Raw genomic sequence first — 288,358 nt, 5'->3', positions numbered from 1 at the left:
CTTTACTGATAATTGTCTTTCTTCTGTGAGTTTACTCATTTTCTCTCTTAATTCCTTCTCCAATACTTGGGAGGGAGGGAGGATGTTTCCAGGGGTTTTAAAAGATTTCCTGAATATGGACTGCAGATTGTGCTTTTTTGCATCCCTGATCTGCAAATGAGGAAGGAATGTGGCAAAAACCACATGGAAAAATTCTGTAAAGTACCACTTTCTCAATGCCACCTCTAAGGAGGTTTTCTGCATTTATAGTAAGCATCTTTGCTGTTTTCAGGCCTAATGTTTACAAATGATTAGACAATAGGAAGATCTTAAAACTGATGTAACCATCTGAGCCATAGTAAACAGCCTAACCAAAGAATCCCCAAGACCTCCCGCATCCACCCAGACAGGCAAGACAGCGGAATATAAACTGATAGCAAACAGCACTCCTTACTAGCACTGATGATGTTACCTAGTTAGGGTAACAAAATGTCTGCAAGAAAGCAAGCAACCTCAGAGAGCACCAAGGACCCCTGATATAATCATCAGATGGACCATAAAGTAGTTTAGTTGACTAAATGAAATTGGACTTCCATCTCTATATGTACCTCTTTTCAGTGATCAAAAGAAGTGTCAATCCAATCCAAAGCATCTGCATTTCCAATGTGAGCCCCCTGCCATGCTTTCAGCTGAGTTGCCTTATTGCAGGGGTGTCAAACTCAATTTCATTGAGGGCTGCATCAGCATTGTGGTTGCCCTCAGGGGGCCGGGTGGGTGTGGCCAGGGTGGGTATGGCCTACTGGGTGGGCATGGCTAGAGTGTGTATGGCCTACTGGGTGGGCGTGGCCAGCTCTACATCGTTTGCATCAAGGGTGCCTATGGGGGCCTGGGCAGGAGTGGGGCAGATCTGAGGGGCTCTGGCAGAAGGAGGGTCTCTGGTCCAGGGCCAAGGCAGTGGGGGCCATTCCCTCACTGTTTCCAGGATGGCTTCACGGGCCACATGAAACCACTTCACGGGCCGGATCTGGCCCCCGGGCCTTGTGTTTGACATGTCTGCCTTATTGGGATGAAATTGACAAGTGTCTCACTTTTTACAGCACAGCTAATAAAAGATGTGGTGAAACAGGAACAGTTGCTGTAGGGGATGGCTTAATTTGTGCCTTTGCCCTGCCTTATTTGCGGAATTTTACCTGGAGGGGCTAAGGAAGATAACCTTACACCTTTGTTCTTGCCACAAAAAGTCTTCTAGGGAAGAAAAGTTGAAGTAGATGCACAACATGTTTTGATTGACTACACAACACGCTTTTCATTTGCAATTATTTCTGATATTTGATTTATATATCTGCATCAATGCACGCACACAGCAGAGGACAAATATGAACAACCACAAAAGCATGTATGTGTCACTCTGGCCAATCTAATGAAAGAAAGCATTACAATGTCACAAGGCAATTCCAATCAGTTTGTACATGGTTGCAAGGGCACAATGCTATTTTCATCATTGTGACCCAAGTTGCAACAGCTTGCAGGCACCCAGGGATGCCTATTTGTCGTCTCCGTGTCTCTGTTTCTACTTACACAGTATGTATGTTTTTTGTGTGTATGTGTACATTGGGAAGTACAGAGTGAGCTATATATGGCACCCTCTTGGTCACATGATCAGGAAGCCTAATATGGAACAATTGGCAACCCATTGCCTCTTCATAAGAATATATTTGGAGATTTTTTTTCTTTCTTTCATCATAATTCATGGCCAGATTCAGCCTATTTTTTTTTTTAAACTCAGACTTTGTTTTCCTAACTTCTCCTTCCACATCAAATTTGGTCTCCTTCTGTTCCGTTTTCAGACAGTGGACAAAATTTTGAACTCATATCCATTTATTTCCACCATATCACTGGAAAGCATAAATAAGCCTTCTAGTTCCAATAAATTTGTTGCACATATCTCTTCTTTTCAGTTTGCCTGGGCCCTTTACCTTTAGAAACTGTCGAAATCTGTGTGTTTTCAGGGAAGAAAACTTAGGCATTAAGTCCTAAAGGATTCAGTGGCACTTACTTCTGAGCATGTTTGCCTAAAAGTAGCTGAAATTAATGCTGGAAACTCATGCACACACTCCACTTTGGTTTTGCCAGTTTTCACAGGGATTTCTTTAAGCTGAACTTTGCGAAAGATGCCGTATGCGAGTTGTAATGTACTGGCCTTATATGCTTAAATTACTGCATTGTGTTTAAACTGTTTGTTAATGGCTGACATACTTTGCATGTGGGTTGCTGGGTTGAGCTAGACTTGCTGTCTCCAGCCGGTAAAGTAGGTTTTGGGCAGGAAACTGCTTCTTTAACTCTGTTGGTCGCTGCCTAGAGGCCAACCGTATAAATAGCTGCGTAGCAGCTATTCATTTGCTTCTGTTATGTTCTGACTCTCAATAAACCTTGTTGCTGTTTGAACCCTTCGTTTCGCTCAGTGCCTACAAGAACCGAATACATAACACGAGTTATCTTTGAAGAAAAAGGCAGGGGAAGCTTGGAGATATTGTGAAGTAAGTTAGCAGTGAAGGATTTCTCTGGGGAAAGACCTGGCCTGCCCACCTGGCATAACCAAAGGCCTTGCGACTTCTCATGTACGCATAAGAATAAGATACTCCATTCGTCTCCTGCATGGGGGTAACTAAAGTTGAGCCCTCACTGCTGTTAAACGTACCTCTTTGTGCTACTGCAGTTAATGGCCTGGTTTCATAGCTGATGATATAAGGCCCCCAACAGGTGTTAATTAACACTCTCATCTCCTATTTTCCTTTTTCTTGCACAGGAGAAGTTATTCAGACCCTGCTGATTGAAAACTTCTGAAGGCATTTCAGATGACTGGTTTCTGGGTCCCCATCCTGCTCTTTCCAAGGGGGCCAAAAGAATTCCTTAATTCCCAAGGAAGTGCCAACTACTCTGGCAAAATGAGATGTTGAATGATACACCCAAGGCAAAAGGGCAGCAGCAAAACCAAACCTTTAAGCCAGGGGTTACATTTTCACAGCACAATTCTTAAGTGTCTTCAGATATCGGTGTATAAATGAAGGGGGCATCCATAAAGCTCCCTGCCATACCTAAAAGTTCCACTGAAAATAATACTGAATAACTGACTATCACACATGTATCATATGTGAAGCCATCTATAGAGACTCTAGAAAAAACTTTGTCTAGGTTGTCTAGGGAGAGTCTCAGTCATGTAGGTTATGGTTGTCCCAACGGTGCTTTTTTTTTTCTCAAAAGGCAGATGGACTTTCTTTTTCTTTGAAGACGTTTTGCTTTTCATCCAAGAAGCTTCTTCAGTTCCAGAAGCTTCTTGGATGAGAAGCGAAACATCTTCAAGGAAAAACAAAGCCCAGTTGCCTTTTGAAAAAGCACCTTTGTCTAGACTGATGGAGCAATTCCTCTTACAGGCAGTCCTCAACTTACACCAGTTCATTTAGTGACCGCTCAAAATTACAACAGCACTGAAGAAAGTGACTTACGATCAGTTTTCACACTTACGACCATTGTAGCATGATAAAAATTCAGACACTTAGCAAATTTATTTATTTATTTATTTATTTATTTATTTATTTATTTATTTATTTATTTATTTATTTATTTATTTATTTATTTATTTATTTATTTATTTATTATTGGGATTTATATGCCGCCCTATCTCCCGAAGGATTCAGGGCGGCTAACAACAATAACATACAATAAATACAGAAGTTAAGATAAAATTAAAATTAAAGGCCCCTGTACAATAAATTAAAATTAAAATTAAAATAAATTAAAAATTAAAGTTAAAAATTAAAAACATAATTAAAATCCCTGTCAGTCCAGGTCAGCTAGGTGGAAAAGGAGTGTTTTGAGGCCGCGGCGAAAGGACTGGAGATCTGGGGCCATCCGAAGCTCAGGGGGGAGTTGGTTCCATAGGGCTGGTGCTCCCACAGAGAAGGTTCTCCCCCTGGGGGTCGCCAGCTGACATTGTCTAGCCGACGGTATCCTGAGGAGGCCTTCTCTGTGTGAGTGTACTGGGCGATGGGAATTCGTTCCCGGCAGCAGATGGTCCTGCAAGTATCCCGGGCCTAAGCCATGACTTTTATTTAAGTTGGTTGCAGTGTCCCAGGGTTACGTGATCCCTTTTTGCGACCTTCTGACAAGCAAGAGTCAATGAGGAACCCAGATTCATTTAATAATAGTTTGACTAATTTAACAACTACAGTGATTCACTTACAACTGTGACAAGGCAAATCGTAAAATGGGGCAAACTTTCATTTTCCAACATAAATTTTGGGCTCAGTTATGGTCGTAGGTTGAGGACTACCTATATTTTGACTGCATCCTCTTTTTTTTCACTCATTCCGTACAAATAAAATGGAAGGAAGATTACTTCTTTGTACAAATATTTGGTAGAACCACATGGTCTCTCCCACCCTCCCATTTGCATACACACATACCATGCTTAGGACAATGTATTTGCAATGCAGGCAGTGAGTTCTGCCATGTGCGGAAACGTCACTCGTACACAGTGAATGCCAATTTGTTTCCCATTTTGGAAAATCTCCTGCCTCATACTACCAGGGTGGGCTTGGGCTGGATGATAATCACCTTGCTTTTCAGAATTGCTCCATTTAGTAAACTGTGCCATCCACTCTGATCTGGAAATACAAACTAACTGTTTTGCGGCAACCACCGAGGAAGTCAGTTAAATGTTGAATAATATTCTTTTAATGGGGAATAATCATCCTGACCTGGCAATGCTTGCTCTGAGCCATTCAACTTCTACATATGGCTAGCACATGATCTGCATGCTGTGCCCTGCATCAGATTACTCTGTTTGCTTTGGTGGCGGGGGGGGGGAGGGTTCAGCCTGGGCGGTTCGGCCACCAGCATAAGATTTGTGATACTTTCCTGGAAGGCAGAGAGATCACAGGACATTGAAATAGAGAGGCATGAACGGAAATGACAGCAGAACAATATTATACCCTGTGCAATCAGTCTACCTGGGCTGAGCACCTTAACACGATCACTGGGCAGATGCCACTGAGAAGGTTCTCCTCATCCCAAATTATGTTTTCTTGATAAGTGATGTTGCCACAGAGTTCAGTGCCTATAGAGTATTCTTGTCTGCATTCCTGGTAGAGCTTAGATAGAATGAAAATTTACATCTGTGGAGAAAGTTGCTTGAGCTGAATTGGCAAGCTTTCCCAGTAATTAAAAAGAGATGGACATGTTCAGCCTGGTGGAGAATGATAGACAGGATCTCTGAAGAACTGTCTTGTAGATGATGGAGCAGATTTGTTACTCAGATGGGAAGAACTTGAAATAATGGCTCCGGACAACAAAGGTTTTGATTACATTTCAGGAAAAACTGCCCAGCTGGACTGGTAGGCATTTCAGCAATGGAAGAGAGTCCTGACTTCTTCATTAAGAGTCTTCCTGTAGGGGTTTTAATGGCTATCTATCAGGAATTCTGGAGTTCATCAGAAAGAAGTTGAGCATCTGCTGAGGGAGGGCAAGAGAAAAAATGAATGTTGTACTGCAAGCTCCATTGTATGCAAGCTTCATTCCTTTTATAAGAATGTTGTGATAATACACTCAAGTTTACAAGGGGCAAAGCATGTACTGAGCGTTGCAGTTCTCATTCTGTTGTCCTGATGAAATCATCAGAATTGGGGAAGCACTGGATGGCTTTTACAAAGATGGAAATTGCATACTATATCCAATGCCAGCTTTGACTGGAATAGCCTGGTAGATAAATAGACTTGTTAGCTATTGAATGAGATACTACAAGGAAATCCTAGGGCTATAGATTAAGTTGGAAATTTATCCCAGAAGAAGGAAGGCATTGGCAAATCAGTTTTATATTCTTACAAGAAAACAAAACACCATCCATGCAGTCATGGGGAGCTGGCTTAGAAGAGATGTTACCTTTTACCAACTCTATGGCTGGGTTTAAACACTGCAAAAAGCCATAATGGGATTTGTCTCAGCATGGTGTGTAAACCTAGATAATTGTATTTGTTACAATAAGCTGATTATGCACACCATGATTTACCATAATCTGTAAGCCAGCCCAGTGACTGCAGGCTGGATAGGAATTATTCACTATGTTGAAGCCATTTCAACAGCAGCTTACTTTGATTTTGAGAATTTAAGTTCAATATTATTTTATGCCTTCTAGCGGTCATAAGAGCCATTATAGATGTTGCTTTGGATATGGGTTGCCATAATGTGTGTGTGAAAAGGAAGGAATTCTTTTCCTCTTTAAGGAAAAGGTGGAAGAGACAGGATCAGATAAAGGAAAGGAGGCAAGATTGTCGTGCAGGAATACATGCTAATTTGAGGGCTAATCCACATGGAGCTCCGTTTCCATCTGCCCTGTTTGCCATCGTTCGCTCCCTGGAGATTAAAATGGGTGATCTGAAACTTGAGCTGGCCACGAACAAGGAGTGTATATCGGGGGTGGTGACCCTTTGAGAGCTGTATGCAACAAAATTTCATGTTGATGTATGCCGATTGGTGTACATTCAAAGTGACAATAAAGTTGTTGTTGTTGTTAGATACTGTTTTGAAATGAATGAACTGATGCAATCACATTCACATACTCCTTGACTTACGATTGGTTGCTTAACGACTGTTCAAAATTCTGACAGACCCCTCCCCCAAAGGTATTTATGATCTGGATTTGAAGTTCCATGGCTACTCACCCCATGGCCATGTGACTATATTTAGGGTGCTCAGCGACTGGCCTATATTTATGGCTGTTTGCAGTATCCTGCAGCCATTATAACCATGATTTATATTTTTGCTAAAAACTGGTGCTTACTTCTGATTTTTGGTAAAAATGTCCCATAGCAAACAATGGGTTCACCTAATGACCAGCATAAAAATGGTCATAAAATCAGGTCACTCACAGAAGTAACCCACTTGACGACATCACAACTTACCACCGTACGTCAAGGACTATCTGAACAAGTTTATTTTTTATTTTTATTTTTATTTTATTTAGATTTATATACCGCCCTTTCCCGAAGGACTCAGGGCGGTTTACAGGGCATTTAAAAAACAGTAAATACAAATGTTAAAACAAATTAAAAGAGATTAAATAGAACCCTGAGAAAATTAAAACCCAGTTAAAATTAAAATTAAAAATATTCTCAGCCTGGGCCAGAGAGCTCGAAGAGCCAGGTCTTCAGGTCCCGGCGGAATGAACGGAGGGTGGGGGCAGTCCTAAGCTCCGCAGGCAGCTGGTTCCACAGGGCAGGTGCACCCACTGAGAAGGCCCTACCCCTGGGTGTTACCCGCCGGCAGTCTTTAACCGGCGGCACCCTGAGGAGACCCTCCCTGTGGGAGCACACTGGACGAAGGGAACTTGATGCTGGCAGCAGGTGTTCCCTCAAATATCCCGGACCCTCGCCATTTAGGGCTTTATAGGTCATCACCAGCACCTTGAATCTCACCCGAAGGGCAATCGGAAGCCAATGCAGCTCGCGGAGTAGAGGTGTTACATGGGAGTATCGGGAGACCACCATCACGACTCGCGCGGCCGCATTCTGCACCAGTTGAAGCCTCTGGGTGGTCCTCAAGGGCAGCCCCATGTAGAGAGCGTTGCAGTAGTCTAAACGGGAGGTCACGAGCGCATGAGTGACTGTGCGTAGGGCATCTCGGTCCAGGTAGGGTCGCAACTGGCGCACCAGGCGAACCTGGGCAAAAGCCCCCCTGGTCACAGCTGTTAGAACATTTGGACTCTTTTTCCATTGAGGTTTAGTGGAAACTTTTGGGTTGTTTTTTTTTTTAAATCTAGGCTAAACAAAGAGAAAGTACTACATATGGGAGGGAAAGAGGTCTGAGATTTGCAGCCATAGTTCTACTGCAACACTGCCGATATACAGATAGCCCTTGACTTACAACAGTTTATTTAGTGACTGTTCAAAGTTACAACGGCATTGAAAAATGTGACTTACCACCATTTTTCAGTTATGATCTTTGCTCCATCCCCATGATGAGGTGATCAAAATTCAGATGATTGGCAAGTGGTTTATATTTATGACCATTGCTGTGTCATGCAATCACTTTTTGTGACCTCCTGACAAGCAAAGTCAGTGGAGAAGTTATAAAATGGGGCAAAACTTACTGAACAAATGCCTCACTTAACAACAGAAATTTTGGGCTCACTTGTGGTCGTAAGTCAAGGACTATCTGTACTGGAACTTCAACTTTCAGGACCTTTTGAATACAACACTGCTCACTCATAAATGTAGTTCCCATTATATGTAAAACAAGCTGCCAAATAACCTATTCTTTTCTTGGCATGCCGTTGTATTTTTTTTTAAAATCTTTTTGCATAAAGAGAACATTCCATCAACTGAACCTTCACACATGGTCTTAAGTGTTCCAATCCAGACTTAAGTTCATCACCTCCTCCTCTACAGTTTATAAGAACTAGGTCATAGTAGGCAGAGAAAGGGGGTGGGTGGGCAAGGTTGCTTTGAGAAATATGGTGCCACAGTGCCCTCGTGTGGGAATTTTCAAGCAATTCTTGGCAGCCCCGTTAAAAATGTTATATAATAAATCTGGGATGGGGTGGAAGAGTTTACACAAACCACTGGGTGATCTTTTTTACTGAACCAATATCACTTTGTCATTAAGCCACATACACGCATTTCCCATTCTGGCAGAATAAAAAATAAAATTTTACTCTATCAATAAACAAATATTTTATGCTGTATTTCTAAAGACTGTCTCAGCTAAGAATTGGCAAATCTGTCTATTCTGATTTCTGTCTAGTTCTCACTGTTTTGGCTAGAAGTTGATTTTGGCCTAAATCTTTGGCCTTTCAAGGACAAAGGTTATTGCTCAATTGGTGAATGCCAAAGGCCCAAGTAAATTATTTCTCTTTTGCAGAGTAAGAGGAGAGGATCTTTTTGCTACAGCAGGGCAGTGATTTGTTTGTTATAGAAATTATAGAATATTTCTATAGAAATTATAGAAATGTTGTTCTCCACATTTTGAGATTACTGAATCTTTAAGTTGCAAGGGACAATTTAGGCTATCATGTGTAACCTCCTGCTCAGTGTAGGTTACCCCAAATAAAAGAATTCCTACAGGCATCTTTCTAGCTCCATGTTTCTCAGCCTCAGTTTTGATCTAATGGACTGAAGGAGAACACATTAAATCCGCACACTGCATGTATCCTTCTGCTCTTCTAGACCTGTTAGGTTCAGCTGTCACAGCAAATACAGGAAATCCTCCTCCTCCTCCTCCTCCTCCTCCTCCTCCTCTTCCTCCCTATTTTCACCTGTGAGGTGAACTGAGCTATAAGAAAATGACTGTCTATCTCAAATTTACCCCACTAGCTTTGTTAACTAAGGAAGGCATAGAACTCCCAACTTTCCAGTTTCTACTCCAGCATCTTAACCACCACACCAGACATGTCTGTGGATATTCTCAGTCATCCAGGTCATGGCTGACCCAAAGGTGCTCTTTGAAGAGGCAACTGGACTTTCGTTCTTGTTTTTCTTTGAATACATTTTGCTTATCATCCAAGAAGCTTCTTCAGCTCTTTCGCTTCAGCCAAGAAGCTTCTTGGATGAGAAGTGAAATGTCTTCAGAGAAAAAAAAAGAAAGTCCAGTTGCTTCTTGGAAAAACACCTTTGGGACACCACACCAGAGAAGTTCTCTTTCCCTTGCTCCCTGCAATCTTTTCTTCAAAAGTCTTATTGAGTTACTTGAATGGACCTCCTTTCCCAGTTGCTTCTATCCCTCCGATCTGGTTCAGCAAGGTGGGAATGCTGCAGGTGCCATCGGACGAGGAATGCTGGTTGTCTGGGCCCAGCAGCTGTGCCTTTTCTACTGCAGCACCTGCCCTATGGAACATTCTCCATGTGTATTTTGATGTTTATATTTGAGGTTGGAATTGTTTTAATACATTTTAAGATTGCTTACTGCCCAGAGTCACTTGCTGAGATAGGAAAAGTAGCCATACAAATTGAATAATTAAAAAGCAATTCTTGCAGATGTTTCATTACCAAACTAGGTAACACTATCAGATGTTGGTAAATGAAATGTTTGTGACAAAACAACCATGCTCGGAGAGCACCAAGGACAGTTCAACCCTGAGCTACTAATATTCTCTTCTACTGGTACAACGTGACTATGTCAATTAAGTCAACAAAAGTTAATTTGCGTTCACAGTTTTAAAAAAATGCTGATTCAAAGAAGTACACAAAACACATAAAAATACGGAGAATGAAACCATATTTTCAAGTAATGGCTGAATAATTGATTTGTATAATAGTTTTATTACATTTGTTTATGTAATAATGTAACTAACAGAGGTATCTTTATGTAAATGGGAAAAAGAGATCACTGAGAACTCCGGAAATTTCTCTACTATTCAAAAGGTTTGTTGAACAAAGTAGCTGAATTAGTGATAAGTTCCACCCATCCCAGGGTCAAAAACAATAGGCATAAAATTGGCTTTACATAATTTAAAAAAGAAAGGAAAGGCCTATGCCTGTTAGCCCTTCAAGTTAGATCAGATCAACAGGCAGGGATAGCACAAATTCTAGGTATGTCTGTTATAATAAGATCTTCAAAATTTTGAAAACCTGGCCATATTGAAATGGGGTAGTTTCAAGATTTTTCTCATACTTCCTTCCCATGAATGTGCTGAGTTGCTCATTTCTTCCCTTTTATCAAAGTCAATTCTAATTCCTAAGAATGTCTCAAGGAAAAATACCCCTCCCCAATCTATTCAACCCATTGGACATCCAAGAACTGGGGCTAGAGAGACCCTCTGGATCAAATCTCTATATGATTCTAAAGCTCGCATGGTGTTCTACTGATCAATATATATCTCCCAGAGTTATGTGTAGCATAAAATGAAAATAGGAGAACAAAAGGGGAGTGGGTGAGTTATATATGACACATTAAGTTCCTCAAATTTAAGGCAAGTTAAAAATATTACATAAAATAATTTGGGGCATATGGTTGCATTATAAAGTCAAATATATTGGCATGCTATGAAAGAACGAGTTAGTGATCCAAATGTTGAACCAAAGGAAGGGGGAATTTTACTTCAAATCCTTATTTGCTTAGCCATGGAAATCACTGAATAATTATCAGATAGTAACCTGGAAATGGGATGGAGTTAGGGTAGGAAAGCCAACAGTGAAATCTTTAGATGAGTCATTAACTTACTAATGGACCTGGGATATTTTCCAAAATAGAAGTGGCATCTTTTCCTGATTTAGACTGAATTTTGAGGGGCATCCTAGTAGCGGCATTGTACAAAATTAAACTGTGGAATCAGATCAGAAAGTAGGCTTGATTGAATTTACATTTAATTGGATTATACTCCAGTAATTAAAAAAAATCTCCCTCTTTCAACATTTTTAAAACATCACAATTGGGAAATTTTTGGAAATCTTGGAGATGTGCATGAAAGGTCTACAGAAATGAAGAATATATTATGATTATGGTTGTGATGATTTTGCAATAAGAGCCAGTCTTCCTATTAAATCCAGGAACAGCACATCTCTGAGAAAAATAGGCTTGCAAGACTACACTTTTCAGGCAACATGACAAAAGAGAACAAGGCTACTATTTAGTTCAACATATCTGGAGGGCAACCAGTTAAAGAAGATTAAAAATATGATGATAGTAGCAATATTTTCATATTATGATAAAACTTTCTGGTTCTACATTCCTTTTCACTAAGAAGGTCAAGTGATATGAAGATCAAACTACATTTTTTTCATTATTTCGTGACTTGTTATCGTATTTGGCAAGGAACCTGGGCCAATGTATCCAGCTGTCTCGTGAAATGGTAGACTGCCTGTTGTCCTGTTGTTACTTTTAAGAAGGACATTTCAAAAAAAAAATACATTGTTCCATCATCAAGAACCAAACTCTTGTGACGGTTTTACAAGTAATACCATGACAGGACAATAAAGTAGCCACCAGAAACGGTGATATATACATTTGTATGTATTATATTGTGGCTAAATGTATACACAGTAAAAAGAAGAGGCCTGCCAATACTAAATGTTGTTGTTATTGTCGTCGTCATCATCATCATCATCACCCCACTGTAAATTGTTAGTATTCATGGGTTTGCAGCTATGATTGCTGTAAAAGAGCCTTGGTGGAGCAGTGGGCTAATGCCTCCTTAAGTAACACCAGCTGCCTGCAATTAGTGCAGGTTCGCATCCCACCAGGCTCAAGGTTGACTCAGCCTTCCATCCTTCCGCGGTAGGTAAAATGAGGACCCAGATTGTTGGGGGCAATAAGCTGACTTTGTAATAATGCCACTTGGGGGGGGGGCGAAAGCCCTAATAAGCAGGCATATACATAGAATGAAGGCTATTGCTAAGCACATTGTGCTTTAGATTGTAAGCCGCCCTGAGTCTTCGGAGAAGGGAGGGATATAAATGGGATTAAAATTAAAATTAAAAAAATTAAAAATCAAAAACTCAGGCTCATTTAGGGCAGCAATCTTCAAGCCACATTGTTCAGAAAATCCTGCCAACATGCTGAGATATGTCCCTTGCTATTGAGACCTGAGACTTTGAGTTATAAAGTAGAACTGATATAAATTGTTATATATGTCCTCGTTGGTTTGCTTAAATATTTGCTTGTCTATTAGCATATGACAGATACAGTGTAAATATTCTGAATGGACTGATGTCCCTATTAAGCCAGCCCAACCAGAAAGCTTCATAAGTGAAAAATTAATTCATGTTTAGAAACTCTAAAATGTAATTCCTGGCTATATATTGAGCCCAATCAACACTTTCCTCAGACAGAGAATAAAATAGTAGCACAGGTGAGTTATAATACAAGATAAATTCCTTATGCTGTTTTTCATAAGTATACAATATGTGTAGCAAATGTCAAGAGTACTGACCAAGGTCTCTGTTTTTTTCCTGCTCAGCAAATTTTCCCCATATTCCTGGCTCAGCAAATAAACTGGTAATTCACATTATCCACATTACTTAAAAGTAGTGGATTGGAAGTGGGGAGACTCAGATTCAGGTTTCCAGACATGAAGGTTCAATGGGTCAGACAGGTTATTTTAATCAAAATAAACAGATATGTGAGTAGGCAGGTAGGTAGTGAATGTATCCAGATGGCCCCTCTCTCTCTGGTCACTTGCAGGCCTCTGAATGCTGGGTCATGAAAGGACAGCAAAGGAAACACCCAATGTTCTAACTCACCCAGGGACAGCTAGAGTTTTGGGGAAGCACCCAGAGCAAACAGATGGTGTTGTGGGGAAACACGCAAAAGGGACCCTGCTAGCTACTTCTGCTTTCTAGTTTCTTATCTATAATGTGCCAGCCCTAAGGGGCAAAGTCTTAATCTTCTGTGTGTCAGCTTTGCTGGGTGAATTGCTTAGATAACCAAAATAGGTATAAAAATAAGACATCTTTGCTATGTGAGGCTTTTCGCATTTGTTTTAGAGAAGCCCGTCTCTATTCAGTTGAATAAACACGTACTTTTGAAGGCAAATTCTGGTTTCCTGTATTTTGTTATCAAGCAAAACCTCAGAACCTGCACATCATTTTTGGCGAGCTCAGGCACAGGAGAGGTGCTTGGTCCTAGGAGAGCTCAGGACATTGAAGGCGCCGAGCCCACTCTGGGGTTTCCTGGAGGTGCCCCCCTTATTGACTCTTCCCTGTGGTTTTTCTACAGGTACTAGTTTTTCCCCCCTTCTTTTTATTGTGGTTGTTGCCTTCACTTGGTTCCTGCATACTCAGGAGGGCTGAAGATAAGGTAAGCGTACATTACACAAGCTTGCCCAGGGGAGTGTGGGTGTGTGCGTATAAACATGTGTCTGTTTCCTTGAATTATTTCCCACCGTTGACCAGAGCTGAGTGGAAGGGTTTGCTCCAGCCACCCCTAGACACCCCCCCCTCATATCTGGGGGGCATTTAGATAGCAAGGGGGGCTAGCCTTGTACTCTCATGCTCCAATGGGTTGTGAGTGGTGTGTGTGCTTTGTGGTTGTTCCTTATAAATTTCCTGCTGTTGACCAGGCCTAGGCGTGATATCACCTCCAGCTGCCCGTGGGCCCCTGTGAGGGTAAACCGTTGACTGGGGGTCTCGCATAGCAAGGGGAAGTGATTGATCTCTTGTGGCCCAACAGGCTGTGCATGTGGTGTGAGAGATTTAGACACATGGGTTCAGCCCAGGGAAAACCTATTAAAATGAATAAAACAAAGGAATGTGCCCTCAGCCCCCTTGAGTGTGTTATTAGGAACTTTGATAAGCTCAAAACCCCTCGGGATATGAAAATTGACACTCTAACTAAATACTATGCTCTTTGGTATCAAGATATGCCTACTGTTTGGCCCAAAGGGGGGTCCATAGATTTGGGAGTTTTTGAAGCTATGGGAGATTATGCTCAAAGAGGCATGGATCATGATCAACAGGCTTATTATGCACTTTTTTGGACTTTACAAAGGAATAAGTAGATGCTTAAAAACTGTGGGTTGTGGCAATTTCCCACAGCATCACCTTTTCCTGCTTTATCCTCTTCTCCATCACCTTATAAGGAACTTTACCTCCTCACGGAGCAGGTGGCTATTGGAAGGGGGTACACTAATAAGGTCCTGGTTCATACCCCCTTCTCCACATCTGATCTTTATGCATGGAAGGACCAATTAAGTTCTTATACTGCAACCCCACATAAATATTCTGAATTGGTTCTTTTTATCACACACACACATAACCCTAATTGGGCAGACCTTCAAGCCATGCTGGATGTCTTTTTAACAGTAGGAAATACTGCAAAGAGATTAGCTGAAAAAAGGAAGGTTCTTTGGCCTGAAACTGACCCTAGATGGGTCATTGATACTTATAAAAGTAAAGACTGTGAATACGTAAAAGGCTTTTAAGACCTTCTTGTCACTGCATTGCAGACTGCTATCCCTAAACAGAAGAATTTGGGTAAAATCTATGAGGTTCATCAATTGGCATCAGAGAGCCCCAGTTACTTCCTTGAACACCTCTACCAAGCCTTCAGAAAATACAATGATTTGGATCCATAAGCTCCAGAAAATTCCTGTTTGGTGAACATGCTCTTTATTGGGCAGAGTGCTCCAGACATTAGGCGCAAATTACAGAAGTTGGAGGGAGCTTCAGCTGACACAATTGGAAAATTGTTGGAAGTAGTTTATAAAACCTATGTTTCAAGATCAGAAGTAACAGCCAACGGGGTTAAAAAGGATGAGAAATGGAGTGTTGTTTTACTGGCTCAAACTCTACAAAGGACGCCCCTAGTGGATGGGGGAAGAAGTAGGACTTGCGGAAGAGGAGGGCGAGGAGCAGTAGGATTTCCTGGGGAAAAGAGTAGAATGATGCCACCAAGATTCCAGGCACCCCCGGAACGTCCAATGCAGTCTTTTGCCATAAGACAAGACCAATGTCGTATATGTAAAAAATTTGGCCACTGGGGCAGGGAATGTCCTTTATGGTTCTCCCTCTGCACCCCTGGTAAAGTTTAATGTCAGAGGGAAAAAATACCTTTTTTGATAGATATAGGGGCATCACGTTCAGTATTAAATAAACCCCTTGGAATTTCTTCTTCACAAAGCTTTCAGGTTATTGGGGCTAGTGGTCAATCTATGTCAGCAGCAATACTTGACCCATTAGAATGTTCTTTAGGTGATATTTGGTTTACTCATCAATTTCGTTACCTTCCAGATTGCCCTATGCCTCTTTTAGGGTGTGATTTGCTTGCTAAGTTACAGGCAACTATCTCTTTCAAAGGGGACCAGGTTGAATTGACAGTTCCTCCTGAACAAGCCTGGCATCTCCTGACCCTTCAACTTTCCTCATCTGAAGATACACATGAGTGTTCTAGTTTGTTAGATTGCTTTATTGACCCTAATGTATGGTATTCAGGGTCCCCGGCCAGGCTGTTAATGCAGTTCCAGTGGAAGTAGCCTTGCACCCTGATGCACAGCCAGTCTCCATTCTTCAATATCCAATTAGCTTGGAGGCTTTACAAGAATTAGAAGCCCTTATCTCTAATTTCTTGGCTTATGGGCTTCTAAGGGAAATTGTCAGTCCTTATAATACACCAATATGGCCTGTTAAAACAGCTGGATGGTTCTATACACTTCTGCCAAGATTTGAGAGTTATCAATAATATCACTGTGACATTGCATCAAATGGTACCTAACCCCTATACCAGCGGTGGCGAACCTATGGCACGCATGCCAGAGGCAGCACTCAGAGCCCTCTCTGTTGGCATGCACACAGCCCCGCCCAGCACAAAGGAGGTGAAGCAGCCGACTAGCAAGCTCGAGTAGAGATGGTAGAGCAGAGGTCAGCAACCATTGTCGATTGGTGGACTGGAAGAAAAGGGAGGGGGAAGCATTTTACATGCATGTGCACATGCACAAGGTCATGAGCATGCACGCGCTGCAAATGGGTTGGGGCTAGTGCCTGCATGATACTCACTAGTCCTGCCCCGTTCTTGTGTGGTGCAGCGCCTTGCAGCACAGTGGCCCATTTTTGCGCCCCTGGTTTTTGCATGCCAGAGGCGGCACTGCCTCCCCCACCCAAGGGCACCATAATGCTGATGTGCCCCTGGCACTTTGCAATAAATAAGTGGGTTTTGGGTTGTGGTTTGGGCACTTGGTCTCTAAAAGGTTCGCCATCACTGCCCTATACGTTGATTTCTCAACTGAGTCCACATCTTACTTGGTACTCTGTTGTTGATCTGAATGACGCTTTCTTTTGTATCCCCTTAGCTCATGTCAGCCAGCCTCTCTTTGCTTTTCAATGGCAACATAGGCAGCCTTGCTGGACTGTTTTTCCTCATAACCTGACTTAACTCTTTTATTAAGCTGAGGAGCATTTTAGCTTAGAATATTTATCACATTTTAGAATATTATATGTGTATGTGTTTGTGTGTTTCTGTGGTTTTTTCGCTGTGGTTGTTCTGTTCTCTAGTGTCTGTTTTTAGTGATTCTGTTTCTTGACAACACAACTTTCTTATTTTTATCTCCATTCAGATCCACACTAATCATAACAGAGAGATGTTTGATCATATTCTCCTGGTTTATGGTTTTACATTACTTCAGCTTCAAATGTATGCACAGAGCCTGACAAGAGAGAAATGGGCATTTAGCTGGCTTGCAATGGGCATCAGCAGGCTTAGAAGTGAATTGTTTTATTGATGGTCCACAATAAAGCTTTATTTGAAGACATAGTTTTGACTGCATAGGATCATCTGATTTCACAAGTGCATGTTTATCCTAGCCATTTTCATCCTCTGCACATAGAAGCATTGTAGCTGATATTCATATTTTCAGTGAGAGAGGAGCCCATTTTTAAAATTTCAGCATGATTTTTAAAGAGAAAAAAATCTTTTTAATGGAACTATCTTTCTCTAGAGAAATGCTTCTAAAAACCTAACTCATAGAAAGATGGCAAAGTAAGGTATCATAAAAACATTCTTCAGTCAAATGAATATCTGCAAATACTTGTCAAAGAAACATATTTGTGCTGATACCACATCCCTAAATGACTTGAAAAATTCTCTTGATACGTGTAATTGTGAACATGTGAGATTAAATGTATACGATCTTGGCAAATTTAAGACCTGTGAACTTCAACTTCCAGAATTCTAAGCATTGAAGTCTATAACTCTTAAAGGTTGGACACTCCTGGTGTATACGGAAAAATTCACCACAGATTAATACAAATACCTGTATGCATGTGTGCAAATAATCTAAACAAAGTGAAAAAACCTTAACTGCTTTATAGATCAATACTTTTAGCCCAGCAGAGATGGTGACAACAACCAAATCAAATTCTGGTGTTCCCTATACAACTCCTATAAACATGTTTCTTGAGTCTCAAAGCTCCCTGTCCTTCTATCTCCGCCCACTGCTTTTCTTTTCAAGTGACTATTGTTATGGAACTGTGGCAGCCATTTCATGAATGGACAGTCCTGATTCTCTCAAGGTAGCCCTAGTAACCCATGAGATGCTTATAAAATTCCAAATGCTTCAGAAGAAAAATAAGGGAGATATAGAAGCAAAAGAAAAAAAGTGGCTTTGTAATTAATATTTATTAAGCTGCAAAAAATGCATGTAGTTCAAAAAATAGATTATATAGATGATGATAGAAAGTTATAGAAAGATAGATAGAGAGCATTATCTTTAAAAAGGCATCTTCATTTCTTTTAAAATGATTGCCATCTATCATTTAAAAATAAAAGTATTCTCCTTTGGGATGAATTATCACTTTTAATTACAACAAGCTAAACCAGATAATTGACTAAAATTATATGATACCTTTGATTTGCAGAAGGGATACATACTAAATATTCATTGCTCCATTTGCTCATATCTGAACTTTTTCCCACTAAAGTCATTGTGAAAATCAAATCAACAATATAAATCATGGTGGAAATAACAGTGCTTAAGAATATGCATCAGCAAATAATGGAAGCAATAAAAATGGATAAACAAAGCAGAAATGAATACATGATTTTTAAAAAAAGATATGGAAGGGCTCTTTTCATGCGTGTTTCCAAATCTTGCAATTAATCAAGTTGACTGCTGCTATAATTCATACCAGGTTCTGAAGCAGGTTCACCGAGGTGGATAAGATTTTATCTTTTGGAATGCTCCATCATATAACATATCACAGTTTCTTGTACTTTGTTGCTCTGGAGCAACTGAAAAGGAATACACTGTACAAATCGTGCCTTTATCAAAAGAAAGAGAAGGAAAAAAGGGGAAAAAATTAAGATTCCAAATATGATCTTACACTTTTATGTATTAGAACAACACATTTGGTGCACCGTAACAAGATTAAGCTAAAAGCATTTTGGGGCCAGAGATAGGGCTTCAAATCTCCCATCACAGCCATTGGCATGCATGGCACCCAAACACAACCAAATTACTTTCCCTGGCAGTGAAAATGTTATGTATGAGGTGTAAGCAGCAGCTCTGTAAATACCACAAGGTGACGCTGTGCCATGGCCAGATTGGCCGAAGAGTTTTCGGCAGGAGATCCAGATGGATGGATTGGCCAGGGGTGTACCTGGCAGGGTATATAAGGGGTACAGGTAACCCCCTTTGTTCAGTACGAGCCTACCACCAATAAAGAGCTGACATGCTGTACTCATCTGCCTCTTCCTTGCCATGCAGTCCAGAACCCACTACACAATAGTGCTGACGAGGGTGGGATGCTGTTTTGCACAGAGCTGAACTCACTAGCTGAACTCACTTGCTGAAGTCACTAGGATCGGAGGAAAAGAATTCTTTTCCCGATCTCTTTCTGAAGCAGCATCTACAGGACCAGACACAACATGGCAAAACTCAGGCAGATCCGCGAGTTCGACGTCCGATATCCCAAACGCTGGGAGTTGCATTTGGGCCAGGTTGAGGGATACCTAATGGTCAACCGGATCACAGAAGACTGATTGAAGGCGGCTGCCCTGCTGTGCATCAGTGGCCCCGCAGTTTATGATATAGCTGTTGGGTTGTGTTCACTGGCAGCTGTTGGAACCGTATCCTTCAGTGATCTAACAACCAAATTAAACAGGCATTTCATGCCTAAGAGATCCAAAATGTCCTGGCGGTTCCAATTCGTCCAGCGGATCCAGTTACCAGGTGAGTCAACGACCGATTTCATTGCAGCCGTGCGACTGGCTGCCCGCCTCTGTAAGTTCCCTGACTAAGAAGATCGCTTGCATGATTGGATCGTGTTCGGGCTAAGCGATAAGCGGCTGCGGCAGAAATTGCTCGCAAAGCCGACTATGAGCCTGCAAGAGGTGCTGGACGAGGTCCAGGCCTATGAGGTGGCCAGCGGCAATGGCCAGACCACGCACCGACCCAGCGACAGCTCCGGGGGATCAGTACACCAGGAGAGCGCTGCGTACGGTGGAGTGGACAACGACAAAGCAGCAGAGATTGATGCGGTAAACTGGAGGCTGGTACAACAACCAACGCTACTGCGGGGAGACCAGGGGGCACAGCGGAGACCGACGGCGTCACAGAGAATTGCAGGAGGGACTGGTGCCGAGGCTACCCCAGGGGCCGGAGCGACCGTTTCCAAGTGTGCCAGCTGCAGAGGAAACCATGCGAGGGTGACCTGTAGATTCTGCTCAGCTAAGTGCCGGATTTGCGAAAAAACAGGCCACATCGCAGTGGTCTGCCGGAGTCGTTCGCGGAACAAGGAAGCTTCGCCGAAAGGTACTGGAACACCCCAAATTGCTACCTCCAACTCCGTAGTTAACCTAAGGGCCGTTTCCCACTTAGGGGTCCATCGGCTACTCACCCCAAAAATTATGCTAGAGGTCCATTTGCAGGGCGTACCTTGCAAAATGGAACTCAACTCTGGATCCGCCGTCTCTATAATTTCTGACGAGACTTTTAAACTAGTGTGCGGCCGGAGCAACCGGTGGGTTCAATTAAGGCCTACCAACTTAAAATTAACCGACTTCCAGCATGCTCCAGTGAAAATTAAGGGGGAGGCCACCCTGTTGGTGGGGTTCAGGGAGTTCCATGGGCACTTGGATGTGTTAGTAGTGGAAGGCCGAAGGACTAGCTTAGTGGGGCTGGACTGGTTCGAGGCCCTGGGCATAGGGATCTCAGGGATCCATAGGCTCCAGGCCAAGAGCCTCGAATCCGTCTGCAAAGCGTTTGCAGACGTATTTGAGGGCAAGTTAGGGAAGTACATGGGCCCCCCCATTAAGTTCAAGCTAAACCCCAACATAATGCCCATTGGAATCAAACCCTGGAGGTTTCCCTTTGCTCTAAAAAACAAAATAGAGGAGGAGTTGGAGAAGCTAGTGGAGCAAGGGGTGTTAGAGCCTGTAGAGGGGGGGATGGGAAACCCCTATAGTTACTCCACTAAAGGCTAACGGGGAGGTGAGGATCTGTGCTGGCTATAAGTGCACAGTGAACCAGGCCCTTAATTCGCATGCTTACCCTGTTCCAATGGTCAGCCACATCCTCGCCTCTCTCCAGGGCAGTGCCGTCTTTGCAAAGCTGGATTTAGTGCAGGTGTATCAGCAGCTCCTGGTTACCAGGGAGATGGCAGATGCTCAAACCATAGTAACGCATAGAGGAGCTTTCAGAGTTAACTGTTTACAGTTTGGTATCTGTGTAGCTCCAGGAATTTTTCAAGAGGTGATGGAGAAAACCCTGAAGGGCATTCCAGGAGTATGCCCTTACTTTGATGATGTCCTCATCGCTGGAAGCTCTGAGGAAGTATTGGCTGAGAGACTGCAGGCTGTTTTAAGCAGATTTCGTTCTGCAGGTCTCAAATTCAAAAAAGACAAGTGTAGCATTGGGGTGACATTTACTGAGTTCCTAGGGTTCAGGATTGATGCCAAGGGGGTCCACCCTGCAGAATCCAAGGTAAGGGCAATCAAAATGGCCCCCACCCCCAGAAACAAGGGGGAACTACAAGCATTCCTGGGGCTCCTGAATTTTTACCACTCATTCCTCCCACACAAAGCTGCCATAGCTGAACCTCTGCACAGGCTCCTAGACAAGCAAGCTGCATGGAACTGGACTGAGGTTCACGAAAAAAGTTTTAGAAAACTAAAGGAATTACTGTCTAGTAATTCCACTGTCACCCACTTCATAGAGTCAAAGCCCATTTGCATCGCCTGCGATGCATCTCCCTATGGAGTGGGCGCAGTGCTTTGCCATCTTGAAGACAACGGTGACCAAGTGCCCATTGCATACTACTCACGCACATTGTCAGGGGCAGAAAGGAATTACGCCCAGATTGACAAGGAAGCCCTGGCCATCGTGGCCGGGGTCAAGAAATTCTATGATTACCTTTATGGCAGGGAATTCACCATATTCACGGATCATAAACCTCTATTGGGATTATTCACAACAGACAGACACCTCAAATTCTATCTCCTAGAATGCTCAGGTGGTCCATATTCCTATCTGCATACAATTGCAAGCTGGTTCACAAACCTGGCAAAGAGATGGGCCATGCAGATGGATTGAGCAGGTTGCCTTTAGCAAAGGCAGAACCTGATCCAGTGCCTGCAAACCACATAATGACCATTCAGGAGCTACCAGAGTGCCCCCTACAGGCAAAAGACATAGCTGCTGAAATGACAGCAGACAGAGTCCTGAGCAGAATTCAGTCTTGGGTAGTCACGGGGTGGCAAGAAAAGTGTCCAGGGACTGAATTCAAGGTTTACTTCATTAGGAGGCATGAGTTGTCAGCCCACAAGGGTTGCCTCTTATGGGGAAACAGGGTCATTATACCTGAGATGCTAAGAGACACAGTCATAAAGTCACTACACGAAGGACATCCAGGAATAGTCAGGATGAAAGCGTTAGCAAGGAGTTACCTGTGGTGGCCTGGTCTCGATAAGGCCATTGAGAATCAGGTTAATAGCTGTTATGACTGCCAAAGGTCCAGACCGGAGATGCCCCATGCACCAGTACACAAATGGGAGGCTACACACACTCCCTGGTCCAGAATCCACATTGATTACACTGGGCCTTTCCAGGGACAGTTGTTCCTGGTGGTGGTAGACAGCCATTCCAAGTGGCTGGAGGTGGTACCAGTCACTAGCATGACCTCGGCCAAAATTATCCAAGTGCTCAGGGGGCTCTTTGCCACACATGGCCTCCCTGACGTATTGGTCTCAGACAATGGGCCTCAATTCACCTCTGCTGAATTCCAGGCATTCACCAGGGCCAACTTTATTAGGCATGTTACAACGGCACCTTTCCACCCATCGACCAACGGATTAGCTGAACGCATGGTACGTACAACCAAGGACGCATTGAGGCGCATCATCAATGGTGACTGGCATCAAAGGTTGGCACAGTTCCTATTAGCACAAAACACCACACCTTGTACAGCCACAGGAAAGAGTCCAGCGGAACTTCGTTGGGGCAGGCAACTCATCACCAAATTGGACAGGCTGCACCCCGACAGAGTGGCTGCTGAGACTGAGCAACCCAGGCCCTCTCGAGAATTTCACACCAATGATCTGGTTTGGGCAAGGAACTACGGTCTGGGACATGCATGGATTCCGGGGGTGGTGGTTGACAGAACTGGGCCATTGTCCTACATTGTAGGGGTGAAGGGAGACCGTCAGTTCAGATGACATGTAGATCAAATCAGGAAGTTCCTGAAGGGTCACCAAGTGATCAAAACCAACAATCAACAACTGGATTGGAGGAGAGCTGGTCTGAACAACAACAGGCACAGGACAACAGCGACAGCATGTGGGCTAGGGCAGACAATGGGGTGGGTCAACCAGAACCTTGGGTCTAGGACCCACCCACTGTCTCTGAAGATCTGGATGAGCAACGAGGTCTGAGACGATCTGCCAGGACTCACAGGCCACCAACATATCTTGCCGACTATGTACAATCTTGAGGGATGGGAACAAGGCCCAGAGTTAAGTCATGATGTATCATTAATCTTGTATCGTACTATGCATGCTAAATTGTATCCAATATATGTTTGTTCTTTTAAGGGGGAAGGGGTGTTATGTATGAGGTGTAAGCAGCAGCTCTGTAAATACCACAAGGTGGCACTGTGCCATGGCCGGATTGGCCGAAGAGTTTTCGGCGGGAGATCCAGATGGATGGATTGGCCAGGGGTACACCTGGCAGGGTATATAAGGGGTACAGGTTTGTTCAGTACGAGCCTACCACCAATAAAGAGCTGACATGCTGTACTCATCTGCCTCTTCCTTGCCATGCGGTCCAGAACCCACTACACAATAGAAAATACCTTTAACAATACATTGGAGTTGTTGTATTGTATTCTTGCTGCACATTCATGATTTAGCTCAGCTCTCAGCAAGCTTCTAACTGTTTATTTATTTATTTATTTATTTTAATTCCATTTATATCCCGCCCTTCTCCGAAGACTCAGGGCGGCTTACAAGCTTAGCAGTAGCCTTCATTCTATGTATATGCCTGCTTATTAGGGCTTTCACACACACCCCAAGCGCCATTATTACAAAGTCAGCTTAATTGCCCCCAACAATCTGGGTCCTCATTTTACCTACCTCGGAAGGATGGAAGGCTGAGTCAACCTACTTGAATAGACATTCAAGTAACATTAGGCCACCCAGATGTTTTGGATTCCCATTGCCAGTGCTTTTTTTGTAAAAAAAAAAGGTGCCGGAACTCACACATGTCATACAACCCGCCTTGCCTACCCTACAAGGTTCCATCCAAAAAAGGTGCCGGAACTCCGTTCTGGGCGTTCTATGACAAAAAAAGCCCTGCCGATTGCCATAATATCCAAGCAGCATAGACAACAATTATGCTGGTTGACATTTATGGGCATTAACGTTAATCATATATGGAAGGTATCAAGAAACAGTTTTTCTTATCACTGATATCCAAGATCTTTCTTTAACCAAACATGCCAGAAATTGTCTGGTTACAAAACCCGGGGATTTTCTACATGCAAAACATGTGATGTAAGCTAGAGATCCTTCACCATTATAGTGTTATAAACATCCAGATGAAAATCCATAGTCAATGTGGATTCAGCGGAGCACCAAAAAGATCTAAAGTTTTCTTTAGTATGTCATAATCCAAAATCTATTATCTAAAGTAAGAATGTACAATCACTAGTCTCTGTATCATACATGGTTCTCAGCTTTTTTTTACAGCCAACTTAATTTTCAGATTAAAAAAACAGAAATAAGAGGCAAGAGTTGATTTTAATTCTGTGATAGGATTCTTCACAAATATCAACAATTCAATGTGGTATTTGCATGGCCATAAAAAATCATATAATATATGGGCAGGCCAGTGGTCTTCTTCCTGAGACTAGTTTTAGAGAGTGAGTTACTAAAGCTAAAACTAAGGGTAGAACATCAGTGTCTCACATATTGCTAGCTAAATCTCAGAAGAATCTGCAGCTTTTCAGATTAACATTTTTTTTATTAACAGGCATGAATTATAATTTGCTTCAACAGATGTGATCATCATCATCACATTAGGCCTTTTAATAAAATGCATTAGTTGAAAAAAAAATGCTACCAGACTACTAATTTTTAGCTATAGTAGACTAACACAGTACAAACTGCTGCCAGAATAACATTTCTCAACCTTGTCAACTTGAAGAGCTGTGGACTTCAACTCCAAGAATTCCCCAACCAGTTTTGAAGTCCACATATCTTCAAGTTGGCAAGGTTGAGAAACACTGCTAGAGGAAAGCACTATATTTTTTGCAATCTAATTCAAATTTGTAACTGGATTACCAAGATTTCATGGGCTAAACATCCAAATGTTTCATCACCAAATGTAACATATCTCAGTGACTCTCGCGCAAACTCTTCTGCTGTTTTGGTGATCAAATTGGGCTGTTTATGCATGGTCATCGGAGTAGAAACAGCAAAGGGAGTCACTGCCTAAAATAAGGAAAAAAACCAGTCACAGTTTCACATTCCAGAAGATGTTGTAAAATGAAAATTGCAATGTGTTCATCCTTTATTGGAAAAAAATACATATGAAGACACAAAAAAGAGAAAAGGAGGAGTTTTTAGAAGCAGGAGGAAAAAAAACTTGATAAAAATTTCCAAAGCCCCAATCTATTCAGTTGATTTAATTCAATGCTTATTGCAAAAAGAAAAAAGAAATGTAATTACCTGTATCACGACTCCTTTTGACTTATATTCCACTTGAAGTGCTTTGGAAAATGTGCATACAAAAGCCTAGGTAGAATTACAGAGAAATAAAGGGGCAGTTTTAAAGAATATTACATTGATTGTACACATTTATGAAATTATTTTGTAGATCTAAAACTTGATTTCATTCAAGGCCCTTTTTCAAAATATTTCCATTTGTTCTTCCTATCACTACCTAGTATCATTGCTGAATACTGAGAATATAGAAAGTTGCATCCAAAATTTGTTCAGTTAATTCAGATATAAAAGATCCCTTGAGACATTTGCAACATATATGTTAATTTGGAAAACAGGATTATCCAGGAATCCCAATCACAAGAAGGCTGCATATATAAAAAAAAATGTCATTCTCTCCCTCTAGTGAACTGGAAATTATTTTTACAACTAACATGTATTCCAAATGAATATTTGAAAAAAGAATATTAATTTAAGAACTGGAACAGGTAAACAGGCTTGCTATCATCATGGGGAAGAAAGATAAAATGGTTCAAAATAAAACTGACAGTTTACCCAATTCTCCCCCTCAGGTTTTGGACAAATCATATTTGTTTCCTGGTAACATTTTTAAGTAAATTGGGATTAAAATAAAAACACACTTTAGACATAGTTTCTGCCTTTTCTTATGTCTTGCTTAGTTTGTGCTAGCAGACTAGTAAATGTGTACATGGGCTGATGGGAAGTTGTCCTATGTTCCTATTTCATCATTCATGGGAGAAAAAAACTTTCTTTTTGGCCTTCCAGTTTCTTTAACATCAGGGCTCTGAATAATCTTTGCAGAGCTCATCACAGTCTTGTAATGGAAGTATATGATGTCTGATTGCAGTTTTTAGAAATGGCAAGGTATTTTTTTTAATATCATAAAACCAATGACCATAGATAAAAACTGAAGTACAAAAAAAATTTAAAGTCATACCTTAGATGCAGAATAGATTGCATATAAAGGACAAGGAAAGGTGCCAATGGCTGATGAAAGATTAAGAATTAGACCTTTTTTTCTGAAATGTAAATTGAAAATAACTTTTAGGTATCTTGCATGCACTAAACTAAAATGCTTACTCAGGTTTCATAGATGCCAGTACTTATCCAAGCTTAATTTTAATTTGTTTTAATGTTATATTGGATTGTTTTTAAATTTTGCCTTGTAAACCGCCCTGAGTCCTTTGGGAATAGGGCGGTATATAAACCAAATAAATAAATAAATAAATAAATAAATAAATAAATAAATAAATAAATAAATAAATAAATAAATAAATAAATAGATAGATAGATTTTCTTAGAAATCTCTAAGGAGATTTATGGCATTTCATTAACAAGTATTTGCCCTTATATAAGACAAGGACTGCAAGATCCCTGTCTTTCATTTGACATCTGGAGAAATCCACCATAAAAAAACCCTGCCATACTGTACATCAGGGGTTCCCAACTGGGGGTGCGAGACAATATTCCAAGGGGTGTGAAAACTTGGGTTCTCAAAATTATAGTGTATATGCATAATTCATTGTCGTTATTTTGAAGTTTTGTAAGGGGTGCAAGAATATATCAGAAGCATTCTAGGGGTGCGGGGTATAGAAAAGGTTGGGAGCCGCTGCTGTGTATCCTTCAAGGCCAGCCTGCAAACTGCTAGAATAACATTAACTAATGGATTCAAATGTCTGGTGAATTTATAGATCATTAGCAGGTGAAGTTGCTTAATGTATGGACAGAAGAGAATTGCCATGGAACATCCTTTCTATCCTATGGGATGGGCTGCATACATTGACCCTGTGATATGGCCTAATATCTGGTTTCTGACTATGACATTCTCTGGAAATGGTGTAATTTATGCCAACCAAAATCAGCCCAAAGTTCATTAAAATCAAAAAGCTTCCCTGAAGAAAACAATTAATAAATAAATTATAATGTGGAAAATTGCTTTACCTTGCCACCATTTGTTTCAAAATGATTCGCGTCATCTAAAAAAAAAGTATAATTAGAACTAGCCCTCACAACTTCCTTGAGACAATTCAAGAAACATTGGCAATTTAGCCACCACAATGCCCTAAACAGTATATACTGCACTGATGTCCCAAATTAGATATTGACTTTATTCTTTTGAAATAAAGTACTTCACCTCCTGAAAACAATCATAGAATTGTTGAGTCAAAAGGTCCCATGAAGGAGGTAAATGCCAACTGATTGTTAAATGCCCAAAATGCAATCACATGACTGGGCTGTGCACAGCAGTCATAACTTCTAGGACAGATCATAAGTAGCCTTTTTGAAATTCATTGTAACTTTGACCAGTAATTAAATAACTGGTCGTAAGTTGAGGACTAGCTGTACTCTCATCATTTCAAATGTGCCCTCCACCCTAAAAAACAGGGGTCTTCAAAATTGGCAACTTTAAAACTTGTGGACTTCAATTCCCAAAATTCCTCAGCCAGCCCTGGCTGGCTGAGGAATTCTGGGAGTTGAAGTCCACAAGCCTTAAAGTTGCTAAGTTTGAAGACTCCTGCTTAAAAACATGGATTCAAGTAGCAAGAAAAACCTCTTACATCTTGTTAAAGTAAACTAATGAGAAATGATAGTTAAAGTTTTCCACGAATGTTTCCAGATAACACTTTTGTTATGCAGCTATTGTCTGCTTATAACATTCAGATTTTCTTTCATATTTTTCTTACTAGAAAGAAAAACAAATTAAGTGGAAAAAAACAAACTTGCCAATATGGGAAGGTCCAGTTCACTTATCTCTGCTGAAGCTGCACTGAATGGTATTTTTGACAATTTGTCCAATCAAGAATCAAAGGGCCTATTTAGAAATGCTTATAGGAACCACAATATTTTGCATATTTTGTTGGTTTGTTTTTGTTGGTTTGAACCAACAAAAGCGTTTGAACAAATATCAAAGCAGCAGCTGTCAGATTCTGTTTAAGGAAAAAAAAAACATTTGACATCCCTTAAAGATGTTTGAGATAACTTGTAAACACAAAGCTTAAGCAGCTTTTCCTGACTGCTCAGAAGGAAATGTGATAGCAAAGGCTTTACTATTATATGATCAGTTAAAGCTGCAATGAACATTACATCAGTTCAAGTTATGTTGCTGTCCCAAATTGCTAAGAAACAAGTCCTAGTTTTGTCAGGAAAAGAGTCAAGAACTAAATGCTGCATTGTAATACTTTTGAAGGAAGGAAAAACCAGCCAGTAATCTTTCTGCTGAAGTAAAGCTATTGTTCACAAAGAAAGAACTTATGACAGATACAAAAGAATAGTCTTATTAGTGCCCACTGGCTAAGAAAATTGACCCTCATGTTTATATAAAACATTGCTGATTAAAGGTATGGACAAACAATTTTTCTACTGAAGGAGACATGTTTAAAAACAATCCAGTCATTTTGTATAGAGTTTGGAGGTGAGGTACAGGTTTTATGCCTGTTGGTGTCTCAAAGCACCCATTTTGTTATAAAAATAACACAGTGAGAAATTATGCCACTGGAAGTCTACACTTTCCTACAGTGCCTACAGCTAAATGATAAGCAAGGATACTAATATATCTGCTTTCACATATTTACCACTAAAATTGTTTTGATTGTATGATGTGATGGGAAAGTAAAATGGTGTGCTAGCTTTAGAAATTTTGTTTTACTATCATGCAGTAGCCATGTTCAGTTTTGGTTAGCCTAGGTCAGGCATGTCAAACCGCCGTCCGACGGGTTGGATGCGTCATGCTGAAACCGCACCCACCCCATTGCCGGCAATGGGGAAAAAGTCGCAATATGTCATGTGATGTCACATGACGTCCCAAGTTTGACATGCCTCGCCTAGGTGGTTACCCATTCTGATATCATATGTTTCGACATCCAAAGAGGAAGGGAACCAGCATATAGGCTAAGTGGAGGAGCAGAAAATCCCTTGGATGCAAATGAAACAACAGAAGGAGAAAAATTGAGTAAGGTCCATCCTCAGTCTGTAGAATGACAAAGAGTTGCAACCCAGCAACTTGTGGAAGGCCAGACATTGTCAATGCCTATGTTTCTTTGCATTCAGTTCAAATGCCATGCCTCACTTTTTGGCAAGCAAACATAAGAGCTGGTCTGGTCTGTGATACATACCTTAGTGACAGACAAGATGTTGCAATTAATGAGGTCCTGTTGAGAATAATACATGCATTACATGGCAGTTGTGCTGATTTGAAGAAGACAAGATGCTCAGAAAATTCAGTTTGGCCTCAGTTTCTAGAATGAGATGTTTAAAAAATCTGTTCCCACCAGGGCCGCATGAGCCTTCCTATTTCATGAGGATTAATTTGCTTCTACAGGATAACCCAAACATTATTTAGCAAAATGGCATGTACATAGCACAAGTCAATTTTCCCCAGCCTGAGATTTTTCCTTTCTATGAAATTGGTATTTTGCTGCAGAAATAAACATCTTGACTGCCTACGATCCAAAACAACCCATTACACTTCCTCAAACATACAATTGTGTCCAGAAATGCATGTTTGATTCTAGTCAAAATGTCAGGCAAGAACAGGCAAATGTCATGCAGAGTTCAAGCTAACTATTATGTTTTGCCTATAATCCAAGAATCTCCCCAGACTGGAAGTCTTCTCTTGGGAACAAATAGATAAGGCTCCAAACAAATTAGTGGGAGTCAGTCCTAGCCCTTTGGCTGTTGTATACTAAATCCAGGCTTACTCTGCACTTGAACTTTCCTCCCTACCAGATCGAGCGCTTCCTGACACAAAACTTCATAAAAAATAATTCAGATGTGAATCAAGCTTCAATCAAATTTAGAAAACTTGTTTATTAGCTACCTATTTACTTCAACAAAATTTAGTACTGTATTCTAGAAAAAATGGGAGATGATCATGATAGAAATATTACCTGAAACATGCTTTAAGTCCTGATAAACAAGAATTTTTTTGTGAAGAGGCTCAAAAGGCTCTATTGTAAGCCTCTTGAGCTTACAATACTCTGTGTTATAGCTCATCTCAATAAAGTATAATTTTATCATCCCTGTGGAGTTAATTCTCTAGTCTGATCTACGTAGTGTGGCTGATACTACATTTTGTATGAAAACACAAATACATGATCTTATTACTATTATAGAAGAATCCTTACCTCATCTTTGTCGGGAATATTAAGAAAATGGCATGGAAAGCGATTAGGTAGCATTCCAACATTGTTAACTAATAAAAAAGAAAAAAAAGCAAATTAAAATAATGAAGTATAGTGCAGTCCAGAGTCCCACTCTTTTGATCTCCAGAGCTCCTTGGCTCCTAGATTGTATTGGTATTTTTTAAAGGCAAGGATCCATTTTTCTCGGCTGAAAAAATGAGAAAAGAGACCAAAACATCTATGCCCCTGCCTTTTTTTGATGAAATAACCAGCTCACTATAATAGGTTCTCAACCCTGACTGAAGATGCTTTTTTCTGAAGATAGAGAATACACAGAATTCATTCACAGATAAACATGATTGTTGAATGCTGTTTTCTAATAACACTAATGTCAGATCAACTGTGTCTGTCTGATGAAGACAATTTAATGCTATGTAAATTTAAAGGATAGAAGAAGAGAAACTATCACATACAATGTTTTGCTGAATAATTTATTGGGATGCTTTTCAGGCATGATTCAGCTGAGCTACCAAGCAGCACTGGTAGCATAGGTGGATAACTTTTGGAGGGCTCTGGATGAGGGTGATATGGTCCTTCTGGATCTCTCAGTAGCTTTTGATACTATTGATCTTGTTGAATTGGCTCCAGGAACTGGGGGTGGAGAACACTATTTTGCAGTAATTCTCCTCCTTTCTCCATGGTTGGTAGCATTCAGTGCTAGTGGGGGGAAGAGGGATCCAATCCTGGGCCACTATTATGAGGGGCACTTCATGACACAAGTCTCTCTCCCTCCCCTCCTTTCTAATTTCTAAGAAGCCACTGGGAGAGGTCATTCACCAACATGGGATTTGGTATCATCAGTAAGATGGATGATACCCAATTATATATTTCTACCCCATGCTGGGCAAGTGATACTCATCAGATGCTGACTTAATGCCTGGAGGCTGTAAGGCTTTGGATGGGAAGAAGCTGGCTGTGACTCAGTCTTAGCAAAGTGCAGTGGGATTTTGGACCCTCAGGGTCAGAAGAACAGAGACTTTTAACTCTGGACAAGTAACACTCTCCTGTATAGGGAAAAGGTAAAAAGGGCAACTGACAAAAATGGTTTTTTTAGTATCCCCAAATAGTACTCCTCCTCCTACCAAAATAGTAGTTAAAAATCAAATTATTTTCACCTGTTGCTGGTTTCTTTTATTGAAGGATGACTTAAAAAAAAATCCCAAAGTTCTAATGTTCAAAAATTGATCACATTTAACTAATTCATAAAAAGGAAAGTCTCCTTTGAACCAGCTTAATTTTGGGTGACTTCATTCTTCCATTCTTGGTTAACTTACCCAAAATTCCAATTTCTAATCCTTCAAGGTTTTCTTCAATGTTTTCATATATGTCATTTTTTGTGAAGTCGGCTTGTATGATTTTCACAGTTCTCTTAGTCGTTTGCTCTGCATGGAGGAGAATGAGGAGTTTTTATATTAATTTATTTTCCCCCTATAATTGTATTAAGTTTAAACAGATTAAATACATGAGCACACCAATGCAGGGCTCTTACCTGGAATATTACATCCATTTAAACATATTTGGAGCCAGTTTACTGCTTATGAGAATGGCAGAATCACTGGAAAACAGTTACTATATGACTTAGTATCAGACATTCAATTAATTCATACCCAATGCTGGAAGTCACAGCAGCTTCCAAAATTTATTGTAACTTTTACTAAAATTTATATCTATTTCAGTAAAAACTACACAAATTTTGTTTACCTTAGAGGTTAACAGATGAATTAGCATATGAGCTTTAGTATTAAATGTTAGTCACAATCCTTAGTAAGCAAGACACAAAGGTATCATAGGTTGTGCCATGAATAAATCAATTTTTGTCTGCCAGCAATTTTTCTATTAGATTCAGTAGCATTTGCTTGAGGAAGATACAGTGAATCATGGGACAATATTATCTCTACTGCTGTTGCAAAATTTCTTTAATGGATGACATGTTAGTTCAATAAAAATAGTTTTAGATCAAAATAATGCATTATTTTGATCTATTGATCACAATGACATTTGAAACATAATACATGTCGTTCTCACTTTCTGTCCATTTGTTCAATGGCACTGAAAAAGAAGATTTATGACCTGTTCTCAAAGTTGTGGCTGTCACAAGGTCCCTGCAGTCACTTAATCACAGTTCAGGCAACTGGCACACATTTATGATGGTCACAGCATCCCACAGTCGTGTGTGTTCACCATTTGCAGGCTTCGCAGTCTGCTTCCATCAAATAAAGTCAATAGGGAAGTTGGCAGGAAGTTGCTAGTTGTGGTCAAATGATGTTTCACTTAACCCACAGTGATTCACTTAATGAACTGTTAGTCCCACTTGCCGAGTGAATGTGAGGATTACTTGTACAGGAAGCCATGATGGGTTCATTTAAAAAATAAAATCAAATTCCACAATTGCACTTATTGGAATTTAATTGCATTAAGTCTGCCATTCCTACCCATGCATTATTTTAGAACGTAAAGATTTCTGCCTGCAGTATTAAACCAGTGTTCTTTTTCTCTATTCCCTTCTTCCAAATTAACATTCAGTCTGATTAAACTTGAAAGCTTGCCCATTGCTTTGTATCATTTTTGCTTCATTGCAATGAAGAATTCTTCTGCTGTGAGGCTACAATGTGAACATGAGATACCTTGGGCAAAGCTCCTTCTTATTACAGGCTTACCAATTTCCAAGGCTACCTTCTCCAAGTTTCTGAGTGACCGACTTATGAGAACCACATTTAATCCATGCTTGGCAAGCTGAAAAACGAATTTTATGCTGAATTAATGAAACACCTCCTATGTGAAAAAGTCTACTTTATTTAAATGCTGTAAACCCAATCCTACCATTAAGAAGAATGAGCATGGGAGGTTGTGGGTGTGTCTTTATATATTTACTGTGTAAAATTTAATGAAGAATGGTTACAGGAACTGGGCATGGCTAGTCTAGTGAAGAGAAGGACCAGGGGAAACATGATAGCAGTATTCCAATATTTGAGGGGCTGTCACAAAGAGGAGGGCAGGGGGGAATCAACCTATTTTCCAAAGCACCTGAAGGCCAGACAAGGAATATCAGATGGAACTGATCAAGGAGAGATTCAACCTATTATAAGGATAAACAAACAACCAGTGAGAACAATCAACCAATGGAACAGTTTGCCTCCAGATGTTGTGGGAGTTTCATCACTGGAAGCTTTCAAGAAGAGACTGGACTGCTACCTGTCAGAAATGGTTTAGGGTCCCTTGCTTGGCCGGGCTGGGAGGGTTGGACTAGATGACCTACAAGGTCCCTTCCAACTCTATTATTCTAATTCTAATAATACATTCTCTTTATATGATTTCATGGAGAAAATCAATGTGGTTTCTAAAAGTCAAAAATATCTCTGCACATAATCAATTAATCAATTTTTGTATGATTGTGTTACAAAAATGATCTCAAAATTCTCTTCTCTGTAAACTAGAATATAATAATAATAATAATAATAATAATAATAATAATAATAATAATAATAATAATAATAATAAGAAGAAGAAGAAGAAGAAGAAGAAGAAGAAGAAGAAGAAGAAGAAGAAGAAGAAGAAGAAGAAGAAGAAGAAGAAGAAGAAGAAGAAGAAGAAGTTGGAAGGGACCTTGGAGGTCATCTAGTCCAACCCCCTGCTCAGGCAGGAAACCCTATACCATTTCAGACAAATAGCTCTCCAGTCTCTTCTTAAAAACTTCCAGTGTTGGAGCATTCACAGCTTCTGTAGGTAGGTTGTTCCAGTGATTAATTGTCCTGTCAGGAAATTTCTCCTTAGTTCTAGGTTGCTTCTCTCTATGGTTAGTTTCCATCCATTGCTTCTTGTCCTGCCTTCAGGTGCTTTGTAGAATAGCTTGACTCCTTCTTTGTGACAACCCCTGAGATATTGGAACACTGTTATCATGTCACCCCTCATCCTTCTCTTCATTAAACTAGACATTCCCAATTCCAGCAACCATTCCTTATATGGCAACCATTCCTTATATCCAAGACTATACATATTATTGGGTGACTACCCAAAATAATTTGCTTTTTAACCTTTTAAATTTTGAAAAGCTATTTTCTTATGGTGTCATAAAATATGGTGTCATAAAACCTAGTGTTAGTTCTACACAAGAAGCATATTCAGTTTTCATATTGAGAAGCATATTGGTTTGTTGTTTGGCATGCTTCATCACACATAGATCCCAGCTTCCTTCAGCTGGAATGGCAAAATTCTGTGCAAACAGGTGGCTTTCATCTTACTTCCTGGAATCTGATGGCATGGAAAGTATCCAATGATACTATCAACTTACTGGCAGAGAGCTCAATTCACTTCCTGGATAGTCAGATTTGAAGGCATGCTTAGTAATGTCCATAGAAAACTTTATAATGCAGAACATGGTCTGCTTGTATCAAGTTATTCTAAAGCTGGATAATTATTGTAGGCAATGATTGCCCCTTTATTGAAGTAAAGATAAATACCGTATGTATTTTGTATTCGTGTTCCTACACAACAGGGGACACACTAGCTCAGAGGTTCAAGACACGAGCGCTGCACAACAGGGTGAGCTCCCATTCCCGCCCCAGCTCCTGTCCACCTCGCAGTTCGAAAGCATGCAAATGCGAGTAGATTAATAGGTACCACTTTGATGGGAAGGTAACAGTGTTCCATGAGATTTTGGCATGTAGCCATGCTGGCAACATGACCACAAAAAATGTCTTCAGACAATGTTGGCTCCCTCGGCCAAGAGGGAGTCAGACAAAATTGGGCAGGGAAACCTTTACCTTTTACCTCTTATGCACCTTGATGGAAAAGAAATTAGCCATTAAAAAGAATCCAATGCAAGTGGAAATTTAGATGAATTCTCATAGATAGGGGCAGGGTTAGTTTATGTTGTCCTTCAGCAGTGTGGGTGAATGGCAAATCTTTCACTCTGCCACCATCCTGCCAATCATCTGTAGCCTCTCTGGTTCTCAGATGCCAATTAAATATGAAGAAAAAGGGGATTTGTTTTTTTTCTACCCCTCAGGTGAATGCACGGGCATGTACCAGAGTGCTAGACAGATTGGTGGAATGATATACAACCCAAAATACCATTACTGTAGCAGCAGCTACAGCAGCTAAAACAAAAACAAAAACCTGACACCTCTTCAAGAAAGGAAAAAAAATATTTCAAGAAGTTGGAAGAAGAATTTTGGCACAGTATTAATGATAAACTATTTACACAGCACATTAGAATGTATTCTAAACTATCCGAGCCCAATGTAAACATGAAATAGATGTTTACCACCTCCAACGAGTAGGCTCTTCCAATTCCATCTCCTGCTCCAGTGACCACTAAAAAAAGAATATAATGTTTAATTATCTTATTCCTATTATACATCTTAATATGTATATATTTTCCTTTCACTTTCATCTTTAGAGATAAAACATGTAGGGGCCTAGCAAACGCATTTGACCTAATTTATATTAGAACAAAGTTTTTTACTACATTAGTTTTGAAATAGCAGCAAGTGGGGAATTTGGTGATTTGGTTTTGTAATACGCATCAATCAAATTGCTTGTCTGAAATCTCTTTAAATTGTAGTCCAGGGCTATACTTGCTGGAAAGTGGAAAGACCAAGTGAGCTTACTCAAAAGGCTGCACTTTAAGAGAGTTTGGAAGTAAAGACAGACATTGTCCTAAAAATAGTAACAGTTTGGATATCAAAAATCAGAAGGAAGTAAATTACTACTTAATTTCTTGGACTCTGCAAATTCACTGAAAATTCTTCAACTGGACATAATAACAGATCTAAACTAGAAGCTGTACAGTAGTATAGAAATTCCGTGCATAATTAAATTCATGCAGAGAAAATATTATTTATAGAAAATATGGGAATAAGATATCCAATCATGATATATCTAAAAGTAAAAATCTGTCCCTTTTCACTGAAAAATAAATATTGGTGAATTCAATGGGATTTTATATAGACATAGGAAATAATATCTGTATAAATGCTCTAATGTTTCTTAATTATCGAACATCAGAATATGACGCTTTCAATAAGACTTGTTCCTAGGGCAGGGCACTTAGGACTACAAATTAATTTCACAATGCTTACATTGCTTATATTTGTTTCCTTCCAAGAGTAGCAAAGTTTCATACAATGTAGAAAATTGTAAGAGATTAGGAAAAAGAAAACCTGAGGCAGTTCAGTAATCATAAGCCTGGTATAGTTGTGATACAATCCTACCAACGTCTAGTAAGATAAGCTGTTTGTTTGTTTTTTCTAAGGATACTTGCAGGTTCAAATGAGAAATTTAAAAAAAACAGTGGTTCCCAATGTTTTATGTCTTCTCCATCCAATACCTCTAACAAAGAATCTAAGTCCCACTATTATAATAAAAATGGTCATCTCTTCCCAAGAATGGCAGTTATATGTTTACAGGTGATCTAAGATACTTATTATTCATGGTTAAAATTCCAGTCTTATTCTGTAATGCATCCCACCATTAAAGAACTACAGCCTAGACAAGAGAAAATTTATCTGCATGTAGAAAATGAGGACAGCTACAGAATCATACTGGAACAAAAATATACACACGTATACACACAAAATAGCAATTGCATTCTTGAAAAGCAGAACATTTAGTATTAAAAATATTATGAAATTGCATAACACAAGCAAATACCCCTTTTGTAACTCTCCATGCTATTACTTGCCCATTTTAAACATTTTCCAAATAAAGGAAAATAGTGTTCTATGCTGTGCAGTAAAAAAAGAAAATGAAAAGAATATTGTAGCAATGTCTCAGAACAATGAAATAAGTTCCTATCTCTCAAATTCTCCAGACTTTTAGAGAGAAATGATATGAAAAACTGATTTTCCAGCACTGAGCTAATATCTTTTCCCTCCACACTGGCATATAAGAATAGCAAAGGTGCCTTTACCTGCCCATTCTCCCATTGAACAAAAATAAGATGAAGGCAAAATATTCCATATGTAAGGAAGAAAATACTTCAAAAACCAAATGCACTTTAGCAGGAAAATGGAACAACAGATGCCTCCAAGGAGAGCAAGCAGGAGCTGTAATTCATCCATGAGAAATTGATAAATGGAGAGCTTGGACAAGTGTTGAAACTGTCCTCTCTTCCCACCAACAACTGCTTTGAAAGCTGAACTGGCAGAAGAGAAATAAATATGCCCAATCATAACTTCTCAAGTCATTTGAATCTTGTTCCATGGAATACACTCAGAATAATAACAAAATGATGTCTTTGTCCTGATATGCAAGAGTATAGAAGACAAAAAAACCAAAACATGAGTTTCCAGAGCCAACTTGATAATTTTCTTCTTTTACAAAAATAACATCTTGGGATGAGCTCACTCCTAACACATGGAAGCTGTCATGATGTCATCATCATCTGGTAATGATCATCTGGTTTATCAATTTGTTACTGAGGGTCACTGTTATCTCCTTGTTTATAAATGCATTAACCCTATTTAAGATTTTTATATATCATCATTGAATTTGCAGTTGTTTCTGGCAGCATCCTTTAGTGGAGTCACAGAGCAATCTTCTGCTCAAGAATAAATCTCATTAAATACGTTAGGTAACTAATATAGGATTGCAATCCATATGACACCTTTCTTCCAAATGGAATTATAAGTAGCATTACTGTTACTACTAATATTACTAGAACTAGCACTGTGGATGAGCAGCCAAACGGGCAGGATTCAGCAGGAGCACAGTAGAGAATATGAGCTTGTTTATTATGATGTATGAATGTGTACAGAGATGTGCATGGGTGTTTGAGCATTCAATAAATTAGCTCAGCTCTCAAACAGCATGGATAGTATGGAACCCAGAAATCCAAAGTTGTTTTCTTACCAGCATGGACTTATTATGAGGAGGGCCCAGGGTGGAAAATGGGCATCAATTTTGTTTTATTTTTTATTTTTTTTCTTATTATTTTTTTTTTATTTTTTTATTTTTTTTTTTGTGAACTGAAGCTTTTTTATTGAAAAGTTTTAAAATACAATTTTCCCTTGAAAAACCCCCCTTCCCCCTCCCTCCTCCCCCCCTACCTCCCCTCCTCCCCCCTCCCTCCTCCCCCCCCTACCTCCCCCCCTCCCCCCCCCTACTTCCCAGAGCTGAATACAAGGTATATATATATAAAAAAAAGCAAACCTAAGCAACCATATACTAACAACTATAAATTCTAAAATCCATCACTCTCTAGCTTATATAGGATAAAACAAACCTTAACAATATTAAATATATATATAAAAAAAAACTAGAATAAGAAAAGGACACTCTCTAGCTTATATAGAATGGAACAAACCTTAATAGTATTAAACATATATTAAAAACAAAAAAAAAGGAAAAAGAAAAAAAAAAACCCTTCTCAACCCTATACTTATCCTAAATAAACTCCATCCATTTTATCCATTCCATGATATAACATTCTTACAAATAATTTTCCAAATTAACCAAGGATCCCACAAAAAAGCTCACCCTTTCCACAAAACCACCAAATATAGAAATATATTGCGTCTACACCCAAATCTTTTCCCCCCTCCCCTACTTGACTACTTGACTATATCGTAAAAGTTCCAAAGACTTCTGCGATTCCTGCTACTTTCTCTTCTTAGATCGTTTTGCAGCAGCACGCGTCACCCTCTGTTTTATAGATTCATCCAACGAGGTTGTATCTTGATCTCCTCCAACACCGTTGTCTTCTATCTGACCATCTTCGGCCTCTTGATGCCCTCCTTCTCCAGATCCCTTTCCAGCTTCCAAAAGTGATGAGCAGCCAAACGGGCAGGATTCAGCAGGAGCACAGTAGAGAATATGAGCTTGTTTATTATGATGTATGAATGTGTACAGAGATGTGCATGGGTGTTTGAGCATTCAATAAATTAGCTCAGCTCTCAAACAGCATGGATAGTATGGAACCCAGAAATCCAAAGTTGTTTTCTTACCAGCATGGACTTATTATGAGGAGGGCCCAGGGTGGAAAATGGGCATCAATTTTGATAAGAAAAATACTATTCTATTGCCTTGCCAGAGCTTCACTTACTGATAACCTGTTTTCAATTTATTAAAAGCCACAGCCCCATACGCAATGTGGCAAATCTGATCATGGATTTTTCCCCCAAATAATGCTTATCAGGCTCTTTTCCCAAAACTGGACAAGTTCTAAATACATGGATTTCATTTCCAACATTTCTCAGCAATGGCCAGGCTGTCTGGAATGGAAGACCACACATCTGGAAGTGGCCAAGATCAGAGAACATTGTGCTAGGCTAGTGTTCCTTACACTTTTCTCTCTCTCAGGACCCCTTCCCACTTTTAAAAAATAATGGAGGTTAGTTTTTGTTTGTACGAGTTATGTTTATCTATATTTATCAGTATTAAAAATTAAAATGGATGCATTTGCTGCCACTACTGCTACTCACAATTATTTGATGGGATTTTAAATATTGTATAATTTTTCAACATAGGCTGGCAAATAATTTTGGATCCCTGAGAGTATCTTGGGGAACCTCCAGAAGTCATAAGACCACTTCCAGATGATGGAATTTAGCAAGAAAAGGTGAGTAGGCAAAATTTTTGACCTGCTGGATGCTTGGAAATACATTTTCCCCCCTCCCACAAAAGGTATCCTCCCAACAAAACTCCCACTAGGCCAGGGGTAGGCAACCGCGGCTCTTTTATGACTCATGGACTTCAACTTCCAGAATTCCTGAACCAGCTTAGATGCCATATTGTCTTGCTTCCTTCATGGACTATACAATAGATATGTATTTCCTGCATATAATTGCAGATGAATTTAAGATATAAAGCAAAATCTAAACAGACCTTCAATAAACGTTTATAGAAGAATATTTCTCAGGAGCTTATTCTACCAAATAGAGTCTTGTATAAAATTAAGCTAGCATATTCTTCTGAAGGATGACCTTCCTACATAGAAAATAGATTACATTGCAATAAAGCATATAAAACAGGATTAACAAAGGCTGGCATTCATAAATTCACTGCCTTGCCTATTTAAACAATGTAAACCTCCAAGCTATTGGTTCAGTGAGCATTTGTTATATTTGCAAATTTCCCCACTGTTAAATCGTGGAGGAATGAGACGAGTAGGCGATGGCTGCAAACAGAACCTTTATTGGATGGCAGGTTGTAGTAACAAAGACTGGGGAACTGGGGTTACCTGGGTCCTCTTATACCTGTCCAGGTGGGCACTGACCAATAGGTTCAAACCTTGGTTTCCTGCCTGGCGGTCAGCCAATAGTCTTTCGTGGTTTTCCCTCTAGTGCTGCTCCTTACCGGAGCTGTCCAGCAACAGCGCCTCCTGTAGTTCTTGTACTGTAACTAGACCCATACATTACACCCCTTCCCCCATAAGAACAGACAATGCCAATCCACTTTATCTTTATCTTTATTAGATTTATATACCACCCTTCTTCCATAGGACTCAGGGCGGTTCATATAGATGTTGAACAGGAGGGGAGAGAGAACCGACCCCTGAGGAACTCCACAAACGAGAGGCCTCGGGGCGGACCTCTGCCCTCCCGTCAACACCGACTGCGAGCTTACCCGCCCAACATAACTAATTACACTTGTAACTATTTACATTTGTTTGTTGACCCCCTGCTTCCTTCACGACCACACATAGTCCATGAGGTAGGCCAGGGGCCTGTGCTCCCAGCCTGACCGCCTTAGTGTTCCCCCTGAGTCCTGTGTGGTGTTATCTGCATTGCTGGTTTGCCTCAGAGTGTGGGGAAACCCCGGAACAATGGCTGTTTCTGGTGCCCAGTCCCCCTGGCCCTGTTGATGCCATGACTGTGTTGGTCTTATTGTCCACAGGTCAGCGTCCCCGCTGGACTCTTCTGTGTGTGGTTGGTCAGAGTGGCTGGAGTGCACCGCTGGGCCCGCCCGATGTGTGCTTCCTGGTATGTTCTCAGGAGCTCTCCTCCTGACCTGGTCTATATGTCTTTTCCACTGATGGCCCCCCTCCACCCTTACAATGAACGACAGTGGCCCCGTCTTTTCAACCACCTCCCCTGGCACCCATGCGTGCCCAGAGCCATAGTTCCTTGCCCAGACCAATTCTCCAATGTCTAGGTGTCTGGGGGGGTTGGGTTTGGGTTGGTCTGTGTCAGCAGCCACTCTGTCAGGGTGGAGTCTGTCTAGTTTTGTTATGAGTCTTCTGCCCCAATGTAGTTCCGCTGGGCTCTTTCCTGTTGATGTGCAGGGTGTGGTATGTTGGTGTAGTAAGAATTGTGCTAACCTTTGCTTCCAGTCCCCTTGGATGATGCGTTTTAGAGCGTCTTTGGTTGTGCGCACCATGCACTCTGCCATTCCATTAGACAACGGGTGGAACGGGGTGGTCATGACGTGTCTAATCCCGTTGGTCTTCGTAAACACCTGGAATTCCGTGGAAGTAAATTGTGGACCGTTATCCGAGACTAACATGTCAGGGAGGCCATGTGTGGCAAAGAGTTCCCTGAGCACTTGGATCGTCCTCCCTGTGGTCATGCTACTTACTGGTACCACCTCCAACCACTTCGAGTGGCTGTCCACTAAGAATGTTTGTTGCTGAAATGGTCCCGCATAGTCAATATGGACTTGGGACCAGGGAGTGTGTGTGTCCTCCCACTTGTGGACTGGTGCATGGGGCTGTTCCGGCCGGGACCCCTGGCAGATATAACAGCCAGCTACCTGTTCCTCTATTGCCTTATCTAACCCTGGCCACCACAGGTAGCTCCTGGCTAAAGCCTTCATTCTCACAACCCTGGGGTGCCCTTCGTGGAGAGATTGTATGACTCTGTCCCTCATCTTCTCCGGGATGATTACACGGCACCCCCATAACAAACAACCCTTGTGTGTAGACAATTCGTGTCGCCTGATGAAGTATGCCTGGAACTCCGGGCCTGGGGACTTGTCCTGCCACCCTGTGCTCACCCACGTCTGTACCCTACTCAGTGTTTTCTTGGCAGGCATTGGTGCTGCAATGTCCTTTGCACTGAGAGGGCACTCAGGGAGATCCTGCAATGCTAATATTTGAGATGCGGGAGCTGGATCGGGTTCAGTGCTGGCTAAGGGTAACCTGCTTAACCCATCAGTGTGGCCCATTTCCTTGCCTGGTTTATGGACCAGCTTGCAAGAGTATGCTGACAGTAAAATGGGCCACCTGAGCATTCTGGGGGGTCTGTTTATCTGTGGTAAAAAGACCTAGTAGAGGCTTATGGTCAGTGAATATGGTGAATTCTCTGCCATACAAGTAATCATGGAACTTCTTCACTCCAGCAACTATCGCCAGGGCTTCTTTGTCTATTTGGGCATAATTCCGCTTTGCCGCTGACAATGTTCTTTAGTAGTAGGCAATGGGAACTTGTTTCCCATTGTCTTCTAAATGGCTTAGGACTGCGCCCACTCCATAAGGGGATGCATCACAAGCAATGCAGATGGGCTTAGATTCTATGAAATGAGTGATTGTGGCATCACCCGCTAAGAGGTCCTCTAAAGCCTGGAAACTTTTGGCATGAGTGCTTGTCCAGTTCCATGCAGTGTTCTTATCCAGGAGTCTCTGTAAGGGTTCTGCTATGGATGCCTTATGGGGTAAGAATGCATGGTAGAAATTGAGTAGACCTAAGAAAGCTTGTAGCTCTGCCTTGTTTTGGGGGATGGGGGGTCCTTTAATTGCCTCCACCTTCGAAGCTGCAGGATGGATGCCCTGAGCATCTATCCTGAATACCAGGAACTCAGTTTCTGTCACCCCAATGCTGCATTTCTCTCTTTTAAGTTTGAGGCCTGCAGCCCTGAATCTTTACAACACAGCCTGTAAATGCTCAGTCAATGCCTCCTCATTGTTCCCTGCAATAAGGATGTCATCGAAGTAAGGGCATACTCCTGGGATGCCCTTGAGCGTTCGCTCCATGATCTCCTAAAAGATGCCTGGAGCTACACTAACTCCGAACTGCAACCGGTCTACCCGGAATGCCCCCTTGTGGGTGACTATGGTCTGTGCATTGGCTGTTTCCCTGTCGACTGGTAGCTGCTGATACGCTTGTGCAAGATCGAGTTTGGCAAAGATGGCACCGCCCTGCAAAGACGCGAGGATGCTGCTGACCGTTGGGACTGGGTAAGCATGCTGATTTAATGCTCTATTTATAGTGCATTTATAGTCCATGCAGATCCGCACCTCACCGTTTGCCTTGAGTGGGGTGACTATAGGAGTCTCCCACTCGGCTCCCTCGACCGGTTTCAGGACTCCCTACACGACCAGTTTGTCCAACTCCCTGTCTATTTTATGTTTAAGTGCAAACGGTACCCTCTGGAGTTTGATTTTTATTGGTGAAACATTGGGGTTTAATTTAAACGTGATTGGTGGCCCTGTGTACTTCCCTAGTGTCTCATCGAATACATCTGCAAAAGCTTTGCAGACGGACTCGATGTTGTGGGCTCGGGTCGTATGTATTCCTGTGATACTGATGCCTAGGGCCTTGAACCAGTTTAATCCTATGAGGCTAGTCCTCTGCCCCTCGACCACTAGGACATCCAATTGCCCCTGGAATCCCCCATACCACACTGAAAATGTTGCCTCTCCCTTAATTTTGATGGGTGTTTGCTGAAAGTCTGTTGGGGTGAGACTAGATGGCCTCAAGGTGGCCCTTTGCTTGCTCCGGCTACATATCTGGGTAAAAGTCTCGTGTGAGATCACCAAGACTGCCAAGCCAGAGTCAAGTTCCATGTTGCAGGGGATGCCCTGGAGCTACATGTCCAGCCTGATTTTTGGAGTTAACGGCCAGTGAGTCCCAGTGTTACAGATGGCCCGCTGGCCCTCGTAACTGTTAACCAACATGATTTGTTGTGGAACCACAGTACCTGTCGTTTGCTGGTCTTGCACGTCCATGTCGTGCAGGCTGATGCGGTTACGGTTGCGGCAGACGGCTGCGATGTGGCCAGTCTTACTGCACGCCCTGCACTTGGCCGTCCGGAACTTACAGGTAGACCGGGGTTGGTTGCCTCTGCACCCTGCGCATTTCGGCTTGGTGTTGCAGCATGTGCATCCGGAGCACTTCTTCTCTGGGTTGATCGCTGCCGTCCGTTGTCCCCTCTGGTTGTCGCGTCACACTGGTGGCTGGCTCGGTTTCGTCTGAATCGCGTCCACTCCGGTCTGGTCGTTGGTGTCACCGCTTCCCCCGAACACATTCGCCTGGTGTACAGCTCCCTCCGAACTACTGGTTTGGGGTTCTGACTGTTCTGATCGTTTGGCCATGTCATGGGCCAGGACCTCATTCTGGAGCTCTTGCAGCGTCAGCTTGGGTCACGCGAAATTTTCTGCCTCAGCTTTCAGTCCCGGAGACCGAAGAGGATTCTGTCCCTTAACTGCTCTTCCAGGTTGTCAAACTGGCACAGCCGGGCCGCTTGCTGGACCCCATCGATGAAGTTAGCGGCTGACTCACTGGGCTGCTGATCTCACTTCTCGAACTGGTATCTCCAGGCCAGCGCCGACATGCGCGGGTTAAAATGCTGATCCAACTTGGCCCGGAGATCGCTGTATTCGGTTTTGTCTGGGGCCGTCGGGGCACACAACCCTATTGCTATGTCATAAACATCTGGGCCACTCATGCAGAGTAGGGCTGACACCTTTAACTCATCGTCCCTGATACAGTTCATTTTCATGAACAGTTCCACTTGACCCACATACAACTCCCATCGTTCTGGACGCATGATATCGAACACAGGTATCTGACTGATTTGTGCCATCATGCCCGATCCTTCCGTTTTTCTGCTCCTGGGTTCCGATCTTGCTTCGAGCATCCACTGGGTTGACTGGTTGAGTGCGGGTGCTTCTGAACATCCGCTGGGTTGACCGGTTAAGTGCGGTTGCCTCTGCAGCAGTCACTGGGTTGACCAGTTGCACGCGGCTGCTTCCGCTGGGTTGACCAGTTGCGTGCGGGTGCCTCTGCGGCAGTCACTGGGTTGACCGGTTGCACGCGGCTGCTTCAGCGGTTGTCTAGCGGCTACCGAAACAGGATCCCATCCTCGTCACCACTGTTAAGTCGCGGAGGAATGAGACGCATAGGTGATGGCTGCAAACAACCTTTATTGGATGGCAGGTTGTAGTAACAAAGACTGGGGAACAGGGGTTACCTGGGTCCTCTTATACCTGTCCAGGAGGGCACTGACCAATAGGTTCAAACCTTGGTTTCACGCCTGGCGATCAGCCAATAGTCTTTTGTGGTTTTCCCGCCAGTGCTGCTCCTTACCGGAGCTGTCCAGCAACAGCTCCTCCTGTAGTTCTTGTACTGTAACTAGACCCATATATTACACCCACCATTTCAGTTTGGAATCTGTGCAAACGTTCCCCTACCATGGTTTTCATCGGCTCTATCAGGAGAAATACAACATTATCACAGTTCAAAGATGAAAATTTAATAATTTAATAATTTAATTTTATAATTTAATTTGTATACCGCCCTTCTCCCGAAGGACTCAGGGCGGTGAACAGGGCAATACATAATAAAAAACAGGATACAAAAATTAAAAAGTGATTAAACAACTATGCCCGTAGTAATTGATACATATTAAAAATTAAAACTAATTATAAAAAACCCAACCCCATCCCGTCAGACCAGGCCAGCTTGTTCAAAAAAGAAGGTTTTGAGATCGCGCCGGAAGGAGCGAAGGTCGGGGGCCATCCGGAGCTCGACCGGTAAGCGGTTCCATAGGTCTGGCACGCCCACAGAGAACGCTCTCCCCCTGGGGGCCACCAATCGGCATTCTTTGATCGGAGGCACCCTGAGGAGGCCCTCTCTGTGGGAGCGCACTGGACGGAGGGAAGTTGATGCCGGCCGCGTCCTGGGAAGCCCCCAAACCACTCTACTTTGCTAGGGTTGATCTGGAGCCTTAACTGAAGCTTCTGGATTATCTTCAATGCAAGCCCTTATAGAGCATATTGCAATAATACAGTCCAATTACTGAGCCAATCTTTTCTGCTGCCTCAAGGTTTGGTCAAACCGTGCTCCATGAACTTTACTAGCAGATGATGACAACATTGTAACCAGGGCTTTTTTTCTCATAGAATGCTCAGAACAGCATTCCGGCACCTTTTTTTTGCAAAAAAAAAAAAAAAGCTCCATCTATTGGCTTTAGGAGTAGGCAATCTTGGCTCTTTTGTATGACTCGTGGACTTCAACTCCCAGAAATCCTGAGCAAGCCACGCTGAGGGGAAAGAGAGAGGTTTCCAAGGTGAGCCATGCTGGCTCAGGAATTCTGGGAGTTGAAGTCCTTGAGTCATAAAAGAGCCAAGGTTGCCTACTCTGCACTAGAGGAGGACATTAAAATTATTTACAAGGTTACTTCTTTAGGAAATAAACTTTTAGAATCTAAAACAGCTAATTCAAAAAAGCCAACAGGAAAGAACTTCACATTTTTCATCTGCTTCTGTCTTTTGGAAGGTAAAATTAGATAACAAAATAATCTATTTCCTATGTTAACATCTTTCCAATGAAATCAATAAAGGTAGGAAAGAAATGAGAAACATTTTTCTCAATGTAATATGTCTAATTTAGCTGATGCTAGAAAAAAAATAGTATCTTTTGTACATACTCTTGAAAACTATTTTGAATCTATAACCATCTATTACAACTAAACCACTTTAAACAATTCTTAAGAATGAAATATTCTTAATTTGGACTTTACTTTTACTGTTTGGACTGCTGTGTGTTTTGAAAAATAGATTATTTAGAATCTAGTTATGTTGCACTTCAGTCTTTAAATAATTAACCTAGTATATACATAACAATATATGATGTTTTCCATGGTGAGCTTAACATCAATAACATTTATTAAAAAGACTAAAATAATTTCTGGTGGTATTATCTGTACATTAAAATTTTGTTTAGTCACAATCTTTCACTTTTCACATTCTGGACAAGCAGTGGTCATCTATCCTAGCAAAAGATGTTACATATGTGCATAAGTGTAGTCAGTAGCATATGCCTTTTTAAAAATATCAAACATGGAAAGAAACAAAAATAAGTCCAAAATATCTGTATTACATCCAGAAAAGCCAACTTTGCAACCAATATTTCTCATCCATAACTATGGCACCCTAAGGATACCTGCATACATGCAAATGCTTTTCTGGGATCAGTAACACAGCAGGGATTGCTTTTTCCTTCCAATAACAGATTGCTGGGAAATACCAAACATGGCCTTGAGAATTCCAATGTTTGTTACAAATTTTTCTGGATGTGGTTGGAAAGAGGCTATTTGGCACCGGAGACCACTGCCACGAGGAACACAGCTCTGGGTCGGGGTTCAGAGCAGCTCCGGGTGGGGGCTCAGCACGGGCCATGGCATGGCAACTGCAGGGAGGGGAATCCCCACGGCAGCTGTGGGAAGGGGAATCCCCGCAGCATGTGGCTCCAAGCCGCAGGGGCGGGAGTGCAAAGGATGTGTGGTGACGCCGTATCATGATACCGGCATCGCTCCCAGTGACAGCACCTCTGAGTTCCGGCACCTTTTTTTTTTTAAGAAAAAAAGCACTGATTGCAACAATGTGATTCCAGTTCTGCCAATTTTGTACTTGTGTTGTGACTATCTTGTTTCATCCTTTTCTGAATAAATGAGATGGTGAATAAAGGATGCCTATCAAACTCACCATGCACCATCACTGTATGGTTCTTCACAAGAAGGTATCAGCCAATGGAAGAGGCTGAGATTTTCTCCCAAAGCTTGTTTCTGGGTATTGAGCTGAATACTGCCGCCACGTCTATGAAGGCAATGTGCCATTTTCCTCATGGGACATCCTGGGTGTATGTATGAGTCAATGTTAAAAGGGAGATTCCAGTGGGGAAAATGTCAGACTGAATGTCTCTGAAAATGCTACTGATGAATAGATTTGGTACACTATTTTGTCTTCTCTTTCAATTACAGTTTAAATATGTAATAAGTTTGACTCAGTCTGGTATGTGGTGGATGCAGTCAATATATGTAAATAATCTAGTCAGTATTACATACTCCCAATTGCTTTACTTTTTCTTTTCTTAAGCAGAGAGATAACTTTAGTGGTTTCCAAAAGACAAAAGGCTCAAGACAAATATCTAACATTTGCATACAGCTGGCATTGTCACTGGCTATACCTTGGGAAAAGTGACATCTGATATCCCGTTTGGATCTTTTGGAACCGACAAGCAAAGCAAAATACCACAGATTTTTTTTTCCTTTCACTATCTTACTTTTTGAGCAGGTTTTCCCATTTTCTTTCTTAGCTTCCATAATTTTCCATTTTAGGAGAGCTAATTTTTCATCTCAAGAACAATGCCTGGAGATTTACAAAAGCTGGGAACTATACCCTGTAACTTTTATTCTTCTGTTATTATTTTCCTATTCCTATTCTCCTCCCCTCAGGATGCCTTTATAGGGCATTGCAGGCCAAAACAACTAGCCACAAAGACAGTTTTTTCCCTCCATGCCATCACTCTGCTAAACACCTAATTCCCACAGCACTGCCTTATGCCAAAAGATATTTACTCATGTAGTTGAGCTGTATTGCTATTATCCTTCTCATCTTTCCTATCACCTTCTTCCATTGGTATCTTATGATTTATCACTTTGTTGTTTGCATCTTATGATTTGTGATTGTATCTTATTTATGATTTTTCACTTTGTTGTTTGTATGTATACTGTATGTATCAGAGACAAATTCCTTGTGTGTCCAATCACACTTGGCCAATAAAAAATATTCTAAATTTTATTAACCGCACACTCTTGGTTAAAGCAAGTGTTAGAGCTATACTTTAGACAAGAGTTCTTATGAGTAGTTTAATTTATGCCCAACACAGTATTAGCAGGCAGTCCTTTGCACATGGATTATCTGATCCTAGCCATGTTAAAAAAGGAGTTGGGATTACATTTGTCCCCTTTGCTTTTCCAGATGAAGTTTAGACTAGTCCTGAAGCTTCTGATTATGGACAGAAACCCATATTGCTAATCTCTGATTAATGATAGTCAGTATTTGAGCTTTTACTAACTAAAAGGAAACTACACTGGAAGTCAGGTAGACGAAACCATAAAATCTCAACAGTGCTCAAACCAGGCAAGTAATAATATCAATCTTACTAAGCCATACTTGCCTTGTATTTTTGTGTTCCAATATGTTATCACACCATTATCAGCTTGGCAATGCAATTTAGATGACATGATTATTGGCTTCAGACCAATTAAATGTTTGAAGATTCCCACTGTTGCACAACACATGCTATAGAGTGGACATTCTTCCTGGCAAATGGAAAAAATCTATACAAAGAAGGCATACTGACAATGGATGCAGCCAGACACATCCACACTTATTCATATTTATTCCCTTCCCTCTACAGGTAGTCCTTGACTTATAACAGTTCATTTAGTGACTGTTCAAAGTTACAATAGCACTGAAAAAAGTGACTTCTGACTGCTTTTCACACTTACCACCATCCCCATGGTCACGTGATCAGAGTTCAGCTCCTTGGCAATTGACTCATATTTATGACATTTGCAGGGTCCCAGGTCATGTGATGACCTTTCACAACCTCCTGACAAGCAAAGTCAATGGGGAAGCCAGATTCACTTAACAACTGGGTTACTAACTTAACAACTGCAGTGATTCACTTAACAGCTGCGGCAAGAAAGGTCATAGAGTGGGGCAAAACTCACTTAACAAATGTCTTACTTAACAGAAATTTTGGACTCAATTGTGGTCGTAAGTCAAGGACTACCTGTATTCACCCTTTACAGTATATAGCTTATTCACAGTACATATTACATATTGTTTCTATAAAAACCATTTCCTTCTACTTTTTTGGTTTACACTCCTTTTCAGTCTAGTTATCCATTAGCACTCACCATCTTGCTCTTTCCCACTTCTGTGCAACTCAGCACATAAACAATTTATCCACTTATCTTTTATTGAAAGGGATAATACAGCTTCTTCCTCATTTTCTTACCTTCGTTTTTTTTGTAGCTGGGGATTAACCCTTTCTATTGAGAGTACATTCTTTGTATTCAGCTTCTGCCTAAAAGGTGCATATGATTATGCGTGCACACACACACACAGAAAGACACACACACACACACACACACACACACACAATACCCAGTTTATTTCATTTATCATTTTGGTCATTATAAATATTTAAAAGCCATAAACAAATCTTTCTTCCATGAGTTAACCAAGTCACATCACTCTTCTATTTGAAATAAATAGCAATGCTTTCATATTCAATTATGTTTCTTTTCTCCGGTTCATGTGTGCTAAATTTATGTATTTATTAAGTACAAAGTGATTTACTTGATTGCCTTAGGTCACTAATGAAAACATTTCAATACGTTTAAGTTGTTTAGACTGCAATGTATCTACTGCCTGTAATTCTGAAGCTTAGAATAAGAGTAATGAAATTAAGTATTAGAAGAAATATTTTCCAAAATTTCCCCAGAAGAAACTCTCATGCAACCTCACTATGTCTGAATACTTTGCAATGCAGATAAGATGTAGAGCCATAAAGCTATTAAAATGAATTGTTCTTCTTCCATAAGAAATGATGAGAATGTAATAACTAACTCCAGCTTAGAAAAAAATACTTTTCAGAGATTCACTTCACTATTTGGGTGAAGTGCAATTTTTGGTATCTGTAGAAATGGATATTAAAAGAAGTATAATGCCAAATAGTCCATAAAGAAATAAAAATAGAAACCAAATATGAAACTAGAGAGAGTTGTGAATCATTGCAGCTGTTGGTTGCAATCCCAAGTTAAGTGTTTGTCTATAGCAGGGGTAGGCAACCTCGGCTCTTTTATGACTCATGGACTTCAACTCCCAGAATTCCTGAGCCAGCATGGCTCAGCTTGGAAACCTCTCCCTTTTCCCTCAGCATGGCTGGCTCAGGAATTCTGGGAGTTGAAGTCCATGAGTCATAAAAGAGCCGAGGTTGCCTACCCCTGGTCTATAGTATTAAAATGTAGCTATTCCAACATTTTGTCCTTCTGTTTCAAATTAGAATGTAGCTAAATGTCCACTAAAGGGAAAATCCAAGTTGTTTTTTTTCTTGGAGTTAGTTACAAGCTGCAGATTCCCAAGAAACACGCAATGACATTTATACCTGAGGAAAATACAGTTACCCTGACAGCCATCAATTGGACACAAGGCAAGGAAATCTGAAAGGTGCTATCACTGCTATTCCATCCTAGGTCAAACATAGCTATGTAAGTGTAAGTGTATTAAATATGTCAGACCGAGGTATTCAGAACAGAGCCAATAGGTAGGAGAATGATCAAAATCTGGTTCATAATTCAGCGATCACACTGCATCATTCTTGCTTCAGGCATCCACTTAGGCAAACAGAGAAAACCGCCATATATAACTTGTCCTCAATTTATGACCGCAATTGAGCCCTAAATTTCTGTTACTAAGCAAAGCAACTGAGCTTTATCCCATTTTACAACCTTTTTTTGCCACAGTTGTTCAGCAAATAACTGCGGTTGTTAAGTGAATCATGCAGCCATTAAGTGAATCTGGTTTGACTTTGCTTGTCAGAAGCTGGCTGGAAAGGTTACCAATGGTAAACATGCGACTCTGGGACAATGCAACAGTCATAGATACATGCCAAATTTTGATCATGAGGATACTGTAACATCCATAAGTGTGAAAATGGATCATAATAAGCCACTTTTTTCAGTGCCACGGTTAACTTCAAACAGTCACTAAATGAATAGTTGTAAGTCAAGAACATCCTGTAGTGCAAACCTCTCTCTCTCTCTCTCTCTCTCTCTCTCTCTCTCTCTCTCTCTCTCTCTCTCTCTCTCTCTCTCTCTCTCTCTCTCTCTGTGTGTGTGTGTGTGTGTGTGTGTGTGTACAGCACACATTTGCATATACACATAGAGGCTGTTCCAAAAGTCAACCCCGCAAATAATTTATTATATAAATTATATTAAATGTTCAACTTGGTTTTTCTTCTAAACACCTCTTACTCATTTGACACATGGCCTTCAAACATTCCTAACAATGGTAACATTTTCTCTGAAAAAATGAAATAAAGTTGATAAACCATATTGTGGTTGTACAAATCTTTATGCCAGATCAAAAATATGTGTGATAGCACTTTACCTTAACAAGGCCTAAAGATGCCAAAGAAGATTGGTGCTCAAGCTGGCTTTTTCCAAAATCAGCAGCTAATACTCTATATTTTAATATTTTACATACACGATAACTTCTATCCTGCTCTTAGCCAGTCTTCACTGGAAATTTCTTGTTTTGTTTCCTTGCCTAGAACAAAGGTGGCCATGAATATCTGCATCCTTATGGTTACACATATAGTATAAGTACTATAAAGGGGGAAAAAAAACACATACTTAAGTCAGTTTATGCTTTCCCAAAATAGTTCTTTTAAGTAGTTCTATTACAAAAATAGGGACTCATTTAAAACAATGGTTGAATTAAAGCCATTTATTTCGTGAGTGGCCATAGATCGAAACAATAAAAAACATACCAATAGGCCAGTGAGCATAATTCATTACAAAATATGTCAACTTGGTATCAATTCTTCATATTAAGTAGCTCTATAACCGTAAGATCCCTTCTCAAGGTTAGACAGGCAAAGACAGAAAGAGCAAACATCATACACAGGTTTTTCGAACAGCCTGCTTTGTAGTTCCTTCATAAATCCTTTGAGCAGTAGTTTTGTGCATGGAAAAATATCCTCTAGAGTACAGGGATGGGGAACTCTGGCCCTTTTATGACCTGTGCACTTCAACTCCCAGAATTTCTGAGCCAGCATAGCTAGCTCAGGAATTCTGCGAGTTGACGAGTTGACGTCAAGTCATAAAGGGGTCATAGCTCCCCACCTCTGGTCTAGTATAAAAAACATCTGTTTCATGATACATTAGGGGTTTTTTTCTTTCTTGCTCCCATGTGAAAGTTGCCAAGGTTGAGAAACATTGTTATAGAGGGAAGAGAATCCAGAAGCTGCTAAAAAGAATTTTCACCATCTCTAACTGTAGTTTAAGTACTTCTAGACTAGAGGATTGAAAGTGACTTCTCTCTGTTCTGTTGGTCATTCATGGCCTTTTGTATTTAATTCAACAGCTGAAATTTGGAAGATCCATCCATGATTATAAAACAAGATACAAAGAAGCAACTTTTGATTTCACAATGATATTCATGGAAGTCAAGAACCAGACACTAAGTGGTAGCCTGTAGTTGCTATTTTAGGTACAGATTATGTACATTCAATGTGTAGATTACCGAATGGGCAATGCATTAGAGGTCTCCAGATGCCACAAGAGGTCCAGACACTGACAAACTGTTGTGAATGTTTATGAAGTCATAGTTGGCTTTTAAACAGAATGGATAGTTTTCTGGCAATTCTCACTTGACTCAGAAAGACTATTCCTGCCTCTCCAAATGATGATTGGTTATATTTCTTGTAGATTATCAAGCCTGGTGGAACTTTGAAAGATAGACAAGCCTCATAATTCAGACTGGCCATGAAGAGTACAGATCTTTTTAAGAATCGGAGGGGTATTCAAAAGACTGGCGAGTCACCAATATTTTGCAGTATACAATCTAGAGTTAGTCAAAATAAAGAGAATGGCTGGGATCCATAAATACAGGCAAGGCAGGCAGTGTTATATTTATATCAACATCTAGCGTATCAATAAGAGGGCTGGATTATTCAAGGTTCATTTAATTTAACCAATCCCACTGATTCTCAGTGAAGATTCATTGACCTCTGCCATCTATTACAAAACTTGCTACAGTTAGTTTAAATTACCAAATACATCAGCAATCTACTGGTTTCTATTTTGCACTTTAGACTTTATTTTGTTACAGGCTAATGCTACTTTTGTACCAGAAAGAATGCTTTTGAATGTCTGCAATTTTTTCCCACACACACCATCTGAAGCCTGGTGCAGACATAGCCTAGACAAAAGTTGCATTTTATATACCCTGAATATTCTTTTTTGGAATTTTAATCATGAACAATTCTTGGAAACTCAAAAGTTTGCAAACTATTTTCTGTACGTTGAAGATTGCTTTAATATGGCAAGTGAATTTTCAGGTGCATTTTTATGTTTTTCAGTTATCATCTTATATCGAAGGAAATATTTTTTGCCTACTTAGCATCCTTAGAGTTTTTCATGTTGTTTGCTTCAGTTAGCTCTTGGAATCTGGAGTTGTTTTTTCTTCATCTATGGGGGGACAATTAGGATTGTCCTGTGCCCGTATTGCCAAGAATGAATATCCCAGGCCTCCTGCCATGCTAGAGGAGGAAAGAAAAGAATAGACACAATAATAAAACCATGAACTTCCTTGAGACTATGACATGCTTTCAAAACTCGCTTACCTGATATTGAGTCCAATGAAGTTCAACATATTAAACATATAATCTCCACCAAACAGCATCCCAATATAAGCAACAGACACATTCTATAAAGAAAAAGCAGTGTGTGTAAATACTACAAATGCCCACTATGATAAGCTATAAAGCATGGTTAGCATGAATGCACCCACAGACTCCTTTCTCTTAAAGAGCTTGACTACTTAATAACAGGTTTTTTTATTGTTCACGTCTGAACCTAGAATGTTTGCTATTGCCATCTACATTTAAACACAAAACATAGCTATGGCTTGTTTATACCATTTTATATAAAATATAAGGTAAGAACTATGAAGAAAGAGTCCTGATCTTACATGACTTCATGGGGAGTAGAAGATGAAAAATATACCATGCTGTTCTGTCCTGAGCCCTCTTCAGTCATTTATCTGAACATCGGAGAACTTGAAAGTAAGTAAGAAAGTAGGTGGAGAACAGGACCATGCTGGCAACCTAACCCCTGGGTATTGAGCCAAGAGGCTCATATTTCTTTGAATGCAAATATATCTCACTGTTTACTCTGCTACTTGGATCCATACTGTCCTCTATCTATTTTCAAACCCTTATGTCTTGAAGTGGGACCCGACCTCTATTTGATACATCACTTGGTAAAAATGACTCTACAAATAACATTGGGCTGAATATAATTGGATAAATTATTCCTGGCCTTTTTAGAAACCTAAGGATTGTCACATTTTTATATGTTCCCACTACTCGTGTAAGAAAATGTTTTACAAAAACTGCCACCAAGATATTCATATACATAGTCATAGGTCAAAACTGTACTCAAGACACAGGACTGTCTTTTGCAGCTAGTTTTAATGGTGCTGGGTTCACACATTACATGTGTACTTCTTAACTATGGATTATAGGTTAAAATTATTAGTAATCTAGTTCAGACCTAGTCCCAAATTATAAACCACGCTATCCAACTTATAATAACTGGATTCATATATTATGCTAAAGTCACAACAAACAATCCATATTGACAGTGTAGTGCATGTGTCAAACTCTCCACATCATGGGACATGTCGTGACGTATCACGACTTTTTCACATTGCCGAAGCTGGGGTGGGCATGGTCTCCGTATGATGCAACCGACCTGCGGGCTGGCAGTTTAACACCCCTGGTGTAGTGTAATGTGTGTATTCAGCTACAGTAACCTAATATCAACTGCTTTTGGTTACTTACTTTTATAGCACCAACTACTGCAGTTGTTAGAGCAGAATTATAATGGCTGCAGAGAACTGTAGAATACATCAGAAGAAACCTAGCATTAAAAACAAAAAAGGACTGCGTAACTTGGTTTCCTGCTTTTTGTCAAATAAACAACTGACATATGCCATAATTCTATATTGACACTCATTACCCTATTTTATGTTGAGTTTCAGTATTTAAAATAGCCTAAGTATAATCTAAAACCTGCTGCATTTGAAGATCTGATATAAAATTAGGCAAACTAAAACTGAGCTTCTACTGACTCCATCATTTTTATACAGCGCCAAGTGTCCTCTGGAAACTATCACCTGATTTGCAAGATTTAAAATGTGCTATCAAGGGATTCCTGTTCTAATTTCACTGATGTGGCCAATGAAAATGTCCCAAAGCAAGCTATACTGAAAAAGAATCAGAGAGCATGTGGAAATTATTTTTGCTCTTTAATAAAAAGTTGTGCAGTAGGATACAAAAGCTTTACTATGAGAACAAAGCATGAATCTTTGGGATCTTTCTCATTTTAGCTTATCTTATGCCAGTCATTACTTGATAATTTGCCCAAGATCCTCTTACCCCAACACACAAGAAAGAAGAAACTGAAAGATAAATAAAACGTTTGTCCACTGCTGGAAATCTGTGGCCTGTACAAATAAAAAAGATAAGATTTTTGATATATTTAGAGAGGGAAAAATTACCAATTATTTATTCAAAAATCCAATTCACAAAAACAATTGAATTTGAGGGGGAAAAATTGCTTGATCTTTAGAAACCACACCAAGTGTTGTTCTGCTGGCTTCCAACAGGACAGCACATCTTCATGTCACAGATTTCCTTTTACTTGTAAATCACTAATTACTGATTTTGGGGGGCTTTTTATGTGTGTGTCTCTCTCTGAATTGCCAAGATGCATGCTTGCAGATTCCCACAGACTTCACAAGTAGCCATTAAGAGCACACAGGATTGGAGGGTTTAGGTCAGGAGTCTTCAAATGTGGCCCTTTTATGACTTGTGGATGTCAACTCCCAGAATTCCTCAGCCAGGCACGCTGGGTGAGGAATTCTGGGAGTTGAAGTCCGCAAGTCATAAAAGGGCCAAGTTTGAAGACCCCTGGTTTAGGTAATGTCCAAAGATATTAGTTTAGCTAAGAAAAAAAATCTTCCCTCCAAGAGCTCTCCTGCGGTTCCTTCCTCCCACTCCCAAACAGTTGGTAGCCATTTAATAGTAGCCATGTAATCGCTGAATGAGCCAGTTGGCTGTAGTGTTAAGGTATCAAGCTAGAAACCAGGAGATTGTGAGTTCTAGTTCTACCTTGCACCAGTCACTTTCTATCAGCCTCAGGGAGGAGCAATGGCATACCACTTTGGAAAAACCTTACCAACAACACTGCAGGGATATGTGTCCAGGCAATCACTGACTATCAGACACAAATGAACAGAAGAAAAAAAATGTTTGAATGAAGGTTCCGAGAGAAAGATAGTTCTTCTCAGTCAACACCAAATATCAGCCAAGATAACTTGAAAGGATGGATGGATAAAGTTTATGGAAGACTAATATTTCCCCTTAATCTCCTGTTCTATTCCTAACTCACCAAAATGAGGCTTCATATCTTATACTAAACCACTACTTATCGTATTATAAAATCAATCACCTCTTAGAAGACAAAATCCTACATTTTTTACTTCAAAAGGATCCCAAACACCTATCATTCCAGAAATATAAATTTAGGACCCAAGCCAATTAAATCCTTATTGTACTTGATTGGTTCCTAAGCTCTATTTACCTGCTGGAAATCTCCAGTGAAAAAACTGATGAGAACTGTAGGAATTATCATAAAGCAGGCATTATAAAAAATTACTCCATATCTTCCCAGCTCCTGTATAAATAAATACATATGTTAAAAAAATCTGATAGATGATTACTTAAGAGTTCCTGAAGGATTCAGCACTGAGATATCTACAGTAACATATATAGAACCCAGTAAATTAAATGAATCCTGAAGATTCTGTTTGAAAGGCATGTAAGCCTGGATAATATAAACTGTTTATCAAATCAGATTCTATGTGGAAAAATGTTAGGGGGAATAATAAGATGATAATGACTGAACTAATTATTCTTAACTAAAACAGAACAAAGAGCCAATAGCATGAATCTTCCCATGCAAAGGTCTAGTCAGGTGGAAGCAATATGTATGGCTAGAAGTATGAAGTACAATTATCAGAGTCTAGAATAGAAATTGGCTTAAACCAGGTTGAAAAACCTTTTCCAAACCAATGATGACACTTGAATCCTTGATTGGCATTCGCATTCTGGAAGTTGGCTCAGGCAGGACAAAACTTAACTTTAATTTGCATTCAAATTCAGTTCAAATTACATTAATTAAATATAATTTCAAGAATCAAATACTTGAGCATATTTACTGATTTTCCCTTTAAAATGTCAATTTGTCAACATTTTAAAGCCCTGAGATCATAGCTTACATATTACTTGCTTACATGAATCAGCCACAGCAATCAGCTACAGAATGATTGTTTAAGTTGACAGAAAGCAGTATTTAAGATATAAAAGTGGATGAAACTTTCACAAAGATATTACAGTAAAATATTTATGACCTTGTGAAAAGACAGTTATAAAAAGTGGTCTACAAATACTTTTTTTTTTTAAAAAAAGAGATATTCCACTAGATCAGGCTTTTTATGAGTATTAAGAAAACTATACAACATATAAACTTTAAGGTGACTTTCAAATCTATTTTTCCACATGTTAAACCCATATGTTTAAAAATGCAAAGAACAACACATAAAATCTCTGCATAATTACCTGAGGGTCAATTTTTTGTTTGGTATAAACACCATTTGCTGCCGTGAAGATATCATTGAGCAAAACAGAAACATAGCCTTCCAAGCTGAAAGCTAAATCTGATCTGGAAAATAAAATATGGAAAGAGAGACTAATTTAAATAGCATAAATTTAAACAATAGCTTTCTTTGCAGTGGACATATTCTGTCTGCTCTCCAAGTTGTATCCATATTACAAACGAGAGATAAATTTGTAAGAAGTCTGGGGTAAAAAAAATCTAGTCTTGTTTAATAAAGTAAACATATTGAGAAAATTCAAAACTTACATAAAGTCGTGGTCATTTTACAGAATATATTATGTATAAGTCGGTTTGCCATTTAAAGCATATTTAGTGTGTGAGAGTTTAATCAGACAACAATTACACCAACAGTAAAATATTTGATGGAGATGTTAAAATTACAGTGGGATAAGACATAGGACAACCTAATAGAGAAGGAATTTCTATAGAATATTACTATATGAGCACAAACATACACATGAACATCAATAAATAAAAATATAGCCTTTGTAATATATAACAATAGCAATAGCATTTAGGCTTATATACTGTCCCATAGTGCTTTATACCATTCTCTGGATGGTTTACAATGTAAGCATTATTTCCATATTGACCCTAAAAATCTGGGTCCTCATTTTACCAATCTTAAAGGATGGAAGGCTGAATCAACCTTGAGCCCCATTGAACTCCAGGCTGTGGACAGTTTGCCTGCAATACAGCATTTAACCACTGTGCCACCAGGGCTATGTTTCATATTCAATTGCTTTGAAAATACACTTTTTCTGTTTGGCAGGAAATTACTAGAAGCTGCAGTTCTCCCAGGCCTCTGCTATTAGTACTACCCAATCTACCAGGACATTTTTATCATGCAATATAAAGCATGATTTATTGTGAGACCTTCAGTATAATTAACTGTGGACTCAGGCCATTGTGATTACAATTAGTGACTCCATCCTCCTCCTTCTGTGATGCATTAGAATAATTTCCCCAGCTGACTTCCAAAATTTGAACTTCTGTGCACAATTCACATCCATTTATTTTGGATCATCTTTGTTTAAGAAATGTCAATGGCATGTTAATTCTTATGTTCTGCAGCACAGTCAAGATCATCTGCAGATGATTTCCAGACCATTGTCATTGCTGATCTAGACCAGGGATCCCCAACCCCCATTCTGTGGACTGGCACCAGTCTGCAGCATGCCAGAAACTGGTCCACACAAACAAGCAAAGCCCCATCCACAGGATACAGGCAATCCATGAAACCACACCCCTCTGGTCCATGGAAAATTTCTCTTCACGGAACTGGTCCCTGGTGCCCGAAACGTTGGGGACCTCTGATCTAGACCACCTTTACCCATTTCATAGTTCTCTGAAAGTGCTATTATTACATCTCCCAGAACTTCCAGCTAATTGACCAAGCTAGCTGGGAACTCTGGGAGTTGAAACACCACCTATTTTTAGGGCACTAGGTAGGGGAAGGCTGCTACAGAAAACTGCAGTGTACAAATATTTTATAGTATCTACTTATTCACCCAAACACTGACCTACAAAGGAATATTATTTTTCACTGATGTTAAGAAACAAATATGGAGTTCTGAAGGAAACTTTAAAATCTTACCCTGTTGCTATTAAAGCCCCCAAAATGATTGCAAACACACTGATTATAATGCTCAAGGGAAAGCGTTTCCTGTGAAAAATAAATGATATCTCTCTAAATGCATATTCAAGAATTAAGACATTGAGATTCTAGAATGAGTGAGCCTTCTTTGTTTCACTTGATCCATAGGAGAATAAAATCACCTGTTTATCCCAAAGGATTTGAAAGAGCCTCTACATGTAGAAGGGCCAAATACAATTCTTGGTATATATACAGAAAGAGTTGGAAAAATTCTTTGTTCCAAAAAAAAGAAAAGAAAAAAGAATTCTCAATAAAGGACTAGACCAGGCATGTCAAACTGCCGGCCTGTGGGCCAGATGCATCATGCTGAAACTGCGCCCACCCCATTGCCGGCAATGGGGAAAAAGTCGTGATATGTCGCGCAACGTCACGAGTTTGACATGCCTGGACTAGACGGTACAGAACTAGAGGGCCCAATCTGATATACAATAGCTTCCTATAAATCCAACAGCTGCCTATAAATCCAGCCTCATTCACTAACTAATTGGTCAGTCAAAACCAGTGTTCACTTTTATACCTTTCTAGAAATTAAGCAGTAATGTGGAACAACTTACTCCACAAATGCTATCAAATTCTAAGAAGGGAAAGACATTGAGTTCAATAGAACTGATTCCCAGGGATTGAATCAAAAACTCAGTTACCCAGAGGCAGCAAGCAATAAATAAATAATACAGCATAGTAATCTCTGTACATTCTTGGGAGGATACACTCTTTTTAATATTTTTGAGAATAGAATATCTACATAGTTACAGGGAAAGTAGTGGAGTCGCTAAAATGCAGCACGAAGAAAAAGACAGAAGAAGACGACAATGAAGACCTTGTATTCAGAAGAAGGAAGAGGAGCAGGGGCAGGATTACTAGATATTCCCTTCAGAAATATAAACAAGCACTGGGGTAGATGGTAGCAAAGACATAACAGAAAGCTCTTTGCTGCCCTCTAGGGGTCATCTAAATTTTGGCAAGCCAGAACTGGTAGGGTGAGGATAGGAAAGAGATAAAGTAGCTAAAGAGAAGGAAACAACTAAGGTAGCCAAACAAAAATCAGGAAAAGGGTGACTTAGATGAAAAGCCAAAAGGAAGAGCCAAGAGAAAGATTGGGCTTGATCAAACTATCACACTACAGGGAGTTAGGAAGAAAGCCATGAAGCAGAAGAGCTGCCTTGAACCAAGGTTACAATTCAAATCTTTGGCTCCAGATTTCTATTATTCATAGACAGGAAATTATGTGCCCAAATAATTTTAAGCAGTTCATATTGTCTCTTCTAATTAGTCAACAAAATACACTGGGTCATTATGTGACCCGATAAACCATTGTGGTATTTCAGAAATGAGAGGCAAATACTTACCCAAGAATAATAATTTCCAGCAGTAATGTAAGAGGAATGGTAAACTTCCTCAGGACTGTAAACATTGGCAAGCTGTATTTAAAGACAGTTCATGTCAGTGGCAAACTCCTTCATGACTGATTATGTATCTTCACTACTTTCATCCTCAGCTTCAACTGACATTAAGAATGCCCCTAAATAAATTTTCAGCTGCAAAGCCAAATGTCAGTCTGACTCCAAAGAATGCTTAGACAGTAGAATAGTTGGAAGTAAGAATAATTTATTTTAAAAAAAAACTTTGGCATCTGCCTCATACAATTTGTTTCCAGTAATTTCCTTTTAATTGAGTTAAAATTAGTTCTCAAGTAGTCAGTGATATGGTATTTTCCATGAATAGCTATCTAAATGCTGAGAATCAAGGCAACTATGGAAAAGATTTTGGTGAGCCAGGTCAGAAACTAATAAATAGTTTTCTCTAACCTGGACTGGAAGCCCCCAAGCTGGGAAGAACTCCTACATGTTCACTAAAGTTGAGCTGTATAACCCTTTCCATATTAATACATAAGAATGTACCAGTATTACTGTATTATATTAATAGATAATTAGAAATTCATAGGGTGTCTAAGTCAAATGCAAATTCTAAATACTTATTCCTAGTTATGAAAAAACCAAAATAATCACACATTACACTAGTGTGCTTCTTTCAGTTTAGTGCGAAATGACTAGTGTGTGCCCAAGACAAAGGCTAGCAACCTTTCCAGATATCTCCACACAGTTGCATGCAATGATGCAGACATCAAACAAATAACTGGCATAAGCTTGTGAGATCAGCAAATATGAGGGTAGCGTTATGTGTCAGAATCCTAAATGCCATGTTACTGAGCTATACCCAAGAGCACTGCTTTAGTTATGCTTCCTAGATGTACTGATGGAGATTTGTGATTCACCTACATATCTGTTAAGCAATTGGATGAGACTGGAGTACCATCTCAAATAAAACTGTTACATGACATGCAATTATCTATTCAGGCAGCAGATTCCCCAAACAATGCATTCTAACTACCCCACCCAATTTTTCACACAATGAATGGCCCACTGTCTAATCAACGTCCATTTTCATCAGTCAAAGATGAAGAACATATCAGTCACCAAAAGGGGAGGAAGAAAATGTCAAAAAATAGAAAATAGAATGGCTAGTTGTAAAGTTTCTTTACAGGTATTTTTTCCTAAGCCTTTATAAACTTTATAAACTGATTTTATACACTGGAACCCCCTTCATGGATTACTGCCTTGTCGTGGCGAAGGGGCTTGCGTAATTCAATGAAGCTATGAGCTATGCCGTGCAGGGCCACCCAAGACGGACAGGTCATAGCTGAGAGTTCTGACAAAACGTGATCCACTGGAGAAGGAAATGGCAACCCACTCCAGTATCTTTGCCATGAAAACCCTATGGACAGTACCAAAAGGCAAAACGATATGACGCTGGAAGATGAGCCCCTCAGGTTGGAAGGCGTCCAATATGCTACTGGGGAAGAGCAGAGGGCTAGTACTAGTAGCGCCAGAAAGAATGAAGCGACTGGGCCAAAGCCGAAAGGACGCTCAGCTGTGGATATGTCTGGTGGTGAAAGGAAAGTCCGATGCTGTAAAGATTTTTTCTCCATAGGAACCTGGAATGTAAGATCCATGAATCAAGGAAAGCTGGACGTGGTCAAACAAGAGATGACAAGACTGAACATTGACATCTTAGGTATCAGCGAACTAAAATGGACAGGAATGGGTGAATTTAATTCAGATGACCATCAGGTATACTACTGCGGGCAAGAATCCCTCAGAAGAAATGGAGTAGCCTTCATAGTCAATAAAAGAGTAGGGAAATCAATACTGGGATACAATCCTCAAAATGACAGAATGATCTCAGTTCGAATCCAAGGCAAACCATTCAATATCACAGTAGTCCAAGTCTATGCCCCAACCACCAGTGCTGAAGAGGATGAAATTGACCGGTTCTATGAAGCCCTACAGCACCTTATAGAAGTAACACCAAAAAATGATGTCCTTATCATCATGGGGGATTGGAATGCTAAAGTAGGAAGCCAAAAGATAACTGGAATAACAGGCAAGTTTGGCCTTGGAGTACAAAATGAAGCAGGGCACAGGCTGATAGAATTTTGTCAAGAGAATACAATGGTCATAGCAAACACTCTTTTCCAATAACCCAAGAGACGGCTCTACACATGGACATCACCAGACGGTCAACACAGAAATCAGATTGACTATATGCTCTGCAGCCAAAGATGGAGAAGCTCTATACAGTCGGTAAAAACAAGACCAGGAGCTGACTGTGGCTCAGACCATGAGCTTCTCCTCGCAAAGTTTAGGCTTAAACTGAAGAAAGTAGGGAAAAGCACTAGGCCACTCAGGTATGAATTAAATCATATCCCTGTTGAATATACAGTAGAGGTGACAAATAGATTTAAGGAATTAGATCTGATAGACAGAGTGCCTGAAGAACTATGGACAGAGGTTCGCGACATTGTACAACAGGTAGCAACCAAAACCATCCCAAAGAAAAAGAAATGCAAGAAAGCAAAATGGCTGTCTGAGGAAGCCTTGCAAATAGCTGAGGAAAGGAGGGAAGCGAAAGGCAAGGGAGAAAAACATAGATATGCCCAATTGAATGCAGAATTCCAGAGAATAGCTAGAAGAGATAAGAATGCCTTCTTAAATGAACAGTGCAAAGAAATAGAAGAAAACAATAGAATAGGGAGGACCAGAGATCTTTTCAAGAAAATTGGAGAGATGAAGGGAACGTTTAATGCAAAAATGGGCATGATAAAGGACCAAAATGGCAGGGACCTAACAGAGGCAGAAGAGATTAAGAAGAGGTGGCAAAATTACACAGAAGAACTATACAAGAATGAGCTTAACGTCCCAGATAATCACAATGAGGTGGTCACTGACCTCGAGCCAGACATCCTAGAATGTGAGGTGAAGTGGGCCTTAGAAAAGCTGAGCAACAACAAAGCTAGTGGAGGTGACAGTATTCCAGCTGAGCTATTCAAAATCTTAAAAGACAGTGCAGTAAAAGTGCTACACTCAATTTGCCAGCAAATTTGGAAAACTCAACAGTGGCCACAGGATTGGAAAAGATCAGTTTACATTCCAATTCCAAAGAAAGGCAGTGCCAAAGAATGTTCAAACTATCGCACCATTGCACTCATTTCTCATGCTAGTAAAGTCATGCTTAAAATCCTACAAGCTAGACTTCAGCAGTATGTGGATCGAGAACTACCAGAAGTACAGGCAGGATTTCGAAGAGGCAGAGGAACTAGAGATCAAATTGCCAACATACGCTGGATCATGGAGAAAGCTAGGGAGTTCCAGAAAAACATCTACTTCTGCTTCATTGACTATGCTAAAGCCTTTGATTGTGTGGATCATAACAAACTGTGGCAAGTTCTTAAAGAGATGGGTGTACCAGACCATCTTATTTGTCTCTTGAGAAACCTATATGCGGGTCAAGAAGCAACAGTGAGAACTGGACACGGAACCACTGATTGGTTCAAAATTGGGAAAGGAGTCCGGCAAGGCTGTATACTGTCGCCCTGCCTATTTAACTTATATGCAGAGCACATCATGAGAAAGGCAGGGCTAGATGAATCAAAAGTTGGAATTAAGATTGCCGGAAGAAATATCAACAACCTAAGATATGCAGATGATACCACTCTAATGGCAGAAAGTGAAGAAGAACTAAAGAGCCTCTTGTTGCGGGTGAAGAAGGAGAGTGCAAAACTTGGGTTGAAACTTAACATTAAGAAAACCAAGATCATGGCATCTGGCCCTCTCAATTCTTGGCAAATAGATGGGGAAGAAATGGAGGTAGTGACAGATTTTGTTTTCCTGGGCTCCAAGATCACTGCAGATGGGGACTGTAGCCAAGAAATTAAAAGACGCTTGCTCCTGGGGAGGAAAGCCATGGCAAATCTAGACAGCACACTAAAAAGCAGAGACATCACCCTGTCAACAAAAGTGCGTATAGTCAAGGCTATGGTCTTCCCAGTTGCAATGTATGGCAGTGAAAGTTGGACCATAAGAAAGGCTGAGCGCCAAAGAATTGAGGCCTTTGAACTATGGTGCTGGAGAAGACTCCTGCGAGTCCCTTGGACTGCAAGGAGATCAAACCGGTCAGTCCTAGAGGAGATCAACCCTGACTGCTCTTTAGAAGGCCAGATCCTGAAGCTAAAACTCAAATACTTTGGTCACCTAATGAGAAGGAAGGACTCACTGGAGAAGAGCCTAATGCTGGGAAAGATCGAGGGCAATAGAAGAAGGGGACGACAGAGAATGAGGTGGCTGGATGGAGTCACTGAAGCAGTAGGTGTGAGCTTAAATGGACTCCAGAAGATGGTAGAAGACAGGAAGGCCTGGAGGAATGTTGTCCATAGGGTCGCGATGGGTCGGACACGACTTCGCAGCTAACAACAACAATACACTGGAATGCTTTGGCAAGATGAGGATGCTTTTGTGCAAAAATATAGTCCATTTTTAACAGTCTTGAAAAAAAGACTGAAATTTACAAAGGATTAAATACAAAGAAATTATCAGTTTAAGTTTACTACCTGGACATTACTATACCTTAGCTTCCCTATGCTTGATAATCCACTTATATGATTTCCAATAAAAATCAGAGGAAGTGGAAACAACTGTAATAAAATAAATGCACCATTCAGATTATGCCATTTCACTCCACTTTGGAAGAAATCTGTTCAAATCAATTCATAAACCATATAATTCATAACACCAATAAAAGGTAAAGGTAAAGGTTCCCCCGCACATGCGTGCTAGTCGTTTCCGACTCTAGGGGCCGGTGCTCATCTCTGTTTCAAAGCCGAAGAGCCAGCGCTTGTCCGAGGACGTCTCCGTGGTCATGTGGCCGGCATGAGTAGACGCCAAAGGCGCACGGAACGCTGTTACCTTCCCACCGTAGTGGTCCTTATTTTTCTACTTGCATTTTTACGTGCTTTCGAACTGCTAGGTGGGCAGAAGCTGGGACGAGTAACAGGCGCTCACTCTGCTGCGCGGCACTCGGGATTCGACCCGCCAAACTGCCGACCTTCCGATCGACAAGTTCAGCGTCCTAACCCACTGAGCCACCGCGTCCCTATAACACCAATAGAAACAGACAAATTAGCAGGCCTTATAAAGGTACATCACTTGTTAGTATTTGATTGTTTGCATGACTTTACTCCTGCTTATATCTATACAATTATATTTAACCTACAATGAATGAATATACATAATGTTTTTTCTCTAAGCATTTACTACCATATGTGCAGATGAAGATTATCAGTTAGAAGTACATCTCTTTGTATTCACTTGGGATTAATAAATATAAAACCTGTTTAGATTTCTGGTGACTATATGGCTATAGCCATGATGGTTACTTGGCAACAGTATGGAAATCATTTTCTACTTCCTTCATCCAGTTTATTTTTCCCAATTCCCAGTTTTGTCAATAGCCTGGTGATCTCCTGGTGATCCTCATTCCAGCACTAACCAGCCCTGTATTGTTATTTGAGATAAACCAAGTTTAGCTAAGTGCTGCCATCTACTGAGAACAATGGAGTTTTCTAACAACTGCATGGTCATAAACATCTTGGTTGTGTAAGATTGATCTAGAATCAAAACCCCAAGAGCTGGAATATTAGATTAGCAAAGGGTTTTTTTCAACCAATTTATCTGGAGACCCTACTTTAACCCAAGCCCCACAATCTGCAATATTTTATGGGTTTGATCTTTATTCAGAAACAATGATCATTGTGCAATTCACATAGATGCATAAGCGTTAGCAACTGATTTGTATGTTGCTGGGTTTATTTTAAAAAGGATATGATGGAAAACAATAATAATCATCATGCATGGAAAGAATCTAGCAATTCTACCATGCAAATTCCCTGTAAAGGTAAAATGAGTGGCAATGACTCCTCAATGAAGAGAATTTGCAAGTGTCTAAAAGCAAATATTGGATCAACCAAGGAGTAGGAAGATTGAGCGATTCACACTTGCCCTTTTAAGCTTTCAAGGACAAAACTTTACAACAAATGCTGTCTCCTTTGAAGCTTCAGTCGGTTAAATAATTACATGAACTTTCAACAAACGAAGAGATAACTTATCTTGCAGTAGGAATGCATGTCCTGTGGTCTCTCCCACCTGGCAGACAAGTTTGGGATGGCTGCCTAGGCTGAGAATGTGTGGGCAGTCCTTTCTCTTGGCAAAAGCTGGCTCCCTTGCTGTCCAGCTGGCATCTCTTTTGTAGGGAAGAGCCTTGTTCTGAGCCAGGAAAGGGAGCTGCTTCAAGGCCAGGCCCCTTTGAAGGGTCAGGGGAGTTTGGCAGACATGAACAAAGAAGGCCCACAGCTGTTTCTTCCACCCTTTGCTTTGTCTCAGCTGATGTTCAACTCTCCTCTCACTCCAAAAGGGCCCCCATTCCATCATCAGACTTTGAATTCTTACATTCTGCCTGCAAATACTTAATCCTTGGTGATGAGGGTGACTTCCAAACATGCTAGAGTTTTCCCTTCACCATAAAATGTGTGCAATGTTTATGATGCATGTTTAAAAGGGGTGGGCTTTAACCCATTGATTGGTGCCTGTCCCTTATTTTTTTTCCCCATTGGGATATTTTAAGGGGCACAAAGGGTGCCACAAACTTCTGCTAATTGGATCTGGGTCACTTATATGTGCCAACAGAATTTAGGAATATTTTTTTTCGACTTGGCAATATTAAAACCCATGCAAGGAGTTAAGTCATTCTTACCTTTTTAGGGATGCTTTTGTCAAGATCAGGAAAATGAATGACTTTATTTAATTTTGACACATATAAGATGAGAATAGTGGTTACCATCTAAAAGGGAGAGAAAACAATCACATACAGCAGCAAAATATAATTTCCATATGTAGCTGAGGTGGACTATAGATACTGCTGTTTTGAAGACCTGTTGCTTTGTTTTTAATAACCCCTCAGGTTTGCAAACTACGCCAATGGACACAGAACTCCAGTTTGATCTGCATGGATATTTTCATACATTTTTGTGCTCTCCTCCAGAAAATTAGAGCATGCTTAAAAATGTTAATCCTAAAGTAGCATTGTTTACAAAAATAAAGAAAAATCCCCTCTGCCAAGAAAAATCTTGGCCCTGCTCACTTTGTATCATGATGCCTACCTGTGTCTCTGAGATTCCAAAACACTAATATAGTTTCAGTCACCAGAACAGGACCCATCCCTGCTACAATCTTACTTTATAAAAACTCTTGAGATGGGCTTTAGTGAAGAGAATTCTCTCAGGAGGAAGAAAATCATCTGCATTTCATCTTTCAACCACTGGAAACCCTATATTTGTAAATTAGAATATTTACCATTTAATCTCTTTTATCGATGAACATACCTGTCCTACTCCAAGAAACATTGGAGATGGGAATCTAGAAATAAAATAAAAGTGACATTTATGCATGCACATATTTGTGTGTGTGTTTGTGTGTCTATGTGATTCTATTGTATACTTCAGTTTAGAAAGAAAGGTCCTATATATGCAAACATGCACGAATCAGAAGCTATCAAAATTTAAATTGTTAAAACTCTGCAACTTGTTTAAACAAAGAAATGTTGGCTGTCCAATGCAATACAGTCGTGTATGGATTATTTGTATGCAACTGCAATCTACAGTGTGAAATTTGGAAGAAAATCAAGCCTATATTTCCAATTACACAAAATAATAGAGCAGGGGTATCCAACCTTGGCAACTTTAAGACTTGTGGACTGGGGAATTCTGAAAGCTGAAGTCCCCAGGTCTTAAAGTTGCCAGAGTTGGACACCTCTGTAATAGAGTAACAAAATAATAAAGAGTGTATTTTAAAAAGCTGTGGATATCAAGGGTAAAAGGTAAAGGTAAATGTTCCCCCGCACATGCGTGTTAGTCGTTTCCGACTCTAGGGGCCGGTGCTCATCTCCGTTTCAAAGCCAAAGAGCCAGCGCTTGTCCAAGGACGTCTCTGTGGTCATGTGGCCGGCATGACTAGATGCCAAAGGCGCACGGAACGCTGTTACCTTCCCACCATAGTGGTCCCTATTTTTCTACTTGCATTTTTACGTGCTTTCGAACTGCTAGGTTGGCAAAAGCTGGGACGAGTAACAGGCGCTCACTCTGTTACGCGGCACTCGGGATTCGACCCGCCAAACTGCCGACCTTCTGATCGACAAGCTCAGCGTCCTAACCCACTGAGCCACCGCATCCCAACATCAAGGGTATAAAAGACCGTATAATAAAAACAACCAGGAAAATGTCAGGAATAAGAAACCTGCAAGTGAAACGTCAGGCTGTAAAGTGGCAGGTGTTCCCTAACAAATCATGATAGAAATCCAATAACATGAATGTTTGCTGCTTATCAATTCTAGGAGTCTTCTTCTGCAAAGAAGCTACTCTTCTCTGTTCTATGCATGTGCCATTTGAAAGACTTATTTCCTTATGCCAATCTGTTTCATTAAAAGCCTGCAGGCTCCATCTGCTGGGGCTAGAATTAATATCACATTGCTTATCCAACAATACTGGCTTCATGAGCCCTCCCACGGCACAATATACAATCTTGTATAGGATCCTGACTTGTCTGGAAATATGGCCTGGCTTGTAAGGGACTTGATCTTTGTCCTTATGGAGTCCTGCTATTCACTCATCTCTGCTGCCAAACCTGAGGTCCTTATTCACCTGCGCTAGTTATTATCAGTTTTTTGCTGAATCCTTGCTGCAGGTGCAAGGTTTAGACTCAATGTGGATGGTAAATTTTGGGGAGAGGTCAATGTATTTGAAATGTATTCATAAAAAAGCCATGTTCACACATCATACTGGTAAGTCATAAATCATGAGTCACAACTCAACAATTACAGCAGATTCATAAGTGGTGGTAAGCCACCAAAATAGAAGATCTCGACACAAGATCTGGATACCAGATTAACTGCTAGATGGCCACAAAAAGTTAGAAGTATTTCTGGAGCTGGCAGCCCATGCACATACATAGCTTGGTGTGATGCACCCATATCAGCCTGCAAAATTATGGCTCCAAAGATTTCTCTCTGCTAGCCAAAATGCTTCTTTTGCTTAGAGAAAAGCTGCTTTGTTTGTACATCGAGATATTTTTATTCGTCCACTGTCATTCAACTGCTATAGCCTCAATGTACAAATTCTCATCTTTATGATTATAATTAATTTTCAAATATACAGCACAAATTATTTTCCTCCTCCTGGGTGATCACAGGACTCTGGGCCTGCATCTAAGATCTCATCTATCCCAGAGGAATTAAAGCAGGGCTTTTTTTCTCATAGAACGCCCAGAACGGAGTTCCGGCACCTTTTTTGGATGGAACCTTGTAGGGTAGGCAAGGCTGGTTCTATGACCTGTGTGAGTTTTGGCACCTTTTCTTTTTTTCTTTTCTTTTCTTTTCTTCTTTTCTTCTTTTCTTTTCTTTTCTTTTCTTTTCTTTTTTTCTTTTCTTTTCTTTCTTTGTTTTTTTTTTACAAAAAAAGCACTGAATTAAAGTAATGGGAATTTCCTGGGAAAGATCTTGCTTCTGGGTTACAACAATAATATTGTAGACTGGTAATAAAATGGCTTAATGTTTAATTTATTGATCTAATAAAATAACTGTAAAAATGAATGAAAACATTTGTTTGAATCACAAAGCCATTACTGTTGGTAAAGGCTACAGGTTACCAATTCCAGACAGCCACTAGATGGCAAGAAAGAATCCATTTAGTGTAAACCTATCTACAGTATTCACTGCCACCAGCTAAATATTATAGCTCAGATCTGGGCAGTCAAGCCTTGGTCTAAACAACTGTAATTGAAGAATGCATTCCCAATGTCCAATTCTCCTATCTATCTGTTTCAACTGTATTATAAATTGAGCAAGAACTTTGGAATCAGGACTTCGGAACCAGAATCTGTGAGACTACAAGCTCGTATTTCCCGGGCTGCCCATCAAAACCACCTTTTTAAAATGCACCGGTAAGTTTAGGAAGAACTGGAGACAATCCTATTGAGCTAAAGAAGCACATTTCTCTTTGGGGCCCGGGCATAAAAGTCCTGCAGAGAACGAGGAAGCAGAAGGATTAGCCCAAGACGCTTCAATAAGATAAGAAGCTGGAACCTGGCTGAAGGCAGGCAAAGAATTCCAATCGCGTTGCCAGAGGTCACAGCGTGGGAAACCCCTGCCCCCCCCCCCTCCGCAGAGAGGGGGACGAAGAGAAAATAAGGCGTAGCTTTGACCAGTTGACAGTGGGCTGATTTGAAGGCCGGCCGACCGCTGCCCAGCAGGTTCGCGCAGCACCTTCCTCCTCTCATCTCACCTGTAAACTGTCAGCACTGTCTTATTTACCAGAACGATCAAGAAAGAGCAGGTCCCATAGAAAAGGGCGGAGAGCATCTTGGGCAGCGGAGAAGGGCCAGGGAGAGATGCAACCGGCTCCTGGTCCGGCTTCTTGGCTTTCATCGTTTCGCACCTGTGCAACAGGTCTCCACCTGCCGGTCACACGAAATGACATCCCCGCCAGCCAGGCAAAGGGCGACTTTAGCCCTTTCTCGCTAAAGGAAACGAGGCTGAACAGGAAGAAGCTTGCACCCGGCTTGGCTGTCTCCACCCACCAGGCCAGGGGTCGGCAACCTCGGCTCTTTTATGACTCGTGGACTTCAACTCCCAGAATTCCTGAGCCAGCTTAGCTGGCTCAGGAATTCTGGGAGTTGAAGTCCACGAGTCATAAAAGAGCCGAGGTTGCCGACCCCTGCACCAGGCTGTAACATCCCCCTTTCTTCCGTTAAAATGCTTCGGAGCCGGGCAGCCGCGAGCAAGCTTCGTCTAATTGGCCGACTTTTGGAGATCAGAGGATCGCTTTTGGGGCGCTTTGTGCTGCTCTGGCTTTCCTGCCGTATTTCGAGCATGACAAGATGGAGCGTTAAGTCGCCACCATAGCCTGCCCGGGACCAACCTTCTCCAGCCCGGCGCCCTCCAGCTCTGCTGCTGCTGAGAAAGCTGGAAGTTGTGGTCTCATCACACGTGGAAGACAGAAAGTTGGGAAAGGTTGAGCTTAGCCAAAATCACTACATTTTCTCTTTCAGAAGCAGCGTTTCTCTTCGTTCGATCAAAGACACTTGTTATCTGGCAGGATTCTTCCTTGTGTGCTCTGTCTCCCGTCCTAAAAACGTGGTGACCCTTCTTCTGTTAAGTGTGATGGTGATCTATCAACTGGGGGGAAGCAAATTGCTAAGTTTGCTAAGAGCCTTGGTGGAGCAGTGGGCTAATGCCTCCTTAAGTAACACCAGCTGCCTTTAATTAGTGCAGGTTCGCATCCCACCAGGCTCAAGGTTGACTCACCCTTCCATGATCCTTCCGAGGTAGGTAAAATGAGGACCCAGATTGTTGGGGGCAATTAAGCTGACTTTGTAATAATGCCGCTTGGGGTGTGTGTGTGAAAGCCCTAATAAGCAGGCATATACATAGAATGAAGGCTACTGCTAAGCTTGTAAGCCGCCCTGAGTCTTCGGAGAAGGGCGGGATATAAATGGAATTTAAATAAATAAATAATAAATAAATAAAATAAGTTGGTTGTTAGCAGCCATCTCTTAGATCAGAGGTCCCCAACTGTTTGGGCAACAAGGACCGGTTCGTGGAGAGAGGTTTTCCTGCGGACCGGAGGGGGCGTGGTTTCATGTACTGCCTGCATCCTACGGATGGGGCTTTGGTGCCGGTCCATGGACTAGGGCAGGGGTAGGCAACCTCGGCTCTTTTATGACTCATGGACTGAGTCAGCTGACTCAGGAATTCTGGGAGCTGAAGTCCATGAGTCATAAAAGAGCCGAGGTTCCCTACCCCTGGACTAGGGATTGGGGACCCCTGTTTTAGGTCATGGGAAAAACTTTTTTTTCTACTATGTACCACATTCCAGTAATTTTCTTTTTTTAAAAAAGGCATATAAAAGAATTTTTTGCCAGATGTTAGTTTCTAGCCAAGTGACTAGAAGTGCAGCTACCCAGAAGTAGTGTTTAAAGATGTTCATTTCCTATCTTTTAATATATAAAGCAAAAAGGTTTTCTTTCCCACCGCAAGTATGAAATTAGCACAACAAAACAGGGAAGGTCATCTTATTACCAGCTACTGCTACTAGGAAAGGTCATGACTGCACCTCCATCATCTCAGCATTTTAAAAATGTCAGAAATGTGTTTTCCACATTAGATTATCCCACTGGTTCCAGTTTAAATGTTTCTCCTTCTTCACCTCAGCTGAATCACTGCAAGAGTAATAACTGTTTGTTTTCCTCTGAAATTTGTCAACCCTTTAAGATAGACCAAGTAAAAAAGGAGATACTATTGAAATTCCAGGAATGCTACCTCATTATTCATCATTGTTGTAGGGTGTAATAAGAAAGCTTGGCCAAGTTTTTCTTACACAAAAACAAAATCAAAGCAGTTTCTTTCTCACACTTCTTCTGTGCAACCTCTTCTCCAAGTTATCCTTAATATCTCTCTTTTCTTTTCTCTTTAATGGGTTTCTCAAAATACAGCTTTCCCAAATACAGCTTTACATTCCTGTGAAGGAATGTAATAGATGGCTATAAGTAATTGAAAACTCTGTACTTGTCTTATCAGAAAATTGGATCAGTCTCTGAATGTAAAATGATCATCCACATAATATAAAAATCCGAGTTCAAATATAGACTGATTCTGAATTGACTGAAGTTTGGAAAAAGGTTCCATTAAAAAAAACCTAAAATGTCTACATTGTTACTATTGTAAAAAACACAAATGCAGTTAGAAATTAGGAAAGCAATAAAACACAAAGCATCAGAATCCCAGTTTATATTGATGGTATCAACATTTGGCATACTGAATTACAAAAAATATTTGGAATATGGTGAGATATGTCCAAAGATTTCCATAATGAAAATTTAAACTGAAGGATTTATTTTCTTCAATCAAAATAGCTATCAAACTATCAAAATAATTGTTAAATCTACAGGGACTTGTCCAGGAATTTAGGAAGAGTGAATGATATATCCAAAGCAGGGTGGATTTGATTTAAATCAAGTCAATTTCAATCATGATTTAAATCACTAGTAAAAAGGCTTGATTTAAATCAACTCGATTTAAATCATAATTTTTAAAGAGCAACTGTCATCTGTCCCACAGCAGCTCCTCCTCTGACCCACTGTTGACTCACCGACAGTCCCATTCACTTTAATGGGACAGCTGGTGATGCGGCAGTGACACAAGGATGAGGGACATGGCGGGCAGCAGGTGAATGGATGCCCGCTAACAGGCGCTGCCATGAGGATCTAAAATGACAGGTGCTCTTTAAATGTAAGGACTCATTCTTGCTGATAATTAGAATCTTTAATATTATTTGCAAACAAAATGAAGGTTTCTTATTTAGAATAAGCTGTCAGGTTAGTAAAACACCAATACCAGAACCGATATTAGGTTAATCACACGTACTGTTTCCTGAAAATTAGACCTACTGCAAAAATAAGACCTACTGATTTTGTGGGCCCTACCCACAAAATAAGCCCTAGTTGGGACCCTGCCCACTGTCCCACCTCACTGCCACAATGGGGCAGGAGTGCATATTGCGCCGCTGCTGCCATGAGGGAAGGCAGGTGGGGAGGAGGTGGAGCTACCCCACACCCACTTACTTCAGCGCCCGCCCCCCGGTCAGGCCATTCCTTGCTCAGTGACCTTCCCGTTCATCCCCTCCCAAGCCGGACTACCAATGCTACAAAGGATGGGTGAGATAGGCCTGTTCCCCCTCTGCCATGTTGGGATAGGCCCTAACATGTCCCCCTCCAGCAGCAGCAAAGCCTTTCGCTCACTCCCCCCTGGCTCCATAGCATGACAGTCCGGCTTGGGAGGGGAAAGTTGCTGAGCAAGGAATGGCCTGGCCGGTGGGGCCCTGAAGTAAGCAAGTGCGGGGCGCATGGGGCAGCTCCACCCCCTCCACTGGCCTTGCCTTGTTGTGATGGCAGTGGCACGATGTGCCGTGCATCTCCTGCTGCGAGTGGTCAGAGGGGGGGCTGGCAGCCACCTGCTAGACAGGACTGTTGGTGCCGCCACAAAAAATATAAGACATCCCCCAAAAATAAGACCTAATGCCTCTTTTGGAGGCATATATAAGACCGGGTCTTACTTTCGGGGAAACATGATAGTTGGAGAACTACTCAAATTCTTTTATTTATATATCATTTAGAGCCTGATACAGATGCATTTTTCTTCAATCATAGTTTGTAGTGTACATAGATTTGCAAAACAATGAGATAAAAGAATATTCCTGAACTTTGTTTTATGATTTATCTCATGGTTACTGTGAAATTGTGTGAATGCGTCAATGCAGTGCATGTTATCTCAGCTTGCAAAGCTTGGATTCATTGAATGAGTTTACCAAAAATGTAAATATTGCAGAATATACAGCCTCATGCTGCATAACTAAGCTCCATTTCATGACGAATAAACTAAATTATTAATGTATCTTAAATAGAAAACTATATTTAGATATTTTTACTCCAAAAGCATTTTATTAAAATAAATTTGATAAAAAAATCTGATTGAAATAAAAAAAATCCGATTTTTAAAAAAATCATTATTATCCACCCGGATCCAAAGATTTCTACACTGCAATGAGAATTCATGTCATTACCATGAATACAGATGTAAAATTCAGGCAACATTTTATTCAAAGCTTATTAGAATTACAGCATTTTAACTCATGCCAGAAGTACAGCTTAATCATACACAGTAGAGAATTCTTGAACTTCCATTTTTTTAAAAAATCCAACTTTTTACAAATGGTTATCTGGAGGGTTTTTTTGCCCAAAGATGTATTTTATACATAATTGGTAAAGCAGCTTGATTTGCCTATAGCTAGGCAGAATGTGTTTTAAGTAAGTACATATTTTCAATATGCATTCAGTGTAAATAAAATATTGAATTGGGGGAAAATGTTTGTGCATCATCAAACTAGGCCTTACTTTCAGAGCTGGGCAACATAATCATAAATTTACTTCTACAATGGCTTCAACTGGATTCCATGAAGTGCAAATGTCTTTCTCTACTGCTAAATCAGATACAGAGAAAGCATCAGAGTTTACACTGATTTTCTAAATGCTTTAATATAACTTTAAATGTAGCCCAGAGGTCAAAGTTGAAGTGCTTTAAGGGTGCCGGTTTCAGAAAAACCTATCAATCCCCAAATAAAACTATGTCAAATGTATAAACTGCACTATCTGGTTTTATAGCCATTTGCCAATATTAATATGTAATTCTAGGATATCAAAGTCTAGTTGGAACTAGGAAAGAACCATCTAATATTAGCTTGGATCATTGAAAAAAAATATTTTTATAAATATCACTGATTTTATGTTCTTATGCCAGAAGCCTTGACTCTTCCTAAAATCATGTTAACCTATAATGCACTTGTACTCATTGTTTACACAGTTAGCAAGGCACACATCTGCTGGCATATGATAAATTACTTAAAACTATTTCTAATGTATACCACTAGAACTTTTGTTTTCCTTTAAGTGATCAAAAGCACTAAGTGCTGTACTACATGTTCACTTAGGGAAAGAATATAGCCTAAACATCTCACACTTGTAACTACTGCTGAAAGCTACAATTAGTGAAAACAAACTTGGCATTTAAGTTTCAGGTAAAATAATAAGGTGGCATCACGCAAAAACAAAACAAAAAAACCCTATCTGCAGGAAAATGTTTTGAAGCAACATTTTAGTGTTTGCTAGTGAAATTCTAAAATATATTTAAAAACCAATGCTACCCTGTAAATATCTCCATGAACAAAACACAAATGCCATTGTTGCAGGTTTTAAGAGCAATGACCGAAACCCATACTTGATGTTATTACAATGCCTAGATTTTGCAAGAGTAATCACTCGATAATAGAAGAGTCCAACAATGTGCAAATATTCCCATATATATATACTGGAAACACTAAGTGCTGCTCAACCAAAGACCTTTAAGGTATCTATCTATAAAAGCTAAGTCAGCCTCCATGTCAGCAGTCACAGAGAAGATTCTAAATGAAATTCAACTATTCTGCTGTAAAATTAAGACATTCTAGCATACATCAGTAATATTAGATAAAATATCTTCAAAACAGCATGGGTACATCACTGATTACATCCAATTTTTTAAAAAATCTATTAATTTTCTTTGAATGTATGTACCATTATTCCCATACAGGTTCAGAAAGTGCTTCCTGTGAGAACTGAAACAAAGGCATCCCAACTTTAAACACTGTTTTTATGGAAGCAAATTTCACTGGTTGCAGTGACTTACTTCCATGTAACTGTGATTAAAAGCACCCTAACCTTGCAAATCTAGCTTTCTGTAAGATGATCATGTTACACACTGCATCATATACTCTCCTATTTACAAAATACTTTAAAAGCTTTACCATATAAAAAGTGCAATTCTTTTACCCTATTTTCTAGGGTAACAACATTCTTCATAAAATTCTACATAATAGCAGCCTATGGAAGCCAATAAGGTGCTTAGCTTATGCCAGAAGCTAACTGGTTTAAATAACAAAATTCAGTACATTTTGTTAATCCACACTCCAGGTCTTCTATTACTGTCGCAGTGGGGCTCCAGCCAAGTTGGCAAGCTCAATGAGCGCCAGTGCCCCATGTAAGCGTTCACGCTGTTCTTGAAGGCGGCTACAAAGGGATGAGTGAGCAGTATTTTTTTCTTCTTCTTCCTCATCCTCAGACTGAAGATATTCCATGGGATCTTGCTGCTCCTGGTCAGGCTTATGAATAGATTTATTTTTCAATATAGGAGTGCGTTGTTCTCTCATTTCCCAATACCTGTTAATAAAGATAAAACTGAGCATTAGAAAACCATTACTGAAATATTACAATCAACTAGTTCCCAAATTAAGACAAAAATGCCTTGAAAAATAATAGGAAGCTTTTATTAGCATCCTGGCTATGGTTGCACAGAATACAGAACTGTTGGTTAACAAGTGACTGTCCAATCTCTCTCAATTATTAATGTTGCATTTTACATAAATACGTACTTTGTCAGCCATTCAGCAACAGCTTTGTTGTCTGCAGTTTGCTTTTTGTTCAGTCTGTCTGTAGGTTCTTCTCGTCTTAATTTTGCATATGGATGCTTGGGGCAATGGCGGTTTGCATGTGTGAATCTGCTTATACATCCTTAATTGAAGAAAGTATCAGTCAGAAATATAGTTAGCCTAGCCTCCCCCCAAACAAAAACATATGAAGAATGTCTGTCCCTAGTTAATTTGATTTCTGAAGGAACACAGAAAAGTGAGATTACCCTTGAATCTGCCCCTTGCCAATTTATGCTGTAATTTTTTTTAAAAAAACTATATTGCTTAGAGGCTATCATGTTTTTCCAAGCTATTCATGGCTAAACATAGGATACCTAGATCTAGTAAAATAAGATGAAAATTGGGAAATTTTGTTGGCTTATTTTCATGATTGTTATTCATTGCCGTTTGAACAAAAGCAATTTTCTCATAACTCACCATTTTCTGCACAGACAAAAGGCTTCTCTCCTGTATGGAGACGCTGATGTGTTTTAAGTTGCCCACTCTGAACAAAAGCTTTCCCACACTCTGGGTAATCACACAAATAAGGTCTTTCACCTAAGGGGAAAAAATTAAAAAATAATCTTTTGAGCTTCTTCCAGGAATTTCTTGCATAAAATATATTTTGCTAAAATCTGCCTGAGGTATGTTACAGATAAGACCTCAACTTACAAACATTTAGTGGCAGTTCAAAGTTATGACTGCTGGAAAAACCCACCTATGACCTGTCCTCAAAATTACAATTGGTGTACTGCCTTTCCAGTCACGTGATCGCAATTTGGGTACTTGGCAACCAGCTCATATTTATGATAGTGGTCTACAATCTCCCTCACTTCTCACAAGCAGTCATTTGGGGAAGCCAGATTTGCCTACTGAGTGTGCAATTCACTTAATGGGACTCAACATGATAAAAATGGTTGTAAAAATGAGTCTACTCATGTGATGACTTGCTCACTGACTACATCTTTTACTGACCAAAATTCTGGTCCCAATTGTGGTTATAAATTGAGGATTATCTGTACTATTTTTAACTCTTTTCATTAGTTTGAAAGGATGCTAAAAAATTGAGACAGCTCAACTAAAGGTTTTTGTTTTTTTGCAAGTATGCTACTAAGTTCATTTTCTAATCTGGACCATTTAAAGACTTTTTCTGTAAAACAAACTTCCTATCACAACCTCTTGAAAAATTGTTGCATTTATATACAAAGATTTCTTAGTAAGAGATAAAATTCCAAATTAAACTTTAAGGAGTGAACAGAATAAATTTCATGAAAATTAAGCACATGCATTAAGTCTAAAAATTAAATATATATTAAGCACAGCATTATTCGTTATATTACTATAGTGTTTATAAGCAGCTAGCTCTTTAGTAGCTGAAAATTTTAAGGAACTAAGAAGAAACTCATGGAATTATTGCTTCTCCCTATAGATGGGAAAACACAATCCACATGACACCCTAATCCCAACTCACATTATTTCAAAGCAAATAACTTCTCATCTATGATTGTTCACGGACAAGTCCCACCTTATTCAAAATCTGAGGGTTGCAGCATGTCCAGAATTAAGTTGCTGCAAAATTGCCATTGCATGACAAATCATTCTAAAGTAGTCAGTCTAATAAGATATATTGTTTATCCAGTCCACTTACCAGTATGTGTTCTTTTGTGTGCCTGCAAAGACTTCTCTCTTGGGAAAACTCTGTTGCAGACATTACAACGTATTCTGCTAGATGAATGCTCTCCCTCACTTATTAGATCTCGGACTGTCTCTGCTCTTGGTCGACCTCTTCTAATCCCATCCTAGTAAATTAACAAGTCTATTATTTATTTATTTATTTATTTATTTATTTATTTATTTATTTATTCATTCATTCCGCCCTATTCCCGTAGGACTCAGGGCGGTTTACAGGGCAGTTAAAACCATGAATACAAAAAATTAAAAACAAAACAATTAAATTAAATTCAAGCCCCAAGAGTAAATCTAAAACCCAGTTAAATTAACAACCCCACAGTCTGGACCAAACAGATCGAAGAGGCAAGTTTTCAGGTCCTGGCGAAATGAGTGAAGGTCGGGGGCAGTCCTAAGTTCTGTGGGTAGTTGGTTCCATAGGGCAGGCGCACCCACAGAGAACGCCCTTCCCCTGGGAATAACCCGCTGGCATTCATTAACCGCATTCATTAACCGGCGGTACCCTGAGAAGGCCCTCCCTGTGGGGGCGCACAGGACGATGGGAAGATGATGCCGGCAGCAGGTGTTCCCTTAGATAGTCCGGACCCAAGCCATTTAGGGCTTTATAGGTCATTACCAGCATTAACAATCTACAACAATGATTTTTGTTTCTCAAAGTACTATGCAGAAAGCGGATGGGTGTGTGTGTGCGCGATTGAGAAGAAAAGATATGCCTTAAGCCATAAAGAGCTAGTGAGAGCATTAATGTGGGCTGCGCTCCTAATTCAGGGGATTCTTATTCGTCCAAGGCACTGCACATATAAATCTACTTTAGTCCTTGTGATGCTAAAGAATCTTGACACAGTAGTTTTACATAAGATGCTTTTCAGATAAAATAAAATGTAATAAAATAAAGGAACTCTGGTCGAGATGACACTGCTTTTTGTTGTGTTGTCCCCCGTCCCCCCCCCCCCCCGGTTTCTTCAGAGGGAATGTTCAGGGGGCGGCAACTACCGCACCTTTTAATTATCCTATAGGACCTTTTATGACTTGTGGACTTCAACTCCCAGAATTCCTCAGCCAGCAAAGCTGGCTGAGGAATTCTGGGAGTTGAAGTCCACAAGTCATAAAAGGGCCAAGTTTGAAGACCCCTGCTATAGGAGAAAGCGCACCCACCCAGAATTAAAGAGCTCGTGAAAACTGAGGGAAAATAACCGCAAACACCAGCTGCCTGCAATTAGTGCAGGTTCGCATCCCACCAGGCTCAAGGTTGACTCAGCCTTCCATCCTTCCGAGGTAGGTAAAATGAGGACCCAGATTGTTGGGGGCAATTAAGCTGACTTTGTAATAATGCCGCTGGGGTGTGTGTGTGAAAGCCCTAACAAGCAGGCATATACATAGAATGAAGGCTACTGCTAAGTTTGTAAGCCGCCCTGAGTCTTCGGAGAAGGGCGGGATATAAATGGAATTAAAATAAAATAAAAATAAAATAAATAAAGACCAAGGGGGAGGAGGAGGAGGGGGGGGCAAAGGCGCGAGCAGCACGCGCGCGCGTCACCTGCCTCGCCGGAGCGCCTTGCGCGCGCCGGGGCTCGCGGCCGACATTTAAAGAAAAGGAGGTTTTTGGCGCGCGGAGGTGTCGTCATTGAGGGTGAATCACCCGCGGAAATGACTTAACTGCAACCCCGCGAGACACTCGGGAGCGAGGGGCGGGGGCCCCCGGACTCCAAATAAGGTTCCTTTTAAACCGAAGCCCTTTCTCTCAACCGTCGCTGCCCACGCTGTCCTTCCCCACATCCCGCCGCCTCTCGGGCTCGCTCACCCTCAAGTGCCCGTTGCTCCCAGCCCCGCTGTCGGGGCTGCCTGCTTCTTCGTCGTCTCCGGTGGAGCGCTCAACCGCACTTCGGAGCCCGTCGCCGTTGCCTCCTCCCTCGCGGAGCGGCTGAGATGCGGCGGGCGGAGGACTGAGGGTGACGTTGTGCGCATTTTCCCCCCAGCGCCATGGGTAGACCATGAAGTCGCTGAAGCCCGGGCTGGTAGGGATGGGTGGTGGTGGCGGCGGCGGCGGCACGGGCACGGGCACGAGGGCGGGATCCTCTCTGCTGGCGAGTGGCGGCTTGACTGGGGTGGTTTTGATTACCGAGACCAAGACGCGCTTCGGGGAGCTTCCCGAACACACGATAACAGGAGGAGGCCCCGGCAGCTCAGACATGCCGCGTCGGTCCGAGATTCTTGCTTCTCGATCCGCGGTTGTCGTTACCTCCTGTCCCCCCGCGGGTGGTTTTCTTAGTTTTTCTTTTGGTGGCCGAAAAGGAACGCCTCAGGTGTGCATGATAGGAAGGCTCCTTCGTGGAGAGGCCAACCCCGTGCAGTCTCTGCCCGGCTTTCTGAAGCAACCGCGGCTCCTCACCAGCAGCAGCAGCAGCAGCCGTAACCGCGACCACCGCTACCGAGCCCTAGACTTTCCCGCGTTACATTTCGCGCCTGGGCGGAACCAATCGCCGAATCGGCTGTAGACGTCATTGGAGTGACAGACTCTTCCAGCCAATAATTAAGAAAGGCAGCGCCTACCGCCTTCAGTCCAAAGGCGGACCGCTTAGAAAAAATACACTCTGGGTGTGGCTTCGGGGTGTACGGGTTCCTCCATTGGCTAACATTTTATGACAATAGCCAACAGAATTCGAAAGTCGTCTGGGAGGGTGGGTCGCCGGTATTTATCAAAGCCGGCCTCCATCTTTCCTCATGCGAGCGGTTTGGTTATGAGCGGCAGGACTGGGCTGGAGAGAGCGTCTCTTTTGGTGGTAGTGAAATCTATTACAAACATATTTTTGCAGCATACGTTTGGATCCAGCCTTTGGTAAAAATCTGCTCAAGCTCAACTTTCAAGGCGCGCTTTGCAGGGTACCATGTGATCCCTTTTATCACGTGATGCATTTAAAGAGCAGAGTGCGGGAACAGTAAACACGAATTGCAACTTCAGAAGCTGTTCGGTTTACGAGAAAAGCCGAGTATCTGAAAAACGCTGGAGCGAAGTCTTCCGAGTAAACAGTACAGATGTGCTCTGATCTTAAAATCTGCCCACGAGCCCTTAAGGTTATCCGGATTTAAGCGAGAGGTTTGACATCCTTTTGGCTCAACTATCCACACTTACCCTTTTCTCATCCAGGCATTTTTAAATGTCTTTGTCCAGAATGTGTCGATATCTGAAATAAGATCTAGCCATGCTGACACATGCCCTGGTTATGTAAAAATTGGATTATTGGAATGTGTTCTATTTGGTGCTGCTTTTGAGGAATGTTTGGAAACTGCAGTTCAGTCAGAATAAAAACAGTTGAAAGGCTGGTTGGGTGACTGCAAAATCATATTAAAAGTTTGCCTTGCCAACACTCATGATTACTTAGCTGCTTTGGAGTAGCTTCCGTTTTTATAATGATTTGAAGCCATAATGAATTATCCTGAACATTTTATTGATATCCTTTCTCACATTAATCCTGCTGCTCTCTACTATTGGGTGAAAAGGCTTTGTTTTTCCTAACAAGATAGAAAGATTAACACTGTATTGCTAGACCCATCTTATTCTACCATTTTATTTTTCATACTGGCCAATCATGACTTAGGGTTGCTTGAAAGCAGGAGATGGAGACTTACCACTTGTTGTTCTTCAGTTGATTTTGGAAGCATGCTGCTGAAGTGTCTGCAGAGAAATAAAAATAGTAGTCATAACTGTACGGTTGTAATCTTGCCCCTTATGTATGTGTACTCCAAACTGGGGATAACAATGAGTCTTCAATATTAATAAAATACACTGTAAAGACTGCAACAGCCACAAAAAGGCAGAAGACTAGCAGGCCGCAACTATGAACGCCAATCAGAAGTTAGACAACATGAAAACTTATAAACAGACATAATCATAGTTTCAAATGGGAAACAGTAAGCATCATAAACCAAGTCAAAAAATGCTAGAGAATTCCTGTAAGCCTGGCACTTGGACAATTCAGCCATCAACAGCACAGATAAATAACATCTACATAATGTTCAAAAGACAATCCAAAAGCTAAAAAAAGAAAAAGACCAAAGCATTTCATCAGCAATCAAAACCCTATGAGCAGAGATTAACACCAACATTAACAGACCAACAATCAAGAAGCAAACAATATCCCAGTCAAGGGACTACCAATTCAGACAAACAAGCTAACAGTAAACAAAAGCCCAATCAAGGAACCATCAACACCATTTCCATCAAAACTGTCAGGCAAGCCATTACTACTGTGTATCCCTGAAAGTAAGCCCTATCCCAAAAATAAGCCCTAGTTTTGGGGAGAGGCATGCACCTAAAAAACAAGTGGAGGTGGGGGGGGGTTGGAGCTGCCCCAAGTGCCCCATACCCACTTACCAGGCCTCCCATGAATTGACAGCTGCCTCTTCTCGCCAGCTTATTTCCTCTGCGGCGACTCCCAGTCTGCATTTTGCAGTCAGGCCTTTCCGGAAAGCAGCCAAGATTCAATCTGTAGCTTGGTTCTTGGCTGCATAGGCCTTCCGGAATGGCCTCTGACTGTAAAATGCAGGCCAGAGCTCCATTCTCTGCTTCAGAATGAAGCTGTTACTTCAGCTGCAGAAGAAGTGGGCTGGCTGGATGGGCTGTCGGTGCCACCACCACGAAGTGAGTGCAAAAGACATCCCTTGGAAATAAGACCAGATGCCTCCTTTGGAGGCAAAAAAAGAAAGAAAAAAAGACGATCTTATTTTTTGGGAAACATCATATATAAAATGAGAGCAAACCTCATTCCCTACTAGCACTGATGATGTTATCTAGTTTGGTAATGAAATGTCTGCAGGAAAACAGTTCAGAGCATCAAAGACCACACATTAATAAATCTACAGGTCATTACAATGATGAAGAAATCATGTGTATTGCTTTGTACTTGATTTCAGATGCAAGTTGGTAGATCAGGGGTGTCAAACTGCTGGCCCACAGGCTAGATGCATCATAGTGAAACTGCCCACCCCATTGCCAGCAATGGCAAAAAAGTCACAATAGGTCACGACAAGTCCTATTGTGAGTTTGACACCCCTGAGGTAGATCATGTACTTTGTCATGCCATGAAAACACATTTCTTCACTCTACCCCTCCAATCTGCCTGTGCCTCTGTTGATAATTTTCCAGCTTGTCCCTTTTGTTCAGGAAGGTGCATATATGTATGTGTGTGTGTTTCTATGTGTGTGTGTGTGTATTCTGTTTCCTTTAAAATACTCATTTTTATATTATGATTTTGGTTGCAGATAACTGCTGTGACATGTTAACCTCAGAAGAACAGAATCTAAATAATTATATAATCTCAGTTTAATATACCATAATTTGACATACTTGAGGTATAATGGACACATTCCAAATATTAGAGAAATTCTATCAACTAGCATTTTTAATGCTTCTGGGAAGATCAAGGGAATGGGTGCGTCAGTGGGAAGATTCAAATTAGTAAAGCAAGTGAAAAGATTGTGTTGATAGGTGCAGTCATATATGCTGCCATGATATTGATGCAATAGCAGTGGGAAGGTGCTTTCGTTAACTCTCATTCACAATCTAGTGAAGTGACTTAGGCATGATTTTGTAGAGTTTGACAAGTCTTTTCTGTTCCCTAAGAACAAAAAAGTTGATTCTTCCTGGCTGTTGCCATAGCAATTGAGGGAGGTGCTGGACAAGATGGCAACTACAAAACCAAGTCTTGATTTGGGAGAGCCAGGAAGTCTAATGCATACTTTTACACACATGCAGAATGATTATGAATTTAGGAAGCATGCACAAAAGTATCTTTAAATTTAATGGAAACCCTTTCCTCTCAACAAGTTTTCAAATTGAGGCTTAACTGTATAAATCAATAAATCTCATCGAAGCTGGTTGGCATAATAAAAGAGAAGATATTTGGCTTAAGTATCTAACTGATCTTGTCTGATCTCAAAAAGCTAAGCGAAGTCAGAGCTGGTTAATAATTAAACATATGACTAAAAGGAAATGTTAGTGTTGTAGGATAAACAGGTATCTATCAATTGATCAAACCTGGGAAAAGGGAATATAAGCCTCTTCAATATTGCCAAGGAAAATACATGGGCATGTGTACAGTATTGTTGCCATAATATCCATCCATCTCTCTCTCTCTCTCTCTCTCTCTCTCTCTCTATATATATATATATATATATATATATATATATATATATATATATATATATGGAAAATTAAGCTCACTGTATGTTTTCAATATAATTTCAAATAAAAAGATCATGTGGCTAAAATGTTATTGAATATTTCTTGCTGAAATGTTTTTGATTAGTTTGAGGAAGGATATAGATTCTACTTTGCCAATGTAACAATAGAGAAGTCCTAAAGCAAAAACCTGAAACAGCAACAGCATAGTAATTTAGTAAGATTCACTTAACAGTGAGATGTATGGTATATCAGCTTGCATAAAACTATGTTTTAAATTAATCTTACTCTAACTTTAACACTGGTACTTGTATTTTTTTGCTCTTCCCACTTGCACATTAATATAATGTTCATATGTGCATGGAGTCAGGGTGCAGTGTAAAGACTTTTAACTAAAACCAGAGAAATTGAAAATCAATAGAAGAGAACATTTGTAGCTCAGAGCTGAAATGAGACCACCTAGTTTGGGTAATAAAAGGTTTGCAAAGAGAATAACCAGGTTCAGAGAGTACCAGTGAACCATCAGATTCAAAGTCATCTTCAGTCATTGGACCAGTCACAGCTTCTTCATTTAGAGTAATTAATAGATGTTTCAGTGTTAGATTCAGTGTAGCATAGTAGTCAAGCAGCACTCAAATTCTTTTCTCCCTAGACTAGAGGGAACTTTGATAATACGGTATACTACAAAAAAAATCCTAATAACTCAAGGCTCTAGCACGTGACGCCACAGACGCTCTACGTCATCGATCAGCGGCGTGGGAAATAGTTGAGAGGTGGGGATCCCGTGTTTATTTTGCTAGATTGAGGCAGAATTCCGGATGCTGATTGGTCAATGACTCTACACGTTTGTGAGGCTCATTATTGGGTAGGGCGATAAAAAGCGGAGCTCTGGATTGGTTGATCAGGCAGGGTTGGAGGTATTGCTGGCGCGTCGATTGGTAGTGCAGTCGGACGGGGCGGGCGAGTGGTCATGGCGTGGTTACTTGGGCCGTGTTGAGGAGAGCTTTGCTTCCTTCTGTCGCATTCGGGAAGGGGCGGGTGGTGCTGCGGTGGCTGACGGCACCCCGACAATGAAAGGCGCGCTGGCCAGCCCCGTGGCCGCCGCCACGACTATGCAGGAGAGCTTTGGCTGTGCCGTCGCCAACCGCTTCCACCAGCTGCTCGATGACGAATCCGACCCTTTCGACATCCTCCGGGAGGCAGAGCAGCGCAAGCAACAGAGCAAGAAGCGCGAAGAAGCGGCTTTTTCAACCGGCAGAAAACCTGGCCCCGGAGCTGCCGCCACCGCTGTCAAAAGAGAATCCCAGAAGGAGCGAAAAGGCTCCCCGTTCTTGCAATCGGAGAGCCCCCCAGCACCCGGTATGAAGCGGGAGGGGGGCTTGCGCGGACCAGGAATGTGATCAGCAGTTGATGCTGCCGGGAGTGGGAAAGTGGCCAGTGGTGCAGACCGAATTCGGCTGGCTTACTTTGATTGAAATAAGCCCGCTTTGATCTCTCCCCTTGCCCGTAGAGTCGGTGACTCGCATTGCAGCATTAGAGGCGCCTTTCCCCAGCAAATCTCATTAAGGTAAATGAGCGATGACCCGCAGGCTTACACGGACGGACATTTGCTTCAGGGCACGCTTACGTTGGGCGTTCGTTAAAGCAGTCTGCTTCAAAGCGATGCGAGCAAGGAATTAACTAGAATCAGTTTATGAGTTATTAGAAGTCTTGGAGACGGGCAGTCGCCGTTTGGATCGAGGCGGAGGCGGGAGGGCTTGAGCTCGCGCCGGTCCTGTCCCTTTGCAGACCCGGACGCACGTGCGCTCTTCCCTCCCTTTCTGCTTTTCAGTCGTCGGAGCTTCTCGCCTGAAAATACCGCCAACGAACCGGGGGAGCTTCCTGGCTTGGGAGTGAAAGGGACGCGGGCGGAGCAGCCACCTGCTGGCCTTGCCCTAGCTCGTAGTTCCTCTCTGGGCGGGCCGGGCGGGTTATCCGCGTAAAGGCGCGAGCTATTGTGGCGTCTGGCCAGTATATCTATATATATTTTCCAGTGGCGTTTACCGCAGGTGGTGCATGTGCTGAAAGCAAAGGGCGGCTCTAACATGCCGTTGTGCTCGGCCTTCGCCTTCAGATGTAATTAACCGGGCTAGTCGGCGCCAACAGATAGCGAAGCCTTCCCCGCCCATCGCTTCATCAGCGGAAAGGCGCTTTCCACCGAGCTGGCTTGGCTCTTTTCAAGACGCGTGTACATATATGAACTGGCTGGGGTGGCCCGCAGCCTTAAACCCAACCGGATATGTGACATCATTTTAATTTAGTGGAAACCATTTTAACACACTTTGATGGTTTTTTTTGTTTTGAAATGACATTCATGCAAGTGAAGATTCATACATTAATTGAATCATTGTTTAAAACTTTCCGGTCTTGCAGAGCCTTCCCTAACCTTCTCTCACTGGTCTTTCCTTGTTCCAGCGGATTATCATTAAAAAATAAGTGTATGACTGAAACAGGTTAAAGGGAGACAAGCAGACGGATGTGTGCCATGACAAATATGCCAGAAGTTTTTTCTTGCACTGTTAATTATAATGAAGCATAGTGCTATCTGGAGCAATAAAATCCATAAGTATTTATTACTGTATCCAGCCGCCACTGGCTTGAACCTGAATTACTGTACTAGTAGTGTTTTGAGTGTCGTAGGAACCACAGAAATGAGTGTTATTTTATATATGCATACACACTTTTAACTCTGAGATATTGCCAAGCAGAAAGATGAGGTCTCTATAGATGTTTATAGTTCTATATGAGGTACTACAGTAGTGGTTTCAAAATGCCACAGTTCTTAGTTCTTATGGCACTCTTAGGACTCTCCTGATACATAGAGGATGGCAATAGCTAGCTAAATTAAAAGATGCACTGATAAACTGAAGTGAAGAATCCCAGAAACTTTGCTTTTAGAAGTAAGGAACTGTGTGCTGCCTGTCCTACAGAAATTGTTTTATTATGGCAGCACTGATTTTCTGTCACAGAATTATAAAAATTTGTAGGGCTGTTTGGATTTGATAGGGAAAAGATGGTTCTGAGGGTTTGTTGCTATAAGGCCTCAATGCTTACATTATATTAGTATTCCATCTTTTATATTGTATATATACATATATAAGACATACCTAATATTCCTGCCTCCTGTTTTACCCACAGCAATAACAACCCTGTGCGGTGGGTTAAGCTGAGAGAGAGAGAGTGACCCAAAGTCACCCAACCAACTTTCGTGGCTAAAGGAGGCCTAGAATCCTCAGTCACCTGGTTTCTAGGCCAGCACCTTAACCATCACACTAAACTGGTTGTATATAGTAGACCCAATGACAGCTGCTTTAAGGAATTGCAGACAGATGAGACATCTGCACCCTCAGGCAATCCAAATGGCCTTTTATCCTTTAAATTTCAACTTCTCCAAAGTGCTAGTGAGTTTCATGACTGTGGAAATTAAGTTGCGGTATATTTGTTCTTATATCTCCGGGTATTGAGCAAAAGCTAAAATGAACAAGTAAGGAATAAGAACACAGGCTTCTCTTTAAGATATGAGCACATTAAGCCACAGAATCTTCCCCAAGTCAGCAGAACTCCATATTTTCCCAGTCATTGTCTGACCATCGTTTGAATAGCATATGGATATTTGGCTCCCTAGGAACAAAGTTTGTGATCCTTACAACAAAGTGAAGGCTTCATAAAGCCTCTCCAGCATCACCTTTGTGGCTTTCAGAGTCTATAAAGTGCACAAGACTAAAGTTTAGAAGGGTGTCCAACCTTGGCAACTTTTAAGACTTGTGGACTTCAACTGGTTGGCTGGGGGATTCTGGGAGTTGAAGTCCACAAGTCTTAAAGTTGCCAAGTTTGCACATCCTTGGATGTATGTGTGTGTGTGTGTGGGGGGGGTAGTTGAAAGGGGTAAAATTGATGTTTTTAAGGCAGAAACAGATTGAAGGTTGCTCAGCCAATCCTACAAAAGAGCTAATGACTGATAAGCAGTAGCAACTCCTATCGGACAATCTAGTTCATTCTTTATCTTTGAAAGCTAATTACCGTAGCTAATGTAAAGGACTTATAAAGTCTTTTATATGGGTTTAATTCAGGTTTAATTCAGCATTCATTAAATGTACAAGTTGATAACTTCCTGTAGTAGAATCTATTACGTTGCTACAACATATTTTCTGATGATCCTGTGAAGAGGTATGCAAATCTAATGGTTTTGATTTGGCAAATTTGTGTAATTGTATTCTCAAGCCTGTATTATTTGGCAATTCATGAATTTTTCACAAACTTTTGCAGGGCGGTCAGTCTAAATAACTCATCAAGTACTTACATTTGTTTCTATTCTTTAAGAATTCTCAAATCCTAACTCGTACAAAGTACTTACTTTCCTGTCACAAATTATCTTACTTTTCCCACAGGTAATGTGAAAATTCACAAACAAAGCCATTTTGTCTCCAAAGTCATTTTGGGTTTATAAAAATGTACACTATGTCACATGCACATGTAATTCCTTTATTTTCTAGTGTAAGATGTTTTACTGCCCTTGGTTTCCAAATTGAAACCATCTATCAAAGATGAGGAAGATTGAGTTTCTTCTATATAATGAAGAACATCGGTTGATTTGCTCTTATTTTTCCTTAGCTTGTAAAATTGCTTTTGATATATCTGTTTTTCCTCAGAAATTAACTTGAGAAACAGTGTGTGTTTGTGTGTGTGTGTGTATGTATAAGTATACACATGAAAAGAAAATATAATATTTTCTAAATGGATGTTTTGATGAAGTTTGGTTTAAATTTTATTTATTTATATTCCACCTTTATTATTATAAATAATTCAAAGTAGCGAACATTCCTAATACTTCCTCCTCCTCCTATTTTCTCCACAGCAACCACCCTTTGAGATGAGTTGGGATGAGAGACAATAACTGGCCCAAAGTCACCCAGCTGGCTTTCATGACTAAGGCGAGATTTTAACTCACAGTCTGCTGGTATCTAGGTTTTCTAGGGTTTCATATTATTCTCTGTAATATAAAATTTATAGGGCTTATATTTCCAAGTAGATGCAAGGATGTTTTAATAAATAAAAATGATCCTTCATGGATTAGAAGTGTTCAATTTATATGCAAATGTTGATATTTTGTTATTTCATCCTTCATGTAAATATTTATGACAAAACGTATATCCCACCTCATGTGATAGATTCAGTGTGGCTCATAGTCATCAAAACAGTATGTTAAAATAACTATAGTGAACATTAGTATTTAAATAGAATTCGCTGAAAAAAGAAGAAAAAAAACTAATGCTAAAACTAATAATTGTCAGTTTGCTTCTTATATTTAATGTCAGCATATTTTAATTAGAATTGATAACATAATTCTGATACCGTTCTATCATTTAGTTTTAAAATATACTGTTCACTCTGTAGCAAATGGCCTGCTCAATATAACAGAATCTTTTGTTACATAGCATTAGATCAGGATACAGCTGTGTTCATTGAACCTAAATTGTAAATAAGATGAAAATTAACTCCACAGAATGCAAAAAGATATTAGAAGTAGACTTTAATACAAATATAACAAATTTATATGAAGATTAAAAATCCAGAGAATACAAAGATAGAACAGAAGCATTTGGCAGATCTGTTTAAAGGTTATTTCATAACGTGATTCCATATATACTTTGTCAAGCTGTATAAAATACTGCAATCATAACTAGAGCTCATTAATGGGTTATTATTAAAAGTAATATTAAGAAATGGCCGAGCAGATGTACTTCAATCTGTGGAACAGGGTTTCTGATGACCTGATAAATATATGATAAATATTATTTAGCTTAATTGGATAATTTCTAGATTTCATCTCCTAGAATTTTGTGGCAAACCTACACTGGCTAGGAATTCTTGGAATTGGAAGTACATGCTTTTAGAAGTTCCCAACTCTGGAAAACAGTTTTAGAGTTGAATTATGAAGAGTTTTATATGGAAGTTACTGAAGGTGATGCAGTATTTGTATGATGTGCTATAATGATCAGCAATTAAGAAAACCACTGAGAAATGTGGGAGAATTAATAGGATCTTTTCCATGTTCTTTTCCTGTGATATACTGTAGATCATTGCACAGGGCAACTAAGATAGTTCTGATTATAAAATTAGGATTTTTAAATAAATGCAAACATAGTTTTTATTCAGTAATACTTCAGTTTGATTAGCAGATACAAACTATTTTCTTGCACTGAAATAATTTTTATTGAAGAAACTTAATTTTGTTTACATGAGATGTTTGCAGGTGTTGAAATACAGTATTCTTTAGAATCTAGAAGGTCTCTTCATATGCTTTGTTTAGCATTGTTTAAATGAAACTGTCTTGAATAATGTAAAATAGGCTTTTTTCATCTATGTATGTTTTAGGGCATTTAAATATGTGGTCTAATCCTTCTGAAGGTTTTTTCTGCTATTTATATGATAAGGAAAGTTGGATTGCTTAGAAGATATTTCTTTTAGGCATATGTAGTGCCTCAGCAAACTTTTTTTTAGTGCACTGAGGTTGCCTGGAGGGTTCAGAAGGCTAATCTCTTTATTTTAAAGCAGTATTAATTTCTTGTTGTCTTGCAGTGTTCTTCATATGTGTGAAATTTGTGGTGAGGCTTCAGCCTTCTAAATTACATAAAAGCCCATATAGCAGAAATGCATTATCTGTCGTCTTTATTGTTTCTACCACAACGTAAGATATTCAGAGGATATACTTCTGACACAGAATTATGTCGTTCTGACCTCATTTTTACTATGTGTTTAGCAGAAATGCCCACTTGAAGTAAACTATCTATACAGATAGCTTTAAAAGTACAGAATAATTTATTGGATTAAAGTTTTAAAATTGTAGTCAACATCCAACTGCTAAGGCAGAAGTGTATAGCTTGAGCTCTAAGCTAATAATTGCAATTTTGAATTTTGCAGGAGACGATTTTGTTGTTGTTAGCTGTGAAGTCGTGTCCGACCCATCGCGACCCTATGGACAACGTTCCTCCAGGCTTTCCTGTCCTCTACCATCTTCTGGAGACCATTTAAGCTCACGCCTACTGCTTCAGTGACTCCATCCAGCCACCTCATTCTCTGTCATCCCCTTCTTCTATTGCCCTCAATCTTTCCCAGCATTAGGCTCTTCTCCAGTGAGTCCTTCCTTCTCATTAGGTGGCCAAAGTATTTGAGTTTTAGTTTCAGGATCTGGCCTTCAAAAGAGCAGTCAGGGTTGATCTCCTCTAGGACTGACCGGTTTGATCGCCTTGCAGTCCAAGGGACTCGCAGGAGTCTTCACCAGCACCATAGTTCAAAGGCCTCAATTCTTTGGCGCTCAGCCTTTTTTATGGTCCAGCTTTCACTGCCATACATTGCAACTGGGAAGACCATAGCCTTGACTATACGTACTTTTGTTGACAGGGTGATGTCTCTGCTTTTTAATGTGCTGTCTAGATTTGCCATGGCTTTCCTCCCCAGGAGCAAGCATCTTTTAATTTCTTGGCTACAGTCCCCATCTGCAGTGATCTTGGAGCCCAGGAAAATAAAATCTGTCACTACCTCCATTTCTTCCCCATCTATTTGCCAGGAATTGAGAGGGCCGGATGCCATGATCTTGGTTTTCTTAATGTTAAGTTTCAGTCCAAGTTTTGCACTCTCCTTCTTCACTCGCAACAAGAGGCTCTTTAGTTCTTCACTTTCTGCCATTAGAGTGGTATCACCTGCATATCTTAGGTTGTTGATATTTCTTCCGGCAATCTTAATTCCAACTTTTGATTCATCTAGCCCTGCCTTTCTCATGATGTGCTCTGCATGTAAGTTAAATAGGCAGGGCGACAGTATACAGCCTTGCCAGACTCCTTTCCCAATTTTGAACCAAGCAGTGGTTCCGTGTCCAGTTCTCACTGTTGCCCACATATAGGTTTCTCAAGAGACAAATAAGATGGTCTGGTACGCCCATCTCTTTAAGAACTTGCCACAGTTTGTTATGATCAACACAATCAAAGGCTTTGGCATAGTCAATGAAGCAGAAGTAGATGTTTTTCTGGAACTCTCCATGATACAGTGTACATTGGCAATTTGATCTCTAGTTTCTCTGCCTCTTCGAAATCCTGCCTGTACTTCTGGTAGTTCTCGATCCACATACTGCTGGAGTCTAGCTTGTAGGATTTTAAGCATAACTTTACTAGCATGAGAAATGAGTGCAATGGTGCGATAGTTTGAACATTCTTTGGCACTGCCTTTCTTTGGAATTGGAATGTAAACTGATCTTTTCCAATCCTGTGGCCACTGTTGAGTTTTCCAAATTTGCTGGCAAATTGAGTGTAGCACTTTTACTGCATTGTCTTTTAAGATTTTGAATAGCTCAGCTGGAATACTGTCACCTCCACTAGCATTGTTGTTGCTCAGCTTTTCTAAGGCCCACTTCACTTCACATTCTAGGATGTCTGGCTCGAGGTCAGTGACCACCTCATTGTGATTATCAGGGACGTTAAGCTCATTCCTGTATAGTTCTTCTGTGTAATTTTGCCACCTCTTCTTAATCTCTTCTGCCTCTGTTAGGTCCCTGCCATTTTGGTCCTTTATCATGCCCATTTTTGCATTAAACGTTCCCTTCATCTCTCCAATTTTCTTGAAAAGATCTCTGGTCCTCCCTATTCTATTGTTTTCTTCTATTTCTTTACACTGTTGATTTAAGAAGGCATTCTTATCTCTTCTAGCTATTCTCTGGAATTCTGCATTCAATTGGGCGTATCTTTCTTTTTCTCCCTTGCCTTTCGCTTCCCTCCTTTCCTCAGCTATTTGCAAAGCTTCCTCAGACAGCCATTTTGCTTTCTTGCATTTCTTTTCCTTTGGGATGGTTTTGGTTGCTACCTCTTGTACAATGTTGCGAACCTCTGTCCATAGTTCTTCAGGCACTCTGTCTATCAGATCTAATTCCTTAAATCTATTTGTCACCTATTTGTCAACAGGGATATAATTTAATTCATACCTGAGTGGCCTAGTGCTTTTCCCTACTTTCTTCAGTTTAAGCCTAAACTTTGCAATGAGAAGCTCATGGTCTGAGCCACAGTCAGCTCCTGGTCTTGTTTTTACTGACTGTATAGAGCTTCTCCATCTTTGGCTGCAGAGCATATAGTCAATCTGATTTCTGTGTTGACCGTCTGGTGATGTCCATGTGTCGAGCCGTCTCTTGGGTTGTTGGGAAAGTGTGTTTGCTATGACCATCGTATTCTCTTGACAAAATTTGATCAGCCTGTGCCTTGCTTCATTTTGTACTCCAAGGCCAAACTTACCTGTTATTCCGGTTATCTTTTGGCTTCCTACTTTAGCATTCCAATCCCCCATGATGATAAGAACATCATTTTTTGGTGTTAATTATATAAGGTGCTGTAGGGCTTCATAGAACTGGTCAATTTCATTCATTCTCCCTCAGAAGAAATGGAGTAGCCTTCATAGTCAATAAAAGAGTAGGAAAAGCAATACTGGGATACAATCCTCAAAATGACAGAATGATCTCAGTTCGAATCCAAGGCAAACCATTCAATATCACAGTAATCCAAGTCTATGCACCAGCACCAGTGGTTGGGGTATAGACTTGGATTACTGTGATATTGAATGGTTTTCCTTGGATTCGAACTGAGATCATTCTGTCATTTTGAGGATTGTATCCCAGTATTGCTTTTCCTACTCTTTTATTGACTATGAAGGCTACTCCATTTCTTCTGAGGGATTCTTGCCCGCAGTAGTATACCTGATGGTCATCTGAATTAAATTCACCCATTCCTGTCCTTAGTTTGCTGATACCTAAGATGTCGATGTTCAGTCTTGTCATCTCTTGTTTGACCATGTCCAGCTTTCCTTGATTCATGGATCTTACATTCCAGGTTCCTATGGAGAAAAATTCTTTACAGCATCGGACTTTCCTTTCACCACCAGACATATCCACAGCTGAGCGTCCTTTCGGCTTTGGCCCAGTCGCTTCATTCTTTCTGGCGCTACTAGTACTAGCCCTCTGCTCTTCCCCAGTAGCATATTGGATGCCTTCGGACCTGAGGGGCTCATCTTCCAGCGTCATATCGTTTTGCCTTTTGGTACTGTCCATAGGGTTTTCATGGCAAAGATACTGGAGTGGGTTGCCATTTCCTTCTCCAGTGGATCACGTTTTGTCAGAACTCTCTGCTATGACCTTTCCATCTTGGGTGGCCCTGCACGGCATAGCTCATAGCTTCATTGAATTACGCAAGCCCCTTCGCCACGACAAGGCAGTAATTCATGAAGGGGAGGAGACGATTAGGAACTAGTTACCGTATATGAGAACAATCATATTGATACTCAGTTTTAGCTCAATTGAAATAATACTGCAGTATTGCATCCACTTCTGAGATCTTCATTGGTTCTAAGGAAGTGGCTTGCAGGGTTTGGGAGTCTCATGTATACATGCCTTATTGAAGTATCGTCTTTGGACATCTACTTAACTATTCTACTCTGATTAATAATAGCTATCTGGAATCTCTACCACCATTTCTCATAAATTGGGTTTTGTAAACTTTCTTCGTGAAATAAATGATTGACAAACTTTTAGTCAGGTTACTTATCATGTGATTCTGCCTTCATCCTTTCCTTCAAAATAATGATTTTGCAAAACTTGAAGCCTCAGTGGTTACATGCCAAAATTGAATTCTGGAAACCTGAATTAAAAGAACCTCTAATAGTAATTTAATTTGAATAATACCTTGGAATATTTTCTGACTTCTGTGCAAATAAACTTTTCAGTTCAGTTCAATATTGAATTGGTTAACACAAGCAGAATTGATAAAGGGTTTTTGATAACTGTCAAGGTGCAGTGGTGCTCTTTGTTTTTAACCCTTGGTTTGTTTACTTCTGCCCTTTAATTCCTTTTGCAAATATCTCCCTGTAACATCAGTCTTTTAAAGAGACTGTGATTTTGTTTGCTTGCACCTTGGAGAAATGCTTACTACCTTTGAATCTTAACAGTGTGCATCAGAATTTTGGAATCTTGGTATAAGTTAAAAGTATATAGTTATAATATGATTAGTATCAGCAGTGCAACCAGATTCACTAAGATGTACAATGCAGAGTTACTCCACTCATTATTTTTTTTTAGAAACAGGAGATATTGCTGTAATAGTTGCATCCAGTCATGCTCTGAGTATTGGGCTAAAGTTGATTTGACAGTTTTGTTTCATTGATCAGTCTTAATTTGTGAGTGCAGTATGCCAGCACATTCAGAGATTACTCTCATTCAATGATCGTTTGAAGTTATGACAGTGCTGAATGAGGAGTAGTTGCATCTGGCAGTCCCAGCATCTCCATGGTCATGTGATCATGATCTGGGCTTTTGGCAAATGGTTCACACTTACGATTGTTGCAGTGTACCACAGTCATGTGATCTTCCCTGCCAGCTTCCCAGAGACAAAGTGAATGGGGAAGCTGGAATTCACAAGTCACGCAGTTAAGTCTCTCTCCCAGCAACTCTGCACTCATACCACATCTTGACAGTCATCCATGCACCCTTACCACCCTCGTGCTCTCTTCACAAGCCTCGTTGTGCTCCGCCCATGCCATCCCACCTACTTGCACACCCCTGTGCACCCTTCTCAAACTGGCCTCTCACGCACTTTACGCACCTCCCCAAGCCTTGCACTTGAGCCTTGTCTCCCCAGCTACCTACGTACCCTTCCTGAAATTCTCTGTGCCTGTGTTACACCACTTTTGCCACTTGCATACTGTCCCTGAGCTGCACATCCCCCCTGCCTCTCTCTACTTGGCAGCAGCCATTTATCAGCCTAGTGGCTTGCTTGCGAGCTGCTTGGGACATGCAACTTTCTGCCGGTTTCCCCAATGTCTTTGGTTGTTGGAAGTCTATAGGAAGTTGTGAGAAGATCCGTGCTTAACAACTCATGAACCTCACTTAATGACAGCAGCGGGGACTGCAGGGATTGCCATTGCTAAGGGAGGCAGTCACGCTTTATGACTACATTGTTTAGTGATATAAATTCCAGTCCCAATTATCATTGTTAAGCGAGGACTATCTGTATGGTGAAGTTAAGGTTATTAGTGACTCGACAGATAGCTGTTGTTGCTTTGTTGTTAAATATTGAGATTTACAAGGAACTTTTCTATCACTTTGGTATATTTGCTGCTCCGCGTTGCCTTATGATCAAAGACATTGCCTGGAACAGAAAGAAACTAGCATCAAAAGCAATAGAATTGGGTCATTATGGTAAACATGGGGCAATTAAATTTGTTTTAAATGTAACTAATGCCACTGGTCTAAATATGTTGGTTTTCCACAGGTCAAAAGCGAGCTCCAAAAAGAGGAGAACAACAGGGTTGGAATGAAAACCGTGGTACGGAGATAAAACAAGATAAAGCTGAATGGAAACCTTTCAAAGAATACTGTCCTCACGAAATGGAAAGACAAGCAGAGTTTACACTAGAAAGGTATGTGCTGTTGGAGGCTTTATTATACATTGTAAATTTGGAAAATGTAAAATCATTTACTAAGAAAAATTAAACTTTTTAACAATGTTAGCAGTTATTACAGATAGTCCTTGGGTCATGACAGCAATTGGGACCAGAACTTTTGTTGTGCAGTGACCGCATCGCTTAGGGCAGGGGTAGGCAACCTTGGCTCTTTTATGATTCATGGACTTCAATTCCCATAATTCCTGAGTCAGCTGACTCAGGAATTATGGGAGTTGAAGTCCACGAGTCATAAAAGAGCCGAGGTTCCCTACCTCTGGCTTAGGGACAACAATTGTGGTAGTCTCAGTTGCTGTTGTAACTCCAGGACTTCACAGGTTTTTAAACAGGAAGTGGTTGGAATCCCAGACAGGGAATGTGTGAGTTCTGCAGTGTGTGGGTGAGGGCTATAGGCAGGTATGAGAGACATTGGCTAGGAATGGGTGCTATGGAATATGGGTGGGTCAGTGGGGGCCACAGGTGCATGCTATGGAGTGAATGGGCAGGTGCTATGGAATACATGATCCCTTTTTCTTGGGAGAAAAAGCAGTGGGGGCAACTTAGAGGAATAAGTTGTGACTTTTCCTGCTGGTTTCTTTATTGACTTTGCTTGTGGGGAGCTATGAGGGATGGTCACAAATGGTGGTCACATGACCATGAGATGTTGCAACTGTCACAAGTACAAGCTGGTTGCCAAGTGCAAATATCACAATCATGACAGCAAGGTTATTAGAACAGCTGGAATTTCAAGAACCAGTCATAACTACACTTGTTCAGTGCTGTCATGACTTTGAATGGTTACTGAATGACAGGATCTGTTAAAAAGACATGTAAAAGCACATTGAGATAAATACAAGCAGTAAGATTCAAGTAAGTAAACAAGGAATCTTAATATGTCAAGGAGATGATAGTTTTCCAATATATCATTAATTGCTTATGAAATAAAATTTATTATAACTTAAAATTTTAAACATCACTATTAAGCTTTAACACATTAGAAGTCATATTAACAGAATATAAATCATTGACTAAAATTATAAGACGTAATAAATTGGATACCATGAATCAAGTTTCCTGTGAAGTTGAAACATAAAGTCTATAAATGGAAAAATTTACATTTGAGATTGGTACAAATCTCTGTATGAGATTCTGTACTAGGATTGAAAGCTTTAAAGGTAGAAGTCTGCTATTCTGAGCTGGGAGGTTCTTTGGAATTGGCATAATTAACAGTTTCATTTTTATTTAAAATTGGCACCCATTTTCTATTATTTTTATTTATTATCTGTGGTTTAATGTTTATTGCTTGCTCTTCTATAATTCTTCCATGGATGTTGTAGTGTTTTGATTTTAACCTGCTGAGTCCCTCAAGTGCAGAATGAATGAACTGAAGTTATAAATTTGTTTAGCGCTGCATTTGGAATATTGACAAAGCTTATTGAAAATGACTCATTCTAGATCAGAGGTGGGGAACTATGACCCTTTTATGATTTGTGGACTTCAACTCCCAGAATTCCTGAGCCAGCAAGTCCACAAGTCATAAAAGGGCCATAGTTCCCCACACCTGTTCTAGATAATGACAACAGATTTAAGGACCAAGGTGTGATAATATTACCTTTGACTTGGTAAACAATTGAAGAATCATTCAGTTTGTTTTGTTTTCATTTTGTTTTCAGACCAATAGAGCGTTTTGATCGGGAAAGGCCAATGAGAGGTCGTGGGGGAGGAAGAGGTGGACTGCAGGGCAGAGGCAGAGGTGGTGGTATGAACAGGACCTTCAATGGCTTTGATCAAAGAGGGAAGCGGGAATTTGACCGGCAGAGCGGGAGTGACAAAACGTAAGTGCTGCTTTGTGTGTGCATTTGTCATTTCTTAATCAATCTTTGAACTCGTTGCTATGAAATGTTGGCTCCCTGTGTATTATCCTTTTGTCAACAGACAAAATATTTATATTCAGACAGGAGTTTGGAATGAAAATTGGCTTTGCTGTTCTATGGCTTGTAATTGATTAATCTCTATGTTTTTTATATTTGTTTCATTAATGCTTAAAACATTTTAATAACTGTAAACTGTTGTCTTGGAATCAGCTGGTTTATATATTTACAAAACAAATAATAGCTTCATAATAAGGAACCTAAGTAAATATGATGGGGATGCTGATACTTTAGAAGGATTTAATCTGTTGTAGCTCTGCTTTTGGGGGGATTCTCTCCAGATTCGGACTTCAGCTCTAGAATTCTCAAAAATAACCCTGTTGGCTGCAGAAATCTGGAGTGGAAATGATCTCAAATTGGTAAAACCTGTATAGTTCTGTGAATGTACAAGATTTAATTTCTAAGAAGTGTAAAATTTCTATCTACAGGGGAGTCCGTGCAGAAGATAAAAGGGGTGGAAGTGGACCACGTAACTGGGGAACTGCTAAGGATGATATGAGGTATGAGAAATGTGTTAGTAATTTCCAGGGAATCATTTCCAGGTCTCCGTAACATTAAAATGATTTATTTTAACTATTGGATGCTGACTATTGTTTTGAAAAGTTTTTTTTCCCCAGTGTGCATCTGAATAATAGGAGATGTATAGGCTTATTTGTAATGTAACCCTTGAGGGCCACTGGGGAAGGAAAGGGTGCAAATTGTTATTGGTGAATTTCCTTAATTATCGCACCTTATGTCCAAAGACAGTTCTGTCTTTAGTCTTGTCCTGCCCCCACAGCATCTTGCCACCTTTTCTATGTTGAAACATTCGTCGAGACCAGAGTTAGGCAACCTTGGCTCTTTTATGACTTGTGGACTTCAACTCCCAGAATTCCTGAGTTAGCATGGCTGGTTCAGGGATTCTGGGAGTTGAAGTCCACAAGTCATAAAAGAGCCAAGATTGCCTACCCCTGGTCTAGATTAATCTTGCTGCAGTACAGAATTTTATTTTTCCCTAAGGCCTCTTTTTTTCAAGGCGCTTTGGCAGAGCTTGGACACATCTGTCTCTTTTTGTCCTAGATTATAAGAACTGAGAAAGAAACTAACCTTTGGAGGCTTTCTTCAGCTTTTAATCATTTGGAAGCAGGATTTGAACAGGAAGACATGTTGGGTCTTGCTTCACTGAAAATCCTGAAGTTCCTGTAATAAAAGGACATAGCCTTGTGGTTACATTTGTGTGTGTGTGGGTTCACATTAAATCTTTCAAGCAGGAGTTGGAAAAACTTTTTATCTCACTCTGAAGACTGATGGGTTTCTTACATTCCAGCTCAGATAGCTTTAAAGATTGTAATTCATGAAGGAAAAGTAAACATATCCATATATATGCCATGTCTGTGGGAAAGTGAAATGTTTGACATTTAAATAGAAACATGACTTCTAGCTATATTGGCCAATGGTAAAAGTCTTGGGAAAAAATTGGTGACAGAACCTAAATGCTTGTATCTCCTTGTTGGCTTTGTGCCACAGGAATGGGTTAAAGAAGAAGAGTGCGCTTGCATTTTCTGGTTTTTTATGATGAGATTTGTGTAGTCTCTGTTAAGTTAATGACATACTACTACTGAGATTCATACAGTGCGTAATACAACGTGCTACTTGCAAACTTTCACATTCTGTGAGTCCAAACTCTGAAACAGCTTTCCCAGTCTGGTGATGTGAGAGGTTGTAGTGAGGAACTACGTTTTTTTGTTTTTTGTTTAGGCCATGTGAGGGATCCTGTCTAGTATAGCTTTTGTATTTCACCTCTGCTTTACTATCTCTATAGTGAGCTGGAACAGACTCCTATGGAAGAGACTGCAGAAACAGAAGAGAGCTCAGGAGCACCTGATGGAGAGCCTCCAAAGAAGTATGGCCTGGTTTGAGAATCTGGCTTTTGTTGTTCCTTAAATCCCTAGCACTGATGATGTTACCTAATTAGGGTAATGAAACGTTTGCAAGAAAACAAGCAAGCTCAGAGAGCACCAAGGACCACCGTCTTAAATCTCCCATCAGAAGATCTGGCCTTTTGCTTAGAAGTTTATTCCAACTATGTGCCAAGTGGACCTGATTTCAGCATGGCCACTAGAAAATGGAATTGATCCCAGAGCATTATAACAATGCCTTATGATTTCAGCTGATCTTTAAGAATTGTTGGAATGATTGCAAAATATGTTGTGGTTTACCCAGGTGGTTAGTAAAATGGTTTACATCAGGCTTTGCCAGCTGGTAACGCCGTATTGTCAAACAACTGGTAGGCTATAATTTTCTTGGATAAACTGCAAAACCTAGTACCTAGATATTAGAGATGAGTCTTTAAATATTTCCTTGATCTTTTTATCTCATTCCTTCCTTCGCTGAAGTCTTTTTATTTTTGTTTTAATCTGTATTGCTTTACCACCATTGAACTCTATATGGTAACAATATGGTTTTAAAAGAATATTTCAGAAAAGGAATAGCAAGAACCCCAGAAAAAAATCTGCTCTCCCTATAAATTAATTTAGAACTGAATTGGCAACAGAATTGTTGCCACAGCTGTAAAATGTCTGTACTTCTCATATTGTTTTAAATTTAGATAGCATATCACCAGAGTCGCCATGGGGTTGGATGGTTCTTGAATATACTTTTCTAGAATACTTATACATTCGTCAGGATATATTGATCTCATAGTTTGGAATAAAAATGGATTCTTTTTTTGTTTGTTTGTTTGACAATGTCTGGCCTTGTTTATTCATGAGGTTTGAGGCAGGCAGGCTAATAAAATAGGCTAACATTTATTTTGAATTAATTTCAAGAAAGGGATCTATCTCTAGTGTGAGCTCTCCCATTTATTAATGGGGACTGGTCTTGATACTATACCTTAAATTTGCTATAGTAAAATTAAGTAAGATGCTTATTCAATTGTTTGCATTTATAATTTTTGAGTGTTTAAAATACATTATGTATTGGACTTCCAAATCTCTTTGACAGCATCCCTGTAAAGTATATTGGTCTGAAAAAGAGTGATTAGCTCAGAGTAACCAAGTGAGTTTTGCAACCAAGTGAAAATTTGAATCTATACTCCTCAATATCCTAGATGGATCTAGGTTGAGGAAGGCTGCCAGAGATTGTAACAAGACATACAGTATTTTAAGTCCTAAACATTTCAGCCTACTAAATGAGGGAGATTATACACCAGGATTGCTAAGATATGCAGGAAGCAGATAAGAGATAGCAAAACCGTAGTGTAATTTTTGATATACACCCACAAAATGTAGAGCAAATGTCTGATATAAACGGGTTTTCCTGGCCAGCTGTAGACATTTCCTAACCAAATAAGCCTTAAATTTACTAACATTGAACAGATAATAGGTTTAGCAAGAAAGCACATTCTATGTGTTGCAAACATTTTTATGTGCTATGCTACATAAGCTATAGGCAACATGATGTTCTATGAACCTTTGTTAGCTCATCCCTCTACATCAGGGGTGTCAAACTGCCAGCCCACAGGCCGGTTTCATCATAATGAAGCCGCACCCACCCCATTGCCGGCAATGCAAAAAGAGTTGCGATACGTCGTGACACGTCACATGACGTGGCGAGTTTGACACCCGTGCTCTACATTGCTTTCATTTCTCTTTTTAATGAATGAATTAATCTGGTATGCTTCAAAGTAGTCTCTTTGGCATCTTCTTCATCATCATGGTCTCCCTCTGGCTTCAACAACTGCTTTGTTAGGAAATGTATACAGCTGGCTAGGAAAACAGTTTAAGTCATGCTGGCTGGGGAATTCTGAGAGTTGAAGTCCACAAGTGTTAAAGTTGCCATGGTTGGACACCCCTAGTTTAGGTGATAAGAGGAAGGGGGATAACCTATTCCTTTACTTTCTATGTTTAGCTATGTCTACAAAACCGACCAACGTTTGAATAAGCAAGCCCTCATTCCGTGGCAATTATGTTGAGCTCCCACATGCCTTCAAAAGTTTAAAACCAGAAACTAGTTTGCTGTGTACTGTGTTCAAAGTGCTTATTTTCCTTTTAATACAGTAGGAGTGAAGTCCTCATAGCTTTCTTATCAAAAGAGTTTGTTGAGAAAAAACATATTTAGAAAAGGTCCAAAAATATGCAAATGGGGCACGGAAGGAAAGCATCTTACTGAGGAAAAGGTTTGTCTCCCAACCCTACCAAAATAGCCTGATGCAGACTGATCCTATGGTGAACTACAAGATACCGAATATCTGGTATACCATTGTGGGCAATTCCAAAACACGCAATAGAAAATATACATGCTGGCTTCAAACATGATGTGACTACGTACAAGGAGATTCTAACTTTGGAAAGAAATGTCTGGTGTTTGAAGTCATATAGCCTCTTGCGAGAAGAGAAGGTTGTTCAAAACTGGTTTCAATATATTCAGCTACGGGCCAGGTGGAAAGAAGACCAGAAAAATGGTTTTACAATGACTGATGAAAATTTGATAAAGCAAGTTAGAAATCAGGGACCAGCACATATCAAACGGATATATCTTGCATTGATAGAGATTGATTCAGAGACAGAGCTTGTTAAGGATTGTATGATAAAATGGGCCCAAAACATCCAGGAAGTTATTACAATGGACATGTGGGAAAAGATTTGGGTGAGGAACGTAAAATTTACTCAAGCTCAAAATCTAAGAGAGAATTTTTACAAAATGTTTTATAGATGGCATTTAGATCCTAAAAAGCTTGCAAGTATGTATCCGAATTACCAGCCTAAATGTTGGAGGTGTGGTGATGAAGATGCAACATATTTTCACATATGGTGGACATGTAAGAAGGTCAAGGCTTTTTGGATAAAAGTCTGGTGGAATATGCAGAAGATTTTTAAACAGAGGATAAAGTTTTGTCCGCAACTTTTTTTGTTGGGAATAATTGCAGACGCTACAGTTGTGGACACTAAGTTGATGTTGAACCTAATTACGGCAGCAAGACTTCTGATAGGCCAATATTGGAAGAAAGAGGAATTGCCGACCATAGAAGAGTGGATTTTAAAGGTTTCCAACCTGGCAGAGATGGCGAAGATTTCGGCCTATTTGAAAGATCATTCGCAAGAACGCTATATTATGGAATGGAGAAAATGGATTGAGTTTATCCAGAACAAGTATAGGGTTAAGAAGTTTTATGTAGCATTCGAATAAGTCTTCTTTCGTTTTTTTTTTCTTTTTTATTCTAGTTTTTTATATATAGTTAATATTGTTAAGGTGTGTCTTATCCTATATAAGCTAGAGAGTAATGGATTTTAGACTTTATAGTGGGTAGTATATGGTTATGATTGCCTTTTTATAGATATATACCTTGTATTTAGCTCTGGGAAGTCGGGGGGGGAGGGGGGATGGAGGGAGGGGAGGAGGGAGGGAGGTTGGGGGGAGGTAGGGGGGGAGCAGGGAGGGGGAAGGTGGGTTTTTTAAAGGAAAATTGTATTTTAAAACTTTTCAATAAAAAAAAAAAAAAGATACCGAATATCTGGTCTCGAGTGGATAGGGACAAGAATATGTTTGAAGAGAACAGACCTGACTGGTTGAATAGAGGTCCTCCAAGCTATTCTATTTCTACACGCTTAGTAGCCCATCATGTGGAAAGAAAGGAACCATTTAATGTTCTATAGCAGGGGTCTTCAAACTTGGCCCTTTTATAACTTGTGGACTTCAACTCCCAGATTTCCTCAGCCAGGCACGCTAGCTGAGGAATTCTGGGAGTTGAAGTCCACAAGTCATAAAAGGGCCAAGTTTGAAGACCCCTGTTCTATAGAAATTCAAGTAGCTGCTTTCATTTAAATTGTATTTTATCTTTCTCTCACTGGCGTTTCACAGGCTAATGGTTTTTACTTTACAACTATAAACCCTTAGAATTGCTGAAGGAGAGCCAGTGGAAGAGGTAGTTCAAGAGATGACATTGGATGAATGGAAAAATCTTCAGGAACAAAATCGACCAAAGCCCGAATTCAACATCCGGAAGCCAGAAACCACTGTTCCTTCCAAAGCAGTGGTAATTCATAAGTCAAAATATAGAGATGATGTAAGTATTACCTTAGCATTTAGAGCGCTCTTCATTTCAAATCTGTTAACATTTCTAGGTGTACTAAATTGAAATTTAAAGCTAGGGACTGAATAGATTGAAAAATACTACTAGAACATATCTCAGCCACAGACCATTTTTTTTTAAAAAAATGTCCAGAACACAGACTTTTTTCTATACTTCATTTATAGCAGTAAGAGAATAATTTTTGCTACCGTTTCCGATTTGTGGATCTTCAATATTATTTGTTCAGTTTAAATTTCTAGTTTACAGCCCACTGCTGAGTATGCTCTTTAGCAGGATGTTCAGCAGAGAGAAAGGGAGAATTAACAATGGATTTCACTCTGACTGCCTTATGTTCACATGAAAGAATGAAGCCGTGTGCATATATATTAAACTGCACAGAGCTGCATTGATGTAACATGACTCCATCAATGCTAGAATGAATTGAGCTTCTTTCTTTCCCACTCTGGTCAATTTGTGAAGAATCCTCTAGATATGTTTTACATACACATACTTACATACATGCATAGAAATGTTCGCAAGGAGGTTACTAGAGAAATATCAGTATTTTTCAAGTTTTGTTGGCCAGTGTAGTTGAGTTTCAGTGCTTAAAAATCAGCTAATGAATGGCCATGTACCAGCAGCTGCTTTCTTAGCTTACCAAAGAACATTTTTTTTGAGAAAGTGTCTGTGGAAAATCGCCATCTCTTGAGACTGGTTTTGGTGTTGTGTTTCACTATTGCGACATGAGTCATAGAATTTAGAATTTAGAATGTCTCTGTAATGTCCTCTGTATTTCTGGGGCATTTTTAAAAAATATTTAAAGAAGTTATTTGGCTCTTGATGCACTGTTTCTAGTTGGAAGATGTATTAGTCTTAACCATATTTCATTCTAAACTGTGTTTTTTTAAAAAATACAAGTTTTATTAATTTTTTAATTTTACATCCAGATCTTTATGAAGCAATATGGTGTTTGGGTAGTTAAAAGTAAACAATATCAAATAACAGAATCATTTGTAAATAGCTGAAATTACATCAACAAAAATTCCCTCTCCAATTCCCTTAGTTATAATAACATAGACAAATTAATCAAATTAATACATTTTTAGTTGTAATACAATCAATTAAAACAATTTTCAGAGTATTTTCACTTATACATATCCATGTCCTGTTTTTGAGTTTTACCTAATTGCAATGATGTTCTAAAATAGCCTATAATATATAAATGAAAATTTAGTTTTTGGGTAGCCCACATTTCCCCATTTCAATATATAGTAACTCTCCTGTCCAAAATAGATACATTGTTCATTTCAATACATTCTTATTTTATACAGGTTAGTTCTGTTGAACATCTTAATAGTATAAATCAGTTCTAATAAGTAGCTTTCTTTTCCCTTAGAAGTCTAAAAATTAAGTATAAATCAGTGAATATCTTTTAAAGATTCCTCTTAAGCCATAAAAAAGAGAAAAAAATGTTAAGCTATATCATTGTAACAAGTATATTCCATTTATCCCCCTAATATTTCATCAATTGATAAAATAATATCTTTTATTATATGTCATTGCAAAATATATAATTCAAAGTTATGTTCTAATAACTAATCTATTTCATTATATAATAGTTTCCCTATCTAAATGCATACGTATTCTATTTATCATCCTTACAGTTGATCTATAATTGACAAAGTATGTTTTATTGTTTGTGGCTAATTTTCATTCCCTTAAAAATCTAAATCTTAAATATAAAATCAGTTTACTTCTTGTAACAGTTCCCCTTGGCCCATTAAAAGAGAATTTATGCTTTATTATTGCCAATCCCCACATTTACAACAACAACAACAACAACAAAAAGCAATAAATCATTTTTTAAATCTAACTCTCGCTTTCTTCTTGTGCCAGGCAGGCTTCCATATCGTTGCCTTTAACTTCTTAAATGTGTCTCCCTTTCTTCCTACACACGTTGTTTGAATCCAGGGAGACTGGTTATAGCCTACCTGGTTGGGTTGGAAATATATAAACCATGATGTTATAACCTTAAGGTGCTTATTGGCCAATGGGTGTGTAAGTTTTTCCAACGGCCATAAGAGGGAGCTAGGAATGTGGCTTCTCTCTCTTTGCTCTCATTGTTTTTGCTTTTTGGCTTACTTCTGTGTTAAACCTTAGGAACTGTGTACTTGACCTTCAGACTGGTAAGAAGACATTGTATTTTGGATACTCCCTGAACTGTTGCTGTTGCTTATCTGTTGTTATTCGTGTATGACCTGGACTGTTTATTCGGATTGTGTTTTTGTTTTTACACCTAATGGTAAAGTATTTTTCTGTTTATCACAGCTCAGTGTATCTGTGTGGTTACTGTGTGACTCTTACTATTCTTAGTACGCTTTTGCCTGTGAAGGTTCCTGATAACTCAAGAAGCACTTTGCTAACATTGGTTATCGGCCCAGGTACGTACTGAGAGTTAGTACACACAGTATCATAGCTGAGTTTGTGTTAGCTATCCGGTGTAAAAATGGCACAAGAACAGTTGTCAGGCATCTCCTGGATAACCCGGTTGGATGGGACCAACTACTTTACATGGTCGACAAAGTGTTGCTTGCTGCTGCGCAAGGAAGGACTATGGGCTGTAGTTGATGACCCTCCAGATGTGACTGCTTGGGATCCAGAAGATGAGGACGATGCACAGAAGATAGCCAAGTTTAACCGTGACAATGAAAAGGCTCTATGCATAATTGGACTAACACTGAATGACCAGCAGCTTGTCCATATTCGTGGTGAGGTGTCTGCTGCTAGGTGTTGTGCCACTTTGCGACATATCTACGTTTGTGATAGTCTGGGCGCACACATACACCTCACACGTAAACTGTTTAGGGCTCGTCTTCAAAAGAATGGGGATATGTTAGCCCATTTGAACTTCATGAAGACAGCTCTGCAAAAGCTACACGAGAAAGAACTGATTTTTTCAGAGCTGCATCAGGTTTATCTCATCCTGTCCTCCTTAGACGACAGTTATGATGCATACATATCTTCTTTGGAAGTCCTGTCCAAAGATGAGATGACACTGCCAGGGATAACCAGAAGATTGCTGGAGGAGTCCAGAAGGAGGCAAGACAGAGACCAGCAGAGAGAGCCATCTCCACAAGAGGAACATCACTATACTACTGCTTATACTGTTAAGAAATGCTATTCTTGTGGGGCTAAAGGGCATATAGCTAGGTTCTGTAGGAATGGTAGAAAACAGAATGTGGATAGCAGTAGGAAGACAAAGAAGGACATTGGTTTGGCTGTTTCTGGTGAACCAACAACCATATACAACGATCTGTGGGTGGTTGATAGTGGGGCTTCTCAATGTATCACCAAGTCAAAGAGGGTTTTGTCCATATGAAACGCAGCAATCAACATGTTTCACTGGCCAATGGTTGGAGGATGAAGGCCTCTGGTGAAGGTAATGCATACTGTCCATATATTGACGAACGTTTACCAATGCTGTATGTGCCGAAACTACGATTTAACCTTTTATCTGTAAAGGCATTGGTTAAGGCTGGGTTTGTGGTGACGTTCAAGGGGGAGAAATGTATTATGGAGAGGAATGGAACCTGTGTTACTGCCAACCTAAAAAATGGTTTGTTTGTTCTCACTGGCAACCCGGTTAAAACGACTAATGCGAACTCTATATGTGAGAACAAGAAGCCGCATGATGAGTGCATACATTTGCTTCATCGACAGTTAGGGCATGTGAACTTTACCGCACTACGTAGGACTATTGAATTAGTGAAAGGAATAAGACTGAAGCCGTGTAAGAGATACCTGAATTGCAATGCATGTAATCAGGAAAAGAGCAAGGCAACTCCTGCAAACAGTTTAAACGGTTTCAAGACCATTGTCCCTTTGGAAGTTGTATTTGCAGATCTTATCGGCCCCATGAAGCCTAGTTTAGGGGGATCATATTTTGTTCTAAGCATCATGGATCATAACTCTCGTTATGGGTTTTGTTACCTACTTAAAGGCAGACACGTTCCAACATTTTTCAAATTGGCTTAAGTTTGTAGAGAGAAAAAGCGAAAAGTTCAGTGTATAATAGCTGATAATGGCACTGAATTCACTAACAGGCGTTTTGTAGATATGCTACAATCAGTCGGCATTGAGCACAAGCGTTCAGCCCCTTACAGGCCTCAACACAATGCATTTGTTAAGAGACGTGGGAAAACGTTACAAGCTATGACAAGCACTATGTTAACAGATTCTGGCTTAACAGATAGACTATGGGGGGGGAGGCGGCAAAATGTGCAAACCATGTCCTAAATGTCATGGTGAAATCTTCTACTGGTAAAATACCATACACGTTATGGCATGGCAGAAAACCAGACCTGGGTTACCTGCACACGTTTGGCACCCCAGCATGGGTTCACATTCCTGCACAACTCAGGAGTAAAGGCCAGCATAGGGCAAGGCAATTGTTTTTTGTGGGATATGAATAAATCTTATCGTTTTGGGGAACAAGGCACCACTAATATATATTGTAGTGCAAGTGCCAAATTCCTTGAGCATGTTGGTTGGGATAGGCTGGAGTAAGAAAATGTTAATACTGATCCTCTTGTATTTAAAAGCTCCCCTGATAACATAACTAGAAATGATAATACATCTTCTGTACCTGTAAAAGATGAAGATTCGATAGGGGAGATAAAGGAGGAAGAAGAGGAGACATCAATACAAAGCCCTGTACAACTTAGGCGTTCAACGCGCAACAGGCGTCCACCTGATCACTATGAGGCCAGTGTGATATGCCAAATTGACTTAGAGCCTTCTAATTATGATGAAATTAGGATGTATCGTGAAAAGGAATAGAAAGCATGGAAGGCTGCGATTGATAGGGAGTTAAAGTCTTTGCAGGATCTAAAGGTCTATGAAAAAGCAAAACTGCCACCTGGTGAGCATGGAATAGGTTGCAAATGGATATACAAAGTAAAGAAGGGTGTAGATGGGACTGTTACCCATAAGGCACGATTAGTAGCACAAGGTTTTGCTCAAACCACCGAGGACTATGATGAGGTGTTTGCACCTAGTCTGAGGGTAACTACTTTAAGAGCAGCTTTAGTGTGGGCGGCTAAAAACCGATATACAGTAAATCATGTAGACGTGGAAACTGCATACCTACATGCTCCATTACAACACACCATTTATTTAAGAACACCACCAGGAGTGACCAAGGATATAGAAAACGATTGTTGGAAGTTAAAGAAAAGCCTCTGTGGCTTAAAACAATCGGGTTTTGAGTGGAATAAGTGTATAGTCAATGAGTTGGATGCGATAGGTTTCGTAGCCAGTTTAGGAGAAAATATAATGGAGTATTGTCTTTACTTCTGCTGTTTACTGATGATATTACAATAATAACAAAAACTGAGCAAGAAGCACAAAACATCATTCCATGTTTGCAAAAGAAATTTACAATTAGAAACCTAGGGGAGATAAGCCACTATTTGGGGCTAGATATTGTAAAGACAGAGGTTTCAAGGTTTCACAAGCCAGTAAAATAACTCAGTTGTTAAAAGGATATAACATGGAGCTTTGTAAACCAACAAAGACTCCGATGGCTCTGGATTTTAAGGACACTAATATTGAAAGTCCTGTTTTTGATAAAACTATATACCAATCCTTAATAGGTAGTCTTATGTATCTGAGTAATTGGACAAGACCAGACATTTCTTACAGTGTCAACCAATTAGCAAGATACAATAATGAACTGACTGTCAGACACTGGCAAGCGGCTAAACGGGTATTGAGATATTTGAAGCAGTCTATTCACTACTTGTTATATTTAGAGCCAAATCGTGAGTTAATTCTCACAGCCTATGCAGACGCAAATTTTGCCTCTGATACAAGCACTCGTAAATCAACTTCAGGGTTGGCTATAATGTTGGGTGATTCTATAATTGGATGGAAATCCATCAGACAGAAGCACATAAGTCTGTCTACGATGAAAGCTGAATTTTCATGTTTATCGGTTTTATGTACAGAATTGCTGGTGTACAAACAATTATTGTTGGACATGGGCTTAACTGTAAAGGATCCATTTATTGTATATGAGGACAACCAAGCTGCGATAAAGATGGCAATTAACGCTGCCGTCAGAACAAGATCCAAACATACAGATCTTCGTTACTTAAATGTCAGACAATGTGTCAAGGACAAACTAATACAACTAGAATATTGTTCAACTGATATGAATATCGCAGACCATTTCACTAAGGTCCAAAGTGCTGTTAAACACAAGGCTAGTTGTGAAAAGATTGGCCTAAGATTATAAGAAGTTATGTATTATCCTACCCAAAGGGGAGAATGTTAGGCATATGGTTATAGCCTACCTGGTTGGGTTGGAAATATATAAACCATGATGTTATAACCTTAAGATGCTAATTGGCCAATGGGTGTGTAAGTTTTTCCAATGGCCATAAGAGGGAGCTAGGAACGTGGCTTCTCTCTCTCTCTTTGCTCTCATTGTTTTTGCTTTTTGGCTTACTACTGTGTTAAACCTTAGGAACTGTGTACTTGACCTTCAGACCGGTAAGAAGACATTGTATTTTGGATACTCCCTGAACTGTTGCTGTTGCTTATCTGTTGTTATTCGTGTATGACCTGGACTGTTTATTCGGATTGTGTTTTTGTTTTTACACCTAATAGTAAAGTATTTTTCTGTTTATCACAGCTCAGTGTATCTGTGTGGTTACTGTGTGACTCTTACTATTCTCAGTACGCTTTTGCCTGTGAAGGTTCCCAATAACTCAAGAAGTACTTTGCTAACAGAGACCATCCAATTATCAATTTTTGAAAGAAAAGAACCCCTTAAATTTTTGTTCTAATACGTCCAATCTCCTTGTTTGGCGTAGTACAGTTGTCATTAATTCAATCTGATCTTCTTCTTTCAAATCCATCTGGCTTAGATAAGAGGTCATGTCTAGTGTTGTAATTATTGTTTAGTTGGTTAGAGTCTTAATGTACTGTATTTGATGGTCTTTGGCATCCTCCATTTTAATATTGCTTTCTTCAGCTTCTGTTATTTGTTGGATTGTAGGTTTTATAGTTGAGATCAAAGTTTGGGCATCAATGCTCTCAGTAGATTGTAGTTGCTGTGTTTTAAAGTCCCCTATTTTGTTGTGATTTCCTCATCCTCTGTTAGATTTTGAGTTGTCAGTTCATCAGTTGAAGTCAGAGTCTCATTAGGTGAGTTTATGCTGTCCGATTTGTCTTTAAGTTTAGCTTTTATTTCTGCAGTCATTGCCAAAATTGTATCAAGAATGAGTTTATAGTCAACTGGTGGGATGTATTCTTCCATTTCTTTAGTATTTTGCAGATAGGCCTTTAGTGGAGGCTAATTTAAGAAAAGCCAGTAAATGTCCACCTCTACTATTCCTAAAAGTTGTTTTCAGTGCCAGGTATTCCCAATTTTTATCTTTAAAGATAGTGTCAAGGGCAACTCTGTTACAGCCAGATCTCAGTAAAAAAAAAAGTTTACTTGCTATACCAGGTTTTGCCACAAGATGTCCTCACTTGCATATAGAATCCTTTTTTAGTTACCCCAAAATTTCAAAAATCAAAAATAAAATAGCTTAATTAATTCTTTTGAGGCCTTAAAGTTATAAATCCCCAGGTAGGCAGCCACCGATTTTTTGAAAAGGGGGGAGAATTTTCCAAGAAAGTCCCACAGGAAAGAGATTAGGGAAGTAAGAAGGGTAAAGTCTCACCCAAATCCTCCAGATTGCTTCATTGTGCTTAGATGGTGCTATGGCTTTCAGCAGGGAATGGCTTAGTGATCGGCCAACATGGCCGATCTTCGGGCCAGAGGAGAACTCTGGATCAAACGGAGGGCTGCCGCCCTTCTGTGATCTCAGGGAGCTAGCCTCCTTGCGGTGGTTGCCCCTCCAAGGCGACTTTTAACCCTTTGCAGGGTCCTGCGAAGGAGTAAGACCGGACGGCAGTGGGAGATTCTCCCAGCACGTCCGCCAGCGTCGCGCGCCAAAACTGTGTTTTGAATATAGTAGTTTAGAAAAGTGATTCGTGTACTGGGGGAATACAAGGTGGTGTTTAGATTGTTAAATGCAATTACAGTTGTCCTGAATTACAATTTGTAGTAATTTGTCTGAAGAAAAACTTGAGTCAAAAGTTGCAAAGTACTGGATGATAGAAAAAAAAAGGTTAAGAAATCTTTCAGTTCGAAAGAAGCAAGCAGCTTCCTGTGCAAAAGCTGTAACATCAGTGATTTAAGTTAATTAACTTCTGTTTGAACAACTATTTCAAACTATTTTTCTATTGAAGGATTTAGAAAAAAAGCATTATATTAATGGAAATTATTTCATTTGGTATGTATTGTAAAATGTATATAAAACAAAACATTGGGCATAAAAATTACTCAGTCTAGTATCTTTTGCAAAATAGTGTTGGTTTCTCCAATTTTTATAAATAAATGGTTCCTTGGGAAAAAATCCAAATCTTAAGAGGTATGCTGTGCCTTGTTCTCTCCGTATTACTTAGAAAGCATTTAATTGAACCTGCTGGAGAATTAATACAGGTAGTCCTTGACTTACGACCTCAATTGAACCCAAGATTTTTGTTGCTAAGCGAACTATTTGTTAAATGAATTTTGATCCATTTTACAATGTTTCTTGCCACAGTTGTTAAGTGAATCACTGCAGTTAAGTTAGTTAACGTGATTGTTAAGTGAATCTGGCTTCCCATTGACTTAGCTGTAAGATCACAGAAAGGGATCACATGACCCCAGGACACTGCAACCGTCATAAATGAGTCAGTTGCCAAGCATCTGAATTTTGATCACATGACCTTGGGGATGCTGCAATGGTTGTGTTAAAAATGGTCATAGGTCACTTTTTCCAGTGCCATTGTAAACTTCGAACTGTCATTAAATGAATTGCTGTAAGTCAAGGACTACCTGTACTATCTTAACATAGTTCATAAAATAATTCTCACTAGGGTTAACAAGCTTAGAAGATATCCAAGGGCCACCTTGCTTATATTATTTATTTATTTTTTATTTTAATTCCATTTATATCCTGCCCTTCTCCGAAGACTCAGGGCACCTTACAAGCTTAGCAATAGCCTTCATTCTATGTATATGCCTGCTTATTAGGGCTTCCCCCCCCCCCAAGCAGCATTATTACAAAGTCAGCTTAATTGCCCCCAACAATCTGGGTCCTCATTTTACCTACCTCGGAAGGATGGAAGGCTGAGTCATTGGAGGAATCTCTTTCAGAATCAAAACCTCCTGATTAGCCACTTTAAGTCTTTTATTATAAGAGATTTGAATGATCTCATTTCTAATCTTTCTCTTTGTAACATACACAACCACATCCCTTGGCAGTTTCCTGTTTAGCAATCCAAATATCCTCAAGTTGAAACCCCAAAATAGGTGCCAGGGCATCCACCAACGTCTCTACCAGATTCTCCTGCGAATTTTCTTTCAAACCTCTGATCCTCAGGGCGAATTCCATATCTCTATATTGTATCATCATCATTTCATCTTCAAGTTTTTCCATTTTATTCTCCACTTCACCCATTTTAGCCTCCAGCATCAGATTATTTTGTTAGTTCACTTCTTCCACACATTCATCCAGATTCTCAATACAGCCTGAAAACACTTGAAGTGCCATCAAAGTATCCTCCCTTATTTTCTTGCTCTCCTTTCCAATAAATTCTGCCACCTTCTCAAATATTTTTTCAGACTGAATTTTTAAAGCATCGTTTAGAGCATATTGTAAATCTTTTAAAGTCAATACAGATGCAGCAGCTTCGGGAGGTAACTTCAAAGACTGCGTTCCAGATTGTTGAACAAACAATGCCTCCGCACTTTTAAAAACAGGTCTATGCGGTTTGGGAGCCATCTTTGCAACTAATGACTTTCAATACACACTTTCACTTTCTAGTCCATTTATACTTTGTAGTTAAACTGTGAAATAACCAAGTTTTAAAAATAACTTTTTAGCACCTCCAAATTATAAGTAGCTCTTTTAAGGTTTAAAAGTCCATTTTACATATTCCAACTCAGTTCAAACAGTCACTTTACTTTAAAGAAAAACACTTTCGCTTCTTGTTAAAAAGAAAAAAAATCAGTCAGGCGCCATCTTCCCCTTCTTTCAAAACGATCGTTGGAGCAGGAAGAGAGTTTGAGTTTCAGAGTTAAAGCTTTGTACTTGATATTTATCTTGCTCCTGCGTCAGCTCTGCTGCTACCGTCACTCAAGATGTCAATCAGATCCGGCAGGAGTGGATTCAGCGTCTTGTTCTGCTAAAGCAGAAGAGTCCTTTGTCCGGAGCATTTCCAGGCTTCGGGGGGACTCTCACCTTTCATGGGTGAGAGTCTAGGGGAGCTCTACCCCTACCTGGAAGCTCCCCCTCCCCTCTTTGCCCGAGGAGAAGGGTTTTCGAGCGGTGGAACAGCTGATCGTCGGCTATTCCGCCGCTTCAACAGGATCGAAGGGCCGGTGGTCAAATCTGACCGTCCTTGCCGCTGAAGCGCCACCCAGAAGTCCCCTTGTTACATGGGTTTTGAATTATTTGTTATTCAGTATGTAGGGAATTTTGTAGATTCATTGGGACAAAACATGGATTAATATTTAATTAAATTACTGGATTCAGTAATCTTTTAGAAACCTTTGATCAATGATTTTTTTTGCACCTTCTTCAATGCTGTTTGATATTCAAGCATGCCTTTCTTAAAAAACGTGGATGCATTTTTATTATAGGTGCTGAAGGAAGATTTTGAGGATGATTCTCACTTTTCCCGAAAAGCAGCAAATGACATCACTTCTCAACTGGACATTAACTTTGGGAATCTGCCTCGTCCTGGAAGAGGAGCCAGAGGAGCACGAGGAGGTCGTGGGCGTGTCCGAAGAGTTGACAACTCATGGCCAAGGCCAGGAGTGATGGTAATTACCATGTACTAATTCTAATCTCTGGCTACTTCAGTGCTCTAATACAGCTGCCTAATCAAAATGGCACTGTCCGTGGACAGAAAGGAGGCAGCAAAAATCACAGGATGTGTAGATGTACCAAAAAATCGGCATTTTTAAAAATATTTCTTCAGAACCTACTCCTTCCTAAGAAACTACTTGGATCCATTGAACATAATTCCTGAGTCCCTGAATTTTCAAAAGTCTAGGTTGAATAAATAAAGCTAGAAAAAGAAAACCTTAATATTAATCAAATGTTTAGTTTAAAACATTTTGGATAAACCTAACAGTAAATAGTACTTGGACTATTGCAGCAACTTAATGAACAAAGCCAAAATTATGTGCTTCTTAATAAACAAATACGCAGCTCTTATCTAACTGATCTGGCTTTGCTTTTTGCTTTTCCCTTTAGATTCATACTGCTGCTCCAAACCCAGATGACCCTGAGGACTTTCCTGCTTTGTCTTGAAAGAACTGAGTGACACCTCCAAAAATAGCTGTGGAAATATTATGTTGCTGTAGAAGAGAACCATCCAAGTCTACAGAGAGAAATGACTTTTGTGTATGAATTTTGCACTACTATATGTTAAGACATACCCAGTGGGTTTGGAGGCAAGTTTCAGTAACTCTGGTTTTGGATTAGTTGTATGAAGGCTTATGGTTTCATACATGAGGATTTCAAATAAAAATTCAGGATGATGGTGTCAAACAGGTACAGGTGGATGAGTTTTTGTCCCTTTTATTACAAATGTAAACCATATTAGATGGTTTGGGGACATGTTTGGACTACTTGTTTTCCAGTTTCACTGAGTGAAGTGTGTGTTTGCCATACTTAAAATTACAATTTTCAGAAGGGAAATGCTCTCACTGGTTGAGGTCAAGGTGCTATTTTTACATCTTTTTATCATTTAATATCAAAAGCTGCAAACTGTAGATTTTAAAGTTGAAATTTGGAAATTAAAATTTGAAAAATGAGGCAAGCTGCAAATAAATCCTAGAATAAATAGTGTTTTGGAAGAAAGGGTGGTAAACTATGGAACAACTTTGTTTCCAACTAGTTGATTTTCATATACATGGAAAACTTTCTGTCCGGGAGACTCGATTGGAATAGTATTCTTCATAGAGGAGCATTAAATAAGTTCATTTTTAGGGAAACCATGAACCTGGTATGTATCTCCCACCTGCCAAACCAACTTTAGTTGCATTCATTTATCACTGTGGAATCCTTTTAATGAGTTGGAGCTCTTCATGTTGCTTATGGTTGACTTCTTTTAATAGACAAAGCTGATTGTTCAGCAAAATAAGAACATTAGCAGCACTATCTCACACAGAATGAATGGGTAGAATCAAGTTTTGGCTAAAAGGATATCCCCCCACAACATCTGGTCTGTCAGGTCACAAGCACGGGAGGCTTGTAGTTATGTGCAGTTCCCCAACTTGCTATATAAGGTGTTAAAGTATGCAAAGTAGTAACCACTGCCAACTTCTTAAACCATAAACTTGATATATATCTCCCACCTGCCACACCAACCTCCGTTTCTTGGGATTGGACATTGCTGACTAATAATTCATGGAAAACAGCAGCTTTTGGTTTAAAGAGTTGCTGAAGCAACTTTCTTTGGAATCTGATGCAATACACCTCCCCCATTAAGTATTGTCCACATTTGGGTAATCTCACATAAACAATAGATTTTATTTGTACACATTTCTCTTACAAGTTACTCCAGATTTATATAATTCAATTACACTGATGAAAAAATACTATCAAATTAAAATTTAAACGCAGTGTCAAGTTAACCCTGAAATACATTAACAAAATAATTTGATCCGAACAGCATTGGTTATACCACAGTTTGAACAAATTGTACAAGTTTGGAAGACAATACATAAAGTCCCCTAAAATTTGTAATTGGGACTTACAAGTAGCAACTCTGAAAGTTTTAAGCTTTTACACAGCATAGCTGTCAATATAGCAATGAAATATCTGGATATAACTTTAAAGCGTTAGAAAATAAATTGTGCTAACCAATATGGAATCATAATAGTTCCACATGAGAATGTAAATTAATCTTTCAGACTATTTTGCTTATTCATTACAAAGATAGTTTAAGAACTGGGAGCCTTCTTTGGTTTTCAAGCCTAAAAAAATTAAATGTATCATTTGACTAAGACACCTAAATATTGAGTATTTTTTCTGGCCTGATACTAGTACTGCTTCTAGTACCTAGTACTAAATCTAAGAAGTGGTTTAATGTATTTAACTTATACAATACCTTTCTACCAAAAATGATATTCTGTGGGAGATTGGCTCAACATGATTATGACTGTTTAAAAGTGGCTTTGCATGGTTGATTTGTCTACATAGATAGCATTAATAACACAGTGGTTCCACAGTCAAGGAATCTTATTTCTCATGTCTAAAATAGCAGATGTTGCACTTTTGTGCACATGTAACATGTACCTTCTGTTGATATTAATTAGTAAAGCTTCTGAGCCAAAATATCTAAGCAAATAGCAGATTTCCTCCATGCTAATTAGGGCATTCTGAGTCGCTTGACGCTTATGTAACCAAAATCAAGGGAGGTAGAAACATACATATACGCCCAAGCAACAACTATATTCTATCAAGGATCTTTTAATCTAAATCTAAGGTTCAAGCATAATCCTATCAAGAATAAGCTGATAAATGGCACTTAGCAGTTAATCACAAATGTCTGACAACGGAAATATTTTGTATACTGGCTACAAATGGCTAGAAATAATCAGGTTACAAAATTAGGAATGGATGTTGCATAAACAGAAGCAGTAATTGACTATTAAGGGGAAGACTTATGAGATATAGGTAAGCGATCCTTTTGTCTGTCATGATACAGAAATGAGTGGTAGAATTAGTTTATCAGTACTAATGAAAGCGACAGCCACCTTAGTTAATGTACCAAATGTCTATTTAAACTTTATCAGGCACACAAAATATGTAGTGCTCTGATTCTTGATGCTTGAATGTTAGGATGCAGTATAAATAAAATGGGATTTCAAATGTTGAACATTGAGGCTAATTTGATACTTAAAATAGTAGTACATAGATGGGAGCTATTTTTTAGTAATGTGTGATTAAAAATTACATGGCTTTATTAAATAATTTAGCTGATTTGAAATCACTCCACCTTGAAAATTTTACAAATACAGGAAACATTTTAAGATATACTACCGAGAATAAAGCCAGTATCTATATTATTAGTTAAAATAGCATGAACAATACAGAAATACATCTGACCGAACAAAACTGGTATCAGAACATCCTTTGTTAAATGTAGACTGCAATTTATAAAGCTGACCAAAATCAATTACTGAGTGTGTGAACAAGTCTTTCAGTATATAGTCCTTGACGTACAACTGTAATGGAGACAGCCAATTACAGTCGCAGGTCATGATGGTTGTTGAGTGAGGCACCCATGTGACTGCCTTGCTCAACAACTGCTATCCTGGCTCTCCCAGCCAGCCTTTAGAAACACTGAATTTGCTGGCCTTCTGGCTAGAAAGCCAGTAACGTTACCTTTCTGAAAGGGGAGAAGGGCTTCCAACCAGCATCTTTGGGTGCAACGGTTTCACAAAGGGATTCTGCCCCACACTAGGTAAAGTGGGATTTTCACCGGAAGGTCGTGAAGCATGAAGTGTTGGGAGCCAGCCTGGCTCTAAAAGCTCCATGCTGCAAGCACCCCGGACTAAGATCCTAATTGGTTTTTGCCACGGACCTTTCCAGCCAGCCTCTGGGAGCAGAAGGACTGCTTTGCCAAGGGACTCGATCCCGCTGGGAGCGAAATCAATCTGGCAGACAGCTCTTCCACTCTCCATTTCCATTGGAGAGTAGAAATGGGCTGCCCCAAAATGGTTGCTGATGAACCTTTTTCAGCCAGCTGTCAGGAACCAGAGTGAGTCCTGTGGCAGCAACCTGCAACCTTCCCTGCCAGCTTCCTTGTTGATTTTCTGAGGATGCTGAGGCAGACAATTGCAAATGGCAATCACATGATTGCAGAAACTGGCAATCCATCTAAGTGTGAATGGGTTGCAAAAGCCCAGATCACATTACATGAAGGCAGGGATGCTGCAATGGGGTAAGTTCAGACAGAAGGTTGTCCATTTAACGCCATCATAATTTTAAACAGTAACTGAATGAACAGTTTTAAGTCGAAGACTACCTGTAACCATGTGGCATTCAATTTCATGGTGGATAAAGTAGAACAGAAGATTAAATCAATCTAAAACTCATATTCCTATAAATATAAATGAAGAACTCTTGTCTACAATGCAACTGCTGTTAAGTAAATGGTGAACTATTCAACTGAATAGTAAAGAAGCTGAGGTGTAAGCAACCTAAACCTTTAAAAATAAACACAAAATATTGAAGAAGTAATTTCATACAAGAATGCACAGAATTATCTCTGCGTATTAAAAAGTGTTATGACCAATATTGATTTGTGTTGGATTCTTTTTAAAAAATCAGCAATGAAGGCAAATAAAAAATTACAGCCCATTAAAAATTATGAAGAGTTCATAATGAGATTTTCCCTGAATGCCAAACTGGAAACTCTAAGCCAGGGGTAGGCAACCTTGGCTCTTTTATGACTCATGGACTTCAACTCCCAGAATTCCTGAGCCAGCATGGCTCAGCTTGGAAACCTCTCCCTTTTCCCTCACCATGGCTGGCTCAGGAATTCTGGGAGTTGAAGTCCACGAGTCATAAAAGAGCCAAGGTTGCCTACCCCTGCTCTAAGCAGTTTTTATACAGCTCACTTATTTTAGGGAGAGTTAGGCAATAACAAAGCCAATCAGTTTCCCCACAATTGAGGAAAACCTAATACAGTAGGAGTGTATAGTTCAGAACACTGAAATTAATCAGGAAAATATATTATTTGTGCCTCTCTAATTAACATCTTCACACTAACACATTTTTCCAACAATAAGAACAATGCCTGTATACATGAATATTATATGAAGTACCTAGAAATCAATTTGACTAAGTTACTGGTATAAGATGGTAGAAAAGATGAATGATAATAGCAAAATCATGGTCAGGATGACTATGGAACAAGCAGCTCATAAGCAAGTTTCAAGACAAGCTAAAGAAAACTGAACAGTATCCATAATACAATCTTGAGCATATACTTACCATTTTCAAGAACATCAGAATTATTTTGAAGTTCTGAACCTCATTAATAGGTACCAGAAGGAAGTTGTTAAGGATGAATGTGAAAAGAGACTGTCACAAATCATGAAATAGAAGAAACTATAGTGGACGTCAGAACAAATAGCAAACTGCCAAGAGAAAAAGCCAAAGATTTCAGGAAGAACTTAACACATTTCGGACAGCTGTTAGAAAATACAAGCAATAGTATAACAATATATGTAACAGAAATGGGACAGAGACAAGAAAAAGTCGGCTTCCGGTTCGCGCGTGCAGGGTCAAAAATCACCCTAGAGGGGCGATTACCAAGAGGAGGACTTCCCTGCGATTGCGGAAGGGCGGCAGCCCTCCGCTGGAATCCAGGATCATCTCCTTTGGCCCGAAGAGACAAGCCATAAAGATGACCGATCACTAAGCCGCTCCCTGCTGAAAGCCAAAAGTACTACCTAGCACTAAGAAGCAATCTGGAGGACCTGGGTGAGCTTTTACCTTTCCTATTCCCTTAATCATCTTCCTGTGGGACTTTCCTGAAAATCTCCTTCCCCATTTTTTTAGAAAACGGCGAATATCTATTTTGGGAACAAATCTTAAAGCCTCAAAGTCACAAAAGAAATCCAATTAATGCAGCAAAGAATTTAAGCAATTTCAGCTGTATTTACTAGAATACAAACAGAAGCTATTTGTTGCTGGGGACTCACTATCCTATTCTCTCTTTAAACTGAATTAAAGAAAAAAATTGGACTAATCCTACAAAAGTTCTATATTAATTTGGAAAAAGAAAAAGAAAAAACTTTTACATTGCATGTTATGTTATTGATGACATCTTGTGGCGAAACCTGGTATAGCAAGTAAATTTCCTTTTTCTGTTGTGAGAGCTGAGTGAACAATAGACCTGTTCTTGAAGATAAGTGTGGGAACACCTGGCACTGAATACAACTCTTCAGGAGGTGGAAAATCTTTTGACTATTATTAAAACAGCCTCCATGGAAGATTTAACTGTAAACAACAAGAAAATGGATGAATACATCCTGCCACTTGATTATAAACTAATACTGGATATGATCTTGGCAATGACAGAGCAAATTAAAGCCAAGCTGCAAGAAAAATCTGACAATTTAAAGCCACCAAATCAAACTCTGACTGTAAATGAGGAAAAGATAATCCAAAACCAAATAGAAGAAGTGGAAATTAATACTAAAATAGGAGATTTCAAAGAACAAGAAAAAGTCTTCCAAAAGATCTCTTAACTCAAAAGGAAGATTTAACCCCAAACTGGTATGCTAAAAGATGCCAATGGATAGTAAGTGATACAAAAAGGATCAAAGAAAGCTGGAAGAAGTATACTGAAATTCTGTACAATAGAGATGTTAATATCTATGATACTTTAGAAACATTCCTTATTTACAAAAATCAGATGAAGTTAGATCAGCACTCCAGTCATTATTAAGTTGGAAGGCTACCAGAACTGATGGAATATTTATGGAAGGTAAGCAATAGAAGAAACTATGCCAGCAAATTTGGAGAATGACATATTGGGGAACAGATACTAACACTAAAGGACAGTTAACAGAGTATAGGAACCTTTCATACAGTATTGTTAGGATCTTCCAGCACAAAATACAGCCCTATGTGGAAAGAGAAACAACAGATGTTCAAGTGGATTTTAGAAAAATCTAAAGACCAAAGGACGTTGTTGGTATTTTCAAGGAAATTCAGAAAGTCAATGAATATAAAAATATTAATATACATTTCATTGATTATAAAAAGTTCTTCAATTGTATCAAACATATAGAACGGCCTTAGAAAACAGGGAATCCCAGAATATCTCAATGTTCTTGTGTGAAGCCTGTACATGGGATAGGAAGCAAACATGATGAAACTGGATCCAGGTTGGTACCAAAGTCAAACAAAACTGTATGCTCTCTTCTCATTTATTCAACCCACAAGTTGAATAAAGGAGACTGAACTGAAAAAAGATGAGCATGGTTTTTAAAACTAGAAAAAGAAACATCAACTTGCCCTCTGTAAATGATTTGAGAAGTCTAGTAATAAAACCTAATGAGCACAGTGAAAAAAATGGGACTAAGACTAAAAAAGACTAAACTAATGACAACAGATGGAATAAACAGCCTTGAAATTGACAATGAATATAGGCAATGAAATGGTGAATAGCTTTTGCTTTCTAGGATAGACAAAACTGTCTAGAAATACACCACAGATCAGTACTCGGTAGAATAACAATGAAGTCCTTATGAAAAACAGATGCCAATATGTGTCTACACTTACAAAGATCAGATCATGTAGGCTGTGACACTATGGAAGCAGACACTGGACTTTGAAGAAACATGATAAAAAAAGGTACTGATACTTGTGAATTTTGGTGCTGGAAGATTCCTTGAGAATATCATAGATAACCAAGAAAACAAATAAATAGATCACAGAGAAAATAAATCCAGAAATTTCAACTGAAGCAGAAGTGACTATACTCAAATTATCATATTTTAGACACATTATGTGAAGACTTGAGATGTTTATAACACTGCAGAAAGAGAAAAGGAGGACAATCAGCAGCATAATAAATAAGAGTCTTCTACAATGGAAATGAATGGATCAATAAAATTTCTGAAGAGCCAGGCTGGAGACAAATCATCATGAAGAGAGTCTTGTGTAGCTACTTGAATTCAATAAGAGGCTTAATATTATAAATCTATTATAGTAGCTGTGAATATCAAAATGACTAATCAGCTCTAAAACATGGCCCATATCTCTTCATACTAGTGCTGTGTGACTTTTTTAAGCAAAGCCACGTTCCTAAAATTTAACAATACTTCTACAAGGCAGAATCAAGACAGAATCCCAACATTCTTATTGGTATGATTAACTACAGATATTTTGGGCTTCAGGTCCAGCAAAAATTTTCTATTTTTTTATTTTTTTTTACATATTCTTCTTTACTACAGAAATATAGAGTAGGCTACAGCAAAGCCTCTGTACCAGGGATGGGCAACCCTTATCCTGACAGATATTGGACAGCAAATCTTACCTTCAGTCATGTTGGCTAGGGCTAACAGGAGTCACAACCCAAAATCAGGATGACCTGCATTATCTATAATTAAAGTTTCCTTGCAAGGACTTTGAAATCCAAATGGGACATGAGAATAATTATAACAGTTCCTTTTAGCTTTTGAAAACTAACGTTAATAATTATAGTCCACTGTCTTTCTTTAGATTTCAGTAGAGATCTGCTGCCTCTTCTGCATTGTAAGGTGAATACAGGTAGTCTTCAACTTACAACCATTTCTTTAGTGACTATTCAAAATTACGACAGTTTGTAAAAAGTGACTTATGATGGTTGCAGCATCCCCATGGTCACCTGATTAAAATTATGATGGTTGCTGTGTCCCAAGTTCTATGATCACCTTTTGCGACTTTCTGACAAGCAAAGTCAATGGGGAAGCCAGATTCACTTAACAACCGTGGCAAGAAAGATCGTAAAATGGGGCAAAAACTCACATAATGAAAGTCTCACTTAGCAACAGAAATTTTGGGCTCAATTGTGGTCATAAATCGAGACTATCTGTAATTATAAACTTTGAATTTTAATGACATGGAGAAATGGCAAATGAAACTCCTTTCCTATCCAGCCTATTGATATGTCATTGGAATCACAACATTGATATGCCACTAATTTTGCATACAGAGGAAAACAAATTGAACCACCTATTTCTGCAGACAGAGCTAAAATAAATGCCTGACTATTAGCAGAATCACTACCATGCAATATTTAAGGTTAGGAAAGAATGGTGCCTGAGAACAGGATCTCATGGTAAGGAGAGCCAATTTGTAAGCAGTACATAGAGACATTTGAAAACCCACATTTTGCTAGTGTATTTTATCCAATTATAATCTGAAGTAGATGTATAACACATTTTAATTCAGACTGTGATAATTAAGACTGTGATATTACAACAGCACACAATTTGTTTCAATTCTTCCCAGCTGTTTCTGTTAATTAAAAGTAGTAAGTAACACTTTAGGCAGTGGTATAATTTGCAAGACTAGGAACTAAATCTATGAAAATAAAGCACTCTTTGGTGGATAGTAATTTAGAAATATGTGATAAAAATCCTAATACAATTAGGATAGTTAATGTATGCAAAGAGCAATCATATTATTGGGGGGATGAAGGGAAGAAGAGTACACTTTCCCAATTTCTCCATTTCCATCATAAAAGAGAACCATTTTGGGACGCAAATTTATACACCAAACAAATAATATATACACTCCCCCAATAAGTTGTTGGACAGAAGATTAAATGATTGCCATCACATTTTATCCCTAAGCATTGTACAAAAAAAAGGTTCTCTTGATAAAAGAGATATTAGATAAAAGGCTAAAATTTACCGGCCATTATTAAAGCAGTAAAAAAAACATTGTTGTAGTGACAATAAATTAACACTCTTGTATAAGAGCTAAAATAGACCACTTTTTAAAAGAAAAAAAATATCAATCTTCAATGTTTTAATTGAAAACAATGTCTTTTTTCTCTCTCTGCATTCTCTTGAATTTTCATTGTTCAACGTAGCACACTTCTCTTTCTTGGGTTAAGGGTTGTGCTGAAATGACAAAAGAGATGTATGGGAGATAAGATAAATAAAGATACACACATAAATGCCAGTTAAAAACAATTTAACTATCGTAACAACCAGTTAAAACTAAGCCAGCAAATAAACCAAAAACATCTTAGAGGAGGGAAGCGGTGATTGAAAGGCTAAATTTCTGAAAATAATATAACCTCAACAATAAAGATCAGCCACTCAGGTTACATTATTAGAAAACAAGCTCAGAATCAGGAAGAAAAAGCAGTGGGATAAAAGTACCATAAGCGCTTTTGTTGTAAAGTATCCCCTTTCCTTCTTTCCCTCTGAGGCATGAGACTGTGGGAAAAGTAGAAAAAAAGTAAAGAAAAAAACACATTTTAAGTGGTTAGGATTAAATAGATGGTGCTCTGTCACTTCATTCATCTTCCAATTTAAATCTGGAAGTCAAGCGCAACTGACAGTGTTAGAAGCAAGTGGCAGCCTTTGAAAGGTAAAAAGCAAAATTAAATTAAAACACCTTTTTAAAACTGTCACTTTAAAAATACTACAACAAGTGGGGGAAAAACAGCTCTATTTAAATAATAGGGTAACACTTACTGTGGTTTTGCTCCTATTCTTCAAGTCTCTTAAAATCCATCCTCTCTCCACTCATCGTCTCAACATAATATCTTGTTCCCTAAAGTGCTAACTGAAGCAACAAGGGATGACTCTTTCATTTGTAGTATAGGATTCCAGCCAATTTCAAGACAAAGAGGGGAGGGAGTTATTTAAATACTCTTGAAAATTATGTTCCATGAACTTAAGATTCCAGTTCTAAAGCTGACTGATACATCTATATATCTCTGAGGGCTTCATCTTATATTAGTACTATTTGTGAACAACCTCCCTGCAGCAATCGTATCTATAAAGCGCTTAGGTTGATATTAACCAGCCTATCGTATCATAACACAGCATTTCCCTTTCAAAAAGAGTGAGCTTTTTTCCTAAGCATCAGGAAACATTCAAGATTATCCATGAATAAATTGATACGTTAGTTTGGGGAGAAGAGAAGGCAACTATCTTCTTTGAAAGAAATGCACCAATTTTTTCTAGGGACTTCAGTGTTGCTTGACCCAGTGCTAAATCAAATACATGGAATGTCTTTGTGATGGTGCCCATTCAGTGCCTTTTTATATTTCCATGCTTTACCCATTTTTATCTGTTTTATGGGGAATCTATATGAATAATTTCAGGATGCCTGGATGCTTTGGATAATCACAGCTTTTTGGACTAGCATGGTATAAGCACACACATTTATAAATGATAATATATTTTAAAATGAGGAGTGCTATTCTTTCTCATTTCTAGACAGAAAGAAATGGTAATCTTGTGTGTGTGTGTGTGTGTGTGTGTGTGTGTGTGTGTGTATGTGACAGAGAGAGAAAGAGAGAGAGAGAGAATGGGGGAGAGAGAGAGAATACTAGTAAGTGGTACATGAAATAACAGAAGCTTCAAAAAATAATTACTTTTCAACAGTTTTCCAAACACAAAGTTACTTGCTTTTGTGCTAGTTCTTAACTCCTTTATATTTAAAACAATGTTCTGTAAGCCCATTTAAAATCATGCTTGACAGATTAATTACTGATTACTTGATTTGGTTCTCCAGGTAAACTCTTGCTAGAAAAAAATGTGGCAATGCCTAAGTCTGCAAACTATACACTATTTAAACTCTGTTTAAATAGTAAAATTGGTGAAATGGTTCATTATAGGGCAAAACGTTTTCAAGCACGTAGCTCAGATATGCTAAGTTTATAGAACATGTCTGAAATCCAGGAACCATATGATTCCCATGGGACTGAAATTTAGCAAATTTTATAAAAAAAATTATGATATAACAGTATCATAAATCATTTCATAATATAATATAACTTTTCCTATGGTCAACTCCTGAAGTTTGAGTATGTTACACAGTTCAACATGGGCTACTTTTAAGGCAGATACATCTCTAAATAGCTTCCTGAAAAAAATTAAGAATTTTTCAAGTACATTAGAAACTCTGCCATTTTTGGAAGGCGTTGAGGAATCTGGTGGGGAAATCTGTCTGGAAGGATGACCTAAGAAACATGGGATGTCTAACATTTCTAATTTGCCAGAACAGAGGTAAAGCACACAATCAAGTCTCCACTACATCTTCTAAGAGCAAAGGCAACTATTCTAGGCATGTGGGTGGTAATTTTCTCTATAATGGAGTCAGCTGAGATGATCACACAGAAGAAAAGCATCCTGTATAAGAAGGTCCAGGATGATCCCCATCCTCCTCCTAGAGAGAGCTTTGCCTTTTTGGAAATAGTCTTGCAATGCTACAGAGAAAACCTCTGCATTTAAAGAAAAAGTGTTACGAAACCAGAGCTGCCTATTTTCAATCAGTTTTCCACCAAAGAAGACTGGAAACCAATCCACAGTTGGTCTCCCACTCCGAGGGGCTAGATGGGGTGCAATGGGTTTAGGCTCAACCCATTTAGATATTTGGGCATTCCAATACCAAGTTTTTCCAACCCTGGTCCTGGATGGGATGGCACTGTCTCAGATGGACCTGGTGAACGATCTGGGGGTCCACTTGGGCTCAGCTCCTATTGGAAGAGGAGTGGTAGCTGTGGCTAAGACAGCCTTTGCACATCTTCAAATTGTGTGCCAGTTCCACCCAATCCTGGGAGGTTCTGTTCACTGCTCCCATTTGGACTACTGCAACACTCTCTACATTTGGACTGCCCCTGAAGAGTAGCTGGAGGCTAAAGCTGGGGTTGTAAATAACGCTGGCTATTCTGCACATGTAACGCCACTGCTTCAGGCTACATTGGTTTCCAGTGTTTCCAAGTTTAAATCAAAATGCTGGTTGTCACTTTTAAAACCCTTCCTGGCTTGGGACTGGGTTTCCTCAGTGGTTGTCTTTTCCTAGTTGTTTTTACCCAGATTATGGCCCCCTCAGCCAAGGAATGTTGGGTGGCAGAGAACAGAAGGTATGTCTTCTACGATCTAGCCCCTGCCCTCTGGAACATTCTCCCTACAGAAATTAGGATGGCCTTGACCCTGCTGTCCTTTTGGAAACTCTTGAAGACCTGGCTATTTGCCCAGGCCTGGAGTCCCAAGTCTTTCCTGTTATGTTGATGTCATTTCCTGTTATATTGATATCAACAGATATCTCTTGGCTGTTACTTGTATTTAAATTATTCTCTTTTTTTTGGTATTTTTTTGGTATTTTTTTTTTGGTATCACAGCCTAGTCACTGGTTTGACATGGGAAGCTGTACAAATTGACTGAAATTTACATACACGGCAAAAGCACGCGTGCACACACACACACACACACAAACAAAACATTTTAAAGAAAAATAAAAACACAAACTAATGCAGAATTTAAGAAAAAGAAAAAATACAGAAGTGCAGAAAGAAAAGATAGAAACTCCTATTTTTTTCTTGCAGCAAAGTGGAAGCATGATTACAAAGCTATCTTATTCTAGAATTACAAAAAGCTCACTTTTTTCTATTTTTTTTCTAATAATCAAACCCACAAATCATAAGTGCATTTTTTTCTGTTTCATATAAAAAGTCCAGAAGGCCTTTCCAATCAACCATAAATGTAGAAATTGTATTTTTTTCAATCAAGGAAGTCAATTTAGCTATCTCTGCAAGTTCTGTCATCTTCAGCAATCACTCCTCTATTATGGGTCAAATCTTTCTACTATTTTTCCATTATACTGACAGCTATTAGAACAAATTAGGATACAAACCTACTAAAAACACTCAAAAGAAGAATATATGTATACAATGCAACTTACATGATGTATCTGAAGCAGTCCACAGAGAAAAAAACGGAATTAAACAAAAGAAACCAGCATGGCACATTTAGTCCATATTGAAAATAACAAAAACTGTAAATATATTGTGTAATAGAAGAAACTGTATCACTGATAGATAGCCTAAATCGGGTACAGATGCTGTCAGCAAACAAAAGCTTAGGATGAACTAAGGTTAGCAATAGATGTTAAGAACCAAAAATGTTGGAGGTTTTTTTTGGGGGGGAGGGGCAGTGGGAGGAAAGGTTCAAAATAGAAGGAAAAGTATCTTTGCTCAACAGAGAAAGGCAAACTATTAGCACATATAGTAACAATAATAAAAGAGCCTTTTTACTTATTTTGCTTCAGTCTTCAATGATTGCAAAGTAACTTTTCATTCTTCCAGAAAACTGTGACCATTTAAATCTGCAGGGTCTGATAAATTTATACTGGAAGAAGAAGCTGAAGGTCTTGATAGAACCTCATTTATTATCTCTGATAAATTTTGGACAAATAAAATGTCAGATGACTGGAACTGCGTAAATGTCCTTATCTCCATAAAGAGTAAAAGAAGGATTTAACCAACCCACAAACTAGTGACATTGACTTCTGTGAAGGCACTTAATTAAAAACATAAATTAGCGATCATTTTTAAAAACAATATGTTAATTTCCAGATGTCAGAATCTTACTTTTTTTACCTGTAATAGATTGTGGGGATGCTGTAAATATTATATGCCTTTACTTCAGCAAAGCGTTTGATCACATGCCATGCTATGCATGACACAAGAATTAATCTGATGCTTAACTGGCTTATAAATTGTGCTCAGAGAAAGCTGATTACTGGTTCTGCATCAGTTAAATGAGATGCCATAACTTCAGTATTTTCACTAATTATTTTGATGATAAGGTGGATGATAAGCTTGTCAAATTTGCAGATAATACAAAATTGGCAGATGATACAAAATTCCTGCACTAGCTAATACCCTAGATAGAACACAGAAATAAAATCTGAGAATATTTGTTGGAGAAAGGAACTTCTTAGAGAAAACTGCCAAAGGTAACAGACTGAAATTGAATAGACTCAAGTGCAATAAAATGAATATGAACTAGCAGTGGCTCCATAATCATTTTATTATAATCTATTATGGTTAAAGTACAGTAAAAGTAAAGTGCATCATGTTCTGGCTACCACACTTCGAAAGGTTTCAAAGAAAGACAACAAAAACAACGAATTCAAAGACTAGAAATGAAGCCCTATGAAGAATTATTTAAGTAGCTGGTTATACATAACCTTCAGAAGGGACAATTGAAGGGGACACTATGGTGCTCTTCAAATACTTGAAGGTTATTGTCAAAAGATCAATGCCTGTTTTTTCTTCCTCTATAGTTCAAAAGGTGGAACCATGGATTTAAGTTATAAGAAATAAAAACTATTAACAATAGAAGTGGTTCATCAACAGAATAAATTATAAAAAGATGAGTCCCTTTTCATTGGATGTGTATCTACATAATAGTCTGCCTGGCATACATAATTTGGATTCCTGCACTGGGCAGGAGGTTGGATTTGATGGCCAAAATACTCTCCTCTGTGATTTTAAAATGCTATTAAAAAGGCAAAACATGTGAGAAATAGGAATTCTGTGTTGTTGAAATTTATTAAGTACCGTAATAATGGAATGGAACAAATAATATTACAGTGCAAAGAATTCTGTACACTGATGCCTCAGTGGTAAGAGGAAAGCATTCAGAAAGACTACTAGAAATGCCAGACTCCCAGATTAATTGGTAAATGATCTATCATAATAGATCATGAATTTGAAATGCCCAGTTAGGCAAGATTTTTTTAAATAATAACAAAATTCCATGAATATAGACATTTTTACCAAATCTTTGTTTCATGATTAAGAAAATTTGATGTCTTAACAACATGGGAAGTGCCATCTGAGTAAAGTAATAGCAGTAAAAGCCTTTCTCACTTAGTGCAGGTAATCTCTGGGTTAAGAATGAGATCTGTTTCTAAGTCTGTCTTTAACTGGAATTGGGTATGCGTAGTTTAATGAAGAGAAGGGCGAGGGGTGACATGATGGCAGTGTTCCAATATCTCAGGGGCTGCCACAAAGAAGAGAGAGACAAGGTATTCTCCAAAGCACCTGAAGGCAGGACAAGAAGCAATGGATGGAAACTAACCAAAGAGAGAAGCAACCTAGAACTAAGGAGAAACTTCCTGACAGTTAAAACAATGAACCAGTGGAAAAATTTGCCTCCAGAAGTTGTGAATGCTTCAAAACTGGAAATTTTTAAGAAGAGACTAGACAGCCATTTGTCTGAAATGGTATAGGATATCCTGCCTGAGCAGGGGGTTGAACTAGATGACCTCCAAGGTCCCCTCCAACGTTGTTGTTATTATTATTATTATTATCTCTCTGATTTGTATAGAAGTTGGAATTTGTAATTATGAACAGGATGCCTGTTACTAAAGAAGGTAATTCTTTTTTCTTGAGTTATGAAGCCACACAATGTTTTCATGAACCACTCAAAATCACTGAAAAAGGCTGCATATTAAAAACATATGGGATTTTTTTTCAACAACTCTATTCTCAAAAACTCTGAGCATGGTGAGAACTGAACTCCTTTTGCATAAATATCTTATTCACAAAGCAGTGGAAGTAGCTCTTTATAAGGAATTATATTAGAACAGTCATTCAAAATATTGAACTAAAAATATATATGCTTCTGCTGAGTCTATGTAACCTGAAAAGGGAATCACTTCATTTTCTAGGCTTTTCCTTGAAAAAATATTTTCTAACTTCTTTTTTATTGTACTTCCTTTTGTAATTGAGGATGATAATCTACAAATTTCACAAAACTTATGAGACAGAAATTTCAAATTAATTTTAGATTGTTCAAATATTCAATTTTCGAATCATATGCAAAGAATGTGCTGAACTGATTCAGAGATAACATTAAAACACAATTTAACTTTGCATCCATATCAGCAATTATATGGCTACAATTTTTTTCCCTTTTTTTATGCCTACCATGAAGCATGAAAAGTTGTGGTTCCTTTTTACTAATCTAAATTATGGTTTACCACCAGAGCCAAAAAATGATTTTAAATGAATCACGAAAATGTAAAAATTCAGCCTTCATCAACTGACCGGATCTGGAATTCAGGACAGTAATTCTCACCTTTTAAAACTTTTTCTTGCAGTAGACCTGGTAGTTCTTTTAGAAAGGCCTGCACTGTCAGAAATGCTAGGTTCAGACAGTTTACTTTTCTGAACACTGGATTGCAGAATTACTCTGAAAAGAGTGGGAAAAACATATATCAAACAAGTTAAAAACATATAATGCACAATAAGATGGATATGTTATGTGGTTTTCCACAAACACATCTGAAAATTAGGGTAGTGTGAACAGATTTATTTGGTCTTCACGGTTTAAGTCTTATAGGTTTCAGTGAAAGTATTAGTATTTCCAACTTTTTTGGTTTAGAGCTTCTGAGAGAGAGAAATAAGGATTTCTTTTTAAATGTGCCAAAAAAGATTACACAAGATCAAGAATCACCTACAGGTGAAACTCGAAAAATTAGAATATCGTGCAAAAGTTCATTTATTTCAGTAATGCAACTTAAAAGGGGAAGCTAATATATGAGATAGACTCATTACATGCAAAGCAAGATAGTTCAAGCCGTGATTTGTCATAATTGTGATGATTATGGCGTACAACTCATGAAAACCCCAAATCCACAATCTCAGAAAATTTGAATATTACATGCAATCAATAAAACAAGGAGTGTACATAGAACAATATTGGACCTCTGAAAAGTATAAGCATGCATATGTACTCAGTACTTGGTTTGGGCCCCTTTTGCAGCAATTACTGCCTCAATGCGGCCTGGCACGGAAGCTATCAGCCTGTGGCACTGCTGAGGTGTTATGGAAGACCAGGATGCTTCAATTGCGGCCTTCAGCTCTTCTGCATTGTTCGGTCTCATGTCTCTCATCTTTCTCTTGGCAATGCCCCATATATTCTCTATGGGGTTCAGGTCAGGCGAGATTGCTGGCCAATCAAGCACAGTAATCCCACGGTCACTGAACCAGGTTTTGGTGCTTTTGGCAGTGTGGGCAGGTGCCAAGTCCTGCTGGAAAATGAAGTCAGCATCCCCATAAAGCTCGTCTGCAGAAGGAAGCATGAAGTGCTCCAAAATCTCCTGGTAGACTTAATGAAGCACAGTGGACCAACACCAGCAGATGACATTGCTCCCCAAATCAACACAGTCTGTGGAAACTTCACACTGGACTTCAAGCATCTTGCAGTGTGTGCCTCTCCATTCTTCCTCCAGACTCTGGGTCCTTGGTTTCCAAATGAGATGCAAAAGTTGCTCTCATCAGAAAAGAGGACTTTGGACCACTGAGCAACAGACCAGGTCTGTTTTTCTTTAGCTCAGGTAAGATGCTTCTGACATTGTTTGTTGTTCAGGAGCGGCTTGACAAGAGGAATACGACATTTGAAGCCATGTCCAGGATCCGTCTGTGTGTGGTGGCTCTTGATGCACTGACTCCAGCCTCAGTCCACTCCTTGTGAAAGTCCCCAACACTTTTGAATGGCCTTTTCCTGACAATCCTCTCCAGGCTGCAGTCATCCCTGCTGCTTGTGCACCTTTTTCTTCCACACTTTTCCCTTCCACATAACTTTCTATTAATGTGCTTTGATACAGCACTTTGGGAACATCCAACATCTTTTGCAATTACCTTTTGAGGCTTTCCCTCCTTATGGAGGGTGTCAATGATGGTTTTCTGCACAATTGTCAGGTCAGCAGTCTTCCCCATGATTGTGATTCCTACTGAACCAGACTGAGAGATCATTTAAAGGCTCAGGAACCCTTTGCAGGTGTTATGGCTTAATTAGCTGATTAGAGTGGGACACTTTGAGCCTAGAATATTGCACCTTTTCACAATATTCTAATTTTCTGAGATTGTGGATTTGGGGTTTTCATGAGCTGTACGCCATAATCATCACAATTATGACAAATCACGGCTTGAACTATCTTGCTTTGCATGTAATGAGTCTATCTCATATATTAGTTTCTCCTTTTAAGTTGCATTACTGAAATAAATGAACTTTTGCACGATATTCTAATTTTTCGAGTTTCACCTATATATGCATATCCATATACTCTTCAACTATCAAAATGAACTGATGAATGGAAAAAACTCTGAGATTCTTAGTGGTATTCCAGAAGGCAAATGTATCCCCATATCAACTGCACACTTAAATATTTCACAGAAAAGACAAAATGAGCTGGTGTACTTTCCTCTTGAAAGTGGCAAAGCTATGAGGGTAGTGTTTATATTTTTCACCCAAAATTCCCTCTTTCCCCCAAAAATATCAGTGGAAAGTAGAGTAATTAACAAAGGTTTATATCATGTGAATATTTGCATCATGTTAAATAAGAAGTGCTCAGTAGAAAAATTATCTATTTATAAGTTTCTGTCCACCATACATCACCAGTTTATGTACAACAAATTAATGCCCAGAAAAAAGATGTCATGATTTAAAAAGATTTCAAAATTCATTAATTGTACAGGCAGATGGAAGTATGGCAGTTTCTGATAACCTTCCTTCCCACTTGCAGTCTACTATGCAACCCAAAATTTGCCTCAAAAATGTACAAAAAAGGGTGCTGGAGCTGCAGGTAGAATTGGCAAAAAAACCGCAAAACACTATTCCCCCCCTCCAATAAAAGCATCAATGAATCTAGATTCTTCCTGCTAAATGAAAAAAAATCCCTGCTCACAGAAGGCAAATTCTGAATATAAGCTAGTCTTTCCAACATTTGAGCCTTCCATATGTGTTAACTCAATCACCTGGAAGTATCTAGCCAGCATGCCCATTGCTGAGAATTCCAGGATTTGAAGATTCAAATTCAAATTCTGTGTGGTGACACTGTGTGGTCATTGCATGGTGACCTGTGTAATAGCACTGAGTGATGGGCACAGTGGTTAGAATGCAGTATTGCTGGCTAATTCTGATGACAGGCAGCTGTTCGAACCTGACCGTCTCAACATTGACTCAGACTTCCATCCTTCCAAGGTTGGTAAAATGAAGACCCAGATTTTTGGGGGCAATATGCTGACTTTTTAAACCACTCAGAGAGGACTGTAAAGCACCATGAAGCGGTATATAAGTCTAAGTGCTATTGCTATTAATATCATGGTTGAGGAAAGCTTGTCTAAAACATTCCTTTTATAAGACCACTGCTCCTTTGTTATCCCATTATCTTATTTTATGTTATCTTCAACTTGAGAAACAAAAAGAACTTTCTGCTTTTTCCAACTTAAGAAAGGAATGGTAAAAAAAACAAAACTTCTCATCAGTTACCAAATTACAGGAAGTCCTCAACTTACATCCACTGAATTAATAATGGCTCCGAGTTACCATGGCTTTGGAAAAGGTGATTTATGACCTGTCCTAAATACTTATGATCATCACACCTCTACTCTGGTATCTGATTGCAATTCTGGCATTTGGCAACTGGCTCCCATTTAGGACTGTCTGCAACATTCTGCAGTCATGTGACCAAGATTTGTGACTTTTCCATCTGGTTTCCAATAAAATTGATCAATTGGGGAAGCCAGATTTGCTTAACGACCACGATTGGCTTAACAAATGCAGTAAAAATGTCCATGAAACTGACTCTGGTCACATGATGACTTGCTTTAAGAACGCATCGAGTTATCTTGGAAATTGTAGTTGTAAGTCAACAATAACTTGTAGTTTCCTTGATTCCTTTACTGAATATACTACTATACCAGGGCTTTTCATCAACCTTTTCACCCACTGTACCACTTTTAGGATATGGCAAAATCCGAGTACCACCAGTCGCCTAGCAAGGTGTCAAAAACTTGATGACCCCCCCCCCAAAAAAAGGAAAAAAGTGATGAAGTACAGGTAGTCCTCGACTTTCAACAGTTTGCTTAGTGACTGTTCAAAATTACAACGGCACTGAAAAAAGTGCCCCCCAAGCCACAACCGAGCAAGACATCTGCCTGCCCGCCCGGCAGCACTCTTCCTCCTGTCTGAGGTTTTCATTGTTGTGAGCATTTCTGTTAAGGATTGACAGCGGGGGTGAGGTGGAGGGTGTTTGGTTTTTATTCCCCCCCCCCTCTGCTGGGTGATTGCAGCAGGTTTTGGTCACTTCACATGACCCTGGGACACTGTGACTGTCATAAATATGAATCAGTTGCCAAACATCTGAATGTAAATCACATGACCCTGGAGATGCTGCAACATTCCAGCTGGTCGGCGCTTCTTCTGGGCTCAAAAGCGCCAGGATCAGTGTCGACCTCCAGCTGGAGCCTGGCACCTATCCTAGAGTTTCTGCTGAGCCCTGACAGCCCCAAAGAAGCACTGATCCTGGCACTTCCACTAAGCCCTGACAGCCCCGAAGAAGTGCTGATCCTGGTACTTCTGCTGAGCCCTGACAGCCCTGCAGCTCCAGCCATCTCTCGCTCAGGCTTGTGCGGTTCTGCCACTGGTTCAGCTCATTCCCCTCCCCCACTACTTTTCTAGGATGGTCGCGTACCACCTGCCAGGTGCCAATGTACCACAGGTGGTACCCGTACCACTGGTTGAAAAGCCCTGTACTATACTACCCCCTTTTATTCAAGACACAACAACATTTTGTTCTGTTTCAGTCTATTTATGTGAACAATTAAATGGATAGAAAAAACCCCCAGATGAATAGAGGGCAGGCAATTTTAACCTGTTCTCCAAAAGCACCCAAAGGGAGGACAAGAAGCAATAAATGGAAACTAAGGAGAAATTTCCTGACAGAATAATTAATCAGTGGAATGACCTGCCTCCAGAAGTTGTGGGTGCTCCAACACTGGAGGTTTTTAAGAAGAGATTGGACAACCATTTGTCTGAAATGGTATAGAATATCCTGCTTGAGCATGGGGTTGGACTAGAAGACCTCCAAGGTCCCTTGCAACTGTGTTAATCTGTTTTATATATATAAAAAGCTTTCACTGATATGTATTTAATTTCTAGATCTTGATAATCCCTTCAAATGAGGGAAAATCTATCTCTAAATTTATTTTTTTAAAATAGTCAGATTTTAGTAAGCATACTTTAGATCATGGATGCCCAACCTTTTGGCTTGCCTAGGCTGCACTGAGTGAAGAGGAATTGCCTTGGGCCACAAATTAAAATATGTATTACAGTTAATATATAAATATCACTAAAAATCACATAATGTCAAACGTTTATGATCTGGTGGGGTCACATTACTAGCTGTCCAGGGCTGCATGTGACCAGCCATGGATTGGACACACCTGCTTTAGATATTAGACCTCCTTCCACAAAGTAATAAAATTTCACTTGGAAGGGAAATTGGAGATGGCAACAGATTTCTTCCAACAATATACTACAATATTCTATCTTGCAAATTCTGCTAATTTTCAAATGAGCAGCATCTACTCATGACTACCACTGTAATGAAAATTGCAAAAAACAGTTAATGACTAAATGACTCATCCTCTTGGTAACATGTGTCACTATCCAATAACTTATCTCACTGAATTGGAGTGAATGTACTTGTTGGTAATAGAGAAGAATGAAAATGGAATTATCCATCCCCAGGAAACTTGACATTAATGTTTCAAGCGCCTTACACAATTTATACAGTAAAAATGTCACATATTTCGCAATTTTTAAAATAAAAATATAGCGTGTGATTCTTTCAGTAATAATTCAAATAAAATGATGGGCAGTTTTCAAGATAAATATAATCTTGTTCTCTATTACACCATATGATCATTTAGGATTACAAAAAGAGAAGAATTCAGAGCTAAATACAAAAACAAAACAGAAGATAGATTCTAAGACAAGTATAGAAAAATGTTGAAATATTTGAAAGAATCATTAGGAGGCAGAGTCCAATAATTAATATGCATAAATATAATTCAAATAATTATGCTGTCCTAACCGTATTTTGTCACCCTCCAAATGGCAGGAAATTTAAACTATCAAATTATCTGCCGCAGGACACTGCAGAAGGAAATGGAATGTCTGTGGCAACAATGTGTGTGTGTGTGTGTGTGTGTGTGTGTGTGTGTGACAAAACAGAAGAAGCTGGAAAGATATAGATGGAGAAAAAAAAGCTCTGATTGGAATCTTAGCCAAGAATGAGTAGCTATGTATTTGATAGCTTGAAATATTATAATACTAGATTAGGCTCTACTACCTTCCCAGATTCACAGCTCCAGCTGAAATAGCACCTGGAGGCTGTGGGTGGCAGGTTCTTTCTTCAATTGCACCTTGTGCATTGTGCAGCTATTTCTGGATCAGATGGACTACTGTAATCTTAGCTGCTTGGTCTGTCTTAGAAGAACATTAAAAAAAGTTCAACTAGTATAGCCTGCATCTCCCTGTACAGTTGTGGGTGAGTCAAACTTTGCCCATGTGACAGCACTACTTCAACAGGTGCAATGCCTGCCAATTAACTTTTAGGTGCAACTCAAGATGCTGTTTTTCACCTTTAAAACCCTTATGCTCAGACAAGGATACTATGAGACCACATTCTCTGCACTGAACCTGTTCATCCAATGAAATCAGATAATTTGAGCTTTCTGAAGATCCCCTTTTTCAGGGATGCTATTGACCTTTCTGAGCGATGACCCCTTTGGAATAATTTACCTTGGTTATCCTGTCCACCTTCCAATACTGGGCTTCCAAGAGGCTATAAAGACCTGGATCTTTGGGAATACTGTATATTTGGGAATGTGGAGATTTTGTGTTAACATCATAGGATGGCATTTCACCTGTTGTTTTCTAGGTTGTTTACACATTTTTTTATTTGAAACATTTGTTTTGGGAGTTCGTAAACTTTTTACAACCTATGAGAATTTAGCAGAACAAAAGCCTCAGTCAGTCAGTCAGTCAGTCAGTCAGTCAGTCAGTCAGTCAATGAAGCAAGAAATAAGTATGAACAGAGTTGTGGACTTGATCCCTCTCTTAGTATTCTATTCAGTATCAGTACTTCAGTATTCTTAAGACTAAAAACACTGCCCACTGATGGTTTAAAATAGCAGCAATCTAAAAAATGTTTACCTTTTTCATTAAATGAATTACTTTGCATACAGCCAAATTCTACATTGACTAATCGGAATGCTCCAATTACTTCAAAGCATTCATGGGGACAGGAGAGGAAGGGAAAGAACATACTCCCACTCTTTGTTTAGCAACCACCTTAATTAGCAACCATTTGCAAATACTGCTGTAATAAATAATTCATTTTCTGACCTATGCATTTATCACCAAATTTCATGTGCTTGGCAACAACACACACCAGTGAGAGTAACACTGGCAGAGCTGCAAGAGAGAACTTTAGCTGAATGAGATGGAAGCAACCAGCAACCGTTTCCCTCCCTCCCTCCTTCTCTATTTCAAGTACCTACTTAATTAGTGATTGTCTCACTTAACAACCTGGTCACTGGAAATGAACTTGTTCACTAAATGAGGAGTGGGTATATAAGAGAACTATAGCACTGAATGCCTAGACCAGGGGTCTTCAAACTTGGTCCTTTTATGACTTGTGGACTTCAAGTGTGCCTGGCTGAGGAATTCTGGGAGTTGAAGTCCACAAGTCATAAAAGGGCCAGGTTTGAAGTCCCCTGGCCTAGATTATGGGCTTATTTGTTTACAGCTCTTCATACTTATGGAGTGAAAACACAAGTCAGCAGGTCCAGCCTCAAAGGATTCCAGAAACAGACTAATTTTCTCATACTTGCAGACAAAAGGAAGCAAATCCCACCATACATTCAAAAGGAAGCAAATCCTACTACTATGCATTCAAAATAATACCACACACATAAGTTTTCTACACAAAATATCTGGACCAGCACACAGACAAAAAGAGAATTCCAGCTCAGAAGAAAATTCTAAGATAGATAAATCACCCCTTGTACTACATCCCTTTTTGCTTTTAAAAGTGCCTAGAGAAGTTAAATGAAAGGGGGGGGGCAGGAGGAGATGGGAATAAAAGCTAGATGCAATGCGCTTATGGTTAAGGCAAGAAAATGAGCTACTGAAGAGAATGTAACAGGGACACTTACACAGTGGCTCTCCCAAGGGAGGTTCAGATGGACCTATGTTCTTAAACCATCTAGACAGAATAGCAGGTTGGGAAGAAGGGAGCCACACACAATCCACCAGATGACAATGCTACTCAGAGCAGAGGCCAGTATAGCTAGGAGACATCTAAAAAGGAGCGAAGGGTGGGGAGGAAGAGATGAACATGAAGTCAAAAGGGGGTGGGAAAATTAAGAATTTTGCAGATGAATGGTACATTTCAGCTAAAAGAAATGTACATTAATTTTCACTATGGAAAATGTTTTCCACTCACTGAGCAAAGGCTATCTGTTTTTTTTAAGGAATTCCTTTGCCATTGTTCTGCAACTCACTTTCACCTTAAAGTATGAATTAATCCTAAGACTGGTTCAAGTACTTTTTTTTTTCAAAAAATGCCCAACCACTCCCTTATTTACAAAGTGACCTTCCAATATCACATATCACATCAGCACTCTATGGGTGGATTAACAGATTAAATCTGTTTTATGTATATTACATTATACCTGTACACACAAAATGTAGCACTGATGAAACTATTTCCCTCCCCCCAATATTTAATTATGTATCTTAAAAGCATGGCATTTTTAAGCGATTATGCTTCTTTTTCTAACCTTAATAAAAACAAACTTACCATACACATTTAAAGGTATAGCACAACCCATCCCAGCACAAGGGCTGGGATGACAACAGCTTCCTAAGCAAAGGTCCCTAGAAAGGAGGTTATTCTGACTAAAATGATGAATCTGACCTTTCATTCAGGAGTCATTTTCAATACTGCTGACATTGATAACAAACCCTATAAAAAATTCAGTTTAAAAAACATTCAATTTAACAGTTTAAAAAAGCATTTGAGGAAGATTACTTGTATGTCACTGAGAGACCAAAGAATTTGGTGATAATAAAATGAAATCGCGAGCAGGCTTGTAAGTGATTCAGTCAAAATGAACTACAACGAGGTAATACAGAACATAACTAAATCCAATTTCCAAAAAAAAGTGTTTGCATTTACAAAATCAAAATAAAGTTAACTTACGTTAATGGAACTGAATATGCTTTTGCCTGCCTTTTACTTTTAAGGGCACGGAGCTTGTCCCCTTGTGTTACTGTGTGTGTTTCTTCTTCATCACTGTACTGCAAATAAATGGTAAGTCATTAAATTATTTATAACAAAGCTTCCAAGTCCTACTACTGAAGAATCATATTTACCACAGTACTAGATAGGGGTGGATTGTTTTACCCAGTGCCAACAGTTCTTACAAAAGTGTTCTGAGCATTTTATTTTAGTTTTTTTTAACGTGAAAGTCAAATCAGTAAGAGAAAAGGTAAACCTGAGCAGCAGAAAAGAGGCATTTTGGCAAAAAGTACTATTATACCCATACGTCTCTTGCAGAATCTCGTTATTTTCTCTACTTTTGGAATGCTTGATAGGAACAGAAATACAGAACAGCCATACAAATGAATCCAACCACTCTTGCTTTATTATACCCATATTAAAAGAAGGCGGGAAAAAACAGTCCTAAGGTTTCCAACAGCACACCATGCGGATGATTACCGGTTCAGAATCTTTTCTGCTGGCATTCTGATTTTTTGAATCATTAATTGAAATGTCATCTACTCCTGAAAGGATTTTTGTAACTGCAAGCTTTTGAGTCTTCTTTAGCTTTGAACGATAAATGTCACCTTCCATCCAAAGTTCTGACTGTTTCCTATAATAGAAAGAAATTAAGTTAGAAGCCAGTTCATTTCAATGTATAACCATATTTATAATTAAAATCAAGTTGTTTCAGTATTGGACATTAATCGTTGCAAGGGCACAGCTAGATCATCAGTTCTAGTTCTAGCATCACGTTTCCTAGGAATTATACAATGGGACTATTGAATTGCATACAACTATTTCTGTCTTCCATCTGGTTGCATCCATTGTGCTGTAACAGAAGTGTCTGCTAAAAGGCCCTGACTGTCACTCATTCTTCTTCCCCATATAGTTCTTTGTACCTCTTCCAAAATTTTGAGGCACTGGGACAGTATGAAAGGCAGCCTGGTGAAATGCAGAGGCTTAGCAAAAGCCATCTTCTTCCCTAATCAGCAGGCGTTTGGCTTTTCTGGGTACAAAAACCTACCGGAAAAGACAGAGTAACACCTAGCAAAATGTGATTTTGAAAATGAATGCAAAATTTTACATTTAAGCATTAATAGAATGGCTGTCAAAGAGCACAAATGTAATGAGCAAAACTGACTGTATGGAATGGTACACTTGCAACGATAGATATAATTTAGGATAATACACTGATTAATCCATTATCCTGTTATGCAGTTTGTTGATTTACTATGTCCTTTTCCACATTGTACTGCTATAAATCATAATTTTTTTAAAAAAATGACAGGATTCATATCATTTGTTAAACCAAACACATAAACAGTATCATGGGTTAATATGCCTGAACCTAGTATTTTTAACTTGTGATAAAACACATTTAGCCACTGAATAGACCTGGATAGTTCTGATCAAACGGTGGCTATTGCAGGTTGTTTACAATGCAGTTTCTCATTTCATTCAGAACTTAAAGTAATGACCAGTTCCTTAAAAAACAAACAATTAGTAACTCTCTATAACTCTCTATGTGGCTATATGGTTGAAACATACAATGATAGTATAACATATGCAGGTCTTCCTTGTTTAGTGACCATTTGCAGTTACAACAATTTGCAAAGCAAAGGAAAGCTGAAGTAAGATCATAAGCATTAGTAACCACTTCACTTAGTGACCAAGTTGCTGGTCACAATTGTAGTCACTAAACTAAGACTACCTGTATGTGGGTACACCAATGCCTATTTTGTATGTATGTATGTATGTATGTATGTATGTATGTATTTGTGAATATGTATGTATGAAAAAAGGACAACTATTATACATTTAAGTGAAGCTAAGGCCCAGGGTACCTTTCTTTAAACTTGGTACCTTCCAGATATGATGGGCTATAATTCCCTTCAACAATGGTCAGGCTAGACAACATATCTGAAGGACACCAGATTAAAGAGGTCCAGCTTGCTACAAAAACAATTATATTTAATAGTTAATCATTCTGATATAGCATACAGACATAAATATATGCATCTATATTTAAATGTTTACATACTCCAACAAGAAATGTTGTTGAGTTCCAATCACTGAACCAGGTCTACAGATTCTAATCCAGGCAATACTTTCAGCAGCAGTCATCCTGTAATGCTTCATAAGATAACACGCTATAAGTGTACCAGTTCTGCCAAGTCCAGCTGTATAAAAACATAAGGAAATTTACTTTATTTGGGTTATTTAATTTTAAAGTGTTGGGGCTATTAATTTAATTGTATTTTAATCTGTATATTGTATTTTTTTTTTAAATTTGCCCTGTAAACTGCCCTGAGTCCTTCAGGAAAAGGGCGGTATATAAATTGAATAAAATAAATAAATAAATAAATATAAGAAGTTGAAAAAACTGAAGAACCTTCAATTCAAAGTTTTAAAGATAGGATAACCTTGAAAGCTGTTCTTCAAAAACCTAAGGGGATTGACTTTGCTATTAGACCAATTCAAAGTAACAAAAACACTATACTGTATAACCTTTGAGGGGTTTCAAAGTTTTGTATAGGTAGTATCCTGGATCTACTGTAAACTACACTCATTTATGCAAAAAGTTTGATTGAAAATACTTGGAACAATTACATGCATCTACTGGAAGAACAGGCTTTTAGCACAACATATTATTAACATTTTGTAACTTGCGTCTCAAGCGTATTAGATTAGCGTGCTTCCATATAGATAATGGCAAAGACAGGTCATTAGATTTATAGCAAGAGGCGACAGTAGTTGTAGCCTAAGACAGAATAACCTCTTATCTTCAAAGAATGAGGAAAAAAGAGTATCCTCTGCTATGACTAATTTCAACATTTTGTGAAATGATCTAATTCTGATCAAACTCATTAAAAATACATCCTGAGGCAGTATTCAGACAGCCAAATCTGATGAGTTCTACAGGGGCTGGTAAAGCACGTTATGAACATATAAGCAATGAGACATTAATGATCTGAATTCATCACTTTAATACCTTTGCAATGTACTGCTATAGCACCTTCAGCATTCTCACAAATGTTCAGAAATGCTTTGATGATAGCATCATTAGGTATACTTCCATCAGCAAAGAAGAGATCATAATGGTCAAACCCTGCATCTTTAAATCTTCTAGAATCATACATCTTCTTATTCAGGCGGATTACAGTGGTAACATTATGCCTTCTGAAGTATGGAAAATAGGCTTCGGGTGCATGATGTGGATACCCTTGAAGGAAAAAACAAATGCAGAAAACCATGTCAGATACAACCCATTGATAAAAGAACATCCAAATCTATACAAGGTGTTTTTCCCCCACAAACATTCATTCTGAAAATTAAGGGAATATTCTGCCTTAAATATGAGGCAACTGCAACTACCAGATTGGCCAACAGTCTGATTCTGTATCTGGTAATTTCCTATGGAACATAACGTCATAAAACTCATTATAATTTAAGCATACCATTTTCAATTCTACTTCTTGAGTGAGGTCCACTGAAGGCCATGATTTTTTTGGGTATTATCCAGTTGAAATCTCCATTTTCTGCCCTCTGTTAAGAAATAATACATTTTTTTAAACTTCATTTCTGATACATAGCATTCGATCTATTTGTTTTGGTGAACAAAACAAAGGAGACAATGATTGTTAATGTAAAGGTCTTGTTGTACATCAAAATATATACTTTCAATTCATCTGGGATTACAGACCACATGCTATCACACTTTTAATCTTTGCTGAAGGGCTACCTCACATGGTGATGTGAGAGTTTTAAGTTTGGTTCGTTTACTTATTTTTTCCCACCCCACTTATTTAAATTTATTTTTTAAAAATTCAAGATGTAAATAATACATGCCAATTTTATGCAAATATAGTCTCAACACTAACTATAAGTAATTACTAGAAAAGTGAATGATACTTACTTCATAATGCTCATATTCATTTACATCAAATGTATTTAAATCAAGGAAGCCATAATGCAATGCCTATAATCCATAAGAAATGAATTTAACATGTAGAAATCTGGTAGAGTAGATGATAAACATTCTTTTTAAACACTTTATTTACCAATCATCCGCATAGTAACTGATTTCATTTAAATACTCCTATCAGATATCTTCCAAATTAGCAGCACAACTTCTGTAAACTAGCAAACACGGTAAGTTCAAATCTAACACATCCAAATGGGAGACTGAATATTTAAAAAGTGCCACATAAAAGACATTACTGCTTAAATGCTACTCAGCTTTATAATGAAGCTTTCATCACTCAAGTTAATATAGACAAGCAACCAATCTTGAAGGTCAGAATGCATGAGTAGTATAACATGGACAGGTAAACAAAGAATTCTTGAGAGAATTCTTGCATACTCACTCCTGGAACCATCTCAGAATTTGTTTTAATTTATTTCTCTGGTTTATCTAATTTCAGAGATAAAATTTCCCTAGGATTCCAAAAAGTTTAAATAAGTAGCAGCCATTAAATATCACTAACATGAACTATATCATACTAACCTTACTTATTGCATGGAAACAGTCAAGCAGAGTTAGATGAAAAGTGCAGGTACCAAATGCAGCATCCCTGTGAGGAATACATATATGAGCTCAAATCCAGTTTGCAAGACAAAACAGCTGATGTTTCTCATTTGCCTATATATATCTGTATACTCATTTTCATTACATGAGCACTAAGTAGTTTAGTAAGGACTGAAAAACCACCAGCTGTTCTCCAATTCTTTAGCATCCATTTATTGCTTTTCCCGACTCTGTTTACACCAACATATTAAGCTAGTGAGGGCATATATATATATATATATATATATATATATATATATATATATATATATATATATATATATATATATATATATATATATATATATATATATATATATATATATATATATATATATATATATATATATATGTATTCTATATATATAAAGTTGTTAAACTGATAAAATCTGACACATTTAATAGCTGCAAGCAGTAAAACAGAGCACATGATGGGCATAGTCTCTATTGCATGGCATTTTAAGGCTGCTGATCCAAAAACAAGAAACAAATTCCATTCCACCAAGATGTGGAAGAAAGAGAGAAAATGGATACCATCTATCATCTTGAGAAAAAGTCGGATCCAAACCAATTTCATCAGCAAGAGAACAGATTTAATAGCCTTAATAGTAATATTAAGAATCCATATCTACGCCCATTTTCCTTTTACCACCCCATCCCCTTCTCTGAGAACAGAGAATCTTCTCTTTTTATAGATCTGAGTTCGGGTATTACATAACCTCACAATGTATTTGACATGTTTTAAATTTAATATGAGGTGCTAAGAGAATTACCAAATAAATCATTACTTGTTTTATAGCAATAAGTCTATTTGAAACAATGGCTTACATTTTCCTCATTCATTATGCTAACCCACAGTTGCAAACTGCAATTAGGAGCACTGATTATTTATGATTCTCTTGTTCTTGGTTCACTTTAATTCTCTGCCAAGTTCACATACATATAAAAAATAAAAAATCAACAAACCCTTCCCACTACATACAAAGTAAAAATCAACCACAAACAAGGTATAAATGCTTTGCTCATCTGCAAGATTGCATATTTTATGAATCAACTAGTCAACTGCAGAATAAAAAATGCAGCCACTATATACAATATGTGGACTTGATACAACATGTGGACTTCAACTTAACTGATCCTAACATAGCCAGGAATAAGTATACTAGGAGTTGAAGTCCACTTATTTCAAAATTGCTGAAATGGAAAATACCGATCTATATGTTCCAAAGAGTTAAGATCTCTCGATCTCTGTGTACACACACACACACACACACACACATATATATGTATATGTACATATATATGTATATATATATACACACACACACACACACACAGGGCTTTTTTTCTCACAGAACGCTCAGAACGGAGTTCCGGCACCTTTTTTGGATGCAACCTTGTAGGGTAGGCAAGGTGGGTATATAGATAGATAGATAGATAGATAGATAGATAGATAGATAGATAGATAGATAGATAGATAGATAGATAGATAGATATAGAGAGAGAGTGTGTTCAATTACATGCTTTTATTTACCTGAATGGAAGATATGAAACATTCCCAAACAGTAAATGCCTGTATACACTTTCTGGAGATTCTTTCAAGTATATTATCTATTTCAAGGAAGAAAGGGAAAAACATTCTTATGAGCGGTTTAAGGAATTCATTGTTAAATTATCTTTATTTCTACCCACTAAACAAACAAGACACACAGCTGGAGAATAGAAATGAAAAGTGCAACATACTAGCCAACATGAACTCAGTAATAAGGTAAACTGAAATTGAATAAAAAGTCATACAATTGTAAGTACTTTTCAAGATCCATATAGAGCCATTGTAGTAAATCTATAATTCAAAATTAGTTATGCATTCATTTTAACATTTGCTTCGTAAGTCATATACATGGTTCAAAAGGTCAATTATTTCATACATGAGTAAGATGGTCAAATCAATGTTTAAAGAAGCTCAACAACATTCTGGCATTTTGGCCAGATCTAGGGTTGTAGTTATCCAGTTACTATTAATATAATCATTTGGGAACTATTTTAGACAAATTGCTTTTACCAATACCTCAATTCTCAAGAGCAACTGCATGATACTCATACTGTATCATTTTAGCCCAAAGGTGACACACAACTTCCAGCCCTAAAAGATTTGGGTCCATTACTTCTATCTGTATTGTTTACTTAACAGTACAGAAGACTTCTGGAACATCTTAAATACTGATGATTTAATTGCTCCTCATCAACCCAGGTATTCAGATCACCCATTTAACTGGGTGTAGCAGTAATAACTAATAAAATACAAAGATACCTACTCTGATTGCTAAAAAATGAAAGTAAGAAAAAGACCCCTCAATCAATAGCAATTTCTAATAAATTTCAACCCCAATTTTAGACTAAAAACTAAGTAATACAACATTTCTGTCTCCCAAAATGACAATGTTCTCCTAGGAGGTGAAGTAAAGGCTAAAATTATATGTGAAACATAATTTTATGGCTGCAAGTCTTTATTATCCAATTAGCATCCCCAAGACAATATACCTGTACACAAGGTAATTATCCATTGCAGATTAAAATTGCAGGCCTTGTTTCAAGAACATCCAAATCTCTTGATGAATAGATGCTACATTCTCATGAGCAGAACTAGCTATTACCACAAATCTTGAAGAAGAGATTCACAGGCCATGTCAATTAATGTAATAACAACAACAATAATAAAAAATAATCAGTGGAACAAGCTGCCTCCAGAAGCTGTGAATGCTCAACACTAGAAGTTTTTAAGAAGACTGGATAAACATTTGTCTGAAATGGTATATGGTTTCCTGCCTGAGCAGGAGGTTGGACTAGATCAGGGGTCTTCAAACTCAGCCCTTTTATGACTCGTGGACTTCAACTCCCAGAATTCCTCAGCCAGGCATGCTGGCTGAGGAATTCTGGGAGTTGAAGTCCACGAGTCATAAAAGGGCCGAGTTTGAAGACCTCTGGACTAGATGACCTCCAAGATTCCGTTCCAACTTTTTAAATAAATAAATAAACAAACAAATAAACAAATAAATAAATAAATAAATAAATAAATAAATAATACAACAATAAAAGTTGGAAGGGATCTTGGGAGATCATCTAGTCCAACCCCCTGCTCAGGCAGGAAACCCTATACCATTTCAGACAAATGGTTGTCCAGTCTCTTCTTAAAAACTTTCAGAGTTGGAGCATTCACATCTTCTGGAGGTAGGTTGTTCCACTGATTAATTGTTCTGTCAGGAAATTTCTTCTTAGTTCCAGGTTGCTTCTCTTTTTGGTTAGTTTCTATCTGTTGCTTCTTGTCTTGCCTTCAGGCGCTTTGGAGAATAGCTTGACTCTCTCTTCTTTGTGGCAGCCCCGAGATATTGGAACACTGCTATCATGTCCCCCCTCGTCCTCCTCTCTATTAAACTAGACATACCCAATTACAGCAACTGTTCCTTCTATGTTTTAGCCTCCAGTCCTCAAATCATCTTTGTTGCTCTTCTTTGCACTCTTTCCAGAGTCTCAACATCTTTTTTACATCGTGGTGACCAAAACTAAATGCAGTATTCCAAGTGTGGACTTACCAAGGCACTGTAAAGTGGTATTAACACTTCACGTGATCTTGATTCTAACCTTCTGTTAATGCAGCCTAGCACTGTGTTGGCTTTTTTAGCAGCTGCAGCACACTGCTGGCTCATATTTAAGTGATTGTCCACTAGGACTAAATAGGAACTAAGAACAAAGCAGCCAAGTCAATGATGAACCAATGACCCATTCTACGGTTTAATATACATCTCTATAAACTGCTTAGAGAGGGCTGTAAAGCGGTATATAATTCTAAGCACTATTGCTATTGCTGTGTTGGCTTTTTTGGCAACTGCAGCACACTGCTGGCTCATATGTAAGTGATTGTTCACTAGGACTCCGAGATCCCTCTGTAGTTAATGTAAGCTTCAAAAAACTCTTAGTAAATAGAAACTGATCTGAAAAGCCATACTGACAATAACTACAAAATGTTAGTTTGTACTTCAAATATGAGGAAGCTTTACATTAAGTAAAACACTTTGTACAAACCTGCAAGCATTCGTATAAAATGGGGAATGTTTTATAAAATAACATTTAGCACCATTTCTAAACACCAAATTTCAAAACTAATAGTTTCACTTGATCTCCCAGCTAGGAATTTTGAGGATTATATTGAGAAGATGAAAAGAAAATATACTTTCCATTCCAACTGATTAATGACCAATATTCAGCAACCATTCAAACTTGTAATAGTACTGAACAAGTGGTACTACTAATCAGTCTTCGAAGTTCTGGCTGGCAAATTGCCCTTGTGATCATGTGACTGTGATCAGGGTGCCTGGCAACTGGCCTGGAGTTTTGACTGTCACAGCATCCCATGGGCCCAATTTGTGACCTTCCCTACTGGCTTCCCACAAGCAAAATCAATGGGGAAGCAGCAGGAAGTCAGAAGTTTCTATCATAAGAAATTCTCAGTTAATGACTGTAACCTGGGAGTGTTGTTGTTAAGTGGTATGGTCATGTGATGTTGCACTTTATGACTGACTTGCTTAATGACAGAAACTCCAGTCTCAATTACTATGGTTAAGCCTGTATTTCCTGAAGTTGCATATAGCCCAGAAATGTGTCCCCTGCCCCATCCAAAGCTACTTGAAAACTGTTAGTATTAGTGGTTTTAATATTGGATCCAGTGGAAGCATAAATGAAGAAGAATTAGTATGTAGTGGTTAAAGTGCTATACTAGGAATGGGGAAACAACTTCATTTGGAGCAGCTCACTGGGTGACTTTGAGCCTGTCACATTCCTTGGCCTATTCCACACATGGGGAAAAAGGTTCAGGAAGCACTATGTACAGTATAGCACTTGAATTCTTGCAAAAAAGATGGCATTTAAATTTAATTTATTAAATTTAAATTTAATAAGTACTGATTTCTAAGATGTGGTTTTTATAATTGTCTTCTTACCCCCTTGAAGTAGGTACACTGCAACACATTCTACAACAGGGGTGGGGAATGATGGCTCTTTTATGACTTGTGGATTTCAACTCCCAGAATTCCTGCTGGCTCAGGAATTCTGGGAGTTGGAGTCCACAAGTCCTAAAAGGACCATTGTTCCCCACCTCTGTTCTACAAAATTTATACAAAGCCGTTAATTTATAGTATATGGGTTTCAAAACCTTTGGCTTGAAAAGGAATATGTAAAACATATAAAATATATAATATAGTTACTGTATATAAATGTCACTTAAAAATCACACTTTTTTTTTAAAGTTTACAATCATGTGGGGTTGCATTACTAGCTATCCAGGACATAGTGCTTAACTCAGGGCCATGGGATGGTATAGTGCTTAATTCAGTTTTCTTCAGAATTCAGAATGTTTTCTCATAAGAAATATCATAGCATGCAAGCTTGTATGGAGTATCATTTTCACACTTTCTACAGCACATCCCCTATTCTCCACAACAAATTTTGAGTGTTCTGTATGCAGGAAGAATGTGAACGCACACATTCACATATTGCAAGCTGTAATGGAATTATGTTTGCTGTTCCTTTTCCTGCCAGGCTCAAAATAGACAAAGATGCTGCTCAATCTTGCTGTATTTATCGTGCTGGATAAATGTAATTAACTTGCAAAATGCTTCATTTCCTTAGAGACAAGAAAAGCTATACCAAGTGGTACTACTGTATATTTTCTACTTAGGCAAATACAATGGATGCAATTAAGAAAAAAAATTGTTCCCTGGATTTTTATTTTTTTAAAAAATAACCTAATATTAAACAGAGAGAAGGAGAAAGGAACAACTAAAAACTGTAATCTTAGTTCTGCAAGGATGATTACAGTTTCAGAGAGGAAGCTAAAGGACATTTATTGTTAAGAAAATATGAGAGAATAGTACATACAGGTAGTCTTTGACTTATACTGCAATTGGGACTGGCATGGCTATTGCTAAGCAATACGGTCTTAAAGTATGATGAGGGTAAATGGAGAAGGCCCTGAGACCTAGTGCAGGCTGTGTATGAGTTGGGGAACGGAGGTGCTATAATATGGTGTGAGTGGCTTGAGCAGAAGAAGCCTGGGAAGGAAGACGTTACATGTGTAGCCATGGTGGTGCAGTAGTTAGAACGCAGTACTGCAGGCTAACTCTGCATTCTACTGCCAAGAGTTTGATCCTGACAGGCCTCAAGGTTGATTTAGCCTTCCATCCTTCCGAGGTCGCTAAAATGAGGACCCAGATTGTTGGGGGCAATATTCCAACTCTGTAAATCGCTTAGAGGGGGCTGTAAAGCACTATGAAGCGGTATATAAGTGCTAATGCTCTTGCTATGTGCTGAATTTTGTTCATGTGATCATGAGTGGGCTACAACGGCTCTAAGTCCCTTTGTTTAATGCTGTCATAACTTAGAATGGTCCCTGAACAAGTGGCCATAACTCAAGGACTACCTATAAATCCAGAAAGACGTGTATTATTTTATTTTATTTTTTTATTTTAATTCCATTTATATCCCGCCCTTCTCCGATGACTCAGGGCAGCTTACAAGCTTAGCAGTAGCCTTCATTCTATGTATATGCCTGCTTATTAGGGCTTTCACACACACCCCAAGCAGCATTATTACAAAGTCAGCTTATTGCCCCCAACAATCTGGGTCCTCATTTTACCTACCTCGGAAGGATGGAAGGCTGAGTCAACCTTGAGCCTGGTGGGATGCGAACCTGCACTAATTGCAGGCAGCTGGTGTTACTTAAGGAGGCATTAGCCCACTGCTCCACCAAGGCTCTTTTATTATAATTGAAAAACTCTTGCATTTCAACATTTTAACTTCTTGGAAATGTTTTAGATATTTTTTTTAAAAAACCCGTATTTTATATTTTTTAAAACACTGATTTAAAACTAAATATTTTCTACCAAGTAAATTAATATTTACTATGAAGAAGTTATTTCATCCGTATGTTCACAGTCTCCTTCCTAGATACTGATTAGTTCATATTTATTTAATTCCAACAATGCTTTAGCAATGGATTCTACCAAATTAATCATTGACAATCACTGTTATTCCGTTCCCCCCCGCCCACAGTTAGTGTTAACAGTACCAATATTCAGAACACATTTTGCTATAACAGCACTGGATTAACCTGCAACACAAATCTATATATATTCGCAATTCTCTTTGAGAAGTACCAAAGAAAAGAGTCCTTATTTTCTTCTGACATTTATCCTAAGAGTTAATAAAGGCAAAATAGAGCTGGCTGCAATCATGTTGGGGAAAAACAATTAAGAACAGGTCATGGATTTCATTTTCTCTTCCCCAACCTAGGAGTGAATTCTTCCAATTCAATTACTTTTAACATTGATGGAGATGTTAACACTGCATTATTGTAAAGGAAGGAAGGTACTTGAACTCAAATAAAGGAAGGAAGGAAGCATTCTTAACTAGGTTATAACAGTTGGGTAACAGCTTATCTGCAGCATCCAAAGTAGCTTATATATAGAACAGATGCAAATCTCTGTTACTCATATTTTCTAGTTGAAAACATGCAATGAAGTTGAATCAAAGTTAAAACAGCTGTCACAAAGTTTGGAAGAGAGGAAGACCTGTAAAATTAAGTACATTTTTAGAAAAAAAATATATCAAGACCTACTGGACTTAGGATAATTTCAAAGTCTCCAGCAGTTTATATTTTTTATTTAAAAAATATATTTTCATGAAGGTAAGAAAAAAAGTCTATCCCTACAAAATCATAATCCTAAACCAGTACATAAACAAAACCTATGAATTAATGATGCAAAATTAAAGGCAACAGAAATTTCTTAAGCCGGTAAAAGATAAAAAAAATCCTTATGTACGGTAGAAAGTGAACCTTGACATCTAATATAGGATAAAGATAAGGTAATATATCATCCCTTGGATAAAATACACACAAGAATACTGTATGGTATACCCAACTGAGAGAGAAGGAGAACATCATAAAAAGCAAAAGAAAAATACCAGCAGCCACATAAAATCTGAAGAACACATTTTTTTAAAAAATAAAATGAGATGCCTATGAAAATCTACACACTGAACATGAAACATACTTCTGGCATTACGTTTTATGTATTAACCTAGAAGTTAAAACTGATTTTAATGGCATATGTTTCATTTCATCTAATTTCAAACTAATAGGAAAGAAGTTACACGTTTGAAAGCTACATCAGAGATGATGTGTCTGCTTCAACAGCGCCATCTAAAACAGGTTACAACTAGAAAATGTTGAAACCTAGAAGGATTTTTAGGAGGGAAAAAAAAAGGGGAGGGGGAACACAAGACGTGAAGGAAACTGCTTACCCTGAAGGAAGAAGATGAGAAAATAAAGTACACAGAGAAGAGTCCTGGAGAAGATCACCTGAATTACAGCAATTCTTGGGGGTAGGACCCAAGAAGGGTAGCCCTCCAAACATAATTAGTGCCAAGCCTGAGAAAAAGAAACACTGTTACTAAGTTAATGCAGGGTTGGGAAAGAAGAAGTGAGATGGAGGCAAAAGACAAAGAAAAAAGGACAAGACAAGTAGAAGCTATTTCTAAACTGAGACACATAAAGGAAACAGAAGGAAGGACATTCTGTGTTAATCCTTGTAATATTAGTAGACAGAAAACACCTACTGCAGAAGTTTAGTGTGATAATATGAAGAATTTTACGTTTCTTCCCACACAGTGCTCCCTTTTAAGACAAAATTGGCATATTAGATTTTAGATTTAGATTTTATTAGATTTATATACCGCCCTTTCCCGAAGGACTCAGGGCGGTTTACAGGGCATTTTAAAATCATACCAATACAAAATACAAAGTTAAAAGACAAATAAAAGATTAAATTATCCCTGAAAATAAAACCCAGTTAAAATTCTCAGCCTGGGTCAGAGAGCTCAAAGAGCCAAGTCTTCAGGTCTCGGCGGAATGAACGTAGGTCAGGGGCAGTCCTGAGCTCCACGGGCAGCTGGTTCCAGAGGGCAGGCGCACCCACAGAAAAGGCCCTCCCCATGGGTGTTATCCGCTGGCAATCTTTTACCGGCGGCACCCTGAGAAGACCCTCTCTCTGCGAGCGCACTGGACGAAGGGAGCTTGATGCTGGCAGCAGGTGTTCCCTCAAATATCCCGGACCCAAGCCATTTAGGGCTTTATAGGTCATTACCAGCACCTTGAATCTCACCCATTAATAAAGATATTAATCTTTAGTTAAGGAAAGGAAAGCAAAAACAACCACTATTTTCTAATTGCTACTTCATTTCTTCAACATTTTCTACATGCTTTTCCAGCAGCACAAATCCAGGTTTGCACATTCTAATTACTTCAATACAGCTTGGCATACAATAAGTGTCAATATATGAGATGAGAAATAATTACAAAAGACTAAGCAACCAGATTACTAAGAAAACCTATAAGGTCTTAAGGAATTTTGCAATCTTCTTATGTTATTTCAAACACCTCTTTCTGCTGCTGCTGCTGAACTTTACATAACTAATCATTTTGTGTGTTTGATATTCTTACTGAATATGGTAGATAAGGACAGGATTTAACAAAAATTAGGTATATCACCAGATGGAAAACATCCATAAAGACAAAAATCTGTCTTTACAGAGCAGAAGAAGCAAGCAGCAATCACATTTTCAGAAAGTGTTACAGATAGAAGTTATGAAAAAGAATATTTTTGGCTTCATCTGCTTTGCCCAAGAAGATGCACGTGACATTCTGAACTGTGTCCCAAAACCAATTAAGCACATAAGAGTCACTGACCTAAAAGCTTTTCTAACTGTCTCTGAATTGTGTTACATAGGACGACTTTGTACATAACTGTATTTCTAAGATTAAAAATATCTTTCAGAATTGCAAGGCACTCTAAAATTTGAAAACATTATTTTGTCAGTTATATTTTGAAGAATGCAATAACCATTAGAAAAATGCATTTACTATAATACTTTACAGGTGCTTGAAAATATTAGCATTCTGATAATAGCTAACAGATACGTTAAATTCTAAGCTAAAGTAACCCAGTTAATTAACACAAGAACTTTCATTGTAATAATAAGAATTTCACATCAAGTAGAAAGTTAATTTAACTCTACATATTTAATATGCCCTGAAAACTTACTAAATGTCCTCTAGAAACATCTAACACAATTTCAAACCCAAATAGTAGAGATTAGAATGGAAAGGCTATTAACAACCATAACAAGTTCTTTGAAAAAGGAATTTAGCATTGAGCAATATGAATCTCTTTAACTTAAATATATTTACTTTCATCCTTAGGGACATGAGCCCATTCAAAAATTAATAATAATAATAATAATAATAATAACAACAACGACAACAACAACGACAACAACAACAACAACAACAACAATAATAATAATAATAATAATAATAATAATAATAATAATAATAATAATAATAATAATTTAATTTTTATACTGCCCTTCTCCCGAAGGACTCAGGGCGGTGTACAGGGCAATACAATAAAATACAATATATAAAAGTTAAAAAATATTAAATACTACAGCCCAATTCAATAAGTTAATACAATAGCATTAAAATACCCCTAAACCCATCAGACCAGGCCGGCTTGTTCAAATAAATATGTTTTTAGGTCACGTCGGAAGGAGCGACACTCTTTGACCGACGGCACCCTAAGGAAGCCCTCTCTGTGGGAGCGCACTGGACGAAGGGAAGTTGATGCCGGCCGCAGGTGCTCCCGTAAGTAACCCGGACCATTCTAATTCTGTGTAATCTGCTCAAGGCATTTGGCTTTTCAACTTGAGAAGATCAGATCAACTGAGATCTCTTTCTCCCTTCCTCCCTCCCTCCCCCCCCCTCTCTCTCTCACACACACACATCATAGTGGGAAATAAATCTTTAAAACATCTTCTTAAAAAGAGGAAATTGCTATTAGAATAAAAGACATTATATATCATAATAATTTTGATACAAGCAAGAAAATCATAAGTTTTTAATTATATTCTCAATCATCTAAACATGAAAATATTTTATATGAATAAAACCACTTGTTTGCAGTAATTGTATTTTGTTTAAGGTTACATATATGGATAACATTTTACATCTTGTAATACATATATTACATGTCCTAGCAAAGGTATTTCACTGTGCGCACAAAAGTACAAAAATCTCTAAGATAAGTACAGCTGAAGTTTCATGTTAACAACTATCCAATTATTTTATATCAATAGCAACTAGTTTGATTAAACTATCTTTAAATTATTTTTGGATTAAGTAATCATGCAAATTAAATATTTAAATTCCTTTTAGAATATTAATTCAGATAAATCTGCAGTAAAGATACATTTGGAATTGTAATGAAAACAGATGAGGCTGTACTTGTGTTAAAATAAAGATTATTTTACCCACATTCTTCTGCTATAACAAGAAAATGATAAATCAAGTTTGACAATGTTGGATATTGTAAATTGAAGGTGACAAATAGTGGCACATGGGCTGCATACAGTTCTCACTAACAAAGCCCCAGAGCATTCTCAGATCATGTAAAAAACACTATTTTATGACATAGTTTCTGCTATTTAAATCTTACAATCCATCCAAATCAGTCAAAACTAACCCCTTGGGTGATATAATGTCCCAGATCAAGCCACTGAGTCCAAAAATAATTAAGAAAAAATGGATTAATGCCCTCCTTCCCAGTTGCTAGCAATAACTGAATTGGATTAAAAGAATGTGTATCCCGGGGTAATTAAACAAGCAAGTGTGAGCAGCGTGATTATCTGAATAAAAACTCTGTGTTATATTGCACAGTGATATCCTATTAGGTTTGAGTTGAACAGTCTATTGACAATATGGCTCTCAGGCGTGCTCCTCAAAATCGTGACACCCATCCACCCTCATGCATAGGAGAAAATAATTATGGCTATTATCCTGGATCTTCTTTAAGAATGGCTTAAAACAGATTTTTGTGCATTATTAACAAATAAAGGAATAGCACAATGATTTTATGAAAAGTATGAAATCACAATTCCAAGTGCTATTAAGAACAGGAAGGATTTCCATAAGGACTATTATTTTTGGATGATCAGTTCATAACCAGTGGATCATGCCACTTACTCTTCATAAAGCACGTGTACTTTAACTTGTAGAGGGAGCTTGAGAAAGGATAATCTTTCAGGTCAGGAGCCCATTCACTTTTCCACCTTGGCCTCATTGGTTAATTCCTTCATTACATGAATGAAAGCACCTTTTACATAAAAATTATAACTACACCCTCTCCTCATGTAGCATTCTCTTGACTTTGCCATTAAGTGAAATGGCTAAGCAAACCCATGACTGAGAGAGCAAAGATCACTGGTTACGACTGGCTTCTTTCAGATACTTTTCTCCTACATTGACCTGTGCTTGACATCCCCCCCCCCACTTTCTTTGCAGGGTGGAGAGATGGCTTAAACAAGCTATCTTTTCCTGAGCTGCTTTTCTCTGCAGCACAGTATTTCCCTAAAAAGTCATAACCAATTTTTTTTAAAATCCCATTTATATCCCGCCCTTCTCCGAAGACTCAGGGCGGCTTACAATTTAAAGCACAAATCAATGAAAATCAATTGAACAAGCTGAGTTCTGTGACCTTAAGTAGTGATTAGAACCCTTCCACTGGCTCACCTGTGGCTTGAAACTGAAATTGAAACTGACCAGACCTTAATCAGTCTCACACTGAAAACATTTGTTGTCAGGCATAGGAAAGTTGATTCTAAATGTCTGCATTGGTCAAAAGAATGAATTTTTGTTGCCATTTATTATCACTATATGATTGCTAAATTGACATAGTTGCTAAATAAGAAGTGGGTGTAATTAATAAAGATGGAAATTAAAGCTGCAATCCCAAACTTGCATACTTTGAGGCTATCAAAAGTCAACTTTACAGAAACTACATCTAAGATAAGAGTATGTCATTTTTTTAAACACAATGTTATAAAGTAGTGAGCCATGAAATCAAACCGGGATTGCTTTCTCTCACTTTTTCTAGCTCCTGGTATGCTCACGAGCATGGAGCTTAGCTTTTTGTTTGTTTGTTTGGAGACATGTTTTGGACCCTACTCTTACTTTCAAACAAGCATTTTGCTCCCCCCCCATTACTATCTGTCACTCAGATTGAGTCCACTTTGTGACTGCCATTTCAAAGTGTTCTGCTTTTCAATGTAATTTTTATTTTACTTAAATAAGTTCTGTAACTATGAAGTCTAGAGAATTTATACTAAAGTTCCCTTGATGAAAGAAAATGCATAGAACAGGCATGTCAAACTCAGGACGTCGCATGACGTATCATGACTTTTTCCCCAATGCCGGCAATGGAGTGGGCACGGTTTCAGTATGATGCATCCAGCCCGTGGGCCGGCAGTTTGACATGCCTGGCATAGAAGTACAACTCTTTGATCTTTCAAACACAGAAGAGTATGTTCAAATTTGTGAACTTTGCCAGTTTAAGATGTTAAAATACTTACTGTGTAACAGCCTATGAGGAAGGCTGCATTGGCTTGCTTTTTCTGATCCGAACCGCAATAATGAACAATCTTCTTCCTTAACATGGTAAAAGACTATCAAGAAATGAACAGAATTTTAATTGGAATCCTTGAATTTTAAATGTATTAATTAATTAATGTAAATATCCCAAATACAATTTAAATAGTCAAATGCAGAGATGCTACATTTACGAAGTAGTTCCATGACAACATCCACTATAAAAAGAGAATGTAGCACTTGGATTCTTATATATAACAAAAAAAAAATAGCAAGAGAAAAAAAAATAACATTCAAATTAATATTTTAAGCCAGTGTTTCTTAAAGTGTAGTTTGAGGACCCCTGCACCCCCCAAGACCATCTCAGGAGTTCATCATAACTGAAATTATTTGCCACCTATTAAAGATATTTGCAAAAATTTAAAACATCATGTTTCTCATTTTTTATTTGTTAGAAACTAGTAACATTTATGAGAAATGCTTTATGTTAATATCTAATGTATATTATTTTTACATAATTCCATGTAATGATTCCAAATAGCCTTCAAATATATCAATTTTAATGTTTAATATGGCAAATATTAATAAATATAACCCATACAAACAAGAACTATTTGATTCATAATTTTTAAAACTGGGAAAGTGTCCTGAGAGCAAAAAAAATAATAAGTAAACCACTAGCTTAATGAAATAATTTATAAGGTTCCAACATGCTTCAGTGGTTAGTTTGTTCAATATTTTTGACTCAATTATGGAATGAAGTTACTATAGAGTACAGTAATGTTTCTCAGCTTTGCTGATTTAATAAGTCCTATTAATTTACAAAGTGGTTTAAGATGCATGTGAAAATTATTATTCATTTACAGCAAAAAAGTGACAGATACATACTGACATAACCTCCTAGAATATACAAGGATTATATCCCTAAAGATGTTATCTACAAAAAGACCAGTTCTTAAAGAATACTAAATGAATACTACTTTCACACACGAAAATAACTGGCTAGTCATAAAGCTCAGGTAGCCGTTGCATGTGACTATTTCCAATGAAAAAAAGAGAGATAAATCACAAGCTATTCATTTGTATCATGACACAACTGATGAAAACAAACATAGTAACTAAAAATTATTACATTTCCAGAGGGATCATGAAATGGGAACAGATTTCATTCCTGTGATTTATTTATACATTAAAGCACATCCCCCTAGAATATAATAACTGTATTTTCAATATTATGCTTTATATAAGTTGACTAAAATATGCCAGTACTACCATCTTCAGGAATGTGAATAACTATGACTATGCATAAGATGTTAAAAAATATAATAAAGAAATGTGCTTCTAACTAAAAGCCAGGTACTGATAACCAACCACTACAATGTATTCCAAGAGACCCCACAGTTTCTCAATAATTTACTTCTGCTCCTGATTAATAGGACTTCAAGTTTTAAAAGTTTGTGTTTCTGCCTTTAATCATTAGCTACATTATGAATTCCCAATTATTTATACTATGAAATAAAATCTAAAACTGTAACAATGCCAAAATAAATCTGAAGATTTTATTACTTTTTCTGGGAAGGGAGTATACAATAATTAAAAAGTGCAAACAAAACAAATAGAAAAGAATGTTCACTCCCTCTTAACATTTTATAAAGAAACTGAGAATGACCGAACTATTAGATGTTACCTTTAATTTTTTATTTAGCTTGCAACAGTATCTGTAAATCATTGCCAGATTGAGTGGGCCAAAATCTGCATAGAAGCTTGGAAAAAGGGGAGGGAGAAGGAGAAAAGAAGGATAGGGAAGGAAAAAAAAAGACCTTATTGAAATGTCTGTGAAAAAACCCCACATTTTCTCCACACACTCCCACTGCAGCTGTTTAAATTTTAATAAACAGGTATTATAACTGGCATGTTTTCTCTCCTCCCCCCATCTTTCTCAAGATAAGCATTGAAACACAATGTAATTATTGGTGGGGAAAGAAATCTTGCAAGCTTTACATATATTGTCAAATAAGAGAGCAATATCTCCTAGATTATAAAGTCAATAAATGGCGAAACCATTTTAGAACAGGTAATGCAATATTTTGTAGGCACATCTTCGATTAAAATGTAAAAGTGATTAATACAATAGTACACGTATAACATGCTGTAAATTGATCAGACTACTAAGGGTACATGTAAGCCTGAAGTATCAACCCACAAAGAGAGCCAATTTCACTCAACTCTGCATGATTCATTGATCTGAGCTTGTCTCTTTGTATACGGCCGATAGGCTTGGTGTTTTAATTGATCTACTTCTTCACTGGATGTAGCTGAAAGAGGGCCTACAGATGCAGAAATCCGAATGTTCACCATAGCTAAATAGGGAATTGCCTGGTGTTTATTTAAATATATCTTTACCATGAGCTGACTTCTTTTTAACAAGCATTTATGTATTAATTTGTTCAATTATTCATACTACTTATAGCCTACCCACTATTCAGTGGCAGGTTATACTGACAAGAGAGGCACCAAAGGGACAACTAATATGACGGTAGCTAAAAGTGAGATTATAAAGCCAGGTCATCATTTGCACCATTCCTGATCTCCAGGGCAATACAAAGAAACATATCCATGACTCATGCAGAATATACATATCCTGATTGATATGCATCAATTTATGGATGAATAATGCTTAAACGTAGATGCTCTTTTCAGAATTCCACAATCAAAGCCAGTCCAAACATGGAACGCCTAAGTTAAAACTACTTTATGCAACTTTTGTGAATAATATGCAAGAGAAAACATGGAAACTCTTAGTCAACTAGTAATATCTAGGGAAAAACAGTTAAGATTATTGTACAACTGAGAAAAGTCTAAACCTAAAGTAGAATTTCATTACCGGTATATTCTTTCAGATGTGTTGACTTCAATTCCCAGAATTTCCAACTAACTGGAGGGAAGTAGAATAGGGAATGTGCCCTAGAAGACTAATTGGCATCTAAACATTTCAGGCATATAGATGGCAATTTCTCTAAAAGCCAAGAAACTCAAAGAGGTTGAAAACACTCTTAGCACAGTGAAATGTTATGGGAAAACCATTTAGACAGGTCTCCTCTCTGGATTGCAGGCCTTTTCTAATATAATTCAACTGATTCATATTATTAAAAATGAACTGAAGTCTCTAGCTTCAACCAGTCAATAATTTCAACCTTCTCGGGGTAAATACAAAATTGTTGGTCTCTGTAAAAATAACTCTCCTTAAAGCGATAGTGAGATATCATAGAAAGTTAGGAAATATTTTTCAGTCTATTTTTCATTTGTAATAAATGCAATAAACAATTCTACACATTCCCATATTTAGTGCTTTGGGTTAATATTTGTAATTTCTGGAGGCCAATAATGGGAATACTATATATCAACATAAGATCTTCTCCTTATTTCAACTGCTTTTCATTCAAGGAAACACCATCCAAGCCACAATTCCCTACTTGGGATTCTCCTGATGTACTGGATATCCATTAACCTTTGTCTGGAGGTAAGAATTCTAAAATGCTTGATAGGCCACAAGTTTCCCAGTGTAATTTATGAAACACAGATCTTTCAAGTGTTTTAGCCACAATAACTAATCAAGGAAACATGCTCTACAGTAGAAAATGTATTTCCCAACTGATCTTTCTGGTTTTGGAAACAAAGAAAGACTGGACCCGATTAATAGTTGGATGGGATACCATTAAGTTATAAGCTAGACTGGGAAGTCAAAAAACATCCTAAAAGAATGCAGTGGCAAATTATTTCCATATTGTTGATAAGAAAACTACATGGAAATATTTATGAAGTAAGAGCTCAACTAAATGGAGACTGTGGAGATGGATATTATTCTTCAATTTAACATGAAACATGATTCTTCAACATAAATCATGCTTCAGATCAGTTAACAAATGCAATAATAATTTTAAAACATCACAATATTTATAGAGTTAAAGAAATAAATTTATCAATTTGCTTCCAGGTTTACACCTTAGAAAAAATCTTAACCATTCTTAAACTCTTTGGAATTATTATTATTATTGTTGTTGTTGTTTTTATTATTAATCATCGCACAGTCAGCCAGATGTTCAGACTGGATTTGGCATTTTTGTCTACCTATCGAGTCCTTACCAAGGACCTGGGACAGGCAGATGTGATGTTTGATGGTATTACAGATATTGTTGCAGGATGGAAGCAGTTCCTAGTAAGGCCGCCTTTTGCAATTGACTAATGGCGAATTTGTCAATGCCAATGGTGTTCAAGTGGTGCTCCAGTTGTTTTGGGATTGCACCCAAGATGATGATGATGATGATGATGATGATGATGATGATGATTATCATCATCATCATCATCATCATCATCATCATCATCATCATCATCATCTAGAATTCTAGGAAGCACATAATTAAGTTAAAAGCCTACAATTTAAAATGCTCTTTCCCACTCTTAGCATTCCATTTTTCAGATTTTGGACAAAACTGATAGATACAGATGCCAGATTCTTGCTTTACTATATAATGAGTTCTGTTTCAAATAAGCCTTCTTGACTGCTATATAATGTTCATTTAGAAAAAAAATAATATGTATACAATATCACAAAAGCTTTAAACAAGCTTCAAGCAATCTCATATTAAAAATAAATAGTATTTGCACAATAGCACTAAAGTAAAAGGAACAGAAATCACTATTTATTGGGTTCCTTTTATTTATTCTCAAAGCAATGAAGCAAAAATACATTTCCTTATTTATTAACAGCTTTTCTTCTTCCATCCTTTTTCACTGCCACGAATTTTAGCTGCCAATTGTTACAACTGCATTTTATAAAATTACTTCTTCTGAACTACATGATTCACTATGGCATTCCCTAAGTATTTGCCAAGTCCATCTGACCTTTGCTATTTAAATAAAAAATTGGGAAAGGAACTAAATATGCCAGAGCAACTGGATATTGTTTTTCAGAAGTTCAATCAGCTTAAAGCTATTTCTGCAGTAAACACATTACTATATTTTGAGAGAACAAGTTTTCTCAGACTGTACTCCTATATTATCACTTCATTCTTAGCAATCGCGCAACCTCTCTTGGTAGAGCCAGATGGTGTAGTAGTTAAAGCACCAGGCTATAAAATGGGAGAACATGTATTCTAATTTCATCCTGGGCATGAAACCAGCTGGGTGACCTTGGGCCAGTCACTTTCTCTCAGCCCTAGGAAGGAGGCAATGTCAAAAATCCCACCCTTTAGGATAGAATGCTTTAATGATGTTTGCAGTACCTCAAATACAGGTAGTCCTCTACTTATGACCACAATTGAGCTCAAAATTTATGTTGCTAAGTAAGAAATAAGTTAAGTGAGTTTTGCCCCATTTTACAATTTTTCTTGCCATATTTGTTAAGATAATCACTGCAGTTAAATTAGTAACAAGGTTGTTAAGTGAATCTGGGTTTCCCATTGACTTGGCTTGTCAGAAGGTTGAAAAGCTGATCACATGACCCTGGGACACTGCAATTCATAAATATGCACAAGTTGTCAAACATCTGAATGTAAATCATATGACCATAGGGATGCTGCAACAGTCATAAGTGTGAAAAGTGGTCATAAGTCACTTTTTTCAATGCAGTTGTAATTTCGGTCACTAAATGAACTTGTAAATTGAGGACTACTCATATTTGAAAATACGAAAATCTTCTACTTTAGCACATTTTAGTAGTTTTTCAATAACCATTTCCTATCTTATTAGAAAAAATAGGACTCTAGGAATATTCAGTTCAAAGCAGACTTGACTGCTTTATTCCAAACTCAATAAAACTTCTTTTCAAAGCAAAAAAATATCAATCAAACTTCCTGTTTCAATTTCCATTACTGAACTGAACCATTTTGAATAGACTAAGATGATCTATCTGTACCATAGCCATACAAAAAGATGAATGCTGGAAAATTCAGAATTAAAAAAGAAGCAATTTCTTTCTAGAGACCCAATTTTGTGATTAAATGCATCAGGCAATAAACCACAGCCAGGTGACTTTGACGCATTAATGGGAAGAACACAATGGCAAAAAAAAGTTCTGAAAATGTTACTGAGAAAATTGCATGGATTTGTATAGGCTACTGCTAGGAAATAAGATTGACTTGAGTAAAATATATAAAATTCACACACACAAACATACACATCCCTAAAGTACAGTGAAATCATTCCATGATTTCTTGTCACAAGTAATGAGGGCCAACAATTTAAACTATGTGAGTAAAATTTATGAGGAATAAGGTTCTGAGATTACTATACACAATGTAAATAAATAATGCTTCTGAGATCAAAGGTTTCTGACTGGCCACAATTGGCCAATGATAGAAGACCAGATACCTATTATATTTATTTTATCAGAAAGCTTCACAATGTATTTTTATATATGCTGTTGTTCATAATTTTTTTTATTTCTGTCTTGCAAAACAAGGGAATAATATTATACTTACTTTTCATACACAAATTCATCATCTATGCAGAAATAGTGTGTACTTGTACTACCGCTTTTTGGTTTACGGAACAGAATGGCAAAATAAAGACGATCTGAAATTGAAAACAAACAAAACACCAAAATAGTATTTATAATGAACACAAAGACAATTGTAGAAAATGGGTTGATAGATCTATCTATCTATCTATCTATCTATCTATCTATCTATCTATCTATCTATCTATCTATCAGCAAAAATAAAAACAATTCAGCTGTATTTATGGATTATTGTTGAAATTACTGGCATCACTTCCTAACATGTTAGAAATAGAGTTATGCAATAAGTTAGGTCAATGGTTAAGTCACCAGGTTACAAACTTTTGTTTGTAAGTTTCTTTCATCAACAAAGCACTTTTTTGTTAATTATACTACTGATATAGTTCTAGTCCTGCCTTAGGCATGAAAGCCAGCTGGGTGAGCTTGGGCCAGTCACTCTCTCAGTCCAACCTACAGTATTTCACAGGGTTGTTGTGGGGAAAATAGGAGGAACAAGTGTTATTATGTTATTATATATGTCTGCTGCCTTGGTTATTTATAAAAATAATAAAGGTGAGCTAAATCAATTAGTCTCAACACATTATTTTCCAATCTTGGCGATTTCCATGTTGGAAACTTTTAGTGCTTCAAAAAATGACAGAAGTCCACTGTTGGTAGCTACTACATGTATAGACTGTCTCTTGCAGATATATACATATATTCATGTTACTTACTCATACACCCTAAATACAATGTAACTAAGTTAACATGGTCTCTAAGCAGAGTTGCAGAAGGGGCATAGCCTTGCAATTTTATTCTTCCCATGACTAAGAGATCTTAAATTATTACTATCAGTGACAGTTATTAGGATTTCTTAAACAGAGGAAAGTCTGGCAGGAAATCTAGATTAAAAAATAGTGGCTAAGACATAATTCATCTCTAATTGGTTGGAAAAGCTCTGAAATCTAACTGGGGAAAGAACATAAAGACAAGAGATATTTTTAAAAAACTCTCTCTTAAAAGCAAAGAAATTTTTATAAATTACACAAAACCCAAAACTGTGAACAATGCTAAATTATTTATTCTGAATTTAAAAAGTTCAACAGACTGCTTTGTGATTTGTTACATTTTTAAAACTAGTCTAACAAGTAGCATTGTAGCCCAGTAATACTTGAGATGTCCTATTGTTTCGCAATGAAATTATTTCCATTGTAGCTTATGCTACAACAGTACAATCACAAGACTATAATAAATATTTATTGAAAAAACACTTCAGCTTACATATCTTACCACGACATGCGGCAATCCCAATGCATTCAAAAATGTTGCTCACATTTTAATAAAAATGGCACAAAACGTTTGTACGTGGGAGGGCAAGGAGGCCAGTGACATCCCCAAAACCATTCCACTTATTCCAAAGATTTAAACGGTTTACGAAATTAAGCTCCGATAAAGACAGATTGGCAGAAAAGTTCTTTGTCGTGCAACATACCTGCGGCACTTCTGTTTCGTTTTGAAGCGCTTATCATGTACTATATCAGGGGTCTTCAAACTTGGCCCTTTTATGACTTGTGGACTTCAACTCCCAGAATTCCTCAGCCAGCAAAGCTGGCTGAGGAATTCTGGGAGTTGAAGTCCACAAGTCATAAAAGGGCCAAGTTTGAAGACCCCTGTACTATATCAAGAGCGAGCTTGAACAAACCCACACCGAAAGAGCTAGTCGGCCTCTCTCCCCACTTGCGGAAAACTTCTGCAAGTTTTCGGCATTTTAAACGTGCCACACAGGGGCAACCATTCTCCACACCGCATTTTCCTTTAACGCTCCGCTGTTTGCTTACCTTGAACTAGTTCCGCGCAGAAGGGCAAGCGCTTGGCGGCGGTCATCCCTGTTTAGCAACATTTAACCGAGGAACCAGGGACCGGGGGGGGGGGGGAGAGCAGCGGCAACGGAGCTGCTGGAAATGGCTGCTAGAGGAGGTCGCTGATGACTTTTGCAGCCGCGGTCAGAAACTCCTCAGCCTCCCTCCCTCCCTCCCTCCCTCCCGGCGGTATTAACCGAAACCTCCCTTCTCTTGCTTCCAAGGGGGAGAAGCAGCGTTTCCCCGGGCCAACTCGAACGCCGGGGCGAGGGGGCGCTCCGAAAAAGGCGCCACTCTCCTCTTCCCCTAAACCGGTTTCCCCCTCTGGGTTTACTGCAGCTATCTCCTTCAACAGGCAGCCTCGAGAGGGCCGCCAGTCCTTCCCGCGCGTTTTCTTGAGCTGCTCTCCCCCCTCCCGTCTCTCTCTTTTTCCTTCGGCCCAAGGAGCAATTTCCAAATTGCCTGCCAAGGGGCCTCAAAGAGCGCCCCCCGAGCGTCCCAACCCGCTTTTCTGAACGCGGCTCCAGCTCCGCCGCGTCTGCCGAAGGCGCTGACTGCACTTCCCCGACAATCGTTAATACGCGTCCCCTTCCTTCAGCCAAGGAACCTTCTAACCGAGCAGCGGCCATTGGCTGGCGAAGGAAGGCAGAGCCCCCCTCCCCTTCCTTGCCAGCCACTGGCCACTGCCACCTTCGCACTGGCCTTTTGCCCAGTCTAGGAGCCTCCCCCAAACCTCGGCCTAGCCCAGGGGTCGGCAACCTCGGCTCTTTTATGACTCGTGGACTTCAACTCCCAGAATTCCTGAGCCAGCATAGCTGGCTCAGGAATTCTGGGAGTTGAAGTCCACGAGTCATAAAAGAGCCGAGGTTGCCGACCCCTGGCCTAGCCTAGCTGCTCGTGGGAGGAATGGAAGATTTTGGTCACTGCCTGGCCTCCGTTTTTTTTTTCCTGGCCGCTTTGTGTCTTGCTCGTTGCCATTCTGGCAGAAAAAAAACTACACCCGCTCCACCGCAAACACGCTTAGCAACACTACGCTAACCCTGTCGCCGCCGCCGCCACCACCATCTCGTGTGGAGCCAGGCCAAATTGTAAAGAAGCTTGAAAAATGATCGCAGGGCACATCTTAACTCCCGCTGGGTCCAAGTGGTGCCTGCCCACGCACTTTCTGCATTTTTGTTGTTGTTAAGTCAGTTGATTTCAAACGCTGAACAAGCCCTGCTTACATAAAAAAGTGCTAGATATTCTATTTTTTAAAAAGTTCTTATTTTTCAGAGGCCTTTATAGGGGGAAGACAAATGGGGCAATTTGTTTGTTTACAACTCTACAAAAATCAAACAAGTAATTATTGTTTGCATTTAAGATTACAGCTGAGCAAGAACTGTTAGTAAACCAACAATGGGCAGGCTCAAACCCTATCTGCAGAATAAGGTCAATAATCCTAATCTTACAGCTAAAGATATTGTAATTACACCATGAAGGGCTTTAAACTGTTCATATTAAGACCACAGTACAAAATAATTATTTGGCACTGCAGTGCAAATGTCATGGTTGTACAATTCGTATCACAGCTTAATTCACAGATGTGTTGCAGTAACATGTCAGGTATACCCATGGAATAAATGAAATGCTTTATTTTCCAGTTGCAACAATGCTCACAGATACCAGTACACAGGGATCTGTGTACTGTATACAGTATATGAGTACCATATATTGATACCAGTATCAATATATTATTAAACTCTCATCCAGATCTAGGTGTCTCCATGAACTCTAAATGTGAAAGGAAGTTGCACACAGAAGAATTTCTACTACTGAATGGAAAGTATAATACAAGAATAATCAATTTTTTCATAAAATTATGCTTTATGGTCATAACTTCATTTTTAATATTATTAAATAATTTTATATTATCTTTGGAGGGATCTATGCACTGGGGTACTCTAAGGCTCTGTCTTAGGCCCAGTACTCTTCAATATCTTCATCAATGATGAAGCAAACATCAAACTTGTAGATGACACCAAGCTGGCAGGAATAGCCAACATCCCACAAGATAAAGTCAAGATACAGAAGGGTTTCAACAGACTTGAACATCTATCTAACAAAATGAAATTCAATGGTGAGAAAAAATAAGTTCTACATTTAGACAAGAAAATGCACAGATATAGATGGTACCTGGCTCAATAGTAGTAACTGTGAGAGGGATCTCGGAGTCCTAGCGGACAGTCACTTAGATATGAGCCAGCCAAAAAAGCCAATGCAATCCTAGGCTGCATTAACAGAGGTGTAGAATCAAGATCACCTGAAGTGTTAGTACCACTTTATAATGCCCTGGTAATACCACACTTGTAATAATGCATCCTGTTCTGGTTGCTACCATATAAAAAAGATGTTGAGACTCTAGAAAGAGTGCAGAGAAGAACAACAAAAATTAACTAGGGGACCAGAAGCTAAAACATATGAAGAACAGAATTGGGTATTTCTAGTTTAATGAAAAGAAGGACTAGGGGTGATATGATAGCTACATTCCAATACCTAAGGGGCTGTCACTAAGAAGAGGTCAACCTATTCTCCAAAGCACCTAAAAGCAGAACAAGAAGCAATGGATGAAAAATAATCAAGCAGAAAACCAATCTAGAACTAAGGAGAAATTTCCTGACAGAACAATTAATAAGTGGATTGACTTGCCTCCAGAAGTTGTGGGTGCTCCAACACTGGAGGTTTTAAGAAGAGATTGGACAACCATTTGTCTGAAATGTTACAGGTTTTTTGTTTGAGCTGGGAGTTGGACTAGAAGATCTCCAAGGTCCCTTCCAACTCTGTTTTTCTGTTAATATTTAATTCAATAATTCAGATAGATGGGGGACATACAGAGAAATGTACTGATGATCACCAAGATTGATATGGGAAAATGGTGATCTTAAAGACAAATGAAGCATTCAAAATTCCCTTTTATTTCAATTAAAGATTAACATATTGATTACAACATTAACTTTTATAAAATGGAGTCCACCTAATGCGTTCTGTATTTCAGATACAGTGTACATAAATCTTACCCCAGAATATTCAGAGGAAAATGTAAATGTTATTTACAGTGATAATTATCAATTGACTGATCATTCAGAAAATAAAATTGGATAATATAAAGTACTTTGGTTACACTGTAGCTCATTGTTGAAAAACCAGTTTCAATGAACTAGAAATATTGAAGAGATCTGACCTGCAAATATTACGATGACCAGTAGATGGCAGCATGGTGTTAGCTTTTTAAAAATCTGTTGCCATCTGGTGGTCATCTGAATTTTTGCTGAAAAGTTTTCATTCATTTTGTGTAATACAGGTAGTCCTTGACTTACAACCAGAACTGAGCCCAAAATTTGTTAAGTGAGAAATTTGTTATGTGACTTTTGACCCATTTTGCAACCTTTCTTGCCACAGTTGTAAATGAATCACTGCAGTTGATAAATTAGTAACTTGATTGTTAAGTAAATCTGGCTTCCCCATTGCTTATGAGAAGTTTGCAAAAGGTGATCACATGATCCCAGGACACAGCAATGGTCATAAATATGAACCAGTTACCAAGCATCTGAATTTTGATTACATGATCATGGGAATGCTGCAAAGGTCGTAACTGTGAAAAGGTCATGAGTCATATTTTTCAGTGCTGTTCTAACCTTGAACAATCACCAAACTAATTGTTGTAAGTTGAGGACTACCTATTGGGAAGTGGGAAAAGAAAACTGGATGTGGCCCCACTTTCACAAAATAAAACTCTTTAAAATGATGCTTTTAAAACTCTGCATAGGTTTATCATGTATTTTCCATTATTTTAATAATCTAACAGAATAGTCTTTAAATACACAAAAATACTGTAGATTTATTTTTTTATGCCTGAGGCTCTCTTCCGGTATGGCGGGTCAGCAACCTGAATGGGTCAAAGAGCCACTCGGAAACGGTTCTTTCACAAAAGCAAAAAAATGGGAGACATAAAAAGTGCTTGCACATGCGTGCGCGCTCGCACATGCGCAGAACAGGGGACTTAATTGAAGAGTGAAAGAAGCAAAGATTGGGAACCGCCACGCTTGCCATCTTTGGCGGAAGGAGCAGCGGTGTGTCTGGGCAGAACCGCCTGCCTGCCGGGCAGTGACAACAGGAAGGTGGCGGTGGCGGCTACAGTTGGGGCGGCCTAGTGCCCTCGTTGAGAGATGCTGCAGGTGCTCCAGGCCCGGTGTGGGAGCAGCCGCGCTTGCCGTCTTTGGCAGCTGTGGCAGCAGGAACAGCGGTGTGTCCGGGCAGCACCGCCTGGTACTTGGAGGGGCGGGAGCTGCTGGCGCATCACCCATGCCTGCTTGCCAAGTACTGCCTGCCAGGCACAGCGACGGCACTAGGCCGCCCCAACAGCAGCCACTGCTGCCTTCCTGTTGCTGCTCCTGCCGCCACAGCACCAAAGACGGCAAGCCCTCGCTTTTCTTAATCATCCCCTCCCCTTCCAACTTTTCCAACGAACAGCTCCCCGCCACACCGTAAAAACAAGCTTCACGCCTAGGTTCTGGCGCTTCAATGCTTCCAAACACCCCCCCCCCCACTTTGCCCTACGCCGGCTACTTTCCATGCTAGGAAGGTGAAGCCCGCCAGCTCCAGGGCTGGCCTTTCCATGGAAAGCTGCGCGCAGTCTAACTGTCGGGCAAGACATCCCTCCCTGCCCCTTCAGGCAGGTGTAAGCTGGGGGAAGCTGATTCAACCTGGGACTTGACGGGAGACCGGACTTGACACTCTGCCTTCTGGGCTGGGAGGGTGAGGACTCTGAGGAGAGGCTTCAGCCTGTGAAGCTCAGCCAAGGAAAGGCGTTCACGCAAGAAGAGCCCTTCATCCTGGACTGTGCGCCGCACTTGCCCAGCCGGCATCAGCTTACCTATCTCTCGTGCCTTGGCTCCCGGCTCCACCAGTCCCGCACAAACTCCAGGGCCGAGTGGGAACTGCATGGCACAGCCAGAAACTTTCCCTGCCCCCGCTTCTGTCCCTCCCGGCTTGCCTAGCCCAGCGTCCGCTGCAGGAGGAGCCAATAGGTGTGGCCTCCCTTGGTGGCAGTAGGTGGGTGCTTCTCGCCTCCCTGTCCAGTTTACTTCGTGAGGAGGCGGCAGGTAGAACTGGTAGCACTGTGCTTGCAGGCTATTATGTCTGACTGCCAAGGGCAAAGTAAACAAAATTCTGGCAGCATCCCAGAGCTGGCCCCGCCTCGGCCGTTGGGCCATGGTCCGCTCATCGGGAAGCCTGGCTTCCTGGCGGCACGTCCCAGAGGGGAGGTGTTCTAGGGAGGCGGCGGTCCGCTGTTGTTTACCTCCCTCCTGTGTGTGTGTGTGTCGGACCCGCGGGGAATGACTGGTAGAGGTGGCAGCAGTCTGGTGTTTGCGTCTCTCTGTGTGTCGAGCCCCGTGGGCCCGATACACACACAGGATGGGGGAGAATGCCGGACTGCCACCTCCCTACCAGCCATTCCCTGCAGGTCCGACACACACACATGGGTGGGGAAACGCCGGACTGCCGCCTCCCTACCAGCCATTCCCCGTGGGTCCAACACACACACACAAACGGGGGGGAATGCTGGACTGCCGCCTCCCTACCTGCCATTCCCCGCGGGTCTGACATACCCACATACAAATGAGAGGGTAAAAATGCCCACCTCCCGCCTCCCTACCAGCTGTTCCCCACGGGTCCGACACACACACAAACGAAGGGGGGAAAAAGGCCGGACTGCTGCCTCCCTACCAGCCGTTCCCCGCGGGTTCGGGACACACACACACACACACACACACACACAGAGAGAGAGAGAGAGAGAGAGAGAGAGAGAGAGAGAGAGAGAAGAGGGAAAAGAAGGAGGGGGTCTGGCAGCACCCGAGACTCCATATGGTGCTCAGCAACAACACCACCACACCTGCATGCCCCATCTGACCGACCCACTCACCTTTGCAGCAGTCCTCCCATCTCTTCCTCCACTGCCACCATGTGCAGTCCAAAGAAGAAGAGGTTTGTAGGCAGTCCCACAAACCAAAGAACTTCAACCAATCAATTCAAACTTCACAAGTTTTTTTATTTTATTTATTTATTTATTTTTATTTTATTTAACTCAATTTATATACCGCCCTTTTCCCGAAGGACTCAGGGCGGTTTACAGGGCAAAATTAAAACAATACAATATAAAATTAAAATAAAATTAAATCAATAGCCCCAAAATTTAAAATTATAATTTAAAAACCTTAAAATCCATCAGTCCAGGCCAGCTAACTCAAAAAGCCAGGTTTTTAGGTCCCGGTGAAACGAACGAAGGTCGGGGGTGATCCGGAGTTCCACCGGCAATTGATTCCATAGGGCAGGCGCACCCACAGAGAATTCCCTCCCCCTGGGGATCGTCCGCCGGCATTCCCTGACCGGCGGGACCCTGAGCAGGCCCTCCCTGTGGGAGCGCACAGGACGATGGGAAGTTGATGCTGGCAGCAGGTGCTCCCTGAGATAATCCGGACCCATGCCATTTAGGGCTTTATAGGTCATCATCAGCACCTTGACTCACACGGAGGGCAAATGGAAGCCAATGCAGCTCGCGAAGAGGCGTTACACAGGAGTATCGGGAGACTCCCATCACAACTCGCGTGGCTGCATTTTTCCATGAGAAGTTTGAATTGATTGGTTGAACTTTTTTAGTCCCACTTTTTTTTGGACTGCACATGGCGGAGGACTGGGAACCTCAGGAGACAGCTGAAAGAGCCGCATGCGGCTCCAGAGCCGTGGGTTGCCAACCCGTGCAGTTTGGTAATAAGTTAGTTGCAGCATACTTAAGATAAGTGTAGAGCGTGGAAGAGTTTTAGGGTGTTTTTTTTAAAAAAGACTCAGATTATTTTTTTAATCTCTTAATATGCCCCTTACTATGAAACACCAGTAATTTTGTTATCTTTTAAAGTACACCATAACATTGCAGTTGAGCTCCAGGAAACTTCCAAGTTATACATGTCTCAGATATGACATTTCTTGAACAAGATCAAATCTTGCTCTTCTCAGTAGTAAAATCTTGCTCCTCCCAGTGCTCCTAGTAGTGCTATTTGCATCCAGCTACAGCAAGAGGCACATGCTGGAAGAAGGCACAGTGAGGCACATTGGTTCACCAAAGTGCCAACTAATCCAAGGAAAGAAGAAGTTGGTAGCTGTGTAAGCCTTAGGTGACTGTTACCTGTCTGTGCAAAGCCACTCTTAGTAATCGTTGTCCTTTGACAGTTACATGAAAAGTTGGGAGGAGCTTTGTCACTTCTAAATGAAAAGCTTTTGAATTTCACAAGGATGACGGCCAATACAGAATAGCATGAAAAGTGATTACTATCTCTGCTCTCCTTTCTTTTAGGAAAAGAAAAGTCCAAGCTACTACTGCAGACTGAGATAATACTGCATAACTTGAGGGGAATACCTGGCTTTCTTAAAAGGCAAAGTATTAAAATACAACGATTCCTGAAAGACTTCTGAAAGATTAAGCTCATACAGTCAAAGGTATATGTTGTGAATCTGGAAATTTTGCCCCAGAGGGCTGGTCAGTGGAATGAAATAATCTGTAACAAGCATTGATATGTCCTTGTTCTTCACTGCCTAGGTTGGAGGTACCGTAGCATAGGGTGCTTCATCTTAAAGCAAGGTACCATCCTAGTCTCTTCCATATTTTCAACTATTTCTTAAACGCTAACGTCACTATTCCTGTTTCACAGCTTCAATAAAGTTTATACATAATTGTTCTAAATTACATGTCACAGTCCACAGTCAAGATACATACAGTATTGTTTAACTCTGACTTATTGACTAAATAGCAATAGCACTTAGACTTATGTACCGTTTCACAGTGCTTTACAGCCCTCTCTAAGCAGTGGTGGGATTCAGCCGGTTCGCACCAGTTCGGTAGAACCAGTAGCTAATTGTTTGTTGCCCAGGCCCAGAACGGACTTCTGGAAGCAGCATCCACATAGACAACTGGTTGTTCACATATTTGAATCCCACCACTGTCTACAGAAGCGATCTACAGAATCAGCATATCGCCCCCATCCCTTAGAAGGATGGAAGGCTGAATCAACCTTGGGACTTGGAACTCTGGCAGTCAGCAGAATTAGCCTGCAATACTGCATTCTAACCTCTGTGCCATCATGGCTCTGATACACACTTAATGCTAAGTCTTGGTTTACAAAGTACAATGACTAGATACATGTATTATGCAAAGGAAAAATCAATTAAACTCTGTTATAGTATTTGAACTGTGTTAATGCTATAAATCAGTGGTTTTAATGCTTTAATGGCTATGACTATAGTACATATGTCAAATACAAATGGACCTCTGAAAGCTTATTGACCACTTTGTTTAGGGACTATTTGAAGTTACAACTGCACTTTAACTTTATGACCAGTCCTCGCATCTATGACTATTAGTTATGTCCTTGCATTTATAACCATCCCCATGGTCATGTGATCTACATTCAGGTGCTTGGCAACCAGCAGGCTTTTAAAATCACAAGTTGTGGTCACATGATGCCTCATTAATAGCCCATGGTGACTTGCTTAATAACCAAATGGGAAATATTGTAAATCCATCATGGATATATGATACTTTGCTTAGCAATCATAGTGTTTAGCAACAGAGTCCCTGATCCCAATTGTGCTGGTTGCTAAGTGAGGATTATCTGTAATTAAAACAATGATGAAATCCTACCCATAAGGTATATTTTATTTCTTTGTATATACTTACTTCTTTACTAAAATCGATCATTCAAATTATAAATTAACTTCTTTAAATTCAATACACAAAAATAGAGTGCTGCACCTTTATAAATCAATTATCAATATTTGCAGAGTAATAACTGCAGTTAGACAGTGTTTAATGTTTCATGAAAAAGCTTTGCAATAATCAAAACAGACAATGTAGAGCAATTTTCTTGAGTAATGGAACACTTTGTATTAAATAATGGGAAATGAGCATTTAGAACATAACTTAGACTCAATATTGTGTACACTTAAGAGTAAGCAAACAGAGTTTATGGGTCTTATTTCTGCATTAACAATCCATGGGATTGCTTGTTTGTTTTCCTGAGGGCCAATATTGCAATTAGATGTTTAAAAAAATACTGCACTCATCAGAATGATCCAAAAAGAATCTGAAGTCCTAGAAAGAGTGCAGAGAACAGCAACAAAGATGATAAAAGGTCTGGAGGCTAAATCACACAAAGAACAGCTAAGGGAACTAAGCATGTTAAACCTAATGATGAAAAGGCTCAGGGGAGACATGATAGCAGTCTTTCAATACTTCAATGGCTGTCATATGGAAGAGGGAAGATTTATTCTCCATAGCACCTGAGGACAGAATAAGAAGCAATAGGTGGAAACTCATCAGAGGGAGATTCAACCTGGAAATAAGGAGAAATTTCTTGACAGTAAGAACAATTAAAATCAATAGAATTTTAATTCAATTGTTACAGGTTTTCAAAAAGACTGGATAGCTATTTGTCCCACATGATATAAAGACTCCTGCTTTGGACAGGGTCCCTTCTGATTCTATGATTTTAAGAATCACAAGCTTTTGCAGCTCACTTGCAATTTTACCAAATTTAATTCAGCTGTTTTCTTTTGTTATTAAACTGGCATTACTAGTCCAATGCACATGCTTTCTACTTTTAAGATGCTGAAAAAGGCCTCGTCACCTAAAATTCACTCTCCCACTCTTCTCTTGCCCTGGTTTCTGGTAGGTTCCTGAAATCCAGTTCTATAGAATTCAGTAAAAATACTTCCATTTATTTCAATGCAGACTTGTAAAATATTTCAGATTGGGACAAATGGCACCAGTGCTCTGGTACAGCATAATAGGCCTACTCCATTTGGATTGTCAGATAAAGGGTATCTTTTGTTCTAAGTTCTAAAAATGTAGTTCTCTAATGTAACAGGCCAACTAAAAAACAGTACAAATCTATAATTCCCCTCATTCTGAGTACCTTACTTTGTTCCAGAAACTGACTCCAGCCCGTTTTATCTACATCATCTACTTATACTGTAGTGATCTTGGTTGCTTAATCTGAAATAGATCATGAACCTGGGGCCCATACGGTGTAATGGTTAAGGTTCTGGGCTAGAAACCAGGTGATTGTGAGTTCTAGGCATGAAAACCAGCTGGGTGACTTAATGTTAGTCATTTTCTCAGTCCAACCCACTCCACAGGATTGCTGTTGTGGAGCAAATAGAAGGCAGCATTATTAGGTATGTAAAGGACAGCATAAAATCTAAACAACAACAACAACAACAGCAGCAGCAAACTGTTCATGGGGAAAGACTTGAAATTCTTAAAAAAAAAATAGGGGGTGCAAGGCCAATAATAATTTGAAGTATATATCTTAGTTAATACTTATTATTTAAAGTTACATCCTGCTGTAAGCTAAGTGACTCTGGAAATCTTACATTAACATAGCAATATTAAAACATCCATGCTAAGTTTTAAAAACAGGAAAATGATTATTTGTCTATTATTAACCCTTTTTTCCTAATATCGTATTAAAAATTATAATTTGTAACAGGTTTTGAAGCGGATAGGAGACAGCTGAACTTTTTGGAGGCTGCATATGACTGAATGCATGTCATTCTCTTTACCTGTTACATACCATCATATACTTTGTTTTAAATAGTAATATGAAAAATTACAATTGCGCTGACAGAAACTAAAACAAAGTAAAAACAATAAAAAGGAAAAATAGAAGGTGCAGAAAAGAAAAAATAGAAAAGAAAAAGAATATAGTAAGAAATAAAAAATACATAAGGCAATGACCTCCCTTTTCATCTAAGTATAAACAATTTTAGTAACTTATCACCTTCTCTTAAAATACAACAAATGATCTCTTCTTCTCATAACCTATCTTTTATCTACAAACAAATCCTTATTACCTCAACATTTCAGTCTTGATAGACAAAAAGGGTTAAGGGTTACCAGAGATAACAACATATTTATTTTAACCTTGATCAAATAAACCAACTTTCTACTCCTTTTACATTTAACAATCTCGATCTTTAGTCCCTTCAAATAATGTCCTGGAACTTAATTTCTTTTCACTTTTTCCTTGTCCGTTCTCACAAAATTATTCAACATTTCAACAGGTTGTCTTTTGTAAATTACACATATCATTCTTTTTATTTTTGTATATCTGTCAAGTTTAGCTCAAAAATGATGTAACAGAATCCAGCCAAAGTTCAGTTCTTTGTTTAATCTTGTCAGAATCTTATCAGACTAAGCCTATATACTATACTAACCTAATGGATAGACCTTGGGATATTCTAGGGAATAGCTATCCTAAATCCGTTCCACTTCCAACGAATTAAGATATCAGCTACTTTCTTATTTCTTTTTTTTGTCTAATTCTTTTTTTATTTACCATTTTCCATCTGTGGTTTTAGCTAGTGATCCAAACCAATATCTCTGTTAATCATTACCATTTGTTTACATTCTCTGTGTTTGACTGTAGTTGCATGCACATGTATAGGACAGGTTGTGGATTTTATTTACTGTAGAATTTGTACAATTCGCAGGGAAAACACACACATACCCCCTCCCCTTTTTTGTCAGTCTGGCTCACTCCAACTCTTTTTTTTATTATTAAAGAGTTTTACAAAAACAAGATTTTACAATATATCCCCAAATCCCCCCCACCCCAAACCCGCCCACTTCCCCTCCCCCACTTCCCAGAGCTAAATACAGGATTATAGTTATAATAATCATATTCTAAATAAAAATTATGCATAATATACAATTAACCAAATTCATAATGTGCTTTAACTCCCCTTTAACATAACTACATACAAAGTACCAATAACAATATCCCTCTAAAATCTACTCATAAGCTAAATGGAACTTTTTAGTCCCATATTTATTCTGAATATAATCTATCCATCTCCTCCAAACTGAAATATATCTTTCCTGTGAATGATCTTTCAAGTAAGCAGAAATCTTAGACATTTCTGCAAGATTCGAAACTTTAAACACCCATTCTTCTATAGTAGGCAAACTATCCTTCTTCCAATATTGTCCCACCAGTAACCGTGCTGCTGTTATCATATTCAACATGAAATTGGTTTCTTTAACATCACAATCTACAACAATACCCAATAAAAACAATTGCGGAGAAAACTTTATCTTTCTCTTAAAAATCTTTTGAATGTTCCACCAAATTTTAATCCAAAAAGCTTTTATATTTCTACAAGTCCACCACATATGAAAATAGGTGGCTTCTAAACTACCACATCTCCAACATTTAGACTGTAAATTAGGATACATGTTAGACAACTTCTTGGGATCCAGATGCCATCTATAAAACATTTTATAAAAAAAATCTCTTAAATTTTGAGCCTGAGTAAATTTAACATTTCTGACCCAAATTATCTCCCAAGTGTCCAACGAAATTGGTTCCTGAATATTTTGTGCCCACTTTATCATACAATCTTTAACTAATTCCGTTTCCGAATCCAATTCAATTAAAGCATTATATATCCTCTTTATATGTGCACAATTTAAGTCTCTAATTTGTTTTACTAAATTTTGATCTATAATTGTGATGCCAACCTTTAAGATATCAGCTACTTTCATTTGTATATCCAGTATAGTATCTTTTTCCTATCATTCTTATAGCTTATCATTTCCAAATCCTCCCTCAGCTCAGTCTCTCTGACAGAGCAAACTGTTCCTCTTCCATAACATATTTTAAGTACAGTCTCTTAAAACTGACTGGATCCATTGTTCCCAATTATCCTTCAATATTTTTGCACCATTCTGTATTTGTAAGTCATATTTAAGTGTTAATTGTAACCTTTCATTCCTTCTGATTCCCGCAGGTGCCCAACCTTCAAAGTCCCATCTTATCATTTTTTTAAGAATTCAGAATGAAAACATTTTCCCACAGGAAGGATTCTTATAATTTATTTCAAATCCATCTTATTTATTTTTATTTATTTTATTAAACTTATATATCTGGACCCTTAGTCCATTATAACTTTTCAAATCAATGTTCTGATCACCCTTTTGCTTTTTATTAAAAAAATAAAGTTCTTAAACTTTTTTCTTTAAGATTGGAGGAAACTCAGTGCTATAAAACCTGTTTTATTCAAAGGTTACTAATAGCAGATAGCAAGCAATTTATGAAAATTAATATTTCTGAAAATATTAAAGAAGCATGCAAACCGTGGTTTGAGCGAAGATGGCTTTCCCTCATTTCCCTGACCTCTAAACCCAGAGGATGCCACTGTCTTGCAATGTCCTTATGAGAAGCAACTGTCTGTAGCACTTATGGGCAATTTCCCTTGTCTGGGGAGGAATAAGGAAGAGCTGGCTTACTCACTAGCTCTTCATTCTGCCAGTTGTCAGCTCTGCTTTGAGTAGAGCTATCTCCAGTTCACCATTTCTTCTCTGGAAATACTTCACCACCATACATTCTGTAAAATATCTGGATCCCTGTAAGGCCCAAGCTCAGAGATAACTCTGCAAAGTCCAATCGAGTTCACTCATTTATTTATTTACCCTTAAGAGTCAGAAGCTTGACAAACTAAAGCTAGCTACTTAAATCTTCTAACCTACTAGATATAATCAGAGGGATTATAAAGTGTCGCCATCCTGAATCCCTCTCTCCTCCCACCAGTTTGGGATTGCACACTCTCTTAATCCAGGCCCTCTCTGGGAAAGGTGTATGTTTATTATTTTATTTATTTATTTGTATACCGCCCTTCTCCCGAAGGACTCAGGGCGGTGAACAGGGCAATACATGTTAAAAAGACAGAATACAAAAATTAAAAAAGATTAAACAAGTGCCCAGAACTCTTAGATAGATTAAAACGCATTTAAAAGTAATAAAAACCCAACCCCCTCCCATCAGGCCAGGCCAGCTTGTTCAAAAATGTTACCAATATTCTCCCCCACTTTTTCCTCCAGATGCGCACTCCATCACATCCCTTTTATAAATAGCTGTGATTTGCTTAGCCACACAGAGTATTCTCTATAACCAAATGGAACAAAGATGCTATGGTTTGAAAACATCTATGATCATTTTTCATGAAAATGAATGTATTAAAAAATAATCTGATAATTCAGACATAATTATTAAATTTTGGATAAACCCCAAATGAAATCTTGTGTAACTTTCTCTTTGGTATATGCAAAAACACTTTATTGGTTCCGGCATCTTCAGTGGATAGCATAGTTCAAAAGGAATTGCAAAAAATCAAGGTGGACTGATTGAATTTGGAAAACTTATCAACAAAATTCAGAACATATGCTGAGGCTTACTTACATGACAACTGATATACAATAACGGGAATACCAATGGAAGATAAATATCAAATTTACTGTGAATATGACATTAGAGAAAACTAGCCCAAGATTTCCCCCCGTTAATATACAGCTCCACTGCTTACTGTCCAAATACATTATACTTATTAACAATACTGCACATAATGGCAACGTCTTCAAGCTCAATAATTCTAGAAGGTGATTTACCATAGAATGAAATACTGAGTTTTCTTCTTGATAGCTGTTTTCCTACTAAATATTACTTAGCCTTATATTCCTACTCAGTGCTTTTTTTGTAAAAGAAAAAGGTGCCGGAACTCACACATGTCATACAACCCGCCTTGCCTACCCTACAAGGTTCGATCCAAAAAAGGTGCCGGAACTCCGTTCTGAGCGTTCTATGAGAAAAAAAGCCCTGTTCCTACTAAGTATACAGAGTATACATATATTAGCGCTCTATATCAGACATGTCAAACACAAGGCCCGGGGGCCGGATCCGGCCCGCAAAGTGGTTTCATGTGGCCCGCGAAGCCATCCTGGAAACAGGGAGGGAACGGCCCCCACTGCCTTGGCCCTGGCCCAGAGACCCTCCTTCTGCCAGAGACCCTCAGATCTGTCCCATTCCTGCCCAGGCCCCCATAGGCACCCTTGATGCGAACGATGTAGAGTTGGCCACGCCCACCCAGTAGGCCATACGCACTCTAGCCATGCCCACCCAGTAGGCCACACCCACCCTGGCCATACCCACCCGGCCCCCAGAGGGCAACCACAATGCTGATGCGGCCCTCAATGAAATTGAGTTTGACACCCCTGCTCTATATGATAACAGCTGTCAGGAAACTTTTTTTTTACTAGAAATTATGCATAATTGTTTCTTTAGAAGAATGGCAGAGTAAGGTATGGGAGTATGCATCAATGTAAACAATGACTTTGTGGTTAAAAAACACAAGATATGGAATTTAATCTAGACACTATTTATTCTACACATGGTATTATACTGAATTCAAAGTGTTTTTTTTCAATGTAGGTGGTTAAAATATTTATTTTAGTAAGGATAGGACTTGATTATAATAACAATTTCTTTTATTCTGATTGATGGTTCTTATTATACCTTTGCTAGTTAATAATCATTGATTTAATTTCAGTAATAGTTAAAACTGATATTTTATCTTTACACGTAGTATTAATCTAATGCTACTTTGAAAATTCTTGTCAATTTTATAGAGCCTGTAAATCTATTGTTTTATTTATTTCTTTTCTACCTGGTTGCATTTTTAAATAACTGTTAAAATAAAATAAAATAAAAAATAGTCTATGTCAATGTCTTATGGTACTATTATTTCTCAAGGTTGAGAATAGGGTTATATAATACAGGGCTTTTCAACCAGTGGTATGGGTACCACCTGTGGTACATTGGCACCTGGGAGATGGTACGTAACCATCCTAGAAAAGTGGTAGCAGGGGAGGGGAATGAGCTGAACTGGTGGCAGCACTGCACAAGCCTGAGTGAGAGACGGCTGGAGCTGCAGGGCTGTCAGGGCTCAGCGAAAGCACCAGGTTCAGCACTTCTTTGGGGCTGTCAGGGTTCAGTGGAAGCGCCAGGATCAGCGCCAGGCTCCAGCTGGAGCTCGGCGCTGATCCCAGCGTGTCTGCTGAGCCCAGAAGAAGCGCTGATCAGCTGGAATGTTGCAGCATCCCCAGGGTCTTGTGATTTATATTCAGATGCTTGGCAACTGATTCATATTTATGATGGTCACAGTGTCCCAGGGTCATGTGAAGTGAGCAAAACCTGCTGCAACCACCCAGAAGATGGGGGGGGGAATAAAAACCAAACTCCCCCCCACCGCACCCCCGCTGCCAATCCTCAACAGAAATGCTCATAATGAAAACCTCGGATAGGAGGAAGAGTGCCGCTGGGCAGGTAGGCAGGCAGGTGTCTTGCTCGGCTGTGGCTTGGGGGACACTTTTTTCAGTGGCATTGTAACTTCGAACAGTCACTAAGTGAACTGTTGAAAGTCGAGGACTACCTGTACTTCATCACTTTTTTCCCTTTTTTTTTTGGTCATCAAGTTTTTGACACCTTGCTAGGCGACTGGTGGTACTCGGATGTTGCCATATCCTAAAAGTGGTACAATGGGTGAAAAGGTTGAAAAGCCCTGATATAATACAAGGCTATGGAAGTTATACGTTTCTCAAATCCATTGCACTGTAATTAATATTGCATTGTAATTAACATTACCTCTATGCCTCTTTAGATAACTTCTGTTTTGCATTTTTCCTGCTTTCTGTGTCTCCCGCTTTACAAATCTGCATAAGTAAACCACAAAGCTTCTGATTCAGACTTCCAGCTCCTCTGTCCATATAATAATAATAAAAAGAAGAAAGTGTGGATAATTTGATGTGGCAATACCAGGGGACAGTAAAATAGAAGACAAATAATGGGAGAAGATCATAAAGTATCAAGATCTGAAAATCGAAGTGAAAAGATTATGGCATAAATGAACTGTGTTGGTCCTAGTGTTTTTTGGCACTAGTGGTGTTATATCAAAAAATCTTGGAGTACACTTAGAATATCTGTACAGTGACAAAATTTCCATCTGTCAATTACAAAAGTCCACAGTGCTTGGATACATTGCAACATCCTAGGTTTTTGAAAAGATTTGATGTGTATGAAGCTCAACACCAGCTGAAGAATTAGCTACTGTGATTTCACATTGTTGTATATATAATAGTGATAATAATTTATTAAACTTGTATGCTGCTCAACTCTCAATGACTTAAAACAATAATTTGATAAATAGTTTCTCAAAGCAAAGATTAATGAATTTAGGTTCATGGAGTGTATATTTTACAAGTAAATATGATTTTGATGATTGGCCAATTTGTATTTATCACAGTCTTTCTAAAAATAGTTTAACTTGTGAGCAGCTGTTGATGGTGAATATTTCTGTGGCACCATGACTGATATAATACTGCACTACTAGAATATTGTGTTCCTGCATTGAAACTTCAGAGTAACTCCAGACTAATCCAGACTGAAGAGTTGTTCTGTCAAAGCAGTCCTTCAGATTGTATTATTTAATCTTCTATAGGACAGATTTGCTAAATACATTTCAACACACATACACATGCATTACAATTCTCTTCCGTCTAGTACTGTATCTTTACAGAGGTAGTGACTACTATGCCATTTATATGAATAGATACCTTCTTCTTGACAAAAAGATTACATTCTGAAAATACAGTATTTCTCTCTAAAAATTATTCCTTATATTAACTAAGCAATTGTAAATCTTTTAGTATAAATATCTATGGTGAACCTCCATGTCACTAAACGTTTTAAATCTGAACAGATGGGTTTTTTTTACCATAATATAGCAGAAGAAGCAACAGTCAAATATGTCTTTTTAAAAATTAAGAGCTTGTAAAGGTCCTTGAGATACTTGAGAAATACTTAATGATATAAAATTAGTGTGTTCTGGGATGAAACGGCTGCTTCACACATTGAACCAAGCCATAATTGTACTTTGATTTGGGGTTAAATGATGAAAGAACCTCACCACTAACACTAATGTGTGATGCCAGCCAAATGCAGCTTTTGCTCAATAAATTCCGGGGCACAACTGTTTTATTTTCCACTGTAAATGCTTGGAACTAAACAGGTTTTAAAATAGATTTGATTTGCCTGTGAATACAAGTCTTGTTTTACTTAATTCATAGTAAATAATATGGTGCATATATTTTTCAATTATAGTAAAATTATGATGGCATGCTACAGTGCCATGATAGCAGTGTTCCAATATCTCAGGGGCTGCCACAAAGAAGAGGGAGTCAAGCTATTCTCCAAAGCACCTGAAGGCAGGACAAGAAGCAACGGATGGAAACTAGTCAAGGAGAGAAGCAACCTAGAACTAAGGAGAAACTTCCTGACAGTTAGAACAATTAACCAGTGGAACAACCTGCCTCCAGAAGTGGTGAATGCTCCAACAGTGGAAGTTTTTAAGAAGAGACTGGACAGCCATTTGTATGAAATGGTATAGGGTTTCCTGCCTGAGCAGGAGGTTGGACTAGATGACCTCCAAGGTCCCTTCCAACTTATTATTATTATTACACTATGAGGATACTGACTATGAAAAAACAACCCCATTAACAACCAACACATGAAGCTGATATGTGGACCAGAATTACAATACACAGAGGCTATGTATTCTTTTCCAGAGTACATGGAAAAGAAAAACAAGACTAAAATAAAGTTAGGGTTTTGCTAGTTGCCTTATTTTATTAGCTGGAATATAGCAGTTGAATTTGCATACAGTATTCATGATATATATTTCCTTTTATATTACTGCCAGTTATAATTCCTTTTTATTTTACTAACAGTTAAAGATTAACAGTTAAAGATTGATTTCAAGGGGGCAAAGGTAAATGTCATAAAACCCCATAAGAAAACAAAAATAATCTTTTCTGATTATTTTTTTTCCTGTTCAATTGTAATAATCTAGTCTGGACTACTTTTCTCTCCACATAATGCTTTTTAAGTCAAGATTCAGAGCAATACTGAGTTTATTGTTGTGCCCTGGTTGGATTAAATAAAGGCAATTTGAACTGCTGATTTAAAGAAATTACCAAGAAAAGTGAATCAAATAATTTATGTCAAGACAATTTTGTGAATTTTCTAACAAATAGTGATCCTAATTGAAAGTGTATCAAGTTATAGAGTTTACGCATAATTCAAACTCTCCAGAAATGTAGTTTACAAAACTTTGCAACAAAGAATTTATATTTTAAGAAAAAACAATTGCAAATTGGCTCTAGACATATAAAAATAATTTACTCAGAACTTCATTTTGGTGACAGAATGACAATAAAACAGGCAGATGATTTCCTTAGGAAGTGGGGTTATATAAATTTCAGGCTTCTCTTTCTTTTGGGTAAACATATTAGAAAGAACTTGAAAGCTGAAACCAAAATCAGTTTTTCAGTTAAAGGGCAATAATTATCCTGTAGGGATCTGGCCACAATGGTCACCATTTCCCTGGAGTTGAACCCAGAGAATCATACAGAAACCAGTTACTAAACATAGTTGTCTCCTTTCATTATTTTTTCAGCAGCTTTTTAAGTCCATTTAACCCTTCTGGAGAATTTCTGTCTTTTAGAATGGCTTGAGAAAGGGTCTACTGCTGAAAGAGGAACTTCAGATAACAAAAAGCCCTTTTTGTGAGATGAGCTAACTTCATTTAAGAGTATAGGCCTACAATGCTTAAAATTTTTCACTCTGAGGCGTACTTTCCCTTTTGGTTCACCTTCCTGGACAAGAGGGATCATGCCAGTAGTGAATGGGGCCCTTGGATAAGAAGCAAATAAAAAAGAGATAGAGATCCCCAACATAAACTTCCGTTGTCACAACTGTAACACATAGACAGCAGACACCCACTATAGGTTTTAATTTAAATGATCTGAATAATCAAAACTGTTTTCATTCAAATTTTTGTCCCACTCCATGGCAGTGAATAATTAGATTGGAAATCATTACTGTGTCTAGTCACCTCACATCTTTCACAAACAGTATCTGGCCTTACACCATTATTATTATTTTTATTTAGCTTTTATAGAGATAAGTCATAACTACAGGAAACTACTTTTGACATCCCAGGTGGGATTGTTCCCTCTCTCAACCCCCCCCCCCCAAATCTCTGGAGATCTCCTCAGGCTAAATGAATGTTCTGAAATCATCACTAATCAACATAACAGTTTTCAGGAAATTGCCTTTGAGCATCCCTTTACTTGTCTCAATAGAGATAACAAAACAACGTGCAAATACTTAAGGAAAAAGATAGGCACAGGACAGTCCCCATCTTTTACAAATTTAACTTGAAAATATTTTTCAGTTGCATTTTTTTCTTTGATATTTAATATTAATAATAAAAATTAATATTTGCAGTGTGATGCATTGCATTTCATAGGTTATACATTAATTTTATGTAAGACACAAAATATCTGATAATATACAGGCTACAAAATAAGTATTAAATTTAAAATGCAAAGAAGAGAAAGAGGAAAAGGAAGCCACTAAAGTTGCCTATTTACATCATCCATGCTGATATGTGATGTCTAATAATATTTGAAAAGGTACAGAACTAAAACTCCAAGCAGTGGTACAATGCTTTCCATCATATTTTTAACACAGCTCAACAATAACAACACAACAATGGATCCATTGGCAAAACAATCTAGATGTCCTTTTTATCCATTATTTTTAATGCCAAAACAGTACTGAATCATAAAAGATTTTTGCAAAACAGGAGCCAGGAAAATAGATCCATTAAGCAAAAAATAAAAAAGTATTGTTTCCCTCTATACTTGTATACCAATCCTGCAGAAGCTAGCACACTAAAAAGTGAAAGAAATGCTGTCTTTTTCAAACTGCATCTTCATGCCTGAGGCACTAAGTTATTTTCCAAGGTTTGACCTGCAATTTGGATAAGAGACGATCTAAGTATTAGGGTAAAATTATGTTTTCCTCAGACAATTACAGCATTTTTTTTCCCCAGAGAGACAGACACCGAGCTTAGAAACCTTTTCTCAAAAATACACTCACTGAGATTTTCCTCCGGTTTTAAACCCCAAAAGACCGGGAGGCATCTCCAAACGAGAAACGGATCCAAACACTCGTGCCTGTTTATGGGTCGCCACCGACCCCACAAGCTCTGCAAACAACCTGCCACCATCCAAGCCCCCACATCAGAGCAACCGAGCACTTCTGGAAACTAACTCAACGGGAGTTGTTTATTAGAATCAGACTCGGAAGGGCCCCCCGAATTCTACACTTACGAGACCGAGGAGTCATCCGCCCGCAGACACGCCCCGCTAGTTGGGGGTTCAGTCGCCCCGATCCCCGCAGCGCCCCTTTCTCCTGCCGCTCCTCACCTGCGATCTGTAGGCAGATCTCGCGCCTGGGGGCCCGGGGGGACTGCTCCTCTGCTTCGCCCAAGATCGGCAGGGTGGCGGTGCTCCGAGTTTTCTTGAATGCCGGCGGTGCCGTGGCCGGCAGAGTAGCCGGGGCCGAGTGTCTTCGGCCCCCCACCCCCGAGGTCTTCCGCTTCATGGCGGCGGTGGTAGCAGAGGAGACGGCGGCGGCTGCAGGGCACCCGGGCTCATCCCCGCCGCCTCGCCCCCAGTAGGGGTATAAGCAGCCCAACGGGAGCAAGAGCAGGAGGAGGAGGAGGAGCAGGAGGAGGAGGAGGAAGAGGAGGGAAGGCAACTGCCGGCGCTCTCTGAAGCGCCGCCCCCCCAGCTGCTCCCAACCTGCCACTTGCCGCCGCCGCCGCGACTCCCGCTCTCAACCAGCTCGTCCTCTTCGGCCTCCCCTCACGCTCGCTCCTCATTGGGCCGGGCCAGTGTGAGGTCACAATCGCAGAGTCTCTGACAGTGATGTCATAAGGATACACCTGAGCACCTGCGTCACAAAGGCGAACTAGTCCTAAGAGAGTGCCTGTACCGTGGCTCTATTCTCTCCCCACCCCCAACCCCCCCAAAAAAATGAAATTGCAAAAGGGACCACTTAATTTATCAGGCGTTGCATCCCCACCACCACCACCACCACCAATCCCCATCTGACATAGTAATATTTTCCGTTATGAGCGGTGGCTCCAGTGCTTTTTTTGTATAAGCAAAAGGTGCCGGGACTCACATGTGTCATACAACCCGCCTTGCCTATCCTACAAGGTTCCATCCAAAAAAGGTCCCGGAACTCCGTTCTGAGCGTTCTATGAGGAAAAAAAGCCCTGGGTGGCCCCATGTCTCAAAAACCAAATAAAACTAGAGGAAAAATGTTAATACTTCTAGTTGCCATTGCTTAAAGCTATCATTTCTAAAATGATAGAATATATCGAGCCTTTGTAATAACGTACCACGCAAAAAGTTAAACATACTACAGAGGAGGCACAGTTAGTATTTTATTTTTGGTGCCTGCCTGGACAGCAGAAACAAGGGTTACACATCAGCAAAGTCACCAATTCACCCGGACACGAGTCTCTTCCACATGGCAGCAGACAGTATATTAAAAGTGACTTGTATAGAAAAACCAGGATTCTAGGTTTATTTTCTGCATGTTAATTAGCAGGAATTAGCATGGAACTGATTTCCAGGAAATTGTTGAATTCCATGGCTATCACAAGAGGGGAACTTTCAGCTGGTTTATTCTGGTATGCTTATACTGAATAGTTAAAATAAACATTACTGTAAATTTCTTGATTTCACATTTATTAAATTGCTTTAAATATTGCCAGATAGGTAAAGAGCCAGGTGGTCAACTGAAAACTTATTAAAAATCAACAAAATAATAAATTGACTAGTAAAGATACATGCATGTTTGTTCAATCCAAAATACATTAGCCTCTATGAATTCTCACTGAAAATAATTCCAGCAGTCATCTTTTGAAAAATTCTGCCTGTCCAATTAGACTAAAGGGGAAATTTGAATATCTCTAGTTTGCCTTGCTTAAAGCTATATGATCTGCTGATGACTACACAGATGTGAAGAAAGAGCAATTAGAAAAGTATAAGGCAAACTGTTTTGAACACGCCTCATAATTTGCATGGAGGTTTTGCATAGTGCATCTATAAAATGTTACCAACTCTGTTCTTCCTCCTCAGTTTTCCTCCAATGTGTGTGGAAACATTTACATACAGTACAGCTACTTACTGTTGTGATTTCCCTTTGGGGGAAGTGTGCCATCTGCTGGATATTCACATTCCCACATTTCAAAGGCCATTTTTAATCCCTTATGTCCATTACAAATTTTCATGGGCAAAGAAAGTTAGGATGGTAGGTTTTTAGAAAAGCAACAGTTTCTAGTGCCACACTACAAACAAGATTCTTCAAAGGACAGGTTTTGTTTCCCCAATTTATTAATAGGCTAACCCAGGGGGTTTTAAACTATATTTTGTTATACCCTAGGATTCCAAGAAAATTTGATAGGGTTCTGTCAGAAGAGGAAAAACAGTCACTTTAATACAGCCAATTTTTTATAATTAAAACTTTACCACCTGAACTGATGTTCCAGGATTTTTTAGATTCTGTGGTCTGAAAAACATTGAAAACTTTTTAATTTGTTCAACTAAAAACCGAAAAGGAATCATACTGAATTGTAGAATTAACATTTCTTGCAGTATAATTCGGTCTATACTCTATATGGATGTACTCTGCAGAACTCCAGAGTACATCCACATAGGAAAAGTCACAGGGAATGGAGATGAAAGACCTGGGGGGGAAAAAAGCCTCTGAAATTTGTATCAGTGTTCAAATGCCTGGTCAGTCACAACAGGGATCAGTTGTACCTTACCCATAGCTGTCTTTTCCCAACAGCAAGTCTAACGACTACATCTAGGTGATCCCATAAACTCTCAATCCTATAAGCTGCTTTTATACTCTTGGTCACCAGATCTTTCTAACCAGTTGCAGAAGGATGTTGTTTAGGTTCCCAAGATTTGTTCCAGTGGTGGTGCTGACTGGAAAACTGCTATGTGACATACCATTGATGCCTCATTGTGGTGGGCATGGATGGGAAGGTGTTCCTGGGAGGAATGAGTATATGTGAAGAGTATTCCTAGCAGGGTCACCCAAGGTATAATTCCCATTTTAGTTGCCCAGCTAAAACAAGCAGGCAGCTATATCGAGCAGCAGCAATATATGAAGGTGCTGTAGGCAAATGACAATTTTAATGGAATAATGGTATTGTAAACCATAGATCAAATTAGCCCATGATTTACTGCTGGGGCATCCAGTATTTTTTTACTGTTTATAAAACTAATCAGGTCCCTTACATTTACTACTTGGTAAAGACTAAATTACATAAACTACATTGCTAAAAAAATCAGCTAAAGGTCCTCTGTAAAATTTGTCTGTTGCTAGGAGGTTTTTTTGGGGTGGAGAGGAGAGGATTAGAATATATTGTAAGAAATAATCTTTTAATAAAATCTTATATCTGGCTAAAGTAGTTGGCAGCTATGAAAATTACTAGTTATAGAACACATGTATATACATGTGTTTTGTCTTAACAGTGATTATGTTCCAATTCTGCACTGATTTTTATATAGTTGTCAATGTCAGGTTAAATAAAACACTAAATCCACATATTAATACTGTAGACATTTTGCATTTTCAGGTTTGCAGTTTTTCTTTACGTCTTCATAAATAATTTTAGAATATCAAAGCTGGAGAATCTATTATTCTCTAAAATTCTTCATAATAGTTTCAACCAATATTTCTCAACTAGAACTCCTGTGGCTCCAAGGAGCATTATAGGCAGTCCTCGGCTAACAACCGCAATTGAACCCAACATTTCAGTTGTTAAGCAAGGCAGCTGTTAAGTGAGTCACATCAAGTGGTGGGATTCAAATACCTGAACAACTGGTTCTCTGCATGGACGCCACTTCTGGAAGTTCGTTCTGAGCCGGGGAGGCCCCCCAGGCTCAAAATGGCCCACTGGAAATGCATCTGCGCCACTTCCGGCAGTCCGTTCTGGGCCTTGCGAAAAAGGGTTAGGGCAGACATGTCAAACACAAGGCCCGGGGGCCGGATTCGGCCCGCGAAGTGGTTTCATGCGGCCCGCGAAGCCATCCTGGAAACAGTGAGGGAACGGCCCCCACTGCCTTGGCCCTGGCCCAGAGACCCTCCTTCTGCCAGAGACCCCCAGATCTCTCCCACTCCTGCCCAGGCCCCCATAGGCACCCTTGATGCGAACGATGTACAGCTGGCCACGCCCACCCAGTAGGCCATATGCACTCTAGCCACGCCCACCCAGTAGGCCACGCCCACCCAGGCCATACCCACCCGGCCCCCTGAGGGCAACCGCAATGCTGATGCGGCCCTCAATGAAATTGAGTTTGACACCCCTGGGTTAGGGCATCAGCCAGTTCACCGAAGTCAACAAAAAATTAGCTACAGGTTCTACCAAACCGGTGCGAAATGGCTGAATCCCTTTTTTGCCATAGTTGTCAAGCAAACATAGCAGTTGTTAAGTGAATCAGGCCGTTATTAAATGAATCTAGGTTCCCCCATTGACTTTGCTTCTTGGAAGCTAGTTAGGAAAGTTAGAAATGGTGATCACATGACCATGGGATAGTGCAACTGTCATAAACACATGCCAGTTGCCAAGTGCCCAAATTTTGATCACGTGATCATGGGGATGCTGCAACGGTTGTAAGCGTGAAAACCGGTCATAAGTCACTTTTTCCAATGTATTTGTAATTTTGAATGGTCAATAAACAAATGGTTGTAAGTCAAGGACTACCTGCATTGTTGCTGAGGACTTCTGATTAACTGTATGTTAACAACACTTGCATGATTATCATTTTACCACCTCTGCAACATATAATTGATCTTTCCTTTTTTGAACTCTAGGGATCAAAGTGAGCAAAGGTGTGAAAACTCAAATCTGAAACACAGACCGCCCCCGATCTGCGTTCATTTCGCTGGGATCTGAAAACCTGGTTTTTTGATCTATCAGGCCTGGACTGAAAGGGGTTTTAGCTTTTAATATTGTTTTAATTGTTGGGCTTATGTAATTTAATCTATTTTAATTTATACTATTTTTATATTTTATGCTGCCCTGTGAACCGCCCTGAGTCCTTCGGGAATAGGGCGGTATAAAAATTTAATTAAATAAATAAATAAAATAAATAAATAAATTGGGTGTAACACTGATTATTCTGTTACATGCACCTTAACAAAATACTGTAGAAAAATTTACAGGTAATTTTTAATTCAAGATTAACGGGGTGTCAAGACTAAAAGTAAAGACTATCCAGTCAGTAGTCTACCATGAATTTAGTTCTCTAAGCACTTTTTTCTCAGTCAGCCTCTAGTTTACAGACTTCAGAACAACATTCACTCTACTTTGGCTTTCAAGAAAGCAATTATAAACAATTAAAATTTACATTTTTGTTTTGATCTGAGGTCTTGTTTTAATCAAACACTGAAGAGGCAAAAAGACTGGTTAATTGTTACCCATACATTTCTATCACTAACACTAATTAGTTAAATGTTAAGTGGAATAGTGTGATTTAAATAAATCCACAGACTCCATAAAAATCAGTATTTTTGTGCAGCAGCTTTAATGGCTTGTTTTCTTGTTAAGTGAGTTATTGTGTCTTGAGCACAATATTAAGTTTAAAGGCCATTTTTTGATGTGTAAAAATATACTCTGGAGCTACTTCTATTTTTATTAATTTCACAATAACCTCATTATGGGTGAATTGCCACAATGGTCTGCTGACATATATCTGCTGTCTTGGCAGATGTATTTTTCTTCTAAAAATTCATATATCAATAATCTCAGATCTGTAGGTAAAATCTACTGTTTCAACTCCAGCAAGCTGCAAAACAGTATTAATGGGGACATGGTCCAACCTGTTTTGGTCAAGGTGCACAAAATGAATTTCATCACCTGGAACAAATGAAAAACAAATAATATTAACACTTTCATCTCCACAAAACACAGTTTCAGCATTAGCATGTTATTTAACATGGACAGATAATCCTTGATTTGCAACCGTTTAATGACTGTTCGAAGTTACACCAGCAGTGAAAAAAGTGACTTATGATTGGTTTTCACGCTGACAACCATTGCAGCATCCCCATGGTCATCTAAATTTGGGCACTTGGCAATTCACATGTATTTATGACAACTGCACTGTCCTGGGGTTATATAATCTGCATTCGTAACCTTTCCAGCTGATTTTCAACAAGCAAGGAAAATGGGGGATGCCAGATTTGCTTAACAACTGTATGACCATTCTTAATAAAATGGTCCTACAGGAATACACATGTTGTGCCAGACTTTGATGGGAAATATGGTCCGGGTCGGGCTTTAAAGACGACAGCCAGCATTCTGAACTGAAAACAAATCAGCAATCAATGCAGGATCTACGATACATCTTAGGTCAGGGGTCCCCAACCCCCGGTCCATGGACCGGTACCAGGCCACGGCATGCCAGCAACCAGTCTGTACAAATGAGCAAAGCCCCATCCATGGGATACAGGCAGCACACAAAAACCATGCACTCACCGGTCTGTGGAAAAACCTTTCTCCACGGAACTGGTCCCTGGTGCCCAAAAGGTTGGGGACCCCTGTCTTAGGTGACTAAATCTGCTACCTTTGGTTAGCACACAGACTGCTGCATTTCGAAGCAACTGAAGTATCCAGGTCATCTTTCCAGGCACTCTTATGTAGTAGGTGCAGTAATCTAAACTAATCATGAGGCAACAAGAGTATCATTTGCTGGGTGTTCCAAACCAGACAGACCACCTAACTGGTGAATAGCCATGGCTTCTACCTACTCCAGAAGGAATTATGATTCCAGGAATGGAGAAGCATGAATCTGTCAAGAACTACAATTGAAGCCACTAACCAACAGCAACTTTGCCTTGCAGGGATTTAATCAAACCTTGTTTTGACTCTCTTACCCTCTATATACTGAGTTAGGATTTCTACAGCATCCATGGCTCCATGTGGGATGGCAATATTCAATTCAATACCAAGAACATAGTGATAATATGTATCCCCAAACTGATATATGAGCTTTTTCAAAAACTTCATGTAGATGCTACATGGAAAGAGCTGTGACATCCCAAAATAAATGTCTTTCTCCCTGCATACCAACTGAAGCTGCTTGCTAAGGAAGGAGTAGAACCACTGCAAAAAAATGTGTTATCCTTGTCTTTGCAGGCATTTTACTAAGATACTAGGAACGTTGGAATCAAATGCTACTGAGAGGTCTACATGGAAAAGGAAAGGTGCATTTCCTCCCTTCAACCCCCAACAAAGTTCCAACAACTTTCGCAATAAAGTTACACAAGAAAGGAATGTTGGATTTGGGTCAGTAGTGAAGTGTCTTGAACCCAGAAAAGGACTGAGGACAATGTCTTCCATTACCATATCACATGTCTTCTGTTCTGAGCTAAAGGCCCTTCCAACATGACTATAAAACAGATTTGCCTAGCCAACAAAAAGTTGTAAATTTATAGTTACCTTACCTGGTCCTAAAATGAAAGTGCCTCCCTGCTGAGCTGGATCACCCTGAAAATCAAATGCAGGGCTTGTCATTGCCCTCCACATGCTTTTAATGCTTCCTGATAGCAAACTGGATTTAACATGAGGGCTGTGCACTGAAAATAATAGCAGAAGGGAAGTTCATTCGGCAAAAAGCATACATTAGCTCTGTTGGCATTATGAATACATTAGGCTATAGACCTATGGGCAGCTACCAGCAAGCAATTCCATTAAGATTAGAACTAATTGCATAGGGAATAAATGTGCTTTAGATCGAAGTACCTTGGATTCTAACATACCCTACATAGGAAACATTTCTGCATGATTTGGCACTGTCTAGGATTTTCCACAGTTGGAGAATATATTAACGTCTGAATCCAAATCAGATGCAGTTTGGCAGAGCAACAAACTCCTAAGGCAAGGGTCCCAAACCCCGGGCTGCAGCCCACTACTGGGCTGTGGCCTATTCGGAATTGGGCCGTGCGAATGGGCTGGCGGGAACTCATACTAGCTGGCCCACCACTCACGCAAGGGCTACATGCACATGTACGTATGCACATGCGCTGGCCTGTTGTTCCCGTGGCCGAGTTCCCTCTTCCCCTCCCAGCCGGATTGCCAAGCTGCAAAGATTGGGGACCACTGTCCTAAGGGACAAATTTTTCTTCAGTTGATACCTGCTATAGAGCAGTGATTCTCAACCTTTGGGAGCTTTGAGATGGGTGGACTTCAACTTCCAGAATTTCCAAGCCAACTTTGCTAAAGGAGAGGCTAGAGCTAGACAACCACTTGACAGAGATGCTTTCATTTGAATTGAATTGAATTGAATTTATTAAATTTATATGCCGCCCTTCTCCCTAAGGACTCAGGGCGGCTCACAACAATAAAAAGTTAAAAAACATAAAATACAAAATTTAAAAAAGAATTAAACCATAAATATAATAAATACATAACAATTAACCCAATAAAACCAAATTTAAAACTATAGTCAGTCCAGGCCCGCTTGTTGGAACAACCAGGTCTTCAGGTCATGGCGGAAGGACTGAAGGTCAGGGGCCATCCGCAGCTCCAGAGGCAACTCATTCCAGAGGGTCGGCACACCCACAGAGAAGGCTCTCCCCCTGGGGGTCGCCAGCCGGCATTGCTTAGCCGACAGAACCCTGAGGAGGCCGACTCTGTGGGAGCGAACCGGGCAATGGGAGGTTGACAAATGGCAGCAGGTGGTCTCGCAAGTACCCCGGGCCTAAGCCATGTAGGGCTTTAAAGGTAATTACCAGCAACTTGAATCGCACCCGGAGGGCAACCGGAAGCCAATGCAGCTTGTGCAGGAGTGGTGTAACATGGGAGTATCAAGAAACTCCCATAAGCACCCGCGCGGCCGCATTTTGCACCAGCTGAAGCCTCCGGGTGCACTTCAAGGGCAGCCCCATGAAGAGAGCATTGTAGTAATCCAGGCGAGAAGTGACAAGGGCGTGGGTGACCGTGCATAGGGCATCTCGATCCAAAAAGGGGAGCAACTGGCGCACCAGGTGAACCTGTGCGAAGGCCCCCCTGGTTACAGCAGTTAGATGATCCTCCAAGTTAAGCCGTGAATCCAGGAGGACACCCAAGTTGCGGGCCCTTTCTAAGGGGGGCAATACCTCCCCCCATCAAAAGAGATGGAACATGTTGGACAATACGAGATGCCGGTATCCACAGCCACTCGATCTTGGAGGGGTTCAGCTTGAGCCTTCCCATCCAGACCCACACCGCCTCCAGGCACCGGGACATCACGTCAAGGGCATCACTGGGTTGGCTCGGGGTGGAGATGAACAACTGGTTATCATCCGCATATTGGTGATACCTCACCCCAAAGCCACGGATGATCTCACCCAGCGGCTTCATATAGATGTTAAACAGGAGGGGGGAGAGAACCGACCCCTGAGGCACCCCACAAGTGAGGGGCCTCGGGGCAGATCTCTGCCCCCCTGCCAATACAAACTGCGAGCGGCCCGAGAGGTAGGAGGAGAACCACCGTAGAACAGTGCCTCCCACTCCTAACCCCTCGAGCTGTCGCAGCAGGATACCATGGTCAATGGTATCAAAAGTCGCTGAGAGGTCAAGTAGGACTAGGACAAAGGAAAAACCCCTGTCCCGGGCCCGCCAGAGATCATCTACCAATGCCGTTTCCGTGCTGTAACCGGGCCTGAAACCAGACTGGTGCGGGTCCAGATAGTCCACTTCATCCAGGAATTGTGGGAGCTGACGCGCCACAACACTCTCAACAACCTTCGCTAGAAAGCAAAGGTTGGAGACAGGATGATAGTTATTCAAGGAGGCCAGGTCCAGGGCAGGCTTCTTGAGAAGGGGCCTCACCACCGCTTCTTTTAAGGCGGAGGGGAAGACACCCTCCATCAATGAAGCATTGACAACTGCCTGGAGCCAGCCCCTGTCACCTCCCGGGCGGCTGAAACCAGCCAGGAGGGACATGGGTCCAATAGACAAGTTGTAGTGCTCAGTCTATGCATAATCCTGTCCACATCATCCAAAGACACAGGGTCAAACTCACCCCAAATGGTATAACCAAGGCCTGTCCTCTCCACTCCGCTGGATTCCACCCAGTCGGAGTCCAAACCAGTCCAGATCTGAGCGATTTTGTCCTGCAGATACTGTACAAATTCCTCAGCCCTACCCTGCAAGGGGTCATCCCTCGGTCGCTGATTAAGCAGTGAGTGGGTCACTCTAAACAGGGTGGCTGGGCGGTTATCTGCAGACGTAATGAGAGCAGAAAAGTAAACACGCTTTGCCGCTTCCATCGCCACTAGGTAAGACTTAAGATACGTTCTTAGCTGTGTTCGATCAGATTCAGATCCACTGGACCTCCAACAGCTCTCTAGGCATCTTTTCCGGTGCTTCATCTCTCGGAGCCCCTTGGTAAACCAGGGGGCCACCCGGGGTCTGCGCCAGGTCAGAGGCCACAAAGGCACAACTCGATCCAGGGCCCCAGCAGCCGCCCTCTCCCAGGCTTCTACTAGGGCCTCGGCAGAGTCGTGGGCAAGGGAAGCAGGAAATATCCCAAGCTCCGTCTGGAACCTCTCAGGGTCCATCAGGCGCCTGGGGCGTAACCACCTGGTCGGTTCCGCCTCCCAGCGGCGGGGGGTGGCATACTGAAAGTCTTGCCGGAGGAGAAAATGATCGGACCATGACAGGGGTTGGATGGTTAAATCCCTCCTACCCAGATCATTAATCCACTGTCCAGAGATAAAAACCAGGTCGAGTGTGTGCCCTCCATTATGGGTCGGGTCTTGAATTACTTGAGTCAGGTCCATGGCTGTCATGGAAGCCATGAACTCCCGAGCCAACTCAGACGCCTCACCCGCGGAAGGCAGATTGAAATCCCCCAGAACTATAAGCCTGGGGAACTCAATCACCAACCCGGGCAAGACGTCGAGGAGCTTGGGCAGAGCCAATGACACACAGCTGGGAGACAGGTACGTAATCAATAGGCCCAACTGAACTCCAGGACCCCACTTCAAAAGGAGAGACTCACACCTGCCTATCTGAGGGACAGTGGCCACTCACGGACAAAGATTCTCCCTAATAATAACCACCACCACCCTACCCCTGCCCTAGGCCCGCGGCTGGTGAAGCACCCGGAAGACCGGTGGGCATAGTTCTGATAGGGGGACCCCCCCCCTTGGCCCAACCAGGTCTCTGTGATGCAGGCCAGGTCCGTGTTCTCCTCCTCAATAAGATCATGTATGAGGGGAGCCTTGTTCATTTGGATTCCTGCACTGAGCAGGAGGTTATACAGTGGCCAACATGGCCTCTCCAACTCTATAATCAAATCAGATCTGAATGGTATTCTTGATTTTTTTTATCTACTTAAAAGATGGAACTTTCAGTTTATATATCATGAAGTAAACATATATCAGTAGTTTCTGATACTGACAGTCAGTAGCACAACCCACCTGCTGAGCTGGAGGTTTCCCCTCTTTTCATGCCAAGAAGTTTATAAATTTCTCTTTCTGGATCTACATATATTTCATGAGGGTAACCTGTCAAATTACAAAATGGCTGCAAAGAACATATGTTAAGTATTAATGTAATACACAAGGCAGTTCTATTTTTGAAAGCAAATGGTGCAATCCTGGTTACCCTTGCTTTTAAATCCCGTTCCACTGAGCGGAATTTTCTTCCAATTAAACATGTTTAATCTGGGCCTTGGCAGCTCTAAGCATACATGATAGAAGTACGTTCTCCTAAAAAGAATATGGATAATTTCCAGGAACTTGGAAAGAAGCCTTCAAAGCAGCTTTAGTGCCTACCTTATTTAAGCGGTCTTATTTATATAGGGATATACACATGTGTGCATACAGTATAGTATATATGTGTGAATGTGTTTATGGGTGGACATGCTTAGAGGTGCAAAAACTGAAAAAAGCTGCATTTACAATCACCTCAGCAGAATAAATTAGCTTTTCACTTGCACTTACCCGAATATGATGATGTGCTGATTGCCCAATAACCATAAGTCTAACATCTGCATCCTAAAGGAATGAATTTTTTTTAAAAAAACAATCTTAAAATTGCTCACTAATACTTAACAACCCAATTTCTGTGCCAGACTAAAAATTAGATTCATGCAAATCTTTGAAGCAATTTTTGCTTTAACAAAGACTTGGTCTTCCTTTAAAGGAACTTCACAAAATGACATGGCCTCCACTTTTAAATAACCGAGTGGAGCAGTGGTATCATTTAGTTACAGGAAGTGAGCTCCTGCAGGTATGCAGCAGCCCTTTTCCCACTGAGAAAAGCATCGCAAGTACCTTTTAACAAAATGCAATGAGCCCCTGACAATAGAGGACAGATCAAATTACTTTCTCAGTACAAAGCATTCTGTTTTATACAGCAATACCAGAAACCTGGACTTCATAGCAGCTGGGGCATCATGTAATTAAAGATCTAGTGCTTGCATTGTATATATTTTGTTAAATTCGGGTAGAATACCGTATTTGTTTTGGCATAGCAGAGTTTATGAATTTAGCTCCTGTGGTTACTTGATAATTCAATGAATTGTGCAAACCCAATGAGTTAACCCTGTTAACCATGTGGTTGAGACTACCCTATCACCCTAACATTAATGGTCTTCTAGGAATTTACAATAAATTTCCATTAGTGGAGACAGATATGCTGTCATAAATACTTTTAAATCACTGAGTTAATTGTATAATATTGCTGATTATACCAATCATACTTTAGAATGGTTATTTGAATGTTAGCTATTTAGTGATAATTAAATCAACATCCCTATGACAAAATCACAGTGAGTCTTTGTTTGCTAGTGCCAGAGGCTGTAAAAACCTGAGGCAGTATTAACAACTTTTATTACAGAACTCCTTAGGAAGTGGATAGGGACCTCTGCAGTATTCATCCTGCCACTTCTGCCTTATCTCATTTTGAAAAACAACCTGTTGCAATAAGCATTAAATTAGAACTAGGATCTTCTAAGACACTGGGGATCTTAACTTTCTTTGTTCAAAGGAATTCTCAGAAGACTTATCAAGGAATCATCACTGTAAATACCAGGAATGGCTAATCAATGTTTCCAAATATGTAGCACATCCAAATATCTAAATGGCCTGGATTTTGGCTGTTACCTAATTTGAAAAATATCTCATTCATTTAACCACCAAGGCAGGGCAATTTTCAGAAATATCTGAGATTCCTATGATAAAATCCAGATTTTAAACCTTCTAATGGTTTCCAATTCCAAATAATTTAGACCCTTAAAAATTAAGTTGCTATAAACTGACCAGGAGCCAGTGTTACTGTAGGTATCTTTCATATAGCTGATTTCAAAGTCGATATGGCCTTTAAGGAGCTCCGTATATTTCCAAATCTATTTGGGTTTAGTGACCTCAAAGGTCTACAATCTTCAGATAACCAATTATGATTCTTTTACGGTGAGATTAGTTGCATCCTGAACTTTATCTTGAGGGCAGATGAAGTTTCCATAATGGATGATTAGCTAAAACATACATTAATGGATTTTCTCCAAATCTGTATAACCTGACAATAATTACTTCTATAGCACACTGCATTAATCAACATCCAATATCTTAAAATTGTACAGTATTTCAAAGGCTGACAGTCTTGAACATGCACTTCTAAGACTATAATATAGCCGTATTTTCTTGGGAATCAACACCAATAGACAATCCCCAGTAATCATTCTTTTTTCAACACAAGCATATAAAAAAGCAAAATTCACACTATGTAACTTTAGGGAGACTGCAAACTTCTATGTTAGTCACCATATTATATATAACTTTTGTTTGCACTTACTTGCAAAAATTTCTTGGGAATTTTGCCCAGATCTTCCACATATTCTTTACAGATGTAGCACAAAAAATGCTGGGAAAAAAATGGAGTGTCACATTTTACATTTGCAAGATAATCTTCTGTTTATTAAAGTCTGCTTTATTTGTCCCCGTGTGTTGAATTTATAAAGAGCAGGGCACCACAGAGCGATAAATCGGTTAAATGTTCTTCAACATTCAGGCACAGTGCTGATGCAGTTTTTTGTTTACCAACTTTACTATCTAAATTACAAAGAGGTGTTTTTTACAGAACATCCTAAGCCACAAGCTACAGTGGCTGGTCACACAACAGGCACAGCTTTAATGTGATTGCTTTGGTTTTGCCTTTGTGTGATCCATTCCCGAATTAAGTTTAATTAATTTATAATTAATTTAAATTAAGTAACTCAGCACTGCCTCTCGCGTTTGGAGGATGTGCGTGATCCTAGTCTGCACACGCTTATTCGGAAGTAGGCCGCACCCCCTAACAGAGCAAGCGGTCGCGGCTGCGGGAAGCCCCTTGCCCTGCCTGGGCGAAATTCCCCCAACGTTTAGCCCGGTTCAATCTCCAAACTGGCACGCAGGGTATGATTTGCAAACGGTTACCATTTGCAGTACTTGTCCCTCCGATCTCTCGGTTGTCAATCATGATGGGCTAACTTAACTAATAGAAATCCAAGATGCCCGTTTACAAACCGAAGATTGCCCACGCTATAGCTTAGCCAGGAGCGCTTCAATCAACTTGGAGGCTGCTTTCCCTGCGCGTAGCGCTTCGGCACTTTCTGCCCCAACTTTTCCTGGCATAATAAAGGCAACCCCAGCTGGGTTGTTGCAGCCAGGCCGGGGGCCTCTCTCACCCTCAAGAAGATCACGATCGTCTTCTGTTCCTTGTAAAGAGCCCCAAAGGGGATCCTGTTCCCCACCGCGTCCTCAACCAAGCAATGGGCGACGTCTCGCAATTCCGCGGGGTCTTCCCGGGCGCGCTGCCAATCAGTTCGAGCGGCGATTTGCTCCGTGACCGGATCTGCCATGCTGCAACGCCCCAACCCAAACCGATCCCGATTAACTAGAGCCAAGAGGGATGTGCGGATTCCGAGGGAGTGGTTTTCTTTCTCGTTGCGGGATGAGCTCCTCCTCCGGTGGAAGCCGCAGAAGCGCTTAAAAGGAGGGCGAGGTAAACAAACAAACAAACACCGATTCTTTGGAAGTTTCCTCCATGCCGGAAAACCACTCGGAGAACTTAGATCGGCTCTGACTTCACTGGTCTTTCGAGCAGCGAGGCTTTATTGTTTAGAGCAGGGGTGTCCAGCCTTGCCAACTTTAAGACTTGTGGACTTCAACTCCCAGAATTCCCCAGCCAGCCAGGGGAATTCTGGGAGTTGAAGTTCACAAGTCTTAAAAGATGTCAAGGTTGGATACCCCTGGTTTAGGTGTTGCATTCGTTTTCCCTTTTCTTTTCGGATCTCTTCCAGTCCCCCCCCCCTCCTCTCGAACAGCTATAGAAGGCCACGGGAAGCGTTCTCAAGGAAGGCAGCTTGTTTGTGCATATATCACATAGTCTTGGAATGATGATCCCAAATAGTGGAACAGCCCGCCTCCTGGAATCATGAGTGCTCCCTCCCTGTAGGTTTTCAAGAAAGGTTTGCCCTTTTTCTGGAATTGTATCAGGATTCTTGCATTGGGCAGGAGGTTGGACTAGAACAGGGTTTTTTAACCTTTACACAGATTGTACCACTTTTAGGACATGACAGTATTTGAGTACCACCAGTGCTTAGCAAGGTGTCAAAAACTTGATGACTAAAAAAAAGGGGGGGGCGAATTTTGGATTTTACTGATTAGATTCATTTGTTGTTATAGAAATGGCTAGTTTATAATATTATGAAAAAATGAAAAGTTGAGGTTCAATGTTAATGCTTCCTTCTACGGCAACAGGGGATGTCTGTTCTTTTTCCCTTCTCCCCTTCACTTTTCCCTTCTTTTCTCCCCACTGTGTCCTACTATTTGCTTTTGTATTTTGTATTTTATTCTATAACCTAATAAAATATTACAAACTGTAAAAAAAAAGAAAAAGTACCAGTTTTAATTTCTTCGGTGGCTGATGCTTTGCTGAATCACTTTCCCTTTGCACTGACAAATGTATGATGAATTTATCCATGTTTATTAATATGCACCACTACCAGCTAGTTCAGGGGTCTTCAAACTTGGCACTTTTAAGACTTGTGGACTTCAACTCCCAAAATTTTGGGAGTTGAAGTTGACAGGTTTTAAAAGTTGCTAAGTTGGTAGACTCCTGAGCTAGCTGGTCAGCCCTTCTTCCTCTCTCCCTTCTGAGCTCTCCCACAGTGTAGTAAGAATGCACCCCCCATCCCTTCCCTGTACCCTTAAAGACAGAGGAATCAAGTGCAAAGAAAAAACACAAACTCTGTTTTTTTTTTCTCTTTAAGCTGCCTCAGGGGTGTCATGTGTGACAATGTTGTATTCCAGACTGAAAGGCTCCAGCAATTGCAAAAAGCTTTAGCTTTAAATTAAGCCTGTTTACCTTCAAAGAAAACTTTCTAAAAGCCATAGACAGACTCAATTAAAGGGGGCAAAACTAATTACATTTGTTTAAAGGGGTCAAACCTTTCCTGTTGTCTTTTTTCCTCTTTCCTGCCCAAACTACCTCCTTTTATAGCCTCTTCTCTCCTCCCCCACTTTTTTTTCTTCAGTTCACCTCCACCTCCATGCTGCTTCCAGAAGCACCAATCAGCTGGAGCCAATCAGCTGGAGCCCTGCCAGCTCCTGGGGCTTCTGCTGAGCCCAGACAGTCATGCAGCTGCAGCTGCTTCTCCCTCAGGCTTGGCTCGCTTAGGCTCATTTCCCTCCCCTGCTACACTTGGCTAGCAGTCGTGTACCACCTGCCACGTGGCAAAGTACCACAGGTGGTACACGTACCACTGGTTAAAAAGCCCTGGACTAGAAGACCCTTCCAACCTGTGATTCTAAGCTCAGGAGTCTATCAAATAAGAGATAAGATAACCTTTCCTGTCATTTTTTACTGTGGGTATACTGGCACACATTAAAAATGAAATTCTGTTGCCTGTTCTCAAAGGTATACACGTACATAACACATATAAACATGCTATAACACATCCTTACATATAAATACATATAAATATTAATCACTGTCCATCTTGAATACATAGTGGAAAGAGGAAGCTTGAGAGTTCACAAGGTTAATAATACTGTATGGAACAAAACTGACTGAATCTGGGTGTCCTGCTTCTGATATCACGAAATCTTCTCCCAGAATCTTCTAATCCTGGGAATATGTGCCGGTCCTCACTGCTGAACTCAAGTGATAATAGTCCAAGCCTAAGGAAAGCTACTATTAATGAAGTTTTAATATACTTTGTTTGGGTTGAGACATTTGTGAAGCTAATGGTGGGTTAGGAAACCAACATGTGCCTTAGTCTGTTATGTGAACCCATTCAACAGTGGCATATTTGGATTTATATTTCAAATATTTTTTTTTCATTCTACTTCTTTATGTTGAAAAAGTGCTCAACTCCTCACACCTTATTTAAGCAAGCACTGCCTTAGAGTGTGCTTGGTTGTGATTTAAGATTGTGTTCAGAGTATATGAGAAGTATATTCTGTTGTGATTGACGCCACATCTATGGGAATTTTGTTTTCTACAGACAAATAGGTTCCACTGCCATCGGTTGTGTTTGCTTCCCAAGTGACTTGTAATTTAGACTTCCCAGTTTGATGCCTTGTAGTTCAGATGGACTGTAATTTCCATCACGTTTACCCAGCAGGTTGGCTAAAATAACACTAATTCAGGAATTGCTACCTGTGTGGAATTTGGGATGCATACCCATTTTTATGGTCTCCAGAGTTCGGTGGAATCCTATTCTCAAAATTGGGTAATAAATCACTGTTTTTCAGCAGTGCTATTTTCCACATTGTTATAAAAAGCAGAGGGTGGGGGGGATGGGAAGAGAGCAAGGTTCAAAATAGATGTGCTGAGTGTTTTTGAATGCCTGAAACCTGAAGAGCAAAACACCAAAATGGAATGAAAATGGAGTTTCAATCCTTCCTTAAACATGAAAGTCAGCTAAGTGTCTTTGGGGTTGTCACTCTCTCAGCCCTAGAAAGAAGGTAGTGGCAAATCACTTCCAAAAACTTTGCCGAGAAAACTGCATAGATTTGTCAATGAGTCATGACTCCTTGGAAGCCTCCCCTTGCCTACAGATATCCAGGGCTGTTAGGCTTTTGAACGAGAAATAACTTGTGTGAATTTTATGCAGAATTGACTTGGGAGGCCAGTGTGTGGTGTATTGATTCACATGGTGTAGTAAGATGGAGGGTTTGTTGTCACTGTGTGTTGTGGGGTGGGAGCACAAAGAGAGGCTCAGCTAATCTCAATGTATACATAGCTGTACTTTGACAATAAAGATTCATTCATTCATTCATTCAGATATGGCTGGATAATTGTTCCCAGAAGACATCTGGTTAAAACAAATGTGAAGATGGCGGCCATGAAGATGCAATCATAGCTCTGCCTTTTTTGATCTGTGAATCAAATGGATGGTGTTTCACTTAACCATCATGGCTGCCATATTCACTTTTTTTTGTAATCATACCCCACAGACGCCACTGGCTCCCAGCATGCTTTACCATTAGTAATTGCAAGCAGTTGCAAGCAGTTACAGTATGGTTCAGCTTCTGGAAATCCACAGGTGCCCAGCCCTTTTCCCCTAAGTTTGATTTGGGTTATATAGAGGCAGTGTTTGACTGGAGGCTTTCTAGAGATATTGAGGTGCTTCAGATACCTTCTGGGAGCCAGGAAATGTCAACTGGCAGAGACTGGGAGATGAGAGTTCTCTGCCGTAGCACCTGCTCTCTGGAGCATTTTCCCTCCAAAGACTAGGATGGACCTGACCCCACCAGCCTTTCACAAGGCCTTGAAGACCTGACTATACGCCCAGACCTGAGGCCACAAGTAATGAAGGTCCCCTGTTTCCTTGTTATGTTGATACCGATGGATTACATCTCCTGATTCCTATTTGTACTTACGGTATATTCTTTTTTTGTGTTAACTGTTTTAATTGTTTTTATGACTATTCATCACCCAGAATCACAGGTTGAGAGGGGTGTCTATACAAACTGAATGAATGAATAAATAAATGAAATGAAATGAAATAATTGGGAGCAACCCTAGCCCTGACAGCTGGAAATTATGACCATTGTAATCCAACATATTTGGAGGAAAATGCTGTCTAGGATTGCAAGGTAAGCATGAAAGATGCTTTTATGAAGTAAGTAGATTTGGTACTAGCTGTTTCCAGTAGAGAATGTGGAAAAATATCTTGCACTTTCATCGACTGATCACTGGGTGTCAGGGATGCGTTGTGTTCCTGTAGCTCATAGGTTAGCAGCTTTCTAACAATTGGACTATTTGCTGATTGTAGCAATAGCTTTCACATTCATTTTGGAGACAGTACTTGCCAACACACTACCCTATCATTTTTATTCTGATTTCCATTTTCTCTGACATATCCTACATGGCTCATCGGTTTCCATTGCTTTCTTTCACCTTCCTTTTTCTTTTTTTTAAATAAAAAAATCTATATATTCCTGAATACTAAAAACAATACTAACTATGCAGCTATGTGACAGGAAAAATTGAGTTAATCCAGACTCTGGGCACTGGCTGAAATATATGGAGTAATTAGGCAGTTATTTTTTGGCTAATGAGATTGCTGATGGGGACAAGCAAAAAGCCCTGTTTCTCTATGTGTACTTTAGTAATACATATGTTGCCATGAGAAATTTGTTCCAGTCATAAGTGCCAGGGGACCAAAGTAAATGCTCCTGTCTGAAATTACACATCCAAACCAAATGTGATAATGTGATACTTCACAATTGGAGAAAGGAAGTGAATTTAAATCAGAAGGCACTGCTGATTTTTTTTTTTGGAAAAAAACCTCACAGAACATTGAACTTTTGAAAATATTCCAAAGGATATGTTGTGGAACAGATGTGTCTGTGAAATGGGGGATATTACCATCCAAAGTAAATTATTGGCTGAGGGGAATTAGATCTGGAATAAAAATATACAGACCGCAGCGGCTATGAAAACAGCAGTGAAAAATGCACAAGATGTTCAGTTAAAAAAGACATTCTGCAGGAGCTGATAAAGAAGTGAAAGACTACATGTCTAAAACTTAGAGCAATGATTCTGAACATTTTTATAATTATGGACCACTAAGTTAACATTAGGAAAATTGGATGGGGGGGGGACTTAAATAAACAAATATCCTTCTTTGTTTAAAAGCATGGGAGTTCATCTTTTTTGAATATAATAATGATTATTGCTGGATTTGTATATCTTTTCCCATTCCTTCTATTTTTTTAAAAAAAATGGGTATCAAAAAATTAATCTTAATTTAATAATTTACAGTATATGCCATTTGCATATTATGTACCCCACATCATAATAATAATTCTTACTGTCAGTATGCTGACCAAGAAATGTTCTTCAATAGATATCTCTAATGCTAAGGGTTATGGGTGAGTTGATCTGAATGATGAAATCCCATTTTTAATTCTACATCATCATATTTCCCTATTAGGATCTTCTTTTGGGATTGCTCATATGCATTCACCATTCCATTTAGCACAGCATATTGCATATTCAGTCACTGAATATATTTGTGATCTGTTCACTATAAGAGATGATCAGGTGGGGCCTGAAGGTGGGGTTCAAACACACCATCCGTTTGGAGTCGCTACACTTCCACAAATAACTACGTCCACCCCCCCCCCGTGAATTTCGTTGACTTATCTAATTGTCTTGATCATTAATAGATCAGATTCTTGTGTATAGTAATCACGTAATAAACTTGAAGTGCTTTGAACTTAACTCCTGTTCCTAGTTACTTGCATCTGACATTCACTATGGGACAGTTTTATGAATTCTAGTACTCCCATTTGACTACTGGTGACCTCCTGGACAGGTCCTTGCAGTTTTCTTGGCAAGACTTTAGAAGTGGTTTGCCATTGCCTCTTTCCTAGGATTGAGAAAGACCAAAAGTCACCCAGCTGCTTTTGTGCCTATGGCAGGATTAGAACTCCAGTCTCCCTGATTCCTAGCCACTATACCAAACTGGCTTTCAGTTTGCTCTGTACTACATTCACATTGGTGCTAGTATTATCAGCTACAGGCTTTAATAAATCAGTTTTCAGCCACTGATCCATTCTTTGAGAATGAACTAAGTACTGGAATATGTGGGGAAATGGGGCTAAGGTACCAAAAGTTTCAGATGTGAAATGGGCTAATGATTGTTGTTACTCACAGGGAGCTGTGGCAGAAATGGTGAACTATTTATTTATTTATTTATTCAATTTATATACCGCCCTTCTCCCGTAGGACTCAGGGCGGTTCACAAGGTTATTTAAAAACAGATACAACAGTTACAAAACTTAAAATCAATTAAAAGAATTATGTAAACCTTGCAATAAAACCCCAGTTAAAAAAAACAGTTAAAATCCCAATTAATATGCTCAGACCAGGCCAGAGAGCTCAAAGAGCCAGGTCTTCAGGTCCTGGCGGAATGGGCAATGGTCAGGGGCAGTCCTAAGCTCTACAGGCAGCTGATTCCAGAGGGCCGGTGCACCCACAGAGAAGGCCCTCCCTCTGGGTATTGTCCGCCGGCAAACTTTTACCGGCGGTACCCTGAGAAGACCCTCCCTGTGGGAGTGCACAGGACAAAGGGAGCTTGATGCCGGCAGCAGGTGCTCCCTCAGATATCCTGGACCCAAGCCATTTAGGGCTTTATAGGTCATCACCAGCACCTTGAACCTCACCCAGAGGGCAACCGGAAGCCAATGCAGTTTGCAGAGCAGAGGTGTTACATGGGAGTATCGGGAAACCCCCATCACAACCCGCGCGGCTGCATTCTGCACCAGCTGAAGCCTCCGGGTGGTCCCCAAGGGCAGCCCCATGTAGAGAGCGTTGCAGTAGTCCAATCAGGAGGTCACAAGCGCATGAGTGACTGTGCACAGGGCATCTCGGTCCAGGTAGGGCCGCAACTGGCGCACCAGGCAAACCTGGGCAAAGGCCCCCCTGGTCATGGCTCCTATATAGTCTTCAAAACTGAGCCGTGAGTCCAGGAGGACGCCCAAGTTGCGAGCCCTATCGACGGGGGGTAACACCTCACCCCCCATCATTAAAGGTGGAATAGACTGGTTAGTCCGAGATGTCGGTATGCACAGCCACTCAGTCTTGGCAGGATTGAGACGAAGCCTGTTTCTCCCCATTCAGACCTGAACCGCCTCCAGGCAATGGGACATCACAGCGAGGGCATCACTGGGTTGGTTCGGGGTGGAAAGAAAAAGTTGGGTATCATCAGCGTACTGATGATACCCCACCCCGAAACCATGAATGATCTCGCCCAGCGGCTTCATATAGATGTTGAACAGGAGGAAAGAGAGAACCGACCCCTGAGGGACTCCACAAACGAGAGGCCTCGGGGCAGACCTCTGCCCTCCCGTCAACACCGATTGTGAACGGCCCAGGAGATAGGAGGAGAACCACTGCAAAACTGCCTCCCACTCCCAACCCCCTGAGACGTCGCAATAGGATACCATGGTCGATGGTATCGAAAGCCGCTGAGAGATCTAATAGATCTAGGACAGAGGAGCAACCCCTGTCCCTAGCCCGCCAGAGATCATTCACCAGTGCGACCAATGCCGTCTCCGTGCTGTACCCGGGCCTGAAACCCGATTGGTACGGGTCCAGATAATCAGTTTCCTCCAGGAACAGAGGAAGCTGATGCGCCACCACGCTCTCCACAATCTTCGCCAAAAAGCGAAGGTTGGAGACAGGACGATAGTTATTTAAAATCGCTGGGTCCAGGGCAGGCTTCTTGAGGAGGGGCCTTACCACCACCTCCTTCAAAGCGGCAGGGAAGACACCCTCACTCAAAGAGGCAGATATTACTGCCTGGAACCAGCTACGTGTCTCCTCCCGAGCTGCATAAATCAGCCAAGAGGGACACGGGTCCAATAAACAGGTGGTGGAACTTAGCCTCCCCATAATCCTGTCCACATCATCAGGGGAAACAGGATCGAACTCAGTCCAGATAACATGCTCAAGAACGTCCGATTCCTCCACATCCGACTCTGCCCAGTTAGAGTCCAAACCAGCCCGGATCTGAGCGATTTTGTCCATCAGATGATGACTAAATTCCTCGGCCCGCCCCTGCAAGGGCTCCTCTCTCACCTCCTGATTAAGGAGGGAGAGAGTCACCCTAAACAGGGCGGCCGGGTGATTATCTGCGGACGCGATGAGGGCATCGAAGTAATTAGCCCTCGTCGTCCTCATCGCAGCAAGATAAGACCTTATAAAGGTTCTTAGCTGCAATCGGTCAGATTCGGAACGGCTGGACCTCCAACCGCTCTCTAGACCCCGTCTCCGACGCTTCATCTCCTGGAGTTCCACAGAAAACCATGGAGCCCAACGGGATCTGTGCCGGGTCAGAGGTCGCAAGGGTACAACACAGTTGAGTGCCTCAGTGGCCGCCTTTTCCCAGGCATCAACCAAGGCATCAACTGGGCTGTGAGTGAGGGCGATGGGTATAGACCCAAGCACCATCTGGAACTGGTTCTTGCTAATGGACAGTATATATAAGGGTGGGACTGAAGCACCAAAAAAGTTCTTGGCAGCTTTTGGCATGCATGACCAGGCGAAATTCAGTTGGTGAACGTGCTCTGGTCCTTTGTAAAGTTATGGCAGACCATTGAGTTGAACATTTACAAATCACTGACTGTTTGTAAACTGCCATTCAAGAATCACTGGTTTAGAAAATTGAAAGTGTGTTTTTGTTGTTGAGAGCTGTACTCTGTTACAATCTGTAAGCATTAAATACCCATCTTTTCCAAGCATTTAGTTTGCAAGCATAACATGTGTTGGGATTTGTTTTACCTGAAATGAATTGGATTTTACAAAGTGAGCTAACATCATGCATTATTGCTAATGTTCTCCTTTTTCATTATAACATGTGATTAATTATTTGCCTCATTTTAATTGTTAGCCACTCTGTTAAATAATTTTAGGGCTAAAGAGCATGGTAAAGTTAAGCTAACTAGCCAACAAAGCAGTCATATACTTTTATAAATATAGAAGTATATTTATAGATATATTGTGTCCCTTTCCTATGTCAAATAATGGGAGGCAAGGTGAAAAGATAGCTTTATTGTGGCCAATAGAATGTGTGTTTGGAAAGAGATAAGGTCATAATTCTTCTATATATTCTTAGTATTTCAGATCCTGGATTTATGGGAAGCTATTCAAATGGGCTATACAGTTCCCCTTCCTTAGTCTCTCAGAGCAGAGAAATAGAGGTAGTTCTCAAGATTAGAAGGCAGTTAGAACTGGAATTGCCATCTCTAACTGGTATTGTTGTAAAGTGTCATGCCACGTTGACTGCATCACTTACAAACAGCAATCAAGGCAGTCCCAATTGTCGTCATAACCCCAAGACACATGGGTCATTAAACAAGAAATGAAGGGAGTCCCAGGTAATGAGCTTGAGGGGTTACCACAGAGGCGTAGAGGAGACTGTGGGAGGCCCAGCAGAGGCTATGCATAAAATGAGGGTGCTACAGTGCAGCACAAGTTCAGGAAAGTTGGAGAAAGGTTGTGGGGTGCTTGCCTGGATGCATGTGAGTGCAGGGAGGCCAAGGAAAGAGGTGGAGGAGTGCATACATGCATGGGTGCACATAGGCAAGCACAGGGAGGGCATTGGTGGGTGCATGCTGGTATACACATGCAGGGAGGTCCAGGGAAGGAGGGCACTGGTGGGGATGAGTGAGCAAAGGGGAAAGGAGGGTGTGGTGCATGCAAGCGAGTGAGTGAGCAAAGAAAGACTGAAGAGGAGAGAGATTTGCCCTCGCCTGCCAGCTTCTCCACTGACTTTGCAAAGAACTTTGAAGATTGATCATAAGTCTCTTCATTCAATACCATTGTAAGCTTGAACAGTTGCAGAAATGTAGGTTGTTACATTATGTTCATCAGCCACCATTTACCTTAGAAGAAGGATATGTCCTCCTTGTCTTTAAATCTTCTATTGCGATTTTGATAATAGCTATATATATATATCTGTTGTGGCAAGCCAACACATATAACATTGAAAGAAATAAACTAACAAATGATATCAATAAGTGTGAAAGAATGATATAAATAGAACAGAATAGAATAAGAATAATAACTTTATTGTCACTTTGAATGTTCAGTAATCGGTATATATTAAAATGAAATTTTGTTGCGTGCAGCTCTCAAAGGGTCACCACCTCCAATATACACTACATAAATATGACAAAAATAAATAAATACAGAATTATGCATATATTATATGACACAGAGACACCTACATATATTATATGACAGAGAAACAACACAGTCTAGTTCGAATTATGTATACATGTGCATGGCGAGAAAAACGAATGTTGCGAGTTTACTGGATGGATGGCATAGGGAACAAAGTTATTGCAGAACTGGGTAGTCCTGCTAGAAATACTTTGAAACCTCCTCACACAGGGGAGCAACAACAGAAACAGACTGTAAAGTGGATGTGTGGGGTCTCTAACAACACTTTGAGCTCTAAGCACATAGTGCTTATAAGCAGCATCCTGAATACCAAGAAGTGAATGTCCTATGATCTTCTCAGCTGTCCTTACCACTCTCTGTGTGGACTTTCTATCTGAGGCATTGCTGCCTCCAAATCAGACAGTGATGTTGTTTGTTAAAATGCTCTCTTGTTAAAATGCTCTCAAGCGTGCCTGTAAAAAGTGTTGTGTCTGTAAATAGTTGCAAACAAGGGGAATAGCAGATTGCATTATAGCTGGGTTTAGAGCGGGAGATTCCGGTGCAATCATTGGTTACAATACACAAGAAGCGGGAAAATAGACTCTTTTGATTGGTTACAGTTCAAACAGTTCCACTATAAAAGCTTGCAACATTTGACAGTTGACAGTTGACTTATGTGTATTCAATAAACTCATTCATTGTAAAACCACTCTGAGTCCTCGTCTATCAGAACCAAACAATTGGCGACGAAGGTGGGATAGACAGAAGACCAGAGAATTGGCGGAATTGTTGCGCAAAGGCGGCAATTCCGAAAACGTGTCACAGTCAACCGAGCGGCCGCGGCGGAATAAGAAAAATTCTCCGAATGGCGCAAATAGGGTCATTGAAAGAATTCGACCCAAACTTTCCAGAGGATTGGGAAGAATACATCGGACAAGTCGAAGGGTTCCTGTTAGTGAACGGAATCACAGACGACCGGAAAAAGGCGGCAGCATTATTGACCATTTGCGGCACACCGGTCTATCGAATCGCTGTTGGACTGTGTCAACCGCAGCCGGTCTCAAGCGTGCCATATGCCGACCTCCTAGCCAAACTAAAGGTTCACTTCACACCTAGGAGATCCGAACTCTTCTGGCGGCGCATATTTGAGAAAAGGAACCAGAGACCGGGCGAATCAATACAAAAATTCGTAGCTGCCGTCAGGGAAGCCGCCGTACGTTGTAAATACGACAACTTAGAAATAAGAATACGAGACCGAGTAGTACTGGGCTTACGAGACGAGCAGCTGCAAAACAGAATAATCGCCAAACCCACCGGCGATCTGCAGGAAGTGCTGGATGAACTTTTAACTTACGAATCCACCGGGTATCGCGACCCCCCCCGCAGTAGCATGGCAGTGTCTGCCGAAATCAACCAAGAAGGCTATGTGGACTGTGGGGAGGTGGACCAACAGTGGGAAGAAGACATCGCTGAAGTCTCCAGACGATTCGGGAAATTGGCGCCAAAACCATCCCAAAGTGAGGGGACTGAACTTAACCGCCGTCAACAACCCGCAACACCGCAAAGACAAACGACAGGGGCCCAACGACCTTGGAGAGACTCCTCAACGAGACCGCGTGACAATGACAACCGGTGCGGCAGCTGCGGAGGCAACCATCCCCGCGCCTCTTGCCGATTCCGTACCGCAAAATGTAGAGCGTGCGGGAAGACCGGCCACATCCAGGCCATCTGCAGGAGCCGGGCACGCGACAACAATCTTCACGAAGTGGATGTGTGGGCCGAAGGTAAGGTAACCCCTTACTTTAGTGGCAAAGAGACCCCTAGACCCAGGGTTAAAATTCCAAATCTAGGGGAGGTGGCGCGTGTCAATCGTAGTAGGAATGGGAAAAATAGCAATTTTCCAGAAGGAAAATTAAAAATCATAGTCCACCTGCAAGGGGTTCCTTGCAGAATGGAAATTGACTCAGGGGCTTCAGTGTCAATAATTTCCAGTGAAACCCTTGAAAGGATTGAACAAATAAGTGGAAAGAAAATTCCACTTAGTTCAACAAAACTTCAATTAACAGATTTCCAAAAAACCCCAATAAAAATAAAAGGTAAGATTAGCATTAGTGTTAAATTTAAGGGGTTTAAGGGGTTTTTAGATTTAATAGTCACTGAGGGACAAAGGACTAGTTTAATTGGCCTTAACTGGTTCCCAGCCCTGGGCATTTGGATCGGGGGAATAAATTCAGTAATTAAAAAATAAGACCCTCGAATCAGTCTGCAATGACTTTGCAGACGTATTCGATGGATCTCTTGGTAAATATAAAGGGCCCCCAATCAAATTTAATCTAGACCCCTCAGTAAAACCTATCAGGCTTAAGGCCCGAAGGGTACCTTTCGCCCTGAAGGAAAAAATCGAGGCCAAGCTCGACAGGCTTGTAGGCCTAGGTGTCTTAGAACCTGTTGAGGGTGGTCTGTGGGAAACGCCGATTGTCACACCCCTCAAACCCAATGGGGATGTGAGAATCTGCGCTGACTACAAGGCCACCCTGAACATTGGAATGAAAAAACATGCTTACCCGGTTCCGACGGTGAAGCAGGTCCTCGCCACGATCCAGGACGGCGCCATGTTTGCCAAGCTAGACTTGGCGCATGCGTACTTACAATTGACTGTTTCTGAAGAGGCTGCAGAAGCACAGACGATTGTTACCCACAAGGGGGCGTTCCGGGTCCACAGACTGCAATTTGGTATTGCAGCAGCTCCAGGCATCTTTCAAGAAGTGATGGAGAGGACCTTAAAGGGCATACCTGGTGTATGCCCTTACTTTGATGATGTCTTGATAGCTGGAAAAAATGAGGACATGTTAGTGGAGCGGCTGGAACAGGTATTGGGAAGATTTAGGAGGGCTGGATTGAAATTAAAAAGGGAAAAATGTTGCATTGGGGTTAAGTCCACTGATTTCTTGGGGTTCAGGATAGACCAAAATGGAATCCATCCTACCCCTGACAAAATTAAAGCAATTAAATGGGCTCCTGAACCGAGGAACAAGGCTGAACTACAAGCCTTCCTTGGCCTAGTGAACTTCTACCATACATTTGTGCCACACAAGGCTGCCATTGCAGAACCCCTCCATAGACTCTTAGATAAAAAGACTCCTTGGCAGTGGCTGAACAAACATAGAGTTAGTTTCCAAACTTTAAAGGACATTCTTTCCAGTCAATCAACAGTAACCCATTTTATCGAAAATAAACCAATTTTTCTTGCGTGCGATGCTTCACCTTATGGTGTGGGGGCTGTTATCAGCCACTTAGACAACCAAGGTATACAAAGGCCAATTGCATATTATTCCAGGACGCTAACCAAAGCAGAGCGGAATTATGCTCAGATAGACAGGGAAGCTTTAGCAATCGTGGCAGGAGTAAAAAAGTTCCATGACTACCTTTATGGTAGGAACTTTACTATACTGACTGACCATAAACCCCTATTGGGACTGTTTACCACGGATAAACAGACTCCCCAAATCATGTCACCCAGAATGCTGAGGTGGTCCATTTTCCTCTCAGCATATTCATTTTCTCTCCAGTACAGACCGGGCAAGGACATGGGACATGCTGACGCCCTTAGCAGACTGCCATTAAACATCACTGAGGAAGACCCTGCCCCTGTGGGACAAATAATGTCCCTACAGGACATTCCTGACTGGCCTCTAACCGCTAAAGATATAGCTGTGGCAACAAATAATGACCATATTTTAAAAAGAATAATGGCCTGGGTCCTGAGCGGGTGGCCAAATGCCAACCCTGATGCCAAGTACATTCCCTATTTTAGAAGGAAAGATGAACTGTCAGTTCATTTGGGATGCTTACTGTGGGGAAACCGTGTGGTCATTCCCGAAATCCACAGACCAGCTATTTTAGTAGAGTTACATGAAGGGCACCCAGGAATAGTACGTATGAAGGCGTTGGCTAGGAGCCACTTGTGGTGGCCGGGACTGGACAATGACATTGAGGAATGTGTTGCCAATTGCCATTTGTGCCAACGTTCTAGGCCGGAACAACAACATACTCGTACGCATAAGTGGGAGTTAGCTAGGAATCCTTGGTCCAGGATTCATATTGACTTTGCTGGACCTTTCCAAGGGTTAACATTCCTGGTAGTAGTGGATAGTTTCTCTAGATGGCTAGAGGTAGTACCAGTCAGTTCATTGACTTCTGGTAGAACAATACAGGTATTAAGGGGCCTCTTTGCCACTCATGGGTTACCGGATGTAATTGTGTCTGATAATGGGCCCCAATTCACCTCTGTTGAATTCCAGGATTTCCTCAAGGCCAACTCGATTAAACACAAGACATCAGCGCCCTTCCACCCATCCACCAACGGCTTGGCTGAACGAAATGTGAGGACCACGAAAGACGCCTTAAAAAGAATCATTCGGGGCGACTGGCACCAAAGACTGGCAGAATTCTTGCTGACCCAACATACGACCCCATGTACTGCTACCAGCAAAAGTCCAGCTGAAATGAGGTGGGGAAGAAGACTAACCACCAAGTTGGACAGATTACACCCTGACAGACTTATACCAAGTGCTGAACTGGACATTCCAAATAGAACATTTAAAGTGGGGGATTTAATCTGGGCCAGGAACTATGCACAAGGGGACAAATGGATCCCTGGGGTGGTCACTGAAATTTTGGGCCCCCTGTCTTACAATATTGAGGGGGAAGGGAATAGGATCAGCAAAAGACACATAGATCAGCTGAGGAAGAGAACTAGTGGATGTTTGCCAGTAGATGGGGATCAAAGTATATTTGGGGGGAACTTTACACCCAGGTTCAGGGATAACAACAAGCCAGATAGTGGGGTAGCAGGAACGCACAATAACTCAGTCCTTGGTAACCAACAACAACAATTTAGTCAAATTGACTGGGAAATACCCCTGCAGAGTAGGCCAGCGACAGCTGATCTTCAAACACAAACAAATCCACAAAACAGCAACAGGGAAGCGTCAGAGTCTGGTAGCCTTGAGCCCAGGTCCAACAGAGGCAATCAGCCAAGCAGACAATCAGAAAGAAGTGACCCTAGCAGCCAGAGCAAAAGATACCCTTCTAGAGTCCATAGGCCACCAAAATATTTAAAGGATTTCGTTCATAAATAACAACAACTGGGGGGTAAGGGGTGTTGTGTCTGTAAATAGTTGCAAACAAGGGGAATAGCAGATTGCATTATAGCTGGGTTTAGAGCGGGAGATTCCGGTGCAATCATTGGTTACAATACACAAGAAGCGGGAAAATAGACTCTTTTGATTGGTTACAGTTCAAACAGTTCCACTATAAAAGCTTGCAACATTTGACAGTTGACAGTTGACTTATGTGTATTCAATAAACTCATTCATTGTAAAACCATTCTGAGTCCTCGTCTATCAGAACCAAACAAAAAGTGGCCAGGATAGAAGGAGAAAGATGTGGTCTCCTCATCCAATACAGGAAATGCAGACGCTGGTTTGCACACTTCACTAAGGATGACATGTGGAGAGACCAATTCAGATTGTTAGTTATCTTCACCCCCAAATACTTAAAACTGTTGACCACCTCTACAGCTGCATCCTTGATACTGAGTGGAGTATGACAGTGCTGGCTCTTTCTAAAATCTACAATGATCTCCTTTGTTTTATCAACATTTAGAACCAGGTTACATTTACTGCACCAGTCCACCAGAGCCTTCACCTTTTCCCTATAAGTACCTCCATTGTAATTCTGGATAAGATCCAACACTACTGTGTCATCTGCATTCTTCGCAATATGATTTGTAGCAGATTTGGCATAGTAGTCATGGGTCATCAAGGTGAACTGTAGCTGACTCAGGACACAGCCCTGTGGGGAATCTGTACTCAAGGAGATGGAGTTGGAAACCTTCTTTTCAACTCACACAAACTGGGGCCTATCAATAAGAAAATCAGTATCCAATTACATAAAGGGGTATTAAAACCTAATAGGCCCAGTTTGTTCACCAGATGCTGAGGAATAATTGTGTTGAATGCCTAACTAAAATCAACAAACAACATTTGCACATGAGTATTCTTCCCCTCCAGGTGCACCAAGCTAAGATGAAGCACACAGGAAAGTGCATCTTCTACAGAGCGGTTCTTCCAATAGGCAAACTGTAATTAGTCAAATGTAGAGGGAAGGCATCAAACCATATAGTCCTTTACCAATCTCTCAAAATACTTCATCATAATGGAAGTGAGTGCAGTTGGATGATAATCATTAAGACATGTGATTATATACTGCTCAAAAAAATAAAGGGAACACAAGATAAGACATCCTATTAAATACAGTACATTGTGTTTTTTAGGTGTTCCCTTTATTTTTTTTGAGCAGTACAGTTTTTGGGGCACTGGTACAATGATTGTAGTGTTAAAACATGATGGAACCATGGCCTGATGCAACGAGGGATTGAAGATGTCTGTGAGAATCGTGGCCAGCTGCTCAATACACTCCTTAAGTACTCGCCCAGGGATATTATCAGGACCCGCAGCTTTCCGAGTGTTGACTTTCCGTAGGAGCTTCCGAACAACAGTTGTATCAAACCTGAGCACCTGCTCATCAGGAATGGGAACAGCCTTCTTTGCTGGAACATTGTTTGTGACTTCAAACCATCCAAAAAGCTTGTTTAGAGAGTCTGTGTCACCCTTACATGTCAGTGAAGCTGCCTTATATTCAGCAGTTACCTGAATAACTTGCCACGTACATCTTGGATCCATAGGATCTTGAAACAGATTCTGTACTTTCTGATTATAGGCTCACTTTGCTGATTTTATAGCATGCCTCAAATCAGCTCTTGTTATTCTAAGTGCTGCCACATCACCTGATTTGAAAGTGGTGTTTCTCACCTTCAACATTGCATGGACCTCCTGTGACATCCAAGGTTTCTCAAACTTGCAATAGCACTAGCACTTAGACTTATATACCTCTTCACAGTGCTTTACAGCCCTCTCTAAGTGGTTTACAAAGTCAGCATATTTTCCCCAACAATCTGGGTCCTCATATTACCAACCTCAGAAGGATGGAAGGCTGAGTCAACCTTGAGCTGGTGAGAATCAGCCTGAAATATTGCATTCTTATCACTGCCCCACCATGGCTTATTATGTGTATTATGTGCAATTATGTGTATTCTGTTCCTGCTTTTATTATTCTATCTAACATACAGGTAGTCCTTGACTAACAGCCACAGTTGGGACTGGAACTTCTGTTGCTAAGTGAAGGAATCATTAAGTGAGATGTGCCCAATTTTATGAACTTTTTTGCTGTGGTTGTTAAGTGAATCACAAGGTCATTAAGCAAATCTAGCTTCCCCCATTGACTTTGCTTGTCTGAAGTTGGCTGGCAAAGTTGCAAATGGCCATCATATGACCCCGGGACTCTGCATCCATAGTAAACACACTTTGGTTGTCAAATGTCCAAATTTTGATCATGTATCTGATGGGATACTATGATGGTTGTAAGTGCAAGTGCAAGTGCCATTGTAACTTTGAACAGTCACTATATGAATGTTCATAAGTTGAAGACTATTTCTATCATTTACAATGTATTAACTAAAATACATCTTTAAATATATGGGAAAGGAGGGGTAGGATGATTTTTCTTCTTTCCTTAACTTTCTCCACACTCCACCTTAATCTTCTTAAGGAGAGCCAGGCATGGAAACAGATCCTTTCACACAAATCAGGAGTTGCGGAAGGATATAAAATGTGCATCCAAATACAAGTTAGGGCATGGAGGCAACCAGGATATGCTACATTAAGTCCAGTGATCTTCAAGTACTACACTCTGTACAAGTAAGTGAGACTATAATATCCATATGGAACACGTGTTTTGAAAGCAATCATTTTAGGTTTAAAATCCAATTGCTCATTGTTTTCAAAGAGGTTAGATGTGACACATACAATGAATATGATAATATAGCCTGGAGTAAAGAAATAAAAAATACGAATACATGACATTTTCAGGGCACAATTCTGCTTCATATTGACAACTTTGACAGATGCTTTCCAAAGACCCAGGGTATATGTAAATTAATTGTAACAACACAGTACATTCCATTAGGACTGAAATATTGCAACAAAATCTATATGTGTGGAAGGATTCTGGCACTAACACGATCCATGGCACCTGTTTTACGCAAACTGGAAGAGAATATAGGTAGAAAATGCTATAGTGCTCTGATTTAATGTGTGGATATTTCAGGGTTGATAATATACTAACCCAATTAATTCAAGTTTGAAAAACTGAAGAGACTGTTAATCAAAAGACAGGAAAAATGAACATAAATACTATGTTGCTTTGAAATCACTGAAATATTTTTTGTGCATTTCATCTCTCAATTATAGGAAAAATGGATTTTTTTTTGAATTGCAAAGTCTTAGCTCCACTAGATGGTGGTGTTTATTAAGAGGATAATTTGTTCTATATAATGGAGGATGAGTTTAAAAATTCCTACTAGTTTTGCTGGGGAAAAGTAAATGGGAGTGATTCATCACAAAGCCATTAATTCAATCAATCCTGATTATGTTGCACAATGAATATTTGATATGGACGTATTTTAACAGATATGTGCTCACAGAACTGGTGATTTTGCAAAAATCCTTTAAAAACTTTATGGATCTTTACAGTGTTTACAGCACCCACTTTGCATTATAGCAGCAATTTCAAGATCATGGTTAAAGAGCCATTATAACTGAAATGGCTATATAAATGCAAGCAACTGAGTTATATTTTACAGTTTAAAATTCAGAAAATTAACAGTGAAAAAGCCTCGGAAACTGGCAGAGGGGAAGATACTGCATGTTTAAAGCTGTTGCTGTTCAATTGCTGAGTTGTGTCTGACTTTTCGTGACTCCGTGGACCGTACCACGCCAGGCCCCTCTGTGCTGCACTGTCTCTAGGAGTCTGCCTAAGCTCATGCCCATTGTGGACTAAAATTTCAGACCCAAATGTCCAGAGCTCGTGAATCAAATGATTTAAGAGAATCAGCCATCAAAAACATCCTGTGACACTTCAAACAGTGAAAGTGGTACTCTATTCTCTCACTTAGTAGCACCTTCCATCTCATCTAATGATGCCTAAGGTGGGATAGGCAGGCAAGGGAACTTGTCTCAAAATAGAGGGACTAGCCAGAATCAAAATCTCACCTTCTTGCCTCTGACAATTGATAACCCATTCTAAGTACAGATAGTCCTCGACTCACGACCACAATCTGAGCCCCAAGTTTCTGTTGCTAAGTGAGATGGTTGGTAAGTGAATTTTGCCATATTTTAACAACCTTTCTTGCCACAGTTGTTAAGCGAATCATTGCAGTTGCTAAGTTAATATCTCCATTGTTAAGTGAATCTGGCATCCCTATTGATTTTGCTTGTCAGAAAGTAGCAAAAGGGAATCACACGACTCTGGGACATTGCAACCATCATAAATAGGAGCCAGCTGCCAAGCGTCCGAATTTTGATCATGTGACTATGAGGCTGTTGCAATGGTTGTAAAGCGTGAAAAATGATCACTTTTTTCAGTGCAGTTGTAACTTTGAATGGTCACTAAATGAACTGTTGTTAAGTCGAGGAGTACCTATAATTCTCAATAGATGGATGACAATTCTCCTGCTTCTAAAAGAACCTGCCAATCCCTGACAGGAGGGTGACGCCAGCTATTCTACTATACCAGCAACAATCTATGGAGGCCTTCCATGGAGCTACCACGCTGGGGTTGAAAACACCCAGGTGGTTATAGAAGGGTAGCCAGGCATTAGGTTTTCCTTCTTCTCTATTTCTAATTTCTTGGTTGTCTGGACTTTTTATATTCTAGATCTGGTCAGTTAAGCTTTCCTTTCCAAGTTATGTGGGCAAATTATAGACCAGCCTGCTGCCTCTTTTCAGCTATTTGTTTCTCCTGCTTCCAGATCTGGTAATTGCTCCCATTTCTCCCTGGCACTATCACAAAATATGATTTCTTAGGTTTTGCTTTAGTGTAGTTCAGGGGTGTCAAACTGCCGGCCCGTGGGCTGGACATGTCATCCGGAAGCTACGTCCACCCCATTGCCGACAATGGGAAAACTGTCCCAATACGTTGCGTGACGTCACATGATGTCACGAGTTTGACATGTCTGGTGTAGTTGGAGACCAAGTCATTGTGGTTTACAGATCTTGGTTTATGGCATTAACATCATATGTGAACAAGTCCACTGTGGCTTGTAGTATAACAATAATAATAGTGATGATGATGATGATGCTCAATCTGAGGGCTGAATTTAGGATGTCTGCATTTGTGCAGATGCGTGGGGTGAAACAGAGAGAAACAATCTTCCTGTGGTATTGGTAGCATGCTGCAAAACACTGATACCATTTTGTGTAAGGTTTTCAAGCATTTAAACAGTTTTTAAAATATTTATGTACTCTACAAATACCCCGGTGGTCTTTAATTTTAAATTTGATTTCTCAGAAGGTGTTCTGTACTCTACCTAGCCTCTTAAACACACAGACAATTTTGCAATCACTCATCCAGAGATGTACTGCTGCTTCTCTGCCTTACAGTTGTGTCCGAAAGAAAACAGGCAGCATGCCAACCATCAACCCAAAGCAGAAGCTTTAATTTACAGTTGAAAATGATGTAGCTTCAAAAGCACAAGCAACATATGTGGCTGAGCATATGAATAAATCAGATACCATCCTCAACTAATGAAACACGCTCCAATATGCTTAACACAAATTACTTTTGATTAAACAGCTTACTAGGGAGACAAATGTAAACCACTGGTAGGTATGCTCTCTTCAGAATGACGTGCTGAATTTAATTTGAAATGGATAAGAACTAAGAATTCATTTTTTCTGCATATTTTTAATATATAAATAGCAATTTCAAGTGTGCCATTCAAAGTATACTGAGATTATTAGCACAGTCTGTATGTGTAGCACAAGTCATCACACACAAATGAAGTTGAAATGATTTAATATGCTTACAGCCACAGATAGATAACTTGATCAATAGTGTGAAGTTATGAACAAACAGGCTATGTCAGAAAGCTATTAAATTTCTTAGCATATGTTCAATAGAGAATACATAATTTCTGTCTCTTCAAATGGAAAATCTGATGCACAGTCTTTTTTTAAATAACAGCATTAATTAAAGGAGCTTAAGTAATTGCAGGATTGTAAAAAAAACTGGTCAAGATAGTAGGAAAAAAAATACTTGGCCATACTGCAGTGTATTTTAATAGGCCATCTTCCTTAGTTAGTCCAGTACATAGTGGTGCCTTTGAGTTAGGCCAGGGGTCAGCAACCTGAAACAGTGAAAGAGCCACTCGGAACCGGTTCCCTCACAAAAGGAAAAACTGGGAGCCGCAAAAAATGTGTGCGCATGTGCGCACATGCGCACATGCGCAGAACAGGGTTTGACTGAAGAGTGGAGCCAAGGCGAGATATGCACCTACCTTGCATATTTGAATTGATTGTTTGAACTTTTTTAGTCCCACTTTTTTTTTTGGACTGCACATGGCAGAGGACTGGGAGCCACAGGAGACGGTTGAAAGAGCCGCATGCAGCTCCGGAGCTGCGGGTTGCAGACCTGTGAGTTAGGCAGATAGATAAATAAATGCTAAGAATTTAAATTAAGAAAACAAAGTTTTCAAAGTTTCAAAGGGAGCTTTATATTGGAAAGTTGATAGCAAAACAAAATTCAATTCCCTTTGGGCTACTGAATCTATAGATGGCAAATACAGACAGGATAGTATTTGGATAGCTATATCCTTTCAAGGATCAGTGACAAGATAACCCCCAGACATTTAGCTGCCACAACCAATAGGCAGAACATATGGCTAAGTTGACACATCATAATATGACTTGAATGAAATTCTGCTCAATCTTGGAATAGACTGGAAATCTTTCTGGGAAGTGTATGGTTTGTAAAAGCAGGTGTTTAGCATCTTGGTTTCAGATTCCGGTTCCAGATGATGTTACTTGAGAACAACCAATAACCTTTTACTGATCCGCCTATTTCCCATTCTTTGAAGCTGTGCTATAAACTGTGTTGTTTTTTTTAAAAAAGATGTCAACATTGAATGGTGTTTTTCACAAACTGACTGATTAAAGCAACCCTTAAATTTCCTATCTTAAGCAGCAAGCAACTAAATGCTTTGGGAATGGAAATAAACAATAGACGTAGGTTAATATTAGTCATACTGTATTGCACTGGAATGAGACAAGTTTTAGTCTTCACCATTGCATCCACTGTGAGTTATAACTATGGGAAACCTTTATTGTATTCTGCTAGAAATGAAAGAGCACTTTCCTTTATAGCTAAGTTTATTAATTTCTTTTTACTGTGTTATTATACGGAAATCTAAATGTTAAATGTTCAATATGAAGTCTTAACATAAATCTTTTCACAACTGCCTGGAAAGTATAACTCATAAAAACATTTCAGTAATAAGTATCTTTGAACCCTTTGCCAGAATTGCTCAAGGTCTGGTTCTTCTAGCAGAGAGCAAGTGATTGAAATGGATGGCTCCTTGTTTTGTTACCTAATATAATGGCTGTTGTGCAAATACCAAAGGTGGACAACTTTGTAAGCCTCAGGCTAATTTCAAAAATCCTCTGACAGTGATTAATACAGACCTCTGGCAAGAACAGCTTCTTCCAGGCAGAGGGAAAGATGGGAATGGGATGAAGTAAGAAGGAAAAGTAATGGAGGATCATAAGCAAGGACCAGAGCTTAAGTGTTTACTCTAGTGTATACAGTTATGTGGCTCTTTATCAGATTACGCACGAGGGAATGCAATCCTTAAAAGAAGGAAGGTTTTTCACCTTCCAATGTTGATTAAACTTTAAGCCATGAAGATCCTAGCTGAAATCCCAAGTCAGGCATGATCACATTAAAGGCACCGCCACATTAAAGTGTAATCCACAAAGCCTTGAGTTGACAGAAAAATATTAATTGTGCTGCCCTGATGGCTGAGTCCTATTCTGTGTTGTTGAAATGGTTGGTGACACTTACGGTTATTATTTCTTTATGGGACACATTAAGGAAAGCAATTGGGGATTTCTCTGGCTTTATTTCTCCTTCTATTGAGTGTCACCAATGAGAGAAATATTTACCATTTGCTCTTTTTAACATGGTGGGCAGATCTGGATAAATGAAGGTGGATACTTTGAAGGGGTATGTGTGTTAGATTGCTAGATTGCTCAATCCTAAATTTTCATAGTGTGGAGGTGGTGGGGGCATTTATTCCTCCTTTATATTTATCAGGAGTGTGCTAACAGATGTAGCTCTCTTTCCAAAGAATGCTAGGCCTGTCCATGTGAGGAACCTGGTCCCAAAAAGACTTTCAGAAAGCACTGACGAACCATTTTGTGGGCAGTACTTCTATGAAAACCAGATTTCTTGTCTCTCCTTTTAACCCACTCGAACTGGCCACAGGAAGTGTGTCCATAGGAACCTAAACTGGCCAATATAACTGGGCAGATCCTCATCCCTGATAAACTACCTCACTAGTGAAACTTGCTAGATTATGTCCATGGCAGAAATGATGTCAAGAGAAGAGGGAACACACTTCATTAAAATTGGAACAGCTAAAGATGAGTTTAATCTTTTCAGGATAGGGTGAGGAATAGACAGTGGGATTCAAATGTGTGAACTCTGTGTGGATGCTGCTTCCAGAAGTCCGTTCTGGGCCTGGGCAACAAAAAATTAGCTGCTGGTTCTGCTGAACTGGTGCAAACTGGCTGAATCCCTCCACTGGGAATAGACAAAGGTGTGTCATATAAAAAAGGTTACTGAGGCACCTGAGGTGAAGATTAGGGAAGTATCTGGGTGAGCTGAAAGAGCTCTGTAGAGAAAGTGGAAAGTGGACTTCAGTCTGTATGTTCCTAAGGTATTTATAGCAAAGCAATCATAAACTTTGACATTGAATGTATTCCTATATTAAAGTAAAAACATTTTTTTAAAAAACCAGCAGTAATAAAGGTAACTTTTAAAACTGACAGAAATAAATATTGTAAAAAGTTTTCTTACTTTCATGAAACCAGACTTTTCACAATGTGAAGACATATTTAAATACATTTTGGCAAAATATCAGCCACAACTTGATATCAAAGAAGCAGTCAGGAAAGGAAATTATTTTCACCTATTATTCTATTTTTGTTGTGTACATAGTTATGGGAGTGGTTTCCATTCAGCGGGAAACCTGAGCGCAATCATTGGCTGCTACTTCCCGGCGGGAGATTCTAAGCCGGGGATTGGTTATGTTTGAATGGAGTTAGTATTTAAGGCAGGGTTCAACGGCTGCTAGCCAGTTGACCCATGTGAGTTCTAATAAACGTTCCTTGTGTGACATCGCTGTCTCCGCTCATCATTCCGGACATAACAGTGGCGACGAAGGTGGGATCGACGGCAGAACAGCGAAAGAACCGCGGAAAGCCGACAGAGCGAAAAGCGGGAAATTTGAACCACAGTCAACCGAGCAGCAAGCAAATTAAAACAACAGAATGGCGCAAGTCGGATCCCTGAAGGAGTTTGACCCTAACTACCCTGAAGACTGGGAAGAATATGTCGGACAAGTTGAGGGGTACATGCTGGTCAATGGGATCACCGAGGACAGGAAGAAGGCGGCAGCGCTACTAACTATCAGCGGCACGCCGGTTTACCGGGTGGCCGTCGGCCTGTGCCAACCCCTGCCGGTCTCCAGCGTATCGTACGCCAACCTGTTGGCGAAACTGAGGGTCCACTTCACCCCTAAACGGTCGGAACTGTTCTGGCGGAGGATATTCGAGAAGAGGAACCAGCGGCCGGGCGAATCAATACAACAATTTGTGGCGGCAGTCCGAGAAGCAGCCTTGCGCTGTAAATATGACAATCTCGAGATTTGCATCAGGGACCGAGTGGTTTTGGGGCTGCGAGACGAACATTTGCAAAACCGAATCATCTCTAAGCCCACCGGCAACCTCCAAGAAGTCTTAGACGAGCTACTCACGTATGAGTCTACAGGCAGACGCAACCCCCCCTACAACAGCATGGCAGCCTCAGCCGAAATTAACCTGGAGAGCCATGTGGACGGTGGGGAGGTGGACTACCAGTGGGAAGCCGAGATTGCTGAAGTAGCCAGAAGGTTCGGGAAGATGGCACCGAGACCGCTACGAGCCGAAGGCCCAGATCCGAACAGAAGGCAACCACCACCAGCGCCGCAACGACCCCAGAGGGACAACCCCGCCAGACCTCGAGACCCAGAGACCCGGTGCGGAAGCTGCGGCGGAAATCACCAACGATCGACTTGCCGATTCCGAAACGCCAAATGCCGAGGGTGCGGGAAAACGGGCCATATCCAGGCCATCTGCAGAAGCCGACCGCGCGACAACCGCCTCCACGAGCTCGACACTTGGGCCTCAGGTGAGGTAACCCCCGAACGGAGTGGCGGAGAGACCCCTAGGCCCAAGGCACACACTTCCAACCCAGGGACTGGGGCGGGGGTCAACCACGTGGGGATCCCTAGACGAAAATACACCCCTAGAGTCAATCACATTTTGAGGCCTAAATTAAGAATCGAAGTCCAATTGCAAAGTGTCCCTTGCAAAATGGAAGTGGACTCCGGGGCCTCAGTATCTATAATTTCTAGGGACACCCTTAGATACATCGAAACCAGAAGCGGCCAGAAAATTCCCCTTAAACCCACCAAATTACAATTAGCCGACTTCCAGAAATCACCCATAGAACTAGTGGGAGAGGCTACCATCAACGTTAAATATAAGGGGTTCAGTGGAGTATTAACTATTTTAGTCACCGAGGGCCAGAGAACTAGCCTTGTAGGCCTTAATTGGTTCTCGGCCCTAGGCATTTGGGTGGGGGGAATTAACACCATTCAGAATAAAACCCTAAAATCCGTCTGCGATAATTTCGCAGACGTATTCGACGGGTCATTAGGGAGGTACAAGGGACCCCCCATTAATTTTAACTTAGACCCCGAGGTTAGGCCCATCAGGCTTAAGGCCCGGAGGGTGCCTTTCGCCCTCAAACAAAAAATCGAGGCCGAACTAGATAAGCTAGTAAGCCAGGGCGTCTTAGAACCGGTAGAAGGGGGCCTGTGGGAGACACCGATCGTCACACCCCTGAAACCGAATGGGGATGTGAGGATCTGTGCCGACTATAAAGCTACCCTGAACCTCGCAATGAAAAAACATGCTTACCCGGTCCCGACGGTGAAGCAGGTCCTCGCGACGATCCAGGATGGCGCCATTTTCGCCAAGCTCGACTTGGCGCAGGCGTATTTGCAACTTACCGTGTCTAAGGAAGCCGCCGAGGCTCAAACAATAGTTACCCACAAGGGGGCGTTCCGCGTTCACAGACTTCAGTTCGGGATAGCTGCAGCTCCAGGCATCTTCCAGGAGGTGATGGAGAGAACCTTGAAGGGCATTCCAGGTGTATGCCCTTACTTTGACGATGTCCTCATCGCTGGAAAAACTGAGGACATCCTAGCTGAAAGGCTAGAACAGGTACTGGGAAAATTCAGGGAGGCAGGATTGAAATTAAAAAAGGATAAGTGTTGCATAGGGGTAAAATCAACTGAATTTTTAGGGTTTAGAATTGATGCATCAGGCATCCACCCTACAGAAGGAAAAATTAGGGCCATAAAGTTAGCTCCAGAACCCCAGAATAAGGCGGAACTACAAGCTTTCCTTGGCTTAATTAATTTTTATCACACATTCCTGCCTCACAAAGCAGCTATTGCTGAACCCCTCCATAGACTTTTAGATAGGAAGACCCCCTGGCAGTGGCAACAAAAACACAGGACCAGCTTCCAAACTTTAAAGGACATCCTGTCTAGCAATTCTACAGTTACTCACTTTATAGAGAACAAACCCATATTCTTAGCTTGTGATGCTTCCCCTTATGGAGTGGGAGCAGTTATTAGCCACATGGATGAGCAAGGGCAACAGAGGCCTATAGCATACTATTCCAGGACCTTAACAAAGGCGGAACGGAATTATGCACAGATTGACAGGGAAGCATTGGCCATAGTGGCAGGCGTAAAAAAGTTCCACGATTATCTGTATGGTAGGGACTTTACTATTTACACTGACCACAAACCCCTGCTAGGGCTATTTACCACCGATAGACAGACTCCACAAATAATGTCTCCCAGGATGCTAAGAAGGTCAATTTTCCTTTCCGCTTACACATTTTCAATCAAACACAGGCCGGGCAAGGAGATGGGGCACGCTGACGCCCTCAGCAGGTTACCCCTAGAGGATACAGGTACAGACCCCGCACCTGTGGGACAAATTATGTCCCTACAAGAACTCTCTGAGTGTCCCCTAACTGCCAGGGACATTGCAGCTGCCACCAGGAAGGACCCCATACTCAGCAGAATAGCAGCATGGGTACAAGGTGGGTGGCCTAGCAAAAGCCCTGACCCCAAGTTCACACCATATGTTAGAAGGAAGGACGAACTATCATCACATGTTGGTTGTCTATTGTGGGGCAACAGGGTTGTCATACCAGAGAGGCATAGAAACACAGTAATTGGGGAATTACATGATGGGCACCCTGGAATTGTGCGTATGAAGGCCCTAGCTAGAAGTCACGTATGGTGGCCAGGGTTAGACACAGCCATAGAGGATAAAGTTGCAGGGTGCTACCAGTGTCAGCGTTCTAGACCGGAGCAAGCACACACAACGGTACACAAGTGGGAAGAGGCCAGGAACCCGTGGTCTAGGATACATATTGACTTCGCCGGCCCTTTCCAGGGCCTCACATTCCTTGTAGTAGTAGATAGCTACTCCCGGTGGTTGGAGGTCGTGCCCGTTAAGTCCATGACATCAGCAAAAACCATACAGGTCTTAAGGGGACTCTTTGCCACTCATGGGTTACCTGACGTAATCGTCTCTGACAATGGGCCACAATTCACATCTAATGAATTTCAGGACTTCCTCAAGGCCAACTGGATTAGACACGCGACTTTAGCACCCTTCCACCCTTCCTCTAACGGCTTGGCAGAACGGAACGTCAGAACAACCAAGGACGCCCTCAGACGAATAATCCACGGTGACTGGCATCAGAGACTGGCTCAGTTCCTGCTGGCCCAACACACCACACCGTGTGCGGCCACAGGGAAGAGTCCTGCTGAAATGAGATGGGGCAGGCGATTGATAACAAAATTGGACAGACTACACCCTGACAGACTACCTGCTGAACACGACCCGGTTACCCCAACCAGGTCTCTGAACATTGGGGACATGGTGTGGGCTAGAAATTACGGACAGGGGGACAAATGGGCACAAGGGGTCGTGATAGAGAAAACCGGTCCCTTATCTTATTTAATTGAGGGGGAAGGGAATCAGCTGATTAGGAGACACATCGATCAGTTAAGGAAAAGGGCCCCTGAAGGTGTACAAGCCAACAAAGAGAGGGACAACTCTACAACGAACTCTACACCTTCCCCAGCCAAGGGTAACCAAGCACCAGGGGGGAAAGGGAGGAGAATACATTTCAGGGCAATTGAAGCAAACCCCCAGAATTGTAACGCAAACCCCCAGGATTGTAATGCAAGGATAGAATTAGCGCCCCCTGACAGCACACCAGGGGCATCCAGTCAACCCAATGTACCCCAACAACAGCAATCACAACAACAGCCCAATAAGGAAACACCACCTGGGCCGTCCACACTCACAACAGGGTCAGAGGAGGTAGTCACCAGTGGAACCGAAGGAACCCCAGCAGCTAGTATGGCCAGCAGATATCCAGTCAGGCAACATAAACCCCCAAGCTACCTGAAGGACTATGTCAAATAGTAATTTCATCCAGGGGGGAAGGGGTGTTGTGTACATAGTTATGGGAGTGGTTTCCATTCGGCGGGAAACCTGAGCGCAATCATTGGCTGCTACTTCCCGGCGGGAGATTCTAAGCCGGGGATTGGTTATGTTTGAATGGAGTTAGTATTTAAGGCAGGGTTCAACGGCTGCTAGCCAGTTGGCCCATGTGAGTTCTAATAAACGTTCCTTGTGTGACATCGCTGTCTCCGCTCGTCATTCCGGACATAACAATTTTCATCTTTCTTTGTTGCCTTATTGAAGAAAATACCTTACATAATAGAGTAACAGTTTATTAACTCTACTGATACTTAATTGATTAGTGAAATCACAGAATATAATAGAATAGTCTGTCAGTCTTCCTTTGCAGATGGTTTAACTAGAGAACCCATCTGCAGATGTTTTCTTCTATTAGACAAAAATGTAATGGAAATACTGGAATTATAAAAGGTTGGATCAAGATTTGGTTATAGTTAGACTGGACCCAATTAAATGAAAGGCCCTTATATAATTCTGACTTAATAATCCCCATCAATTTCAGTTGGTTTGCTTTGAATGTGACATAATCCAGCTGATAGATTTTAATACACTTTCATTTTTCATTAGAAGATAATTATTATCTTTTCATGACAGTATAAGAAATATATAATTATACTTTATTTTCTGTATTTGTTGAAATTGCTTATGGCATTCAGGTTTTCCACAGAATAATTATATCAGTGTGTTTTTCTTTAGCAGCCAACACTTTTTATGTATTTCCCTACGACTTACCTCAATTTGCCTACAACCATGACACAGACATGAGTAGGAAACCTGCTTTTTCTGCCATGTTTCCGTCATGTTTCCCATGAGCCAGGCTAAAACTGTATCAGTGTTAAAGTAGTATTTTTGCTCTTATTTTGACACTGTCCAAGAACATCCTTCAAGGTATGCAAAATCTGTTCATCACTTAAAATCTTGGAGAGATGTTAGGTGGCTCTGGTGACTTGAATTAGAGGCGATAGGAGCGGGATCAGTAATGGGGATACAATGGCATGCCTTGATTTCTGCTGACTCAAGAATGGTTGGAGAACAATTCAACTCATCAATAGAAAAAGGCTCTTTATAAATCAATAGCAGAGAAAGGCCCATAGTGCCCTGCTGCTTTATAAGAGAAATCAGATTCTGACGCATCCTAAGTTTGTCAGTACACTTCATGTACCTCTTAATTGGTGAGTTATTATGTTGACCTGCAAGATAGTCTCTAGATTAAAGAGCCTAGTTTACAAAGAACAGCATGGTGATGTTAGAGATATGTTAATTGGAGACATGAGTTGAATGTACATTTACTTTTGCTTGCAGGTAATGCCACGCTGTTGGCTGAGAACTTAGATGAGTTGTAACCACTTCCTCATTCCTTAATTGTCTATTCAGGAGCTGTTGGAGGGGAGGAATTGACTGCATAATGCCTGTCATGGTTCCAACAGACAGAGACAAATAAAGCAGAACTCCAAGACTTGGAATTTCCTCAAAGAATATGTTTATTAGTTACAAAGTATTGGCACATCAAAAGCGAAACGAAGTCTGAAGACACACGTAACATTTCCCCAATACAAAGTTAAGAAATTCCACACCTAAGGCTATGCAAGCAACTACGTCCCCCAATACATCTTCTTGGCAGGCTTTTCATGAAACGCCCAGCCTACAGTCTCTGGAGCAGCCAATGACCTTGGTTCCCATGGGACAAAAGTTTATTTAGACTAGCAAAGCACCTGGCAATCCCCCCTCCCTCCTTTCAATGTGTCAACCAAAAATGAATAAGGAAGATGGTCGCAGCCATGCTCATTTTTAAAGTTGACAGTGCCCTTATTTGCTATTTTAGCTTTGTGCTAAACATTAAGGGACACAGGATTAACACACTTAGCATTTCTGGCTGAGCAATTGAACTATATTGCATGATAAAGCTTGTGTATTGCCTTAGAAGGACCTGGTTAGGGATAGCTCATTATGAATAAAATATGAGTGGTTGGTAAGAATTGATATCAGCTTGATGGCTCATAACCAATCATTTCCAGCTTTTAGGAGGTAGGATCAGAATGATGGCAGAAGAGACTCCCCAGGGACCAGAGTTGTCCAGATTAGTTTAAAATAGATTAAGCATATCGCTAGCCTTATGAGACATTGCCTTAACTTCTGGTTTAACAATAATGAAGCATGACATAATGCTTTTTCCCCATTAGTCTCTCATACATCCCCATCAAATTCTCACAGAATCCTAGGGTTTTGTAAAACATATACAAATCCCGGTCTTAAAGTCTTTTTGTCATTGCATTCAGAATATTTAGATTCAAAGTGTGTTTGTGTGCATGCACATGAAAGTGATGTCCTAGCCCTCTGAGAGAGAGAGTAGCATATATAATTATAAGCTAATTAAATAATTAAAACAATGGTTGAATACTCAGCTAAATGTTCTGGTATTGCTCTTTTCCCATCATGTATCATAATGTGTCTTCCACTTCCTATTGGGGTGAGGGTTAACATTGTAATGTTTTATTTCTGTTTGGGTGAAAGAGCTCTGGAAGCTAAATATATCCTTGGCATTCTTGTTTTAATTAGCCACAGAGCTTCTGGGAAATAAGCAGACACACTCTCTATGGCAATCAGCGGTTCCATTAGATGCTGCAGTTTTCTAGAGGACAGCTGTTGTCACTCCTTCTCCCGAGGCTGCAGTTTGGTTGGGCCAACTTCAGCAGCTAAATTCTCATTTCTGCCTTCTCCAAATTAAAAGTGAGCATCTGTTCATTTAACAGATTGTTAGAAACCCTTTCCATGTGTTGCTAATAGCTGCTGCCATTGGCAGTTGATCACTTGTCTTCCCATCACACCCCTTGGTAAAGAAAGAGACTAGGGAAACCCAGCCAAAATGCAGGGGTCAATTTACCTATCAATCTTTGTATGCCCAAAATGTTTTCTGTCCAGAAAACCTACATAATGATACCCAGCATGAAGCTGGGCAAGATGCACACTTAAGGATCAGTCATCTCAGGTCTGGGTCTCTGGATTGTAGATAGTTCCCCCCAAAGTAGGGTGTATATCACAAATATAATAGAGTGGCATATCATAAATAGATGCATTCACAACTGTCCCATATTTTCTTTATCACAGAAATTAAAATAGTGTGGAGGGGAAACAAGGAAAATAGAAACCCACCATTGAAAGATACAGGCCACAGCCAGATGAGTGCAAGTCCTTGAACTGGCAAAAAAGTCTTTGGCATAAGATTTAATCTTACTCTGGTACAGGAACAAGGTGGCAACTGTTGTAAAAGGTAGAACAAGTTAAGGAAAGCAATTGTTTGGGAGCTGAAGTCCATGTATCTTAAAGTTGCCAAAGTTGAAAAACACTGACAGCCTGATCGCTAATTATCACCCAAGAAGTATCTTCTAGTATTAAAAAAACCCCAACATTTAAGTTAGTTTTTGTTTCTGCATTTTTCAGTCACAAAGTCACTAATTCTAGTCTTGTCTGTGGAGCAACAAAGACCGTTTATGTTTTGGATGCCTCCTTAGGATTCAGCTTTGGGCATAATGTTCATCTATATCTATTTTTGAGCCCAAGAACATAACACTATCTACCATATTCTGTTCTTTACTTTAAATTGTTAAGCTGACTAAGCAGGCTGGTTGACGTTACATTTCTCTTCTTAATATTAACACATCAAACTAAGCAGTATTGTGGTTTCTTGGAGTCTGATTTATTATGATTTGTGAATTCACTCACTGTGGCTTGTAGACCATGATTTACAGCTTGGTGCAATGTAGCTGATCCAATATACACTAGATAAAGAAACACAGCTTAATATAATATAGGAACTCAGCCACTGATCTTAAATATCAATTATATTGATAAACATGAAAATAAACATCTGCATACACATTCCATGTATTTCGTGTTTACAAAAACACATTTCCATTAATTGAGGGTGAAATATCTTTATGCCTACCACACAGATTCATAACTGATTTTCTCCCTTTCACAATGCAGCATTTCATTGATGGTTTTCTTGCAAAACCACTTATTATTAAAAAGAGGGTGTTTGAAATATAAATATAAAAATATAAATATAAAAAATTAATTCTGCTGAAATAGAATATAAAGCTCTTATCATTTTTACAAATTTCAGGCATATTGAGAATCTACAGATTTGTATCTATAGTTCACATATAAAAATGAATAGATTTGTCATTTTTTTAAAAAAAAAAGTATTCAAGAAGGATTTGTAATATGCAAAACTGAATACAGCTGTATACTTAAAGAGATGGAATAGGCAAATCTGGATTGGAAAACAAAAAGTCATGATTACTATTGGGCTGACTTCCAAAATTCTCTGGAATTTCCACAGGCAGATCATTCCACAGGGCAGGCGCATTCTCTGTGGGCGTGCCTGCCCTGTGGAATGATCTGCCTGTGGAACTCCGGACCGCCCCCGACCTTCTTTCGTTTCACCGGGACCTAAAAACTTGGTTATTTGATTTATCTGGCCTGGACTGAGGGGTTTTAATTTTTAAACTTCTAAATTTTTAAACTTTGGGCTACTAATTGTTATTTAATCTTATTTTAATTCTATTTTAACTTTTATTTTGTCTTTTAACTTTGCCCTATAAACCGCCCTGAGTCCTTCGGGAATAGGGCGGTATATAAAATTAATTAAATAAATAAATAAATAAAAATAAAATAAAATAAATTTATGAGCAGCATCTAAAAAAGGCTATTTCTTCAATGAAACACAAGAGAGAATTCTTTATTTATGGGCAAGAAAATTCATATCATCAGGCCCATTTTTAGCAATTTGCAATTTTACGTTTTTTAGGCAAGAAAACCAGTAAATTGGTGGCACCCTAACCATACAGTGAAGTTTCTTTTTTTGTGTTGTGTGGGAGTCAGTGTGAGACTCACATTTTGTGGTTCTAAAAAGTATGCTTTTCCTTTTTTTTTCTATTTTATTGCATTTTTCCTTTTGCAGTACCATTAGTGAGATGTGGGATGAGGAAGGAAAAGTAGCAGTTGCCAAAAGGTACAGACAATTAAACACCATAGATCAAACATATTTTATGCAAATATGCACTTGGTGCTACAAGCCTTCTTTCGGTCACGTCTTTGGGGACTCAGAATAAGGAAAGAGTCAGATGAATAGTGATTGAGACACCAGCATAGAAACCAGGAGACCATGAGTTCTCGTCCCACCTTAGATATAAAGCCAGCTGGGGACCTTGGGCCAGTCAGTCTATCTCAGCCCTAGGAAGAAGGCAAGGGCAAAACACTGCTGGAATCTTGCCATGAAAACTGCAAGGACTAATCCAGGCAGTCACCAAAGTTACACATAGAATAGGGAATCTTGATTTTATTTTTTTAAAATATGCCATAAGTAAAAGGTCTCTGAATTTTAATACTGGCTAGGGAAGCATAGAGAGGGTGAGAAAATGGATGTTTGTGAACCTTTGTTAACCCTGCTTTCCAGAATGTTTATTAAATGATAAATGATTTTATCTGATGGAAATGTGAAAATGACAGAATTGGGGTTAGGATCAATGCAAATTGGAGTTTTACTGAAAGAAAATGTGTTACAGGTGAGGTTTCTGTCATGATGCAGAAGTGATGGTGAAAAGCAGTAACTCTGCATTTCCCCCCCCCTACATTTCAGGAATAAGGAAGACATTTTTCTTTATCTCAGTCTTTAACTGGATATATGATTAGAAATCTACTCGATCGAAGAGCTGTCCTTGCTGCCTAACCTGTTGTTAGCATTCTGAGTTCACAAGTTTTGTCTTAGTAAGGCTTCCAATACAATCATACAGTTGCCTACTAAAAAATAAGTCTTATTGTGAGCTCGGTAAGCTTATTCCAAGGAAGCTGGTTGTGGAATTCTTACCTATGTTAATCCTTTTGGGTGGTTTACCATAACAAAAAAAAATAAAACAGCTTTAAAATGACTTACTAGCAACTTTATTTGTGGTTTTCCTTCTTGCAGTAAGTAGTGTGAGATAATGGGTTATTCAAGCCAATGCATTATGTTCTACCATATGGGAGAATGTGGTTTTCACAAGACACTAATTCATATGAAGAAAAAGGTGACTCTCCTCCAAATGTTTTTAGATTTACTCCTTGCTGTGCCCTTCAAACGTCTTCTTTTGGAGAAAGCGCTTCACAATATTTTAACAGCAGCTGTATTTGTGTTGATGAGTCTGTCACTTGGAGTGGAATGACATTGAGCTGAATGGCTTCTCATGAAGTTTATTTTTAGCAGTTTAGTGGAATTTTTGTCTCATCAGAGGCCTTCAGAGAGAGATTTGTTACTGAAAGGTCATAATCCTAAATTAAAGCATACAATTTTCTCCATTTTCTAAATTAACACTTATAAAAACATAATAACTGCACAGTTTCCAGCACTGTGAGCTGAGCTACCTATATACTGCTTGTCTATATTTGGCATTGGATACAGAAGAAACCAAATTTCAGAGGCTAGAGAAGTTTTGAACTGTGGTGTTCAGTTAGTGATTGCTTAGATCACTAGATTGTTTAGATTGTTTGGATATGAATAAAGCTAAGGATTTCAACTGATAATGAGTCAGAGTTAACCTCTTAGAAAAATAGTTTGGGAGAGTTTCTAGATGCAACTTTATTCTAGACTTACAAGTGGCACCATAGCCTACATGTTATCACCTTTTTCTACAAAGAACTGACCTGGCCATGGCTACCCAAGGTCTTAACTTGGATTGGACAGCCCTATATACAGCTACTCATAGAAAGAATTGCAGAATCTCATCTACTGCAAATACTAAGGATACTGACTAGTAATGAGTTCAGGTCAAGGGATGGGCTTCCTTTGCCACCAAATCCATTTTTGATACCCTTGGAACCCACTCTGACTCGATTGTGACAGTTCATTGAAATTGGAAACATAACTATAATAGTTATCAGAATTGTATATATGATCCACTATTCCTTTAGCTTCCACAAAGAGACAGAGGGAGGGCAGGGGGGAGAGAGATACAAATGTTATGACATTTTCTTGTGTACAAGGATGAATGTGGCTTTTACACAGGGGGTGTGAAACTTGAAGCGTCATGTGATGTGTTGCGACATATCGCAACTTATTTCCCCTTGCCAGAGCTGGGGTGGGCATGGCTTCTGCATGTCGCATCTGGGCTGCAGGCTGGCAGTTTGACATCCATGCTTTTACACATTTCCTCTTCCACTCCACCCCAAGAGGTGTTTGTATATGAAGGTGTCAGCCTTAGACATAATTCAGATGATAAGCACCAATCATGAGTACTAGCCTTACATTTACTGTAGGGTTACAGTAACAGAATCTTGCAAGTCTGATTTCCCCCTCCCTTCTGCAATAAAAAAAAACTAGGGAGGGTTACTTCTGAGATATTTTCCGCATCCCCATTGCTTGTGCAGGCTAACCTGCCTCTTATTTGCTTAGTCTGTTGCTCCTCCTCCTGTCTCTCATGGACATTCTCATGGACCTTTATGGGAGGTCAAATAAACATACTTCTCCTACTCTTTCACGACATAATGTGTGGATTGTATATATCATTCTGATAAGATTCTACTATATGTTTATCTCTTCCTACAAGACCACTGACGGCTAGGGTCTGGATATCTCCTAGAGTTCATGTGCTGCATGAACTATGTACAAATTAGTATATACTATACTAAAGTATAAATGTCTGCAAGTTCAGTTCCTAGTAGAGGGGTTGGCCCTCCCTAAAATAAGATCTAGCTTTTTATGTTTGATGATTCCTGATAAGGACAAAACTGGGCATACATCCTGTTGGTCTATAATAGAATTCCTTGAGTAGGCTTCATTTAGATTAAGAAGCAGGAACATCCTAGAAGATGCACTCCCTAAAACTATGCCCTTATTTGTGGTATAACCTCACTCATGGCATCATCATGATCTTGCCCAGTGCAGCCCTTTCCTTGATGCCCCTCTTTCTCACTGCAGAAGCTTCTAGTCCATTGCTGGAATTTCTAAAAACTTTTTCTGAGTTATCAATCATAATAACAAAATTACCCCACCATGAATTTGCCCATTTAGTGGGAGTTACAAAATAAGGCAAGCCTTAGGGTCTGCGTATTCAATTCACCTTAGCTGAAACAATCCTGTAATAGCATATGGCATCATTCTTTGACACAAGAAACCAAAAACCCTGGAAGGTTTGAATGCTCCTAGATTGTCTCTCACTTTACCTGTGTCCACTTTCTTGTTGACATGTCTTTGTTTTTGCTTTGTTTTCACTATCACTGTTCTGTTTCAAGACTGTTGACATGCAAACACATAAACAGTACTTCAGAGGCAGAAATATTTACTGCAATTTAGGCAGGTAACAGCAAACAGGAATGTGATTCAAATGCCTAGTAAAGAGGCATTACTACCGGTAAGTAATTGTGTTGTCCAAAATTCCAAGAATCACAGGATGTCAGATTGGGTAGTCAGCCAGGCCATTGAAGGGTCAAGAGTCACTGACAACTAGCAGGAATACAATTCAGTTGCTGGAGGCCAAACAGTTATCTCCAAGGACTGCAACCACAGGAGCTAACTAAATCCATCTGCAGCGGCTTGGCTGCAATAACTCATTGCTTTGCCCTTTGTTTTTCAAGAAGCTTCAATCAGGAACATTGCTCTGCTCACTTCTGTATCTGCCTGCTCCCAGGGTTTGGGGCCTTCACCTTGTCCAACTGAACAGGACTCACTGATTGGCCTCAGTTGAATCTTGGCTTACTGATTCCTGAAGCTGACAATTCTGAAGCACCATTGTCAGATACAAGATCAGAGTCAGACTCTTAATCTTGGCTCATAACAATTGCCATAATAGCACTACTATTGTTGTAGATTTGAAAGCATCATTTTGTAAAACGTATGGGGAAAGTTGTATCAGTGACCCAATGATATATAAACTAAGCCAACAACAATATAAAATACATAGTCCAAGAATTTAGGCATACTGTACATTTGCATCCCAATAAACCTTCTTAAAGAATCATGGGGAACTTATTTATTTAATTTATTCCATTTCTATAGCTGCCTATCTCTGCCAAGTGATTCTGATCGTCTTGTGATGTCCGTAATAAGAACTAGACATTTATACCTGCGCGTATGTGTATCTATTAAATCTACAGACCTAAAGCAGAGTTGTGGCAAAGGTAAATGTTGGTTCACCATTTCTTGATCTATCTTTTTTCCTCTATAACTACTTAGCAATTTTCATTCTGAGCATTAAAGATGTAGATTTGTGAACCACATATTTGTTCTCATATTTGGTATGCTTAGACTTTAGCTGTCACTCCACTGAATCCATATGGCCTTTACCCTATTTTGTAGCAATTCTGCTTTTCCATTGCCAGAGAAGGTGCAGGATGCAAATAAAAATGAAATGAAAAGATTGCATATATCATCCAAAGTGGGATCTGCACTAAAGGATAAGATTAAATTGGCTTCTAGCTCCAAAAAATATAAAAGTTGCTCCTCTGTACAATGGGTTATTTTTATTGGATCTGCTATTTGTCTATAAGACCAGGCAAATTTATTCAAAGAATTAATGCAGTCAGAATTAAAAACAGAACTCAAGAGATTTTAATTTCTTTTTTTTCTCTTTTGTAGAAATGAGAGAATTTAGTTCATGCTACAGACTAAATGTCTGCGGTAAAAATGCTATTTACATTTTAATTATGTTGTTGGAAAATGAAAACTAATAACAGCACTAATGGATTAATACGTACATTATGGAATTAAGTGAATAAAACACTGGACATTCCATTATGAATTTTAGACCTGATTTAGATGTCAAAGGAGGTAAACAACATTAACTGCAAATTTTAAGATAAGGAATGCAATGTAAATTTAAATCACTAAAAGGGTGATGGTTTAAATAGTTTCATCAGTTAGGCCATTGTTGTGATTATTTCTTGTTCCTCTAGAGGAGGATTTTTGCTTCTTTTCAGGTTTCCCCCCCCCCAGTCTCCACCTCTTTTTGCTATATTATTTCGATTCTCTGTGGAATTCATACATTCAGACATTATGTCAAAAATGCATGGTGTAATTTTGAAAGATTTTGTTGTCAGCATCATTCGGTCACACTTATTTCCCTGTTCATGCTCATAGTTCATATTCCATATTCCCGTATTTAAAAAACAAATGCCTTCCAGTCGTAATTATCTTATGCCATATGCTCATGACATTGACTTGTCTTATCTCCAACAAACAGCTGAAACAGTTTAAAGACTTCTTTAACCATTTCAGTTTTAAAATAGTGTTTTCCGCTTTCCTCACAACATAGAATGTGACATGGGTAAGATCTAGCAGACTTCAACAAGCCTAAGCCTACGTTTTGTTGGTCGTTTTAGGTTACTGTGGTTACCTCCAGAAAAATGCTCTCCGTGGCTGTTTTGACCAGACAGCTGATTATTCCATTGTATGTGAATCGAGCTTTCTGAAGCAGATTTTTTCTGGGCTCCTTATAAACATGTGTTTAGTATTATTTTTGAAAGTGTGCCAGGCCTAAAATATATGATTAAGAGAACGCTAGTACTATACTGCAGAAGGAGAAAGTCAGGTGCTGCAAACCGTGTGTTGCTGATTCTATCACCTTTGAGAGTATTACAGATTTCCCACTGCTTCTGACTACAAAGGCTTCTTCCTGGATATATTTCTTAAAACTCTTTTACAACGTTGTATGCTTCGGGTGAAGTCATCTTGCTTACTGTCAGCTTCTTGAACTAGAGGGCTTACATAGACAGATGCAAAGACACAGCTCTTGATAAAATTTTATTGGAGTCACTGGAAAAGGCATTAATAACATGTTATGACCCAGGTGGTCAAGGCAAGGCAGGTCTCTAGAGAGTTCTTTATTTCTTTTAACAAATGTTCCAGCCCTCCAACAACTGGTAAGGTTCCACCCTCATGCTACCCTGAAGGCAGCCACCCTCAGACTCCCAAACACAGCCCCGGTAGTATAAAGAAAGCCCACAGAGTAGGTGCATGCTCACAGGGCAAGGTCCAGGATTCCAAGTCCAAAGCCCCAGTGAAGCAAAGGCCAAAATGTAGGCCACAAGAGAAGGGTGAGGTCCAAAACAAAATGTGAACAGCAACCTTCCAAGTGAAGCAAGGCAAATAGCAACAAACTCAGAGAGAACCTAGGAAAGAATCCATGGATGAAAATCCTAAAGGGGAAAACAACTCAAGAAGCATGGGAAACTGAAAAATGCTGTCATAAAAGCCCAGTCCAGCACAATTCCATTGAAAAAGAAAAACAAGAAAGTCAAGAAGAAACCAGCATGGCTGCACAAAGTTCTCTCAGAAAACTGAAAGACAAAAAGGACAGGTACAAAAAAATGGAAAGAGGGACAGATAACTAAGGCTAATTATCAGCAGACACTCATGCAAAGACAAAGTCAGGAAAGCAAAGGCTCAGAATGAACAAAGACTTGCAACAGAAATCAAGGATAATATTAAAAAAGGTTTTTTTTCAACATATTAATAACAAGAAAGAAATCAAGGAAACTGTAGGTCCACCAAAGAGAGAAGATGGCAAGGAAGTAACAAGCAATAGGGAGAAAGCAGAGCTGCTTAACTCATTCGTTGCATCAGTCTTCACACAAAAAGAGATTATAGCACAACATACAAAAAACAAACAAACTACAAAAGACAAACTAGAAACAAAAATTAAAATAAGCAAGAAAATGGTAAGAGAACACCTATATGACCTTGATGAATACAAATCACCAGGACCCGGCAGATTACATCCCAGAGTTCTGAAGGAGCTAGCAGATGTTATCTCAGAACCATTGCACCATATCTTTCAAAAATCCTGGAGCACCAGGAAAGTACATGAGGATTGGAAAAGGGCTGATGTGGTTCCCATCTTCAAGAATGGGGAAAAAAAACCAACAGACTCAGGAAACTACAGACCAATCAGTCTAACTTCAATACCTGGGAAGATCCCTGAAAAGATAATAAAAAAACAGATCTGCAAACAGCTAGAAGCAAACAAAATCATAACTAGTAGCCAGCATGGGTTTGTTAAAAACAGCTCGTGCCAAATCAATCTTATCTCATTCTTTGATAAAGGGACCAAATTAGTAAAACAGCGAAACGCTGTGGACATAGTATATTTAGATTTTAGTAAGGCATTCAACAAAGTAGACCACAATCTACTGCTTAGTAAGCTGGCTGAAAATCCATACTCAACGAGTAGTCCTCAATGGTACTACATCCACATGGAGAGAAGTAAACAGTGGTGTACCACAAGGCTCTGTCTTAGGCTCAGTACTCTTCAATATCTTCATCAATGACTTAGATAAGGGATAGAAGGGGAACTCATCAAATTTGCAGATGAAAATAAACTGGCAGGAATAGCCAACACCCCAGAAGACAAGCTCAGTATTCAAAAAGATCTTGACAAACTGGAACCATGGGCCCTATCCAACAAAATGAGTTTTAATGTGGAGAAAACCAAAGTTTTACATTTAGGCAGGAAAAATCAAAGATATAAGTACAGGTTAGGTGAGACCTGGCTCAAAAACAGTAACTGTGAGAGGGACCTTGGAGTCCTAGTGGAATAATAATAATAATAATAATAATAATAATAATAATAATAATAATAATAATAATAATAATAATAATAATAATAATAATAATAATAATAATAATAATAATAATAATAATAATAATAATAATAAGAAGAAGAAGAAGAAGAAGAAGAAGAAGAAGAAGAAGTAGTTGGAAGGGACCTTGGAGGTCATCTAGTCCAACCCCCTGCTCAGGCAGGAAACCCTATACCATTTCAGACAAATGGCTGTCCAGTCTCTTCTTAAAAACTTCCAGTGTTGGAGCATTCACCACTTCTGGAGGCAGGTTGTTTTACTGGTTAATTGTTCTAACTGTCAGGAAGTTTCTCCTTAGTTCTAGGTTGCTTTTCTCCTTGACTAGTTTCCATCCGTTGCTTCCTGTCCTGCTTTCAGGTGCTTTGGAGAATAGCTTGACTCCCTCTTCTTTGTGCCAACCCTGAGATATTGAAACACTGCTATCATGTCATCCCTCACCCTTCTCTTCGTTAAACTACACATACCCAATTCCAGCAACCGTTCCCTATATGTTTTAGCCTCCAGTCCCCTGATCATCTTTTTTGTTCTTCTCTGTACTCTTTCTAGAGTCTCAACATCTTTTTTACATTGTTGTGACCAAAACTGGAAGCAGTATTCCAGGTGTGGCCTTACCAAGGCACTGTAAAGTGGTATTAGTACTTCATGTGATCTTGATTCTATCCCTCTGTTAATGCAGTCTAGCACTGTGTTGGCTTTTTTGGCAGCTGCAGCACACTGCTGGCTCATACTGAAGTGATTGTCTACTAGGATTCCGAGATCCCTCTCACAGTTACTATTATTGAGCAAGGTACTATACTATACCTGTGCATTTGATTTTTCCTGCCTAAATGTAGAACCTTATTTTTTCACCATTGAATTTCATTTTGTTAGATAGCGCCCAGTGTTCGAGTCTGTCCAGGTCCTCCTGTATTTTAAGCCTATCTTCTGGAGTATTGGCTATTCCTGCCAGCTTGGTGTCGTCTGTAAATTTGATGAGTTCCCTATCTATCCCCTCATCCAAATCGTTGATGAAAATGTTGAAGAGCACTGGGCCCAGAACAGAGCCCTGGGGCACCCCACTACACACTTCCTTTCATGTAGATGCAGTTCCATTGAAGACCACATGCTGAGTATGGCCTGTCAGCCAGCTACGAATCCATCTGGTGATGCTATCTAACCCACATTTTTCTATCTTATCAAGTAGTAGGTTGTGATCTACTTTATCAAATGCCTTACTGAAGTCCAAGTAAATTATACAGGTATCTACAGCATGCCTCTGGTCCACTAATTTTGTCACTTGGTCAAAGAATGCAATACGATTTGTCTGGCATGATCTGTTTTTGACAAACTCATGTTGACTTTTAGTGATAACTTTGTTTGCATCAAGGTGTTTGCTGATTTGTTGTTTCTCTCTAAGTTTATTGAAATTAGCTCTTTTAAAGTCGGAGACTCTAGTTTGGCTGTGTTCTATTGCTTGTGCTTCCAGAATGTTGACTTCCAATATTGCATGATGACTTCCCTCCAAGGTTTCTGTGGCTTCGACACTTTCTATCATTTCATCTCTGTTAGTGAGAATTAAATCCAATATGGCTAATCCCCTAGTTCCCTTCTCTACTTTTTGGGAGACAAAGTTGTCTGCTAGGTTTGGCAGGAATCTGTTTGATCTTCCACTTGGTGCAGAGTTTGTCTCCCAGTTGATATCAGGGTAATTAAAGTCCCCCATTACTATTGTGATGTGCTTCCTACATACCTTAGTTAGCTGACTAGCAAAAAGTTCATCTATTTCCTCTGCTTGGTTGGGCGGCCTATAGTATACACCTATGGCAATGTCATTTCCCCCCCCTTTTATATTGACCCAAATGCATTCAAGTTTACAGTTTTCATCATTGTTGTGCTCTATTTCTGTAGAGATAAAGTTATTTCTTATATATAGAACAACTCCACCTCCTCTTTTGTTTAGTCTGTTTCTTTTAAATAATTTAAATCCCTCTAGCTGTGTGTTCCATTTGTGGGTTTCATCCCACCATGTTTCCTAATGGCAACAATATCATATTTGCCCTCATTTACCTGAATTTCTAGTTCACCCTGCTTACTGTTCATACTCTGTGCATTGGTGTATAGACATTTGAGTCCCTTATGACTGACCCTGTGTTTACTTGCTACATAACTTGTGTGGTGCCTGACTTCCCCTATTTTCTTAGATTGCCGGGGACAGTGATGTTATGTATCAATTAACTCACTGTCCCTGTTGCTTAGTTTAAATGTTCCTCCAGAAAAGCTGTGAATTTATTGCCAAGTAAGTCCCTTTCTTGGATGGATGCAGACCATCTCTTTTGTACATTTTTTCATTGGACCAGCTACAGACATCGTAACTAATATAACCAAAGCCTTCTCCTTTACACCATTGCTTTAGCCACATATTAAATTCTGCTCCTCCACCCACCTTAACTCACAGTATTGTAGCTTTTCCCAGCAGCCTCTGGCAGTTTAAAAGCAAAGAGGGTCCAATTAGCAAGGGCTTAGCTACTTTGCTCCTCCACCCACCTTAACTCACAGTATTAATTCATGATCATTTGACTATGAACCAGAAATGTGCAGCAGCAGCCAAAAAGGCTAATACAGTCCTGGGTTGCATAAACAGAAGCATAGAATCAAGATCACGCAAAGTATTAGTACCGCTTTATAAAACCTTAGTAAGACCATACCTGGAATACTGCAACCAATTTTGGTCATGATACTACAAAAAAAGATGTTGAGACCTTGGAAAAAAATCCAGAGAAGAGCAACTAAGATGATCCAAGACCTGGAGATTAAAACATATGAAGAACGGCTGCAAGGTTTGGCTAGTCTAAAGAAAAGAAGAAATAGGGGAGTCATGATAGCAGTATTCCAGTATTTGAGAGGCTACCACAAAGAAGAGCGGGGTCAAATTATTCTCCAAAGCATCAGAGGGCAGGACAAGAATCAATTATTGGAAATTGGTCAAACAGAGAATCAACCTAGAATTAAGGAGAAACTTCCTAACAGTGAGGTCAATTAACCAGTGGAACAGCTTGCCTTCAGAAATCGTGGCTGCTCCATCACTGGAGGTTTTTAAGAAGAGACTAGAGACAGTCACTCATCTGAGATGGTATAGGTTCTTCTGCTTGAGCAGGGGGTTGGACTAGAAGACCTCCAAGTTTCTATTCTATTCTATTCTATTCTATTCTATTCTATTCTATTCTATTCTATTCTATTCTATTCTATTCTATTCTATTCTATTCTATTCTATTCTATTCTATTCTATTCTATCTCTATCCTATCCTATCCTATCCTATCCTATCCTATCCTATCCTATCCTATCCTATCCTATCAGGCATAAGTAAAAGCCGGGGGAGCGTAAACCAAAGCAAGCAAAGACTAACTCTCCACGGCTTCTCCTTAAATTACTCCCCTCCGGGTATGTCTTGTGAGGAGGGATGGGGCAACCTCCTCTTGAGTAGTCTTGCAGCCCTTCTCTGGGCTTGCCTAAGCTCCACTCTCCTTGCTCTTGGACCGAGTGGAGTATGCAGCTGAGGATCAGAGGAGATCTGCTGCCTATCAGCACCACTGCCCGTCAGCAGCCGATCCTCCCCTGCAGGCAGGCAGCTCTCTATCTGGTTGACCTCCTCCCCCAATGCCTGAGGGCCCAGGACAGCATTGTTCTCAGCCCTGGTGTGTCTCCCAGTTTCAACTCTTCTTCCTCCTCCTCTTCCTCAGAACTAGCCATGACATAACAAAGATGACTCACTGCTGCAAACTCTGAGATTGAAGCCATACAAATAGTGTTGCCAAAGTTCAAACCTAACATTTTCCCCTTGTGCCTGCATGTTTTAAGCAGGCTAAGCATTTCTTGCTTCTCAGTAGCAAAATAGGTTGATAGTGATGTACAGCGTTTATAATTAATCATTTTGATTTCAGAGACTTTGCTTCTGAACTTGTCCATTCTAGCTGTCACACCAACTTCATTCTGCTTCAATGGCAAACCATTTGGACCAAAAAGTACATACTGCCAGCACAGCCCTTCCCTTGTAGCACTCGTCAAGGGCAAAATTTACTCAGTATCAATTGATCTTTCCCACATGATTATGTATTCCTTATCTGTGCCTGCAGCCTATCAACTGAGCTAGTTTTGGACATGCTTTTAAAAGAGCACCAGACCTGCTTTCAAAATTAGCCCTACTGATAGGCCATAGGTAAAGATTACCTCTGTATATACAGTACAGCAAGCTGATCAGACAACTTGACAGATAGATAAGCATGCTTTTTCAAGCACCATCAAATCCTGACCCTCCCCACATTAGGCAAGATACTTGGTATGGTAATTGTTTTTACCAGCAGGCAGTTCCTGCTGAAAGTTGGGGGAATCTATCAATCATTTTTCTTTAGTTGTGCCACATTAAAACAATAACATTTGCACCAGTCACTGACTTTATTGGAGCAGTTTGGAGTTTGGCAATTAGGACAGTATACTTTATTCTGAGAAATTTTCAGCCCACTCAACTCAGAGATTGGTGGATAGCATTTTAACTTAGTTGTCTGGAGGTACTGTAAACAAATTTGAATGCTTCCATTCATGGTATTCACATTCTACCATGCAGCTCATTTCCAAAGAATAGCCTTGTGCTATTCTTGTAAAAGACATGCAATATATCACAAGTGTAAAGATGGAAACAAACCGTAAGCAAGTTTTTGGAGTGTGTGTGTTTGATGGGACATCTTCCTCTCATCCCATACAAGTTTGTACGCAGTAAATTGGGTTGGTAAGATAATTACTGATGGATCAGAAAATATGCTATAGTTCTTTGCCATTGAAATAAAAAGAACACAACAAGATCAGAATTGCATCAAAAATCCTGATGTCCAAATGTTTGAGCCTTACCAAGAACACAACAATAAATCTCTGCCTAGGAATTCAAACCCAGAGCTCACAGGGAAGAATTAATGTTAGCCCTTTGTGGTAGTCCAGAGAAGAAGCACAAGTACTATATTTGTTGTAAGGTTACATTAAACAGATTCTTGCAAGACTGAAAATACTTCTCTTCTCCTCTTTAGTTTTCTTACTTAGAAAACTAGGGAGGGTTCCTTCTGAAATGCTTCCCACCTTTTCTCTCCACCTGCAGACTGAGCTGCTTCTTATTAGACCATTGCCTAGTATGAGGGTCTTCCTCGTGTCATCCATTCCCACATACCATCACTGTCAAGGACGAATCTCAGATAGGTAAGTTGCTTTTATACTGTTTTCAACAAGCCCTAATAATGAGGAAGATTGGCTGTGGAAGCAATCAATCAAGCTCTCTATTTATAACAGATGCAGTTTAAATCTTGGTTCTCTTTCTCCCACTCTTATGTGATGATGGATGTTGCTTCTTGTTTCCTGGCCTTGAAACTGGAGGGCACATCTACCCTGGATTTTGATGAATCTCCTCTAGTCCCGGGCTTATTGCTTTTGGCCTTGCCAGCTTCAGCTCTCACAATAACAGCTTGAGTTGGTCAACACAAAGGTTCTATATTTAAAGCATCCTAAAGTTTCACTATGAACAATGTAATTATGACAAAGTGTAGGTACTGTTTGCTCTTTACTAACTCTGCAAACATTTACTATTTAAATACTGAAGTCAGATTGATTTGCAGCATCGAATTGATTTGATAGATCAAACTGACTGATTGATTTGGACTAATTTAGACATGATGTGAATTTAAATACACTAAATCAAATCATGTCCAGTTTTTAGAAATGGTTCAAATAGACCAGTCATTAAAATTGAACTGATTTTCCAAATTTATGCAGATGTTCTTACTGAATCTACCAAATTTACATACCCCTGTTATATATATCAGGACCCACTTCAATCCCACATCTTAAGAAAGCAGAACTCTTGGAAATGAATTCTTCCAACAGGAACTTTTATTAACAGTAGTTGATAGCAGGCATATTAGACAGGATCTGAGATTTCCCATGCAGAACGATAAGTTAAGGTATTCCCAAGCAAGACCCCACTCCATAGTCCATCCGGCTAGTGTGGGACGACCAATCCCCAGGTGTTAGGTCCGTCTTGGGAAAAGGGGACATAACATTGGACAGTTTCCAGATCCCACAGTGATGGTTGACGGCTCTTCACACCTTCCTCTGGGATTGCAGAAACAAATCAGGCATGGAGGTTGCATTCTTTATTCTTTCCCTTGTTCTAGATGATAGTTTAGGGAGATAAGTTTGGAGAGAGATATAGTACAGGGGAGCAAGAAGTTACATTGTAGCGGATAGAGGAAGCAAAGGCAATAAATGAAAGCAAAAGGTTACATTGTAGTGGATAGAGGCAGTAGTGGCAATAAACCCGTGGGCACATCCCCCCTCCCCCTTGGGAGTATGGCAGAATCCAGGGAAAGGTGAAATTGACTTTGGTGTTAGAGGGGATAGATAGAAATGAAATAGGAATGGGTTCTGACAGAGGGAGGAAAAGAGTGCATAATATACATGCATTCAAAATCTTTAGAATTGCCTTTTTTTTAGAAATGAGTACTATTTAAGTCTTTACACACATGCAACCGTAATAAGTGTTATCAAGAACTTGATTGATAATAAAATGTATTTCATGTACTTGCAAGAATAAAGTTCACCATATTCTAGACCAATGATAGTGAAACTTTTAGATACCGAGTGCCCAAACTGCGACCCAAAACCCACTTATGTATCATCAGGTGCCAGGTGGGCATGGCCCATTGGGTGGGTGTAGCCAATTGGGTGGGCATGGCCAATTGGGTAAGTGTTGCTGCGGTGGTAAAGGCAGACTTAATTCCAACTTTCTGAGATCTTTTTTTTTCACGCAAGAAGTTTAAATTGATTGATTGATTGATTGAACCTTTTTTTGGCACACGGCAGCAGAGGCCTAAAGTGAAAAGGTTTTATAAAAGCCAGCTGAAGGCCTAGGACTAGAGCGATGGTGTGCGTGCCCACAGAGAGGGCCCTGCATGCCACCTTTGGCACGCATCCCATAGGTTCGCCACCATGGACATAGGGTTAGTGTTAGGTCACCATGAACTTATAGAGCAAAATGGATATCACCAACAAATTTGGAGTGCTTGGGTACAGTTACGACAGCACTGCTTTTTTTAATCTGCCCTATCTCTGTTTCCTGGTAAAATACATGGTAAAATCCCATTGGCGGAAAATTCCACTTAGGGTTAGGTCACCATGAACCCATAGAGCAAAATGAACAACACCAACAAATTTGGAGTGTTTGGGTATGGTTAGGAGGGCGTTGAATTTTCTAGCCTGCCCTATCTCTTTCCTGGTAAAATACATGGGAAAATCCCATTGGCGGAAAATTCCACTTAGGGTTAGGGCTAGGTCACCATGAACTCATAGAGCAAAATGGACATCACCAACAAATTTGGAGTGCTTGGGTATGGTTAGGAGGGCACTTACTTTTTTAGCCTGCCCTTTCTATGTTTCCTTTTAAAATACATGGGAAAATCCCATTGGCAGAAAATTCCACTTAGGGTTAGGGTTAGGTCACCAAGAACCCATAGAGCAAAATGGACATCACCAACAAATTTGGAGTGCTTGGGTATGGTTAGGAGGGCACTTACTTTTTTAGCCTGCCCTTTCTATGTTTCCTGGTAAAATACATGGGAAAATCCCATTTGCGGACAATTCCAGTTAAGGTTATGGTTAGGACACCATGAACTCATAGAGCAAAATTTACATCACCATTTTTTTTTGCACACGGTGGCAGAGGCCTAAAGCGAAGAGGTTTTATAAAACCCAGCTGAAGGTCTAGGACTGGGGCGACGGCACGTGTTGCAATCATAGAGTGGTCTGCGTGCCACCTGTGACACGAATGGCATACGTTCGCCTCCATGGATCTAGACTGTTCTTAAAAATATTCTGTTTACAGCATTAATAATTTTTGTTCCTGTTAGCCAACTCCAGAATCTAGGAGAAAATTTTGACTAGCCATTACTCAAAGGATTCTGAAGTCTGTTTGCAACCAGAAGTCTGCATTTATTTATACTGCATGAATTTTCTCAGTGAACCTAAGAATACAAAGCAGGTACAACTATTTCAAATCAATAAGAATCATTTTTAACACTGAGGTGGCTTGATGATATCATTTACAAATACATTTAGATATGGAACTCATGAGTGAACTTTCTATCACAGCGATTTGTGCTACCAACTAGTGGGCTGAAAGTCAGCATGGAATCAGTTCACATTCTTCTAAATACCATTTAATTGTCTTGGTGAAAATGCATGGGTGTGAATCACTTGACAAAGGCATAACTGCAGTGTTTGGGAAACACATCTGCTGCTGCAGTCAATAAAAATTATATGGCATCTTAACTTACAAATAACTGTGATGGTGATAAGATACTGAACAATTTTTTCCCTGGCCACATCAATGGGATGAGGACTATTTAAGAGAGAACAGAATAAAAGTAAAGTTGCATGTTTTCCTGTTTGATAATAATAGACAATCTCCTGTGGCAATGCAGTAAAGTTGCACCCTAGAGCTAAAGCACAAGACCCCCAAAGTGTCCAGTATGTTGGCAGCAGCCTACATACTGTAAGCGGTCCCTAACCTTTGCGGCTTGATGGCCTGGCGGGGGTGAGGGGAACCAAGCCATGTGAGCGGCGGGCTGGCTTTCATGAACGCAGCTTGACTTGTATGACTGGTGGGAAGCAAGCACAGGCATGCACAGACATGCACGTGCAGGTTGACCTGTGCAAGTTATGCTGCGCGTGTGTGCACGCTGGCTCCCTGCTCCCGTGGCCCGGTTCTGAATAAGTCAAGTGGGCTACGGCCTGGGGATTGAGAACCCCTGGCCTATACAGGCTGATAATGATTTGCTATAGTGTTAGTTCCTTTTCATATACTTTTACAAATGACATAGACTTGGGGGTGGGGAATTTGCATGAATATAGATGTTCATTTTATGAGGCACATTATCCTTTTCTTTTAAATAGGGATGCTTATTCTCAAATAAATTATTAGCATGATTTTTGTGTGTAGTGCTCTCCAGTTAACTTGAACTAGGTACTTTCTCATCTGTCTTACTTAAAATCAGTGCTTTTTTTGTAAAATAAAAAGGTGCCGGAACTCACAGACGTCATACAACCTGCCTTGCCTACCCTACAAGGTTCCATCCAAATAAGGTGCCGGAACTCCGTTCTGAGCGTTCTATGAGAAAAAAAGCCCTGCTTAAAATGAAGGAAGGCCCCTATGTACTGGATAACCAGAAGAAAGGCAAAAGATAAATGTTTGTGTGTGTGTGTTTGTGTGTGTGTGTGTGTGTGTGTGTGTGTGTGTGTGAGAGAGAGAGAGAGAGAGAGAGAGAGAGAGAGAGAGAGAGAGAGAGAGAGAGAGAGAGAGAGAGAGAGAGAGAGAGAGAGAGAGAGAATATGAAGCTAATATACAGTATCTTCCAGAGCAACACTACAAATAGTACACCTACTGTTTAAGTGTACAGTATTGGACATATCCCCAGTCATTTCAGCTAACTTGTTTATTTCTGGATCCTATCTGAGTCAGTCACCGGAACAGAGATTTATTCTTTTGAGCTTTCAGACTTGTGCTGGAGCCCCTCCTTAGGAAATGTCTCTCTACTGGAATGTGTGCTTTGCTCTACTTTATGCATCATATTTATCTGCTGCTATTGGCTGTTGTTTCCTTGGGCTGCCAAGTCCTCAGTTTCTAAATACCTGATAAGCTACACACACACACACACACACACACACACACACACACACACACACACACACACACACTCACAAACTATTTCTGATAATATATATATCTACATTATGGTAATGTAAAGCAAAACTCTTGATGTTATTCATATTTTACTTAAGAGGGATAGTGTAAATACACAAATACACATGAATATAAATTCTTTGCAATTGTGCATTTCTAAGAGGAAAAAACCAAATTCCTTTAAGTAGTATTTCATAAGTAAGTTGGATTGGTTAAACTTTAGACTGGAAAAAGGTGTTCTGTATAATTTTCCTTGAATGGTTTGGTAAATCAATAGCTGTCTTTGACAAGTTGCAATTTTCCTGTTTCTTTTTATAGGTATTCTTAACTTTAATTGTCTTCTGTTCCACCATTAGACAAAACATGTTATTTTCTATATAGTGTGGGAAGAATCCAGAGAAAGAAATATTTTGTGAAATATTAAAAAGGTAGAATATATTTTTCCAAAGGAATAATGGGGAAGATATTTAAAAGGCAGAAACTTCTCCCTCCCTCCCAGCCAGAAAACTCAGCAGAAATCAGCTTTTAGAAATGCAGATTTAATAATCCATTCAGGAAGGTTGGGGCCAGGAAACTAGAAGCTGTGAGATTAGGAAGACAAAGACCTCTAAAATCTACATACCCCACCCAAACACTAAAAGGCATGACATTTGGGAACATAATAGGATTAACCCACCAATACCAAAAGGGGACACTCAGACTCAGGTCAAAGCACATGACACAGGAAATACAAAGCCTCAAACAGGAATAGAAAACAACCTCAAAAGCCCCAGAAAGTATAAAAACCCACCACTCCCAGCAACATGTGGTCAGCTTTCCCAGAGCCATGCTTCTGTCTGGATTTGCTCTTCAATAAACTCCAACCTTCTTTCTAAAGTAGTCTCCATTTTCTTTATTCCCAGCTTGGACTGGACCCTGATGAAGATTTTTCTTTCAACAATAGCCTGTGTGTGTGTGTGTGTGATTTTTCTTTTTTAAAAAATCCTGCTTTCATTTTGTCTTCTTTTTTAAAATATCGAAATATATGCCTGAAACTCTGGTTCTTTTTCTTTCCCTTTGTTTGATATCATTAACTTAACAACATTTTGTTGCTATGTTTACCAGATCTGTGGAACTGGAGATTCTGGCTTTCTGGAGGAATGGCTGAATTTTACTTGTCCAATAGTCTGCACATAGAATGGATCTTGAGATACATCGCACTTCGCTTTAGTACATTTGGACAAGAGGGTTATCACAACATGTGTTTAAATATATACTAAGAGCCTTTTCTCATTTGCACTTACCTATAGAGGGGACGCGGTGGCTCAGTGGGTTAGGACGCTGAACTTGTCGATCGGAAGGTCGGCAGTTTGGCGGGTCGAATCCCGAGTGCCGCGTAGCAGAGTGAGCGCCTGTTACTCGTCCCAGCTTCTGCCAACCTAGCAGTTCGAAAGCACGTAAAAATGCAAGTAGAAAAATAGGGACCACTATGGTGGGAAGGTAACAGCGTTCCGTGTGCCTTTGGCATCTAGTCATGCCGGCCACATGACCACGGAGACGTCCTCGGACAAGCGCTGGCTCTTCGGCTTTGAAACGGAGATGAGCACCGCCCCCTAGAGTCGGAAACGACTAGCACGCATGTGCGGGGGAACCTTTACCTTTACCTTATAGCACAAATATGCCCAAGCAACCTTTTTTCTCTCTGCTGTATTCTAATGATGTAGTCTCTGACTGAACCGTAGTTCCTAAGTTGTCCTTAAGTGTATTAGTGCTATATTAGTGCTTTCCCTTTCTCTGGCACAACTTTGATTACACATACAACCTGACTCACTTCCCCAACCATCAGTACCACAGTAGATGACTCAGGGGGGATGGTCAGACTATCATCTATTGGTCACATAAGGCTTTCTTAAACTTTCAAATGTAAAGTGAGATTTTCTGAGCGGCAGGATAAGAGAAATCCACTTGGGGAGACAACATGGATTAATTGTTTTCTGGATTAAAAAGGGAAAAAAGGAGGCTTTCAAAGATTTAAAAACTTTTGGCATATTGCTTACTTAACAAGGATTGGATGTGGAGTGCCATTTGAGAGAAAAGTATTAAGGATTTAGGAACACAAAATGGGGGGGGAAGGCAATTTGCTTTTTACTGTTTTTCTTGCAACTGCGACATTTTAAATTTTTGATTACAATATCACATTGGCAACCATCAGAAAGTGGCAAAAATAGCAGAGGGAAGGAGAGAATCACTAGTTCAACCTGCAGAGAGGCTAGTAAGGCTACAAGCCTCTACAACTTTATGTGAGCCTGCAGGAAGTCTAACAAGAACATCATTCATTTTGTTCAGTAGGCATAAATAGGATTGCACTGAAAATGACATTTTTTTAAAATTAATGCTACATCTGTAAATCTATCCTGACAAACCAAAATACAAAAAAAGAGTCACTTTTATTTTCCATTTATAGAACAGGGTATCTTAATGTTTTAAATTCCAGTTGGGCAAAACATATACATCTTTCAACACTTTTCCCCCACAGACATATATTTGAGAGCTAGTACTGAATTCAACTTGGGGGAAAAATAAATTGTGGGAGAACTTTTAATGCATCCCTATGAGAAGACTGTTTGTTTCCCTAAACCTAAAGTTGTTTCAGCCTCAAGAATTCCAAAGCATTTGACAACATTTCAAGATACCCAAGTAAGTACAGTATATTAGCCAAAGTTAACCACTGAATTTATTGATAACTGACATAATAAAGAGCAGTTTCCCCCCATTTAAAGATTACAGTGATATCAGGGATCAAATATAAGTAGCTAAGACTGCAGGTAGAACTTAATGATATACATAAATGATAAATATTCAATTAAGAATTAGTGTTTTCTTTTTTCCTTTTTTTGGCTGCTGTTTGATAAACACTTTGCCAAAAGTACCCATGTGTGTCTTTTAATAGCTCATTTATAACTCAGGTGTCAGTTGAATATCTGCTCACATTCATAATGAAACATCAAGGATCAAAATCAAGTCTGGTCAGCCGTTTTGGCTAAAATTTTCAATTGGAGACAGGTTATCCTGCACTTTGCCATTTTCACTGTTCTTCTGAAGTATCTTAATTTGATTTTCCAGCCTTAGAGTCCATTCATGTCGGAGCCTGGGAAAAAAGAACATACCGTGAATCTTTAGTTAAATGCTTTTGAAGTCTAGTTCTTTTGTGTAATGCTATTGATGTCCCTTTTCTTTCATCACCATTGCACTTGTCATGTGTTAATTTAGCATAGGTATCTCTCTGGCCTTCTGACTTGGGATAGATAGAGAATACTAATAGTATCACTCATCATCGGAATGAAGCTTGGTGACATTGCTAGATTCCAGAGGAGTCAAACAACTGGGAAAATGCTGTCATTAGAGATACATGTTGTTTCTCCTTTGGGTATTCTCTGGATGAAGCTTCAGCTCAGGGTTATCTCATAGGAAAAATAATATAGTACATGTATTGGAAATGACATCAAGGAAACTTATGGAAGCAAACTCTATTTATAGCACTCCATCAGCAGAACAACAATAACAAAATAATAATAAAAATTGAATGCATTTATTGAATCAAGAAGGTGTTATTTTTTAATCAAAGTGTTTATATGGCATGTTCCCATTTACCTCTTTGGGCTACTAATGTAATGTGTGCATAGAAAAAGTATTAGTGAAAGGGAAAATATTCCTTCTCACTATAAACCCTCATATTTTTGGAATTGCCCATTAACCACTTCTTGTCAATGTGTGTAGGAGTGGACCAATCCAGATGGAAGTATTCCACCTGATGGGACGGGAAGATCGGAACTTCTATGCATCTAATCCCTGGAATCTTGGCTGTGCATCTGAGATCTTCAGTGTGTGTAGGAATAGATTGGTACACTATTGTGGCAAAATATGCCATTTGGCAAGGTATCCAATATTTTTTTCAATTGTAATGAACATTTATATGTTTGAAATTGTGATGAGAAAAGAAACCATAGCTAAAAAACTATATAAGAATAAGAGTGAAGCTATTCTTGTTAGATTAGGTTTTCGCCTGAACTCTGGACATAAAATAAACAATATTTTAGGCCTGGAACAAGACATCACAGGACCCCATTGCAACCATTCCCCTGTTGCATACCCTGAAGCAAAATTATATTGAGAGGAGAGTGCACAAAAACCTCTGTTACTATTGTCCTTCTTGTTGAAAGATAGAGTTAAGCAGTGTGATAAGCACTTGCTTTGTCACTAAGCAGGCTTGATACTCTACCCGGCTAAAAACAAGATCTGCTTTTAACTAAAACAAATAACCCAAAACAGCAACAGGAGACCAACATGTTTCAGAGCAAGGCATGACAATCTAACATTAAAAGCATTTACAAGAATGTTTCTGGCTTCTACATGCACCCAAAGGTATTTTTAGAAATAAAAAATGGTGGATGGGTTCACAGCTAGGGATGTTAAAAGACTCAGATTTGGAGATAGAAGGTTCTGTTTCCCTGTAGACTAGGCTGAAGTAAACTCTCCAAATTAGAATGGATACAAGAGGTCCCTAGGTGATATGGCCTGTTTTATCTGGAACATCATGTCTAGAAGAGCTCGAATTGCTTCTGATTCAAGGGATTTACTTCTGGAAACAACTGAACTGGGCCCAGAATTTTGAGGGATGTGAATTTTGCATAACCCTGATTGCAGCTTGGTGGTTTGTTTGAAAGTGTGATTGGTTTCTTAGGAAAAACACCCACATGAAAAGAAGTTGAAGAAAACATGCTGTTAAATTATAGGAAATAACAGACAATAGCCTCATCATTTCACTTTCTGGTACTTTCAGTGTTTTATGATTGCCCATACCCAACATGACAGCTGTTTTGTGAAGAAAAAGACTCCCTTGGCAGCTTTTGTGAGGGAATTCATGATATTTCTCTTAGTTCCAATCATGCTTACCAGATTGAAAAGGTTGTGTGTCCCTGCTGCACAGTTTTAGTAGGTCTCTGTGAATTTAACATAAAGTTCTGCAGAGAGATCATCAGTGTCTTTGGCTGAACATACAAGCTTCCTTGAAACTGGGTGTTCAGTTAGCGCACAGCCGCATTAAGCCCACTTCAGACTTTTGTGTATTATATGCAAAAGTCTTCAGAGGGTCTGTATGCAGAGACCCCAATCTGCTTCTAACCCTTAAATGTGCTGGGTGAACTTTTGCAGAGGGATATAATAATTGCTCAGTACAACTATTTGTTCTCTGATTGATTCATTTAATGTCCCAGTATACATAGTATGGCCTTTGATCTAGCCCTGTGGTGGCGAACCTATGGCACGCGTGTCACAGGTGGCACTCAGAGCCCTCTCTCTGGGCACGCGCACCGTCGCCCCAGTCCAAGGCCTTCAGCTGGGTTTTATAAACCCTTTTTGCTTTAGGCCTCTGCTGCCGTATGCAAAAAAGAAAAAAGTTTCAATCAATCAATTTCAACTTCTCGCGGGGAAAAAAAAGATCTCGCAAAGTTGGAATTGATTGATTGAACTTTTTAGTCCCACCCAGTCTACCGTTACCACTGCAGCCACACCCACCCAGTGTGCCATGCCCACCCAATGGGCCACGCCCACCCAACTGGCCACGCCCACCTGGCACCCAATGATACATAAGTGGGTTTTGGGTTGCAGTTTGGGCACCTGGTGTCTAAAAGGTTCGCCATCACTGATCTAGCCTGTAGCAAATGTGGTATTCTCAAATACTATTCTAATCAGTTAGCAGTTTTTAAATTCAAACCACACTCTTCCATTCTCCCTTCTCAAATATTCTTTATTAATTATACAGGAGACACTAAGAGATATACTTTCATTTAGATTGTTAGTTGTTCATTCATTAGTATCAACTATGGACGAAAGGGAAGAGAAGGCAAAGTCTCATCTCCCCAGTTCAAAGTATACTTTTAAGAGCTTGCCAAAAATTGGTGTAGGAAACTAACAGGCATTATTTAGCTGCTACTGCAATTTTGGATGGGGATGTATTTTTTTAAAAAAAAAAACAACAGCAACAATGGCCTTGTTTATTCTTACTCTTCAGTGTAACCAGTGAATTCTTTCTTAAGCCGTATAACATTCAACTTACATCTTTGTCTTTTATTATAAGCCTGGAAGCCCATAAAAGTTAATAATCTGACTTCTGATTTCCAACAGTTTTCTTCCTCAGTAAAAGAGGCTTCTGCTTTTTTGTACATAGTAACATGTTTTCAGTTTTATTTTGATGATGGTTATAAGCTTAGAGGGACGCAATGGCTCAGTGGGTTAGGACGCTGAGCTTGTCGATCAGAAGGTCGGCAGTTTGGCGGGTCGAATCCCGAGTGCCGCGTAACAGAGTGAGCGCCTGTTACTCGTCCCAGCTTTTGCCAACCTAGCAGTTCGAAAGCACGTAAAAATGCGAGTAGAAAAATAGGGACCACTACGGTGGGAAGGTAACAGTGTTCCGTGCGCCTTTGGCATCTAGTCATGCTGGCCACATGACCATGGAGACGTCCTCGGACAAGCGCTGGCTCTTTGGCTTTGAAATGGAGATGAGCACTGACCCCTAGAGTTGGAAACGACTAGCACGCATGTGCGGGGGAACCTTTACCTTTACCTATAAGCTTACTTTATTGTGAAATAACAGGCATGGCTGTTTTTTTCCCAATATCATACTTCTTCCCTCCTCTAGAAGTTCCCTAACTGCCCATTCTTGCTGTTTTGAAAAAGCTCAGGATGAGGAATTTGTTCCCAATGTCTTCACTTTGGGATTAATTGAAACAGAGAAACCAAAGAGGGATGAATAAAAGACAAATACAGTATTCTCAGATATTTCTTAGTCACCATACAGCTAAGGCAACTGGAAGACATTGTAGGAGAAGTTCAGAAAAATGCTCAAACTATATTTCTCAGATGAAAAAAAAATGGTTATAAAAATGGCGAAGACATGTTTGGTGAAAGGCTGCTAAAAGAAACTGAGAATAAAACTTCCATCAGAGAAGCAGCTACTACAAATGACTAAATTTCTCATTCAGTCTTATAATCTCTGTGGGTCCTGTTGCTTAAGAAGTGTCATCTTTCTGAACCCAAAAAACTTGTTTTTGCTATTGTGCTGCCTACTTTGGAACATTATTGCTCCTGAAATTAGATTAGCACCAACCTTGCTGGCTTTTCCCAAAGTTTGGAGACCTGGATGTGTTGTCAGCCATGGCAGTTAGACTCTTGGTGAGGTTGTTGGTTTGTGGTTAATTGATTTGTCTTGATTGCTAGTACATATATTGGCTTTTGCATTTTGTATTTGGCATTTAAGTACCTTTAGATATCCAGAGCTACCACTCTGAGATGGTAGGCGTATACATTGAATGAACGAATAAAGTTCTGCCTTCTTCTGTGAACATCCAATTCCCATCTTTATTTTTCAATATCAATATTCATATGCATTTTTGCTGAACTGCCCCCCAAATGTGAAAGGCAAAATATTGAGGAGAAAATAGATTATTAAAAAATGTGTACAATCTTCTAATGGCTTCCAAACTCTAGCATTAAAAAAAAACCTTGGTGATTTGTGACAGTAAAATGTGAGCGTGTTAGCGATTTTGTAACCAGTCATTTCCCTGTAGTTGTGATCCTAGATATGTATTGCACTTGTGGCTCAATTGGAGGAGAATGAAGATGGTTTTAAACATACAAGAGGAGAAAAGCTCCAGGAATAGCACAGTGAATCTCTGGGGACAGAGAGGATGATGCTTGGACTGATTCCAGGAACTAAGAACTGAAGTGAGCCAAGAGTTCCTGCCAAGAGCAAAACAATTTGCACATGAGTTCTATCATGTCTTAGTGTTATATTCCAAGGAAAATAGCAGCTTTGCTGCTGTTTGTAATAAATAGCAGAGTCCAAAATAAACTTGCTAAGTGCAGACAACAGCATGAGGTCAGTCAGATGTGGAACAGTTACCATAGTAGTAGAAACCAGTGCTCTGGAACTGCTCTAAGTGTTGCAGACCTGAGGTATGCATAATTACATTACAGTAGCAAAGAGTAAACTTATGCATATATCTTTGGGAGTTGGCTCCATTTAACTTAGCAGACCTTAGTCTACATGTAGTCTGTATCACCATTTTAGCTGATTGGATTGGCAATATATTTGGCATTTCTATTCTGTGTCTCAAGTTATCGTCTCTGTGAAAATAAAAGCAATTCTTGACTAGTTGCCACAAATCTGCTTGGAAGGTACTTGTGGAGGGGCCCTCAAATACATTAATATTTAATGCCATTTATATGATTTTATTTAGATAAACCTGCCTTGGAAATCTGCACATTATCTTCCTGAAATAGAGGTACACATTTACAATAGGGCAACGTTATTTTAACACTGCCATCTTCCAGATGACCTAAATGTCATAGAATAAATGATGGTGCCTTGCAGAAATATGTAAAGGATCATCAATACGGATAAATGAATCAAGAAGTGATTGCTTTGGGGAACAGACAGTATATCAGCAATTCTATTGTTGGCCTTTAGGCTAGCATATCATTTATGTAAAGCACCCCAAAGATATATTTGTCCAGGTCCCCCCAGAAAGAAATTCTGCCTTTCTTAGCCAGAGTAGTCTGTTTCTGAAGTGAGTTGCTTAGTTGAATATAGACTAAATAAAAAATATTAGATGTACCCAGTTTGAAACCTATAATACAGCTTTGCTAAGCAGGTTGAATTTAATGCAGATAAAACCACTCACTTATTTAAAGCACTTTGGTGCAATCGAGAATCTTCATCTTCTTTTTGTTTGGTATATGTTTCAATTATTTTTTCCCAAAATTTCTTCAAGCCATGAGCATCACAGATTACTATGGGATGGCGGTTGGAGCCAATGAAGATGTCCATGTTCTGAAAAGCAATTCAAAAGTACAAAAGAGACAGCACTTTTCTGACTGCTAAAATAATAATTCATGTTCCAAGAAAATAGCAAGTCTTTCCCTTTCCTCCATTATAAAATGGCTTACATAAAAGCTTTTGGTGAAAATAACTTCCTACATTAGATTCTACTTAGATGAGCTATAATATTTAAGCTAGAGTTTTCTGAGTTGGTTTGACAAAGGATGTTATGCTTCAGCTCACACCTTCTTAGTTTTGTTTGCAGAGAAAGTAACCTATATATTGTTCTACAACTACAGTGAGTGATACTGTGGAACAAATAAGAGGTGGGCTCTACCACCAGATAGTGCTGAATATCTCAACATGCTAAACATATTCTAACATCAGTTTAATTCAGGGCTTTTCAACCAGTGGTATAGGTACCACCTGTGGTGAATTGGCACCTAGCAGGTGGTAAGCGACCATCCTAGAAAACGTAGTGGGGGAGGGGAATGAGCTGAACGGGTGGTAGCACTGCAGAAGCCTGAGCGAGAGATGGCTGGAGCTGCAGGGCTGTCAGGGCTCAGTGGAAGTGCAAGGATCAGCGCCAGGCTCCAGCTGGAGCTCGGTGCTGATCCTGGTGCTTCTGCTGAGCCCTGAAGAAGCACCAATCAGCTGGAAAGCAGCACTGATCCTGGCACTTCTGCTGAGGCCAGAAGAAGCGCCGATCAGCTGGAATTGTGCAGCATCTCCAGGTCTTGTGATTTACATTCAGATGCTTGGCAACTAATTCATATTTATGATGGTCACAGTGCCCCGGGGGGGGGGAAATAAAAACCAAACACCCCCCACCTCACCCCTGCTGCCAATCCTCAACAGAAATGCTCACAACAGTGAAAACCTCGGACAGGAGGAAGAGCGCCACCAGGCGGGCAGTCAGGTTTCTTGCTCGGCTGTGGCTTGGGGGGGCACTTTTTTCAGTGCCATTGTAGTTTCGAACAGTCACTAAGCGAACTGTTGTAAGTTGAGGACCACCTGTACTTCATCACTTTTTTCCTTTTTTTTTTGGTCATCAAGTTTTTGACACCTTGCAAGGCGACTGGTAGTACTCGAATGTTGCCATATCCTAGAAGTGTTACAATGGGTGAAAAGGTTGAAAAGCCCTGGTTTAATTGATAGTGTGGGCTGGTTCTCCTTCTTGCACCTAGGATTGTATATTCTTATTGTTTCTGAGTGTTTTCGGGGAAGCAAGATAATGTTCATGGTATTTCTCACATAATTATCAAAGTGCACGAAAAGATCAGGAACTTGTTATTTTGTCTGTAAAATATTGTTATTTTATTTCTGATTGTGTCTCTTTGATATGTATGAGCACAACAGATTACATTCACGAAGAAGAATAACATTATTGCTGCAGTCATAAACAGAATAATGAATAAATAAAGGTAGTTTCTTTAAAGTTTATAGACTGTTCTAAACTGGATTCAGTAGAACGTCATCCAAGGTAAATTCTCTGTTAGCCATTAAAAAAATATAATAATAGTAATGCAATCATTTTTTAAAAAAAAAATTCTGAATATTTCAGGAATTATTTGAACTGCAAGTAGATACTATTGTGCTGTAACTATAGGTGGCAAATTCATGTAAACAGTTTTACATCGTAACAAGAGTGCTTCTGTGCTTTTCTCTGGATAATATATTTTGTTTTCAATCTTCCCAGTTTTGTGTTTTTCTTTCCCCAATGACAGTCAACCATCCTAGGCAATTAAGCATGTGCAGACATCAGCACTTCTGTAAAACTAGAGCTTTATTCACACATGTCAATATCTCCCCCTTGTGTCTGCACATCTGCCAACACTAGCCATCTGGTATCACTTGATCTGCAAGATGCTTCCAGATTGAGGGCTTTTAGTTCTATCCACCAGCTGAAGAGTTGCTCAATATCTCTATCTTTTCTTTCCCAAAAAACATTTTGTTTGAAAAGAAAAAAGATGGGACAACCTTAAAGCTGAACAAAAAATGGGGCATTTTTGCACTTTAGAAAATATCTAGTTCAGAGACACCAATGGCATCAGTTTTCTCTACAAACATTTGTGGCATTTGGAGGTATAAGTTTCTTTCTCTTCATATAGTTCTTGTTTGTGTTACTTCTATTTTTGTGATGATTGTTCAAAATAATAAAATAAATCCAGAAACTTAACAAAAAAGAAGAAAAGAAATAATTTCATTTAAAGTTCCAGTTAATATTCCATTCCCCATGGTAAATGCTTAAAGGAACTTAAGTATGGCACTTTTTAAACAAAACATTTGCATAATATCTTTGATTCATGCTCTTATTTTGTCAATACCAAGCAATTGGTTTAATTTCAGACAGGTGACCCATTCCTACGATGAATGGCTGTTTTTCCCCCCATTCAGTCATTCCAAATTAATTAGAACCAATAAGTGGAAATAAACTAAATATCTTAAACTATTCCTGCATGTAATATTTAAGAAAATTAATTTGTTTTATATATAAACCCATAGCGTGTAAATGAAACAAGCCCTAATATGGTAGTTATTAAACACTGATGAATGGAAAAAACTATTTGTCTAAGCTTAATTTTCTGATTAAATTTCCTTCACTAAGTTTCTTTCCACTTCCCTAAAATGGAGAGCAAACATCTTTGAGTTATATAATTTGGGAAGTAATGTTTTACATATTATATATTTTATATGCATTTTTAAAGGCAAGATTTTTTTATTGTGATCTTGTAAGATTCTACTCAGAAGTAAGCCTTACTGAATTCAGCACACATTTACTCCCTACTAAATGTTCATAACTGCAACTCACAGCTCAATTTCCCTTAGCTTAAGTCTCATTTAATTAGTAATGTTTGTTACCGAATAAATATGTAGACCATTATGAAATTGGTATACTTTTATTAGGACTAATATTCTATCTTCAACAGAATCTCAGTGTTTCCAGATGAAGCAGGTATTTTGCAAAGAATTTTTACCTCACACAATATCTCAATATAGGAAAGTGAGGAGTCTGTGGTTATGAAATAACATCTCAAATGAATTTTAGCTCATTTATGGGCAATTCACTACAGACTTAATCAGACATATGAATACTACAATAAATGGATCTTGTTTCTATATTAGATGCAGACTTAGATTGAAGCAATTATATGGCAACATTGAGTTATTTATTTATAATGATTTCATTAAGCTGAACAAATAAATTCCATATTCTTATTAGTATGCTGAAGCTGTCATATTCGTAAACATATCCTATGGAGACATCAAGTGTGGGATGATAAAGTTTAGTTCTGTGTTTAGTAACAACATATCCAAGTGTTTCAAACATCAAAGTATCTTAAACAAACCAATATGCTAATAAAAATCCAGAAATGTGTAAAACAATATGTACTAGATTGTGTTATTAATTGTATAAGTTTAACAAGATGTCAGTTACAATGCTAAGCATTGCAATTTACAATAATAATAATAATAATAATAATAATAATAATAATAATAATAATAATAATAATAATAATAATAATAATAATAATAATAATAATATATTTAAAAATTAAATGCTTACTTTAATCATAGAGAAACTTCTTCTTTCATCTGGCCTTTTGGAAATACTTTTTAAATGTGTTAGTTTTACCTTTAGGGTCTTCTCTTTCTAAAAACTCAAAGTGGCTTGGGTGAGCTTCAAATATCTTTTTCTTCTGTCACTCATTTTTTATTTGGGTTTGATGACATGGCTATTTTTGAATCATTTCAACGGAGGGGAAAGAAATTAAATCTCCTTCTGTGAGATCTACAACATGAGGTGGGATTGCCAGACAGCTACAAACCATCAGCTCTGACTGCCACATTTGATCTATGCTATAATTTTCTGGCAAGTGTCACTGATGTCATAATTTGGCTCAAGGGAAACAGTTATTCTTTGACAAATGCAACATCTTAGGAACATGTTGCCACGTGACTAGCAAGAACAGGACACCATCATTTGAATAAATAAGAGACCTAAATACTCTATGTTGTATAACATTGGTTTGTTTTAAGACTGGGTTACTTGAATAAGCTGGAAGAGTGATGGCACTAAATCTTTTGATCTAGTCTTTGATAAGAAAACCTAGCTGGTTTTTGATAAGACTCCAGCCATTCTTTTTATGCAGTAGTCAAGGAATTTGCACTCAACAGCATCCTTGAAACTTTTAAGACTATGAAATAATGTGTAATATATATTTTTCCTCTGTTGAAATGAGAACTAGAAAGTTTTTCTTTGCTGTGGTTTCTGAAATTTCTCAAAATGAGATGTTTCCTTCTCACCATTTTAAATAATATTCCGACATCTTATAGAATAAACATCTTAGAGCATAAGATTTTGTAAGCCAGAGCCTGTAAGATTCCTTATTATTCTGAGTAGTAGAGTAAAATAATTAGCCTCATGGAAAAGCACCAATTATAAAATGTCACCCTTCATGGTCCACCACCGCATCCTTCATTTATAATATTTCTTTCAGTAGACTTTTCAGAGGTTTTTTTTTGAAAGCAAAAATTATTGTCATTTTTAAAGATTTTTTGTCCTGCCTTTATTATTTGTCAAAAACCAAAATCTGAACTCTGATTTGTGAACAAGAAAAGGTTCATTCTCCTTTGTTTTTACTAATAAATGAATAGTTTATTACTTCTAAATTGCAGTAGTAAATTCTTGAAAGATTCCCCCAAAGAAAAACAAGTTCACTTAAATGTCTATATTTTTTTAAAAAAGGTATGGCTTGTGTAGATATGCTTCAAATACTCCATTTTTGAATTTAATACTTGTATTATTTCTGCAATGATATAAATGTGTGCATGTATGCAATACAAAGTTATTTCAGTGAATGCATCCAGTGTAGATTTTGTTTTTCCCTGACTAGTGCTAGAACTAAACTTATAGTCCTTTCAGAGGGCAAAAGTATTGATGTAGAAGAGATTGGACTGGGACTGTAGAGACCAAGTTCAACCCTCTCCACAACCATGAAATTCATTGGTTGACTTTAAGCCAGGGATGCTCTTTCTCAGCCTAGCCTTTCTCATGAGCTGTCTTGAGCTGCTAGACATGATATAAATCTGTCAAATAAGTAAATAAATAAATGGTGTCAGAATGGCATAAATGCTAAGAAACAAACACATTTTTAAAAACCTGAATAGAATCAGATCCATAATCTGTCAAATGAAAAAATAATGCCAGAACACCATAGTGTTCCAGTAAGGTGACTAGAAGAACTGTGGGAGGAGCTAAATTGTAGCGCTTACAAAAGAACAATAACTTTTCACAATCAGCATATTTTTCTTTCCTATTTTGGGGTTATTGACCTTGTGGAATTTCTTCTATGAAGGTTCTATACTAGTAATCTCCACATGGCCTGCTGTTGATTAGCGTACTGGCTGGGGAATTCTGGGACTTGAAGTCCACAAGTCTTAAAGTTGCCAAGGTTGGACACCCCTGATTTAATGCCTACTGATCATACTTGTTGTTCCTCAGTGCTGACCCAAGAGATTTTGCTGCCTGAACTGGAGGGTATGGTAGCATCATTTATCTTATTTATTACATATAGTACCTGATAGGATGGACATTTAAATCTTAGTTCAGAAAACATATACGGATTTTTTTTCCAATGTTCTCTTTTTATGTTAAAGTACAGTTTAAATTGAGAGATACATGTTAATTTGTTTCAAAATCCATTTTTTTCCTATTTAATTGCTTAGCAGGAGAACTACCAGAACTTGAAGGGTGTGTTTTTGTTGTTGTTACGTGGTATATTCATAATAAAGATGTGAAAACATTCAAATTGTTAAATTGTTCTGCCAGCAAAACTGTCACCAAATAAGATGGTAGCACTCAAACATGTAATAAATCAGAGTTGTTTTTCCCCTCTTTCTAAACCTACTTTAAATAGAAAAATCATATTTTATAATTAAGCTATTAGAACAATATTAAAATAATCTTCATGAACAACCTAATAAGATACCATATATTACATTAGTTTGTCTGACATTTTAATTTTCAAGTTCGTTATTAGTAAATTGGCCCTCTTGATTACAAATTACACGAAAGCTTCTATATTTTTTTTTTTTTTTTGCCACGCCTCCTGGAAGATGGCCGCTCGCAGCTGATCGCGGAGATCAAAGGATGCGAGTTTGGCATGGAGCCCTGCAGGGGGCTGCTGTTCCCTAGCCCGGATGGGCGACAGGACCCTCCGAGGCTTTGGTGGAGCCCGTAATGAGCGCCAGTAGTAACAACGGGGCGGTATTGGAAAGGGATGGCGAAGCGGCAAGGAGGCAAGGCTCCCGGACTCGAAGGGGCCAAGCGGAACGGCTCGATCAGGCTGACGGTTGAATTACAACGGCCGAAAGCAACCGGCGGCACCCTACGGCAACCTGTAAAGCGGCCGAGGATGGTCGGGCTGCAACGTGCAGTTTGCAGCCTTTTCTGGCTCGCTCAAACCAGCAAAGAGCATATACCAGCCGGCAGCTGCCGATGGGATCTTGCGGCGGTCCCCAAATCAGCTGTTAAGCGGCCAGCTTGGATGCGAGTAACCGGCGGCACCCCGCGGCAGCCTGTAAAGCGGCCGGTGATGGGCGGGCTGCAACGCGCAGTTTCCAGCCTTTTCTGGCTCGTTCAGACCGGCAGAGAGCATATACTAGCCGGCAGCTGCCGGTGGGATCTTGCGGCGGCCTCCAAATCAGCTGTTAAGCGGCCTGCTTGGATGCGCGGCATGCGGAAGCCTGCAATGGACATACAACGACCTGATCGATCTCCCTTCGATAGACAAACGGTCCGGCACTGCAGCCACCTGCGGAGGAGCTGTAACGACCTGGGGCTGCCTACAAAGGTAGCCTGGACGGCGAGGCTCCAGAATTGGTGGCTACTGCCCCCCATCTGCCCATCTATAAGATCTTCGCGCTCCCCCCCCACGACAGAGATCTGTGGGATGATGGCCACCGTCTGTAGGCTAGAGCGCCATTTAAAACCCTCCTATATCTGGTCTGGAGGGCAGAATTCACCAGGGACCACCTGAAGCTTTATTTGGAGGTGGGATGTGCCGAAAGGCCCCCGAGATAGCAGTTATCCTCTCGGGATCATAACTTTAAGTCCAGATAATCCCTCCTTCATTTTTTCACCGGAGACTGACTACAGCCCCTCGGTCGCGATGACATCTTAGGCATGGAGATAGATGAACTACCACCGCTCATCACCGGAGCTACGAAGTTATCCACCAACAGACTATGCTAGCATTCACCGGACTCTCTCTCCTCCTGCGACCTACCCGGAGCTGGATGGTGACCCCCTGAGATCCTGATCACTGTGAGAGGGTGACCATGTTCTCAGGAGCCACTACTTCAGCTCTGTGGTCTTGATATGCAGTTGTTCCTACCAGCTCGTCCTTTACTCCTATTTCCACCTCTGATGGCTTACACCAGAAGTGAGCTACTTGCCCTGAGAGCTTCCCCACTCTCTCAGAGATGGCCATCAGACCTACGCCGCCGTTTCCTTAATGACGGGTCCTGGGACCCCGAGAGGTGGCATGGCGCCAAGAAGAGGCTCTTGGGTTTTCTTTTAAAATTTTTTGAAGGGTTAGGGAGGGGGGAGGGTCAGGCCCAGCAAATCGAGGGGAAGATCCCACCGGACCTGTCTCAGCCTAAGTTGGCCAATGGTCGCGGCAATATGAGGGCCATGGAGAGTCTTGTAAACCAGGGGGATGGGACAGGGATACCGATCCCCACAGTAATTGGGAATGGCAGCAGATGGAGGAGCAGAGGGTCATATCGTATTCTGAGATCACGCCCACGCTATCTTCTTGCTGTGGCGCGCTCTGACCCTCTGGCTCCCGCTTGCTGCCCTGGGGAAGAGGGAGGTCTGACTCCTGAGCTCAGGCTGATCTATTTTAATGCCAGGTCTGTTGTGAATAAAGCTCCCCTCATCCATGACTTGATCGAGGAGGAAGGCGCAGACCTGGCATGCATCACGGAAACCTGGCTGGGCCCAGAGGGAGGGGTCCCTCTGACTGATTTATCCCCCCCAGGTTTCCGTGTGCTACATCAACCTCGAGCTCAGGGTAGGGGAGGTGGCGTGGCGATCGTTATCAGAGAGACCCTCCATCCGCGGGAGGCCACTGCCCCTCAGATAGACGGATGTGAATCCCTCCTCTTAAGGTGGGGTCCTGGTGGTCAGTTGGGCCTACTTCTGGTATACCTCTCTCCAAGCTGCACAGCAACGGTTCTACCCAAGCTACCTGACGCCATCTCAGGATTGGCGGTCGAATTTCCAAAGCTTATGGTACTGGGAGATTTTAATCTACCTTCCCTGGGCAGTGCATCAGAAGTGGCCCGAGAGTTCATGGCCTCCATGACGGCCATGGACCTTACTCAAATTACTCAGGACCCAACTCACGAGGGAGGAAACATGCCGGATCTAATTTTTGTCTCTGGGCAGTGGCTAAATGGGATGGGTGGGGTTACTCCAACATCACAACCCCTTTCATGGACAGACCACTACCTCCTGCGGTTGGGCCTCCGTCACGTCACCCCCCGATGTCAGGAAGCGGAACCGACCAGGTGGTTCCGCCCCAGGCGCCTGATGGACCCAGATAAATTCCAGATGGCGCTTGGACCGATTCCCACCTCCCTCTCCCACAACCCGGTCGAGTCCTTAGTTAATGCCTGGCAACAGGCTGCTTCGGAGGCGCTCGACCGCGTTGTCCCTTTGCGGCCTCTGACCCGGCGCAAGTCCCGACTCGCTCCTTGGTTCTCCAAGGACCTGCGGGAGATGAAGCGCCAGAGAAGGGGCCTAGAGAGCATTTGGAGAGCCAGTCGGTCCGAGTCTGACCGAACACAGTTAAGATCCTTTTCTAGATCCTATCTTGTGGCAATGAGGGTGGCAAAGCACGCCTACTTCACCACCCTCATTGCGTCCGCAGATAATCGCCCGGCCGCCCTATTTAGAGTGGTCCGCTCCCTTTTAAGTCAAGAGACGGGAGAGGACCCCCTACATGGACGGGCTGAGGAATTTAGTAAATATCTGGTGGACAAAATTGCTCAGATTCGGGCTGGTCTGGACTCTGACTGGGCAGTATCTAACGAGAGGAAAACGATGAAGTTGGCCAAGTACATTTGGGAAGAGTTCGATCCTGTGACTCCGGATGAAGTGGACAAGATCATGGGGAAACTAAGTGCCGCCACATGTTTGTTGGACCCGTGTCCCTCCTGGCTAGTCTATGCTTCTCGGGAGGTTACACGAGGCTGGCTCCTAGCAGTTATCAATGCCTCACTGAGTGAAGGGTACTTCCCTGCTGCCTTGAAAGAGGCGGTGGTAAGGCCCCTCCTCAAGAAACCGGCACTGGACCCAGCTGTTTTAAACAACTTCCGTCCTGTCTCCAACCTTCGCTTCCTTGCGAAGGTCGTTGAGAGCGTGGTGGCACGACAGCTCCCTTTGAACCTGGAGGAAGCTGAATATCTAGATCCGTACCAATCGGGTTTCAGACCGGGGCACAGCACGGAGACGGCATTGGTCGCGCTGGTGAATGATCTCTGGCGGGCCCGAGATAGAGGTTATTCTTCTGTCCTGGTCCTATTAGATCTATCAGCGGCTTTTGATACCATCGACCATGGTATCTTACTGCGTCGTCTTGAGGGGCTGGGAGTGGGAGGCACCGTTCTGCGTTGGTTCTCCTCCTACCTCTCGGAACGTTCGCAGACGGTGTTGGCAGGAGGGCAGAGGTCAAGCCCTAGGCCTCTTAATTGTGGAGTGCCTCAGGGTTCGGTGCTCTCGCCCCTCCTGTTCAACATCTATATGAAGCCGCTGGGAGAGATCATCCGTAGCTTCGGGGTGAAATATCATCAATATGCTGATGATACCCAGCTATTCATCTCCACCCCGAACCAACCCAGTGATGCCCTCGATGTGATGTCCCGTTGTCTGGAAGCGGTACAGATTTGGATGGGAGAAAACAGGCTTCGACTCAACCCGGCCAAGACTGAGTGGCTGTACATACCGTCATCTCGTTTAGTCCAAGAGGTTCCATCTCTGACTATAGGAGGAGAGATGTTACCTCCCATTGATAAAGCACGCAATCTGGGCGTCCTCCTAGATTCACGACTCAGTTTTGAAGATCACATTGGAACCGTGGCTAGGGGAGCATTTGCCCAGATTCGTCTTATATACCAATTACGCCCCTTTTTGGACCGAGATGCCCTACGTACAGTCACCCACGCACTCGTTACCTCCCGTATTGATTACTGTAATGCTCTCTACATGGGGCTGCCCTTAAAGACCACCCGGAGGCTTCAGCTGGTGCAGAATGCAGCTGCGCGGGTTGTGATGGGAGCTTCCCGATACTCCCATATTACACCCCTCCTGCGGGAGCTGCATTGGCTACCAGTTGCCCTCCGGGTGAGATTTAAGGTGCTGGTACTTACCTTTAAAGCCCTACATGGCTTAGGTCCGGGATACTTGCAGGACCATCTGCTGCCGGGAACAAATTCCCATCGTCCAGTATGCTCACACAGAGAAGGCCTCCTCAGGGTACCGTCAGCTAGGCAATGTCGGCTGGCGACCCCCAGGGGGAGGGCCTTCTCTGTGGGAGCACCAACCCTATGGAATCAGCTCCCCCCTGAGCTTCGGATAGCCCAAAACCTCCAATCCTTTCGCCGCGGCCTCAAAACACACCTGTTCCACCAAGCTGACCTAGACTGACAGGCATCTTAATTAATTTTATATTTAGTATTTTTAATTCATTTTTAAATTCTCTAATTTTTTATTGCACTGATGTTCTCAATTTCATTTATCTTGATTTATGCACTTATTATATGTTTTATTGTGAGCCGCCCTGAGTCCTTCAGGAGATAGGGCGGGATATAAATCCCATCAATAAATAAATAAATAAATATTTGTCATGTATGAAATCAACAAGAAAAAGAGTCAGCTTTTGAAGTCAACTTTAGATCTTGGTTTATTCAGTGAATTATAGAAGAATTATATTGAAGTGTTTAGAAGTTTTACCCAAGCAATTCTCTAACACAATGGTTCTCAACCTGTGGTCCGTGAACCCCTTGGGGGAGCCGTGATGTTGTGTCCAGCAAGGCTTGAAGAAATGTTATGATTTAAATCTTGAGTTAAGTCTTGGGGGTCCATTGCCATGGATTGTGGCCACAAGGTATTTAAAGGTGAAGAAAAGATTGAGAACCACTGCTCTATCATATTATTTGTTCAGCCAGTTTAGTATCAGTACATATTGCATAATAAATGTTAGTGTCCAGAATCACAAGAGATTATATTAAAGCTCTGGTCCAAGTTCAAATCGGAGCTCAGAATTTACTTTTAGCGCCTAGGAACTTATATAAAGATTATTTGCTTGAGGATGGGAATTTCTTCATTTTTAACTAAAGGTAATAGTATTGATCACCTCAATCCTTGTGGGATTATGGGTTAGGTGATATTTTCATTTAAAGAGGAGAGATTGCCAAAAAATACACATATTAGTTTGTGTACAATTAGAGAGTATGGTAATGTTTACTTTATTGAATCGATTTATCATTATTACATCATCCTTTATAGATAGGCAGCTTTTTCCTCCACACTAGGGGCCAAAATGGATACACTATAGGAAGGGACAAAATTATCAGCATGAACAGTATGAAAGTATAAAGAGTTGCTTCAGTTGTGCTAATTTTAATAATCCTTTATTGTAAAACAAATATATCCATGTTTGTCTATGTATGGGTGCATGTATACATGTATAAGTATTCCTCGACTTACAGCAGGTTGCTTAGCAACCATTTGAAGTTACGACAGACCCCCTCAAAAGCCACAAGTACAACAGAGTTTCAACATTATGGTTACTGCAGTCCTTGGCAGTTGTTCACCCTTACAACTGACTGTAGGGCCACACCCTATTCATCCCTCCATGTCCTTGCAGGCCAAGACCTGCTTCCCATCCTGCTACTCAGTCACCCAAGGGAGCCTAAAGCTAGGTAGCAGACACTTCGAGTGCTTATGGGGCTGTGAGAGCATGTAGCCGTAGCTATCCACTCAGTCAATCAAGGAAACCTAAAACTGGACATTTGTTAGTGCAGTTTGTGGAACATCCTTAAAAAACAGAGTCCCCTACAAGCTTGCAACAATAGTATCTGCTTTCAGAACAGCACAAGGTTGCTTTCATAGCCTCTGAATAGGAAAGCTCAGCTGGGCTACTCTGCAAAAAATAGAATGGTAAATTGGGTGCCGCCTGGCTCTGGAGTTGGGTGAGAGGCTGGCCGAGTCCTATCACTGGGTGGCTGATTGGGAAGAAGGCTTCAGTCACAAGGTCTCATAGTCCTGCGTGCATCAGTAGCATCTGCTGCCTGGCTTTAGGCTTCCCTGAGAGGCTGAGTGGGAAGCAGGCCGAGCATGCAGGGATCTGAGGAGCAGGAAGCAGAGCATGGGGTGCCTTGGGGTGGAGGAGGCCCAGGGCAGATGAACCAAGGCCTAGGCTAGGCCTCCACCATGCCTGAGGCACCTTGTGCTCTGTGTAACCATTTCCCATGTTTGTTTATTGGCCACATCAGGGAGAGGAGAAGGTGGTTGTTGTTAAGTGAGGCTATCTCACTTAACATCTGTCGCCACTTGTGACCGTAATGGGCAGGCTCCGTTATGGTCTAAAGTTGAAGACTACCTGGATGTATAGACACCCTCTCTTTGTCTGAATTTCTGATTTATGACACAAAACCTTTCCATACCTAGACTGCTGCAATATATCTGTGTATGTTCTATTCTCAGGTACACACTCTTTTTTTCCAGCCAAAGAGAGTTCATGTATATTTGCCTTCATTCGTAAAAGAGATTTCCACTTAACCTAGTTTTATAAGTAAGTTAATAATGTGCCTGTGAACAACTTGGTTCATTTTATTGTAAATGTGATATGAATGTTATAATATTTGGAGAAACCTCTTATAATATGAAAATTATCCAATTAAAACATGACCTGCAAATTTAAGGAGAGGAAATAGCAGTTTTTCTATGCACTATAAGCACTGCCATTGCTTATAGAAAATCTCAATATAAAATACATTTCAAATGAGGAAAACAACTTTCATCTATTCTACAAACCAACAGTGGTTTGGAATTATTCTCTTCTTGGAACAGAAATAATGCTAGGAGTTAGAGGGAAGAAAAAATAAGGATATTTTCCCCAGTTGCAAAAAACTAATTATCATTTTAAAATATTGCCTCCTCTGATATCAAAAATATTGCCATATCTATGTAAAAAAGAATGATTATCCTTGAACTAACATCAAAAAGCATATCTCTAAATAAAGTAAATTACTGGAAAATAGCAAAAATTCACCAAAGCTAGACTGCTAGATAAAAAAATCAACAAAAAATCAGAATTTGCACATGAGAGTTCTTGAATTTTCACAGCTGGATTTTCTATGGGTGATTTTTAATTAATTGGACCTAATAACTTATTTCTTACCAGTCAAATAAAAAGGAATGCTTCTATTGTGTTTCTGATTTATGCAGCAGGACACTATTTTCCCATTTTCAGAATATCCACCAACTATTATATAACTTGATAGGAAGAAACCTGTATAGTCCCCTTAGAATAGTCATAACTTTCAAATTTTACCAACAAGTGTCCACAAATGCCTCTAGGCTAAGCAGTCAGCAAGTTACTGATTTATGACATAGCTTAAGCTGTGCAGAATGTGATACCATCCACGGCCTCAAAAAAATGTGAGATCCCAATTAAAGAGGAGTTGCTGTCATCACAAATAAGTTGGACTATATATAGGAGATTGGTAGGCAACTTTCCATCACTAATATTTTTTCCCATACTTTTTTTGGCAGAATCTTAGAAAATAACTGCAAAAACCAAAGTATTTCCTGCAGCAAATCCAAGGGTTCTCAACCAAGACTTTTCTATCTATTGTTCAAAAAAACTGAAACCAAGCAGTCTGGGATGCCCCATAGCTTTGAGCATCAGCTGTCATACCTGATTATAAATAGAATTATATGCCAGCAATATTCTGGATTCCTCACTGATTTCCTGAAGAAGTTACAACACTTCATCAATCTGTCATCACTGGATTTGCAAAGGTACCATGTATATACATTTCTGTGAAATCAAGATTTCACTTATTTACCTATTTTTTATATTAATGTTCAGTTTCCAAATTGTCATCACCACCAAGCTAAGAAACATATTTCAATGTGATTTAGGTTTGTAATGGCTGTTTCTTTTATTATTGCATTTAAAGTCCATCAAGGCAATGCTCTAGGAATATCTTTTTTGACAATGGGGCTGAGAAATAGTGACTAGCAAAAACATGGCCAAGTAAGGACTTTAGAGTACTGCAGCCCCATGACAATAAATAATAATTTATGAGATGTATGTTATGTTAAATGTTATATATAATAACTGAATTATCCTTTTCACATGAATGATTAGTTAAATAATGGTTTGGCAAAGGCAAAGTCAGCATGGATTTAAGAGAAAGGTTTTTGACTGTTGGTTTTTGTATTTTGATTACTGTTTTCAAGTTGTATATTGCTGAGTGTCTTTATGATTGTGACACAAGGTGTTAATAATAATAAATGTTGGAAGGGACCTTGGAGGTCATCTAGTCCAACCCCCTGCTCAGGCAGGAAACCCTATACCATTTCAGACAAGTGGCTGGCCAGTCTCTTCTTAAAAACTTCCAGTGTTGGAGCATTCACCACTTCTGGAGGCAGGTTGTTCCACTGGTTAATTGTTCTAACTGTCAGGAAGTTTCTCCTTAGTTACAGGTTGCTTCTCTCCTTGACTAGTTTCCATCCGTTGCTTCAAATCAAAACAAGTGAAATCAGACATTTCTGGTATCTTATTACACATGTATTTTCTGGGTACTTTGGAGAATCATGATCTCAGTAATCTGTGCATTATACCCTACTGTGAGCCTGACGAGGTAGACCAGATCAGGTAAACAGCTCCACACCAAGATTTTAGTTTATTGAGACAGATATTATATGTTTCTCAATCTCAGCAATGTTAAACTATTTGGACTTCAACTCCCAGAATTCCCTAGCACACATTTTAAAGTTACTGAGGCTGAGAAACATTGGACTATGGTAATACAGTATAATTTCGAAACTTTTCATTGTGCTTTCCTTTTTACTTATACACCAGTGAATCAGGATGAGAGTGAGGAACCCTCTTGAGTCTTTCTTGATATCTCCTTTCCCAGGACTTAAGATATGCTTACATTCTTTTTCTTTTCACAATATTTTTAAAATATTTTCTTCAAGGCTCTTTCTGGCTCTCTATACCTGTAGTATTCTGTGTTTTTTTTTTTTGGTTAAACCAAATAACCTGGACACAAACTTAACCGTAGTAAAACTGTGAACTTGAAACATCATTTCTGGAAAAAGTGGTACTGTTGTTTTTGCATTGGTCAGCTTTAAAAGAAAGTACTATGGTGCTAAATTATATACTAACCAAGAGAGATGATACCAACTTGTATTAAGGTATGTATATGCAGTATAATATAATCAGTTACATTAGCTAAACTGACCTTTAGTTTAAATACACACAGTTCATCTGAATGACTAAGTTAATTGCTCTCATGTTACAGCTGCTGCAGTCTATATCTGTGTCATTGATTGGAGATAAACTGAAACTTAAATATTAGCTTACCAGTTTAAAGAAATCATTTATAGGGTAAGAGATCTGAAAGTAAGCCTGACAACACTTCACAGAGCAAATTGATTACAAACATGCATTTTGAGTTTATCTACATATACAGTTTAATCAGGAAAATTGAAACATACAAGGTAGTAATAACAAATCCCAACTATTGCATAAGTATCTTAACTATTGCATATTTTCTACAATTTCAGCAAGAGATTTTAAAACACACATATACATATATATACACACAAAATCTATTAACAAACAATACATATGGACCTCAATCCATATTTACAGATGCCACTTTGGTAGTAGATGTAACATCTTCCACTGGAAAAACCCTCACTCAGTAATGAAAACATCAAAAATGTAGATTACAATGCAAGGGTTGATAGCTTAATGTTCATATCAATATAATTTTGCCTAGACTGCCCTAGGTGGATAACCCCAAATTCCATATATAACCAGGATTCATTTAGACCAATAATATATTCTATCTACCATCTCTCCCCAAATCTTAAATGGAGAAAATTCTTTCACAGTGCAACAGAATTTGAAAAGAAACAGGGCATGAATTAGTTCCTTAAACCTCTTGGCTCCTGCTGCATTTGACAGAGTCTAGAAGGGACCCAAAAGCTTAGGCAGGTAATGAAAGTACATATATTGTAGCTATTGTCTCTTTATCATCATGGACATGTTCCCCTCCAAATTCTGATGTGAAACAAACAGGATCTGATCCTTGATCACTGAACATGTTTCAGAAATTGTGCTTTGTCACTACAATATACACGTGATATCTTTTGAAGTAATTGTTCAGGGCACAAAGTTTTATAAGAAACAGGTATGCTTATCCTGAGTGGCAAACTGTCAAATAAAGCACTTGAACAAAGAACCAGCTTCTTCAGATTTATCCTGTCAGTCATGGGAAGAAATAATGAAGATTTTCAAAGATATGTCTCATGTCCTGTAGATATGTGTTCACGTTCAGAATTGGTTTCAAGATTGAGTTGAAGTAATTTCTCTTTTGCAGGATCTGAAGAACAATAAATTTATAAAAAGCATATGTTATCTTGATGAAAAATAAAATACATGGGTTGCTTTTGAAGGGATCTCACAAACTCATGACTATTACCTTCATGAGTAGTGAAGTAAGAACTCAAAAAAAACTCCTCCTTGAGGATTTGCAAATCATTGTTCCAACATAAAACTTTATAAAATGATTAATAGCATTTTGAGACATTCAAGAATTCTTATGCAAATTTCCTGGAATGTCTTTTACGTGCAGACGAATTAAAACAATCAGAGTTATAGTTGTAGATTTAACTGGGAAACAAAACATAATGATGAAGAGTGAGTTGGGATGGGGGTTGTTGAAATAAAAAGCATTAAATACAAATTTCCTGAATTTGGGCTTTTTCTTCAGAAACTTGCCCTTATTTTCTATAGTTCAAAGCAGCTTGCACAGTTTTTCTTATTTCCTATTTTCCTTATAACAACTCTGTGAGGTAGGTTAGGCTGAAGGAGATTGACTAACTCAAAATCACCCAACTAGTTTCTAATCTGGTACTTAATCACCAGACCACAGTGCCTCTCCCTGGTTTGTTACTGGGATTGACCTTTAAAAGTCCATCTTGTCTGATACCCAGATAACTGCAAGGTTTTTCCTAACATATTATTTCCCTTAATTTCAATATTTATTGTTTTACCACTATCCCTATTTAATTTTATTCATGGGATTATGAAGTAATTTCTTAGAGATTTTACTTCAGCATGTTAGCAAATTTTGCAGCCTACCTTCTAAACCAGGGGTGTCAAACTCAATTTCATTGAGGGCCGCATCAGCATTGCGGTTGCCCTCAGGGGGCCGGGTGGGTATGGCCAGGGTGGGCGTGGCCTACTGGGTGGGTGTGGCTAGAGTGCGTATGGCCTACTGGGTGGGCATGGCCAGCCCTACATCGTTTGCATCAAGGGTGCCTATGGGGGCCCGGGCAGGAGTGGGACAGATCTGAGGGTCTCTGGCAGAAGGAGGGTCTCTGGGCCAGGGCCAAGGCAGTGGGGGCCGTTCCCTCACTGTTTCCAGGATGGCTTCGCAGGCCACATGAAACCACTTCACGGGCCAGATCCGGCCCCCGGGCCTTGTGTTTGACATGTCTGTTCTAAACCAAGAAACCTATTTTTCCTTTTATTTACAAATATATAATATCACAATAGAACTAAAACTAAAATGATCTTAAAGTTTATCAAATGTGTGACAAATGCCTAGCTAAAACTCATTTGGAACGAACCAACTTGGCCTTGATCTGGAAGAAATCCCACGGGGATCATGCTTTTAAAGGCCTAGTCTCAGTGGTGGGATTCAGCCGGTTCGCACCACTTCAGCAGAACCGGTAGCTACTTTTTTGTTGCTCAAGCAGCATCCACACAGAGAACCAGTTGTTCACATATTTGAATCCCACCACTGCCTCGTCTCATGTTATCATTAATTTAGACTCTCTTGGCAGTGGGTCACAAGGCAGCACCTCTAATGAAAGCTGCCAATGATGGCAAACTCAAATGGAAAGGAGAAAAGTTTCAGATAAGACATTTAACAAATATCCATGATATTGAAGAATTGACAATATAGCATATCCCCTATTTGAACTGGGCACATTTTCTAATCTGCTTCCACATTTATTTTTCTAATTTGGAGCCCAGCTCAGGTGCAGAGGCTAGCAAATCTTGGCTGATTTTGAAAAAGCAAAGCAAAATAAAGTTCTTGGATGGGAGACCACTAGGAGATCTCACAATTATAGGTTGGCCTGAATGTTCAAAAAAACACACAACAACAACTGGGAAAAGGTGAAATCTGTACTGTTGCCAGGAAAACCATGTGACCAATGTCACCAAGAATCAAATTTAATTTCTGCAAATCTGTTTTATTATATTTTGGAGGCAGGATGCACACAAATGTTTAGTGTAGCACTACTCTATCTTCTTTATTCCTTGTTTCTGCCTTTTTCTCTACTCTTTTGAGAAGCGTTTAAGAAAAATGCATTAAAAATTAGTCTAACCTATGAAGTGAACCTATTTTAACAACTTAATTTAAAATCCAGTGATTAAACTTTTTTGAACAAAAACACGAAATGCTTAATTCATCATGTGAACTTAAGCTACTCAGCCCCATCAATGACAGAAGGTTTGAAGAGCAAGAGATACCCAAATAAGCATTTCAAAAGCAGAACTGAGTAGGCAAAATGATGCTGTCTTTACTGCCCATTACCAAAGGTGAGGTATATAGGCACAGTTCATTGAATAAACAACCACAGGAGCTGCAGCTGCATGAGAGTCATCGTAGGAGCACTTGGCTATCAGGGCAACAGTTGTTAAGTCCTCAGAATGTATAGTGGTATGCAGTGGTGGGATTCAAATATGTCAACAACCGGTTCTCTCTGTGGATGCCAGTTCTAGTAGTCTGTTCTGAGCCTGGGCAACAAAAAATTAGCTACCAGTTCTACCAAACTGGTGTGAACTGGCTGAATCCCACCACTGGTGGTATGTGAGAAAAACAAGGTGAGGAAATGTTGCCTAGAGAATGCTTAGATAAGAGAGGTCATAGCTCCCAGCCACAAAGTTTGGAGAACAAGGATGATGTCACTCTTCCCAGGTAAAGCAGACAAAGAAACATCAAGACATGAGCTAACTCTACCTTGTTGTAAGGCTTCAATAACAGAATCTTGCAGATCTGAAAGTATAAATCTCCTTTCCTCTCCTTGGCATCCTGAGAAGTTAGGGAAGATTCCTTCTCAGTATCTTTCTCTGCCCATTCTGCAGGTGTGAGTTATGACTTCTCTTATTTAACATCTAGGCAACATTTCTTCACCCCATCTCTGAAGGTTTTTCTCACATACCCTTATAGAATGTAGGGAAAGTAGAGCAAATAGAGAAGTGTGGCCCACTGAAACCTCTGGTGCACAATGCAACCAATGGCTACTGAGCTAGCAACATAGAAATAACAGATCCTTTAAACTATCTTAGCACAGAACTAGCAGTGGGGTGTGGGCCTTTAGCACCCAAAAGTGGCCATCAAATCTGGGCACTTCTTAACCCAAACGCATGATTAATCATATCATCATGACATGTGCCAGACTGTATTCCTAGTAAAAAAAAATTGTGCTGTAAAAAGTGGATAGCTGGGGATAAGATGAAGTCTAGGTCATGACGAAAGGCCAGGAAAAAGACATCTTTGGAAGAAAAGCCTATAGGCTAGACACCTTATAGTAAGTCAAATCTTGGAGAAAAGGCATGATATGCAGTAAATCTAATAAATATAGCAATGATATCATGTTCTATTTCTGGACTGTTAAGATGCTCAGTGTTATTTAAATGATGCCTCCAGATTGAGGTTTCTCTACAGTCTTTTTCTGTACCCCCACCTTTCTTAGGACAATAAATGCTAGTACTTACAGCTAAAAGCTTTCCTTGAATGCCCAGGTCATCTGGAAACAGGGGACTCTAAATGAGAAGGATGTCAGTAATTAATATTTTCTTTCCGTGAGATTAACAGACAAAACTGGAGGAGAATTAGAGTTTTTGATTTCTCAATGGCATGCAGATATTTCAGCTTCCCTTCCTAATTATTTCCCTCCCTTTACTCCATATAGGTACTCAAACCAATTTCTCACTGACATAAGAAATTTAAATCAGCACTGAATAAAGGAACAAGGAGCTACTAAGAAACTGGCAGTTCAATCAGCTCAGCTTCCAGAGTAGTAATTCAACTGTTTCTTACCACATCCTTGTTTGTGAACATTAGGCAGGCATTCCAGAGTTCCATAAATACAGCGACATAATTGGCATTCTTCTTGAGACCACTCGCCATGTCCAAGGGAACCACAATTCCTAAGAAATCACAATGTTTTAGTAAATGGGAGCTTGTGATGAATTCCAGAGATTCTCAGAAACCTCCATAAAATCACAAAAGGGAGCTCTTTCTCTTCAGAAGCATAGATGGAGGATATTAAGTAAGCATCACTCTTGTTAAAACAACAGCTAGGCAGGCAGCCAACTAGCAAGCCACTCCCATCTACTTCTGGGACAATCCATCACCACTTATGATGATGCCTACAGAAGAAAGTATCCATACTACATAGGACTGACAGGACTGATGTAGAAAGAAACATATAAAGAGTTGCTAGAAGTCAAGCAGCATCCAAATTGAATAAAATAAATAAAAAATTGGGAGAGGGAAACTCAAAATTACATATGGATAAGAAGAAAAGTGAGGAGGTAATTGCAAATCTCCACTTGGCTGTAGAGCTCACTGGATGATTTGGGTCAAGTAAATTTCTCTCAGCACCATCTACCTTAAGGATTGTTACTGTAGGAATTATCTAAATCAGGGTTTCTCAACTTTGGCGACTTTAAGATGGACTAGCTGGGGAATTCTGGGAGTCGGAAGTCCACTCATTTTAAAGCTGTCAAGCTTGGGAAACAGTCATCTAAAGGAAGTCTTTTCCTA

General features: G+C 39.9%; 7 protein-coding genes across 14 annotated transcripts; 1 reads left to right on the top strand and 6 right to left on the bottom strand.

Annotated features, from left to right (window-relative positions):
* Positions 1–18,621: 18,621 nt before the first annotated feature.
* On the bottom strand, positions 18,622–42,179 carry HSD17B3 (hydroxysteroid 17-beta dehydrogenase 3; the record flags this gene model as incomplete). Its single annotated transcript, XM_081318870.1, has 12 exons — positions 18,622–18,717; positions 25,234–25,383; positions 25,621–25,686; positions 26,573–26,654; positions 27,577–27,611; positions 29,748–29,783; positions 30,759–30,826; positions 32,090–32,197; positions 33,473–33,548; positions 36,082–36,128; positions 37,726–37,955; positions 42,076–42,179. The coding sequence occupies 12 exons, from the start codon at positions 42,177–42,179 to the stop codon at positions 18,622–18,624; spliced, it is 1,098 nt and encodes a 365-aa protein (XP_081174996.1).
* Positions 42,180–53,500: 11,321 nt separating this feature from the next.
* SLC35D2 (solute carrier family 35 member D2) lies at positions 53,501–72,818 on the bottom strand (the record flags this gene model as incomplete). Its single annotated transcript, XM_081316250.1, has 12 exons — positions 53,501–55,093; positions 55,178–55,260; positions 56,399–56,477; positions 56,996–57,063; positions 58,203–58,295; positions 59,240–59,342; positions 60,895–60,963; positions 62,301–62,372; positions 66,915–66,982; positions 69,097–69,183; positions 69,725–69,758; positions 72,676–72,818. The coding sequence occupies 12 exons, from the start codon at positions 72,816–72,818 to the stop codon at positions 54,988–54,990; spliced, it is 1,005 nt and encodes a 334-aa protein (XP_081172376.1). The 3' UTR covers positions 53,501–54,987.
* A 5,840-nt stretch (positions 72,819–78,658) lies between these two features.
* On the bottom strand, positions 78,659–83,436 carry ZNF367 (zinc finger protein 367). The gene is made up of 5 exons (XM_081317823.1): positions 82,937–83,436; positions 81,095–81,245; positions 79,885–80,004; positions 79,411–79,549; positions 78,659–79,198 (listed from the first exon to the last, which is right to left on the bottom strand). The coding sequence occupies exons 1-5, from the start codon at positions 83,324–83,326 to the stop codon at positions 78,961–78,963; spliced, it is 1,038 nt and encodes a 345-aa protein (XP_081173949.1). The 5' UTR covers positions 83,327–83,436; the 3' UTR covers positions 78,659–78,960.
* Positions 83,437–88,269: 4,833 nt separating this feature from the next.
* Positions 88,270–120,183, top strand: HABP4 (hyaluronan binding protein 4). Its single transcript, XM_081320838.1, has 8 exons — positions 88,270–88,672; positions 99,652–99,799; positions 101,494–101,655; positions 102,180–102,251; positions 103,553–103,633; positions 107,626–107,794; positions 118,545–118,727; positions 119,164–120,183. Exons 1-8 carry the CDS (start codon positions 88,384–88,386, stop codon positions 119,218–119,220), a joined length of 1,161 nt encoding a protein of 386 aa, XP_081176964.1. The 5' UTR covers positions 88,270–88,383; the 3' UTR covers positions 119,221–120,183.
* Positions 120,184–120,420: 237 nt separating this feature from the next.
* On the bottom strand, positions 120,421–192,488 carry CDC14B (cell division cycle 14B). 8 transcript variants are annotated; one of them, XR_014025554.1, is made up of 15 exons: positions 192,289–192,488; positions 169,160–169,253; positions 164,368–164,443; positions 162,665–162,757; positions 150,681–150,757; positions 149,087–149,153; positions 148,496–148,558; positions 148,038–148,125; positions 147,572–147,802; positions 146,621–146,759; positions 145,036–145,189; positions 144,517–144,614; positions 135,537–135,650; positions 129,132–129,222; positions 120,421–128,549 (listed from the first exon to the last, which is right to left on the bottom strand). XR_014025554.1 is itself a non-coding variant. In XM_081320831.1 (15 exons), the coding sequence occupies exons 1-15, from the start codon at positions 192,464–192,466 to the stop codon at positions 128,510–128,512; spliced, it is 1,569 nt and encodes a 522-aa protein (XP_081176957.1). In that variant the 5' UTR covers positions 192,467–192,488; the 3' UTR covers positions 120,421–128,509. The 8 variants fall into 8 exon arrangements, 7 of the variants coding, with proteins under 7 accessions (XP_081176957.1, XP_081176963.1, XP_081176960.1 ...); XM_081320831.1 differs by lacking the exon at positions 129,132–129,222 and adding an exon at positions 128,814–128,870; XM_081320837.1 differs by lacking the exon at positions 129,132–129,222 and adding an exon at positions 128,814–128,870 and having other exon boundaries at positions 164,368–164,432; positions 192,289–192,305.
* Positions 192,489–197,480: 4,992 nt separating this feature from the next.
* On the bottom strand, positions 197,481–206,787 carry PRXL2C (peroxiredoxin like 2C). Its single transcript, XM_081315484.1, has 6 exons — positions 206,611–206,787; positions 205,740–205,808; positions 203,888–203,941; positions 203,363–203,468; positions 199,400–199,531; positions 197,481–197,810 (listed from the first exon to the last, which is right to left on the bottom strand). The coding sequence occupies exons 1-6, from the start codon at positions 206,782–206,784 to the stop codon at positions 197,683–197,685; spliced, it is 663 nt and encodes a 220-aa protein (XP_081171610.1). The 5' UTR covers positions 206,785–206,787; the 3' UTR covers positions 197,481–197,682.
* A 53,104-nt stretch (positions 206,788–259,891) lies between these two features.
* LOC308664376 (protein FAM240B-like) lies at positions 259,892–271,013 on the bottom strand. Its single transcript, XM_081321587.1, has 3 exons — positions 270,762–271,013; positions 267,057–267,205; positions 259,892–261,463 (listed from the first exon to the last, which is right to left on the bottom strand). Exons 1-3 carry the CDS (start codon positions 270,768–270,770, stop codon positions 261,343–261,345), a joined length of 279 nt encoding a protein of 92 aa, XP_081177713.1. The 5' UTR covers positions 270,771–271,013; the 3' UTR covers positions 259,892–261,342.
* Between the last annotated feature and the right edge of the window lie 17,345 nt (positions 271,014–288,358).

The sequence above is a fragment of the Vipera berus genome (genome assembly GCF_964194415.1).
Source record: "Vipera berus genome assembly, chromosome: 2".
In the NCBI taxonomy this organism is placed as follows: Eukaryota; Metazoa; Chordata; class Lepidosauria; order Squamata; family Viperidae; genus Vipera; species Vipera berus.
Note: the sequence above shows the minus strand (reverse complement) of the source record. Positions and strands in the feature narration are given on the sequence as shown.

Bases quoted from the DNA above. Each gene is read 5' to 3' on its own strand.
- ZNF367 (XM_081317823.1), bottom strand. From the start codon at position 83,326: ATGTCTGAGCTGCCGGGGCCTCCTCCTGTTATCGTGTGTTCGGGAAGC. The intron at 80,005-81,094 runs GTAAGTGGACTG...TTTTCCCCTTAG, and splicing joins ACACAAAAGAACACATACTG to GTGAAAGACCTTATTTGTGT. The intron at 79,199-79,410 runs GTACGTATTTAT...CTTTATTAACAG, and splicing joins GTTGCTGAATGGCTGACAAA to GTATTGGGAAATGAGAGAAC.
- HABP4 (XM_081320838.1), top strand. From the start codon at position 88,384: ATGAAAGGCGCGCTGGCCAGCCCCGTGGCCGCCGCCACGACTATGCAG. The intron at 99,800-101,493 runs GTATGTGCTGTT...TTTTGTTTTCAG, and splicing joins GCAGAGTTTACACTAGAAAG to ACCAATAGAGCGTTTTGATC. The intron at 102,252-103,552 runs GTATGAGAAATG...CTATCTCTATAG, and splicing joins ACTGCTAAGGATGATATGAG to TGAGCTGGAACAGACTCCTA.
- CDC14B (XM_081320831.1), bottom strand. From the start codon at position 192,466: ATGAAGCGGAAGACCTCGGGGGTGGGGGGCCGAAGACACTCGGCCCCG. The intron at 135,651-144,516 runs GTAAGTTAACTT...CACTCTTTTCAG, and splicing joins GCATATTCAGTTCCATTAAC to AGTAATTCTGCAATCCAGTG. The intron at 128,550-128,813 runs GTACTTTTATCC...TTGTCATTTCAG, and splicing joins TTACAACAAAAGCGCTTATG to CACAACCCTTAACCCAAGAA.
- PRXL2C (XM_081315484.1), bottom strand. From the start codon at position 206,784: ATGGCAGATCCGGTCACGGAGCAAATCGCCGCTCGAACTGATTGGCAG. The intron at 203,942-205,739 runs GTAAGTGCAAAC...TCATTCCTTTAG, and splicing joins TTCCCAAGAAATTTTTGCAA to GATGCAGATGTTAGACTTAT. The intron at 197,811-199,399 runs GTAAGGTAACTA...CATTTGTTCCAG, and splicing joins CACTTTCATTTTAGGACCAG to GTGATGAAATTCATTTTGTG.
- LOC308664376 (XM_081321587.1), bottom strand. The intron at 261,464-267,056 runs GTGAGTGGTTTT...CTTTTTTCCCAG, and splicing joins CACCAAAGTGCTTTAAATAA to GCTCCGACATGAATGGACTC.